This window comes from Oncorhynchus kisutch, linkage group LG29 (assembly GCF_002021735.2).
Source record: "Oncorhynchus kisutch isolate 150728-3 linkage group LG29, Okis_V2, whole genome shotgun sequence".
Lineage (NCBI taxonomy): Eukaryota > Metazoa > Chordata > Actinopteri > Salmoniformes > Salmonidae > Oncorhynchus > Oncorhynchus kisutch.
In genome coordinates this window covers 22928779-23177738 of record NC_034202.2, presented here as the reverse complement: position 1 = coordinate 23177738, position 248960 = coordinate 22928779, and the positions used below count along the sequence as shown (strand labels likewise).

At 42.7% G+C, this 248960-nt stretch overlaps 6 protein-coding genes, 1 long non-coding RNA gene and 1 pseudogene across 32 annotated transcripts; 7 read left to right on the top strand and 1 right to left on the bottom strand.

Moving 5' to 3' along the window:
- Positions 1-25492: 25492 nt before the first annotated feature.
- On the top strand, positions 25493-54062 carry LOC109874355 (glutamate receptor ionotropic, NMDA 1). 17 transcript variants are annotated; one of them, XM_031809288.1, is made up of 23 exons: positions 25510-26198; positions 29750-29884; positions 30284-30460; positions 33411-33473; positions 34178-34275; positions 34536-34657; positions 36016-36190; positions 36299-36443; positions 36678-36764; positions 37895-38045; positions 38580-38707; positions 39315-39479; positions 39621-39739; positions 40107-40219; positions 40471-40619; positions 40886-41043; positions 41554-41715; positions 41980-42089; positions 42451-42596; positions 42900-42956; positions 46681-46707; positions 47498-47611; positions 50961-54062. In XM_031809288.1, the coding sequence occupies exons 1-23, from the start codon at positions 25950-25952 to the stop codon at positions 51027-51029; spliced, it is 2919 nt and encodes a 972-aa protein (XP_031665148.1). In that variant the 5' UTR covers positions 25510-25949; the 3' UTR covers positions 51030-54062. The 17 variants fall into 17 exon arrangements, with proteins under 17 accessions (XP_031665157.1, XP_031665148.1, XP_031665149.1 ...); XM_031809289.1 differs by having other exon boundaries at positions 25511-26198; positions 37895-38033; XM_031809292.1 differs by lacking the exon at positions 33411-33473 and having other exon boundaries at positions 25511-26198; positions 37895-38033.
- Positions 54063-61797: 7735 nt separating this feature from the next.
- Positions 61798-111373, top strand: LOC109874180 (ectonucleoside triphosphate diphosphohydrolase 2). Of its 4 annotated transcripts, none has more exons than XM_031809286.1 (9): positions 61798-61906; positions 102631-102748; positions 104299-104449; positions 107220-107379; positions 107789-108016; positions 109603-109875; positions 110087-110206; positions 110487-110621; positions 110849-111373. In XM_031809286.1, the coding sequence occupies exons 1-9, from the start codon at positions 61823-61825 to the stop codon at positions 111062-111064; spliced, it is 1485 nt and encodes a 494-aa protein (XP_031665146.1). In that variant the 5' UTR covers positions 61798-61822; the 3' UTR covers positions 111065-111373. The 4 variants fall into 4 exon arrangements, with proteins under 4 accessions (XP_031665146.1, XP_031665145.1, XP_020321578.1 ...); XM_031809285.1 differs by having other exon boundaries at positions 61798-61942; XM_020465989.2 differs by lacking the exon at positions 61798-61906 and adding an exon at positions 80184-80538.
- LOC109874318 (uncharacterized) lies at positions 62017-64904 on the top strand. Its single transcript, XR_002252690.2, has 2 exons — positions 62017-62543; positions 62982-64904. It is a non-coding gene; the product is annotated as an uncharacterized LOC109874318 (long non-coding RNA).
- A 64-nt stretch (positions 111374-111437) lies between the features above and the next one.
- On the top strand, positions 111438-117491 carry phpt1 (phosphohistidine phosphatase 1). The gene is made up of 3 exons (XM_020466024.2): positions 111438-111746; positions 116675-116802; positions 116958-117491. The coding sequence occupies exons 1-3, from the start codon at positions 111581-111583 to the stop codon at positions 117048-117050; spliced, it is 387 nt and encodes a 128-aa protein (XP_020321613.1). The 5' UTR covers positions 111438-111580; the 3' UTR covers positions 117051-117491.
- A 30-nt stretch (positions 117492-117521) lies between these two features.
- On the top strand, positions 117522-138077 carry mamdc4 (MAM domain containing 4). 4 transcript variants are annotated; one of them, XM_031809282.1, is made up of 30 exons: positions 117522-117847; positions 118397-118551; positions 119145-119237; positions 119537-119698; positions 121241-121366; positions 121514-121750; positions 123320-123445; positions 123525-123683; positions 123782-123885; positions 124322-124477; positions 124673-124763; positions 124930-125046; positions 131182-131268; positions 131457-131594; positions 131730-131869; positions 132021-132129; positions 132275-132379; positions 132776-132910; positions 133085-133212; positions 133373-133586; positions 134203-134340; positions 134659-134786; positions 135019-135109; positions 135198-135347; positions 135559-135684; positions 135847-135971; positions 136480-136585; positions 136679-136884; positions 136998-137072; positions 137175-138077. In XM_031809282.1, exons 1-30 carry the CDS (start codon positions 117576-117578, stop codon positions 137208-137210), a joined length of 4035 nt encoding a protein of 1344 aa, XP_031665142.1. In that variant the 5' UTR covers positions 117522-117575; the 3' UTR covers positions 137211-138077. The 4 variants fall into 4 exon arrangements, with proteins under 4 accessions (XP_031665142.1, XP_031665141.1, XP_031665143.1 ...); XM_031809281.1 differs by having other exon boundaries at positions 118394-118551; XM_031809283.1 differs by having other exon boundaries at positions 117554-117847; positions 118394-118551; positions 137001-137072.
- A 747-nt stretch (positions 138078-138824) lies between these two features.
- On the top strand, positions 138825-145816 carry LOC109873610 (glutamine synthetase-like; annotated as a pseudogene).
- Positions 145817-154413: 8597 nt separating this feature from the next.
- arrdc1b (arrestin domain containing 1b) lies at positions 154414-198924 on the top strand. 2 transcript variants are annotated; one of them, XR_002252700.2, is made up of 9 exons: positions 154414-154595; positions 176756-176866; positions 188394-188444; positions 191032-191186; positions 193088-193270; positions 194542-194718; positions 195269-195734; positions 195916-196047; positions 196745-198924. XR_002252700.2 is itself a non-coding variant. In XM_020466330.2 (8 exons), the coding sequence occupies exons 1-8, from the start codon at positions 154478-154480 to the stop codon at positions 195981-195983; spliced, it is 1329 nt and encodes a 442-aa protein (XP_020321919.1). In that variant the 5' UTR covers positions 154414-154477; the 3' UTR covers positions 195984-196186. The 2 variants fall into 2 exon arrangements, 1 of the variants encoding a protein (XP_020321919.1); XM_020466330.2 differs by lacking the exon at positions 196745-198924 and having other exon boundaries at positions 195916-196186.
- Positions 198925-202127: 3203 nt separating this feature from the next.
- LOC109874052 (myosin-IIIb) lies at positions 202128-247917 on the bottom strand. Of its 3 annotated transcripts, none has more exons than XR_002252661.2 (30): positions 247521-247902; positions 245497-245562; positions 245006-245136; positions 236924-237026; positions 227446-227548; positions 227099-227255; positions 225183-225285; positions 224856-224981; positions 223141-223249; positions 220626-220742; positions 220402-220502; positions 218827-218913; positions 217691-217756; positions 217364-217477; positions 216392-216503; positions 215950-215993; positions 215732-215797; positions 215408-215527; positions 210445-210530; positions 210252-210299; positions 210056-210103; positions 208848-208939; positions 208279-208389; positions 207895-208016; positions 206898-207087; positions 206511-206600; positions 205960-206125; positions 205440-205817; positions 204619-204691; positions 202128-202456 (listed from the first exon to the last, which is right to left on the bottom strand). XR_002252661.2 is itself a non-coding variant. In XM_020465801.2 (30 exons), exons 1-30 carry the CDS (start codon positions 247620-247622, stop codon positions 202449-202451), a joined length of 3243 nt encoding a protein of 1080 aa, XP_020321390.1. In that variant the 5' UTR covers positions 247623-247917; the 3' UTR covers positions 202128-202448. The 3 variants fall into 3 exon arrangements, 2 of the variants coding, with proteins under 2 accessions (XP_020321390.1, XP_020321391.1); XM_020465801.2 differs by having other exon boundaries at positions 206894-207087; positions 247521-247917; XM_020465802.2 differs by lacking the exons at positions 245497-245562; positions 247521-247902 and adding an exon at positions 242495-243159 and having other exon boundaries at positions 206894-207087; positions 245006-245113.
- Between the last annotated feature and the right edge of the window lie 1043 nt (positions 247918-248960).

The window sequence follows — 248960 nt, the reverse complement described above, 5'->3', positions numbered from 1 at the left end:
AGAGAGAATAGAGTAGATGTCACGGGTCAAAATTTTGATTGATGACCCTATGTGAACTCTATGTGAACCCTATGTAGTGATGACGTGTGCATGTCTTCTGGTCAGGCAAGCCTGGTTAGGTGGGGGCTATGGGGTGAGTAAGGGTCCTTTGACAGGCCGTTAATGATTTGACCCAAGCCTGATAGACAAGCCTGGTTAGGTGGGGGCTATGGGGTGAGTAAGGGTCCCTTTGACAGGCCGTTAATGATTGATGACCCAAGCCTGATTTATGACCCTATGTAATGATTTATGACCCTATGTCATGTAGAAGGGTGCATGCCCTGGGTTGAGTAAGTGACCATGTGTCAGGTCAACCTGTTACTGTTTCTCACGGTTTGGGTTGGTTAAGGCCCCTTATAAAGCCGCTGAACAATACCTGTTTAGAGTGCACAAGATCTTAAGAATAAACCATGGATTTGGGATCGGTACCAAAGCAGTGATGACTGTAACAACTGAAACAGGCCTTCGGGTTGCCCATAGAGCAAGGGCAAAGTATCAACCAGCACTATATGATGCGCCAAAAAAACGTTTTTTAAATGTGTATAGAACCCAAATACGCAGCAAATGCTCTGACAGAGTCAAGTGTTGATGTCTAATGGCCAGCAGTGGGGGGTATCGGTTTGATTACCTGGCCTGTAGAGTGACCCTCTATACGGATAATGAAGGAGAAGAATCATACAGACCAGACTGTAGGCTTGGAATTGGTGTGAAGACTGGTCGGTTTTTTCGCAATGTTGTGTGTCCTGAACTGAGCCTATCACCAAGGTGGTATAGTGTGTTCACGGGCCACGAGACCCGTTGGGAAGGTAGCCACCGGACTCCTCAGGACAAATATTTCCAGGGTGGAAAATACAAAGAAGAATGGCCGACCGTGCGGCAGCGTGGAGTTCTATATCGGCACCGAGGCAATCCGAAACCAACAAACTTAGGGGGTGGTGGCCTGACTGGGGATACCCGACTGCGTCTGCTTATTCCTTTTAACAGTTGGGATGTACTGGAATTGAAAATGTTGCAACCGTTGGATGCTCTCTTTGTACAGAGCCAACAGCGTCAGAGCCTTGTTCATTTAAAGAAGTGCATAATATATACGAATCGTAAAGATTACGATGCAAAAGAGCCTCAAGAAGATACAGCGTCAGAAGAAAACTAAGTAAGCGGATGCTTTAACCCGCCCCCCCAGATACCCAAGGGCCTTGTTCTACAATAAAAAGAAAAAAAAGCAGACAGTTCTTCATTTCAGCATACACCATGGATCTCCAGACCATCTACGAGGAAGCCACTACGTCATGGGGGCCCGACACTAAAGACTCTATGCCACGAAGCCCTACACTCTACGCACCCCTGGCAAGACCCGTGACACCCCCCGACATTTACCCAGCCTGAGGATGTGTTTGATGGGGTGGCCAGTACTGTTTTTGTGGATACAATCAAGGCCTCTGTAGCTACACTTTTAAACGTGGTGATTGGCGAATATATACGAGAAAAATGCATCGGCTGTGAGATCAATCATCCCAGCCAGCGTCGTCATCCTTGCCTCTACGACCCTCCTAGATACTACTTTTTCAATCATTTTGAGAGCTGGTGAAAAGACTGTGGTCCTGCCGTTTTATACCAGCGCTGGTCATCGCCCTGGAGTCTATGGGTATTGCGCCGTCTATCCCTAGAGTTTACGGGGTAACCGAAGCCTTCCTACATGAACTGAAGGAGGCCCTCTTCATCCATGAGAAACTCAAAGAAATCCGACACACCCTGGTGGACGACAACAAATACAGGGAAGCTGTGATGGCTGATGTGATGCTTTTCTGGCTCAATAAATCCCAAGAGACCGAGTGACATTTTGTTTATTTAGAGCTATGGGTAACTATGTGTCTACGATGTTTGAGCGAATAAATACATTTTTTTCTTTTGAGAGACCTTACAAATGTTATGCATCAGATTATTGAAAATAAAGTGAACAATGTAAAGTTCTACACACCCACAATACAGGGGTTATTGTAGAGCGTGTGTTAAAAATGGAGCAAATCATGAAACATGTCCGACATACGGGCGAGAGTTTACAATGGTCACATATGGTATCAAGGCTTGTTGAGGATTCTGAAGAACTAGAAATAACTTTGGCTAAGATTTTACATTATTTGTTGAACCACCCTTTAATGTGAATGTGTATCATATTTGTTGTTTATATACTTATATATCAGACGTGTGTGTTTTAAAAATTCAGCGAAACAACCTGTAAATCTAAACAATATATACAGGGTGTTGCATGCTGTGATTGTTGAGAAAACGGGGACTTGTATCTTGCAACAAATCCTGAATTGTCTGTATACGTAATAATTGTTGCATTCTTAAAATAAAAATTCACAAACTGAAATGTTGTCGTTATATGAAAGTGGCTCATTACAGTATTGTACCTCAGAGAGGCAAGAAGGATGGCTGAGCAGCTGTTGAAAAACATATATTATAATCCCTCTAACCCCGGGTCTTATGGGGGTAAAGAGCGTTTACAGAGAGCTATAGTCGAAGAAACAGGTAGTCTGTTAAGCGATGCTAAAGTGAATGAATGGTTATCAGAGCAAGATGCCTACACTCTACATAAACCTGTAAGAAAACATTTTCCAAGAAATAGAGTTTTTTCTACGCATCCATTATCCCAATTTCAGGCGGATCTATGTGACATGCAGTCCCTTGCCGATAAAAATGATGGAAATCGCTACATGCTAACGGTTATAGATATTTTCTCTAAATTAGCCTATGTAAGGGTGTTAAAAAATAAGAGCGGGGCAGAGGTGACCAGGGCCTTTGAATCGATCTTGAAGGCAGGAGGCGCCCCCAAGAAAGTGCAGACGGATGGCGGAAAGAATTTTTTAATCAAACATTTCAGAAGCTAATGAATAAGTATAATATAGTACATTTTGCTACAGGCTCTGATTTGAAAGCTTCGGTTGTGGAACGCTTTAATAGGACTTTGAAAGAGCGGATGTGGCGCTATTTTACAGCTCACAACACCAACCGATATACAGACATAGTTCAGGATTTAGTAAACGGTTACAACCACAGCTACCATAAGACTATACGTATGAAGCCCTCGGAGGTCTCTTCGGAAAACTCTTTCAAGTCTTTAAAAATATGTATGGTTTGTTCCCACTTCGCCGTAAGAAAAAATGACTTTTAAATTCCTAGTGGGTGACTTGGTGCGTATATCAAAGTTGAGGGGTGTTTTCGACAAAAAATACGAACAAGGCTTTAGCTCGGAGTTGTTTACCGTTACCGAATGTCTGCCACGCATTCCGCCGGTCTACAAATTAAAAGATTATGACGGGGATCTTATAGAGGGATCTTTTTATGAGAAGGAATTACAGAAGGTCCAGTTGGGTAAAGACAAAGTCTTTCACGTGGAGGAGATTCTAGATCAGAAGAGAGAAAAGGGTAAAAAATGGTTGCTGGTCCGCTGGAAAAACTGGCCTCAAAAGTTCAACAGTTGGGTATTGGAGCAGGATGTGGTGGAGGCAACGGGGGTTAATTTAAACCCCTAGTCATGATAACTAGCGCATCATTCGCGTGTACACAGTTGGGCATCATGGAACACAGCGGCTTCTACCTGACTCTCCCCAGTAATGCGTCGGCACAGATATATCGTAATAATCAGAGTTCGAAGTATACAACCAATTTTCCAAAGCCTATAGAGTTATCAGAGGCTTGGGAAGTAGGTCTCAGCGAGATTACATACCCCCATAGTTGGTATAATATCAAAGCTAAGGACCGTGATTTTTATTGCAAAAGGTTCTCGGAACCTGCGAAACTTATTAAGCTTAAAAAAGGTTTCTATAGAACCGTCGACAGGATCGTCTCAGAGTTGAATGAACACCTAACCCTGAACAAGATGGAAATATTCCTATTCTACAATCCAATCCATAAAAGGATACAAATCTCAGGGCCTGCTAACGGAGGTATAAAGACCAGCGGTAATTTATCCTACATGTTGGGGATGGGTCCCAATAAATGGACGTATGTGAACGATAAATTATTCCCATTCCCTGCGGATATACATGCAGGCTTTTACAACATATTTGTCTATACCGACATCATAACCTATCAAAGGGTCGGAGACAGCTGTGTCCCCCTCCTGCGAACAGTTCATATAGACGGCAAGGATGGGGACATCGTCACTGTCAATTATGACAAGCCGCACTACGTACATGTCAGCAAGAACTATATTGAAAACATTCTGGTTGAGCTTAAAACGGATCAGAACGAAAACATTGAATTTACTTATGGTAAAACGATTGTAAAACTCCACTTTAGACCCACCAAAACCTCTCTACATATATAATAGCTGTATTATATTTATAAACATAATACAAATAAAAGGGTTATGGAGCTCCATCAGCTCGACCCTAACCGTTATGTTTCATACTATGTGGATCAAGTGGGTAATGGACTACCAGGATATCATGGAGCGCCGACAATGTATGGTTCGGGGATAGGAGGTATATTCCGTAACCTCTTCAGGATGGTTTTACCGTTTATGAAGAGAGGCTTCAGCATAGCCAAACCACATTTAAAATCAGCGGCTAAAAATATAGTAAGTGAGGTTGTAGCCAATGCTATGACCCGAAGGGCGTCACCAGAGGTGGAGCATCAAGAAGGCTCGGGGCTTATGATATTGTCACGAAGGCCAAAAAAGAGACCTCCTGGTTTAAGGCGTAGACCTGCACCTAAAAAGCGGCGGTTAACTGTTAAAAGAACCTCAGTAAGTCAAAGACGGGGTAAAGTGAGGAGGTCTGTACCAAAACAGGCTAAAAGAATACTAGGAAGTATTTTCTAAAAGAATAAGTGACATGGCTCTTTTACATCGAATGTCCTCTGAAGCTATAAAGACAGAACTTGATCTTTTCACGGCACCGTTAACGCAGCATTCAATAGATAGATCCAGTTATGTGGAGATAGCCCCTCTCTCTGCTATTACCGATAACGGGCCTATCGAATTTTTCATACCAGGCCATGGTGACAACTATCTGGACCTCAACAACACCTTGGTGCATTTACGTCTAAAAGTGACCAAAAGAGATGGGTCTAATATTGCAGACGATGCCAAAGTGAGTCTCATTAATTACCCCTTGGCCACCATTTTCTCCCAAGTTGATGTGACTTTGGGTGAACGCCTAATCAGTCAAAGCAGCGCTACATACCCTTATAGAGCCATCATGGAGTGTTTACTAAACTACTCCGAAGACACTCTCAAAACCCAATTTAGCGCCGGGCTGTTTAGCAAGGATACTGCAGGAGCCTCTATGGAATCGACAGACCCTTCCACCGGTGCAAACAAAGGACTAGCGGCACGAGCTCGCTACTGCGCCGAATCTCGAGAGTTTCATTTGCTAGGCCCTATACACTCTGACATTTTCTTTCAAGAACGGTTACTCTTAAATTCGGTTGATTTAAGATTAAAATTAACCAGGGCCAAGGATGATTTTTGCCTGATGTCTCCCCAAGACGGGGATTTTAGTTTGAAAGTGTTGGGGGCAACCCTTTTTATTAAAAAAGTATCTGTATCTCCGGCCGTGCGCCTGGGTCACTCACATGCTTTGATGAAAGGAAATGCCCTTTACCCTCTCCAAAGAATTACCATGAAAACCTTTAGCATACCTGTGGGCAGTAGAATCTGCAGTCAAGAAAACCTATTTCTAGGCCCTTTACCTAGATATGTGGTTATAGGTCTGGTTGATCACGCCTCTAATACGGGAAGTTTAGATAAAAACCCCTTTAATTTTCAGCACTTCAATGCAGAGTATGTAGCGCTCTGTCAGGACGGACGTCAGGTTCCGGCGAAGGCTTTCCAACCACAATTTAATAACAACATATCTGTGCGAGAATTTTACAATCTATTCCTGGCTACAGGGCGACATCTAAAAGATCTCTCTTTACCTATTGACAGAAATGATTTTGCAGAGGGTTACACATTGTATGCTTTCAATTTATCACCTGATGATGACACCTCAGGAAATCTGTCTGTGGTGTCCCAAGGTAACCTCAGGCTGGAAATGCGTTTCCGTACACCTTTAGCCTGTACAGTTAGCATGATTGTTTACGCATGCTCTGATTCAATCTTGGAAGTGAATGCCCGAAGACAGGTCTTAGTGGATTATTATTAAGGACCTTTGAACAAAGACATGAATACCCAAGAGTTGGACGGGCTCATGAGCCGCTTGATTGGAAAACAATTTTGTGGAGTGTTGGCTTGTGATGAATTACCTATGGAGATATGGTCTGAGAGGCCTGCAATGTTTATTGTCAATACCCATCCTAAACACATGCCTGGTGAACATTGGCTAGCTATGACATTAGAACAGGAAGGTGGACGAAAAATCTCAACTTTTTTGATTCCTATGGCTTTCCCCCCGGTTTTTCACATTTCCCTAAATCTATTAAAGATTTTTTGACCCTAAACGGTACAAAGATCTACTACAACATCAAACAAGTGCAAGATAACCTTTCCACTACATGCGGTCACCACTGTGTATTTTACCTGTGCCAAAGAGCCCGGGGAGTTTCTTTTGAAGATGTTATGTCTCTTTATAAGGATGATTTAAGAAGTAATGATAACCTTGTATCTTGTTTTGTTAGAAAATATCAAAAGTGTTCAAATGTGTGTCCTTTAAGAACGCGTAATCAAGGCGTATGCTCACGTCATATGTTTCAAGAATGCCACAAATGTTAACTTGCTTATTTTTAAAATAAAAAATTTATTGAATTTAATCATAGTCATTCAAAAGTCATTTTCAAAAGTCTAACCACGCCGAGAGATCGGGTTTAGGAAAAGGTCCTGAGACGTTCATGGGAGTAAATGAGTTAGCATCATCGCTTTCATATGGGGCCGGTGTCGTTGGGGCATCTTTAGGGGTGCTGTATCTCGTTGAAGGCTTTTGTTTTAAAGCTTGAATCTGTTGACGAAGCTTATGGTTGGGTACACCGGAGAGGGGGATGTTGAGGATTGCCAGGGCCTTAAGAAACTGACGCCAGCCGGGAGGCCTTCGGTCATCAGCAACCTTGTGGGCAGCCGTGGTACTTTTAAGCAAGTCCTGCATATGGGACCCCCTAACCACAGAGCCCTGAAGGATAAACTCTCCAGAGTCGTTCCAAGCAGCTATCCCCTTTGAGTCTTTTATCTTGTTCATAATGTATTTAACATTCTTCCTGTTACGTAAAGGCACATGTGTCAGTAGGTCATGCATAACTTTATCTTCAAATGGCATTTGAGCTTCACCCGACATATTATCTCCACTAGGTAAGATCGACGGTACAGGCCTTACAGGGGCATGGCTATCGTTAGGTTCGACATCTGTTAAAGGGTCCGGTAGGGAAAGGGTTAAATGGTTAGTCTCTCTCTCCCCTTGCTTTACCCGAGTCAAATACCTTTGCATTAGGTTTGTGTATTTTTGAATCTTATCATAGGGGTTCAATCCTTTTCGGTTCAAAACATCCTTCATGGCCGTATCCAAATCATTTTCCGCTGTTTGTCTGATATCTTCAGGACCCTGCATTTGTTTTTTAAGTCTATCCAACTCTTGTTGAGGCACCAAGTACATTTTAGTGGCCATCACACCCACGTGTTCAACCACCACGTCTGGCCGCAATAAGGCTGGTGATGAAGGGCACGGCTATACTGAGTAAAGGTAGAAGAAAACCCCCAGACTGTTGTATACTATGTCTTTTCTTTTGAAGACTGGCCCTTTTATTGGCAAAGAGTTTGATCGCTGTCTTTTGTCTCCTTAATTTTTTCAATTGGTTCAGGGTGAGTGGAATGCGTCCTTTGAGAAGATTCAAAGCAATCTCACATAGGGCTAATATGAGATCTGAAGAACAGCGACCCAAGATGGCCTTCCGTTCTTTAGCTGTAGAACCTACTAGCCTTCTCAAGAGGGGGAGGTTTCTTTTTAAACGCAGAGACATAGCGTTTACTTTTTAGGAAGGTATGCAGCAGGCCTCTCCCCCGGAAACAGCCCTGTACGTAGCCTAAGGTGTTCTGGAGTATTTGCTTTTAAATCCACGATTAAATAAGAAAATGGCTCTTTGGTAGCGTCCTCATAGCTCTCCATAAAGTATGATTTCCGTCCAGGGTACATCTGCTGAGCTAGAGTGCTAATTTGCAGTTTGTCTCTAGGATTTTTAAACAATACCATGTAGTTGGCATTCAAGCTAATGGTCCGACTATTTTTACCTTGGTGAAACACATTCTGGACCAAGTAAAGCACGGACAGGTTTCTATGATGAGTATATTGGGTAAAAGCTCGTGCAATTTCAGGGTGTTCGCTACCAGCAAATAGCATATCGTCCAAAACCAGCAGATTATTTACATGTGGGGGGAGAAGTTCATCATCAGACAGAGAATCGGGTATTCCTTCAACAAACTTGATTTTTATTGTCTTCAATAATTCATCATACAGAGGTTGGTAACATGAATAACACCATACAATATTGTCAGGCTTTTGAGATAACACATGTTCAGAATTCTCTAAAATACTTTTTACAAAAAAAGTTTTGCCACTGTTTGAAGGGCCGGCAATTAATGCTGAAAAAGGCAATTGTAGCCGGGGGTCAAAACCCTCGACAGCAGTCATAATATCTTAAGCTTTAAGACACACTGGGGCTTGTAGCATAAGTCAGTAGCCAAAGGGCAATGTGGTACCGTCAGGCAATAGCTGTCTCTTGTCATAGACTACCCTGAATCTTTTAGTGAGTGGTGCGTTTCTTAGATGGAACCCCTTTTTATCCCTCACTATTTTGTTGTAGGAGCTCAAAATCTCCAAGTCACTATTCTTGTCCTTTACGAACCCCTCGACCAAGCGCGTGATTGATTCCAAGTTTACACGCGGTGCATTTTCATAGTTTTGAGTCACGCCTTTGGCTTTCAACACCACGTGATTGGCTTTAGTCCTAAAAGCATAGCTTTTTGGACCACATGAGGACCATTCTGTAATATGGTCACCCTCTTCGAGTTCACTCGTTAAACCCCCAAGATAGTTGCTAAGTGGGGGGGTCCAATCCCCCGGTTTGCTTACATAGACCACAGAGTCTGTGTCGTGGTAAAGAACCCGCCTCTGAAGCTGTTCCATGAGGGTGTACAGTTCAAGGCGGCCATAGGCTGTGGTAAATGCTGCAAGAAACACATTTACATTACCCGGGGGTAGAACCCACTTTTGGTGGCGCCTCCATTGCACCAAGGCAATGTCTTGACTCAAGAAGGAAAAATGTGAAATTTCGTATTGGTCCGAAAAAACAAATTCCAAAAATTCTTCGGGGTCTTTAATGATCGAAGTTGTTAGCATATTGCATCTCTGCGCTAATTTCCCCCAAAGGGAGTTCAAGTACAATTTCGACACATTTCTTTTGGTTTTGTTGACCTCTATTCTGTCAGGGTCAAGAAGTATGCCTTCTCTGTCATGGTAGTCTTGAATGTACTGGTCTTTACTTTCTTGATCTGTGACCGATGCAGGATAGCCTGAAGCCATCTGCTTGCATCTCAAGAAGGTTTTGATGTACTCTTTAAAAAGTGTGTCTGATTTCCTGGAAAAGTTCCACACTTCAAAGATTTTGGCCACACGATACCCCTTCTCTAAAGCCTTAGAGAATTCTACAGTGACCCATACACCGGTCAGGGCTCTTTCTTGATCTGTGTGATCACAGGGGTTTTCCTGGTTGTGGTTTTCACAGCATGTGCGACAAAGGGGAAAGAAAAGTTTTCCTTTAGGACCCTTGTAAGGCAACACAGGTATAAACAGCCCCCTAGGAGGGTAGACAGTCGCTTTGATTAAACCAAAATAATTTTGGGGTTCGTCAAAGTCGCTGTGAATAATTTCAGGATGCCCTATAGGATAGAATGAGGAACTCATTACATGAGGATATAGGGATGTAAAATCTACATAGCCTATTGTCTCGTCGGGTTGAGCTACATAACGCAATGTCAAAGCATTGGTCCGGCCTCCAAACAAGGCCTGTCGCGGTTCCAGGGGCTCTGGAGGGTCATAATGGGTAAGGAAGGCCTTAACACTAGGATCTACCTTTTTGAGGGCTGTCCATTCGTGCTCCCACAAAACCACAACTTTTAACCCGTAAGTAGCCTTTAAAGAATTCAGTTTGTCTTGAAACTCTTGGTACATTTCCCCAAAAGTCTTTTGGGTTAGGACACACAAGGTGTGGGGGACAAAGCATAATTTACAACCGTGGAAGAAACAACCGTTGTACTCATACACTGTCTCAACCCCGTCAATCTGTGTGTATCCATCTACATGGTAAGGCCCAAAAGCCTTCTCCCCCCGATTCAAAGCATGTTGGATAAAAATATCTTTATCCTGGGCCAAGTACTCCAACCATTGAATGGAACCACTAGAGTAGGCCTTGAATTGGCGTCGGTAGTTGTCTGGCGATGGGATAGCTATAGATTCAGGAGTTAGATAGTGTGTACGATAGGTTTTCATGCACGCTGATGCAATAGTTGTACAGCTCCAGGGGTCAATGCCCGCATCTTTGATTACCTCTTCTCTGAATCTGAGGCATCCTTCACGAAGTATAACAACGTCATTGTCACAGTATGATTCCATCTCTTTATGGAAATCAAAAGTGCCATGTCTTACGGTCTCGTACCATGTCATGAATCTCTCACGCTCTTTGGGAGACATTTGATCACACCCGTACATTTCGGGGGCTGGATAAGATCCTATATAATGTAGATTCTCCTCAGATGTGAAGAAATGAGGGAAATAGCCTTTGACAGAGTTTTCAAAACCCAAGGCCTCTGGCATTTGAGCCAATCTCATGGGTAAGAAGCTTAAGCTGTCAATGTATCTCTGTTTGAAGGCGGGGTCAACAAAGCATAATATTTTACTCCCTTGAGCTATGACACTGGGTGCCACGCCTTGCTGTATCAAAGGGTTCAGAAGCAGATAGGAGTCATAGGCCCTAGCATTGTGAGCTATAAACGTGAAGTTTCTGTACTGGGCTTTTCTAAAATGTTTTAGAAAGAGTCGGGCACAATCGGGTCCCTCGGCCGACCATTTTTCACCCTTGAAAGTCATGGTTGACACAAAAATAGGCAAATGAACCCCTGATTGCTGAGTTGTCTCAAAATCATAAAACACATATTTCTCTGTATGTTCATCTTCAGCCAAGGGCTGAATGTAACACTCATGTGTTACTTCTTGAACCGCTTCCGCGTCTCTGCTTTTCAAAGGACCTTTACAGATTGGGCAGTGTATAATTCCACAAACATGAGGTTTAGGGCTATCTATTTTAAGGTTGTAATTGCAATGACATTTTGGACATTTCTTGTTAATGTCACAACTGCTTACAGATTTACATGCCTTGGGATGCCATGTTTCAGTTTTGTGTTTTTCGTAACAGTAGGCCGAACGACATGTGCGGTGACAATCCGCACAGGGGGTCAAGTTTAGCAGCTGCATAGGGCAATGTTTATCCAGACATACTGAACAGTTGTAACGGCACGAGTGCCCCCCCATGCGTGTGTAGCCGGTATGACAGGCTGGACAGACATATGGCGCGCCTAAAAAGGCTGTGATGTTAGTTACGGCATAGTAATGCTCATTTTGCACATAAAAGTACATAGTCTTAGGATGTGGTTCGGGTATATTTTGGAACTTGAGGAGAGCGTCATTAGCCCTACTGTGGTACAAAACCACAATCTTGATGTTCAGAAAGTTTTCAAATTTGACTATGTCTGAGAAAGCCACAGCATCCTGTATACCGAGACCCACCGCAGTTTGTAGCTCTCGAGCTTTATGTAACGCGGATTGATCCGTACATCCTGGGCTGAGTAAGTGGGCCAAACCTATGGCAAAACATAGCTTATTACCTGGATTGTGAACGTTTATGAGATAGGCCCTTTTATTGCTTATGATTTCGGACTGCATTAAACTCTCGAGCTTTCGTCTCTGACCCCCGCCCCCTTGTGGTTGGCGTACTAATTGTACTACAAGTTCGAGGGTCCTATCTGCTAGCACGTTTAAATTTGACTGTACAAGGCGTTCTAGCAGTTTAACAAATTGTTCAAGCTCTGCTTCACCATTCTGTAAAATAAGCGATACCTTGCTCTGTAGACTGTCTCCACAAATTTCCAACTGTAAGAGATCCCTAGGTTCGCTATAATCTCTAATCCTCGCTAACAGTTCATTCAAAGTGTCCATAAGCATTACGTAAAACACAGCATATTCCCGAATCTGACCCCCCCATGCGAAATTGAAAAACTGGCGAACCTCAATATTGTTGAATTTATTTCGACGCAAAACATGTACACTTCGATCAAGACCTCCCCCCTCCAGATTTACTAGGCAATTGTCCAACTGTTCAAAAACATCGTATTGGGTTTCAGACTCTTCGGACATTGGTGTTAAAGGCTGATTTATAGGTGTCTGGGGTGCCGAATTAAACCTAGCGCTCTCGTTCTGTACACTGATCTCAAGACCGCCCCCCTCCAGATTTGCTAGACATTTGTCCAACTGTTCAAAAACATCATATTGACTTTCAGACTCTTCGGACAATGTTGTTAAAGGCTGTCTTAGAGGTGTCTGTGGGGCCGAATTAAACCTAGGGCTCGCGTTAAGCTGGGTAATTAGAGATATGATGGTTTCGGGAATCTGTGTTAACATGTTTTCCTCGGAAGGCCCTGACTCATTCATACGTGTAATAATGTCTATGAGTTCGGAGGGAATCTGGGATAATAGATTTTCATCTATTGTCATTATGTCAATTACCCCCGAATCATTCATATGGTTAACTATATCTTGGAGCTCTGTAGGGATCCTGGCTAAGAGTGTTTCAATTGTCTCACTTTGGTCTATAGGGGGCGCCATCTGTCTAATTAAGGATGTGTGTGTGTGTGTGTGTGTGTTTACATGTGTGTTTTTTAACGGCGGTATTTGCTTGTTTTAGCCCTAATGTTTTTTAACATACGGGGTAGCTCGCTACGCCAGAATGACACATCCTGATTGTATTGATGCTCGAGTAGAATACACATGCGCCTCTGGAGTAGAGCCTTTCGTGATTTTAAACCCAGGGTAAACGCTTTGAAAAAACGTTCTTGGTCTATTTCAGAATCTGCTGTTTCCCCCACAGAATTGGCCGATTCAAGAAGGTTGGCAGCTTCACAGAACATCAAATCGTCTACCTCAGAAATGTCATTTAAATCTTTGACATCATCAGGTTTCGCTGGTGTCTTTGGAGCCTCCTCGGGGATGCTTGTCTGGGCATCCTCCGATGTTTGTGCGTTGTGTTCATAAGCCGGTGAGGAGTCTGAAATAAAAATAATACATACACAAATAGGTTATTAACCCTAAAATATGTTAAAAATGCCAAATACATTTCAGATATAAGCCTATATATTAACAATACATTAATTAAATACCTCGGCTTTTTTGACGAGGGCTGTTCTGAAGAAGCTCTGAAACCAGGGGCTTTTGTCTTTGTTCAACCTGTATTACAACATCTGCAGGTCCGGTAGATGGGGAGCCTGAAAAAAACAAAAAAACAGCATTAGGCCTTGTTTTAACATATTCCGGCATAAAAAAAATATATAAATATTAAAATAATAATATATATAAATAATAATATATAATTGATTCATACCTAGTCCTTGGAACGACGTCTCGTGAATATCGGCCAAGTAGAATTGTTCGGGTGAAGCGGAACTGTGGATCTGAGCACTAATTATCCTTTGGTGTTTAGAAATATGGGGGACAACGTTGTCCTGGCCAAGGGGAGTTGACCTGCCGTTTAAAGTCTCTGTTCGCTGCTTTTGTGTAAATACATCCTGGGAGTAGGGCAGAATTGTCTCGTAGTCATATGCTTCGCAGAAACCGTTCAGGCTCCATAGGGCATCGTTTAACCTTCTAGGCTTTAGGTCCTCTGTAAACATATAAAATAACTTTTAATATAAGATGCCCACACTTTTTGTTTTTAAGGTATAAATATTTTTATGTATGGAATTCTTGGAGCTTACTTACGTTGACAATTCAGGGCAGGCGTTTGTTTGTAGGCACTTTGTTTCGGAGCCCCATGGGATGATTCGAGCTCAGTTATACCTCGGAGTATCTGCGTGAATGCTTCAGAATCTATAAAACATTCGACAATATTAAAGCTATAATCACTTTAGCTAATATTGCCTTGTTATACGGTAAGCATACTGATCCTAATGATTGTTTAATATTTCTATAACATCCCACGCTTTTCAAACAATTCCCCACAACAATCAAATCTAATAAAGATTTATTTCAAGAACTCACCTTGCGATAGATCCATTAGACTGTTTTCCCCGATTATCTTTTTTAACGCTTCAGTCCGATAACGATTCTTGGAGTTTCTGGAGGTGCTGTTTGCATCGGAACTAAAACGCTGCTAACATTGCCCATGGTTTCTAGCGCTTTTGTACCCTACGACCTAGAGAAAAACCCCTGAATGATTTTTTTACATAGCATTTGGGGTTTGTCGTTTTTTTTGGGCTATACCCCCGCCCATGGTATATTTGACACATTTCAAACACATGGTATTGGGTGTGTCTAAACATTAGGATCCTTTTGGAGCTTCTAAAATCTCCGGGGTGCTAGCACCTAGATGCATGGGGGTGTGTTGTTCTCGACATCGCTGGGATGAATGACTTTTTAGCCCACCTAAAAAAAATAGTTTTATGAAAGGCCTTTAAGATTAGGAGTCGTAAGACACAATATTATTGTTGGGGGGTAGGCATCTGTTTTGCAGGCTAGTGTAAACCTTGGTTTCAAACGACCCACCAGGCATGCATGGGTATTTTTTTAACAAACAACCCGCCCCCCTTTTTCTGTTTTTGAAACACACACACACACACACACACACACAGCCACTACAGAAAACTCCCTCACGCACATGCGCGCGCACATGGCTTTTTCCGCAAGATTTTTCTCAGGGACAGACTGCGCTAAGAGTGAACAAACGCGAGAGTTCATAACGTGGTGAGATTCTGATTTTAAAACCATTTATTTCATTCAAAATATTTAGTACATACATTTTATATCGTTACATTCTTAAGGTATTTTACGATGCCTTTCTTACAGATCCTGGGAGCTTATGCAACCAACCGCCATTGTCCGTGTCGAGTTCACCCTCAAAAGGCAAGGCTCTCTTGCTATGTCCATCAACACATGGTAAGTTTTCACTCCAGGGGTAGATCCGCCGTCGGGCCTTTTGGTCTTGACTCTGTCTCAAGGAAAGCCTCGCCCAGCGCTTTAACTGTTCCCCATTTTGGAAGAGAATGTCCAGCTTATTCATAAGTGTTATGAAAATTGGATAATCCACCCATTTAAAACTAAACACAGGAATAAAAAAGTTTACATGTTTGCGGGCTCTGGAAGCTACCGGAGAATTGACAGACTTTGTAGCATTAGCCTTATCATAAAGGTCACAGGCTAAAATTGTCACTTTGTTGTCAGGGCTATAGTCCATTGAAGCAATTCTTAGAGCCTTGAGATCACTGCGGCCGCAGACCTGTTCTTCCAACGCATATCCTGGCACATTTGTAACACTTAGGACCTGTTCAATTTTACAAAGAGCCAGCCTGATGTTTAGCCATTCTCTCATCCCCAGAGCCGGGGGAAAACTCCCAGGTTTTGCAGGATAAAGGGGTTTGGGTCCACGGTCTGTGAATATCTTTACCGTAGAATCCTCCGGGTGGAATATGTAAGACATGTGGCCCTCACTCGTACCCAAAAATCCTTTAAAACATTCTGGAGCTTCACACAGAACTTCTTCAAGGCTTTGGTCACTGGGTTCATGACAAGCCGAGCATAACATCCCTAAAATTGGCATAGGTGTCATTTTTGTTTAATATTCAGGGGGGTTATCATGTACAGTCTTAAACAGGTATTGTTCAGCGGCTTTATAAGGGGCCTTAACCAACCCAAACCGTGAGAAACAGTAACAGGTTGACCTGACACATGGTCACTTACTCAACCCAGGGCATGCACCCTTCTACATGACATAGGGTCATAAATCATTACATAGGGTCATAAATCAGGCTTGGGTCATCAATCATTAACGGCCTGTCAAAGGGACCCTTACTCACCCCATAGCCCCCACCTAACCAGGCTTGTCTATCAGGCTTGGGTCATCAATCATTAACGGCCTGTCAAATGGACCCTTACTCACCCCATAGCCCCCACCTAACCAGGCTTGCCTGACCAGAAGACATGCACACGTCATCACTACATAGGGTTCACATAGAGTTCACATAGGGTCATCAATCAACATTTTGACCCGTGACATCTACTCTATTCTCTCTTACATTATTTCTGTGTTAGGCCTACTGTATGTGACTGTGTAGGTCTATGTGTGCCAATGGTATGTACTTGCATTGTATGATGCTGTGTTACTTGCTGTACTCTAACAATCCTAAATACAGCCATATGCTGACTGCACTCTGTGACAACAATGCCTTTAGGTTGTACCAAATACATGTTTTTCTGTCTGATCTGTTCTGATGGAAATGTGAGCGTAATGACCTGTGGATGAGTGAATTGATAGCGCTGAATGTGCTTTGTGACTGCATTGATGCTCTGGATCAGGCATAGTGTGACTGCCTTAACTTATCTCAGTTGGCCCACTATGTCCAACAGTCACATATTCCCCAAAATGTGGAGGTTCGTTTAAAAAAAACGATCAGCAAAGGTGGAATATCACAATAAAATAACCCACCTTTCTCACATGACATATGAGATTCAAAATATTATTTTGTAATTGAGTTCTCTAGAAATTCAGTGTTTATGTAAATCAGCAGAATAAAGATACTCTGATCTAATGTGTTTGCTCATGCATTGTAACAGTTGAAGGCGAACTCTTCCAATGCATGATTTAAAATGTTAAATTGAGTGGAATGCTTAATGTACTGCTTGGCCATCGGCATTTCTGGATTGTAGACACTTGTGCTTATTGCTCCTTATCTGTGAAAGTGCTTATTGGGACTGAGGTCACCGAGGAAGAGGCTTTCCTTCTCTGCAATAAACAATCATTACGTGAACACTTCTGCCTACTTTCACATTGAGTCAAACTTTGTCCATGTAGAGAGTTGTGACTGACTTTCTTAGCAAATAGATCTGCTTTGTAGATGCCACTGCAATTCTGCTCAGCCTAATCTTAAATGTGATACAGGATGCTGTTTAGTTTTATCTAACGAAATATGGATGGAGCGGTGGGTGACCATGAAACAGGGCAAGCAGGGAGTGAAGTGACACTTGAGGAAAATGATTATGCTGTTGTTGGAGCGAGGTGTCCTGCAGTGTTAAGTACGGTTGAGGAAACTGAGAAGGTAGAGGGAGCAGGGAGAGAAGCGCTCAGTGAAAAAAAGCCCCTGCTTCCACAACAGCATGTCCTGGGAGAGGTCAGGCAAATTCACTGACCAGTCACGCAAACAGGGCAAGCAGATGGGGATGACCAAAATACATCTGTTCAACGAGAGCTCCATTCTGACAACACAGAGCAGCCTTAAAGCAAAGGGACAAGTGTCGGGAGTCAAAGCAATAGTGACAACCTAGGGGACAAAGAGCACTCCATCTGCAGTGAACTGTACGACTCAGGCACACCATCGGATGGCTTTGTTGAACTGTGACCACACGTTGTGCCATCGCTGTCTGGCCAGCATCTAAAGCGTGCAGCAGATCCTAGCCGGATGCAGCGCCCCTTTATGTCGATAGAAAACTCCCCTACGTCACTAGGAGGTCAAGAGGATTCAGGAGGATACAATACACCACCAGGCCAGTAGCTCTAATCCTGGACTCATCCCAGACCATCTGCCTGAGCCTGAGAACATGCCAGCTCCACGACTCTGCTTCGCCATGGAACCGAGGCTGCAGTCTTGCATGGACTCGACATTGCTGTGTGGATGCTGCCTGTGTACCCTTCTCGTCTGAGTCATATGCAACGCCACTGTAGATGATGCTATCTGACATTCCTTGTGCTTCTCTTCCTGATAGAGCTGAGCTGGCTGCTGGTTGTCTTCCTTCCTGTTATTGTGTTGTTATTCACTCTAGTGAAGTAGATGGTTGGTTAATCTATGCATATTCATCTCCTCTAACATCTACTGTATTTCATTATTAATAATAGTGTTGTCTGTCTTTGAAAAATGAAATACTTACCTGATATGTTTTAGTTATAAAAAAATCATAATTGAACCTTGTGTTTCTCTCATATTGCTCAATAACGAAGGAATCCTCCATGGACCTTGGCTTAAAATTAGACCGGGATTTAGTGTTTATCAAATGCCACCCATCTTTCACACAGAAAGGATGCAAATTAACAGCACACTTCTTGAAACATGGCGACACCGCCTCTAATATATTAGCCAAATATTTCAATGTCTCTTGCAGTGTCTGGGCCCTCAGCTTTTCCTCTGACCTACTTTAGCAGTTTGGATGTCTGTTATTGTGTATTCCTCCTGTTGATTCCTAACTACTGTAGTCCCGCTTGTTCTATTTTCATGATATACACTTGGATGCTTTCAATAAGCCTTTAGTAGTAAACCCTGGTTTGAGATGCATGATTGATCAGACTTTTAAATTGCCTCAATTACTCGAAACGTTACCATATTTGAATGTATATATTTTGTAAGTAAGTAAGCCACCTCTTTTCCAGGATGTTTACACTGAGTGTACAAAACATTAGGAACAGCTTCCTAATATTGAGTTGCACCCACTTTTGCCCTCAGAACAGCCTCAATTCATCGGAGCATGAATTGAGGTGTCATCGGAGTACAAGGTGTCATCGGAGTACAAGGTGTCAAAAGCGTCCCACGCTGGCCCATGACTCCAATGCTCCCCACAGTTGTGTCAAGATGGCTGGTAGTGGATCTCTACTCCAAATAGCTCATTCCCTCTCATACCACAGATACTCAATTGGATTGAGATCTGGTGACGGGGCAGGCCACTGCAGTAAGCTAAATTCATTGTCATGTTTGTGGAACCATTCCTGGACAATCCTAGCTTTGTAGCATTGGCACTATCGTGCTAGATGCATTGCTGCCATGAAGGGATGCACCTGTTTGACAATGAGATATTGTGATAGAAAAATTAAATACTTACCTGATATGTTTGATATTAATAGTAAACAATATATATTTAACTAAGAGTAAGACTGGCCTGCTACGGCTGAGTTTCATGGTGTCCACTCTAGCTTCCTGCAGCTAGTCTGGGTGTCAAGGACCGGGGTTTTTCTAGAGATAGCTTGAAGCTGACAATTGATGAATGTCTCTGTTATAAAAATTTTAAAAACAGCCACATTCCAGTCTAACATTAGTGGTGAATGTGAGACATATGTCTCTGGTCTGATTGAGCCTGCATTCCACGGACAAAGATATGGTATATGTTTAGCCGGGATAAAGATAGCCTGGAGGAGCAGAACAAAGGCATCAGTATTCCTAATTATCCTGGCATCTGGGAAACTAAGACAAGGTGGGGTTAGAAATAACACCAGAGGCAGATGAAACTAAGGAGATGAACCCTGAGTGGCTTATGATGCCCCTAGTCTGCATGGGAAGTGTGGAGCCAGCCATGACAGCATTTTTAGGTCTAATTTATATACAACTCTGTATTTCTGTAAGAGTTAAGCACTCGGTCCGACAGTCAAGACTGTTTGATTGACGGCTTCATTATTGCAATAACTAATCAATGTTAAATAAAGATAATTGTTTGAAGAAATGACCAAGTCTCTCTCAGTACTGAATTTCAAACACAATATCCTGTGGCATTCAAAAATTGCTCAAATTTTGTCAAGGGGCCTAATGTTTGCCATGAAAACACACCCCACACCATCACACCACCATCAGACTGCAATGTTGACACACGGCATAATGGATGAATGTACTCATGGGATTTTCTCCATACCCTAGTCATCCCATCAACGTGAAACAGCAGGAACCAGGATTCATCAGTCGAGGCCATGCTTTTTCAATTCTCCATTGTCCAGTGTTTTCGTTCCTTAGCCCACTGCAACCACAGTTTCTTGTTATTTGATGAAAGAAGTGGAACTCTGTAAGGTTGTTGGCTGCAATACCCCATTCGTTTCAAGGTACGATGAGTCGTGAATTATTTCATGTGTCTTCGGGCACCAATGTTGTTCATGGGTCCTTCGTCCTCTTTCTTCAATGACCCATTTTCCACCACTGGTCTGCCGTTGGCTGGATGTCCTTCGTCCTCTTTCTTCAATGACCCATTTTCCATCACTGGTCTGCCGTTGGCTGGATGTCCTTCGTCCTCTTTCTTCAATGACCCATTTTCCATCACTGGTCTGCCGTTGGCTGGATGTCCTTCGTCCTCTTTCTTCAATGACCCATTTTCCACCACTGGTCTGCCGTTGGCTGGATGTCCTTCGTCCTCTTTCTTCAATGACCCATTTTCCACCACTGGTCTGCCGTTGGCTGGATGTCCTTCGTCCTCTTTCTTCAATGACCCATTTTCCACCACTGGTCTGCCGTTGGCTGGATGTCCTTCGTCCTCTTTCTTCAATGACCCATTTTCCACCACTGGTCTGCCGTTGGCTGGATGTCCTTCGCCCTCTTTCTTCAATGACCCATTTTCCACCACTGGTCTACCGTTGGCTGGATGTCCTTCGTCCTCTTTCTTCAATGACCCATTTTCCACCACTGGTCTGCCATTGGCTGGATGTCCTTCGCCCTCTTTCTTCAATGACCCATTTTCCACCACTGGTCTACCGTTGGCTGGATGTCCTTTGGGTGGTGTACCATTCTTGATACACACAGGACACTGTTGAGGGTGAAAAACCCAGCAGAGTTGCAGTTCTTGACGCACTCAAACCGGTGCACCTGGTACCTTAAAGGCACTTAAATATTTTGTATTGCCCATTCACCCTCTGAATGGCACACCTCCTCAATCCATGGTTCAATTGTCTCAAGGCTTAAAAATCCTTCTTTAACCTGTCCCCCCTTCATCTACACTGAGTGAAGCGGACTTAAAAGGTGACATCAATCAGGGATCATAGCGTTCACCTGGATTCACCTGGTTAGTCTATGTCATGGAAAGAGCAGGTGTTCTTAATGTTTTGTACACTCTGTGTACATCTAAGTGAATGTTGAATACTGCAGCTGGCAATTGGGACATGGCCAAAGAAAACGAGGGAGAGCTGCTCATCCATAATTGATGCAAGGACCGCTCTCTACACAAGAAACGCATCATACATGCATCTTTAGAAGGCACGGTTAGAAAACCTGCCTGTATGAATAACAATACTCTATTTGTGCGAACATATTGACAGCAGAAGAATGCTTCACGCACACCTCTCAATCAACCAATGTGGCTAAACAGTCACAGCACTTGATGAATACATACGCATGTAGATGAAATTAGCAATGCAATGTGACGCTGGTGAAATACTGTGTTTTACTGGTTCCGCTCCTGGAGGCGTACCTGTTTTCTGCTACTTTTGATTCACATTGCAACATGTAACTAAAGGTAATGGCTGGCATATAAATAGATTGCTGCCAGGCTATGTGTTAGTGTGTAGGAGGGGAGGGAGAGATTGAGAGAGACATACACACACACACACACACACACACACATAGGTCCCTTAACCCTCTTACCTTCCACTGTGTAGGTGTTGTGTATGTATGTATGTACTTGTCTCTGTGTGGGTCGATGATTGTGTGTGTATGTGTGAACTCTAGAGCGAGTGTATGTGTGAACTCTAGAGCGTGTGTGTGCGTGTGTCATTGCTGTGCATGAGAATCTTGAGTCTTTGTTCTCTGCCAGTGCACATCGTTATATAATGTCTGCATTGCAGGCTGGCCGAGCTGTATTGATGTTTGAGTGGAGGGAGGAGGGACACTAATGGCTACAGGAATCCAGCAAACAAGAGTCCTTGTCGCTGTTGGCCATCCCTCAGAGTGGCTCTCATTAGGCAGTGTTTAACACATACACACACAGTGCCACAGTCTTACAGCTGTCCCACAGCCATACAGTATATAGTAATACATCTCTATGGATCTGAGCTATCTGAAAACCAGTCATGCTGTTAAAATGTTCTATTCTTGTCACCTGTGTTTTAAAATATTACTTTATATCACATACAGTAAAATATATGTTATTTAAACCAATCGAGAAGCATGAGGGAGGTGTTTAAGATGTTGGCATTGATCTAAATATAATTTAATACTAAATAAATCTATTGAATAAATCTATAATAATACTCGTTTTTTTTCTCCATTACTGCGTAAACACACACTTCATAAGCGGGCTATATGTTTCCTATGCCTACTAAAGATGTATCGTGTCTAGCCTATCTACATGTTTCCTATGACAGGTAGGACAGTCAGCATCTATGGATAACAGAATGACTGGTTTGCCAGTTTGAATCCCCGGGGTGAGCTTGCAACTGAAGGGTTGCTGGTATCAAATCCTAGATGCCAGTGCCCGTCATTGTTCCTTTGAGCAAGGAACTTAACCTCCCCATAAAAACAGCTCCCCCGGGCGCCCAGTGTGTCTTTTCGGGAGGGATTGGGTTAAAAGCGGAAGTGAAATTTCGGTGGGACCTTGTGTGCAATTGACCAATCAAGTGATCTTAATATCTTATTCTATATGCCGACTAAAAATATAAAATCTCTATACGTGTGCCTCTCATAGAGAGACATCTCTACCATTCCCAAGCTGTAAAAGCCAGTTGCTTTTTGCCATAATTGCTGGGGTTTGTGCAAGCAGTATGGCTGCTACGTAATACCATATTTAGGTATTCTATATCACATGCACTTTTAGGGGCCTTAACAAAACAGACCAAAGGACATGGCAAATTCTCAACCATTACAGTTTTGTGACTTGCTGCCATTTCAATCTATCCCCTATACACATTTAATTGTTGGGGCACTACGACCACATATCAATGAAATTGGTACAGTACTCTCCATCACGGGTGGCATAAATGTTACCTCTTACAAGACACGCCTCAAAATATGTTAATGAGCCTGAAACAACAATACCATGCAACCACTAGTGGTCAAAATGACTCTTGCATTTGAAAATCTATGACATTTACATTGTAAACACACAACAGGGCTCACAGATTACTTCCTGCTAAATAAAATATTTATCAACTATTGATTAAAGGAGATAAAACAGATGAGATTTAACCATTAATCGTCTGATTTATAAACAAACCATCACTTTTACAGCCCTTGTTGACCTTGTAGCCTAACTTGCCTAGATGAAACATGATTTTATTTGGAAATGTGTGGGGTTTAATGTGGGCAGAACAGTGTAAAAAAAAGTTGTTTCAATTAACAATTCTAAGGCAACCAGCTACAATCAGATTGTGAGTTTGGGTAGCAAAAATGTTGTTGTGCAAACTCACAACAAACAGTTTGTGTGTGATTTTTTTTTAAATAGCAAACTCACAATCCTATTGCAGCTGATTGCCTTTCAACTGTACATTGAATTATCTTCTTTAAAAAAAAAAAAAATATTTTACAGTGAACTAGGATAGGCTTTAGGCCTATCTTCCAATAGAGCCCCACAGTGGAGGTGTCATAATACCCATAAAACCTAGCGGTCAAACATGGAAATGGTTCCAATCATTTTTCCACCATTCCTTTTTCCCATAGGGGATTTTAGAAACACTTCAAATAAGGGCTGTGTTTCTTGTAGTCTTACCCTGGCGTGGCGTTTTGATAACCATGTAAATCTCTCTCTGACAAGGGGACATTTATTAATATATTCGGCTCTATTTACTCTCAGATTCGAAAATGCTAATTAGCATCAAAGAAGACGTCATGCAAGACCACAAATCCCTGCAAGCTCCTGCACGTCATCTCTAGCTGACACCTTTGCTAACAGGTATTGTATCAATTTAAAACTTGCACAACACACTTCCCAGAATTGTCAATTTATGGTAGCCACATTAACATTTCATTTTTTTGGGTGGTGGGGGTAAATATCAGCAAATATATGAATAAAAGTCATCTTGTTATTAAAATGTTACAATGGGGTAAGCCTACATGAAACACAGTCCTTATTTTAAGTGTTTCTAAAATCCCCTATGGGAAAAATGAATGGTGGAAAAACGATTGGAACCAATTCCTTGTTTGACCGTTAGGTTTTATGGGTATTATGACTCATACTGTGGTACTCTATTGCAATGACATTAAGTCTAAATAAACCTAGGCTACTCTGCTTTGTCAATACTCCAGTGTGATGTGCTTCAAAGTAGTAGCTGTGCCATAATTTATTTGATGTTCAATTGCCTACATGTTATTTGATGTTAGGCATTATGAATGTTCAGAAACTTAACACTGTGGAAAGAGAGGCTTGTTTCCTAGGTAACCAGGATGGTTGAACATTTTCCCCCTGCTTAGCAAGATGGATGCTCTTGTACCTCCTGTGGTTACTTGGACACCATGCTCCCGTTCTCCATTCAGGGACATCTCAAATGACATTATCCGCCCCCACAATCAAACAAAACATATAACCAGCACACATATCTGTCAATACAAATAAGGTAAAATGACACATTCATGTCACACTTTTGGAAGAAGTCGAGCTTCAATATTTCATTGTACACCAGGCTGGGCAATGCTTTAAGATGCAACTCTATAAATTATTCAGCAGTTTTTATATTTGTATATCCCCATGTCAGTGCTCGCAGTAGCCTAGACAAGCAGCATACTGTGCTTACGTTGGAGGTTTTGCATGATTGAAGAGGTTGAAATATGGATGACATGGTTACATAATTGATTGGCTGTTTGAAAGTAAAGGAGAGGAAGGGGATGTAGCCTACAAGTAATTGGTGGTCCTGGTTGGTCTGAGTCTATGAAATTATGGGGATTTACAGCAGGAGCCAGTTCAACTGAGACCGGAGACACATCCCCAGCCAAATAAACAAGCAGGCTTCCAACTGGGCACACACATCAATTCAACATCTATTGCACGTTGGTTCAATGTCATTTCATTGAGATGACGTGGAAACAACGTTGATTCAACCAGTGTGGCCAGTGGGTTGGGTCCATCTACTCCGTGCATTATAGGAGTACTGTTTGAGAAAAAATCTCACATATTGGAATTATTGAGGTGTCAATTTTCATTGCAATGGCAGCAACCATCTGCAATATTTATTTATCTTACCTAAAGTAACCTACAATATTCACGCTTTAAGAAATCATTCGTTTTTCATCACATGTGATGTTTTTTTAATGAGATCAATTATTGTTGTTCTCACACACCAATTGTGTCTTGCTTTTCTTTGATGCCCTATTCATAATCTAAACTGCCTACTACCATTCCTGTCATATAGTGAATAACATTGTTGTTGAGATGTTGAAAATACTTTTTGTTGATGATTAGCTTCCTTTGATTCATTTCCTGTGACATTCTAGAAGAACGCCAACGCGAAATCATAGAAAGATCGCGGAGGCGCGCACCACTGCGCGTGCACAGCTGTCAGCACCAAGGACAGCCGCTCAGCCCCGAGCATAGCGTCAGTATTATCACCTCACAGAACAGCCCGCGCCGAGCCCACAGAGGACCGGTAGAGCAATAATACTGTGCACAAAGGGAGCCGCATACGCCGCGAAATATGCTCTAACTCGTTTATATCGACATTGTAATAAAGCCAATGGGGGACATAGGCAAAGGAAGATAATAATCTTTGAAGAAATGCTTCTGAAACAGCGGAGATAGTCCAACAACGGATAAGGTCCTGACCATGCACATTCCTCCGCATTGCACTTAAATCAAATGTGCAGATTTTCCACACTGTCCAGCGGGACGGTGGTTCAAGTCGTGGTAACCGGGTGAACAGTGCAGTCCAGAATCCGGGAAAGCCCACCTGCCAACACGAGGGAGAGACGGATCTGGGGTCCACTGTGCGTTTTGGTCGTTTACACGATGCGTTTGTTTCTGCTGGCGGTGTTCCTCTCGTGCTCCTGTGCGCGGGCTGGCTGCGAGCCAAAGATAGTGAACATCGGAGCCGTCCTGAGCCAGAAGAGGTACGAGCAAGTCTTTAAGGATGCAGTGACCCAGGCGAACCAGATATACGGGAGAGATAAATTCAAGTTGACCGCCATCTCCGTAACGCACAAACCCAACGCTATCCAGATGGCTCTCTCCGTCTGCGAGGACCTCATCTCCAACCAGGTATCTCAGGAGTGTGCCAGCGTGCCAGCATTGGTGTTAAATGATAATAGCCTAATAACATGAGTCATTAGCACATATATAGCCCATCTATTCAATGTCAATCATACGAATCCAAATCATTTAGAGGGCTCAGAGAATTGTCCAACATTTGTATGAAGCCTATGGCCACTATTGGGGGGGAAATTAATCATCCTCTTTAGTGTGTTGCATCTTCCCGTTTCTGCTTCAAGGGAACTGACTGATGTGAGTAATTGGGCAGATGAGGTCGATATATTGTGACGATCACTTTATTTGCAATGAACAAACCAGTAAGCATCTCATTCTAGACTATAACCTCAGTGCCTGCGAAACAATGTGCCACCTGTTTCCTGCCTGATCTCATAGATCAAACATAACAGTAAATCCGGGACACTCAAATTAGTATGATATGTAACGTTTGGTATGTGTAACAGTGTTGCTTCCATCCATCTCTTTGCCCCAACCTGGGCTCGAACCAGGGACCTGTAGGTATAAAAAAATATATATATATATATATAAAAATATTGGAATAAACATTTAATTTGGCCTTACTGCTATTAGCGCATAGAAACGCATTGAATAACATATTTATACATGGCAAAACAGGTAGTCAAAAAATGATTCAAAAGGAAGTATGTTTTAAAGTGAATCCTATATGAAAAAAAATTGAATCCAATTTTATTAATCACAGGTGTAGACCTTACAGTGAAATGCTTACTTACGAGCCCCTAACCAACAGTGCAGTTTCAAAAAATACAGATAAGAATAAGAGATAAAAGTAACAAGTAATTAAAGAGCAGCAGTAAAAAATAAAATAACAATATATACAGGGGGTTGCCTGTACAGAGTCAATGTGCAGGGGCACCGGTTAGTTGAGGTGGTATGTACATGTAGGTAGAGTTAATTAAAATGACTATGCATAGATAGCAACAGAGAGTGGCAGTGGTGTGGAGAGGGAAGGGGGGGAGCAATGTGAATAGTCTGGGTAGCCATTTTACTAGATGTTCAGGAGTCTTATGGCTTGGGGGTAGAAGCTGTTTAGAAGCCTCTTGGACCTAAACTTGGCGCTCCGGTACCTCTTGCCGTGTGGTAGCAGCGAGAACAGTCTATGACTAGGGTGGCTGGAGTCTTTGACAAATTTTAGGGCCTTCCTCTGACACCGCCTGGTATAGAGGTCCTGGACGGCAGGAAGCTTGGCCCCCGTGATGTACTGGGCCTTTCACACTACCCTCTGTAGTGCCTTGCGGTCGGAGGCTGAGCATTTGCCATATGATGCAACCAGTCAGGATGCTCTCGATGGTGCAGCTGTAGAACCTTTGAGGATCTGAGGACCCATGCCAAATCTTTTCAGTCTCCTGAGGGGGAATAGGTTTTGTCCTGCCCGCTTCACAACTGTCATGGTGTGCTTGGACCATGTTGGTTTGTTGGTGATGTGGACACCAAGGAACTTGAAGCTCTCAACCTGCAGCATGTTAGCTAATCCTTCCCCTTTAACCTAACTCCTAACCTTAACCTTAACCCCAAACCTAACAGTTTATATGGTTAAAAATGGGACTGTATATTAGGGAAAAAGTCAGTTTCTTGCAAATATACACTGTGTTACTCTAATATACAATATTTCTTCAAGCCTAGGCTATGATAACAATACAATGAAACTGCAGCCAAGCCTTTAAGAGATCCATCACATATGGTAATACAGATGGAAGCTGAAGTGAAATTCTACCTATTTATGTTGGATATCCATAGGTTGTTGTTACACAAACAGTAGCCAATATAATGAGTAACTACCAAACCAGAACTTGAGGCCAAACATTAAAAGTAAAATGGGCAGTGAGCCTGTGGCTAAATCTCTATCCCCATATCTGTAGTCTATTATCCAGACAAAGCTGTGTGTTCAAGGGTTAATATAAGTCTTATACAAAAGTTATTCTTTATCATTTAGAACTGGACAATCAATATATCCTTTAAAAGCCATGGACGGACTGTTTTTTTATCTAAGGGCCAAAAACACACAGATTTGTGGTGGATGAGAGGCCAATTCACTTCAGTGTACACAGCTGCAGATCCACTGAACTGCAAACAAACTAACTAACCAAGAGAGAAATGAGTGATGCATCCTTAAATGAGTTTTACTGCAGTTTCTATTTTCACAGCTCGTGCCATGTGACGAAATGTTGCCTAAAAGGAGGCCAACATGGCCACGTACGCAATGGGCATGTCCATCAAAGCATCACAGGGGTAGCAGCTGGGGTGCATGCCTTGGTTCATTTGCCGTTATGTCACCGAGAAGGGCGTTTAGTTTGTATTATGGAAAATTGTATGATTTAATCATTAGAAATGGGTAGTTATAACTGGTTTATGTTATTACTAGATCAATAATGAGACACACAAGTGTATGGAAGGCAATGGTTTTTGGCTCTAGACTCGAAAAATTACTGTTTTTCACTTCAAGTGCGATTATTTTTTAGGTCACAATATCTTTTGTGTATACGACTGGTGCAATTTAAACCTAACAATGAAAACAACATTAATAAGTTATGCATTGCGATGTTACCCCTTTTGAGATTTGTTTCAACACTGAAACACATTGCTAAAACCCTCGTCCATCCCATTCACATCAAGCATTACATTGCTTCTGAAAGCAGCAATATCATGTAGTGAAGAGAACTGAGGCGTGAACCACCCCTCCCCCATCCCTCTTTCTCTCTCTCTCTCTCTCTCTCTCTCTCTCTCTCTCTCTCTCTCTCTCTCTCTCTCACACACACACACACACACACACACACACACACACACAAAGGTCTCTCCCTAATTCCTCCACTCAATTCCAATGTCCCCGGTCCTCTTCATTGTAATGATTGTTGTAATTGATAGAGATGGTTATGTGCTGACAAATCTTTGCTCCCTACGTTCCACAATATCTGAGTCCCATCCTATCATCTCAGAGGGCTGCAGGGATGAGAAAGGTGCCAATGTTCTACATGTACCTTTCCTTGTCAAATGCATGGAACAGTGCCTACTAACTGCCTAGATGGAGACCTAACCATGTGAGAGACTCAATGAGATGGTCTTGGCTCTGTGGTCATGTTAGTCACTCGAGAGAGGGTCCATGACAGATGGTATGGTAGATGCCTGGAAGCGCTCTTCGGATGAAAGAGGCCCAACCATACGGGCTGCACACACTAACCATCATGCCTGCATATCATGCCAGTTTTGTCTTCCCCCTCAGTTGGATCAGTTTTCCATTTCTAAAGAATCCTATTAATCTAAGAATAGATATACAGTTAGTAGAGCTGCATTGAGGAGCATCTATCTACTTCATCCAGTTTAAGTGTCATTCAGCTTTGAGCCAAATGAATAACCATCTACCATGCAGCAATTATGCTAATGAAAAGTGAGGATGGTTTAAAAGAGGAAAGAGCTGATTTGACATTTCCATGTCGCAGTGAGGAATCAATAGTCCATACACTTTATTATCCTTTCACCTCTCTTTACAGGTGTGTGTTTTTCTTTAATCCCCGTACTTGTGTCTGCAGGTGTATGCCATCCTGGTGAGTCATCCTCCCCAGTCCAACGACCACCTCACCCCCACGCCTGTGTCCTACACCGCAGGCTTCTACCGCATCCCTGTTGTGGGCCTCACCACACGCATGTCCATCTACTCCGACAAGGTGAGAAATGACAGAGAGAAAGAGAGAGAGAGAGAGAGAGAGAGAGAGAGAGAGAGGGAGGGAGAGGGACAGAGGGAGAGGGACAGAGGGAGAGGGAGGGAGGGAGAGGGACAGAGGGAGAGGGAGGGAGAGAGGGGGGGAGAGCTGAATGATGGAACAGACCATGGGGATCTAAACAAATAAGAGAGACATACATTCTACTCCACTTCTTCTCTAGCTACCAAAATAGCTGTGGACGAATTACATTCTGCTCCAAATGTCCTGCAAGGATAAGACATTTCTGTTTGATTGTGAACAACTGCAAAGGCCTCATGAATATGTAAGAAAGAACATAAAAACTGTGGATAACAAGTAAATAATTTCCTCGCACTCCTTCTTCTTATTTTGCTTTCTCCCCAGAGTATCCACTTGTCTTTTCTGCGGACTGTCCCCCCGTACTCCCACCAGGCTCACGTGTGGTTCGACATGATGCGAGAGTTTCGATGGAACCACATCATCCTGATCGTCAGCGATGACCACGAGGGGCGGGCCGCGCAGAAAAGACTGGAGACCCTACTGGAGGAGAGGGAAACAAAGGTGAGACGCTCGGGCTCGCCAGACCCCCAGTGTGTGTGGGTGTGTGTGTGTGTGTGTACTCTCTGTTTAACTCTCAAAGGTCTTCTATGTATATAACTGTTTTCCTTTCTGTCGTGTGAACACATCTCTCACTGACCATTGTGTAAACATTGGCTAACATCAAAATGCTAGAGACATCTACAGCGTCTAATGTGTTCTGATCTGAGTACATCTTTTACTCATCTCATGTTGCTTTTCACCATAGTCAAATTCTCCTGGGTCAATCCACAACGGGAGCCAAATAGCGGACTTTAACCTGGGGCTTTGCAAAATATCAATGACTCCCAAACAGAATGATGGTCCATAGATCCTTAATGAATATTTGTGCTGTGGTACATGTATGTTGTTTGGAAGGGATGCAGTTCACAAACCCAGTGTAATGCTCACTTGGAGACTTGTAATGTGATGGATGGTTGACATGCAGCAGTATATCAGATGGTCATCGTGTCCTGTGCTAAGACACTAAGACGGTGAAATACATATCTTTGGTTTTATTGTGTCCTTGTCAAATGATGGACTGAGACCATACAAGTGAAATGACAGGCAAACTATCCATAAGCATTACTTTAGCCCAGAGTCACCTCTGAGGTTGTGTTGCCGGGTAGCTAGCTCATTAAATGTGCTGATCCACTTAAAGCCTAAAACACAGCAGGGATGAACACATGTGTCAAACTCATTCCACGGAGGGCCCAGTGTCTGTGGGTTTTCGCTCCACCCCTGTACTTGATTGATTAATTAAGGTCAGTAATTAGTAAGGAACTCCCCTCACCTGGTTATTTTGTTCTTAATGTGAAAAAAACCTGCCGACACTCGGCCCCCAGGGGAATGAGTTTGACACCCCTGCCCTAAAAGGTCATGTTCCCTAAAGGAAAAGAGAAGGACCCATTTACACATTGTTAAAAAGACAGGATGTGGTAAAGACTTTTTGACACTGCGCTGTTTGTTCCCCTCGAGGGCTCCTTCCTGTAATTGTGTGACGGAGTGAAATGAGTCCTGATTTGAAGAGTAATTTAATCAGAGGCTGATGAAACGGTTCATGTGACAGACACATGCTCACGATAATCCACACCGAAGGGAGAGGTGAAATGTCAAACATGTTGTGGTTCATCAGTCACACTCAAACATGATCAAGATTGATTAGGAGTTACTAAGTATACTTTTTGTCAATAAATCATCTTGTTATAAAGGATTTTGACTTTATTGGATTATACAATGACTTTACCTGTGTTGAAGTGGAGTTTTCTATGGTAAATACCTACATTAGATTATATAATAGTTGGTTAACCGCTAGCTACATGTTTCTTCCTTCTTGGAATCCATCTTGTCTGACCTTGGCTCTCGCTCTCTCTCTCTCTCTCTCTCTCTCTCTCTCTCTCTCTCTCTGTCTCTCTCTCTCTCTCACTCTCTCTTTTAAATAATGCCATAAGCAACAATTGGATAGATTTACAGTTACCAGATTGAATTAATCTATCAATGTCACAGAATCCTTGGGATGGTAGACAGTGTGATGTGATGCTGTAAGGAAGTATCTGTGTTATTTATCAGTGGTTTTAAGAAATTACTCAGCTAGGCAGTTTGGCAAATGCTGAGTTTGCCACATTTGGGGAGTTTGTGTCATTTCCTCATTTAATATAAATATTCTATTTATTCACATTTCATATTCCATATCGTGCAGATTATTCACACTGTAATTGCAGGTTTATGTGCTGTGCTGCTGTGACAAGTCACAGGGACAGTAGTTATATGGGGTTCTATACCACAGCCGGTAGCGAGAATCTTCTACCTGTAGTCGATTCAGTCAGAATACTGACATGAGCGACACAACATACAATATTCATGCTTGACTGAAGTAGCAAAAATAGAGCACCCAAAGAACTCTTTTGGGAAAACAAAGCCAGTCATCTAGAATTTTTTTTTTTTACCAAGGCATTGCAGTGCCACACAGAGACAGCTGCAAGATGGTGGAGGGCTAGAGAAAGAAATGGACAAAAATAGATTTGGGTTTGGGGACTCAATACATGATTTGATTATTTATATTCTAAATGAAGACTGTAGTCTTCACTCCAGTTCGATTAATACTTGTTTTGTAATGCCATGATTTATGATTGTGCACTGACCGTGAAACACTACGACACAATAGCATGCAACACTTGGAAGGGGAGCAGTGTTTTACAGAGCAGCAGTGACTACAATAACTTCAGATTACATTTGAGGCATAACAGATCTGTAATCCTTTCAATGGAGTGAGCGTGAATACAATTGAGGAGAATGGGATTTACTTTGGATTTGCTTGTCAGGCAATATAATGAACGAATGCGGCAGAGTCACTGTAGCATTTGGGATGTGGAGGACGCAGATCCTGAGCGCTCTGCCTGCCTGCGGTCTGAGCTGAAAGGTCGGGCATCAGGGGAGGCAGGTCTGTCAAGCAGAAGATGCTGTGTTTCGCTGCAAAATGGCTCCCTGACTAAGGCAAAGCAGGAGACTGCCTTGCGGCTCCTTTCACAATATACAGGAACTGAGTGGAATTCAAAATGGAGAGAGCCTGAGGGCCATTAGTTTGCAGAATCAGACTGTTTACCTGTTGGGATTGCTGACACACAGACATTTTAGCCCTCTCAATCTCACTGTTGTACAGAGGGTATGACTGTTTCTGGACCAATGCTGGACAATGGTTTGAAGGTCTTGAGTAGTATTTGCAAGATTGTGAATGAGGTCATATGACATAGCATTAAATCGGATTGCTAGTTGTCAGTGGCTGTCATTGATTTACTTTGCAAGCCCCAGTGTTAGGGATCCCAATTTGAAGCAGAAAAGTGAAGATTTGTTGGAATGCTTTACTGCGATCCATTTTCAACAGTTTTTTAATATTCTTCTGTGTCTGCATATTTTCTCTGTGCACATTACTCATCAGAATAAAAAAAGGAACTATGAAAACCTCGACCAACTGTCCTATGACAACAAGCGAGGACCAAAGGTATATTTGCATGGTCAATGCACGCCGCCCACCAACTTTCCAAACGTAGCAACTAGAAACCAGCCCAAGCAGTCACCAGCCGACCCAGAAATGCCCCTATCTTGGTAGCACGTGTTTCTTTTTACTTTGAGACATTATCCCTATAATTTCACTGAACAATGATTTTGTTATGGAAAGACTATAAACATTAACAAATGAACAGCGCTCCGTTTCAACCATTTTCATTTTTTCATTCAAATAAAGGAATGCATGTTCTCAGAAGAAGAAAAAAAGAGATTGCAAGTCTATTCCTTTGTGGAGACCCGGTAGTGTGGGACAAACCCTTTCCCAGATTACTACCCCCTCCTGTTTTGTAGCACCTCCCTAGTTTTCAATAGTTTTTTTGTTGGGGGGAAAAGTTTCCCCGTCATTCCTCTTTACCTGTTTTTAGTTACTGGTTGCATTGACCTTCTTCTCCCCCCTACCTAACATGCACGTCCTTCTTTGGAGCCTTGATAACCCTCAGTTTGCATGCGAAAAATGCAAACGTTTTCCCCCTCCAATTTTTTTTTAGTTGAGCCGATTTCCCTGGATCGCTTTCCTTTTTTTCCTCTCTCCCTTTTTCAACAAAATCTGCCAAATCGAGCACAACAGGTAAAGAGTCAGCATGGTTTCTGAGGTGGGGGTGAGTAGTTGGCTTGACTTATCTTGTGCCCCAATCACAGGCAGAGAAAGTCCTCCAGTTCAGCCAGGAGACTAACTTAACTGCGCTGCTTCTAGAGGCCAAAGAGCTGGAGGCTCGCGTCATCATCCTCTCCGCCAGGTGAGACCCTCTTACAGCACCTCCCACTTGTCCCATCAGGCCCCTCCCATCAAAAAGCCCCTCCCATAAGTACATTTTCACTATTCCTATTTAGACCACAACATGATTTACAATGACTTACATTTTACACTTCAAAGTGGTATAGTTTACACCTCTATTGCTAAATGCTGGCATAATGTCACACAGTAGTGATTCACTGCCATGATTTCAATGAAAGATAAGTAACCATGTCTATGTCACTGAACATCTCTGTTTTTCAGTGAAGAGGACGCTGCTGCAGTTTACAAGGCTGCCCGTTTCCTCAACATGACGGGCTCGGGTTACGTGTGGCTGGTGGGAGAGCGGGAGATGTCGGGTAAAGCCCTGAGTGAGGCACCAGATGGTACGTACCGTACGCTGCTACCCAACAGCCACTTGGAAAACACTTCAGAATGCTGGCCTTTTTCTGGGGTCACCTTTCATCTCACCTCTACGATTAGGGTGAAAACCCATAATAACCAGAATGTCTCGTTATTAACAATGTATTATGTATGATTATTTGTTGAGTGTTAAGCATTTAAACGTTTAAGCATTTTTTTTATGTTTAAAGGTTTTAAATGAGTCACAGAAATGTACACTATAATCTCTTAAACAAATGTTAACACAGTGTTACGTCCTGTGTCTCCGAACCTATTTATTTATAGTCAGAACTATTGATAGGTTAACTCGTACATGTATGTTTCGTAAAAATATGTTGGGTTATCCAAAATTTCGCTTGCTGCCTTTATAATGCCATTCTGATATATTAATAGCTTGGTTATCATGAGTTTTTATAAAGGGTGTTTTGCAACCCCCACATTGAAGTGTAACTGAAATAGAATGGTAAGCGACAACTGTCCTTTCTTATGTCCCGGATTCTGCACAAGTCTCACGTAATATGTCACTTTGTGGTCACAAACATAAGCGTAAACCCCTAGGCACTCCAACACCCCTGACGCCCATTGTCTTACGTTAGGTCGCGTCACTCCTACGTGACGCTCGTCCCTCACTGCAGACGATTAGTAGCGCTATCTAACGTAAGGCAATGCCCCGATCCCTGCAGATAATTCTTTGTTAGTCATGTCCATGTCTCAGCATCTGTTGCTGTCTTAAACTCACCTCTGTGGCTTCTTTCAGGAGTCTGTAAGACTACTGGACCAGTTGCAATAAGAAAGCTTAGCTGAAGTTGGATTGGTAATGTAATTTGTATATTCATTCTCTAATCTAGTTGATGTATGTTTGTTTGGTCCCACACATACACTATAGCTTTCTGCTTGTGGTATTTTCAAACCTAACCCCTATAAAGTGGGTGATAGAATTGAATCGATCCAACTTCAAGGGACTCTTTTTCCCCCCATGCTGGGCAAAGTTCACTAACAACCTCAAAATATTGATCTAGCTATTACTCTCTGATCATGTTGCCTCTTCTTCTCGGAAAGGAATAAAAAATAACATCCGAAATCAATTTCCATCAAGATGAAGTTCATGCTTCAAAGACTTCCAGTGCTTGTTTATTCCAGTGCTGGATGATCCAAATTAATTTCACAAATAGGGCAACAGGATGGTGCTGGATCAAAAACTTGCGGTTGGACCTTTCCTCGTGATGGCTGAACAAGAGGTTCTTATAAGTTTTTAGTGTGTGTATTGCAAAAGGATCCGGATGGTTGGTAGTCTAGCAGGTCACTGATTTACTTTGTTCTGCTGTTGGTGTGATGTGAGCAGGTCTCATTGGCCTCCAGCTCATCAACGGCAAGAACGAGTCGGCCCACATCAATGACGCAGTGGCTGTGGTGGCCCAGTCCATCCAGGAGCTCTTTGAGAAGGAGAACATTACTGAGCCGCCCAGAGGCTGCGTGGGAAACACCAACATCTGGAAGACCGGGCCCCTCTTCAAAAGGTACATTTGTATAATTTAGGAAGACACCAACACACAAACACTTTCTCACTCTGCCTATTCCCCTACACTCTCACACTCAGATCTACTTCAATTTCTCCTCTTGCTCAGGGTTCTGATGTCATCAAAGTACCCAGAGGGCCTCACTGGACGAGTGGAATTCAATGACGATGGCGACAGGAAGTACGCTCACTACAGCATTCTCAACTACCAGAAGAGTCGACTCATTCAAGTTGGGATTTACAATGGAACACAGGTAACTTCATGGCAACAGTGATTATTTCTGTTTTTACTGTGATCTTCCTGTCTATTGCTATTACACCTCTATGAAGAAGTAAGCATGGTAGTTAGAAAGCAGGTTTTATTAGCTAGATGCTGAGCTGTTGCTAAAGCAGCTGACTCTTCAGTATTGGACTCCCCTGTGCTTGGCTCTCATCAGCACCACACACTATGTCAGCACTCCTCTAATCATGGTGTCATGACCATGTAGGTGGTGATGAATAATCAGAGGAAGATCATCTGGCCGGGAGGAGAGACAGAGAAACCGCGGGGCTTTCAGATGTCCACGAGACTAAAGGTATCACATTTTACCCTCTTCAAACAATGATATTCCGTATATACAGTGTATATATATATACTGAACAAAAATATCAATGGAACATGTAAAGTCTTGGTCCCATTTTTCATGAGATGAAATTAAAGATCCCAGAAACTTTCCATATACACAAAAAGCTTATTTAAAAAAAATGTCGTGCATGAATTTGTTTACATCCTTGTTAGTGAGCGTTTCTCCTTTGCCAAGATAATCCATCCACCTGACAGGTGTGGCATATCAAGAAGCTGATTAAACAGCATGCTCATTACACAGGTGCACCTTGTGCTGGGGACAATACAAATCCACTCTAAAATGTGCAGTTTTGTCACACAACACAATGCCACAGATGTCTCAAGTTTTGAGGGAGTGTGTAATAGGCATGCTGACTGCAGGAATGTCCACCAGAGCTGTTGCCAAAGAATGTAATGTTAATTTCTCTACCATAAGCCGCCTCCAACGTCATTTTAGAGAATTTGACAGTACGTCCAACCGGCCTCACAACCGAAGACCAACTATGCCAGCCCAGGACCTCGACATTCTTCACCTGCAGGATCATCTGAGACCAGCCACCTGGACAGCTGATCAAACAGGAGTATTTCTGTCTGTAGTAAAGCCCTTTTGCAGGAAAAAACTCATTCTGATTGGCGGTGCCTGGCTCCCATGTGGGTGTGCCTATGCCCTCCCAGGCCCACCCATGGTTGCGCCCCTTTCCAGTCATGTGAAATCCATAGATTAGGGCCTAATGAATTTATTTCAATTGACTGATTTCCTTATATGAACTGTAACTCAGTAAAATCGTTGAAATTGTAACATGGTGCATTTTATATATTTTTTGTTCAGTGTATATATATATATATATATTCTAAGTTAAACAACGCTTTATATCTTACAGAATCTTCAATGGAATGGGCCTGCAAAGGATTCTACTATTCTTTCTCTCTCATTCTCTCTCATTTTCTCTCTCCATTTCTACCATGTGTGTGTGTGTGTGTTTTATGTGTTCCTTGTGGAGGGGTTGTTGTCTGGAGGGCTGGTGAAGTAGAGCTCCCTCAGGGTCAGTGTGAGCTAAAGCCCACTGTGTGATAAACAGCATTCTCTCCCGTCTGTTATAGATAGTGACCATACACCAGGAGCCCTTTGTGTATGTGAAACCCACTGAGCAGGATGGAACCTGCAAGGAGGAAAAAACCTTAAATGGAGTGGCAGATATTAAAAAGGTGATCTGCACTGGACCAAATGAGACCATCCCAGGTAACACAACAGGGACGTTTATGATATCACTGTGCTTTTACTACGCCCGCTAAGTACCAACTGGAGATGCATACATATATATGCAGTAGGTATCTATATATGTATGCATGTTGCTGATTGTGCCTTTGTGTGATTGTTGGCATGTGTGTGTGTGTGTGTGTGTGTGTGTGTGTGTGTGTGTGTGTGTGTGTGTGTGTGTGTGTGTGTGTGTGTGTGTGTGTGTGTGTGTACAGTGTGTGTACAGTGTGCACAGTGTGTACAGTGTGTATGTACAGTGAGTGTACATTGTGAATACTGTATGCTAGAGTGTTTGCTTAAATGTTTGCAAACAGTGTGGGCATGTTCCAGCCTGTTTTAAGCAAAGAGTGTAAGTGTGTGAAGTCTGGTTGCAGTGAACATATGTGCAGTGTGTTACTGTATTATTAAGTGAATGAGTGATTTTGGTTGAATAGTGTGTGGGCAAGTGATGTCTGGTGTTATAAAAAAAGATAAAAAAATGTTGATTGATTGATTGTAACTTGCAACCCTCTGCTGGTTTGGTTACAGGACGTCCAATTGTACCTCAATGTTGTTATGGATTCTGTATTGACCTACTTATCAAGTTGGCTGGAACCATGAACTTTACCTATGAAGTACACCTGGTGGCTGATGGGAAATTTGGAACACAGGAGCGGGTCAGTTCCTATAAAAACTCAGACTTCTCTCTAGATAGAAAACCTTACTGGCCAAAAATGATTTGACCAACAATTGTCTATTTGCATATATTTATATTACATTCTATTAAATAAGTTATGAAGCAAACGACACAAATCTTATCTCTGAGATGTGCTTTTTGCAGTTGTAGCGTTTTGAAAATTACACAGAATCCTCTTATGTTACTGCACTCACAAAAACTGTTTTCACTAACTAAAATAAGTCCTTTAGCCGAGACAGCCATGAAAACCTAGGGTCCCACCACATTGGGGACTTTAGTTCCGTGTTGGAGGGACAAGGTGGTGGTGAGACCCACGCTGATCTGTCAGGATTTACTGAACAAGCAAGATGGGCTGAATGGAGCTTCTCTGGAGAGCCAAGCTCAGTTACCACATCTCTGAGCCAGAGAATACCATTCAGACCATACTGCTCATTTTCATTTGGGTTAAAGGCACCCAGGTTTTCGCCTTTGGCTACTCACCAGAGTCAAGAGAGGGCTTACTTGTTGTTTCTGATATAGGACAATTCGTTCTGAAATTCATTGTCAGGTTGGTTTGGTTATTAACCTTTTACATCCATCTACCACAGGTGAACAACAGCAACAAGAAAGAGTGGAATGGCATGATGGGAGAGCTCCTGGGGGGTCTGGCAGATATGATCGTTGCCCCGCTGACGATAAACAACGAACGAGCCCAGTACATCGAATTCTCCAAACCGTTTAAGTACCAAGGCCTAACCATCCTTGTTAAAAAGGTATGTCCCCGAATTCCTCCCAAAACCTATGAGACAAATTGAAAGTTCATACAGACTATACCTGATTTAGTCCTCATTGCAGATGGGATGGTTGTAGACTGTTAGTGGTCTGTGAATGACTGTCGGTGCTGTGTGTTACAGGAAATCCCTCGCAGTACACTGGACTCGTTCATGCAGCCGTTTCAGAGCACACTGTGGCTGCTGGTGGGTCTTTCGGTGCATGTGGTGGCGGTGATGCTTTACCTACTAGACCGGTTCAGGTACAAGGGGATGCATGTGTCCGTCTGTCTATATGTGTGTATATGTGTGTGTGTGTGTGTGGCTGGGTGCGTACGTGTGGGTGCATTCGTGCACACGTGTTTTTGTGTGTGTGTGTGACATACTCTACCTCTGCTTATGCTCCAGACCGCTCCAGATGCTTCACAGTGGATGAGGGGACAGAGGTGAAGACTGGCTCCAATCATTCCACTGCTCTGCTCATCTGGCCTTCTCTTTCTCTTTTCTTTCTGTGCTCTAGCTCGCTCTTACGTAGCCACTTACACAGACTTCCTCCCTGTCTGGTGTTGCCAGGGTTTTCTCCTCTGTCTTCTCGTGTATGTCTCACTTCATATCCTGCTCTCTCTCTAGCCCGTTTGGGAGGTTTAAAGTAAACAGTGAAGAAGAAGAAGAAGACGCCCTCACCTTGTCGTCAGCCATGTGGTTCTCCTGGGGAGTGTTGCTTAACTCCGGTATTGGAGAAGGTAGGAGAATTACTATCACTAAATAACCGCTAAAGATCAGTACAGTTGTTAGTATACTAGCTAGTTAGTGTACTATTTCTGCAAATACTACCAGTTTGTGATACTGATATTAACTGTGGAAATATTAGTGTTGCATGTCGATAAATAATATCATATTTGGGAGATGCTACACATACATCAATATATTGAGCCACATTTGATGTCCCATAGAGTGAACATAATGTAATGTTTTATGGGCTTTTCTTATCTAGGCGCGCCGCGCAGCTTCTCAGCGAGAATCTTGGGCATGGTGTGGGCCGGCTTTGCCATGATCATAGTGGCATCGTATACTGCCAACCTGGCTGCCTTCCTGGTGCTGGACCGGCCTGAGGAGCGCATCACCGGCATCAACGACCCGAGGGTGGGCATCAAGAAATAGTCCTGCTTTAAATACATACAGAGAATCTTTGAGTACACCTCCACCTCGATAACTTGTGGATAGTAGGTTACATACTACCAAAAATGTACATGTTTAGCGAGGTGCAAAAATTATTGGGGGTGTAAATGCTGTAAAGTAAGTGGTTGTGTAGCGTCAAAAGTTTTCATTTTTACAGAATTCCAGAATTGGTCAACTCTATGTGAATGCTGAATGTAATGTTCCCTCCAACCATTCCTATCCTTCAACAGCTGAGGAACCCATCAGACAAGTTCATCTATGCCACAGTGAAGCAGAGCTCTGTGGACATCTACTTCCGGCGGCAGGTGGAGCTTAGCACCATGTACCGCCACATGGAGAAGCACAACTACGAGAGTGCCGCTGAGGCTATCCAGGCCGTGCGCGACAAGTGAGTCCCGGCCGGGCCGGCCTGGCCTGGGCGTGTCGGCCGGAGCTGGTCAGATAGTCAGGTTAGGGAGAGAGAGAGAGGGTCAGTCAGTCAGACCTGGGGGTTGTGGACCTCTGGAACAGTGAGACCCAGCAGGTCTTACTGCAGCGCTCCTTCTGGTCCAGGCCCATCATCCAGCCAAGACAGATCCAGGCTCAGACTTAGAACAGGGCTGCATGAACTGTGTCAGTAGCACTGACACCAGTCTATAGTTGAGCTAACGTTGAGTTGAGGAGCACCCTTTTTCAGGTTTTATCCAAGACGAGCTTCTTTGAGGTGGGGAATCCAATGGGGGACGCGCCGTCGTCCGTCCGGCATTGGATTTCATTTTTCAAGCGGCGGTAGACATGGCTGGTAACGCTGACTCACACGCTTTGTGTGGCCAAAGGGGAGCCGTAAATGTGTGTTGTGACAATCACTGTACTGTTGCACCGTAACCCCCTCCTCCCCCCTGCCTCCCTCCGCCAACAGCAAGCTGCATGCTTTCATCTGGGACTCTGCGGTGCTGGAGTTTGAAGCCTCGCAGAAGTGCGACCTGGTGACCACGGGAGAGCTGTTTTTCCGTTCGGGCTTTGGCATAGGCATGCGCAAGGACAGCCCCTGGAAACAGAATGTGTCCCTGGCCATTCTCAGGTCTGTCCCAGCCCAAGCAGCTTTGTGTGTATGTTGTTCTTTTTATTTTCCTTTTTTGACCATCCGACACACTGCTGTGTCAGCTCTCTTCTCTCTCTGTATCTCCTCATTCCTGCCCTTTGTCTGTCTGTTAGTCTGTCAGTCAGTCTGTGTTTGTTTGTGTCGTCTGTGTTAGTGACATTCTGGGATTTCTCTTCTGGAGTGTATGGCTTGGCTTTTTGTTAACTGTCTTACCTCTCTGCCCACTCCCCCCCACCCCTGCAGTTCCCATGAGAATGGCTTCATGGAAGATCTAGATAAAACCTGGGTGAGATACCAGGAGTGTGACTCACGGAGCAATGCCCCAGCCACACTCACCTTTGAGAACATGGCAGGTAGGGTTCCTCTTTTGGGTTTTAAGAAACCTAAAAGTGATTGGACAAAAACTACAGTGGTAAGGTACTGTAGCCTTTTTTTTTTGTCCAATACTTTTTTTTGTTTTGTTATGTGAAGTGTGTACTATTAAAGTAATTTGTTGTGGGTTACTGTAGTTCTAGTTGTTATAGTTGTGATCCTAATATCAACTTGCAAGGTTTGCAGCGGACGGCGTGAAGTGGAAGCAGGTCGACGAAAGGACAGCAACCGTTGACCTATTAGACTAGATTCACACAGACACAGTCATGGTCAGTGGGTTGCGGTCAGTGTCAGACGGCGACTCACCACCCATCCCTGTGTCTGTCTGTCTCTGTCTGACAGGAGTGTTCATGCTGGTGGCTGGAGGCATAGCAGCAGGGATCTTCCTCATCTTTATTGAGATCGCCTACAAGCGACACAAAGACGCCCGAAGGAAGCAGATGCAGCTGGCCTTTGCGGCCGTCAACGTCTGGAGGAAGAACCTGCAGGTATGGCATCTCTTTCCCCCCGTAAGCACTGGCACCCGGGGGGGGGGAGGGCAGAGATGGGCTGAGACACGCCCAGCATAGCCCTTCCTGCAGGTTCCTCCAATACAGGTGTACGACCAATCTTTTTTTTGTGTCACTATTAGCATCCTGTCTGACCTTGTTGCCAACTGGTGACAGTCACTCACGGATTGCTGTGTCACAATCAGTGATGAAGTTGTTCCCAAGGCATTACCATGAGCCACCGTGGGTCCATCCTCCAGTCCCTTAGACCAATGGCCCCTATGTCTCCTCTCTGTGCTGCAGGACAGTAAGGAGGCCTCTGGGAGCCAAGCTGTGGGCGCATCGATGACCCCATCATTAGTATGTAACATAGACAAGAGCCATCTCCACCCCACGTCACCCTTCGCTTTTAGAATAAGAGTTAAGCTAAACCAAAAGTAGCTCTAACATGAGAACATTTGAAACTAAAATATGCATTCCACGTTCATGGCATGAGCCAGTTAAGCCTTAACACTTACTTTAGCACGTATGCAACGCAAGAACACAATTAGCTACGCAAAATGGCCCTTCTGCGTACTTGCTTTGTAAAAATACGTGTGCAGCCCAAAATGTATAATGCATTGCAACTATGCAGAACGGCCATTTTGCGTAGCTAATTGCGTTGTTGCATTGCATACCTGCATAGGGTATAAATTGGACTTTGTATGCTGCTGCTATAATGCTTTTAGGCTTTGTACGGTCAGATGATGAGGACATGCAGGGGAATAAGGTAGTGATGAAAGTAATTTAAATAAGGAGATTCATAGATAAATCTCATGCTTTTTAATAGCTGTAACAGTGTGTTGTTACACTGTCATTTCTGACCCTGACTCTCCTATGCTTGACGTCTATACTTGTCCAGTATTTACATCACTCCATCCCCCAGTATCCCCACCCCCTACAGTGTTTATGGACCCTAAACATGAGAGTCCTCTCAGAGAAAGCCTGCGTGTCAGTGACTTATTTCAGAACGGTGGTCACCTAAAGATAATCAGGCAAAAACCATTCCAGCTACAGCTGAGTTATGTGCTCGTGCCTCAGTGCGTCTAGTCACTGAAGAACATGATTTGCCCTTAACTCCAATATCTTCCGCTGTGAAGCGTTGGTGCCCCCCCCCCCCCCCTCCAACTCCCTTATTCGCCTTTCCGCATCATCCCGCCCCACCCCTACCTACCCTACCTCCCACCCTGCGCTGACCTACCATCCTCAGCAGGAGGAGCGTGGTGTGGGGGTACATGGGAGGGAGGTGACGGGGGCACACGAGCTGAGACGGGCAGTGGACACTGTGAGCCTGTGATGTGGCTCCAGCCTGGCCCCATGCTGGCTCTTTGTTAAGCACTCACAAAAGGTCAGTGGTGCACCGGTTGTATTGACAGCAGGGCTGGAGGAAGGTACGGTAAGATCACAGTCTCCAGTGCGTGTCAGCAAATCAATGTCCTTCCGAGACTGTCTGTCATCTACCTTACTACCAGATGTAACTGTTGTCCATGTCTTCATGTCTGTGTACATGTATAGGCACATGCAGTAGACAAATGCATGCAGGCGCCCGCTGAGAAAGGAAAAGGTCTGTGTAATATCTGTGTTAAAGACAAGGTTATGTTGACACAGTTTATTAATAATTCCAGCACTACTGAACAAAGATGTCTTCATCCATGCAAATCGTACACAGCATTATTCTCAATAGGGCCTAGAGCTAATATGGGGTTCACATGCTTCAAACAAATGACCGTTTTCTGCTCTTATTCCTTAACTGGGGTATCATGCTTGGAGTAGCAGAAGTGAGCAAATCATTGAATCTAATACAGTATGAAATGAACATGATTCAAATGAATTGTCTCTCGATGCCATCAATGTGATTACTTACAGAGGAAGTATAATTCATACAGTATTTCACACTATTCAGTATACACTATTATCATAACAACAGGGTTCGGTGACAGTTTATGTGAACTTTTCCTTTCTCTGTGGGTATTTCCAGCTAGGTGTCCAGTATCATTTTTACTGCTTGTGTGTTTGTGTTTTTATATTTTTGTTTGTTTTTATACTTCTGTGCATAATGCAACATGTTTGTACATCTATGCCTTCCAACACAGGTACCTCCAGAGGACGTGCAATTCTGAATAACCTGTTTGAGTCCCTCTTATCGTTCACTGTGTTGCTGCTCTGAACTGCTTACACCTTAGTATCTTCTCCAGTAACTAACCGACCCATTCCAGCTAGGGCTAAATTCCATTTGGAATTTCAATTCACTTCCTGAATTGATTCAACTGAATTATAATTTACCCCAACTCTCAGCACCTTTGTTTGCTTGTATCTACTGAAAAAGCATTGTGAACTGAATCTGTCCCCCTCCCTAGTTTAAGAGAAGCTACGGTATCTAGCCGTTAGTTTTCTCTGTTGTAGCAGGTCTTATTCAGAAGTGCACTGCCTAAAAGTGGAGGAGATATTAGGAGTGAGATCAACAAAATGTCAACGAGAACTAATGCACTCTAGTGGCTGTTGTTTCCTATTGGAGACAGGAAGCTGCGGCACATGCGTCCAGTGGGAAGCTTCCTCCATTGGACCAGCATGCTTTGCATGACCGGAACATTGCAAACACAGCACTTCACAAGCGGTCGGTGTCGATTGATGTCACGTGAGACCTGGATATTCTACGCTGAAAAGTACAACAAGAAAAAAACATTTTTGACGAGAAACAGAAAACTACAAAAGAATATAAAAAACAATGCTTTGAGTTGCTTGGGCAATGAGCATTATTTTTTCAATCTAAATGTCTCTATGCCTCATCTTTACCTCACTGGTGGAGTTTTAACATGAGGTGACCATTGACTAACGTCTAGATGTCATCTTCCAACAGGAAATCCATTTTATTTACTTTTTTCTCACTGGTGACTTGTCCATCACTCCTCAGCCAATCAGCTCCACCCATCTTCCACACCACCCAATAGAACATCACCTCTTAATGCTGTGGCATTAAGATAATGGGGATGGTTTGGGTGGTGATGGGTGGCTCAAACAGAGGCCCAGTCATGTGATCTGATGACAGGGGATGTTCTGTGGGTCCAGTGCTGGCCTGGGTTGACTGTCATGCTTTATGTTTTTTTGTCTCCTTCTCTACCCCTTCCCTTACCGTCCCTGCCAAGCTCTTCCCATCCTTCCGTACCCCTTTCTGCATGTTCTCAGATTAAATTCACACCACACTGCCCCCCAAGTGCCTTCTCAACTCCTAACTCACCTTACTCTCTAAATCTCTTACCCATCCACTCCTAGGGCCTCCCCATTCCCTATGACTAATTCACCTTACTCTACATCTCTTACCATTTATCTAGGCCTAGGACCTCCCTAACTCCTACATCTCTTAAACATGTATCTAGGCCTAGGACCTCCCTAACTCCTACTTTCTACATCTCTTACCATTTATTTAGGCCTAGGACCTCCCTAACTCCTACTCTCTACATCTCTTACCATTTATCTAGGCCTAGGACCTCCCTAACTCCTACTCTCTACATCTCTTACCATTTCACCTAGCTAACCATCCCCATCCAGACCTCACAACAACTTGGCCAAAACCTCTCATGCTGCCTATCACCAAAACCTTCCCACACCCCTAACCAGCTCGCCAAAATCTCTCATATTTCTAAATTCCACCCCCAATCCCTGCTCTAACTCCAGTTAGTAGTATACTGTATATAGTACATATATGATTCCATATACTACCACCCCAACACCATCTATTTCACTCCCTAGGGAATTTACATTATACCCAGCCACAGGTATAATGACTCAAGGAGCTTAAATTATATACTATTATTTGTTGTTGTTTATCTTATGTTGCTATGCATTTTAGTGGCTCCCCTGCCTTATAGAGCACCTTTTTATGACTGCTTGGCTTGTGATGTGGTTGTTTCCTTTGCTAGCTTTTCTATTGGCTCGTTTGGTTCCCTTGGCTTTGCTTCTGGATCTTAAAGTAATAACTATCTAATAGCAAGAAGATGGATGTTTATTTATTTTTCTTTTCTCCCCCCCCCCTCCTCCCCCCATGCAGCCCTCTTCCTCTCTAGAGACTCAGGATGTAAGAATACCTTAATATGAGCTTTTGCACATGAACACTGCCACGTACCTATAGAGAGTAGCTGTGGGGCACTTTGATGGCATGAGGGAGGGAAGAAACACAGTTGATGTGTGAACATGTTGTAAGGATATGGTTGAACATGGGTTTGGGAAGAGGTTTGAACCTCCAATGAATACAGTTGATTCTGTTGACTGTGACATTTCATAGTCATAGTATACTGCCCATTTAGTTGTTCCTCAGTCCTGGCTAATGTTTATTTTCTCTCTGAAAGGTTGTGTGTCTTGGGGTGAAGGGGTGGAGGTAGGGTGGAAGTGATTATTTGATGTGTGGGTGTGTGTGTGGGTAAGAGTGAGTGTGTGAGTAGGATGTGGTAGATGATTAAAGCAGCATATCACAGGTGTCACCTACACATGCTCCTCAAACCATTCCAATACATTTCTAGGGGCATGGGGGTGTTTGGATGTGTCAATGCTTGGTTGGGTATTTTCCATCATGTCCAGTCCCACTAGGATGAAATGGCTGCTAGTGTAAAAACATTCTTATGGGATTGGCCAGACTACAGTGCCAGACAGTCCCACCACTAAAAGAGGTGCAAAACTCCTGTTGCCTCCAATATCCAATGGAGACAACTTTGTGTCGGGAAACTCACTCTCATACCACTTCAGATAGTGAAATGGAAGAGGGAGGGAGGGTGTGGAGAGAGGGTGAGTGGGTGAATGGGTGAGACTGAGACCAAGGTATCACTCCACCCCAAGAATATGAATAATTGTTCTACATATATTTATTTTAGGATAGGAAAAGTGGTAGAGCAGAGCCCCCCGACCCCAAAAAGAAAGCCTCTTTTAGGTCCATCAGTACCTCCCTGGCCTCCAGCATCAAGAGACGTAGGTCATCCAAAGACACGGTAAGGAGATGAAGAAGGGAACAACATCTTCCCTTACTCTTCCTACTCTTCTCTCTCTTTTCTTTTTCTCTACCTCTGTCTCCTCTTCTCTCTCAATCTTCCTCTTTTTCCTCTGTCTTTTCTACCACCATTCCCATCTCTTAATTGTGAGAGAGACCCATTTCTCTCACCCATCCTACATGGCTCAGCAGCCATGGCCACATGTCTGTCAGTCCACCATCGATCAGCCATCCAACCAGATGCCATTTGTAAGCCGATGCCCCCTACAGGATGCTAGGCAGCAGGGCAGCGCAGAGCAGGGCAGGGACTTGAGCTGGTGTGCTGGCAGTGGGGAGAGCAAATGCAGGGCCAGGCTGGGCTGGCTTCATGGGATTAGTGGGTGTAGTACTGGAAGAGAGGGCAATTCAGCAGTCTGTCTTGCTTGTTTGGGCTGCTCTTCCACCCTGCCAATGATCTGGATGTGGTTTTGACAAATTTGTCTCTTGGTGACTTTGTAGTATGTGTATGTGTGTGTATGTGTGTGTATGTGTGTGTATTTGTGTTAGTCTCCTGTTTCTTTGATTACCTGATCCTGTTCAATCCATCTTTTATACACTTAAATCCTGCACTTCCGTTTTGTTTGTTTGTTGGTTTTGATTTCAAAGCATTTGCCAACGTTATGCCATTTGCCAAAGTCAGTCAACCGTTCTGAAAACAAACTAACATATTTTTTTTTACCAACAGACCATCTATTTCAGGATTTTCTTCGTGGAGTTATATTATTAGATCTACTGTCTACTTTTGATTTGTCATGTTTACTTTGTGATGTTTGCAATCATATTGTCTGACAAAAGGATTTTCTGTGTCAATTTTGCATGCCTTTTAAGGTCTATTTCTAGGTTGTTAACGCAGGTGGTTCTATTGTGTCTTCCTCTGTTTGTTGCCTTTCTCGGCTTGAGATTCTTTGAAACTTCACGCTTCTATTGTGTCCGCAGCTTAGACCCACTATAAAAAGAACTCAGGCCTTATTCACCTCTGTTTCTATTGGAGCCTTGCTGCAGCACAATAAGAGTGGGATGCTCTCTCATTTTCTCCACAGTCCAGTTGGAAGGGCCTGCTCTTTGCTGGTGGGGAGGCTCCTTCACAGTGGTCTGACAATCCAGTGAATTGCAACGTTCTCTGACCCTAACATAGCTGGCTGATGTCCAAAATCTGAGTTAACCAGCTATGCTCAATCTGGGTTTAGCTGAGAGTTGCACAGTAGATATCAAAGCTTTTTGGTTTTCCTTAATTACGTATTGGCCAAATCGAACATGGAAAAAAGGTCTCTGTTGGTCTGTCTTTGTTTGATTTTCTCTTTTTTTCTTGATCTTATATCTATTGTCTCTGACATTTAGAGTGATTTTATTCCTTTGATCCAAATCAAAACTACAAATCTGCCATCCGCTACCTACACCTGGAGGTGTTTCTATAGAATTGGTCAACTATTGGAGTGGAGAAGATGGAATGACTGTTGCTGTTGTGGGAGGTTTGGGATGGTGGTTTGGGAGTTATCGTGCTCTTACACAAATCTATGGTGAAAAAGAGAAACCACACAAGTTACAACTAGATTATAACCAAATATGTACCATCCTCAATCTTTGACCATTATTTTGATTTTATATAAGTGTTCTTCTTTTATATTAATGGTTATCAATGGACTTTTGAGTGTCAGTGTCCCTCACCCACATGCCACACTGCTCCTCTCTCCCTCTACAAGCATGTGAATTACTGTTATTGTTGTCAGTAGTGGTACTAGCAGTAATACTAGTAGTTGAGGTAGATGTAGTAGTATCAGTAAGAGATAGTATTTTAGTACTAGTAATTGTAATAATACAGAAGTCATGGTGGTAGTGGCCATACTGTAAGTATTGACGTATTGAAGGGTCTGTCTTTTGCTGGTCCACCTTCGGCCAGTAGGGGGTGCTCTAAGTGATGCCACTAATAGCAGGCCACTGAAGTAGGCCCACGTGGTTGTAGCCCAGTGGTGATGCAACGTTTAGATCTAAGTGTTACGTCTTTTGTCATTATTAGTCAAACATCTGTGTTTTTTTTTATATATCTGTAATACCCTATGATGATGTTGACCCTTGACTTAGCATGGTAGTTGCATCATAACTTATAAAACGCAATATGGGTCTCAATGCTTGAAGAAAAACATCAACACAGCTTAAAATGAGACAATCATCAACATCTAAAATAATAATAATAATTTGCGGATTTGCGAAATTGACACACGGAATAGATTTCGTCAGGAATTAAAAAAATTATTTTTGTGAAGATAGAATGGATGGAGGTACACGGTGGATTATGATTGGCTTGTACTGAAGTGACCCTGTTCATCAAGCCATTTTCTTTAAGTCTTTTCACAGTGTGAAAAGGTGATGTTAATCAGGTTTTTCCAACTTTTACACTGTAAATCGGAATCAATGGCAAAGTAAGTTGGATTTCGATTTGACATGTTGGAAACAACGCTGATGAAAACAGAATGTCTTGTAGACAGCATGATTCAGCACAGTGGTATGGTATGGAATTATAGGAAGGCAACAAACTTTACAAAAACACTCCCTTATATTTTGAGAGATCAGTTCATGGCCATATTTGCAATGCATAAGGAACAATCCACAGCAATTGCAGTGTTTAGTGATATTGCTACTGCGTCAATTGCTAAAGGAACCATCCTTACCATTGTCAAATATGTTCCCTGACATTAAGCCCAAGGCAGATTACACAATCAATGACACTAAGTTACGCAATCCCAAAGTCACAGTTGCCATAGTAACTGAGCACCTGCATGGAGCTGGGTATGTTGCTACCCAGCACTGTAGATACCCATTAAAATCAACAACTCTGCTCCTCTGGAGTACAGTGAAATATGGCCTGGAAATAAGAGTCCAACTGCACAGCACTTTGAACCAGCCGAGAGGCTCAAGCATAAACCATATTTTTCTCTCAGCTTAGCTGCGGAAAATTAAACAATGTCTACATACAAATGAGTGGTCTTGTTTTTTGGCTGATTCAACTGTGTTCTACGCTCTGGGCCTTACCTCCACACCACTGTAGTAATATGATAACCCTCCTCAGACAGAGCAACCAACACATGTATTCCCATGGTTGTATTGTACTAATCTGAGAAACCCACAATGGAACCAAAATGTTTCCACCTTTCCTAACTACACTGCCTTTGGGGGGGGTTATAAAACACCTCTGCTTCAACGATTTCGACTGAAATGGAGCATAGATGTTCTCTTCTATATCAGACTCCTGTTTAGGGCTTTTGTAGGGGACTGACCGTGGCTCAGTTTTTCTCATGTTCTCTCCATCTCTGCAGCAGTACCCACCCACCGACATCACGGGCCAGCTCAACCTGTCCGACCCGTCTGTCAGCACGGTGGTGTGAGAGGGACAGAAGGGGAGAGAAACATTCACTCCTTGGAGAGAGAGAGAGAGAGAGAGGGTGGGTGGGTGGACAAAGAGAGGCTTCCCCCAGCTCGCTGCATTATTGGATCCATCACTGCTGAAGCTTTTTGTCCCATTGGCTTTACAGTGGAGCCATGGAGATAACCCTACATTGAAGAAAGGACTGATCTGATCATGGCACATGGCACTTGTTACAGCTGGATCTAGCCAGCTTTAGGGTTCTGAGCTTACTTACACATACTGTGTTTTTTTCTGTTTTCTCTAGTCACGCTCAATTTATGCTTAAAACAGTCCTATCTTTGTCTAATTTTACTTACTGCAGTGCAGACATTGTGGTGTTGGATACAACTACTATTTAATATATCTACATTATCAATGTTGCTGTTTAAAAAGTCCTCTTTAGTTATATGACTTAAGTAGAAAAACAAGTGGACTTAAGCACTGTACATATCATTTAACTGACAAGAACTGACTGTAACACACATTATTATTTCACAGTATGAAAGGTACACTGCTAAATATCAACGTTTAAGAAATACCTGTCTTTTAACTCCACATATTTAAATAAAATATGTCTTTGATAAGTTGGACATAGTGAGAATAGTGAGAACATAAACCTCTGTGCCAATATAATATTTTGAAGCAATGATACTAGAGATGGAAGCATGCATGTATTGTAAATGCATACCCACTGGGCACAGACATCAGTTCAACGTCTAGTTTGAACATACATTTAGTTGAGTTTTCAACTCATGTAAATTTAACGTAAAATCTACAAAACATTTCACCATGTCATTGGATTTAGATAAACATTTGGGTGGAAAAAAACAGTGCCCTTACGTTGATGACTTTTTACAAGTCCAATCAGTTTTCCACATTGATTCAACCTCATCGCATAGATTTTTGGCATTGAAATGACATGGAAATAACGTTGATCCAACCAGTTTTTGCCTAATGGGTAGATGCAAATGAGTATTTATTTAATGAATTATTTGTCCCCATGGTGTTAATACTGATACTGTTATTCTAATCACGTACATTTTCTGAGATACAAAAATTGTGATCTTTGTTTAGATTTGATTCTTTGCCCCTAAATAATGAATTGAATAACTGTCCTTTAGCGCCCCTTGAAAACGTTCTGCCTGTGACGTAATGTTTACATTTACCTGTATTTGGTCCAATGAGGTCTTTACACCTTTGGTATTGATAAAGTGGCAATACTATATTCTTATTTGAAGGGGATATTCAGTCACTAATCCAGTTCGAAACTATAGGAAATATGTTATTTGTTATCACTCTCTGAAAGTACACTATCAATGTTTCTTAATCCTGGTCATTGGGACCCAAATGGGTGCACATTTTTGTTTTTGCCCTAGCACTACACACCTGATTCTACTAATCAAAGGTTTGATAATTAGTTGATTAGTAGAATCAGGTATGTAATGCTAGGGCAAAATCTAAAATGCCCACCCATTGGTCGTATTCCCCTGCTCAGATGTTGCTGACACATGCGAGATCTTACACAGCCTGGATAGGTATTTTACATATTAGCTTACCACATCATATGTAATAGCAATCTGGTACCAGACTCCAAAGTCGATGACATGACACGCAACCATTGGTTGATGCATGCAATGTCTGGGAAGGGGAACATGACCTTTGTTATCGGCCATATATTTGGGAACACCCTCTCCCTTGCTTTCATTAGTCTTTCTCATCTCCAGTTTCAAGGGGTTGCATCAAAGGGCCAGGTTTTTCACCCAACCAGCACTTGGTAGTTCATGCAAAAACCTCCTACCTGTGCACAACAGTCTATCTTCCATTTGCACTTTGATATGTCTTACATGGAAGGAACCAGAGTGAATTGATCATTCAGCTTGCAGTCTTTGTGCTGTGAGGTTGTGTACATATCTTGGATAGATGTGAAAACGGGCCGTTTCCCAGGCTCTGGAGTTGAGAAACAACTGTGGCATGTTGAAAGAAAGACTATTGCACAGTTCTGGCATGGCACTGCAGAGCACTTTAAAGGGATACTTCAGGATTTTGGTAAGGAGGCCCTTTATATACTTCACCAGAGTTATCTACTTTGCCAAGTCATGGATACCATTTTTATGTCTCTAGTATGAAGCAAGTTAGAGGTAGTTTCACGAGTCAATGCTAACTAGCGTGCTAGAAGATACCCATAGACTTCCAGTCATTGCACTAACACTAGTTAGCAATTGCGCTACCGGTAGTTAGCAACTTCATTCAAACTGCACGCAGAGACATACACATTTTATGCACGAATTCATCTGACTGGGGAAGTAGATAAAGGGCCTCATTGCCAAAATCCCAAAGTATCCCGTTAACCTGAGGGCTTCCCCATACTGTTCCCATCAACAAGGCTGATTGAGATATTATTATGCATTCAGCAGGCAAGTACATAAAAATATATATGAATAGTAGTAGAAAAAGGCTCACAACAGAGATTATGGTCTAATTGTTATAATATGAGTATCTCATACAAACACACATTTCTTTATTTGTTTGGTGGCCAAGTTTTTTATGAAACATGTAGATTGTAGTACTTCGCTGGAGAAAAAACACATATTTGTCTATTTAAAGCACTAAAACAGCATTTAGTTTCTGAATGTGAAATTTGATCATTTAAAAAGTTACTTCTGGTCATGTTCTCATTCTGGCCTATGCATGCTTATGTGTGTTTAGCAGTATTCTTGTTTGGTTCTTGAATGCCTATTGATTATTGGCCATGCAGATCTTGTTTCGTTTTCTGAAACGCATACTATGAATGCAATGTAAATAGAATATTGCACTTGTCGTAATACTGCTGAAGAGAATGTCATTTTCACACACACACACACAATCACCCTCAATGACACACACACATGCACTGTACACATTTTTAAGTTTTATCTCCTCAATTATAAAGATTATATAGAAAATGATTTTCAATCAAATAATATTGTTTGTATAGATGCACTTGTAAATAAAATGTACCTATTGCCAAATGTAATTATAGATGCTTTCATTTATGCACATATACAACGTAGCCTACACACATTGCAATCTAGCTTGGGACACAACATCTCAAGTCTGTATTGGTTGGACTCCCTGAGTTGTGCATCATTTTGGCGGGTGGCGATGGTAAATAACCCTACCACAATATAGCCGGCAACAAGGCATATGTACCAGTAACTGCCAAAATTAAAGGAAACGCCAACATAAAGTGTCTTAATAGGGCGTTGGGCCACCACGAGCCAGAACAGCTTCAATGAACCTTGGCATAGATTCTACAAGTGTCTGGAACTATTGAAGGGATGTAACACCATTCGTCCATGTGAAATTCCATCATTTGGTGTTTTGTTTATGCTGGTGGCACCGCTCCAGAATCTCCCATAAGCGTTCAATTGGGTTGAGATCTGGTGACTGAGAAGGCCATGGCATATGGTTTACATAGTTTTCATGCTCATCAAACCATTCAGTGACCGCTTGTACCCTGTGGATGGAGGCATTGTCCTCCCACGGGGGCACAGCCATGGGAGCTGAAATAATGGCCTCCCCAGCATTTTTATACATGACACTAAGCATGACGGGATGTGTATTGCTTAATTAACTCAGGAACCACACCTGTGTGGAAGCCCCTGCTTTCAATATAGGCCTACTTTGTAGCCTATCCCTAGAGCAGAATTGGGTTGCAAATTGGAGCCCTTTATTATGGCGAACGAACACACGGCACTAAGAAAACTAAACAAACACGGGTTGACTTAACCCGGCGCAAACCAGTCTGACGTGCACATACACGTAACAACAAACAATACCACACACAGACATGGGGGGAACAGAAGATAATATACACAGAGTAATGAGGGGATGTAAACTAGGTGTGCAGGAAAACAAGACAAAACAAATGGAAATGTGGACCGGCGATGGCTAGAAGACCGGTGACGTCGACCGCCGAACGCCGCCCGAACAAGGAGAGGTCCCGACTTCGGCGGGAGTCGTGACATATGGTCCAAAAAAGTTGGATTCAGACGTTTATTTGATAGTGAGGGACACATTTCCCTGGTAAGTACAATTCCTAGAGATTATACATTGAGCAGTCAGAGCATTAGGAATACCTCCTTGCCCTCAGAACAGCCTCAATTGGTCAGGGTGTCTCAATCTATGTCATGGAAAGAGCATGAAAAAGCGAAAACCTACAGGATGGTAGCTCTCCAGGAACCCTGCAATACATACAGTATATTATGAAGGCACACAACTTTCACTGGGGACGGAGACTGTTTCAGGCAGCTCGATTTAGGACCACCCGGACACCACAGAGAGGGCGGAAAGGCTGTGTGAAGGCAAAGCTTCTGAAAGGCTGGTTGGACCAGCACGGGAGAGTTGAACAGAGGCAGCTGCAGAGCAAGCAGAGCAGCAACTGGCTACTATTTAGTTGACTGATGTAGCTGACAAGGTAACTGCTGTATAACTTAAAAGAAACAAAACTAAACTAGTGTTTTTTCCCAGTGCTGAGCTAATATTGTAATTGACATGCAACGTTAGCTAATATTTCATCCCCTCTTAACTGGGGTGAATGAATTAGATAGCTACTGTAGCTACCACAGTCAGTTCAGCTCTAGCCTCTAGAAACTAGTTTTTCAACCACTCCACAAATTTCTTGTTAACAATCTATAGTTTTGGCAAGTCGGTTAGGACATCTACTTTGTGCACGACACAAGTAATTCTTCCAACAATTGTTTACAGACAGAGTGAATTAGAAGTGAAATAATCTATCACAATTCCACTGGGTCAGAAGTTTAAACTCACTAGGTTGACTGTGCCTTTAATCAGCTTGGAAAATTCCAGAAAATGATGTCATGGCTTTAGAAGCTTCTGAAAGGCTAATTGACATCATTTGAGTCAATTGGAGGTGTACCTGTGGATGTATTTCAAGGCCTACCTTCAAACTCAGTGCCTCTTTGCTTGACATCATGGTAAAATCAAAAGAAATCAGCCAAGACCTTAGAATGAAAATGGTAGACCTCCACAAGTCTAGTTCATGCTTGGGAGCAATTTCCAAATGCCTGAAGGTACCACGTTCATCTGTACAAACAATAGTACACAAGTATAAACACCATGGGACCACACAGTCGTCATACCACTCAGGAAGGAGATGCATTCTGTCTCCTAGAGATGAACATATTTTGGTGCAAAAAGTTCAAATCAATCCCAGAACAACAGCAAAGGACCTTGTGAGGATGCTGGAGGAAACAGGTACAAAAGTATCTATGTCCACAGTAAAACGAGTCCTATATCAACATAACCTGAAAGGCCACTCAGCAAGGAAGAAGCCACTGCTCCAAAACCGCCATAAAAAAGCCAGACTATGGTTTGCAACTGCACATAGGGACAAAGATCGTACTTTTTGGAGAAAAGTCCTCTGGTCTGATGAAACAAAAATTGAACTCTTTGGCCATAATGACCATCTTATTGTTTGGAGGAAAAAGGGGGAGGCTTAAGCCGAAGAACACCATCCCAACCGTGAAGCAAGAGGGAGGCAGCATCATGTTGTGGGGGTGCTTTGCTGAAGGAGGGACTGGTGCACTTCACAAAATAGATGGCTTCATAAGGAAGGAAAATTATGTGGATATATTGAAGCAACATCTCAAGACATCAGTCAGAAAGTTAAAGCTTGGTCGCAAATGGGTCTTCCAAATGGACAATGACCCCAAGCATACTTCCAAAGTTGTGGCAAAACGCTTAAGGACAACAAAGTCAAAGTATTGGAGTGGCCATCACAAAGCCCTTACCTCAAACCTATAGAAAATTTGTGGGCAGAACTGAAAAAGCGTGTGCGAGCAAGGAGGCCTACAACCTGACTCAGTTACACCAGCTCTGTTAGGAAGAATGGGCCAAGATTCACCCAAATTATTGTGGGACGATTGTGGAAGGCAACCTGAAATGTTTGTCCCAAGTTAAACAATTTAAAGGCAACGCTACCAAATACTAATTGAGTGCATGTAAACTTCTGACCCACTGGGAATGTGATGAAATAAATAATAGATGAAATACATCATTCGCCTCTACTATTATTCTGACATTTCACATTCTTAAAATAAAGTGGTGATCCTAACTGACATAAGGCAGGGATTTTTTACTAGGATTAAATATGAGGAATTGTGAAAAACTTGTGAAAAAAAGTTTAAATGTATTTGACTAAGGTGAATGCAAATTTCCGACTTCAACTGTTGCTATGTGAGATGGCTATTATTACTATCTAACAGCTGTTTGTATGGAAATGTTTTGTAGACTTTTTGTCCCGTTTCAACAGAAGTAAATTAATTTAGCTAGCTTTCGCCACTTGATGTATTGTTAGAGAGAGCTGGCCAAAACTAGGTAGGGATTATTTTTGCCTCATTCACACTAGACCTGAATCAAACGATGAAACCAGCGGGCAAACGATTGAAGACCTATAATTCTGACATTTCTTTTGTGCAATGTGAGTTTTTATTAGAGTCAGGATAGCAATATAATGTTATCGATTTGTCAGTTTCCCTAGCTAATTGCCTACTTTTAACACTAACACAGTAATAAACAGCTCTACAGGCTTCACCGTCAGTACAGTCATGTCTTAAAAGGATCAGATGGTGACATGTGTCCCAGTAAGGGTCAGACAGCCAGTCTACAGAGCTCAGGTGAATTTTGCAGAATACTAACAATATCAGTGAATGATACAAAGTTCCATCTTGAGTTGATGGTTGGACCTACAGTAGCTACAGGACAGCTTATTACAGTCTGGGATCTGGTTCAATTACTGAACCATTGATTATATTCTTGGAAAATATAATGTATAAATGTTCACCAAGTAAATCTTTGTCATGCCTCATCTTAGGAGGATCAGATTGTGACGGGTCTCAGCAGGGTCAAGCAGCCAGGGAAGTCCAATCTGTGATGGAGCAGAGGTGAATTTTTGCAGATACAACACTTTATTCTCTTTGTGCAGCAACACTGGGCAACCCAGATGGTTCAAAGATTTAAACTATTGTATAGCAGTCTGACAAACCTCCAAAGTTGATTTCAAACTGTAACAAGTGTTGATAGAGGCTTTTCCTGATGACACAAAGCATGTCAAATCAAAATGTGAGGAAGACATGGTAGAAGCTATTGATGATAAATTGATACAGATATGTTTGAATGCCCAGTCATGTTCATAATGTTCAAAATCTCAGACACACAGGGCATTCGGGAAGTACTCAGACCCCTTGACCTTTTCCACATTATGTTACATTACAGCCTTGTTCTAAGATTTATACAATAATCTTTTCCCCTCATCAATCTACACACAATACCCCGTAATGACTTACCGAAAACAGGTTTTTAGATTGTTTTGCAAATCCATTAAAAATGCTAAGCAGAAATACTTTATTTACATAAGTTTTCAGACCCTTTGCTATGAGACTCGAAATTGAGCTCAGGTGCATTCTTTTTCCACTGATCATACTTGAGATGTTTCTACAACTTGATTGGAGTCCACATGTGCTAAATTCAATTCATTGGATATGATTTGGAAAGGCACACACCTGTCTATATAAGGTTCCACACAGTTGACAACGCATATCAGAGCAAAAACCATGCCATGAGGTCGAAGGAATTGTGTGTACAACAGGATTGTGTCGAAGCACAGATCTGGGGAAGGGTACAAAAATATTTCTGCAGCATTGAAGGTCCCCAAGAACACAGTGGCCTCCATCATTCTTAAATGAAAGAAGCTTGGAACAACCAAGAATCTTCATAGAGCTGGCCAAACTGAGCAATTGGGGGAGAAGGGCCTTGGTCAGGAGGTGACCAAGAACCCGATGGTCACTCTGACGGAGCTCCAGAGTTCCTCTGTGGAGATGGGAGGACCTTCCAGATCGACAACCATCTCTGCATCACTCCACCAATCAGGACAGACGGAAGCTACTCTTCAGTAAAAGGCACATGACAGCCCGCTTGGAGTTTGTCAAAAGGCACCTAAAGGACTCTCAACCCCTGAGAAACAAGATTTTCTGGTCTGATGAAACCAAGATTGAACCATTTGACCTGAATGCCACGTGTCACATCTGGAGGAAACCTGGCACCATCCCTATGGTGAAGCATGGTGGTGTCAGCATCATACTGTGGGGATGTTTTTCAACGGCAGGGACTGGGAGACTAGTCAGGATCGAGGGAAAGATGAAAAGAGTAAAGAACAGAGAGATCCTTGATGAAAACCTGTTCCAGAGTGCTCCTGGACCTCAGACTAGGGTGAAGGTTCACCTTCCAACAGAACATCGACCCTAAGCACACAGCCAAGAAAACGTAGGAATGGCTTCGGGACAAGTCTCTGAATGTCCTTGAGTGGCCCAGCCAGAGCCCGGACTTGAACCCAATCGAACATCTCTGGAGAGGCCTGAAAATAGCTGTGCAGCGACAATCCCCATCCAACCTGACAGACCCTGAGAGGATCTGCAGAAAAGAATGGGAGAAACTCCCCAAATACAGGTGTGCCAAGCTCTTAGTGTTATACCCAAGAAGACTTGGGGCTGTAATCACTGCCAAAGGTGTTTCAACAAAGTACTCAGTAAAGAGTCTGAATACTTATGTAAATGTGATATTATTATTTATTTTTTTACATTTCTAAAAACGTTTTTTTACTTTATTGGGTATTGTGTGTAGATTGATGGGGGGGGACAATTTAATACATTTTAAAATAAGGCGGTAACATAACAAAATGTGGAAAGAGTCAAGGGGTCTGAATACTTTGCGAATTCAGTGTACATTCCTGCAGTTTGAGACCATCAATAGAATGTACTATATGCAAGTGTAACTGAATAACATTGACTCAGAAACTGCCTCTGGAAGCAACATCAGGACACGAACTGTTCATCGGGAGCTTCATGAAATGGGTTTCCATGGCCGAGCAGCCGCACACAAGCCTAAGACCACCATGCGCAATGCCAAGCTTCTTCTGGAGTGGTGTAAAGCTCGCCGCCATTGGACTCTGGAGCAGTGGAAACGTTATCTGGAGTGATGAATCGCGCTTCACCATCTGACAGTCCGACGGACAAATCTGGGTTTGGCGGATGCCAGGAGAACGCTGCCTGCCACAATGCATAGTGCCAGCTATAAAGTTTGGTGGAGGAGGAATAATGGCCTGGGGCTGTTTTTCATGGTTCGGGCTAGGCCCCTTAGTTCTAGTGAATGGAAATCTTAACACTACAGCATACAATGACATTCTAGACGATTCTGTGCTTCCAACTTTGTGGCAACAGTTTGGGGAAGGCCCTTTCCTGTTTCAGCATGACAATGTCCCTGGGCACAAAGCAAGGTTCATAAAGAAATGGTTTGTTGAGATCGGTGTGGAAGAACTTGACTGGCCTGCACAGAGCTCTGACCTCAACCCCATCAAACACCTTTGGGATGAATTGGAATGCTGACTTTGAGCCAGGCCTAATCGCCAACATCAGTGCCCAACCTCACTAATGCTCTTGTGGCTGAATGGAAGCAAGACCCGCAGCAATGATCCAACATCTGGTGGAAAGCCTTCCCAGCATGGAGGATGTGCTGTTTCTCTGTGTTAATTTACATGTGTAGTTGTATGTTTTTTTTATTGTTGTTTTTTAAACTTTTGTTTTTAAACCTTTCCCTTGGGAATAAAGAAAAAAAAGGTGGAGAAAAATGTGTTTTGGGAGAGAGTTTAGGTATTGACCAGACTGTTGGGGGTGCAGGTGGCTCAGGCTAGCTCGGCGGTCTGGCAGAAATGTTATATAGAGGATGTCTTAAAGAATGTGTTTGATTGTTAGGCTATTAGTTAAAAGTGCAACACTATATTGATTATTGAATTACTTTTTATCTAGTTCAGTCTTATCAATCACTTAAAAACATATTTAACAATGATCTCTTACCTAGCTTGATGACTGGGTGCATTTTTTCTTAATTTGAGTTGTTCTGAATAGAGAGGGCTAGAAGGGCCATTGGTTATATTGGATTGTGTAGAAATGCAGGAAATTTGCTTTAGATGCCAGACCCCTCGCAAAGTTATGTTCCCCCCACTTCTAAAACCAAAGTTGGGCCCCTTATATTAAGGTATTTTAATGTTGCGTGAACCCCATCCAAACCGCACGCGGGCAAGCTAAATCAAGCTCTTTCGTTTTCAGTGGCTGGAGGTGGGTTCAGTGTTGCCAGCTCCTCAGTAAGGAAAGTAGCTATTGGCTGTCCTAAAAGTCACTAGAAATCGCTAAATGATGGCCTCACCTAATTTGCATAATTGGCCATGTGCATGTAATTGTGATGGACGCTGTAGATGAGAGGAATAACGTCGTGGGGGGGGACAAAAAGTGAGTGAAAAACACCCTAAATATGTTTAGAACTACAAATGAACTTTCTTCTGTCAGTTCTTTTTTTTTATGTCACAATTCCAACCCTCCTCCTCTATCCGGGCTTGGGACCGGCAAAAGTGACCCAAAAGAGACACTCTAGCGGAGTTACTCAGTTTTTAATTTTTTTTTTTAATTTAGTTTTTTTAGTTTAGTTTTCTTAATTTGGTTTAGTTTTTACCCTTATGGTCTACTTGGGAGCCTACAACAAGTCACAGTAAAACATGAACATTTTTAACATAAAAAAAAAATACAATCTACATGAACAATCTAAATGGAACAAAAAGAGACAATAGAAAAAAAATGTCAATGACAATGTGAGAAAATTATGTTCAGGTTAATAAAAGAAAAAAAATGGAAACCAGGGCGAGATCAGCCAGCCGCGGCTTCCCGCATGTGGCATTCATTTGCAGTCTGGACGCGGAGGAGTGCTCTGACTGAAGCTGGGAGGGACTGCTATGCGAGGACTGGGCCGCCTGTGAGTGCTCTGGGACCGGGGTGCTCGTTGAGAAGAGTAAGAACGATACGTGCTTTCACGTCTCCAATAACACCAGAAAGGGGTCTGAATACTAAAGGGGTCTGAATTCTCGCTAAATATAGCGACACATTCGCTAAGTTGGCAACACTGGGTTCCCACTAGTTACCACAGCCACAAAGCTGTGTCATACTACTTCAATATTGACTATATTGTAAAAATGCATGAAAATACAAATTTGCTTTATGGTCTTCATTTAAGGTTAGGGTTAGGCATACGGTTAGCAGTGTGGTTAATATTAGGTTTAACATCAGATTTGAAGAAGAAATGGTAGAATTAAGCGGGGTTTATAATTTTGTGGATGTGGTAACTAGTGACGACCCCGGAGGTGGAGGCTAGGACAGCAGGACGTTCTCGCGCCTGCTCATCAGGTAGAAGGTTTCCAATTGGGTGTGGCTTACGTATTTTTGTTTTGTTTTTGACTACTGTTGTTTCTTCAGAGGCGAATGTGGTCGTAAATCGTTTTTTAAGTTTAGGTATATCATATGGGACTATTTTATAGAGAAATATACCTAGACGTGTTAAAAACCGTCCACACCTGTTTGGAGCTGAACCTCATCTGAGTTCTGGAGTTTGTAAGGTAAGAAGCTCGACGAACTCAGGGCTTTTACTTTTCAGTAAAATATGTAGACGGTCATTTACAGTATCCACCCGCAGGGTTGTGTGCCGTTACTGTACAGACTACTTCTCTTGTATTTAAACAGTAACAAATTGCAACAACAAACATGTCCCAATATTTAGCCCATATCCGTTTGATGACTTACTGTGTAGAAAAATAATTTACAGAATATGGGTATGTAGGCCTAACTTTAGAAGACTACTTCACTGCTGAATCTACTGTACTAGTTCACATCAACACCCACAGATTCAGTCTTGAGACTGCATAGCCAGACACTTTTTGATGTCTGGGTTTTAAAAAATGACAGTACAAACTGATGTCATAATGGCAAATTGTAGTAATAGTAGGCCTAGAGTATCAATAAGAAGTAGTATGACACTACCATTGTCTTTTGTCCAGCTTGCCTTAAGTTCTCAAGTGAGATCTATACAAGGGTCAGGATGGCTGAGACTGAGCCATGGATCAGGGCTGGAGGTCCATGGGAAGCCACTGTCCATCGCCTCCCTGTCTCATGGATCAAACAATGGCTGTGGCATCCTCCAACCTCCAGACCCAAGGTTGAAGACTTGGAGAGACATTATGCAGGACTGTTAGAAGACAGCACTACCAGTCCCTCCAGTTGCTGCTCGCGCCAGCGCATCCTCCTGGCCATCCTCATCATGGTGGCCCTGACAGTCATGGCACTGCTGCTACTGTGGAACTACCAGTGCATCATGGTGTGGCACCTATGCCAGGAAGAGCACTCTGGCTTCCCTAAGATGATGGAAGGGGGTATAGGACTGGCACGTTGGGGGAGAGACTAGGGCAGCTTGAACAGGTTTAAGGCGTGATAATGCGAAAGCACATTAACCCTATCCAAACATATACACTAGCTAGCTCATTTTTGTCCTGAATATGTTTGTTTTTCTGCTTGGATTCTAATGGTGCCATACATTTTGCACAATGTTAGTTTTTCCATATAAGTTATGAACAGGTGACAGGTTTTTCAGTTACTGTCAGATTTGTTTGTTTGAAACTCCGGTTCAGAAATAAACAAGGCCAAAAGTATGTGGACAGCTTATTCCAAAATCATGGGCATTTAATATGGAGTTGGTCCTCCCTTTGATGCAATAACAGCCTCCACTCTTCTGGGAAGGAAACTTGATGTTAGAACATTGCTGCAGGGACTTGCTTCCATTCAGCCACAAGCATTAGTGAGGTTGGGCACTGATGTTGGGCGATTAGGCCCGACTCGCAGTCTGCGTTCCGATTCATCCCAAAGGTGTTCGATTGGGGTGAAGACACGGCTCTTCCACGCTGATCTTGAAAAACCATTTCTGTATGGACCTCGCTTTGTGCACAGGGGCGTTGTCCTGCTGAAACAGGAAAGGTCCTTCCCCAAACTGTCGCCACAAAGTTGAAAGCGCAGAATTGTCTAGAATGTTGTGTGCTGTTGCATTAAGATTTCCCTTTACTGGATCTAAGGGGCTTAGCCCGAACCATAAAAAAACGCCCCAGACCATTATTCCTCCTCCACCAAACTTTACAGCACTATGCCATCCCGTTTACAGCACGGCCATCCCGTTCTGTGAGCTTGTGTGGCTTACAACTTCGCAGCTGAGCCATTGTAGCTCCTAGAAGTTTCCACTTCACAATAACAGCACTTATAGTTGACTGGGACAGCTCTAGCAGGGCAGAAATGTGATAAACTGAGTTGTTGGAAAGGTGCATCCTATGATGGTGCCACATTTGAAAGTCACTGAGCTCTTCAGTATGGGCCAATCTACTGCCAATGTTTGTCTATAGAGAGTGCATGGAAGTGTGCTCAATTTAATAGAACTGTCAGCAACGGATGTGGCTTAAATTGCTGAATCCACTAATTTGAAAGGGTGTCCACATACTTTTGTATAAAATACACTTTCAATGGTTTATTTTTGCCATGTGTATTACTCAAGCTGGAATATATAAACTCTTATGCTCTTATTTCTTTTGTGAATATTAGAGGGTGATTTTATACTTTGTAAGTGTTCCTACACTAGAAATAAAGATACTTGTTTGTCATATTAAGCTTGATGCAAAGTTTGCCAACCTACTATAGTTTTGTTGTTGTATTTTACCACAAGGGGGAGTTATTGTCCATAAATAAAACATCATCAAGTCCCAGCTCTCAGATGTTTCAAGGTGCAGCACTAACTGTTGTTTTGCATGTCTTTTGGGGTTGAAGGTGGTCTCACTGATTTTCCTGCTAATTTAAACCAAGGGTTGGATAAAAATAAATAAAACAGTGTGGCTCTCAAATGGACTGTGTGTCTACATTGTGATGCCTCTCTGTGGTCAAGCATGGGGGGAAATGTGTGTGTGTGATTATGTGAATGTGATTTTCACTTGGGTGGTATCGGGTGTAATCATTCCGCAGATTTTTGCAACATTTTTCGTTTTGCAACAATCTTTTTATTCCAAATGGAAAAAAAATTGTAATGAAAACAAGAGTTTCTATTGGACAAGTTCATGTAGCTCCTTCGTCATTTCATTCCATTTGGTTGGTTCTTAAACGCTAAATGGTTTCCTTTGCAAGACATAACGAATACATCCCAGGACTTTTGCATGCAACAGTGTTCCTGTCATAAGTGAGTCTTGTGGAACACAGTCCATTCTGACCCTTCGATTCTGGTGTCCCATGGCCCTGTCTGGTTTGAGGAAATGACCATTTGTCCCTTGGCATTGGCTGTTTAGCCATGTGTGTCTTTTTAAGGATAAAAGGTATGTTGAGCGGACACAGGTCCTTGTTAAGGACCTGTAGTTGTGCCATTCTTCAGGGGATTAATCACAGATATTCCAATGGAGGCAATGAGGCATGAGCCCAAGGGATGGAGGGGAAGTAGACACATCGGAAGGCTGGTAAAGAACATTCTGAAAGTGGACAATAGGACAATCCCTGTTTATGTCATCAAAATTGTTTTACGACTATCATACTATCTTGTATGGTGTCTTATTGTCGTTCAAAAAGGTGGGGGCAAATTAAAACATGGTCATTATTGCACTTGTTGTGGAATGAAGTTGCCATGTAGGCCTAGTTTATAATGCCAACCATCATTTTTCCAACACTGGTGCAATGCTGTACTAGCCCACCATCTTTATTGTCCCTGGTGATGACAACCGGGAGGGGACTGGATCTGTCCCAGTACGTTCGTTTGTCTATTCCTTCTTACAGTCATCACACGATAACTCAGACGGCACTGGCCCAGTAAAAAAAAAAAAAAAACTTGGGTGAATGATGCGTCTTGCCATAGAGATCCAGCATTTACAAAAGTACACTGATTTGGCAGATTATGGCGCTATAACAAGATATTGAAAATGCAAAGTTTGAAACGTCAAGCCCCCCCTCACCCTGTTTGACCTAAAGTAATGAAATTCGGTACATGGGTCCCTCTCCTCAGAAGGAACAAATGAGCCCCAGGGACCCATAAGGTCTGCCACGGTGGTTTTTCTGTCATTTTGAATTTAGTGAAAAATAATTTATGCAATTCTTCAGGCAGCAAATTACCTATTTGCACGAAATTTGATATGTGGCATCTATGGACAGAGGTGTCTCAATGCAATATTCTTCAGACTAGTGCTTAAAACAACATTCAGCCTTGGCAATACAGCCACACCAACCCACATCAGTGTGTGTTTTTCTGTCTTTGTTCCTCTGTTGTCACTGTGTCTGTCTGTCTCACTCTTAAGTGTTAATTGCTGTAACATATAGAGCCAACAAATTAAGGAACTGGCAGTACATCTGTGTCTCTCTGTTTTCTTCATACCTACACTGCACTCACCTCTGAGCTGTGTCTGCTAAGCCTAGCATCCTTTCCCACATCACTGGTACCAGAAGACCAGAGGATCACACTGCCTGTGCTGGGTCGAGCAACAATCTAGTTGTGAATGAATAAACACTTATTTGATAAAGAAGAAAGATTATTGAACTTTTTTTTTACATTGTAGAATAATAGGGAAGACATCGAAACTGAAATAACACATGGAATCATGTAACCAAAACCGTGTTAAACAAATCAAAATATATTTTATATTTGAGATTCTTGAAAGTAGCCACCCTTTGCCTTGATGACAGCTTTGCACACTCTTTGCATTCTCTCAACCAGCTTCATGAGGTACTCTATTGGAATGCATTTCAGTTTAAATGTTTTCATTTTTTAATTTAAATTTTACCTTTATTTAACCAGGCAAGTCAGTTAAGAACACATTCTTATTTTCAATGACGGCCTGGGAAGAGTGGGTTAACTGCCTGTTCAGGGGCAGAACGACAGATTTGTACCTTGTCAGCTCGGGGGTTTGAACTCACAACCTTCCGGTTACTAGTCCAACGCTCTAGCTATTTATTTTCATGAACTGAAGTTCAATTTCAATAGGCAAACAACAAGTGGCAACCTAGCTAATACTTACAAGGATTCCTAAATCATTGCTAAGATTGAATGAAAATGACTGCAGGTTCTACTGGTCATTGTTTTCAGGCTGATTGTATGGGTGCTAGCTAGGTACTAAGCTAAAGATAGCGGTCGGACAAATTATGCTTAATTACCAACGCGATATTGTAAACACATCGTATGTGGCCGGTGTTTGCTTGTTTGCAGACTTTTTTTGTACAGCTTTGACAGTGCTACTGTATCTTTTTTGAGGGGGGGGGGGTGCTTTATGATTAACAACTCATGGTGTAATCATGAAAACATACAGGAACTCATGTCCTTCTGTTCAGCCGATCTAGAATTCCTTACAATCAAGTTCTGGCCATTTTACCTACCAAGATAATTCTCATCAGTTATAGTCACAGCTGTGTACATTCCCCCTCAAGCAGACACCAAGACGGCCCTCAAGGAACTTCACTGGACTATATGCAAACTGGAAACAATACATGCAGAGGCTGCATTTATTGTAGATGGGGATTTTAACAAAGCAAATTTGAGAACAAGTCTACCTAAATTCTTCCAGCATTTTGACTGCACTACGTGCATGCGCAATACCGTCAACCACTGCTACTCTATCTTCCGCGACGCATACAAAGCCCTCCCCTGCCCTCCCTTCGGCAAACACGACCACAATGCCTTCTTGCTCCTCCCATCTTATAGGCAGAAACTTAAACGGGATGTACCGGTGACGAGAACCGTTCAATGCTGGTCCGACCAATCGGAAGCCACGCTTCAAGATTTTTTTGATCACGTGGACTGGAATATGTTCCGGTCAGCCTCCGAGAACAACATCAACCAATACGCTGACTCGGTGAGTGAGTTTATAAAGAAGTGCATTGGAGATGTTGTACCCACGGTGACTATTAAAACCTAACCTAACCAGAAACCGTGGATGGATGGCGGCATTCGTGTAAAACTGAAAGCGCGTTCCACCGAATTTAACCATGGAAAGAGGTCTGGGAATATGTCTGAATATAAACAGTGTAGCTATTCCCTCCAAGGCAATCCAACAAGCGAAATGCCAGTACAGGGACAAGATGGAGTCGCAATTCAACAGCTCAGACACAAAACGTATGTGGCAGGGTCTATAGGAAATCACAGACTACAAAAAGAAATCCAGCCACGTCACGGACACCGACGTCACGCTTCCAGACAAACCATACACCTTCACCCGCTTTGAGGATAATACAGTGCCACTGTCGCGGCCCGCTAACAAGGACTGACCCCCCCCCCACCCCCTTCTCTGTGGCCGACGTAAGTAAAACATTTAAATGTGTTAACCCTCGCAAGACTGCTGGCCCAGACGGCATCCCAAGCCTCGTCCTCAAAGCATGCACAGACCAGCTGGCTGGTGTGTTTATGGACATATTCAATCCCTCCCTATCCCAGTCCGTTGTCCCCACATGCTTCAAGATGGCTACCATTGTTCCTGTACCCAAAAAGGCAAAGATAACTGAACTAAATGACTACTGCCCCGTAGCACTCACTTCTGTCATCATGAAGTGCTTTGAGAGACTGGTCAAGGATCATATCACCTCCACCTTACCGGCCACCCTAGACCCAGTTTGCATACCGCCCCAACAGGTCAACAGACGACGCAATCGCCATCACACGGCACACTGCCTAATCCCATCTGGACAAAAGGAATACCTATGTAGGAATGCTGTTCATTGACTACAGCTCAGCATTCAACACCATAGTCCCCTCCAAGCTCATCATCAAGCTGGAGGCCCTGGGTCTCAACCCCGCCCTGTGCAATTGGGTCCTGGACATTCTGACGGGAAGCCCCCAGGTGGTGAAGGTAGGAAACAGCATCTCCACTTTGCTGACCCTCAACACTGGGGCCCCACAAGGGTGCGTGCTCAGCCCCCTCCTGTACTCCCTGTTCACCCACGATTGCGTGGCCATGCACGCCTCCAACTCAATCATCGAGTTTGCAGACAACACAACAGTAGTGGGCTTGATTACCAACAACGACGAGACAGCATACAGGGAGGAGGTGAGGGCAGTCTGAGTGTGGTATCAGAAAAACAACCTATCACTCAACGTCAACCAAACAAAGGAGATGATCGTGGACTTCAGGAAACGGCAAAGGGAGCACCCCCTATTCACATCGAATGGCAATGGAGAGCGTGGAAAGTTAAGTTCCTCTGCGTACACATCACAGACAAACTGAAATGGTACACTCAGTGTGGTGAAGAAGCGCTTTTTCAACCTCAGGAGGCTGAAGAAATTTGGCTTGTCACCCAAAACCCTGACAAACTTTTACAGATCCACAATCAAGAGCATCCTGTTGGGCTGTATCACAGCCTGGTATGGCAACTGCACCACCTTCAACCGCAAGGCTCTCAAGAGGGTGGTGCGGTCTGCACAATGCATCACCGGGGGCAAACTACCTGCCCTCCATGAGGCCTACAGCACCCGATGTCACAGGAAGGACAAAAAGATTATCAAGGACATCAACCATCCGAGCCACTGCCTGTTCACACCGCTACCATCCAGAAGGTGAGGTCAGTACAGGTTAGAGGTCGACCTATTATGATATTTCAACGCCGATACCGATTATTGGAGGACCAAAATGGCCGATACCGATTTAATCTGACGGTTTTTATTTATTTATAATAATGACATTTACAACAATACTGAATGAACACTTATTTTAACTTAATATAAAACATCAATAAAAATCAATTTAGCCTCAAATAAATAATGAAACATGTTCAATTTGGTTTAAATAATGCAAAAACAAAGTGTTGGAGAAGAAAGTAAAAGTGCAATATGTGCCATGTAAAAAAGCTAACGTTTGGGTTCCTTGCTCAGAACATGAGAACATATGAAAGTTGGTGGTTCCTTTTAACATGAGACTTCAATATTCCAAGGTAAGAGGTTTTAGGTTGTAGTTATTATAGTATTTATAGGACTATTTCTCTCTATACCATTTGTATTTCATATACCTTTGACTATTGGATGTTCTTATAGGCACTATAGTATTGCCACTGTAACAGTATAGCTTCCGTCCCTCTCCTCGACCCTACCTGGGCTCGAACCAGGAACACATCGACAACAGCCACACTCGAAGCAGCGTTACCCATCGCTCCACAAAAGCCGTGGCCCTTGCAGAGCAAGGGGAATAACTACTCCAAGTCTCAGAGCGAGTGACATTTGAAACGCTATTAGCGCGCATCTCACTAACTAGCTAGCCAATTCACATCGGTTACACCAGTTATTAGGCTATTAGGTGCAGTGCTGTGCTGTGCTTGCGAAGAGCTGCTGGAAAAACGTACGAAAGTGCTGTTTGAATTAATGCTTATGAGCCTGCTGCTGCCTACCATCGCTCAGTCAGACTGCTCTATCAAATCATAGACTTAATTATAACAAAACCACACAGAAATACGAGCCTTTGGTCATTAATATGGTCGAATCCAGAAACTATAATTTCGAAAACAAAACGTTTATTATTTCAGTGAAATACGGAACTGTTCTGTATTTTATCTAACGGGTGGCATCCCTAAATCTAAATATTGTTGTTACATTGCACAACCTTCAATTACGTAAGATTCTGGCGAATTAGTTCGCAATGAGCCAGGCTGCCCAAACTGTTGCATATACCCTGACTCTGCGACAGCGCAAGAGAAGTGACAATTTTACCTGGTTAATATTGCCTGCTAACCTGGATTTATTTTAGCTAAATATGCAGTTTTAAAAATATATACTTCTGTGTATTGATTTTAAGAAAGGCATTGGTGTTTATAGTTAGGTACAGTTGTCCAACGATTGTGCTTTTTTCGCAAATTCGCTTTTGTTAAATCATCCCCCAGCGTTGCATTGATTATTTGCAACGTAGGACACGCTAGATAAACTAGTAATATCATCAACCATGTGTAGTTATAACTAGTGATTATGATTGTTTTTTATAAGATAAGTTGAATGCTAGCTAGCAACTTACCTTGGCTTCTACTGCATTCGCGTAACAGGCAGGCTCCTCGTGGTGTGCAATGAGAGGCAGGTGGTTAGAGTGTTGGACTAGTTTACTGTAAGGTTGCAAGTTTGGATCTCCCGAGCTGACAATGTGAAAATCTGTCGTTCTGCTCCTGAACAAGGCAGTTAACCCACCGTTCCTAGGCCGTCATTGAAAATAAGAATGTGTTCTTAACTGACTTGCCTAGTTAAATAAAGGTATAAAATAATAATCTGCACTCAAAAATACTGATTTCCGATTGTTATGAAAACTTGAAATCGGCCTTAATTAATCAGCCATTCCGATTAACCGGTCGACCTCTACAATGGATATTAGAGTGGTTGAAATCTATCCTGTCGTCTGATGAGTCGAAACTTGCGATTTTTGATTCCACCCGTTGTGTCTTTGTGAGACGCCAAGTAGTTAAACGGATGATCTCCGCATGTGTGGTTCCCACAGTGAAGCATGGAGGAAGAGGTGTGATGGTGTGGGGGTGCTTTGCTGGTTACACTGTCAGTGATTTGATTTAGAATTCAAGGCACACTTATCCAGCATGGCTACCACAGCATTCTGCAGCGATACACCATCCCAACTGGTTTGTGTTTAGCGGGACTATAATTTGTTTTTCAACAGGACAATGCCCCAACACACCTCCAGGCTGTGTAAGTGCTATTTGACCAAGATGGATAGTGATGGTGCTGCATCAGATGACCTGGCCTCCAAAATCACCTGACCTCAACCCAATTGAGATGGTTTGGGATGAGTTAGATCGCAGAGTGAAGGGAAAGCAGCCAACATGTGCTCAGCATATGTGGGAACTCCTTCAAGAATGTTAGGAAAGCATTCCAGGTGAAGCTTTTTGAGAGAATGCCAAATGTGTGTGCAAAGCTGTCATCAAGGCAAAGGGTGGCTACTTATTGGACATGATTTGGAAATGCGCACACCTGTCTATATCAGGTCCCACAGTTGACAGTGCATGTCAGAGCAAAAACCAAGCCATGAAGTCGAATTAATTGTCTGTAGAGCTCCGAGACAGAATTGTGTCGAGGCACAGATCTGGGGAAGGGTACCAAAACATTTCTGCAGCACTGAAGATCCCCAAGAACACGGTGGCCTCCATCATTCTTAAATGGATTAAGTTTGGAACCGTCAATACTGTTCCTAGAGCTGGCCACCCGACCAAACCGAGCAATCAGGGGAGAAGGGCCTTGGTCAGGGAGGGGAGCAGGAACCCGATGGTCACACTTACAGAGCTCTAGAGTTCCTCTGTGGAGATGGGAGAACCTTCCAGAAGGACAACCATCTCTGCAGCACTCCACCAATCAGGCCTTTATGGTAGAGTGACCAGATGGAAGCCACTCTTCAGTAAAAGGCACATGACAGCCCGCTTGGCTGTCGATTGAACCCAATCAAACATATCTGGAGAGGCCTGAAAATAGTTGTGCAGCTACGCTCCCCATCCAAACTGACAGAGCTTGAGAGGAACTGCAGAGAAGAATGGGAGAAACTCCCCAAATAGAGGTGTGCCAAGCTTGAAGTGTCATACACAAGAAGACTTGAGACTGTAATTGCTGCCAAAGGTACTTCAACAAAGTATTGAGTAAAGGGTTTGAATACAAAAATGTGCTTTGTCATTATGGGCTATTGTGTGTAGATTGATGAGGGGATAAAAACAATTCAATACATTTTAGAATAAGGCTGTAACCTAACAAAATGTGGGAAAAGTCAAGGGGTCTGAATACTTTCCCAAGGCACTATGGCTGATTTAAGATGAAATCGTCAACGCTTGCTTTATTTGTTACGCAATTAATATGCGCTTACTATAGTAATTTTTATTTAACCTCCTGAGATGGAAAATAACATTTTTGATTAAGTTGAACATGTGCTCTTTTAAATTATAATTTTTTAAACTCTATTAAGTTTTACACACACACAGACGAGACAACACAAAGCAATATAAATCATATACTAGTATACAAAATCATATACTATATATCATAACTAGAAAAAAATACAAATAATACATTTTTTTTTAAATAGTTTAAAGATACCATACTTTAGACAAGTTAAACACACCAGGCAGAAGGCTACAAAGGTTAAAGGGCAATCTATAGTACAGGTACAGAGCAAACACCTCACCATTGTTCCTGTATACAGTCAAGGGATAGGAGTGGAGAAATGCAACCACTCACAGACCGTCATGGCCACAGACCGACCATCCAGAAAAAAACACAAAGAAATGCTCATCCAACCGACAAGGGGGTCAAATACAGACTTATTTTGGTTTTAATAGGAATGCCATCAGAGGATGGACTGTTTAAAGTAAGACCGGAATGGAGCCCAAGCCTCATTAAACAGTTTGGGGTTCCCACGTGAATTGAATATCATTTTTTCTCGTTTCAGAGAGCACAACACATCTCTCACCCAATATTTATAAGATGGGGGAGCTGCCATCCATTTTACATCTGACACAGGTAGGATCAAAATCAGAGAATATTCTTCCAAGTTTCGTGGTACCTTGCCATCCCAAATAAAATGCATGAATCTTTGATCCAGTGAAATAAAAAAAACTTTTTGGAATAAAAATGGGTAAACATTGAAATAAATATAAAAATTTGGGCAACACACTCATTTTAATGACATTAATCCTTCCGATAAGACAAAGAGGTAGCGAATTCCAAAAAGTAAAAGATTGTTTCAAACTGTCTGCTAGAGTAACAAAGTTTTCCTGAAACAAATTTGAATATTTCCTTGTTACTTTAACTGCCAAGTAGGTGAATTGATCCTGGACAATCCTAAACTGAGAACTTGTAAAAGAGCACTTTAAAGCAGCCTTATTTACAGGAAAAAGTTCACTCTTGCATAGATTCAGCTTGTACCCTGAGATCGATCCAAACATTTTAAGAACAGATAAGGCACGTGGCAATGAGGTATCAGGGTTAGAGATAAACAAAAGGAGGTCGTCAGCATATAGCGAGACTTTCTGCTCTAAACCCGTCCTGATTATTCCTTGAATGGCAACATTAGAGCGTAGTGGAATGGCGAGAGGCTCGATTGCCAAAGCAAACAACAAGGGGGAGAGTGGACAATCCTGTCTGGATCCGTGGTGCAAGGGAAAATAGTCAGAGGACAAGTTGTTAGTCCGTACCGAAGCCATGGGGGAAAAATAAATCATCTTTATCCACGCAATGAATTTGGAAGGCTACAAGAGTAACTGTTCAGCTTGACTGGTAGAAAGCTCATCAAATTCAGATTGGAGTAGTTGGCGCTCTTTATGCAGATCAGAGGAAGGATCCGTAGCATACTTCTCATCCAATGTGGCTATGGACTCGCTCAGGTCCCGATGTCGCTGAGAGCGAACTCTGTTTTGGTTGTCTGTATAAGAAATCATTTGGCCACGTAGGTATGCTTTGAGAGACTCCCATATGGTAGAGCAGGACATACCTGGTGTTGAATTACTTTCTAGGAATAAGGTGATTTCAGAATAAATTAAATTGACAAACTCCTTATCTGAGAGTAAAATGGGGTTAAGACGCCATTGATAACACATAGGAGGTCGCTGGGGAAACTCTAGTTCAAGCACTAATGGTGAATGGTCAGAAATAACAATACTCTCGTAAGTACGCTGCCGAAGGTTAGGCAGAAGTTTTTTGTCCAAAAATAAGTAATCAATCCGGAAGTATGTTTGTTTGATGAACATGAGAATAAAAGGAATACTGTCTATCTGTAGGATGTAGGAAACGTCAGGTCTCAAACATAGCATATTTCTGAAGAAAGGATTGAATAAGTAGGGCACATTTAGATGGGCCTGTAGTTGATTGTGAGAACTGGGGACATTTTACAGTTGAAATCCCCCCCTACAATCAACAAATAAAAATCTAAATTGGGTATAGCATACAAAAAGGAAGAAATGAAACTTGTGTCATCCCAATTGGGAGCATAAACACTAGCCAAAACACGAGGGGTAGAAAACAGTTTACCGGTTACTATGACGTATCGTCCCTTAGGATCAGCAATAACCTCAGAAGCTACAAAGGAAGTAGCTTTATCAACCAAAATGGCAGCACCTCTTGATTTACTATGAAAGTTAGAGTGGAACACTTGACCAACCCAGTCCGTACGCATTCTAAAATGCTCACCAGTCCTCAAGTGAGTCTCTTGTAGAAATGCAACATTTGCATTCAAACCCTTTAAGTCTGTCAATGCCCTCTTACGCTTCACCGGGTTATTAACCCCTTTGATGTTCCACGAAATGTACTTGATCGCATTATTTTGGCCCCCCTAGGCATTCCCGTTATACAACCCTGTCATTAGAGCATAGAATGGAAAAGAAATGAGTGCCCATAAACCCCAGAATAACAATGTACGGTGGAAGATGTTTGAAAAAAGAACTAAAAAGACAGAATGACAACATTAGAACTGAACAATTCAACCTCCCCCACCCCCCATCCCAGACAGTACCTCCCCAAAACGAGGTACAAGCCTAAATCGCACTCTCACAGAGAACATGTTCTGTCTTAAACCTAAACCCACAGTCCCGCTCTTTAAAGTCGCGTTTTGTTAGTGGATCATACAGCAAAAATAGAGATTTAAAACTTTTTTTTAAAATAGAAAATAAATAAAAGGGAATCCCTTGTGCAAACGAAGTTACAAAAGCCCACTTGTAGAGCATTGAGAGAGAAAATAAATAAAATGTATAAAAGGCTCTCAGCCAAAAACCTAATTTGAAGGAAGGAAATCGTAGTAAGACAATAAAAAAAAATACAAATAATAACAATAGTTGTCTAGTTGACGCTGAGACAGCTTACAACCAAGATCAAAAAACTATGTGTGCGCAATGTTGAATGTTTGCTGGGCATAAATGACGCTCAAAACTTTTAAAATTGAAGTGAAGACCCCGAAAAACGTGTAGCCTCGGGAAACATTTACTGTTTACTGGGACAATGCAAACGGATGCAGTAAACAAATAACCAAAAATATTTTGAGTCACTGAAATACTATGTAAACAAACTGAATAGGTGAACGAGACAACTCCTGTGTTTCTAGGCTAAGTAAAACATTAATACAATGAAATTAAAATGACTGAATGGTTGTAAGGCAAGCACAATAGATGATCAAAACATTAGATCACATCAAATAAGCCTGAATGGGTTCGCCAACTCCCCAACTATACAAGACTAGCATGTTATAATTGTACCACAGTTGGGTTACTTACTATCCACAGTTCCCAAGCAACAGTTGCTGAACTGTGAGCAAGTTGAAGACTTCTTGATGTGACGTTGAATGTGAGCCATAGCCTCAAATGTGTAGTCTTTACCATCATGACATAGCCATAAACAGGCGCAGTCCATACTTCACACCTGGATGGTCCCGAAGTAGTCGTTTGGCCTGTCTGAAAGATGAGCGCTGCCTGGAAACAGTGGGGGAGTAGTCCTGGTAGATGGAGAAGCTCTGTCCTTGAAAGCTCAGTGGTATTGCGGGCTCGTCGGAGAATCTCCATCTTCTCATGGAAAAAGTGCACTCGAAGAATTATGTCACGGGGCCTCTCCCCATCCCGGGGCTTTGGGCGCAGCGACCTGTGGGCACAATCAATCAGGGGCTTTTCATCTAAGGCAAGAACCTCCTTCAGCAGCCCAGAAACTAAATCCGTGGCGCGAGGCATTTCCGCTGACTCTGGGACCGATACAAGTCTCAGGTTATTGCAGCGAGAGAATCCCTCTAAACTCACACAGCTGGTAGCGGAGGTCTCCAGTGGTGCAATCGTTGTAGTGTGTGACGCCGTTGTTGTTTTGAGTGATGTGATTGCTGGCACCGTGATTGCGGGCCCTCAGACTCAGGAGAGGGCGGTGATGAGAGTGAGTCTTGTAGGCCGGGTTTTCTCAAAGTCATGCTTTTGGCCTTATGTTTCGTCGACATGCTGACATTCGAAAGCAAAGTAGTCTTGGTTTTTACGGAAAGGGATCACCAAACTAATATTTGAAAATAAATACGGTTCTGCTGCAAAATTCACAAACTTTAAGAATACCACGGGAGCAAACGGAAAACACGCCTCCAATCCCCCCGCACGTGTTCTTTATGCCAGAATGTAAAAGCGGCAATCTGGAGTTGAAACAGTAAAGTGGAATCCCCACCCATTTCGTAAAGAAACTGAGGGATGGGGCTGGAGATTGTAGCCACTCCTGAAATGAGGAGGAAAGGAGGAAAAGATGGAGGAGGAAAAGATGGAGGTATCATGTACAACGGTCCAGGTGCCTTGTAAGGATCCATCGCCAAGAGGGTAATCTACCTTTACCATCGGTCCTATTAGCCAAAGTACAATCAATCGATAATAACATAGATGAACTACAAGCACGTATATCCTACCAAAGGGACATTATAAACTGAAATATCTTATGTTTCACAGAGTCGTGGCTTAACGCCGACATGATTAGCGTACGGCTGGTGGATTTGAAGCTTTTACGGCAGGATGCAACAGTGGCCTCTGGTAAGACAAGGGGTGGCGGCCTATGCATATTTGTTAACAGCTGGTGCAAGGAAATCTAGAGGTTTTGCTCGTCTGAGGTAGAGTGGCTCATAATAAGCATTAGACCACACTATTTACCAAGAGAGTTTGCATCTATATTTTTCTTAGCGGTCTATATACCACCACAGACCGATGCTGGCACTAAGACCGCACTCAACGAGCTGTATAAGGCCATAAGCAAACAGGAAAACGCTCATCCAGAGATGGCGCTCCTAGTGGCCGGGGACTTTAATGCAGGGAAACTCATCAATTTTACCTCCTTTCGATCAGCATGTTAAATGTGCAACCAGAGGGGAAAAAACTCTGGACCACCTTTACTCAACACACAGAGATGCGTACAAAGCTCTCCCTCCATTTGGCAAATCTGACCATAATTCTATCCTCCAGATTCCTGCTTACAAGCAAAACCTAAAGCAGGAAGCACCAGTGACTCTGTGAATAAGAAGTGGTGAGATGATGCAGATGCTTTACTACAGGACTGTTTTGCTAGCTAGCACAGACTGGAATATGTTCCGGGACTCTTTCGATGTCATTGAGGAGTACGCCACATCAGTCACTGGCTTCATCAATAAGTGCATAGATGACGTCGTCCCCACAGTGACCGTAAGTACATACCCCAACCAGAAGCCATGGATTACAGGCAACATCCGCACTGAGCTAAAGGCTAGAGCTGCCGCTTTCAAGGAGTGGGACTCAAGGAGTGGGAAGTTTATAAGAAATCCCGCTAATCCCACTATTGGGTTCTGATGGGGTATGGCGATTGAATTAAGCTCATGAGGCATTTATAAGTTATATTCTTCAAGAATCAATGGGTAGGTGACATATCAATAATTTATAGGGCCAAAAATGGATGTAGCATCTACACTGAACAAAAGTATAAAAACAACATGTAAAGTGTTGGTTACATTTTTCATGAGCTGAATAAAAAGATCCCAAGTTTGTGCATGTTTGGCATGCTCTAGATCGACTTGATGACAGCGTGTTATAGTTCCCGCTAATATCCAGCAACTTCGCACAGGCATTGAAGAGGAGTGGGACAACATTCCACAGGCCACAATCAACAGCCTCATTTAATTTTTTGTGAAGGATATGTGTGGGCTGCATGAGGCAAATGGTGGTTACACCAGAGACTGACTGGTTTAATAAAAAAAAATTGTAGTACTTTTTACCCCTTTTTTAGTTTGTAGTTAGTCTTGTCCCATCGCTTCAACTCCCGAACGGACTCGGGAGAGGCGAAGGTCGAGAGCCATGCGTCCTCCGAAACACTACCCCGCCAAGCCGCACTGCTTCTTGACACACTGCTCACTTAACTCGGAAGTCAGCCGCACCAAACTGGTGACCAAAGTCAGCATCCATGCGCCCAGACCGCCACAAGCAGTCGCTAGAGCCCCAAATCAACAAGGACCTCCTGGGATCAAACCCGGGTCTGTAGTGACGCCTCAAGCACTGCGATGCAATGCCTTAGACCGCTTCGCCACTCGGGAGGCTACTGATTGGTTTTCTGATCTACACCCCTATATTTGCATATCTGTATTGCCAGTCAGGTGAAATCCATAGATTAGGGCCTAATGTATTGATTTTAATTGACTGATTTCTTTATATGAACTGTAACTCAGTAAAATCTTTGAAACCTGTACCCCTGCACACTTACTTGGTACAGGTACCCCCTAGAGGTCGACCGATTTAATTAGGGCCGATTTCAAGTTTTCATAACAATCAGATATCGGCGTTTTTGGACGCCGATTATGGCCGATTACATTGCGCTCCACGGGGAGACTGTGACTTCAAGCCTATCAACTCCCGAGATTAGACTGGCAATACTAAAGTGCCTATAAGAACATCCAATAGTCTTAGGTATATGAAATACAAATTGTATAGAGAGAAATAGTCCTAGAATTCCTATAATAACTACAACCTAAAACTTCTTAACTGGGAATATTGAAGACTCATGTTAAAAGGAACCACCAGCTTTCATATGTTCTCATGTTCTGAGCAAGGAACTTAAACATTAGTTTTTTTACATGGCGAATTTTGCACTTTTACTTTCTTCTCCAACACTGTTTTTGCATTATTTAAACTAAATTGAACATTTATTTGAGACTAAATGGATTTTTACATGTATTATATTAAGTTCAAATAAGTGTTCATTCAGTATTGTTGTAATTGTTATTATTACACACACACGCATATATATATATATATATATATATATATATATATATATCTCTCGGCTGATTTAATTGGTATCTGCTTTTTTTGGTCCTCCAATAATCGGTATCGGAGTTAAAATCATAATCGGTCAACCTCTAGTACCCCCTGTACATAGCCTCCTTATTGTTATGTTATTGTGTCACTTTTTATGATTTACTTTATTTGGTAAATATTTTCTTAACTCTTCTTGAACTGCACTGTTGGTTAAGGGCTTGTAAGTAAGCATTTCACGGTAAGGTCTACACTTGTTGTATTCGGGCATGTGACAAAGTTTGATGATGTGTTTATATTTTTGTTCAATGTGCAAGATTTTAACTGCAATTTAAATTCCGTGAAATAAACCTTTTTCCCCCCACCAATTTACACAACTCAAAAGGCACCAAATTTTTGGAACAACCCACATTGAATCGTGATACAAGTAGAATGCAATACATATGGTATCGCCAAAGTAAAAGTGATAATATCTTATTGTGAGGCACTTCCCAGCCCCACTACCAATGGTTCTATCTGTGGGGTTTTGTGATGGGAAGTAAGTAAGTAATTGAAAGTCATGCCGAAGTGACTTAAATTATGCTTTGTATGAAGCCAAACCCATTGTGTAGTTACCTCAAGCTGTTATCCAAACTCCCTGCCTTCACTGCCAAATCAGGCAGCGCACGCACTGTGGATTTCATCTGCAAGAAGAGCACTGCTCAATTTTTAACAATGGCCAAGCGACGCTGTCATATTTTCGCTTCGGTTGCGCTATTACTGTTTGGGATTGTAGCCATTCTCCTTCTAACTATTCCCACGGATGACTTGACCGAAACCCCGGAATTTATGGTAAGATTCTTTGGGCTATTTTTGGACTGTGTATGTCATCGTTTTATGCTGGTTCGTGAAATGTAAACTGAACACAATTAGCCTCACCAACCCCTTACGATAAAAGATTGCAGTCAGAGTGCAGTTTAACTGTAGTATAATGCAGTATAACTGCAGTTAAACTGGAGTTAACTGCAATATGCTTTTTTACAACTAATTTTGCAGTGTGACTGCAGTTATTCTGCAATTACTGTTTCCAAAATACTACAGTGGACTGCAGTTACTGCACTTTTACTTCAGTTTCAAAAGTGCTATATATTTTTGTACGGGACAGTGTAGGCTGTGAATGGAGCGGAGTGAGGTGTCTATCTGCAGGCAGCAGCATGCAGAATATAAACTGCATATTTGACAAGGTAATTGTACAAGGTAAATGTCTACTGACTACAACACTGAAGATAATAACATTGTCAACAAGCATTCAACAATTCAGTCAGTCTATCCACCTCTGCAACCTGGTCCCGAAGCATTTCATATTATTCTTTATGTAAACCCAAGATGCTCCTTTTAGTATGCATGTCACGTTTCATATGGTATGTATACATTTTTGGATGCCCATCATCCATTTCATATAATGTTACAAATTGCAATTTGTATGATATGTTATGAATTTTTAAATGTACAATATGTTACGAATTTGCAAAAGGTATGAAGCGTTACGAATGGCAGTTTCTTGTGGCTAACGTTAGCTGGTTAGGGTTAGCTAACATGATAAGTAATTGCAACGTTTCTAAAATGCTAGTGTCCATGATGAGATTCAAACACGCAACCTTTTGGTTGCTATACGTTCACATTATACACCCACCCATCCACCCTGACCAATGACCCTTCTTTCGTTTTTTGCCTCAAGTAACCTGTCTTGTGTTACGTTTGGTATGGTTAAATATCATACTAATTTGAATGTTTACTATGCTAAATCAAATCAAACTGTATTTGTCACGTGCCGAATACAACAAGTGTAGACCTTACCGTGAAATGCTTACTTACAAGCCCTTAATAACCAACAGTGCAGTTTAAGAAGAGGTAAGAAAATGTTTTCCAAATATACTAAAGTCAAAAATAATGAAAAGAAACCCAATAACATAACAATAACGAGGCTATATAGAGGGGGTACCGGTACTGAGTCAGTGTGCGAGGGTACAGGTTAGAGGTCATTTGTACATGTAGGTAGGGGTGAAGTGACTATGCATAAATAAACAGGGAGTAGCAGCAGTGTACAAAAGAAATGGAGGGGAAGGGGTTAATGTCATTGTCCAGTGGCCATTTTATTAATTGTTCAGCAGTCTTATGGATTGGGGGTAGAAGCTGTTCAGGAGCCTTTTTGGTTCTAGACTTGGCACTCTGGTACTTCTTGACGTGCAGTAGCAGAGAAAACTGTCTATGACTTGGGTGACTGGAGTCTCTGACATTTTTATGGGCTTTTCTCTGACACTGGATTGCTGGAAGCTTGACCCCAGTGATGAACTGGACCATATGCGCTAACTTCTGTAGCGCCTTACGGTCAGAATCCGAGCAGTTGCCATACCTGGCGCGGATGCAACGGATCAGGATGCTCTCGGTGGTGCAGCTGTAGAACTTTGAGGATCTGGGGACCCATGTCAAATCTTTTCAGTCTCCTGAGAAGGGTGACAAGGTTTTGTCTTGCCCTCTTCACGACTGTCTTGGTGTATTTGGACAATGATGGATCGTTGGTAATGTGGACATTTCTCTGACCACCTCCCTATAGGCTGTCTCATCATTGTCGGTGATCAGGCCTACCACTGTGGTGTCGTCAGCCAACTTAATGATGGTGTTGGAGTCGTGTTTGACCACACAGTCGTGGTTGAACGGGGAGTACAGGAGGGAACTAAGTGCACATCCCTGAGGGGCCCAGTGTTGAGGATCAGCGTGGCAGACGTGTTGTTGCCTACCCTTACCACCTGGGGGCGGCCCGTCAGGAAGTCCAGGATCCAGTTGCAGAGGGAGGTGTTTAGTCCCAGGGTCCTTAGCTTAGTGCTGAGCTTTGTGGGCACTATGGTGTTGGATGCTGAGCTGTAGTCAATGAACAGCATTCTCACATAGGTTGTTATTTTGTCCAGGAGGGAAAGGGCAGTGTGGAGTGCGATTGAGATTGCGTTATCTGTGGATCTGTTGGGTCGATATGCGAATTAGAGTGGGTCTAGGGTATCTGGGAGGATGCTGTTGATGTGAGCTATGACCAGCCTTTCAAAGCACTTCATGGCTATCAACGTGAGTGCTACAGGGTGATAATAATTTAGGCAGGTTACCTTCGCTTCCTTGGGCACAGGGACTATGGTGATCTGCTTGAAACATGTCGGTATTACAGATTCAGTCAGGGAGAGGTTGAAAATGTCAGTGAAGACACTTGCCAGTTGGTCCGCAGCATGCTTTGAGTACACGTCCTGGTAATCCATCTGGCCCCGCGGCTTTGTGAATGTTGATCTGTTTAAAGGTCTTGCTTACATCGGCTACCGAAAGTGTTATCACACAGTCATCCAGAACAGCTGTGCTCTCATGCATGCTTCAGTGTTGCTTGCCTCGAAGCGAGCATAAAAGGAATTTAGCTCGTCTGGTAGGCTCGCGTCACTGGGCAGCTCGCATCTGGGTTTCCCTTTGTAGTCCGTAATAGTTTTCTAGCCCTGCCACATTCGACGAGCGTCAGAGCGCGTGTAGTAGGATTCAATCTTAATCCTGTATTGATGCTTTGCTTGATTGATGGTTCGTCTGAGGGCATAGCGGGATTTCTTATAGGCTTCCAGATTAGTGTCCCACACCTTGAAATTGGCAGCTGTAGCCTTTAGCTCGATGCGGATGTTGCCTGTAATCGATGGCTTCTGGTTTGGATATATACGTACGGTCACTGTGGGGATGACGTCATCGATGCACTTATTGATGAAGACGATGATTGAGGTGGTATACTCCTCAATACCATTGGATGAATCCCGGAACATATTCCAGTCTGTGCTAGCAAAACTGTCCTGTAGTGTAGCGTCCGCGCCATCTGACCACTTCCGTATTAAGCGAGTCACTGGTGCTTCTTGCTTTAGTTTTTGCTTGTAAGCAGGAATCAGGAGGATAGAGTTATTGTCGAATTTGCCAAATGGAGGGTGGGGGAGAGCTTTGCATGCATCTCTGTGTGTGGCGTAAAGGTGGTCTAGAGTCCTTTTTTTTTCTCTGGTTGTTCTCTGGTTGAAGTTTGCCTGTATTAAAGTCCCTGGCCACTAGGAGCGCTGCTTCTGGGTGAGCATTTTCTTGTTTGCTTATGGCCTTATAGAGTTAGTTGAGTGTGCTCTTAGTGCCAGCATCGGTCTGTGGAGGTAAACAGATGTCTACGAATAATATAGCTGAGAACTCTCTTGGTAGATTGTGTGGTCTACAGCTTATCGTAAGGTACTCTACCTCAGGCGAGCAATACCTCGAGACTTCTTTAATATAAGACATCGCGCACCAGCTCTTATTGACAAAAAGACACACACCCCTCGTCTTACCAGACGCATCTTCTTTGTTCTGATGGTGCATTGAAAATCCCTCCAACTCTATATTGTCGGTGAAACATAGGATATTACAGTTCTCAATATCCCGTTGGTAGGATAATCGTAATCGTAGGTCATCCATTTTATTTTCCAATGATTGCATGTTAGCAAGTAGAATTGATGGCAATGGGAGTTTACTCGCTCACCTACAGATTCTCAAAAGGCAGCCTGATCTGCGTCCTCTTTTCCTCCGTCTTTACTTCACGCAAATTATGTGGATCTGAGCCTGTTCCCGGGAGAGCAGTATATCTTTCTCGTCGGACTCGTTAAAGGAAAAAGCTTCTTCCAGTCCGTAGTGAGTAATCCCAGTTTTGATGTCCAGAAGTTATTTTTGGTCATAAGAGATGGTAGCAGCAACATTATGTACAAATAAGTTACAAACAACGCAAAAAAACGTCAACCATCCTCTTCAGTGACATTCTACCACTACTGGTCTGTGAGACCAGGCTGATCCACCTCATACATAAAATAATATGAGTCCGTGTTGCCCAGCAACAGCCCCAAAACATCACTGCTCTAGAGGAGATCTGCATGGAGGAATGGGCCAAAATACCAGCAACAGTGTGAAAACCTTGTGAAGACTTACAGAAAACATTTGACCTCTGTCATTGCCAACAAAGGGTATATAACAAAGTATTGAGAAACTTTTGTTATTGACCAAATACTTATTTTCCACCATAATTTGCAAATAAATTCATTAAAATTCCTTCAATGTGATTTTCTGGATTTTTTTTCTCATTTTGTCTGTCATAGTTGAAGTGTACCTATGACACAAATTACAGGCCTCTCATATTTTTAAGTGGGAGAACTTGCACAATTGGTGGCTGACTAAATACTTTTTTGCCCCACTGTAAGTTGCTAGCTAGCATTAAACTTATCTTGTAAAAAACAATCAATCTTAACAATCACTAGTTAATTACACATGGTTGATGATATTACTAGTTTAACTAGCTTGTCCCGCGTTACAAATAATCAATGAGGTGCCCGTTAATTTATCATCGAATCACAGCCTACTTCGCCAAACGGGTGATGATTTAACAAGAGCATTCGCAAAAAAAGCACTGTCGTTGCTCCAATGTACCAAACCATAAACATCAATGCCTTTCTGATAATCAATACACATGTATTTTTTGAAACCTGCATATTTAGTTAAAATAAATGTATGTTAACAGGCAATATTAACTAGGGAAATTGTATCACTTCTCTTGCGTTCTGTGCAAGCACAGTCAGGGAATATGCAGCAGTTTGGGCCGCCTGGCTCGTTGCGAACACCATTTCTTCCTAACAAAGACCATCATTAATTTGCCAGAATTTTACATAATTCTGACATAACATTGAAGGTTGTGCAATGTAACAGCAATATTTAGACTTACGGATGCCACCCGTTTAACGAAATATGGAACGGTTCCATATTTCACTGAAAGAATAAACGTTTTGTTTTTGAAATGATAGTTGCCGGATTTGACCATATTAATGACCTACGGTTCGTATTTCTGTGTGTTTTATTATATTATAATTAAGTCTATGATTTGATATATGATAGAGTAGTCTGACTGACCGGTGGTAGGCAGCAGCAGGCTTGTAAGCTCATTCAAACAGCAGCTCTTAGCAATGTGGGATGCACAGCGCTGTTTATGACTTCAAGCCTATCAACTCCCGAGATTACGCTGGCAATACTAAAGTGCCTATAAGAACATCCAATAGTCAAAGGTATATGAAATACAAATGGTATAGAGAGAAATAGTCCTATAATTCCTATAATAACTACAACCTAAAACTTCTTAACTGGGAATATTGAAGACTCATGTTAAAAGGAACCACCAGCTTTCATATGTTCTGAGCAAGGAACTTAAACGTTAGCTTTCTTACATGGCACATATTGCACTTTTACTTTCTTCTCCAACACTGTGTTTTTGCTTTATTTAAACCAAATTGAACATGTTTCATTATTTATTTATGTATTATGTTAAAATAAGTGTTCATTCAGTATTGTTGTAATTGTCATTGTTACAAATATATATATATAAAAACAGTCCGATTAATCGGTAGCAGCTTTTTTTGGTCCTTCAATTATCGGCATTGAAATATCATAATCGGTCAACCTCCAATGTAGTGTGTGTGTGCATCTACATGCCTTCTGTTTTCACAAGTGAAGCCTTGACCTCCACAGAAACTATGCCTCACTGACATAGGCCTGCATTACATTGCAGCCAGGATCCTTGGAACTATATTACCTTCATCTGAAATATCCTATTGGTGGTGTCTGCTTTCTCACCTCTCTCTGTCTCTCTGTGTTCTCTTCACTGCTCATGGAGCAGTCGCCTGGACTTCTTCAAAATTCTCTTTACATGGATGGCATGTAAACTAACAACACAATGTGGGCAACATGATGTGTGGTCAGGTATAGTGACGTGTTTGCATTTTAACAGTCACACCCTAATGCATGCCTGGCTCTTTGTGCAATGCTGAAAGGAGCCTCTGTTTGCTCGTCTGTGTATATAAAGAATGTGAATCAAACCTCTACTGGTCCTCATATAAATGTTATGAATACCCTTCAAGTTGTATGAATACCCTAAATGGTGTCAATGGAAAAACAGGAAAGCAGCTCTTTGTGGAGGACTGGTCTGCAGTTCTGTCTGATCACACCGTAGAACCCTACGAATGACTACTGCTGTATTTTTTGTTGTCAATGGGGCATATTCATTATGTTAATTTAGTTGCATATCCATGTTGCTCTGTTTTTGGAAGACTCTTCTTCCTTCTCTGCCTCTTGGGTGAGTTTGTGTAATTGAGAAATCTTTGTTTAAAAATTGGAAAACCTATCATCACAGCTAGAGACTACTATTGGTTTTCTGTGTGTCGCCCCTACCGGCTCGCTCTCTTCCCCCCCATACCGAAGCCATCGGCCACAGCTTCCTGTTAGCTGGTGAAATGGTTAACAGTCAGTTTGTTTAGAAAAAGTTTGAAGGTCTCATCCTGTTCCACCCCCGCCCCATCAAACATGTCATCGGGTGAGCTCGTTTTCAACTGAAGAGTTTTGGGGGGGTTTATTGGGAGGTCAAAACAGGAAGTTGTAATCCTGGGGTGGAACATGCCGGCCATGCCAGATAAATGTACAGAGACAGCACTTCAGTTAAATATAATTTCAGCTATGCACAGTATGCAAACCAACTCAGTGACCTTGTGGTTTGAAGGTTGGGAGTTAGATCCCTTGCCGAGTCGTACCAAATACTGTAAAAATGGGACCCAATGCATCTCTGCTTGGCTCTCAGCATTAGAGCTTCACTGCATTCGGAAAGTATTCAGACCCCTTCCCCTTTTCCACATTGTTACATTACAGCCTTGTTCTAAAATGTATTAAATACGTGTTTTCATCAATCTACACACAATACCCCATAATGACAAAGCGATAACAGGTTTAGACATTTTCACAAAAAAAAAAAAAAACTTATTTACATACGTATTCAGATCCTTTGCTATGAGACTCGTAATTGAGCTCAGGTGCATCCGGTTTCCATTGGTCATCCTTGATGTTTCTACAACTTGATTGGAGTCCACCTGTGGTAAGTTGATTGGACATGATTTGGGAAGGCACACCTGTCTATATAAGGTCGAACAGTTGATAGTGTATGTCAGATGAATTGTCTATAGAGCTCCAAGACAGGATTGTGTTGAGGCACAGATGTGGGGAAGGGTATCAAAACATTTCTGCAGCACTGAAGATCCCCAAGAACACAGTGGACTCCATCATTCTAAGTGGAAGAAGTTACTCTACCTAGAGCTGTCCGCCCGACCAAACTGAGCAAACAGGGGAGAAGGCCTTTCGTCAAGGAGGTTACCAAGAACCCGATAATGACTCTGACAAAGCTCCAAAGTTCCTCTGTGGAGATGGGAGAACCTGCCAGAAGGACAACCATCTCTGCAGCACACCACCAATAAGGGCTTTATGGTAGAGTGGCCAGATGGAAGCCACTCAGTAAAAGGCACATGACACCCTGCTTGGAGTTTACCAAAAGGCACCTAAAGGACTCTCAGGACATGAGAAACAAGGTTCTCTGGTCAAATGAAACCAAGACTGAACTCGTTGGCCTGAATGCCAATCCTCACGTCTGGAGGAAACCTGGCACCATCCCTACGGTGAAGCATGGTGGTGGCAGCATAATGCTGTGGGGATGTTTTTCAGTGGCAGGGACTGGATAGACTAGTCCAGATTGAGGGAAAGATGAACGGCGCAAAGTACAGAGATCCTTGATGAAAACCTGCTCCAGAGTGCTCAGGACCTCTGACTGGGGTGAAGGTTCACTAAGCCAAAACAACGCAGGAGACAAGTCTATGAATGTCCTTGAGTGGCCCAGCCCAGAGCCTGGACTTGAACCTGATCCAACATCTCTGGAAAGGCCTGAAAATAGCTGTGCAGCGGCGCTCCCTGTCCAACCTGACAGACCTTGAGAGGATCTGCAGAGAAGAATGGGAGAAACTCCCCAAATACAAGTGTGCCAAGCTTGTAGCGTCATTCCCAAAAAGACTCGAGGCTGTAATCGCTACCAAAGGTGCTTCAACAAAGTACTGAGTTAAGGGTCTGAACACCTATGTATATTAAATCTATATTTTTTGGGGGGTGGGGTGGTAAATGTCTAAAAACGTATTGTTGCTTTGTCATCGTGGGGTATTGTGTGTAGATTGATGGGGGGGGAAACAATTGAATACATTTTAGAATAAGGCTGTAATGTAACAATGTGGAACAAGTCAAGAGGTTTGAATACTTAAAAAAAAATGTACTGTAGATTGGGAGTAATGGTAATCAAGCATTCTCACGCTACAAAAACAGTAAATAGGCTTCTGCTCCTATGAGCTGTTCAGGCTTGCACAAGCCCAGTCTTGTCCTAGGCTACTTACTTATGATGTATGTTAGTATCACGTTTCCTTTTTGCAGGTTCACATATGCATGAATGCTCTGAGAGACATTACAATCAGGTCAAAAATGATTGGCACACTGTATAAAATTAATACATACTGAGCTATATTGTATGTAAAATAGCTCTTTTCATGTGATCTGATTCCAATCCAAGTGCCAATGCTGTTTAGCAATCTCCAAGCATTTACATTTGTTAGATGACATGAAGATAGAGCTCTTTGCCCACACACACCAGTGGTGGGTTTGGTGTCGAAAGATTTGCATGAAAGATGAATTCACTGAATCCCAAGGTGGAATGTACAAGAAATTTAGCTAGGCCAACTGAACATGTAGCCGATAAATGGACGCACTCGCTTTGGCTCTACTGGTGCCTATATTGCATTGATGTTACAAGTCATTATACCACCCTGCTCTTAGTGAGCTGCCCGTTTTGGCCCCCTGTGGGAGAAAACCAGTGCGCCCCTATCGGTGGTTGTGTGCTATATAATAGAACTGTAGGCTACTTCAGTGGTTGTATGCCTGCATCTGTACTATAGATGCCTAATTCCTAAATAATCAAATTCATTTTTATTTTCAATTAACACAGTGATGGCAAGTGTTTTTGTTTTTGTTTTGTTATTGGCCCTGAGGGGGATAACTTATCCCTTTAAAAAAAACAAGAGGTAGGTCTATCACACTAGCCAGGACAAATTATCAATGTATATTTTAATGTGACAATATATATTTTTGTTCTTTGGTATTTTACTTATCAATTTTTTACTCAACAGTTATTTTCCTTAACTGCATTGATGGTTATGGGCTTGTAAGTAAGCATTTCACTGTAAGGTCTACACCTGTTGTCTCAGAAGGCAGAAGCAGACCTAGACAGGGCTCATTAATAATATTTACTATATTTACTTCAAACACTCAAAAAACTATTATAATAATAAAGGAATTTGAAGAAAAAGTGGTTTTCTTTGGTTTTTGTAAGTCGGTTAGGACATCTACTTTGCATGACACAAGTCATTTTTCCAACAATTGTTTCACTTATAATTCAATATATCACAATTCCAGTGGGTCAGAAGTTTACATACAAAGTTGACTGTGCCTTTTAAACAGCTTGGAACATTCCAGAAAAGGATGTCATGGCTTTAGAAGCTTCTGACAGGATCATTTACATAATTCGAGTCAATTGGAGGTTTACCTGTGGATGTATTTCAAGGCCTACCTTCAAACCCAGTGCCCCTTTGCTTGACATCATTGGAAAACCAAAAGAAATCAGCCAAGACCTCAGAAAAACAATTGTAGACCTCCACAAGTCTAGTTCATCCTTGGGAGCAATTTCCAAATGCCTGAAGGTACCACATTCTTCTCTACAAACAATAGTATGCAAGTATAAACACCATGGGACCACGCAGCCGTCTTACCACTCAGGAAGGAGACGCGTTCTGTCTCCCAGAGATGAACATGCTTTGGTGCGAAAAGTACAAATCAATCCCAGAACAGCAGCAAAGTATCCATATCCACAGTAAAATGAGTCATATATCGACATAACCTGAAAGGCCGCTCAGCAAGGAAGAAGCCACTGCTCCAAAACCACCATAAAAAAAAAGCCAGACTACTGTTTGCAACTGCACATGTGGACAAATATCGTACTTTTTGGAGAAATGTCCTCTGGTCTGATGAAACAAAAATGGAACTGTTTGGCCATAATGACCATCGTTATGTTTGGAGGAAAAAGGGGGAGGATTGCAAGCTGAAGAAAACCATCCCAACCGTGAAGCACGGGAGTGGCAGCATCATGTTGTGGGGGTTCTTTGCTGCAGGAGGGACTTTTGCACTTCACAAGATAATGGCATCATAAGGAAAGAAAATGATGTGGATATAATGGAGCAACTTCTCAAGACATCAGTCAGGAAGTTAAAGCTTGGTCGCAAATGGGTCGTCCTTAAGCCATTTTGCCACAACTTTGGAAAACAAAGTCAAGGTATTGGAGTGGCCATCACAAAGCCCTGACCTCAATCCTATAGAATTTGTGGGCAGAACTGAAAAAGTGTGTGTGAGCAAGGAGGCCTACAAACCTGACTCAATTACACCAGCTCTGTCAGGAGGAATGGGTCAACATTCACCCAATTTATTGTGGGAAACCTGTGGGAGGCTACCCGAAACGTTTGACCCAAGTTAAACAATTTAAATGTAATGCTACCAAATACTAATTGAGTATATGTAAACTTCTGACCCACTGGGAATGTGATGAAAGAAATAATTCACTCTACTATTATTCTGATTATTATTGTTCTGATTTCACATTCTTAAAATAAAGTGGTGATCCTAGAATATTTACTAGGATTAAATATCAGGATTTGTGAAAAACTGAGTTTGAATGTATTTGGCTAAGATGTATGTAAACTTCTGACTTCAACTGTAGTCACTTGGCCGAGCCCTGCTACAGAAAGCAGGCAGACAGGCATTGAAGCATTCAGTTACTGTTTCGAAAGGACGTTAGAATGGGCAAAACAAGTGACCTAAACGACTGAGCGTGGTATGATCATCGGTGCCAGGCCCGTCAGTTCCAGTATCTCAGAAGCAGCCGGCCTCCTGGGCTTTTCACACACATCCAGTCAGCAGCAGTCCTGTGGGCAAAAACAGCTTGTTGATGACAGGTTCGAAGGAGAATGACAAGAATCGTGCAAACTCAAATCATCAAATCAAATCAAATGTATTTATATAGCCCTTCGTACATCAGCTGATATCTCAAAGTGCTGTACAGAAACCCAGCCTAAAACCCCAAACAGCAAGCAATGCAGGTGTAGAAGCACGGTGGCTAGGAAAAACTCCCTAGAAAGGCCAAAACCTAGGAAGAAACCTAGAGAGGAACCAGGCTATGTGGGGTGGCCAGTCCTCTTCTGGCTGTGCCGGGTGGAGATTATAACAGAACATGGCCAAGATGTTCAAATGTTCATAAATGACCAGCATGGTCGTATAATAATAATAAGGCAGAACAGATGAAACTGGAGCAGCAGCACAGTCAGATGGACTGGGGACAGCAAGGAGTCATCATGTCAGGTAGTCCTGGGGCATGGTCCTAGGGCTCAGGTCCTCCGAGAGAGAGAAGGAGAGAATTAGAGAACGCACACTTAGATTCACATAGGACACCGAATAGGACAGGAGAAGTACTCCAGATATAACAAACTGACCCTAGCCCCCTGACACATAAACTACTGCAGCATAAATACTGGAGGCTGAGACAGGAGGGGTCAGGAGACACTGTGGACCCATCCGAGGACACCCCCGGACAGGGCCAAACAGGAAGGATATAACCCCACCCACTTTGCCAAAGCACAGCCCCCACACCACTAGAGGGATATCTTCAAACTAACAGGCGGGCCACAAACAAGAAAATAAACAATTAAGTACAACAGTGGTGTGCAGCATGGCATCTCAGAACTCATCCTTGTCATGGATGGGCTATTGCAGCAGATGACCACACCGGGTTCCACTTCTATCAGCTATAAACAAGAGGCTCCAGTGGGCAACCGATCACCAACACTGGACAATTGAGGAGTGGAAAAACATTGCTGGTCTGACAACTCCTGGTTCCTTTGCATCATGCTGATGGCAGAATCAGGATTTGGCGTAAGCTGCATGTGTCCATGGCCCCATCCTGCCTGGTGTCAACGGTACAGGCTGGTGGTGTAATGGTGTAGGGAATGTTTTCCTGGCACACGTTCGGTCCCTTGATACCAATTGAGCAACATTTCTAGGCCCCAGAGAATTCAGACTGTTCTGGAGGTAAAGTGGGATCCAACCCAGTACTAGATGGGTGTACCTAATAAATTGGACTTACCAATGGAATCATGATTCGTGTTATTATATAGGTTATATCTTGTTTTTTTTATACACACCTTATTTAAAATATTACATTTGTGGTTGACTAGAGCACAATTAAGTCTGGCCAAGACTATATATATTTTTTCTTTGTATTGTGTAGAGACAGTCACTGACCAATAACCTGCATTAAAGGGAATTACCACTACAGAGGCACCAATAAGGTCGCTCTCTCACTGGTGCATCAGTACAGGACAGATTCACACAGGAAGCATCAAAGGGGAAAGGGGAGGAGGTGAAAGAGGAACATGAGGGATTTGTATTTATTTTTTATGTCGTGTGAATACATGCCCACTTAGAAGCTTAAGGGTTGATCAATACTACTTTCATTGTAGCTGTTTATGTAGTGTACCTTACATACCTCTTACATAATGTATGGAGTCAAAATGAGAACATATATGAAGACCCATCTCAATTTTATGTGTTTTTGTGGGAGGGGTATTGGAGGACAACTGGAGGTCTACTTAGAGTTAGTATGGAGAAGTATCTCAAAATGGTTGTAAGGACAGCGATGAGTATCTTAAAATGTAACCCATCATGGTAATCAGTGTATCAAGTATAGCTAGCTATAATTCCACTGTTTATGCTGATAATAAGAAAATAATTTTTACATGGCTAAAGGACAAGGATTACATATTTTGTCTTCAGGAAGCTCATTCAATATCTTTAATGAAGTGCCCTGGGAAAAATAATGGGATGGTAAAATCTATTGCAGTCGGTGGGTAAAGAAATTCAAACGGTGTTATGATCCTACTCAAAAACAATTTGGATCTTGAGGTACAATATGTTAAAATGGATTGTGAAGGAAGGTGGATTGCCTTGAATATACTATTTGATGATTAACAGTTATGTCTCAAATCTATAAGGACCGAAAAATGACGATCCAAACTTCTTTGAAAATCCACTATATATACACAAAAGTATGTGGACACCCCATTCAAATGAGTGGATTAGGCTATTTCAGCCAAACCTGTTGCCCACAGGTGTTTAAAATCGAACACATGGCTATGCAATCTCCATAGACAAACATTGGCAGTAGAATGGCCTTACTGAAGAGCTCAAAGTGCTTTCAAAGTGGCACCGTCATAGGATGCCACCTTTCCAACAAGTCAGTACTTTTTTTTTTTACTTTTTAAAAACTTTTGTTTCTAAACCTTTCTCTTGGGAATAAAGAAGAAAAAAAGGTAGGGAAAATGTGTTTTGGGAGAGTATAGTTATTGACTAGACTGGTGGGGGTCAGGGGTGCAGGTGGCTCAGGCTAGCTGGGAGGTCTGGCAGAAATTTGATATAGAGGATTTCTTAATAAAGACATTTTATTTAAAGTGATTTGTTAAAGGTGCTACACGATATTGATTATTGAATTACTTTTTATCTAGTTCAGTCTTATCAATCACTTAAACATATTTAACGACGATCTCTTACCTAGCTTGATGACTGGGTGCATTTTTTTCATTTTTTTTGTTCTAAATAGAGAGGGCTAGGGGCCATTTGTTATATTCGATTGTGTATAAATGCAGTAAATTTGCTTTAGATGTCAGACCCTTTGCAAAGTTATGTCCCCCCCACTTTAAAACCAAAGTTGTGCCCCTTATATTAAGGTATTTTAATGTGTGAACCCCATCCAAACCGCATGCGGGCAAGCTAAATCACGCTTGTTAATTTTCAGTGGCTGGAGGTTGGTTTCCACTGAAATTATTTGTTGATTAGTGTAGAAGAACTTGACTAGCCTGCACAGAGCCCAGACCTCAACCCCATTGAACACCTTTGGGATGAATTGGAATGCTGAATGCGAGTCGGGCCTAATTGCCCAACATCAGTGTCGGACCTCACTATGCTCGTGGCTGATCTGAACATCTAGTGGAAAGCCTTCCCAGAAGAGTGGAGACTGTTATAGCAGCAGGGGGGGGGGGGAACTCTATATTAATGCCCATGATTTTGGATTTAGATGTTTGACAAGCAGGTATCCACATACTTTTGGTCATTGTGTATTTATAAGAATCTAATTTGACTCATAACTATTTTACAATGGTAGGGAACTAGGAAAGGGGATACCTAGTCAGTTGCACAACTGAACGCATTCATTCATGCATTCAGTTCTCATGTCTTCTGCATTTAACCCAATCCCTCTGAATCAGAAAGGTGCACACTCTCTATTAAGTACATCAATTGACCGTAAAGGCAATAATAATGCTCATTTTCACCCTCTGGCGCTCATATTATGAATTATGGACACGTTGGCACTGGTTGATGTATGGACGCTTAAAAACCCGGACATACTTGTCCCAAAGTCACTCCTGTGTTTGTCTTGGGTGTGTGCTTAGGGTCGTTGTCCTGCTGGAAGGTGAACCTTCGCCCCAGTCTGAGGTCCTGGATGCTCTGGAGCAGGTTTTCATCATTGATCTCTCTACACTTTGATCCATTCTTCTTTCCCTCAAAAACTAGTCTCCCAGTCCCTGCCGTTGAAAAACATCCCCACAGCATGATGCTGCCACCACCATGCTTCACCGTGAGGATGGGACCAGGTTTCCTCCAGACATGAAGCTTGGCATTCAGGTCAAAGAGTTCAATCCTGGTTTCATCACACCAGAGAATCTTGCTTCTCATAGTCCGAGAATATTTAGGTGCCTTTTGGCAAACTCCAAGTGGGTTGTAATGCCTTTTCCCAAGAAGTGGCTTCTTCCATAAAGGCCTGATTGGTAGAGTGCTGCAGAGATGGTTGTCCTTCTGGAAGGTTCTCCCATCTCCACAGAGGAACTCTAGAGCTCTATCAGAGTAACCATCGGGTTCTTGGTAACCTCCCTGACCAAGGCCCTTCTCCCCCGATTGCTCAGTTTGGCCGAACGGCCAGCTCTAGGCAGAGTCTTGGTGGTTCCAAACTTCTTCCATTTAAGAATGGAGGCCACTGTGTTCTTGGGGACCTTCAATGCTGCAGAAATGTTTTGGTACCCTTCCCCAGATCTGAGCCTGACACAATCCTCTGTCTCTAAGGACAATTCCTTCGACCTCATGGCTTGGTTTTTGCTCTGACATGCACTGTCAACTGTTGGACCTTTATATAGACAGGCGTGTGCCTTTCCAAATCATGTCCAATCAATTGATTTTACCACAGGTGGACTCCAATCAAGTTGTAGAAACATCAAGGATGAGCAATGGAAACAGGATACACCGGAGCTCAATTTCGAGTCTCATAGCAAAGGGTCCTAATACTTATGTAAATAAGGTTTGCAAAAAAAATCCAAAAACCCATTATTGCTTTGTCATTATGGGGTATTGTGTGTAGATTGAGGATTTCAAAAATTATACATAATCCATTTTAGAGTAAAGCTGTAATGGAACCAAATGTGGAAAATGTCAAGGGGTCTGAATGCTTTCCGAAGGCACTAAATCCTAACTGGTTATCCAGTAGGCTACTAAGAGAGACACATCCGGTGTTTCAAAGTGGTCTCTTTGCTGTTATACAGAATAAAATCATACATTTCCAGTCGCTTGACAATGGAGCCCTGTTTAAATTATTCTCTTTTTAAAAATTAGGCTTTACAGAGTTGGCTTCTATTCCAATTGTATCATCCAGAAGAGGCACAACGTATTACAGCAAATAATATGGCTAGACGCCAATATACGGAGAAGATAAACCAGTTCTCGTGTAGATAATGTTATGAATGCTATAAAACAGTCAAATTATGTCACGCAATTAATCAAGGGGTATGGAGATGTATACTCAATACAAAATGATAACCAACTCATCCCAGCTCTGCCACAAAAAGGTGAGGAGGATTATTTAAGATACTGTTTGAAGAAGTAAGGTTCCAGATGTTTTCAAAAGATATGCATGGACTCTGTAGGGGTGGGAGGGCAAAGAGACCGGAGGTGGCACAACGGAGTGCTGGGGTGTAGGGTTTGAGCGTGGTCTGAAAGTAGGGAGTAGCAGTTCCTCTTGCTGTTCCGTAGGTAAGCACCATGGTCTTGTAGTGGATGCGAGCTTCAACTGGAAACCAGTGGAGTGTGGGGAGGAGCGGGGTGACATGAGTGAACTTGGGAAGGTTGAAAACCAGGCAGGCTGCAGCGCCCTGTATAAGTTGCAGGGAGCCCAAATAACGAGTTGCAGTAGTCCAGATGGGAGAGGACAAGTGCCTCGATTAGGACCTGCGCCACTTCCTGTGTAGGTTAGGGTCGTACTCTACAGAAGTTGTAGAGCATGAACCTGCAGGAGCGAGTCACTGCTTTGATGTTTGCAGAGAACAATAGGGTGTTGTCCAGGGTCACCAAGTTTCTTTGCACTCTGGGAGGGTGACATTGTGGAGTTGTCAACCGTGATGGAGTTATTTGAGCTGGCAGGAAGAGCAGCTCTGTCTTGTTGAGCTTGAGGTGGTGTGCTGACATCCAAGTTGAGATATCTGCCAGGCACGCAGAGATGAGTGTTGCCACCTTGGTGTTAGAAGGGGGGGGAAGGAGAAAAATAGTTGAGCATAGCAATGATAGGAGAGACGATGTGAGGATATGACGGCGCTGAGTGACTTGGTGTATAGAGAGAAGAGGGCCTAGAACCGAGCACTGGGGGACACCAGTTGTGAGAGTATGTGGTGCAGACACAGATCCTCTCCACGTCACCTGGTAGGAGCGGCCTGCCAGGTTTGATGCAATCCAAGAGTGTGCAGAGGCTGAGACGCCCAAAACAGAGAGTGGAGAGGATATGATGTTGAAGGCAGCAGATCGATCTAGGAGGATGATAACAGAGGATAGTCAGCTTTGGCATTGTGGCGAGCCTACATGACACAGAGCAGTCTCAATTGAGTGACCCGTCTTGAAGCCTGTCTGGTTAGGGTCAAGAAGATCTTTGTGAGAGAAAGTTTAGAGACCGCACACTCAAGTGTTTGGGAAAGAAAACAAAGGAATAGGTCTATTGTTTTTGACGTCAGGAGTCGAGTGTTGTGTGTTTGAGGGGAGCGACTCGGGCCATTTTGAAGACAAGGTGTCACGACCAGTGGTCAGGGATGAGTTTATGAGGTAAGTGAGGAATGAGAGAAGGTCTGGAGAAGGGGATGGGGTCCAGCAGGCAGGTTCATTGAGAGGCCAGACCTCACTGTCGCAGGATTTCATCTGGAGAGAGAGGGGAGAAAGGTCAGGGCGCAGGGTAGTTCTGTGTGTCGTGAACCTTCTTTTCAAAGTGATTGACAAAGTTGTCTGCATGGAGGGAGGAGAAGGTAGAAAATAGTTTCCTAGGGTTAGAAGCAGAAGCTTGAAATTTAGAGTTGTAGAAAGTGGCTTTAGCAGCAGATGCTGATGAAGAGAAGGTAGAGAGGGAGCGAAAGGATAGGTACACCACACCGGAAGATTACTTTTCTCCATTTCGTTCAGCTGCCCGTAGCCCATCTCGAAGCTTGCAATGAGTTACTCAGCCAAGGAGCAGGAGGGGAGAGGAAAGCGGACAGTGCGAGTCATGGTATGCGGAAAGAGAGGATAGTAGGGTAGAAGAGGCAGAGTCAGGAGGTGGGAGGGAGAAGGATTTAGCAGAAGGGAGAGATGATAGGATAGAAGAGGAGAGTAGTGGGAGAGAGAGAAAGTGAAGATTGAGGTCAAGCGTAGTGCCTGCCTTGTCAGTTGGAGGGTATTGGGAAAGGGTCAAGAGGAAAGGAGGGGAAATAATTGGAATTAAATTAATCGAATGCAGTCGTCGGGAGGTTGAAGTCGCCAAGTACGAAGTGTGGTGAGCCATCGTCAGGAAATGAGCTTATCAAAGTGTCAAGATTGAGATCTGAAAATAACTTGGTAAGATACTCAAGTGAGAGAGTGGTGTAGAGCCTGCCTGCCTCCCTCCCTTTCCTGCCTACCTCCCTCCCTTTCCTGCCTACCTCCCTCCCTTTCCTGCCTGCCTCCCTCCCTTTCCTGCCTGCCTCCCTCCCTTTCCTGCCTGCCTCCCTCCCTTTCCTGCCTGCCTCCCTCCCTTTCCTGCCTGCCTCCCTCCCTTTCCTGCCTGCCTCCCTCCCTTTCCTGCCTGCCTCCCTCCCTTTCCTGCCTGCCTTCCTCGAACAACGGTCTTTGTTTTTGGCGCCACTGACACAAACGCCACTTTCAGCTGAGCTGACCATGGGAGACTGAAGTACTAACACTAATAGCTAATTGCCTAGCAGAGGTGAAACCACTCCCCCTCCAATACAGCCACTGATTACCAAAACAAGGCACAAATTGCCCTGCCCCTATCTTTAAAAAAAAAAGTATTACTTGTCAAACAAAATCTATTTTCAGAACATTTGTATTAGTATACAATTAGAAAATGATTAGTTCAGCATTGTATTCTTTATTTTATACAGTATTTTTTTCCCTCATCTTTATCAAGGGTGTCAATAATTATGAACCTGACTGTATATATGTGTATTACCATGTAAATACTTACACACAAACACATGCAGATTTACCATGAGGTAAATGAGGTAAATACAGTCTTCGATACTGTAGGCCAGCTATTCCCAAAAGACTGCATCCCAAACACTCAATGCCGTCGGTGGTACGCCAAATAAAAATGTGATTCACATTTTCAAACAGTCCATTCAGATCTTCCAACAGGGCTATACATTTGGGTGATGTTTTTTTCTCGCCTGAGTAGCCTCGTTTCACTGCCAAAAATGAAATTAAACCGTCTAGTGTTCAGTGAAATAACAACGCAATGTCAAAAACAGGTAGCCTAGTCAAATAATTAACATCCAATCACATTAACCGTTACTCTTTCGCGGGAATTCCACTATGTAGCCAAACGTAGCTGCTGCTCATTCCGTTTGCTCTAAAATGGATAAATGGTTAAAAATAAGTAAGGCCTGCATCCATGGAGACACATACCAGCTCTACTGGTATTACTGCTACTACCAGCAGTACTACACCGGCACCTGATGACAACACAAGCTGTTCTGCTTTCACGAGCACATCCAATGCTAGCATCAGTAATTCTACATTTGTTGCTAGCCCAGCTAGCATGCATACTGACAGTTGTGAATCTGATGCAGCCGAAGAGCTACTGCCCCCTTACCCAGGAAAGCACCGAACAGCACAGGGACGTTGGACCAGAGGTGCAAATATGATAACTACATTGATTTGGGGTTCACTTATATTGGGAGTAGTGCCTTTCCAGAGCCACAGTGTTAAATGTGCAAAAGTACTATCTCACAACTCGATGAAACATTCACTCTTGCGCAGACATTTAGAGACAAAACATGCCAATTTGCGAGTTTCTCACACAACAGGCCTATCTGGGTGATGTTTTTTCTTGCCTGAAAGATCTGAATCTAGGATTACACGGACTCTCCTCAACTATGTTCAATGTGCGGGACAAAATGAAGGCTATGACTAGGAAATTGGAGCTCTTCTCTATCTGCATTAACAAGGACAACACACAGGTATTTTCATCATTGTATGATTTTTTTGTGTGCAAATGAACTCAAGCTTACAGACAATGTCAAATGTGATATAGCGAGTGAGTGACCTGGGTGCGCAATTACATAGGTATTTTCCCGAAACCGACAACACAAACAACTGGATTCGTTATGCCTTTAATGCCCTGCCTCCAGTCCACTTACCGATATCTGAACAAGAGACACTCATCGAAATTGCAACAAGCGGTTCTGTGAAAATTGAATTTAATCAGAAGCCACTGTCAGATTTCTGGATAGGGCTGCGCTCAGAGTATCCTGCCTTGGCAAATTGCACTGTTAAGACACTGATGCCCTTTGCAACCTTGTACCTATGTGAGAGTGGATTCTCAGCCCTCACGAGCATAAAAACTAAATACAGGCACAGACTGTGTGGGAAATTATTTAAGACTGAACTCTGCAATGTTGGGTTGTATTGGAGAGAGTCTATGTACATCCTTTCAAGCACACCCTTCTCATTAGCCTGTGGTGAGTTATTCACAATTGTTGATGAACAAATAAGGTTTTATATGTAAGATGGCTAAATAAAGAGCAAAATTATTGATTATTATTATTTGTGCCCTGGTCCTAAAAGAGCTCTTTGTCACTTCCCACGAGCCGGTTTGTGACAAAAACTCATTCTTATGTTTAATAAATGTATTGTATAGTGTGTGTGTGGCAGGCTTACAATGATGGCAACAAAAAACAACATTTGAGAATGTGCTGACCCTGGTGCTAGAGGGGGTACGCAGCTGGAGGTTGAATGTTTGAAGGGGTACACGATTGTAAAACGTTTGGGAACCACTGCCGTAGGCTATTCCCAAACACCCCCTTCCACCTGCCTTACCTTTGCTCTTGGGTCCTACACCCATAGTTACATTTTAATTGCTGTCTCTCTTTCTCTGACACTGCTGTTGAGACTTGTATAATTACCTGACTGTGTTTGGCATCTGACTGGTTTATGATATTTGTTTCGTGATGTATAACTATACTGAACAAAAATAGAAACGCAAATGCAATAAAAACGCAATTTCAACAAATTTACTGAGTTACAAGGAAAATCAGTCAATTTAAATAAATGAATGAATCTATGGATTTCACATGACGGCAGGAGCGCAGCCATGGGTGGGTCCACCCACTTGGGATCCAGGACCTGCCAATCAGAATTATTTTTTTATTACAGACAGAAACACTCCTCAGTTTCATCAGCTGTCCGTGTGGCTGGTCTCAGATGATCCCGCAGGTGAAGAAGTCCTGGGCTGGCGTGGTTACACGTTGACTGCAGGTTGTGAGACCAGTTGGAAGTACTGCCAAATTCTCTAAAATGATGTTGGAGGCGGCTTGTGGTAAAGAAATTAACATTAAATTTTCTGGCAACAGCTCTGGTGGTCATTCCTTGCAATCTGCATGCCAATTGCACACTCCCTCAACTTGAGACATCTGTGGCATTGTTTTGTGTGATAAAACTGCACATTTTAGAGTAGCCTTTTATTGTCCCCAGCACAAGGTGCACCTTTATAATGATCATGCCGTTTAATCAGCTTCTTGATTTGCCTCACCTGTCAGGTGGATGTATTATCTTGGCAAATGAGAAATGCTCTCTAACAGGGATGTAAACAAATTTGTGCTCATAAGAAATAAGCTTTTTGTGTGTACATTTCTGGGATTTCTTATTTCAGCTCATGAAACATGGGACTAACACTTTACATGTTGCATTTATATTTTTGTTCAGCATATTTTGGTCATAGTAAGTTCCACTGTAATAATGTCATCATTACAAAGTGGCCTCATGCAGGATGTTGGCCCAAGGGTTTTCATAGAAGACAGTATCTTAGAAAGTTAATGTGGCCTTACTCATTTGAATATTTACACACAATTTACCATGTTTAGAGTTTATGATTCATAGCATAATCAGGATTGGAGCGTACACACTCTAAACTGTTCCTTCATGATTTGCAATCACGGGTTGTTCTCAGACCAGACAGAGCCTCTTACTTCTCCTAATTAATTCCCTCATCCTCTTTCACATCCTCTACAACTTTCCATCTATCTTACCATGACGTAAACATGCAAGCAACATTCTTGCTGCCCAAAATGTATACACAATGTCATAAAAGCCAGAGGACAGGCCTTCAATCTAGTTAAATGTCTTCCAGATGTCTCTATCCATATTAAATGTCTTGGCATAGATGGATTTCAAACACCTGATCGTTTGTAACCTTTTATGGTTTGGAGTATACCCAATTAGGTTGTCTTTTCTTGGGGATTATTCTAAATCAGCTCTTTTTTCTCAAGATTTGTCTCTAATCTCCCTCTCTTCTCTTCTCTCCAACCCTCTCCCCAGTATGGGATAGTCCTGGACGCAGGCTCCTCTCACACAGCCATGTACATCTACAAGTGGCCGGCAGACAAGCAGAATGGCACGGGTGTGGTCACTCAGCACACTGAATGCCACCCCAAGGGTAAGACAGTATCCCAATGGAAGGATTCTTCCAGGTGGTTGTCTGCTATTTACCAAGTGTTTACATAGAAATTACTTGGTAGAATCGTAATTAAATTGTTATTACTCTTTTGTTCCTTAAAACAAGTAGTATTACCATGTGTTACCAGTCAGTAACCAATTATTTGAAGTACCAGAAAGTACAGATTTACATCCGAAATGTTTATCAAAAAGCAGGCAAATGGGGTGGCAGGTAGCCTAGGTGGTTATAGCATTGGACTTGTAACCGAAAGGTGGCTAGTTTGAATCCCCGAGCTGACAAGGTAAGAATCTGTCATTCTGCCCCTGAACAAGACAGTTAACCCACTGTTCCTAGGCCATCATTAAAAATAATAATTTGTTCTTAACTGACTTGCCTAGTTAAATAAAGGTAATAAAAATAAAAAATCTTTTTTTTAAACAATAATAATTGTAAAATACTGTATTACCCAAAACCTTAACCCCAAGAAGACTTTTTGGGCGCTCCAGTTGGCAAAGAACAGTCCCCATTGTGTGCTGTGTTCACGCCGTGTGGGTTACAGTATCTCATCACACAAGGCCATAGATAAAGAAGCAGAAAAACATAGATGCCTAGCAACGGTGGATCTGTCAATAGTTCCGCAGTGACTCAGTGCACTGTGTGGTTTTCCAGTCCTGTCATGCCTAGAAGAGTTACGTGTTTGTATAGATCACGGTAGTTAGCTGCTTTAATTCATGTGAAGTATTTGTAAGTACACCAGCTCTCCTAGAGTACATGTAAACAGCATATACATTTTAGTCATTTAGCAGAGGCTCTTATCCAGATTGTTAGGTCAGACAACTACATGTCATAGTCATAGTAAGCACAGTAAGTTATCAGAGAAGTCCGTGCAAGTAGGTTGCAGCTAGGGAGTTCTGTATAGCACTTTGTGACATCGGCTGATGTAAAAAGGGATTTATAAATACATTTGATTGATTGAAGCAGCAACATCAACTCCTCAACAGCTCCTCCCATCTGTCATCACTTGTACCGCTAGTGCCAGGAAACAATACATGCTTCACTTACTGTACTTTACTGTCTTTCAGCAACCGCATGGGTTAAGACCTTTAAATGAAATCTCGACTTCTTCTTCCTCCTCTCTACCTCACAGGGTATTAGAAACAAAGAGTTCAAGGGTGTTAGACTCAAGGTAGCACCTGGGCAGTTTGGTCTGTCTTGGAATTCGTCGGGCTCCAGCTAAGCTAGCTAACTGTATTGGAAAGTAGTTTGTGTGTGAGTTTTGTGTGTTGGAACAGAAGCATTCTAAGGGGTGAGACTACCCAACTTCTCCCTCACAATGTAATGTGTTGAGCAGAAAGCTCTGCCACCTGCTTCAATGCCCCACAGAATGCAGGGAATTCTCTTGATCTGGTCTGAGTTAGGGGAAGGCATGCATGACCTGATCCCTGGGTCACTGCCTGGGCTTAATCCTGCTCCATGAACCAGGGCATGGACACCCAGGTGAGGGGTGTTTGTTCTGCCATAAAGTATGTCTGGGTGTTCCCGCTATGCAGGTGGAGGAATCTCTAGCTATGCGGGACAGCAGCGAGAGGCAGGGAGAAGCCTCCAGTCTTGTCTGGACCAGGCCACGCGGGACATCCCCAGAGCCAGGCACCACCTCACACCTGTCTACCTCGGAGCCACCGCTGGCATGAGGCTGCTCAAGTGAGTTATAGTTTGTGTATGCATCTGTGTGTGTTTGAGTGTGAGTGCACAAGCATTTGTGTCTGTGTATCTTTGTGTGTGTGTACCTTTGTTTACATACAATCAGTGGGTAAGGATTTCACACTCCGAGGCAGACAGGCAAGAACACGCCCCCACCTTTCATCTGTCAAGCTCTAAGCAAACACTACCACACCTGTTTAAAACACAAGGGATGTCATATTCCTACATTCTGATCAAAGAAGCATACACAACAGTAGAGGCAGCTGAGGGGAGGACGGCTCATAATAATGTCCGGAATGGAGTGAATGGAATGGTATCATCCATTCCGTCATCCTCCCCTTCCTCCCCTCCACTGATACACACACATTATGTACACACAAAGTTACACTAAGACACCCATGTCCATGCAGATATGTACACATAGACATTTCTCATGCTCTTGCACACAATGGTTTTAAACACAAGCAAAGTTAACAGAATGTACATCAAAGAGACGGACGGACGGACGAAGTCAGAAGTTCACATACATACAGTTGAAGTCAGAAGTTTACATAGACCTTAGCCAAATACTTTAAACTCAGTTTTTCACAATTCCTGACATTTAATCCTAGTAACAATTCCCTGTCTTAGGTCTGTTAGGATCACCACTTTATTGTAAGAATGTGAAATGTCAGAATAACAGTAGAGAGAATTATTTATTTCAGCTTTTATTTCTTTCATCACATTCCCAATGGGTCAGAAGTTTACATACACTCAATTAGTATTTGGTAGCATTGCCAAACGTTTCAGGTAGCCTCCCACAAGCTTCCCACAATATTTTGGGTGAATTTTGGCCTATTCCTCCTGACAGAGCTGTTCTATAGGATTGAGGTCAGGGCTTTGTGATAGCCACTCCAATACCTTGACTTTGTTGTCTTTAAGCCATTTTGCCACAACTTTGGAAGTATGCTTGGGGTCATTGTCCATTTGGAAGACCAATTTGCCACCAAGCTTTAACTTCCTGACTGATGTCTTGAGATGTTGCTTCAATATATCCACATAATTTTCTTTCCTCATGATACCATCTATTTTGTGATGTACACCTCCTGCAGCAAAGCATCCCCACAACATGATGCTGCCACCCCCATGCTTCACGGTTAGGATGGTGTTCATCGACTTGCAAGCCTCCCCCTTTTTCCTCCAAACATAACGATGGTCATTATGGCCAAACAGTTCTATTTTTGTTTCTTCAGACCAGAGGACATTTCTCCATGTGCAGTTGCAAACCGTAGTCTGGCTTTTTTATGGCGGTTTTGGAGCATTGGCTTCTTCCTTGCTGAGTGGCCATTCAGGTTATGTCGATATAGGACTCGTTTTACTGTGGATATAGATACTTTTGTACCTGTTTCCTCCAGCATCTTCACAAGGTCCTTTGCTGTTGTTCTGGGATTGATTTGCACTTTTCGCACCAAAGTACATATATCTCTGTGAGACAGAACGCGTCTCCTTCCTGAGCGGTATGACGGCTGTGTGGTCCCATGGTGTTTATACTTGCGTACTATTGTTTGTAGAGATGAACGTGGTACCTTCAGGCATTTGGAAATTGCTCCCAAGGATGAACCAGACTTGTGGAGGTCTATAATGTTCATTCTGAGGTCTTGGCTGATTTCTTTAGATTTTCCCATGATTTTAAGCAAAGAGGCACTGAGTTTGAAGGTAGGCCTTGAAACACATCCACAGGTACACCTCCAATTGACTCAAATTATGTCAATTAGCCTATCAGAAGCTTCTAAAGCCATGACATCATTTTCTGGAATTTTCCAAGCTGTTTAAAGGCACAGTCAACTTCATGTATGTAAACTTCTGACCCAGTGGAATTGTGATACAGTGAATTATAAGTGAAATAATCTGTCTGTAAACAATTGTTGGAAAAATGACTTGTGTCATGCACAAAGTAGATGTCCTAACTGACTTATAAAACTATAGTTTGTTAACAAGAAATTTGTGGAGTGGTTGAAAAATAAGTTAACCTAAGTGTATGTAAACTTCTGACTTTAACTGTACCTAACGTTACTATAAAATACATTCACACACAAAGTTGCACAATAAGAGATTCTAACAAATCAAAATATGGAATTGTCGCCTTGTCTTTCTCTTTGTGTTATTGCAGGGTAAAATGTGAGTCAGGTTGGGGTTCTGAGATGAGTCAACAACAAGATTGAGAGATGTGCGTGTGTCTCGTTAATGGGTTATTGTCAGTGGTGGAAAAAGTACCCAACTGTCACACTTGAGTTAAAGTATAGACACCTTCATACAAAGTTACTGAAGTAAAAGTGAAAGTTACAGAGTAAAATATAGCATGATTAAAAGTCTAAAAGTATTTGGTTCTAAATATACTTAAGTATCAAAAGTTAAAGTATAAATCTTTTCAAATTTCTTATATTAAGCAAAGCAGACGGCAACATTTTTTAAATTTACGGCTAGCCAGGGGCACACTCCAACACTCAGACATCATTTTCAAACGATGCATTTGTGTTTGGTGAGTCCACCAGAGGCAGTAGGGATAACCACGTATTCCCTTGATAAGTGCATGAATTGGACCATTTTCCTGTCCTGCTAAGCATTTCAAATGTAACGAGTATTTTATTTCTACTTAAGTACTTTACGACACTGGTTATTGTTGTCAAGCTGAGTAATGTTGTTCAGTCAATACCCCCATGTTGATTCGTGCCTGTACCTTCTCTTTGCGCATCTAAAGTATCTGAAGTGGTACATTTCCCTTTCTCAACAGTATCTCCAGCCCTGTCCAGTCAGCTCAGGTCTTAAAAGAAGTGGGTCGAACAATCCAGTCCTATCCTTTTAACTACCAGGGGGCAGCCATCTTAAGTGGCCAGGAGGAGGGAGCGTACGGCTGGGTCACTGTCAACTATCTCTTGGAGAACTTCATCAAGGTACCATGGCTCATCTTTCACCATTCTATATTTATTTATGGTACCCCAAATAAGTGTTTATTTATACAGTTGTTTGTAAATAAAGATCCTGCATAAACATTGCTATGGTGATTCGAAATCGATCCCTGCCTTATGCTTTTCTTTCAATGCAACCATAAGCAGTTAAAAACTTAAGGACCCTGTGTTAGTTTCATTTCAAGCTTCTGTAGACATTCTTTGAAGATTGAAAGGAAATTGATTATAGCTACCAAATGACTGATTACCACTAAGGCTGATTCTTGTGTTAGGATTAATTGGTTGAGTAGATGGCTACCTGAGGACCTCTAGTGACCATTACAGCACAGCTGACTAGACAAGCTACCCACACACCTCTCATATTACTATGTTTGTCCCTATGTGCCCGCTGCAGTATGGCTTTGTGGGCCATTGGCTGAGCCCAGGCAGACAGACTGTGGGGGCGCTGGACTTTGGTGGGGCTTCCACCCAGATCACCTTTGTGACCAAGGACGAGGTGGAGGACAAGAGGGACAGGATGAATCTACGTTTGTATGGCTATGACTACTCCCTGTACACACACAGCTTCCTGTGCTACGGACGAGACCAGGTCTTCAAACGCCTACTGGCTCACTTGGTGACGGTAGGAAACACTCTGTTTGGCCACAACAACATCAGAACCCCCTAAAGGCTACTTACTGTAAGCTTCACTCCATTTCACAGCCTGTTCACCCTGCCATCATCCAGAAGGCGAGGTCAGTACAGGTGCATCAAAGTTGGAACCGAGAGAATGAAAAACAGCATCTATCTCAAGGCCATCAGACTGTTAGCCATCCCTAGCCGGCCTCCACCCATTACCCTGCCCTGAACTAAGTCACTAGCTGGCTACCACCTGGTTACTCATCCCTGCACCTTAGAGGCTGCTGCCCTGTGTACATAGACATGGAACAATGGTCACTTCAATAATGTTTACATACTGTTTTACCCATTTCATATGTATATACTGAAGGTCGGCCTTGAAACACATCCACAGGTACACCTCCAATTGACTCAAATGATGTCAATTAGCCTATTCGAAGCTTCTAAAGCCATGACATAATTTTCTGGAATTTCCCAAGCTGTTTAAAGGCACAGTCAACTTCGTGTATGTAAACTTCTGACCCACTGGAATTGTGATACATGAATACGTGAATTATAAGTGAAATTATCTAGAAGATTGAAATTCTGCTTGTTTTTAATGACCGCATGCTTCCAAAAAACGAGCAATCTCGCCCCAATGCTAGGATTCGCATTTTCATGGAATCCAATTGGCTGCAATAGCATGCTGACAAAAAACTAGCAGTATTTCAATATTCTCGATGTGTCAGATGGGATAATTAGGAGTACACTGCCATCTCCCACCCCTGGGTTGAGGTCCATTTTCTGTCCTGATTATGGCATAGTCGCATTCTGACTAGAGAGAGAAGGTAATGAAGGTCTAGACGGATTTTTAATATAGTCTATATATCAGATCAAGGAACCAAGCGACAACACTGCACCCATGTCTGCAAAAGGAATGATAAGGCGCTTTTCAGTTTTTAGGTTGTACAAAATTGCGCCGAATCCCGGACTGTATTACAGTGACGAAAAAGGACATTGCAGTACCGTGCAACTCTCTGTACCTTCCGTCTCCATAGTGTGTGTATTTACCTTTATGCACTCCAGCAAGGGCCCGGAGTCTTTCCCAGTCATGTCACGTTACAAGAAATCTAGACTTTGTTATAAATCATTGGAAACCCACCCACTAATATATCACCCCCAGATTGTTTCTATGTGTTGTATCTATAACAGATTAAGATAACCATGTGTATTTGAAAGTCATCCCAGGCATTAATTCCAACAATAGATCTTGGTCCTCAGTACCATAGTACTCCATTTATGACTGTAGCTTGGTCTCTACTTGTTATAGGAAAGTGTCAAGTTACTGTAATAAATTTCTCTCTCTCTCTCTCTCTCTCTCTCTCTCTCTCTCTCTCTCTCTCTCTCTCTCTCTGTCTCTGTCTGTCTCGCTCTCTCTCTCTCTGTCATCTCTCTCTCTGTGTGTGTGTCTCTCTCTCTCTCTCTCTGTCTCTCTCTCTCTCTCTCTCTGTCTCTGTCTCTCTGTCTGTCTCGCTCTCTCTGTCTCTCTCTGTCATCTCTGTGTGTGTGTCTCTCTTTCTGTCTCTATCTCTCTCTCTGTCTCTCTCTCAGGGTCAGGGTCACACAGGGAAAATGTCCCACCCGTGCTTCCCTGCAGGCTACAACGTCACCATGAAGATGGGGGCATTGTTTGACTCTCCCTGCACGGTGGGCCTGACACCCAACTCTGGCTACAATCCACAGGCAGCCCTATCTGTGGAGGGCAGTGGCGACTATGATCACTGCCTGGGCAACATGACTGAGATCTTCTCCTTCCACAGCTGCCCCTTCTCCCAGTGCTCCTTTGACAAGGTGTTCCAGCCCAATGTCAGTGGCAGCTTCATGGTGAGAGGCATTAGGAGGGGCCCCATACAGTGGTTGAATCAACCCTAACCCTATCCTCAACTACAACCCTAAACCTAGTTTCATGTCCACATCGTGGTTCAACCCTAACCATAAACCCAACCCTCAAAACACAAACCTAACCCTAACTACAGCTCTGACCCTAATCATAACTCATCCTTTTTTTCTCTCTTTCTCTCCATTTGTCCATTAGGCGTTCTCAGCCTTCTTCTACATTCACCAGTTCCTACAGACTACTACAGGAATCCTTGTTGCCACCCCTGCCCAACTGGAAGAGGCAGCCCGTGCTGTCTGTAACATGAGCATCAATGAGGTCAGCAGCCCTCTCTTTGTGTTTGTGTGTGTTTGTGTGTGTGTGTGTGTGTGTGTGTGTGTGTGTGTGTGTGTGTGTGTGTGTGTGTGTGTGTGTGTGTGTGTGTGTGTGTGTGTGTGTGTGTGTGTGTGTGTGTGTAAGAGAGTGAGAGAGAACATGTGTGTGAAGGGGAGAGAGCCTGCATGCATGTGAGAGACCCTGTCAGTGTTTGCATGTGTTTTCATGGATTTCTGGATGGATTTCATGGCTATGCAGTACACATTTTTGTATCCTGTTTCAGATGTTGGTGCTGGCCCCAGACCAGGAGCCTCGTCTGCAGGACTTCTGTGCTGCTTCTGTCTTCACCAAGGTGCTCTTCACGAGAGGCTATGGCTTTGACGAGATCTCATTCCCCCGCATTTCTTTCCAGAAAAAGGTACGCTTGCTTGATGTGAATATGATTTATTTCTCGATCTCCTTATTTTACTCCAGATACCAATATTATCATTGACATTACACAAAGTCTTGTTAGTGTTTGTAATTTACTTATTTTTAGGCTACAGCCTCTCCATTTCAGCTTTAACCCCTAGTGCACCAAGTGCCTATCAGAATGCTCTGAGTGTACCCAGGCTAACCTGAGGTGTTTGTTTGAAATGTCACTAGGCAGGGGATACCTCTGTGGGCTGGGCCCTGGGCTACATGCTCAGTTTGAGCAGTCTGCTACCGGGGGAGAGCATAGGCCTGAGGAAGGCTCTGAAACCTGGAGCCTGGGCGGCCCTGCTCTTCCTCTTCGCCCTACTCCTCACCACCGCCCTGATGTACGTCTCCCTGCAAGCCTGCCGCGGGAAGAAGAAAGGAAGCAGTGACATTGCCAGCTAATCATCATAAGGGAATCCCTTATTCTGGTGTTACTATCCTGGAGTGTGTAGATATAATGTTGGATAAAGTATTAATTATATTGTCTCTCTTTACACAGAGATAAAAAGTGAGTACTCCCAGGCTGTCAATACATTTTAAATATCCTCGCTTTAACAAATAGGGGGTTTTCTGTACAGCACGCAATGTAGGCTATAATTAATGTTCAACATCACTCTCACAACACATTTACCCAACATTTAAGTGCCATTTGTTTGTGATTTATATTCATTTTGTATTTTGATAACAAAAAATAAACTGTTTTGTTTTGTACATGAGTGGTGTTTGTATATTGACTACAACTGACTAAAACTACAAGTACCATAATAGCATCTTTCTGTATTTCCGGAAGTGTGCTTCTGGTCTTTCTTTCCACATTGATCATCGCAGGAAGAATTGTCTACTATTTCAAATTCAATCATTATCAGCTGTGCGAACTAGCTAAGTACGTTGCATTTCGTGGAAGTATTTTAAGGAAAAATGTGTACTCAAACGAAGGCTGCTTCCCTAATGGCGAACATTCCAGAGGCAGAAATCGACCCGACGGGTGTGTTCAAATACGTTCTCATTCGAGTACACAGTAAAGAAGACGGCGACGATTCGAGCGTAGATATTGTACGTGGATATGCCTGGGCCGAATATCATGGTAAGAGGACCATGAATGAGGATGCTTTTTGTCTTTCAGTTTTAGTATAATTCATGTATATGTCACTGATCTACTAGCTACAGACTAAGACTCGTACTGTGCCGACAGTGACGCTTGCGAGCCAGTAGGTGGGGCGTATGTCACTGAAAATGTCAGAGAGGTCAGACAGTCCAGCCCTACCTTGCTATATTGTTGTCTTAGGTCTCTCTTCATGTAGTGGTGTTTTGTCGTATGTGTGTGTGTGTGTGTGTACAGTTTAAGTCGGAAGTTTCCCTAGACTTCAGTTGGAGTCATTAAAACTCGTTTTTCAACCACTCCACAAATTTCTTGTTAATTAACAAACTATGATTTTGGTAAGTCGGTTAGGACATCTACTTCGTGCATGACACAAGTCATTTTTCCAACAATTGTTTACAGACAGATTATTTTACTAATAATTCACTGTATCACAATTCCACTGGGTCAGAAGTTTACATACACTAAATTGACTGCCAAAAACAGTTTGGAAAATTCCAGAAAATTATGTCATGTCAATTATCATATCAGAAGCTTCTAAAAGCCATCATTTGAGTCAATTGGAGGTGTGAATGTACTTCAAGGCCTACCTTAAAACTCAGTGCCTCTTTGCTTGACATCATGGGAAAATCAAAGAAATCAGCCAAGAAAAAGAGTTGTAGACCTCCACAAGTCTGGTTCATCTTTGGTCAGCAATTTCCAAACACCTGAAGGTACCACGTTCATCTATACAAACAATAGTACGCAAGTATAAACACCATGGGACCATGCAGCCGTCATACCGCTCAGAAAGAAGACTTGTTCTGTCTCCTAGAGATTAATGTACTTTGGTGCGAAAAGTGCAAATCAATCCCAGAACAACAGCAAAGGACCTTGTGATAATGCTGGAAGAGACCGGTACAAAAGTATCTATCCACAGTAAAACGAGTCCTATATCGACATAACCTGAAAGGCCACTCAGCAAGGAAGAAGCCACTGCTCCAAAACCGCCATAAAAAATCCAGACTACGGTTTGCAACTGCACATGGGGACAAAGATTGAACTTTTTGGAGAAATGTTCTCTGGCCAGATGAAACAATAATAGAACTGTTTGGCCATAATGACCATCGTTATGTTTGGAGGAAAAAGGGGGAGGCTTGCAAGTCAAAGAACACCATCCTAACCGTGAAGCATGGGAGTGGCAGCATCATGTTGTGGGAATGCTTTGCTACAGGAGGGACGGGTGCACTGCACAAAATAGATGGCTTCTAAAGGAAGGAAATGATGTGGATATATTGAAGCAACATTCCAAGACATCAGTCAGGAAGTTAAAGCTTGGTTGTAAATGGGTCTTTCAAATGGACAATGACCCCAAGCATACTTCCAAAGTTGTGGCAAAATGGCTTAAGGACAACAAAGTCAAGGTATTGGAGTGGCCATCACAAAGCACTAACCTCAATCCTATATAACATTTGTGGGCAGAACTGAAAAAGCGTGTGCAAGCAAGGAGGCCTACGAACCTGACTCAGTTACACCATCTCTGTCAGGAGGAATGGGTCAAAATTCACCCAACTTATTTTAGGAAGCTTGTGGAAGGCTACCTGAAACGTTTGACCCAAGTTAATCAATTTTAAAGGCAATGCTAACCAATACTAATTGAGTGTATGTAAACTTCTGACCCACTGGGATTGTGATGGCTGAAATAAATTATTCTCTCTGCTATTATTCTGACATTTCACATTCTTAAAATAAAGTGGTGATCCTAACTGACCTAAGACAGTTAGGAATTGTCAGGAATTGTGAATAACTGAGTTTAAATGTATTTGGCAAAGGTGTATGTAAGCTTCCGACTTCAACTGTGTGTGTAATGACAAAACACATCACGACGAGAGACAACACTACATAAAGAGAGACCTAAGGCAGCAACACATGACAACGCAGCATGGTAGCAACACAACATGGTACAAACATTATTGGGCACAGACAACAACAAAGGGAAGAAGGAAGAGACAACAATACAAAGGGAAGAAGGTAGAGACAACAACAAAGGGAAGAAGGTAGAGACAACAACAACAAAGGGAAGAAGGTAGAGACAACAATACAAAGGGAAGAAGGTAGAGACAACAACAAAGGGAAGAAGGTAGAGACAACAACAACAAAGGGAAGAAGGTAGAGACAACAATACAAAGGGAAGAAGGAAGAGACAACAATACAAAGGGAAGAAGGTAGAGACAACAATACAAAGGGAAGAAGGAAGAGACAACAATACATAGGGAAGAAGGAAGAGACAACAACAACAAAGGGAAGAAGGTAGAGACAATACAAAGGGAAGAAGGTAGAGACAACAATACAAAGGGAAGAAGGAAGAGACAACAATACAAAGGGAAGAAGGTAGAGACAACAATACAAAGGGAAGAAGGAAGAGACAACAATACAAAGGGAAGAAGGTAGAGACAACAATACAAAGGGAAGAAGGAAGAGACAACAATACAAAGGGAAGAAGGTAGAGACAACAATACAAAGGGAAGAAGGAAGAGACAACAATACAAAGGGAAGAAGGTAGAGACAACAATACAAAGGGAAGAAGGTAGAGACAACAATACAAAGGGAAGAAGGAAGAGACAACAATACAAAGGGAAGAAGGTAGAGACAACAATACAAAGGGAAGAAAGTAGAGACAACAACAACAAAGGGAAGAAGGTAGAGACAACAATACAAAGGGAAGAAGGTAGAGACGACAACAACAAAGGGAAGAAGGTAGAGACAACAATACAAAGGGAAGAAGGAAGAGACAACAATACAAAGGGAAGAAGGTAGAGACAACAATACAAAGGGAAGAAGGAAGAGACAACAATACAAAGGGAAGAAGGAAGAGACAACAATACAAAGGGAAGAAGGTAGAGACAACAACAACAAAGGGAAGAAGGTAGAGACAACAATACAAAGGGAAGAAGGAAGAGACAACAATACAAAGGGAAGAAGGTAGAGACAACAACAACAAAGGGAAGAAGGTAGAGACAACAATACAAAGGGAAGAAGGTAGAGACAACAACAACAAAGGGAAGAAGGTAGAGACAACAATACAAAGGGAAGAAGGAAGAGACAACAATACAAAGGGAAGAAGGTAGAGACAACAATACAAAGGGAAGAAGGAAGAGACAACAATACAAAGGGAAGAAGGAAGAGACAACAATACAAAGGGAAGAAGGAAGAGACAACAATACAAAGGGAAGAAGGAAGAGACAACAATACAAAGGGAAGAAGGTAGAGACAACAATACAAAGGGAAGAAGGTAGAGACAACAATACAAAGGGAAGAAGGAAGAGACAACAATACAAAGGGAAGAAGGTAGAGACAACAACAACAAAGGGAAGAAGGTAGAGACAACAATACAAAGGGAAGAAGGTAGAGACAACAATACAAAGGGAAGAAGGAAGAGACAACAACAAAGGGAAGAAGGAAGAGACAACAATACATAGGGAAGAAGGAAGAGACAACAATACAAAGGGAAGAAGGAAGAGACAACAATACAAAGGGAAGAAGGTAGAGACAACAACAACAAAGGGAAGAAGGTAGAGACAACAATACAAAGGGAAGAAGGAAGAGACAACAATACAAAGGGAAGAAGGTAGAGACAACAATACAAAGGGAAGAAGGAAGAGACAACAATACAAAGGGAAGAAGGAAGAGACAACAATACAAAGGGAAGAAGGAAGAGACAACAATACAAAGGGAAGAAGGTAGAGACAACAATACAAAGGGAAGAAGGTAGAGACAACAATACAAAGGGAAGAAGGAAGAGACAACAATACAAAGGGAAGAAGGAAGAGACAACAATACAAAGGGAAGAAGGAAGAGACAACAATACAAAGGGAAGAAGGTAGAGACAACAATACAAAGGGAAGAAGGTAGAGACAACAATACAAAGGGAAGAAGGAAGAGACAACAACAACAAAGGGAAGAAGGTAGAGACAACAATACAAAGGGAAGAAGGAAGAGACAACAATACAAAGGGAAGAAGGTAGAGACAACAATACAAAGGGAAGAAGGAAGAGACAACAATACAAAGGGAAGAAGGAAGAGACAACAATACAAAGGGAAGAAGGAAGAGACAACAATACAAAGGGAAGAAGGTAGAGACAACAATACAAAGGGAAGAAGGAAGAGACAACAATACAAAGGGAAGAAGGTAGAGACAACAACAACAAAGTGAAGAAGGTAGAGACAACAATACAAAGGGAAGAAGGTAGAGACAACAACAACAAAGGGAAGAAGGTAGAGACAACAATACAAAGGGAAGAAGGTAGAGACAACAATACAAAGGGAAGAAGGAAGAGACAACAACAACAAAGGGAAGAAGGTAGAGACAACAATACAAAGGGAAGAAGGAAGAGACAACAATACATAATTGCCTCCACTCTCCTGGGCAGTGGTGTAAAAATACTTTGAAGTACTACTTAGTTATTTTTGGTATCTGTACTATACTTTACAATTTTTATTTTTGAGTAATGAGACGTTTTTGCGCTTCCACAATAACGTAACTTCCAGTTGACTGGGGCAGCTCTGGCAGGGCAGAAATGTGACAACATTACTTGTTGGAAAGCTGGCATTCTATGACGGTGCCACATTGAATGTCACTGAGCTCTTCAATAAGGCCATTCTACTTCCAATGTTTTCCTCTGGAGTTTGCATGGCTCTGTGCTCAATTTTATACACCTGTCAGCAACGGGTGTGGCCGAAATAGCCAAATTCACTCATTTGAAGGGGTGTACTTTTGTAGATATAGTGTACATTCCTCATACAAAAAACAACAGACTTTCACTGGGTTATTCTGCACATCAGTGCTTTTGAAATATTGTGTATTTTGAGTATTTCAAAGAGATTGGTTCTGAAACCTTGAGTACATGAATGATTTTGTGTTTTTGTCCCTGCAGCGGATATCTATGACAAGGTAGCAGAGGAGCTTGAGAAAGGAGGGCACCTGGACTGTGAATGTATTGGAGGAGGAAGGATTAAGCACGACTGCCAGTCAAAGAAGATCCACGTCTATGGCTACTCCATGGTAAGAGAATGCAGAATAGCGTTGTTATTTCAGTGGAACTCGTACGTCTATTGATTTGGGTTTTCTGATATTGCATGGCTGATATTACATCTCTTGAGGTTCGTTATTTCCTAGCAGCCAAGTTATCATTTGAATTGCTTTCTTGTTCTTTGCAGGGCTTTGGCAAAGCAAATCACGCTGTTTCCACAGAGAAACTGAAGGTGCGCTATCCTAAATACGAGATCACCTGGGCTGATGAGGGATACTGACCTACACTGGACCCACCTCTGTGCTTGGACTTGGTTCGGGCCTAACTCCTTCCTGAGTGTGGACCAACAGAACACTGCAAAACCTCAGTGGCATCACAGTATGTGAGATCTGAAGACAAACCTGTCGGTACAAAGCTGGGACTAAGACTGACACATTACCTAGTTCATCGTTTCCCAAACTCAGTCCTAGGGACCCCAAGGGGTGCATATTAATTTTTGTTGCCTTACACACATTGTATTCAAATGATCAAACCATCATCAAGCTTTGTTTATTTGAAGGTAAAAAGTTTGGGAAATGCTGACCTAGTTGCTGACTAATATACCCAGAACAGTGCTTGATTTTGGTATTTTGTTTCAGTGAAACAATACATGGAAAACATTACTTAACAGGAATCTTTTCATGTTTAACCATAAAACTAATAAATGTTTACATCGATTTAATACATTGTAACGTATGCTTTATTAGCATGAATTCATGTTTAGTAAGGACATTTTATATCATACAATACCGGTACCTGAAAACGAATGAGTATGAAATTCCATCTCCGGTCATGGAGTCATAAAACCATTATCATGTTGAGCAATGTGGTTCAACATAGGGGAAATATAACACTCCATCTTTCAAATAGCGCACTCCTGTTTCATAACAGAAAAACGCATCTGTCATTACGTTTCTCTCTACTTTTATCTCACTGTGTATCTAACTACAGGAAGTTCATATGGTTTTGGGAGCCACTAAACTTCAAATTGCTGAGCAACTGCTACATGAGTGATTCTACATGTGGATATCAGATAAGGTCAGGTGAACTCAATGATCTGTAATGTGTTAACTTCCGATGTTGCCATACAGGCACAGTGGTATAGTGGAGGGTAAATGCAGTTTACATGAAAGTATAGGGAGTGTTACTTTTTACACCGCAATCAGTTTACCCACCTATCGTTTTTACCATTACATCACTGTATAATGCAAATCTACACTCAATCGTGTACCTAAAATATACCTTGCTGTCAGTATGTGCTACTGCCAATTAAATGATGTATCTATAGTGAATTTAAAGTATCCATATCACAAGTTTGATACCTTCATAAAGGTATACATTGCAAATTAGTATCCTATCACTATTCAGTGCCTTGGCTCTGAGCATGTAGAAGTCAGGTTTCTACATGACACTGAGCACTGCAGAGCTGCCATGAAGAGGAATTCAGGACTGTTGATGAATGCATGCAGCCACAATATTTTGTCCTCTGTTCAGTAAAGTGCCTTTAAAGATGGAACGTGCTGTTTTACGACCGACGGCTCTGACCGATGCAGGTGGATGTAAAGTCTACCTGTTATCTATCAGCAGATCAGAGGAGGTCAGAGGCAGACAGTGGCTGTTATCACAGTCTAGTAGGTGCCAGGTGGTGTTCAGACGTCCACAGCTCCAGCAGAAAGAGAAGGGTAACATGGGATTTAACAGAGGGATTTCAGCGCTGGTTTTACTGCTGACGTTTCTCTGGGGTAAGAACATTGACACTAGTCTTCATGCAATACTTTGCTAAATGTAGGCTAGTGTTTACTGAACTCACTGTCCGTGTCAGCAACAAGGACAGTTTTTTAAATTCACAGTTATCAAGGAAGTGCAATATCGTTTTTGTTTTTGACTTGAAATAGGCTGTGTAGATCACAGGTGCATAATGAACCTAGGTCCTGTGGCTTTGGAAGTTACTGCTACAACAAAAACGGTTATTTATTATGTACAGTGTTACTTAATGGACTCTTGTGACATGGATTCTGTAATAGCTGCTGTCAGGGACCTTGGATTGAACATTTCCCAGATTACTGCACTGTATGACCTTTGAGCCTGCTAACATTAGCAGCCTCATAAAACGTTGATTATGTTGGGTTCTGATAAGAGGGGAATTAAGGGGTTAGTTACTGCCCGGGTAATTATTGCACGTACTCAGGTCCAAGAATGGAAGATCCTACTGGGGCATTTATGCAATTGGCCACTTAAAAAAGACAGTTTTAGTTTTGTCTGCTTAAATCACTCTCCTACTGTACTGTAGATGGAGATTATTTTCAAAGTCAATGATGAGTCTGTTGTTTTGCAGCGATTGGATCACAGACACTTGCATGCCAGACCCCAGAGCTGAAGTGTGACTTTGTTTGTGACTGTACAGACTGCATGGATGAAAACGGCTGTGGTAAGACTCCCTCTGCTCTGACTGAGCCGTACAAATAAATTCTAGTACCTGCGACCCAGTGACCTTGCCCATTTGCCACTGAACACCAATCATGCAGCTCTGACATTTACCAAACGTTATGTTATATCACTAGAACGGGATGGAAAAAGGTCAAGAAAAAACAATTTCCAAGAACATACACTGCAGCTCCCTCAGACCAACACATTGCAATACAAGCTTTTGATTTTAAGTGATGCCTGTCTGTCTGCTTGCCCATCTGTCTGCCTGTCTGTATCGTGCGTGTTGGTGTTAAACCCAAGGCTACAGAGGGATGGACTTTGTGTGTGACTTTGAGGACCCAGATGTGTGTGGCTGGCAGGACCAGTCCTTGGAGAAGGCCTACTCCTGGGAGAGGCGTCAGAGAGGGGACACACTGCCAGACAGCGGACCCTCCTCAGACTTCACCATTGGGACAGCCACCGGTACACTCTCGACAGTACTACAACACACAGATAGGGACTCGGTGCACTCAGATACTCACACTCCTGCTCTCCCAGTGAATGTACACTAATATTTAAAAAACACTAAAACACAGGGCTAAGAAGATTTGTATCACACACTACTAAAAAATGTAATTCACATCTATTTTTTTAATATATTTTTTTATTTAACCCGGTAGGCCAGTTGAGAACAAGTTCTCATTTACAACTGCGACCTGGACAAGATAAAGCAAAGCAGTGCGACACAAACAACAACAACCGAGTTACACATGGAATAAACAAACGTACAGTCAATAACACAATAGGAAAAAAATCTGTATACAGTGTGTGCAAATGAGGTAAGGCAATAAATCGGCTGTCGTGGCGAAGTTATTACAATCTAGCAATTAAACACTGGAGTGATAGATGTGCAGAAGATGAATGTGCAAGTAGAGATACTGGGGTGCAAAGGAGTAAAACAATTTATAAATATATAACAATATGGGGATGAGGTAGTGTCACGAGAATTTTCAATCCCAATGATAATAACTGACAATATATAGCTCTGACCAATCCGCGAGATCTGTAAGACCATGGGTTTAATAATAATTAGTCAAATTCTCACCTTATGCAAAAAGAGAGGACGTTCTTTGAATAAACTGTGCTAAAGTCCATTATACAAAGACATCCATTTTATAGCTGCGCACATACTTCCACACAAACAGTAGGTGAGTTTTATCCTTCTCCATAGTTCTCACCACTGTGTATCACTACCCAGCCGACAGTTCCATTCCCCAGAGATTAGGGAAACCTTGAGAAGTACTCCCTATGCTATCATAGGTTCCTCAGAGGCCTAGCCAGGTCGGTCCAAACACAGTTTAACTGTTCTCTGTTTTTTTCTTCGGCACACACATACAAGTTCACATACTAAGCTATGCCTTGCTCAGACAGTCTGTGTTTTTCCACTATACAGATACATTGTTTAACCTAATTCTGACTAAAACTACACACATCATCAGATTATAATTGTATGATTCTAATCAATTTCATACAGTTATAAGGTTTCAGAGTGGAATCAATTTATCATTATCTTTCAACATATACATTATTTTATCAGGTAGTTGGATGTACAGATGCAGTGATCTGTGAGCTGCTCTGATAGCTGATGCTTAAAGTTAGTGAGGGAGATATGAGTCTCCAGCTTCAGTGATTTTTGCAATTCGTTCCAGTCATTTGCAGCAGAGAACTGTAAGGAAAGGTGGCCAAAGTAGGAATAGGCTTTGGGGCTGACCAGTGAAATATACCTGTGCGTGCACCCACCCGTAGCGCGTGCTACGGGTGGGTGCTACTATAGTGACCAGTGAGCTGAGATAAGGCAGAGCGTTACCTAGCAAAGACATAGATGACCTGGAGCCAGTGGGTTTGGCGACGTATATGAAGTGCGGGCCAGCCAACGAGAATGGTGGGTAGTAATATGGGGCTTTGGTGAATGGGGCTATTTGTGTGTGGGAGATTATACAATGACTGCCTGTTTTATTTTTTCAGGTTGGTTTATGGGAGTGACCGAAGTGAAGGCACATTCTCCTAGCACTGCAGTGATGGCATCTCCAATGATGAAACAGTCTTCTCCCTCATGCCGAATGCACCTCAGATACTTCCTCTGGGACCCAGGTAACACAATAGCATTACAAAATCAAGGGTTTTACAGTAATATTTAGCTAGTTCTTCTGATCAATTTTAGCATGGGAAACACAGGGATTAGCCACTGTGTAGAATGAGGTAAATTCCCCCAAAATCTAACCTTTATACTATTATCAGGGTTCACAGGAATGGGGCCTGCCCCACTGTGGGCATCTGTGTATAGGGAGGACAGCACCCTGCAGGCAGTGGTGTGGCGTCCTGAGAGCACCAGCGTGCGTGGCTGGAGGGAGGCAACCGTCTTCCTGGGACGCATCCCCACCACCTTCCAGATCCGCCTCCACTCCCAACGCACCGAGGGGCGCCGCGGAGACGTGGCTATAGACCAGCTGCAGTTCTTCGACTGTGCCCTGCCTTGTGAGTCTCGCTCTTTTTCTGTCTTTTGATTCCTCTGTTTCTTTATGCTCTCTTCCTCAGATCTGTTATTCTGTGTCAGTGTGTTAACCTTTCTAGCGCAGGGGTTCCGCTAGCGGAACACCTCGACAACATTCTGCTGAAAAGGCAGCGAGCGAAATTCTAAAATATTTTTTTGAAATATGTAACTCTCACACATTAAGTCCAATATAGCAAATGAAAGATTAACAAGATGTTTATCTACCCATCGTGTCCGGTTTCAAAAAATGCTTTACAGCTAAAGCACAACATATGATTATGTTAGATCATCACCAAGTCGAAAAAAACACAGCCGTTTTCCCAGCCAAAGATTGTAGTCACAAAAAGCAGAAATAGAGATCAAATTAATCACTAACCTTTGGTGATCTTCATCAGATGACACTCATATGACATCATGTTACACAATACATGTTTCGTTTAATAATGTGCATATTTATATCCAAAAATCTCAGTTTACATTGGCGCCTTACGTGCAGTAATGTTTTGATTCCAAAATATCCAGTAGTTTTGCAGAAATACTAATAATAAACATTGATAAAAGATACTAGTGTTATTCACAGAATTAAAGATAGACTTATCCTTAATGCAACCGCTGTGTCAGATTTCAAAAAAACTTTACGGAAAAAGCATAATCTGAGAACGGCGCTCAGAGGAATAGCCGCCATTTTGGAATCAACAAAGTTAGAAACAACACCATAAATATTCACTTACCTTTGATCTTCATCAGAATGTACTCCCAGGAATCCCAGTTCCACAATCAATGACTGATTTGTTCCATCATTTATGTCCAAATAGCCACTTGTTGTTGTTAGCGTGTTCAGCCCAGTAATCCATCTTCATGAGGCAGGAGCATTTCATCCAGACAAAAACTCAAAGTTCCATTACTGTCCTTTAGAAACATGTCAAACGATGTATGGAATCAATCGTTAGGATGTTTTTAACATAAAACATCCATAATGTTCCAACCGGAGAATTCCTTTGTCTTCAGAAAAATCACTGGAACGCGAGGTAACTCTGTCGGGAGTGTGCGTCATGAGAGCAAGGCTCTCTGCCAGACCACTGACTCAAAGAGGTCTCATGAGCCCCTACTTTATAGTAGAATCCTCATTCAAGTTTCAAAAGACAGTTGACATCTAGTGGAAGCCCTAGGAAGTGCAACCTCCTCCATATCTCAATGTGTACTCGGTAGACCAAGCATTGAAAAACTACAAAACTCAGATGTCCTACTTCCTGGTTGGATTTTTCTCAGGTTTTCTCCTGCCGTGTGAGTTCTGTTATACTCACAGACATCATTCAAACAGTTTTAGAAACTTCAGAGTATTTTCTATCCAATATTAATAATAATATGCATATATTAGCATCTGAGACAGAGTAGGAGGCAGTTCACTCTGGGCACACTATTCAACCAAAAGTGAAAATGCTGCCCCTATCCCAAAAAGGTTTTAACATCACTTTGAGTTAAGAGAGATTACTCTTTTAACTATTTCTCTCTATTTTCTCATTCTCTACCTCTACCTCTCTCTTTGTTCTCAGTGCCAGTCCCAGGGGAGTCGTGTGCTGCAGGGTTACTGCAGTGTAACAGGGAGGGCTGTGTGGAGCAGCGTCAGGTCTGTGACGGCACTGATGACTGTGGTGACAAAACTGATGAGCAGAATTGTGGTGAGAGTCACCTTATTTCATCCTTATTTTAACCCTGTTCCACTATTTTTATGAACTCTGTATGGCTTTGTGTGTTTAGGAGGCTACTGGGGCTGTGACTTTGAGGAAGGAGTGTGTAACTGGGACCTGAGGACTGTCTCCACTAGTCTGAAGTGGACAAGGACCAGTCAGGCCAATATCTCCACGACAGACCCTTTTAAAGGACCTGGTAGAGACCATTCCGACAATACTGCATCGGGTACAAGCTCAATGACATTATAGAAACATAGTAATACTTGTTCTGTCCTGATTTTATTCCTCAGTGAGATGTCTTCAACTTGTGTTATTGCCCTGAAGGTCACTTCCTGTATGTCACTGTACCTGAAGGCGGGCTCAAATCGGATTGGACATCCTTTCAAAGCCCTTTACTGGAACCAACCAATAGTACACATCCTTGCAAGGTATGCACTAAGGCACAATAATGCTTCTCCAAAACACCCCTCTATCATGCTGTCTCCACACACACACATGGCTTCTACCTTGGCAGGCCAGTCTTTTGAACTTTATACGCACATTTACATGTAAAAAAAATTGCCATTTAGCAGACACTCTTCTCCAGAGCGACTTACAGGAACAATTAGGGATAAGTGCCTTGCTCAAGGGCACATCGGCTGATTTTTCACCCTGTAGACTCAGGGATTCAAACCAGCAACATTTATATTACTGGTGTAAGGCTACCAAACGCACATCACACTATATCATCACTCTTGACAGTCAATAACAATAGTTGAATCAATCATTATGTTCACTTTAATTACTAATGTACTACAGTCTGTATAGATACTTGTCTTTAATGTGAGCAAAAACACCTAAATGAACGTCATGTCTGCCCTGTAGATGGTGATGTACAGCCACCAGTTTGGGCCAAGATCTGGAGGCCTGTCTGTGCTAGTGGCAGACACTGAGATCTACCCGGTGTGGCAGAGGGGGGGTGCCCTAGGGGACCTCTGGGTCAAGGCTGAGGTGGAGATCATTAGCAACACCACCTTCCAAGTGAGTGGCCTGGATAGGGCTTGGTTGGACATAATCAAAGCGTGGACTGTTTCTGTTTCAGATGGTTTTCCAGATAATCAAAGAGCTTTACATTGGATGAGAGACAGTATTGTTATAAAAGCCTGTTGAATACTGACCACCTTTGCATTTGCATATAGCTCTCTTTCTCCTTTTAATGACATTCATCTGTCTTAGCTTGTGTTTGTGGCTGCGATCCGAGACAAGGATTATGGAGGGGTTGCTATAGATAGCATTATGATGTCTCCTAACTGCCGTCTCTCTAAAGGTGAACCAAATAAACACATACAAGGAAGGTATCTTCTGAATCACACAATGTATACAGAACTGAACTACTACTAATGTTAACTAACAGCACAGTGCAAAATGGTCATAACATAGCATGTATACTGCATCTATTTACCCGCTTCCCCTTCCCACCTTTCCTCTTGCAGGAAATGTCACATTAGCAAATTTCCCCAAACCGCCTGGGCATCCTTGCACTAGCGATACCAGTAAGATCTGTGACTTTCGAGAAGACTGTGCGGATAAAGATGACGAGGCCAAGTGCGGTGAGTACTCTGCGTTTACGATGTATGTATTATTGTAGGTGTATTATACAGTTGAAGTCTGAAGTTTACATACACCTTAGCCAAGTACATTTAAACTCCGTTTTTCACAATTCCTGACATTTAATCCTAGTGAAAATTCCCTGTCTTAGGTCAGTTAGGATCACCACTTTATTTTAAGAATGGGAAATGTCAGAATAATAGTAGAGAGAATGATTTATTTCAGCTTTTATTTCTTTCATCACATTCCCAATGGGTCAGAAGTTTATATACACTCAATTAGTATTTGGTAGCTTTGCCTTTCAATTGTTTAACTTGGGTCAAACATTTTGGGTAGCCTTCCACAAGCTTCCCACAATAAGTTGGGTGAATTTTGGCCCATTCCTCCTGACAGAGCTTGTGTAACTGAGTCAGGTTTGTAGGCCTCCTTGCTCGCACAAGCTTTTTCAGTTCTGCCCACACATTTTCTATGGGATTGAGGTCAGGGCTTTGTGATGGCCACTCCAATACCTTGACTTTGTTGTCCTTAAGCCATTTTACAACTTTGGAAGAATGCTTGGGGTCATTGTCCATTTGGAAGACTCATTGCGACCAAGCTTTAACTTCCTGACTGATGTCTTGATGTTGCTTCAATATATCCACATAATTTCCTTCCTTATGAAGCCATCTATTTTGTGCAGTGCACATATCCCTCCTGCAGCAAAGCACCCCCACAACATGATACAACAAGTTCTCATTTACAACTGCGACCTGGCCAAGATAAAGCAAAGCAGTTCGACACATACAACAACACAGAGTTACACATGGAGTAAAACAGTCATACAGTCAATAATACATTAGAAAAACAAGTCTATATACAATGTGAGTAAATGAGGTGAGAAGGGAGGTAAAGCCAAAAAAGAAAAGACCATGGTGGCGAAGTAAATACAATATAGCAAGTAAAACACTGGAATGGTAGATTTGCAGTGGACAAATGTGCAAGGTAGAGATAGAAATAATGGAGTGCAAAGGAGCAAAATAAATAAATACAGTAAGGGGAGAGGTAGTCGTTTTGGCTAAGTTATAGATGGGCAATGTACAGGTGCAGTGATGTGTGAGCTGCTCTGACAGCTGGTGCTTAAAGCTAGTGAGGGAGATAAGTGTTTCCAGTTTCAGAGATTTTAGTAGTTCGTTCCAGTCATTGGCAGCAGAGAACTGGAAGGAGAGGCGGCCAAAGGAAGAATTGGTTTTGGAGGTGACCAGAGAGATATACCTGCTGGAGCGCGTGCTACAGGTGGGTGCTGCTATGGTGACCAGCGAGCTAAGGGGGGCCTTTACCTAGCAGGGTCTTGTAGATGACCTGGAGCCAGTGGGTTTGGCGACGAGTATGAAGCGAGGGCCAGCCAACGAGAGCGCACAGGTCGCAGTGTTGGGTAGTATATGGGGCTTTGGTGACAAAACAGATGGCACTGTGATAGACTGCATCCAATTTATTGACTAGGGTATTGGAGGCTATTTTGTAAATGACATCGCCGAAGTCGAGGATCGGCAGGATGGTCAGTTTTACAAGGGTATGTTTGGCAGCATGAGTGAAGGATGCTTTGTTGCGAAATAGGAAACCAATTCTAGATTTATTGGAGATGTTTGATATGAGTCTGGAAGGAGAGTTTACAGTTTAACCAGACACCTACGTATTTGTAGTTGTCCACATATTCTAAGTCAGAACCGTCCAGAGTAGTGATGTTGGACGGGCGGGCAGGTGCAGGCAGCGATCGTTTGAAGAGCATGCATTTAGTTTTACTTGTATTTAAGAGAAATTGGAGGCCACGGAAGGAGAGTTGTATGGCATTGAAGCTCATCTGGAGGGTTGTTAACAGTGTCCAAAGAAAGGCCAGAAGTATACAGAATGGGGTCGTCTGCGTAGAGGTGGATCAGAGACTCACCAGCAGCAAGAGCGACATCATTGATGTATACAGAGAAGAGAGTCGGTCCAAGAATTGAACCCGGTGGCACCCCCATAGAGATTTCCAGAGGCCCGGACAACAGGCCCTCCGATTTGACACATTGAACTCCATCGGAGAAGTAGTTGGTGAACCAGGCGAGGCAATCATTTGAGAAACCAAGGCTATCGAGTCTGCCGATGAGGATGTGGTGATTGACAGAGTCGAAAGCCTTGGCCAGGTCAATGAATACGGCTGCACAGTATTGTTTCTTATCGATGGCTGTTAAGATATCGTTTAGGACCTTGCGCGTGGCTGAGGTGCACCTATGACCAGTTCTGAAACCAGATTGCATAGCGGAGAAGGTATGGTCGGATTCAAAATGGTCGGTAATCTGTTTGTTGACTTGGCTTTCGAAGACCTTAGAAAGGCAGGGTAGGATAGATATAGGTCTGTAGCAGTTTTGGTCAAGAGTGGCCCCCCTCTTTGGGAATCTCGGACAACAAGAAGGAGAGGTTGAACAGGCTAGTAATAGGGGTTGCAATTTCAGCAGATAATTTTAGAAATAAAGGGTCCAGATTGTCTAGCCCGGCTGATTTGTAGGGGTCCAGATTATGCAGCTCTTTCAGAACATCAGCTGACTGGATTTGGGAGAAGGAGAAATGGGGAAGGCTTGGGCGAGTTGCTGTGGGGGGTGCAGTGCTGTTGACCGGGGTAGGGGTAGCCAGATGGAAAGCATGGCCAGCCGTAGAAAAATGCTTATTGAAATTCTCAATTATAGTGGATTTATCGGTGGTGACAGTGTTTCCTTTCCTCAGTGCAGTGGGGGCAGCTGGGAGGAGGTGTTCTTATTCTCCATGGACTTTACGGTGTCCCAGAACGTTTTTTTTAGTTTGTGTTGCAGGAAGCAAATTTCTGCTTCAAAAAGCTAGCTTTGGCTTTTCTAACTGCCTGTGTATATTGGTTTCTAGCTTCCCTGAAAAGTTGCATGTCACGGGGGCTGTTCGATGCTAATGCAGAACGCCATAGGATGTTTTTGTGTTGGTTAAGGGCAGTCAGGTCTGGAGAGAACCAAGGGCTATATCTGTTCCTGGTTCTAAATTTCTTGAATGGGGTATGCTTATTTAAGATGGTGAGGAAGGCATTTAAAAAAAATAACCAGGCATCCTCTACTGACGGGATGAGATCAATATCCTTCCAGGATACCCCGGCCTGGTCGATTAGAAAGGCCTGCTCGCTGAAGTGTTTCAGGGAGCATTTGACAGTGATGAGTGGAGGTCGTTTGACCGCTGATCCATTACGGATGCAGGCAGTGAGGCAGTGATCGCTGAGATCTTGGTTGAAAACAGCAGAGATGTATTTAGAGGGCAAGTTGGTTAGGATCACATCTTTGAGGGTGCTCGTCTTTATGGCTTTGGGGTGGTACCCGGTAGGTTCATTGATAATTTGTGTGAGATTGAGGGCATCAAGCTTAGATTGTAGGATGGCTCGGGTGTTAAGCATGTTCCAGTTTAGGTCGCCTAGCAGCACGAGCTCTGAAGATAGATGGGGGGGGGGGGGGGGGGAATCAGTTCACATATGGTGTCCGGAGCACAGCTGGAGGCAGAGGGTGGTCCATAGCAGGCGGCAATGGTGAGAGACTTGTTTTTAGAGAGGTGGATTTTTAAAAGTAGAAGTTAAAATAGTTTGGGTACAGACCTGGATAGTGTGACAGAACTCTGCAGGCTATCTTTGCAGTAGATTGCAACACCGCCCCCTTTGGCTTTTCTATCTTGTCTGAAAATGTTGTAGTTAGGGATGAATATTTCAGAATTTTTGGTGGTCTTCCGAAGCAGTGAATAAAACAAACTTAGGGAGGAGGCTTCTAATGTTAACATGCATGAAACCAAGGCTATTATGGTTACAGAAGTCATCAAAAGAGAGCGCCTGGGGAATAGGAGTGGAGCTAGGCACTGCAGGGCCTGGATTCACCTCTACATCACCAGAGGAACAGAGGAGGAGTAGGATACGGCTAAAAGCTATGAGAATTTGTCGTCTAGAACGTCCGGAACAGAGAGTAAAAAGAGGTTTCTGCGGGGGATAAAATAGCTTCATGGTATAATGTACAGTCAAAGGTATGGTAGGATGTGAATACAGTGGAGGTAAACCTAGTTATTGAGTGATGATGAGAGAGATATTGTCTCTAGAAACATAATTGAAACCAGGTGATGTCATCGCATGTGTGGGTGGTGGAACTGAAAGGTTGGATAAGGTATAACGAGCAGGGCTAGAGGCTCTACAGTGAAATAAGCCAATAAACACTGGACAGCAATGGACAAGGCATATTGACATAAAGGAGAGGCATGCTTAGTTGAGTGATCATAAGGGTCCAGTGAGAAGTGAGGTTTGTTGGGGTCATGGCGATTCAGACAGCTAGCCGGGCCATCGGTAGCAAGCTAGCATAGGATGGAGGTCTGTTTTTAGCCACCTCGTGTGTTTCAGTTGGTAGATTAGTGGGGATCGGTGTGTTAGAGGGGATCAATCCAATTGGCAAAATAGATATAGTGACCCAAGAAAAATTGTCAGATAGACCTATTAAGATAGCAGCCGATAAGACAGCTAACGATTAGCGGGCTGCAGATGGGCATTCAGGTAAAGTCGCGACGGAGGGGCCAGTTGTACAACTCCCTCGGGCAGATAACGTCGGTATTCCAGTCGTGAAGGCCCGATGGGGCTCCGCATCGGCAGTAAAACGGGTCCGAATAGGTGATTCTAGCCCAGGAGTGGCTGATGGAACTCTTCAGCTGGACGGAATAGTGCTCCAGGATCGACGTAAGCCAATAGTGACACGGATAGCAGCTAACTAGCTGCGAGATCCAGGTGTAAATGTCCAGAGCTTGCGGTTGAAATCCGGGGATATGGAATGACAAATAGGTCCGGTATGTTCTGGTCTGAGTCGCGTTGTTCAAAACTGGCGATAGATTTTCGAGCTAAAGGATAGCTGATGACTACAAACCGTAGTTAGCTGAATAATAACGTTAGCCAGTAAACTGGCTAGCTTCTTGCTAGCTTCTGGTTAGCTTCTGGCTAGCTTCTGGTTAGCTTCTGGTTAGCTTCTTGCTAGCTTCTGGTTAGCTTCTGGCTAGCTTCTATTGTGGATTACAGATTTTAGGTAAATAATACTTTTAAAAAATTGGCGGGTTGCAGGAGAGTGTTTTGAAGTTGAGTTTTTGGAAAAAGAAAATATATAAAAGATATACGAAGAAAGATGTAAATATATATATACACGGGACACAAAAAGAAAGAGGACAAAGGACATCTGACTGCTATGCCATCTTGGACATTTCTCCAAAAAGTACAGTCTTTGTCCCCATGTGCAGTTGCAAACCGTAGTCTGGCTTTTTTATGGCGGTTTTGGAGCAGTGGCTTCTTCCTTGCTGAGTGGCCTTTCAGGTTATGTCGATATAGGACTCTTTTTACTGTGGATATAGATACTTTTGTACCCGTTTGCTCCAGCATCTTCACAAGGTCCTTTGCTGTTGTTCTGGGATTGAGTTGCAGTTTTCGCACCAAAGTATGTTAATCTCTAGGAGACCGGACGGGTCTCCTTCCTGAGCGTTATGACGGCTGCGTGGTCCCATGGTGTTTATACTTGCGTACTATTGTTTGTACAGATGAACGTGGTACCTTCAGGCATTTGGAATTTGCTCCCAAGGATGAACCAGACTTGTGGAGGTCTACAATTGTTTTTCTGAGGTCTTTGCTGATTTCTTTTGATTTTCCCATGATTTTAAGCAAAGAGGCACTGAGTTTGAAGGTAGGCCTTGAAACACATCCACAGGTACACCTCCAATTGACTCAAATGATGTCAATTAGCCTATCAGAAGCTTCTAAAGCCATGACATCATTTTCTGGAGTTTTCCAAGCTGTTTAAAGGCACAGTCAATTTAGTGTATGTAAACTTCTGACCCAGTGGAATTGTGATGCAGTGAATTATAAGTGAAATAATCTGTCTGTAAACAATTGTTGGAAAAATTACTTGTCATGCACAAAGTAGATGTTCTAACCGACTTGCCAAAACTATAGTTTGTTAACAATAAATTTGTGAAGTGGTTGAAAAACAAGTTTTAATGACTCTAACCTAAGTGTATGTAAACTTCCGACTTCAACTGTATTTGTATTATTTGTCAAAAAATGTTTGGTGTGAATCTGCATGTTCTTAGTGTGTGTGTTTGTGTAGGGGACTTCTCCTATGAGAAGGGCAGCTCTGGATGGACAGACAGCAGCATTGGAAGCCAGCAGTGGGTGCTGAATGACACCCCCAAAGGTAACTTTTGGACAGAGGAGTGTGTGCGTATGCGTGTGCATGCTTGCTTCTGTGTGTTATGCTTGTGTGCATATCAAGATACTATAAGGTATGAGTGGCCATGTCTGGTCAGCTGTACATTTTGTTTAGTTTGTTTTTCAGTATAGTGACAGACCTCCACCTCTCTCTATCTCTCTCTCTGCCCTCAGACAAGTACCTGTTTTTAGCTAAAGCCCCAGGGCAGCAGTTAACTGAGGCCCAGACACGCACCCCTCTCCTGGGCCCCTCGGGGCCAGCCTGCACCCTCAACTTCTCCTACTCCTTGACCAGCAAGAGCAATCACACCGGTAACACGGCCTCAGACACCTGCAAGAAAACCCTAACAATCCCCTTAACCAAAACCTATGTCCCTCCTACAGGTCAGGACATCTGCCGCTCCTTGTCTTTACCTCTGCCTCTTTGTTCCCCGTTTTCTCCCCTAGGTGAGCTGTCCATCCGGGTGATTGACAGTCTGTTGGGCATTCTGCCCAGGCTGTGGGAGTTCAGTGGGAAAACAGGATCTGTAGAGGGGGTGTACCAGCAGGCGCAGGTGTACATCGGAGCCAGGGATCACCGCTTCCAGGTATGATACCTTCAGGACATGCTTATGGTTTGGTTTGGGGGACCTTGTTTGTAGCCAGTAATTATCTTGTATTATCTACTACCATATTAATTGTATTCATTTTTTTGATGCTGTGTTTACTCTTTTCTTTCACTCCCCCTCTCTTTTCAAGATTGAATTTGTGGCTCGTGCTAGGAAGTTGTGCCCATGTGCCAGAATATCTGTGAAGGATGTTCGTTTCATCAACTGTCACGCTCAGTATTTCCCATCCTCTCCCACAGGTAAGCAATTTATGTTCCAGTTTGAACAAATATTGTTTTGTTGTGATCATTTAGTATTTCAGTATGGTCACACACATATCCTGTATAGTATATAGCATTTTATTTTGTTGATTTTCTGCTGATATGATTTGTTTCTTCTGGACAGCTCTGTCATGTAACTTCGAAGAGGGACTGTGTGGCTGGTACCAGGATCAAACGGACAACTTTGACTGGAGCCTGCTCACAGGGATGGACCATTCCATTGGCGTCGGTACTAACATGACCTGTTTTACCTTTATTTAACTAGGCAAGTCAGTTAAGAACACATTTTTATTTTCAATGACGGCCTAGGAACAGTGGGTTAACTGCCTGTTCAGGGGCAGAACGACAGATTTGTACCTTGTCAGCTCGGGGGTTTGAACTTGCAACCTTCCGGTTGCTAGTCCAACGCTCTAACCACTATGCTACCCTGCCGCCCCTTACACCTGCATAGAATAGTTAGCTAGGTTCACATAACAAACATACCAGTTTTACATTCTAAACATGTCGTACTTCTCACATAGTAGCATTACTCCAAGTGTTCTCTGCTCTCTATGTAACCAATGGACCTGATCATTAAGTCATTAGGGGACTATAACACCTTAATTAATCCTGCCTTTGATTACAGGTAAAAGCCTTGCTGTAGACGTATGGAGCCCCTTGTTACGGGGTGTGTCTGGCCGTCTGTTATCGTACCGTCAGCCAGGCACCCCCGGACATCACTGCCTGTCCTTCTATTATAAGCTCTACGGGCCTGAGACAGGTGAGGATGAAGGGCTCTCCTTGACTTCCAGAAGAGTCACTCCTGAACACAATGAACACCACTTTCACGTTCTATTTCCATCTCCCTCTTCTCTTCCTCTCACATCCTCTTCCTATGTTTTTACTCCTTCCCTCTCAACTCCCCTCCATCTCCCCCTCTCTCTATCCCTCTCAGGTGCACTCAGTGTTAAGATGCGTGATGCCTACGGCGGTGAGAGTCTGCTATGGAGCCGCAGCGGTGCCCATGGCAACTTCTGGCATGAGGGACACTGTCCAGTATCTGAGCAGCTAACTAGCTTCCAGGTATGAGTGAGTTCAATACAGGATTCAGGTCCAGTTACACGTAAACATAAAAATAACAAAAATAGAATGTCTGTTCATGTTAACATTGATATGACACTTCCATTTCTCTCCACCCCTGCTCCCCTCTCCTTCCTCCTCTCTGATTCACAAACACACACAGCTGATATTTGAAGCAGTGCGCTCCGGCTTTGACGGGCGGGTTGCACTAGATGACGTGGCGTTTGTGAACGGCCCATGCACCGTGCCCAATAAGTGCTCCTTTGAAGGCCAGCAATGCGGCTACACCAGCACTGGCACTGCCAGCTGGCTCCACACTAACTGGCAGTCCTCCAACACTGGGCCAAAAACAGACCACACACTGGAGACAGTGATGGGTGAGAGACGGAGAGAGAGAGAAATAGAACGACAAAAGGACATACTTTATATTTATTATGGATCCCGTTACTCTTCCTGGAGTCTGTCAAAATTAAGGCAGTTATACAATTTTGAAAACATTACAATACGTTCATAACAGATTTCACAACACACTGTGTGCCTTCAAGACCCTACTTCACTACCACATATCTACAACACAAAATCCATGTGTATGTGTGTGTAGTGCGTATGTTATCATGTGTGTGTATGCATGTGTCTGCGCCTATGTTTGTGTTGCTTCACAGTCCATGCTGTTCCATAAGGTGTATTTTTATCTGTTTTTTTCAATCTGATTCTACTGCTTGCATCAGTTACCTGATGTGGAATAGAGTTCAATGTAGTCGTGGCTCTATGTAGTACTGTGCATCTCCCATAGTCTGTTCTGGACTTGGGGAGTGTGAAGAGCCCTCTGGTGGCATGTCTTGTGGGGTATGCATGGGTGTCTGAGCTGTGTGCTAGTTGTTTAAACAGACAGCTCAGTGCTTTCAACATGTCAATACCTCTCAGAAATACAAGTAGTGAGAGATACAAAGATACATGGAATCTACTTAAACATATCCTATTGTTGGTCCTTAGGGTACTACATGATGGCAGACAGTGATGTGGAGATCCTACCACAGGGCAGTGTGGCCACCCTTACATCCCCTGTGCGAGTAGGCGTGGCACAAACAGAGTGTGTTCACTTCTGGTACCACATGGGGGGAGAGAATCCTGGTGAGTATATACCTTTTACAGTACATACCCACCCTCAATCACACATCACACTTTTCTTGCTGGGGCCTCCAGAGTGGCGCAGCGGTCTAAGGCATCGAAATGCTTGAGGAGTCACTACAGATGACGCACAATTGGCCAAGCGCTGTCTGGGTCAGGGGAGGGCTTGGCCAGCTGGGATGTCCTTGTCCCATCACACTCTAGCGGGAGTTGCAGCAATGGGACAAGACTGTGACTACCAATTGGATATCACAAAAAAGGGGTAAATATACTACAAAAAAATATGTTTGCCAACATTAGTGTGTGTGTGATCTATTTTAGGTTTGCTGACTGTGTACATGAAGCCAGTGAAAGGAGATAGGGTGAAGATCTTCTCCAACAACCTGGACCAGGGAGATGTCTGGCGCCAAGGCAACGGCAACATCATCAGCACCCTCACAGACTGGCAGGTAGTGTACATGATGTCATGTGATCAAGCCACTGGTCAGACACTGCAAGCACTGAAAGGTCAGATGTAAGCAGCCTAGTGTTTAAGAGTGTTGGGCCAGTAACCGAAAGGTCGCTGGTTTGAATCCCCGAGCCAACTAGATGAAAAATCTGACGATATACCCTTGTGCAAGGCACTTAACCCAAATTGCTTCTGTATGTCGCTCTGGATAAGTGTGTCTGTTTGTGTTTCAGTTGGAGTTTGAGGTGCAGGGAGCGGGTGGCAAAGGCACTCATGTCTCAGTTGATGACATAATTTTCTCAAGCCATCCTTGTCAAACACTTGGTCAGTACTTTACACACTCACGAACACACAGAGAGATAATTATTCTTATTGTGTGTGTTAGTGACATGCATGCTGGTGTGTTTGTCAGGTACTAAGTGTGACCTGGAGATAGGAATGTGTGACTGGACCAACACTCAGAACCCTGAGCTAGACCAGTTGGACTGGGAGCTGACCAGTGCTGAGGCAGAGACCCACTACCCCACCCCATCCCATGACCACACCCTTGGGACAGAGAGAGGTGACACACTGACACATTTAAATGCATTTACTGTAAGCTACGGTCTTGATTAATCCTCACACTTTACTTACAAGATGCAGGTATGATGCAGTTATAATGCATTATAAGAGTCGTCATAAGCATCAAATTGGCCTCTGAAATCCTACTCTTCCAGATTAGAATCCATGTTCTGATTGGTCCCAGTCTTATTGTCCTTGTGTCCATTCTGCAGGTCACTTCCTGTTCCTCCCCAGTAGCACCAGGGACACAGCCAAATACAAGGCCTGGTTGCTGAGTCCTCATCTGCCCTCCACCATGGGCACCTGCCTGCGCTTCTGGGTGTACAAACCAGTCTCCCGTAAGACCCAACCTACACCACTGAACATCACCACTGCTGTCTTAACTCTATCAAACAACCTGCCTTACCTGTCTGTTTCTATGTGATGATGCCGACCACGATGGTGGTGATCCTGGTTGCCAGTTTGTTAATGCCGTTATATTCCATACTGTGTCCATGCAGATGGTAGTCATCTGAAGGTGTGTAGGCAGTCTGAAGGGAACCTGGAACAAATGTTGAGTGTGGAAGAGGTGGGAGCAGTTTGGTCACGCTTCAATGTTGACATCACTTCTGCTGAAGAGTATCAGGTCAGACATCACACAAACACACATACACAGGTGTGGTTCCTGAGTTTATGAAGCAATTAACATCCCATCATGCTTCAGGTCATGTATAAAAATGCCCAGTTACCCATTATTATGGCTACCATGGCTAGAAGAAGAGATCTCAGTGACTTTGAAAGAGGGGTCTCAATGGAGCATAGGGGGCTTAAAGTGTGTGTTTGAGATCGTGTACGGGTGCATCTCGGTCACAAGATTTGAACCCAATTGAACACTTAGGGGAGATTCTGGAGTGACGCCTGAGACTACGTTTTTCACCGCCTTCAACAAAACACCAAATGCTGGATTTTCTTGTGTCGCATCCCTCCTATGCCAAGGCACATTGGAGCTGTTCGGGCTCGTGGTGGCCCAACGGCCTATTAAGACACTTTATTTTGGTGTTTCCTTTATTTTGCCAGTTACCTGTATATATTGTCTCATATTGTATTATGAGACATTATTATTATTGTTGTTCATTGAGAATGTGTGTTTCTAGATTATATTTGAGGGTTTCAAAGGATACGCTGGAGTCTTGGCCCTGGATGACATTGACTATGACATAGGATTCAACTGTGCCGGTGAAGCAAAAGACCCACTAACAAGTAAGACACAAGCAATATCTTTTTCATGGCTCATGCCACTCGCCAGGCCTGGCTGAGCAACCCTTATCTAATAGCACCTTATGTCCAATACAGCCACACCAGAACCAGACAACGCAGGAGGTATTGCTGCTTCCATCATCGTGGTACTGCTGCTGCTGGCCACTCTGGGAGTGTTGCTGTACTACTACCTGCGCACCCAGGACAAAACAAAGGCAATGACTGGCGGAGCTGTGGAACAATCAGCTTCGCCTTCCGCTATCGAAGGCATTGCCAATGACATGTATGACCCACACCCCACAGTGAGTATTATGTCTTGGGTTTTTTTCACCTGGTTCAAGGAACGGCTCAAGAAGGTGCTTCTAACATGAAATATTTGTACATTTGTTCTCATTCTCCTTTTGTCAATTTTCAGCAGGACCGAATGACCGTGTCTCCAGTTCCGGCACAACCCAAGGCGGGGGACTTCACTAATGAAGTATGCTTCTCTGTAAGTACATGTCCCACTTAGAATCAATTCACTTATGTTGACTTATTTATTCTAATGTGCTCTGTGAATAACCTACAAATATCTGTTTTTGTGTGTCTGCAGGATTCCTCAGAATTAGTGAGGAAGGAGATGGTGTAGAAGGGGAGACTCTGCTGCCTAGTGGCGGCTTTGTGAAATGAGGGCGATATCACAGCAGAAGAACTGCTTGTGTCGTCTTGCACCTGACACACACACACACACACACACACACACACACACACACACACACACACACACACACACACACACCTGGATATCAGGATAGCATTGACTTGCTAACTTTGAGTGAATGGCTATAGCATCCACTGCACACCTTCACAAACCCTACACACAAACACACTCACTCTCATCCATGTACCATTGCAATCAATGAAGCAGCTGCAGATTTGACTGACTGGGTCCTGAAGTCTGGGACTTCTGCTGGTGGACTGTCAGGATAGTTGGAGGTCAATGAGATGAGATGGCTCACTGTATGCAGTTCTAGCTGCCAAAGCATGAAATTGCCCCTTCGGTCCTCAGAGACAAGACAGACACTGCTCTGCTATGGTAATTCTACTAATAATGAGTTAGATGAAGTAGAAATGAAGAACACTGACAAAAATGTCTGTCGCAGAATCCTATCTGTTGGCTACAGTGCTAAATTGTACTTATAGCTTATTGATATGAGAGCCATGCTATATAGCTGTTTATAAACGCTGTCATAGAAGACAGCTGATTCAACTTCAAGTAAGAGAGACAAAGACGGAGAGAGGGATGTGATGCCTTATATTAGAATCTGTGAAAGAGAGGTGCCTTGTTGCAATTTGCTTCCAAATACAGTGCTGATGTTCTGGGGCAAATAAAAGACTAAAAGGAAAATATAATGATGAGCATGTATTTCCAAGCAAAATGCTATTGAAATGTAGCTTAGTTGTATGTTTTGTGATGATGAATAGTACTAATTAAAACAGAATGTCATGCACCATATTGCTTCAGTTCAGTTTTACAGTAAATATCATCATTCATTTGATTATGAGGCTATTGCATATCTTGTGACAAGTAACATGCATGGTAGATATATTAAACTAAAACCAGTCAGACCTATGTGTAGCCTAATTATGGGTCTACTGTGTAAGGTAAGTAAATTACGTCATGTTATTTCTCTTGGCTCCCTGATCAAGAGTCCAGAAGGCTTTGCCCTGGTCAAATGAGATTGATAAAAATAAAAAATAAAAAGATGGACAAGGGAATCACGACACGACATCCCACCCTAGCAACCGTCATGTCTCCACGGCAACATCCTCCCCTTTCCTCTTCGGTGGCATCAATAGTATTACAAGCATAATGGTCACTTGCACAGTAGCATGTTTTCGATTAGATTACCAACTCATACGAAGATGGTTGGGGTACACACTGTATTGATACCGGGGGGCATCATTTCGGCTGTAGCCTAGTCTATAGTGAGATTAGCACGGGTAGGGTAGGCTACACAGTGACAGGGCACACACCCATAGATGTGGGTGGTTATTAGCCGCAAATTAGGAAGGAGCAGGACTCGAGACAATCTCGGTTGCAATTCCATTAGGACAAATTACTTCATTGCTCTCGAGAATAAACGGAGTATACCACGCGCGAACCCATTCTGGCTCCCGCTCCCTGGACAACCTCCTTTCCAGACTCGCGCCATCCGTCCTCTTCGAATACCTGCACAGCAGCCCGTTACTGTTCGTTCGGATGGATCCCGCTGTTCTCATCTTCCTGCTGTATATGATGATCGCTCATGAGCTGGTCTGCGGCTGGTTGCAGTACCGGAGGCAAGCTGCCAAGCCCCGCAAACGAGCTGGGCCGATGTGGAGTACCAGGTAAGGGCTATGTGAATGCTATTATGGGATGAATAACAAAATGCATCAATGGTAGTAAACTAAGGCTATTATAATGAACTTTTTTTGTGTTTGAATAACTAATATTCATCATTACAGGCTATTATGCAGTTATTACAATACAGCATGACAAATACATTATTCATTCAGCTGTTACTCCCTCCTCTCTACCCCTCAGTGCCCGAGTTTGCCCTAGCAGCTGGCGGGTCAGTAGCCAGCCTTGCAGGACAGAGAGAGGACGAGACTGGAGGAGGGCTGCTGGGAAAAGTGGGCGACGAATTGTCAGAAAGGCCTGAGCTGGAGAGAGCATCTGTTGAGCAGAACTTCAGACAATTCCACAACCCCAGAGTGGATTGTTGGACTGAAAGACCTCTTCTTGTCTTGAACTTGGAACATTGACAGGTTTGAAGAGCTTGATCTGCTGCAGCATCACTTTGCTGTGATTGAGCAGCACATTGCCCATGGGGATTTGGTCAACACAGCTACGAGTCTAAACTCTGGAGAGCAGTACAACATGAGGAAATGTCTGTGGATGTGTGGGAATTTTGTCTATTTATTTGTTAATCTATATGGTCATAGTCCTATGTTATCATGTTATTTGGTGATGTTTGTATTCCAAATCAGCAGTTAGCCTCCCTTCAGGATCTGTATTTTAAACCACACTTCCAAAAGAATGCTATATATTCCATCAGATCCATCCAGGAATTTTAAGTGTCCTTTTCATTTAGACACTTAATTCTTTCTCAAAGAGAAAAATACATGTTTATCATGTTTCCCACCAATGTAGAGACCACCAGGTGTGTTTACTGTGGATGTGGCTCTAATAATGTTTGTATTAACACACACTTCTGAAATGAACCATTGAAAGACTGTCTGTGATGGAGCAGCCAGTATACTGAACAAAATAATAATGCAACATGCAACAATTTCTGAGACTTTACTGAGTTGCACTTAATTTAAGGAAATCAGCCTATTGAAATAAATAAATTAGGCCCTAGTCTATAGATTTGACTGGGAATACAGATATGCATATTTTGGTCACAGATACCTTTTTTTTTAAGGTAGGGGTGTGAATCAGAAAACCAGTCAGTATCTGGTGTGACCACCATTTGCCTCATGCAGCGTGACACATCTCCTTCTCATTGAGTTGATTGTGGCCTGTGGAATGTTGTCCCTCTCCTATTCAATGGCTGTGCGAAGTTGCTGGATAGTGGTGGGAACAGGAACACGCTATTGTACATGTCGATCCAGAGCATCCCAAACATGCTCAATTGGTGACATGTCTGGTGAGTATGCAGGCCATAGAAGAACTGGGACATTTTCAGCTTCCAGGAATTGTGTACAGATTCTTGTGACATGGTGCTATGCATTATCATGCTGAAACATGAGGTGATGGCGGCAGATGAATGGCACAACAATGGGCTTCAGGATCTCGATTTGGTATCTCTGTGCGTTCAAATTGCCATCGATAAAATGCAATTTTTTTGTTTTCCATAGCTTATACCTGCCCATACCATAACCCCATCACCACCATGGGGCACTCACTGTTCACAACATTGACATCAGCAAACCGCTCACCCACATGATGCCATACACGTGGTCTGCGATTGAGGCCAGTTGGACGTACTGCCAAACTCTCTAAAATGATATTGGAAGCCATATATGGTATAGAAATGAACATGACATTTTCTGGCAACAGCTCTGTTGGACACTCATGCAGTTAGCATGCCAATTGCGCTATCCCTAAAAACTTGAGACATCTGTGGCATTGTGTTGCGTGACAAAACTGCACATTTTAAAGTAGCCCATTATTGTCCACAGCACAAGGTGCACCTGTGTAATGATCATGCTGTTTAATTAGCTTCTTGATATGCCTCACCTGTCAGGTGGATGGATTATCTGGCCAAATTAGAAATATTCACTAGCAGGGATTTAAACACATTTGTGCACAACATTTGAAAGAAATCCCCCCCAAAATTGTGTATGGAACATTTCTGGGATATTTTATTTCAGCTCATGGGACCAACACTTTACATGTTGCGCTAATATTTTTGTTCAGTATATATCAAATATGTTGTGTTATAGCACAATATTGGACTGTTGTATAGAATACAAAAAAATAAGAGACTTGATCGTAGAGAATGTTACATGTCAATTTTGGTAATGTCCTGCAAAACATAGCATTCCCTTTGAAACAATTAGAGCTTTATTTGCATCTTTTTCTTATAAAATTGGAGGAAGGATTCAGTGGCTTCATACCTACTTTTCAAAAGATGACTCATCCAGTTTAGGCTTACATAGCACCTCTCCCAATCTCAGTATATTATCTGATTATACACGAGAGAGACACCCGATCTCTCCCTCCTGTAGTCGTTGACTTTGTCAGCAGACGTTGAGCATTGTGCCCACATCAGACTCAGAAATACCCACCCCTTCTGTCCTGTGGCCAATCCCCCAATGTCAGATCAGTAGTCTGACACAGTCGTCTAATGACACAGTCTCAGGAAAGCCAGCCTAGTGGAAAGTAGGTGCGTTTCATAAGGAGCCGTCCTCCGTACTGGCCTGTAAATGTGTGCTCTTGTGCACTGAGCTGCTTACAATGCATGGATCACTAAACAGCACTAGTCCTCTCTCAGCAGATGGCCCGCCTGCGATAGCACAGGTGGGTGCTCATGTTTTATTTTTCATGGGAAGGAAGCATTTGGCTGCCGCAGTCTTCCTGGTTCAAAGATCCATGCTTGTCGAAATCTGGTTGTATTTTTGTAAGAGGGTTTTGTGTTCATTTAGGGGTTAACATGTGTAGGATGTCAACAAATGAAACAGAATTTGAAATTGTTGTTGGTGTTTGCATATAGGATCACATTGTGAATTTGAGTTGGTCGGTGCTTTTGCTTCTCTTCAGTTTATTTTTTCACAGATGTGGACCTGTGAAATACTAAAGGATGTTGTCAACTCAAAGTTAAATGGACATCATAAGACTTACATAGTTGACAACTAGTCAAAGCAGGATGTAGATTACGGAAACCTTTTTAGAAGCAAGTTTAAGGTGTTTTAATGTTAATTAAAATGTTTGTGTAATTAGTTATACAGTAAGACAATGAACTTCAAAGCAGTTTAACTAGTTGATTGATAGCTCAGCTGTCAGTGATGAGAGGACATGTGAGCCTCTCTCTTCCATGTCACAACAAGCTAATTTCCATAACCTGTGTAAAAACTCTAAATGGGTTTAGACGTCTCAATCGACTTGGATGATCTGAGGCTGACAGGAAGAGAGACCAGAGCCCTGCTTCAGTAGAATCAACTCTCCTCACGTCACCCATAAAACAGCAAGTGAAGAAGTTGGAAGTTTGGATGATGTAAAAGAAAGTGAAACGCCTCGCCCACTGGGCACACACTGGTTAAATCAACGTTGTTTCCACGTCATTTCATTGAAATGGTATTGAACCAATGTGGACTGGCTGTTGAACTGATGTCTGTGCCCAGTGGGAGGACATGCTTTACATTAATTTAATGTGTGCACAACCAGCTAAACTTAGCAGGTGTCAGGTAGAGCAAATTGTTCAATATAAACCAAATAAAAACTCACAAATACCGTTGTGTGCTCACAAATGATACATTTTGTTAGAGGTTTTTTGATGAAGACCAATTGACAAAAGATTATTGTCCTAGAAAAACATGATATTTGGGAGAATACAACAGTGTGCAGGTTTATTTTGTATGCCTTTTCTTTCTGCACTGTATGTCTACACTGTAACGGAGAACTGTAAATTATATAGTAATTTGGTGTATTATCATCAGTAAAATACTCTGCAGCATACTGTAAATTATGGTGCATTGTGGGAAAATATGGGCAGAGAAAGAATTGCTGTATTACGAATGGTACTGTAATTCCATCTGACAGAATACAATACCGTACCATACCTTTTAGAGCGCCAAAAACCTCTTGACCTCTAGTGGGTGCATGGTACTGTGGTTTCTGGTTCATTATCATATTTTTGCATTTTCCTTGGAAGAGGTTGTATTTGTTACAACCATGAGTGAGAATCCTGTAACAGTTTAACTCCTATGTGGTTATAATGCCCCATAAATTTGTACAGGGTACAGTTCGGAGTGGCAGCAAAGGAACATGAATAACAATACAAAATATGGTTTTGTGCAACACCTGATGACACCGTCTGATGAAACAACCATGAGGAATTACCTGCTGAACTATATGTCACTGTACAGCAAGTGTTCTCAAGTATCTGTTTCTCTGTCATTTTAACCCCCTTAGACTCTAATCCATGGCATCTGTGTCAGTCAGCTCTCATCTAAACAAGGCCATCTATCAGCACTACCTGTCCCTCCCTCAGGGGACCTGTGCCACATTATCTACATCTGGATCGATGGCTCCGGGGAGGGGCTGAGGAACAAGACTCGTAACCTGGACAAAGAGGGCTGGGAATAGAAGGTAACTTACCAGACCACTGTGCCTGTGTCAACAGGTTTAACTGTGTGGCCAAAACTTCTCACTCAGAAAAACATGTTTTTTTCTTTTGTACCTCTGCAGGAAGGTAAAAATAAGTTCTGACTTTGACTTGTAGTGTTTACCTAACAAGAAAGCATACTTGTCCAGAGGTGACATGTATAATAAAGTTTTGCTTGCTTCATCAAGCCCATATCGCAGAACATTTTATCTCTAGTACAGTGATGTTAATGCTGGAATTGATATTGGCAGAACTTTGATGGCTCCAGCCCCTACCAGGTCCAGGGATCCAACAGTGACAAGTACCTGATCCCAGTGGCTATGTTCCCCCTCAGGAGACTGAAAATATTTGGCATGGGTCCTCAGATTCTACAGATGCACCATCGAGAGCATCCTGACGGGTTGCATCACTGCCTGGTACGGCAACTGCTCGGCCTACGACTGCAAGGCACTACAGAGGGTGTGTGAACAGCCCAGTACATCACTGGGCCAAGCTTCCTGCCATCCTATACCAGGCGGTGTCAAAGACTCCAGCCACCCTAGTCATAGTCTGTGCTCTCTGCTACTGCACGGCAAGCGGTACCGGAGCGCCAAGAGGGTTCTAAACAGCTTCTACCCTGAGCCATAAGACTCTTGAACATCTAGTCAAATGGCTACCCAGACTATTTGCAGTGCCCTCTCACCCCCTCTTTACACCACTGCTACGCTCTGTTGTCATCTATGCATTGTCCCTTCAATAACTCTACCGACATGTACATACTACCTCAAATAACCAATGTCCCCGCGCATTGACTCTGTATCGGTATCCCCCTGTATATAGTCACGCTTTTGTTATTTCGCTGCTGCTCTTTAATTACTTGTTACTTTTATCTCTTATTCTTATCTGTATTTTTTTTTAAACTGCATTGTTGGTTAGGCGCTCGTAAGAAAGCAAGTTTTTCACTGCGCATGTGACTAATAAAATTTGATTTCATGTTCCAGGACCATTTCACCCTGTCACCCAACAAACTGGTACTGTGTGAGGTCCTTAAGTACAACCGCTTGCCTGCAGGTACTTGTAAAAATAATAATTACTGCAAGAGATCACTTTTCTACATCAGTTGACAGAGACCAACTGGTTTTGGTCAAGATAAACAGCAGCCTGTAGGCTTTGACTGTCTAATATTTCCCTGTCAATCAAACTAACCCTACAGTATGCCTATTCTCTCCTATACAGAGTGTAACATACTTTCAGGCTGTAAGAAGGTGAAGGACTATACCCCCTAGTTTTGAATGGAGCAGGAGTACACTCTACTAGGGATGGATGGTCACCCTTATGGCTGGCCCCAAAATGGATTCCCAGGTCCCCAAGGTGACTGACTCTATTGTATTATACCATGTGTCCTTGTTCATTTTATAATGTAAATGGTCTTGTGCACTCGGAAAAGCACTACATATATTAAATCTACCTCAATCTATATGTCCATATACAATCTTAATGTTATTAAATAGGCCTTTGAATTTGGTTCCATTTAACTCTCTTTCTCTTTCAGGTCCACACTACTGTGGGGTTGGTGCAGACAATATCTATGGCAGGGACATTGTGGATTGTCACTACAAGGCATGTCTCTATTCTGGGCTCAGAATCTGTGGCACCAATGTTGAGGTCATGCCGACTCAGTAAACTTAGACTTTTTTTTCTCCAATGCTGTATAACAAGTCTTTCAGGATGGTTTTAAAGGGGAACTGGAACGGCACGGGCTGCCACACCGAAGTTAGCACCAAGGAGATAAGTGAAGAAGGGTGGCTGCAGTGAGTATTACTGTAAAAACATTATTGCACTGTCAGGTTCTGTAAGGCTGTATAACTATGAGATTTGGTCCAATACCTAACCCCTCCCCTCTTCAAACAGACATATTGAGCAGGCCATTGAGAAGCTGAGCAAGCAACACGCCGAGCACATCCGTGTGTATGACCCTTGCGGAGGCCAGGACAACATCAGACTTCTATGCCAGGGTGGCCAACTGCGGGGCCAGCATCTGCATCCCACGCTAGGTGGGCCAGGAGGAGAAGGGCTACATTGAAGACTGTCGGCTCTCCGCCAGCTGTCACCCTTATGCCATGATGGCATCACAAGCACCTGCCTGCTCGGGTGGAGGAGGAAGAGGAGAGTACATGAGAGAGTGACCAGACTCATACAGTATGGTACTGTAGCTGCTGGTTCGGGATTGTAGGAGAGAACTATATTGTAGCCAAAGCAATCTGTAGTGTATTTTTTGTTTTGCTGACTTTGAAGAGTCATTACTTGAAGGTAGGTTGAATGTTTGTTTATGGTCAATTATAGTTTTACAGCTGGTCCAATTGGCATATTATTCAATTTGTCTGAAATTGAGATTAAATAAAGAGGTGCAGAATTGAATGAGCCGCATGTTCTTTAAAATGACCACTAGGTGGAATCATGATGCAAGTTTTGATTGTCACCCCTCATACTGGACGTGAATGACTATAAAATGAATAGCACGATAAACTCACATTAACCTTTGATTGTAAACTATTTGAATATATTGACAACACATGACAACCAGTCAAATTACACTGTAAATGCATTGAATCAGGTTAGCTTATTTATTACCAACATGTAAGCTGTGGTTAAAGCAACACACACATCACGTCAAGCCATACTGCATCTCACCCATTGACAAAACTTGAATGGTGATGGAATGGTATTACTTTAGTTTGGCTTCATGAATTTCTCATCATCAGGAGTTGAAGTGGGAATTTGGAGGTGGAGGAGCCCTGCTCACTGTCATCTGCCATGTCTCTCCACACTTTCCTATCGTCTTATGTTCACACCCTGGCTCAACAGTAACCCTGGCCTAACCCTAGCCCTAACCTTAGCCCTAACCCTAGCCCTAACCTTAGCTTCATGTTCGCACCCTGGCCTAACCCTAGCCCTAACCTTAGCCCTAACCTTAGCTTCATGTTCGCACCCTGGCCTAACCCTAGCCCTAACCTTAGCTTCATGTTCGCACCCTGGCCTAACCCTAGCCCTAACCTTAGCTTCATGTTCGCACCCTGGCCTAACCCTAGCCCTAACCTTAGCTTCATGTTCGCTCCCTGGCCTAACCCTAGCCCTAACCTTAGCTTCATGTTCGCACCCTGGCCTAACCCTAGCCCTAACCTTAGCTTCATGTTCGCTCCCTGGCCTAACCCTAGCCCTAACCTTAGCTTCATGTTCGCACCCTGGCCTAACCCTAGCCCTAACCTTAGCTTCATGTTCGCACCCTGGCCTAACCCTAGCCCTAACCTTAGCTTCATGTTCGCACCCTGGCCTAACCCTAGCCCTAACCTTAGCTTCATGTTCGCTCCCTGGCCTAACCCTAGCCCTAACCTTAGCTTCATGTTCGCTCCCTGGCCTAACCCTAGCCCTAACCTTAGCTTCATGTTCGCACCCTGCCCTAACCCTAGCTTCATGTTCGCTCCCTGGCCTAACCCTAGCCCTAACCTTAGCTTCATGTTCGCTCCCTGGCCTAACCCTAGCCCTAACCTTAGCTTCATGTTCGCTCCCTGGCCTAACCCTAGCCCTAACCTTAGCTTCATGTTCGCACCCTGGCCTAACCCTAGCCCTAACCTTATCTTCATGTTCGCTCCCTGGCCTAACCCTAGCCCTAACCTTAGCTTCATGTTCGCACCCTGGCTCAACCTTAACCATAACCCTAGCTTCATGTTCGCACCCTGGCCTAACCCTAGCTTCATGTTCGCACCCTGGCCTAACCATAGCCCTAACCCTAGCTTCATGTCTGCACCCTGGCTCAACCCTAACCATAACCCTAGCTTCATGTCTGCACCCTGGCTCAACCCTAACCCTAGTCCTAACCATAACCCTAGCCCTAACCATAACCCTAGTCCTAACCATAACCCTAGTCCTAACCATAACCCTAACCATAACCCTAGCCCTACCCCAAGCTTCATGTCTACAACCTGGCTCATCCCTAACCCTATCCCTAACCCTATCCCTAACCCTAGCCCTAACCCTAGCTTCATGTTCGCACCCTGGCTCAACCCTAACCCTAACCATAACCCTAGCTTCATTTCTGCACCCTGGCTCAACAGTAACCCTAGCCCTAGCTTCATGTCTGCACCCTGGCTCAACAGTAACACTAGCCCTAGCTTCATGTCTGCACCCTGGCTCAACAGTAACACTAGCCCTAGCTTCATGTCTGCACCCTGGCTCAACAGTAACCCTAGCCCTAGCTTCATGTCTGCACCCTGGCTCAACAGTAACCCTAGCCCTAGCTTCATGTCTGCACCCTGGCTCAACAGTAACCCTAGCCCTAGCTTCATGTCTGCACCCTGGCTCAACAGTAACCCTAGCCCTAGCTTCATGTCTGCACCCTGGCTCAACAGTAACACTAGCCCTAGCTTCATGTCTGCACCCTGGCTCAACAGTAACCCTAGCCCTAGCTTCATGTCTGCACCCTGGCTCAACAGTAACACTAGCCCTAGCTTCATGTCTGCACCCTGGCTCAACAGTAACACTAGCCCTAGCTTCATGTCTGCACCCTGGCTCAACAGTAACCCTAGCCCTAGCTTCATGTCTGCACCCTGGCTCAACAGTAACCCTAGCCCTAGCTTCATGTCTGCACCCTGGCTCAACAGTAACACTAGCCCTAGCTTCATGTCTGCACCCTGGCTCAACAGTAACCCTAGCCCTAGCTTCATGTCTGCACCCTGGCTCAACAGTAACCCTAGCCCTAGCTTCATGTCTGCACCCTGGCTCAACAGTAACCCTAGCCCTAGCTTCATGTCTGCACCCTGGCTCAACAGTAACCCTAGCCCTAGCTTCATGTCTGCACCCTGGCTCAACAGTAACCCTAGCCCTAGCTTCATGTCTGCACCCTGGCTCAACAGTAACACTAGCCCTAGCTTCATGTCTGCACCCTGGCTCAACCCTAACCATAACCATAACCCTAGCTTCATGTCTGCACCCTGGCTCAACCCTAACCATAACCATAACCCTAGCTTCATGTCTGCACCCTGGCTCAACCCTAACCCTAGTCCTAACCATAACCCTAGCCCTAACCCTAGCCCTACCCCAAGCTTCATGTCTACACCCTGGCTCAGCCTTAACCCTATCCCTAGCTCTAACCATAACCCTATCCCTAACCCTAGCCCTAACCCTAGCTTCATGTCTACACCAGAGCCCTAACCCTAGCCCTAGCCCTAACCCTAGCTTCATGTCTGCGCCCTAACCCAAGCTTCGTGTCTACACCCTGGCTCAACCCTAACCCTAACTTCATGTCTACAACCTGGCTCAACCCGAACCCTAACCCTAGTTAAAACCCTAGCTTCATGTCTACACCCTGGCTCAACCCTAACCCTATCCATAACCCTAACCCTAGCTTCATGTCTACACCTTTGGCTCAACCTCAACCCTAACCATAATACCCCTGGCCAGTCTCTTTGGCAAGGAGTGGAATGCTAACTGAAGATATTGGTACCAAACTACCTTACCCTAGCCATAACCCTAACATATTAATGTAAACACTATGTATACAGTGCCTTGGAAAGTATTCAGACCCCTTGACTTTTTCCACATTCTGTAAGGTTACAGCCCTATTCTAAAATTGATTACATTATTTTTTTCCCTCACAATACCACATAATGACAAAGCAAAAACTGTTTTTTAGAATGTTTTGCTAATTTAAGAAAAAAGAAGACAGAAATATTACATTTACATAAGAATTCAGACCCTTTACTCAGTAGTTTGTTGCAGCGATTGCAGCCTCGAGTCTTCTTGGTTATGATGCTATAAGCTTGACACAACTGTATTTGGGGAGTTTCTCCCATTCTTCTCTGCAGATCCTCTCAATTCCTGTCAGGTTGGATGAGGAGCGTTGCTGCACAGCTATTTTCAGGTCTCTCCAAGTCCGGGCTCTGGCTGGGCCACTCAAGGACATTCATAGACTTGTCCCGAAGCCACTCCTGCGTTGTCTTGGCTGTGTGCTTAGGGTCGTTGTCCTGTGTGCTTACGGTCGTTGTCCTTCATTAAGGATCTCTCTACTTTGCTCCATTCATCTTTGCCTTCCTGACTAGTCTCCCAGTCCCTGCCGCTGAAAAACATCCCCACAGCATGATGCTGCCACCACCATGCTTCCCCGTAGGGATGGTTTCAGGTTTCCTCCGGACGTGACGCTTGGCATTCAGGCCAAAGAGTTCAATCCTGTTTTCATCAGCTCTGTCACAGTGACCAGTGGGGTCAAATCAAATCAAATTTAATTTGTCACATACACATGGTTAGCAGATGTTAATGCGAGTGTAGCGAAATGCTTGTGCTTCTAGTTCCGACAATGCAGTAATAACCAACAAGTAATCTAACTAACAATTCCAAAACTACTGTCTTATACACACAAGTGTAAGGGGATAAAGAATATGTACATAAAGATATATGAATGAGTGATGGTACAGAGCGGCATAGGCAAGATACAGTAGATGGTATCGAGTACAGTATATACATATGAGATGAGTATGTAAACAAAGTGGCATAGTTAAAGTGGCTAGTGATACATGTATTAAATAAAGATGCAGTAGATAATATAGAGTACAGTATATACGTATACATATGAGATGAATAATGTAGGGTATGTAAACATTATATTAGGTAGCATTGTTTAAATGCTATATATTTTCCATCAATTTCCATCCATTCCCATTATTAAAGTGGCTGGAGTTGAGTCAGTGTGTTGGCAGCAGCCACTCAATGTTAGTGGTGGCTGTTTAACAGTCTGATGGCCTTGAGATAGAAGCTGTTTTTCAGTCTCTCGGTCCCAGCTTTGATGCACCTGTACTGACCTCGCCTTCTGGATGATAGCGGGGTGAACAGGCAGTGGCTCGGGTGGTTGTTGTCCTTGATGATCTTTATGGCCTTCCTGTAACATCGGGTGGTGTAGGTGTCCTGGAGGGCAGGTAGTTTGCCCCCGGTGATGCGTTGTGCAGACCTCACTACCCTCTGGAGAGCCTTACGGTTGTGGGCGGAGCAGTTGCCGTACCAGGCGGTGATACAGCCCGCCAGGATGCTCTCGATTGTGCATCTGTAGAAGTTTGTGAGTGCTTTTGGTGACAAGCCGAATTTCTTCAGCCTCCTGAGGTTGAAGAGGCGCTGCTGCGCCTTCTTCACGATGCTGTCTGGGTGGGTGGACCAATTCAGTTTGTCTGTGATGTGTATGCCGAGGAACTTAAAACTTGCTACCCTCTCCACTACTGTTCCATCGATGTGGATAGGGGGGTGTTCCCTCTGCTGTTTCCTGAAGTCCACAATCATCTCCTTAGTTTTCACCTCCCTGACCAAAGCCCTTCTCCCCCAATTGCTCAGTTTGGCCGTGCGGCCAGCTCTAGGAAGAGTCTTGGTGGTTCCAAACTTTTTCCATTTAAGAATAGAGGCCACTGCGTTCTTGGGGACTTTCTGTGCCTCGACACAATCATGTCTTGGAGCTCAACAGACAATTACTTCGACCTTGGCTTGGTTTTTGCTCTGACATGCACTGCCAACTGTGGGACCTTATATAGACATGTGCGTGCCTTTCTAAATCATGTCCAATCAATTGAATTTACCACAGGTGGACTCCAGTCAAGTTGTAGAAACATCTACATGCACCTGAGCTCAATTTCGAGTCTCATAGCAAAGGGTCTGAATACTTATTTTATTTTTACTAAATGAGCAGAAACGTGTAAAAAGCTGTTTTTGCTTTGTCATTGTGTTGTGTGTAGACTGCTGAGGACTTTTTAAAAATGTTAATCTATTTTAGAATAATGCTGTAATGTAACAAAATGTGGAAAAAGTCAAGGGGTCTTGAATACCTTCCGAAGGCACTATATGCTCGAACTACATAGCTGAATCTGGGACCAATTTAACAACCGTCATGTATACAATTTGAAGGTTGGTTCAAACTGCCGTTGGTACTACGCTTGTAGTTAAATCCATAACACATCATCAAACAACCCAGCAGTAAATGTCTATAAACTGGTTGCATAATACATGGGTTTACCTGATTTGAACCTAGTAGGTGTCTGGATGAGGATGTTGAGTATAATAGCCTTCTGAGACCAGAACGTTTTTAATTTTTTTTTAAACATAATGTAAGTCTTTGATGTGGAAAATTAACTTATTACCTAAACATGTTATTTATTTTTTATTGTATGTGCAATTTGTCCTCCGTAGTGGTCATTAAGGACATAAATATTAAAACATTAACATTACAGCCAATGGTACAGTAGGTGAAAAACATAGTTGCGGCGTCCAGGTGTCAACTACTGAGGGCATTTCTTGATAAGCTCTTATTTATTTTAGGTGAAAAACATAGTTGCGGCGTCCAGGTGTCAACTACTGAGGGCATTTCTTGATAAGCTCTTATTTATTGTGAAAAGAATATATTACACAGTCCTCATAACTCACTTAACTATTCCTGAGATATTCACTTACTAGAAACAATTTGAATATCAAACTCAAAAAAATGTTAATTAATAATTACATACATTTCCATACACACTTCCATAAAATGTGCTAATTTTGACGGCAGCCATTTAATTAAGAACCAGGAAGATAAAGTTGTCAAGGTCACACCCCCACATGTGATATCAGTGAAAAGCCAAGTGTCAATGGTGGGTGTAGCTGGTGCATGGAAGTCAGGCGCAGGAGAGCAGAGATGAATGGACAAAGCACTTTACTTAGGCATTCATAATACAGAACGCAACCGAGTCACAACACAAATGCTCAAAGAACAAATGAGGCAGCACAAAGTATGAAACCCAAGTACAAAGTACCGGCTGCCACAAATCACGGGTATAAATAAAACCCGCCGCAACCCAGCCCGGAAGCATGCCAACCATGACAATACAAAATACCCCACACAGACATGGAGGGAACAGAGGGCGAAATACACATGTAAATTAGTAGGAGATGTAAATCAGGTGTGCAGGAAGACAAGACAAGACAAAAACAAATGGAAAATTAAAAGTGGATTGGCGATTGAGAAGACCAGTAACGTCGCCCGAACAAGGAGAGGAACAGACTTCGGCGGAAGTCGTGAAACCAAGAATGTCCTCTCAAAGGGACAACAGGACTTATACAGTGGTTTGTATGGCATCAGAGGTATGGACCAAGAACTGATGTGTACTAGAGAGGACAAAAATGAATTGCTGGATCTCAGGAGGATATGATGTGTGCTACTGATATCAAGTCCTGATATCTGAATGGCTCTATATGCTGGTGTTACTTCCATCTACGCCTTCAGTTGCCATTTCATGTGGCTATGGACTGCTGCTGGAATCACGTTTATATTCATTGATTTATCCTATGCATTTGAAAATGGCTCATAAATTCAGTAATAGAGGTGGAGTGAATGTCAAAGAGGGTAATTTCAGATACTTCTACAGGCGTTTGAACCTACAGTGAATCAGCAACCTGGAGGCATATACAACATGCTGCTTCAAAATTAAATACTTATTCAGACAAGATGAGAACCATTTCCATGGATACTGGCAGTAGCTTGGCAACTACTGCGTCTGTCTGTTGTCATGGAAGCATCTGTCTCATTGCATGTGATGTACTCTGCTTTTTTAACAGCCCAGTCATTGTCTCTCTCTCTCTCTCTCTCTCTCTCTCTCTCTCTCTCTCTCTCTCTCTCTCTCTCTCTCTCTCTCTCTCTGACACACACACAAGCTTGGGTGTGTGTGTGTGTGTGTGTGTGTGTGTGTGTGTGTGTGTGTGTGTGTGTGTGTGTGTGCAAATGCAATAACTGTATGTTTCACAAGCTTGCACTTCAGTATATCACCTGCACTAATAAAGCAATAAGCGTAGATAAATTACTTACTCAGCTTAAACGGGGAACAACTAGCTCCTCATTTGGGAACAGAAGTCCCATTACCACTTCAGCTTGGGAGCTCATTCTCTCCAGGACACTTTCATTCTTTTCTCTGAGAGCTATAAACTATCGCATTCCTTTGCTCCAGGGGTAGGCAACCATGGTCCTGGTGTGCCGCAGTCACTTCATGTTTTTGATTTAAACACTCTGGAAAACCAGGTGTGTTGAATTTTGTCAATCACTGAACTAATCCATTAGCTCAGTTGGTCTGACGTGGTGCCCAGTTGGGACAAAATCCTGCAATATCTACGTCACTCCAGGAACAGGGTTGCCTACCTCTGCTCTGATCAGCCATCCTTTCTGAGTGAGACAAATTGCTGATGTCAGCAGCATGTAGCTAATCTCGATCTGGAGATGGGGAGTGCCCTGCTGTCTACCATTTTCTAGTGAGGTGGGGATGGAGGTGGAGATGGGTGAAGAGAGGGGTAACCCACCATACAGTGTTTGATGCATCCGTCCTGTAATTCAGTGAATGTGTGGTCCAACTCAATCAATGTCTGCAAAATAGCATGTTTAAGAAATATAGAACATTTCAGAGACCAATGTTGAGTAGAGTAATGTGTACTGTGGTTATTACAGTGTTATTATAGTATCTCCATTGGGAGGTGTACTGTGAATATGCCAAGATGACCTAAACGCAACTGCTTGAATAACATATATTTACATTATGTGGCTAGTTATGAAAGAGTAGGCTACCAACCTTGAATATTTTTTTATAAATATATATTTGTTATTATTAACAACAAGTATAACAAAATACACTTGCATATAATACATATTTGTTTATTGACGTCACTGCTCTTGAAAACTCGGTGGAGTGCATGCTGCAGGTGAGATTAGAGAGCCAGAGACGGAAGGGGAAGCGAGACATCCCACTCCCTCGTTTTTCTGGTTATATTACAGTCCAATGAACTAGCAGACTAGACCCAGCTGCTATCGCATTGGTGCCTATCGGGAGAGCCACCCCCTTAAGCAGACCGAAACTAACCATGTTTTTCAGTGGTAAACGGCCTTAGTAGTACATCTTTATTTATCCACCATCTTCGAGAGAGCTCGGTTCAAATTTCCATAGGCGGCGGTAGACCTGTCCCTCGCGCACCATAATCTGTTTTTTTGTTGTGAGACGCGGAGGGTAGCGAAGTCATGGGCAAGCTTCAGGAATTCGATATTACTTTTACCAACAACAAAGTGGTCTACAGCCCTGGCGAATCCATAAGTGGAACTGTGAAAATTACAAGTGGTAGCTCACTGCAATATAAGGGTAAGATTTAATTATGTGTTGATACATGTACCACTGGCTCAACGAAGCGCATTAGGATTCGATTTCGGTGGACGAACTGCTGGAGGGGTGGAACTTTTCTGCTCTTTACATGGTTTAAATGAAAGATGCTGTCCTTAATTTCCAAAAATGACATATATGAGTTTTCTATTGTCTATTGTATTTGCCTTTTGTCATGTAACATTGTATTAGTAGTATCCTACATTTATGTTTGGATAGCTATTGTGCATTGGTGCTGGGTAGTGGGCATGCCTGTTCTTGACTGTGACAGCTGCTGATTTCAGATGTTTACAGCAGTTTTGCTAACAGTTACTTTCAGACAGTAGCAACATCCCGTAACATTATCGCATCCTGTTTAGTTCTAGTTTAGTATGACCTGTAGTTTAGTTATCATAGTTGTATATATGTTGCCAGTTATTCCAATATGATGTGGAGAAAAACCACAAGAACAGAAAGTCAACAGGTGTGGCAGTGTAGTGTTTTTTTTTTTCAAGGTGTGAATGTCTGATTTTAATCTGCTCAATTCCCACTGGACAGACGACAATTCAACGTCTATTCCACGTTGGTTCAACGTTTAAATTACATTTAAATGACGTGGAAACAACGTTGATTCACCCAATGTGTGCTCAGTGGATTGTTACTTAAAAAGACAGATCATTTGAGGTTTTGTATAGATTATGTTTTTGAGATGGTAGAAGGTCGAAAATAGGTTAGGTAAGGTGGAGGGCAGCTTGTGAGGTTTCCATGAAGGTACACAAAGCACTCATTGTTTAAATTGTGTGTAGAAGTGATCTTAGATGAGATTCCTGTCAGATAATAGGGGAATGCAATCAGCCCATTGCAATAGACAACTTCACAATAAGTATATTTCACTTCACATGATATATGACCATTACACAACATCATTAACAGCTCCTTGCTTGCAATAATACAGTATATGGAATTTTCAGACTTGTGAGATGGCAGTCTCATCTCACAGACAAGCCTAGTGCGATGGCAATAATCTATTAGGCAATAAGATTTTGGCCCTTTAAATTGGCAAGTGTGGTTACTTGAAATGCAAACCCTTCCCAGAATCCCCATTAATGTAGTTTGACTAATGCCAAGTATTTTGCAAGCATCCTTTGTCTGACTTCCACTTCAATCTGTTTGCTTTCTTTATTAAACACCTGCATATGGATCTGATCTAAATTTGAAATCACATGATGTGTGTTATTCAAGTATTGCTATTAAGTTTGAATATCATATATATATATTTTCTGTCTCAATCATGTCGTGTGACATGGTGAATTTAAGGCAACATTTCTCAGTCTCCTTGACATTCTGAGCCTGATCCACCTTGAAATGTATGTATTAGTAGATTAAGACCGTCCCATGTTTGCAGACCTGTGACACATCGCATTAAGACGGGTCGTGGCGTGTACTGTGATACGTTACACTGGGAGGTCATATTGGCACCGGGCCAGCCGATCACACATCCCTATGGTGACTGATGAGACTAGTAGGTGTGAGCTCCGAGGACGGAGACACTTGGGGGGTAGTGTTAGTGGGTAGGTGTTGTCATCAGCCTAACACCAACACCCTCATAGAATCCGGCAGTTGTCAGTAGATAGTCTGTAACTTGCCTACCACATTCTCTGTTTAAGTAATACACTCACAGCATTCACATTAGACTTCTAGTGTGAAACCTGTGATCAGACCATGTTATCATCCCCCAATGTGATATATGGCATGGCCTTAGGTTAAGAGATTCTGGACCCATTTCAGGCTCTTTCTCAGGCATGACATCACCCTTTACTGTAAATGCCCATCTATGTGATCAATGACATCATCCTTTTAGATGCAATGGCTCCCCTATTTGATTGATGACATCATTATCCATTAAATGCCTTGACTCTAAATCTAATTAACGACAGAATATTTTAAATGCCCTGGCTATAACCGGATAAATTGTCTTGATTTCTTTCCAGTAGTAATGCCAGCCATGTTTTTTTAGACTGTGATTGGTGAAACATTAATACCAGACAAATAGGGTCCAGGAGTACTCTGTATTCCTATCACAGGCTGTACCCTCTCCCAATACTCTCACTATCTATCTCAAAACACCAGACATATAAACCTGTTTTTTGGAGACCGAAAGAAAATCTATGTAGATTAGTGAGAACAGAAAATACATCATGTTTTCTGTGTCCACCCCTAATGTTCAGATTCAAATTCAGAATGCCATTGTTCAAATGTATCCCATCTTCTCTTGATATGGTTGCTGCTGCCTCATTCCAAACCGATGGTGATATATACCATACTTTCCTGTGTGACAAATGTCAGCACTCTTGTCTTCTCTCCCACAGAGGTTTGTTCCTCAAGCTTCACTGCCGATTGCCGGAGGGCCACTGCCACCCCGCAGAGAGAAAGGAGGGGAAATTGGTTGAAATTGATCTCTGTCTCCTAGCCACACCATTGTCCGTGAGCTACCTAGTGCCTACACAATCAGCCTAGTCTCTCCTCTCGTTTAGTCAGTCTGCATGAAGTCTGTAAGGCCCCAGGAGACAATGGGTCCTCAAGAGCTTTTTAAAATCATTCTGCTGATGTGTAGCCATGTCTATTTGGCTCTAGAGCCAGCCCTAGCAAGCCCTGAATCATGTTGAGGAACTGCATCAGACACTGCATTAACACCATGTTATTGTATTTCATTCTGTCATCGTCACTATATGCAACAGGACTGCTGTGAGGATATTTTAGTAAAGGAGATCAATCGGGTGTGTCGTTTCTGTGGATAAATATGTGCTTTTGTGTGTATACACTATCTGGCACTACAGTACATACTATTATGTGTATGCTATCCATTACATGGATGTCTTCATTATGTGAGCTTTATGGACTGGCTCAATACCTGCCTTGCATCTGCATTGTGGTCTGAGTGAGGTGTATACAGTTACCCAGTGTTGTACAGCAACAAATAGAATAGCAAGAACAGTGGTGTGGTGCAGCCTATGGTGTGTCTGTATGTAGAGACGGACCTTGAATGATGAGGGAGATTCACTGGCCCACTGTATTATTGATGAAGAGTAGACCATTAGTCTATTTCCATTGATTATCTAGCAGAGGAAGACAAACACAAGGGGCGGCAGCATTGGGCCAGTAACCGAAAGGTTGCTAGATCAAATCCCCGAGCTGGCAAGGTAAAAAAAATGTCATTCTGCCCCTGAGCAAGGCAATTAACCCACTGTTCCCCAGGCGCCGTGTATGTTGATTATGGCAGCCCCTCACATAAAGGCTCTGTTCCGTTCTGTTTTTCTTTGGTTACTTAGCATTCATTCAGTGGCAGGGGAACCCACAGATTCAATAATAAGACTGTGACCGTCCCTTTATAGATCTGACGTGGTGGCTGTGAGAATCATGGTGTCTATTACATGTATGTTCACTGTACTGCTCTGTGTTGACTGGCTGTATGTCTTTCCCGGAGCTTCCCCTGGGTGAGCAGCATGGTGGGCCCCAGTCTGAATATGTGACCCGATTCAGGAAACTAGGCGTAGGTCGCAAGTCACGACTTCACAGGAGAGCAGTTTCAATGTAAAAACAATTTCTATCGAAATGTGTTTTTTTTGTCGGCAGAAATGCCTTCTTGAACATGTTAACTTTCATGTGCCTTAATAACAAACTTGTATGCCATCTGTAAATATGAATACAATTGTTCAATTATGACCCTTGTTGGTTAAGCCACATAAAAAGATAGCAACCTTCCACCTAGTCATGATTGGCTGAGATAATGAGTGGGCTGGACACGCCGAGAGATGAGTTCGGATTGGTCTGCCATATAGAGGGCATTTGTCTATTTTAGCTGGTCAGTCTGTGTTGGAATTCTGTCGAACGCTGATTTTAAAAAATGTAGCTGCATAATGTTTGCTCTCCACTTTCTGGAGGATCGAGTCTTGAAATCAGTGGAATTAGAGTACGATAGCTAAAGAGATGGCGAAAACACTTGTTTCTGGATTACGTCTTCACACTAAAACCATTTGTGGCATAGATTCATGACAGGGAGACGCGTCCACCATGTATGTAAGATAGTCTAGCTAGCTACATTTTCAGATATTACACGTTTAACACTTTTACAAAGTGGTTTCATTTCAAGCTAAAGTGTATTGTTAGCTACTGTTAGCTGGCTGGCTCGTTAGCTAACGTGATGTGATGTGTGTGATCTTACATGTTGTTTGCCTAGCTACGTTCCTTGTTTACCTAGGTAGCTAGCTACAACACCCATTGAATATGGCCGGTGTCAGTAAAAGTCGGCAAAAAAGCATAATGAAATTGTTGCCAGCAGATCCGTTTAGGCTGTTTTCATGTTATCCAGAGGTAAACAAATTATCGGCCAGAGCATTAACGAGATGTGTGGGGCTAAAGCTTAAGAGGGTGTGAACGATGCTAAATGGGTGTAGACAAAGAAGAGCTCTCTCACCGAAACACTAAAATGCCATTTTCTCAAAAGTGAGTTGACAAGTTTATCAACTTTCAAAGCAGAATTACTTTCCCATTGTTCTTCAAATGCAATGTACGATATACCATTTTGTAGCTCTGAGTCTCTACTTTTATCCAATGTAAAAAACTGAAATTCAAATATTGCTACATAAGACTGAATCCAGGTGGTGAGTCACATATAGACATCTGATACAGTAAGGTAACCCCACTGTATTGATACTGCTGGTTTCATCAGGCTTTGGGAAGCTTGTGGTTGACTAGCATGTTTCCGTTTGCCTTGCTAGGCCTACAAAACACAAGGCTTTCAAACGCATGTCATTTGGATTTGTGCGACTGTGCAAGGTTTTGTTATCACTATCAGTTTGAACTTTTATGGTTCATTCCCTAGTGACCTGGGAAACCACCAACCAGCATGAACCTTGATGACTCTTCCGTCTCCCCCAGTTCAGCACACACTCCCTGGCTTCCTGGCTGCAAATTGTAGTGAGTCACAAAGAAAACCTTCCCCACAGGGCCAGAGTCTCAGTTTCTCCCTGGTCTGTCTAGATTGAGGGGTTTGACTAAATCATGATATCATCATAGCCCTGAAATAGTGTGGAGGGAAGGTTGTTGGTGATTAACCTAGATGTATCAGACTCAGGTGGCAAAAGGCCCAATCATCAGACTTTGACTGGACTACTTACCACGGGTAAAAAAAATATTTATACAATATTGTTTCATGGCATCCCTAACAGCCACCAACCACTACCTCCCCCTTGGCTTAGATATGATTTAACCTTTTCTGGCCTGCGTACCCCAACTCCCTCATAAACCCCTAATCTATCAGAATCCCTTGGTGGAATCCCACCCCTTCCTCACCTCACACATCTCCTCCACTCTTTTTTTCTAAGTTAACAGGACTTAGTTCCCTTATTGTATTGTAATATTGTAATATCTGCATGGCTAGTGTACTTGGCTCCACTGGAGACATTGGTTTTAGTAGACTTCCTTTCCGCTTGTCTCTTCTGCAATGATCTGTAAAGGTGTAAGCAACAAGTTCATTCTCATCATTTGACTGGCTTTAACTTGTTCAATCGTTACAGATCCATGAAGTCAGAGGAAAGGATGTACTGGAGACTGCCAAAATAAATCAAACACCAACATAAAGTGTCCTAATAGGGCATTGGTAGAGTTGGGACGATATGGACAAAAATCCATTGCAATAAATTGCTTAAATTAATGTGATAACGATAAATAGAAAGATAATTAATGTGCAATAAAAAAATATGATCCTTTGAACTACTAGTTCTAGTTTGATTGTTGTAGCCATCAATTGTCCCATTAACAGTCACCCATTTTAGCAAACATATTTAATTTCAAACTTCACATTCCTCTAGTAAATATCGTTGTAATGAACGATATGTGACCGACGGCCTTGATTTGGTCTTATGTGTTTATTTTTTATTTTTTTAACATTCTACCCCCTTTTTTTCTCCCCAATATCCAATTGTTAGTAGCTACCATCTTGTCTCATCGCTACAACTCCCGATTTCGTGGTATCCAATTGTTAGTAGCTACCATCTTGTCTCATCTCTACAACTCCCGTACGGGCTCGGGAGAGACGAAGGTTGAAAGTCATGCATCCTCCAATACACAACACAACCAAGCCGCACTGCTTCTTAACACAGCGCGCATCCAACCCGGAAGCCAGCCGCACCAATGTGTCGGAGGAAACACTGTGCACCTGGCAACCTTGGTTGGCGCGCACTGCGGCCGGCCTGCCACAGGAGTCGCTGGTGCGTGATGAGACAAGGATATCCCTACCGGCCAAGCCCTCCCTAACCCGGACCACGCTATGTCAATTGTGAGTCGCCCCACGGACCTCCCGGTCGCGTCCGTTTTATGTTTGATGAAAGGAGAGACACAGAGCTACAAAATAGTATATTATACACTGCATTTGAGGAACAATTGGAAAGTAAATCTGCTTTGAAAGTTGACAAACTTGTAACCTCACTTTTGAGAAAATGGCCTTTGAATGTTTTGGTACCTACTGAAGAGCTCTTCTTTGTCTACACCTATTCAGCATCATTCACAACCTCTTAAGCTTTAGCTCCACCAATCTCTTTAAATGTTGATCCGAGCATTCTGTCCTAACAACAGCAGTCAAGCACCCAAGCGAACTGGCTAACAATGGTTGCATTGACATTCTATTAAATGGACACTTGCATAGTGGAGTCTTTTGTTAAGACATGTAGCTAGCTAGCTAAACAATGAACCATAATCCCAACTCATGACATTACTACCCTGCATGAATCTGCAGGTAGCTAACCAAACAGGTTCAATGTTAGCTAGCTAATATTAGGCTATAACTAGCAAAGCAAATGGCTCTGAGATACGAATAATAGGATCATACATGTAACGTTAGCTAGCGAGCCAGCCGTGTTTTCTCCATCTCCTTAGCTATCAAACTCTAACTCCTCTGATTTCAAAACTTGGTCCTCCAGAAAGTGGAGAGCAACACTTATGCAGTTCTACTAAGCAATATATAATTTTTAAAGCTGCGTTAGACAGGATTACCTACACATACTAACCAGCTCAAATAGACAGAAGCTTGCTATATGGCAGACCAGCCTGAACTAATTTCTCGGCATGTCCAGCCCACTCATTATCTCAGCCAATCATGGCTAGCAGGAATGTTGGCTAAACCAACCAGGCTCGTAATTTAACAATTTTATTTGTATTTACAGATGGTAGAGATGGAAACTCGAGTCCGAGACTCGGTCTTGAGTTGCACTTAAGTCGCAAAATTACTTGTGACTTGACTTAGACTCGTGATCAGTTGCCTTGAGACTTGACTTGGATTCTAGATGAGAGACTTGTGAACAATGTAAGTCAGTACTGGGATAAGTTTTTGTTGTACATTCTGTCAGATAACATGGAACACGTCTGTAGCCACGAAGTGCTTTGAAAGGCTGGTCATGGCTCACATCAACACCCAGAAACCCTAGACCCACTCCAATTTGCATACCGCCCCAACAGATCCACAGATGATGCAATCAATATTGCACTCGACACTGCCTTTTCCCACCTGAACAAAAGGAACACCTATGTAAGAATGCTATTCATTGTAGCACAACGTTCAACACCATAGTGCCCTCAAAGCTCATCAATAAGCTAAGGACCCTGGACTAAACACCTCCCTCTGCAACTGGATCCTTGACTTCCTGATGGGCCGCCCCCAGGTGGTAAGGGTAAGTAACAACACATCTGCCACGCTGATCCTCAACACAGGGGCCCCTCAGAGGTTCGTGCTCAGTCCCCTGCTGTATTCCCTGTTCACTCATGACTGCACGGCCAGGTACGACTCCAACACCATCATTAAATTTGCTGATGACACAACAGTAGTAGGCCTGATCACCAACGAGACAGCCTATAGGGAGGAGGTCAGCGACCTGGCCGTGTGGTGCCAGGACAACAACCTCTCCCTCAACGTGATCAAGACAAAGGAGATGATTGTGGACTACAGGAAAAAGAGGACCGAGCACGCCCCCATTCTCATCGACAGGGCTGTAGTGGAGCAGGTTAAGAGCTTCACGTTCCTTGGTGTCCATGTCACCAACAAACTAACATGGTCCAAGCTGACCAAGACAGTCATAAAGAGGGCACGACAAAACCTATTCCCCTCAGGAGACTGAAAAAGATTTGGCATGGGTCCTCAGATCCTCAAAAGGTTCTACAGCTGCACCATCGAGAGCTGGTTGCATCACTGCCTGGTATGGCAACTGCTCAGCATCCGACCACAAGGCACTACCTTGGGTACATCACTGGGGCCAGTACATCACTGGGGCCAAGCTTCCTGCCATCCAGGACCTCTATACCAGGCCGTGGAAGGAGGCCCTAAAAATTGTCAGACTCCAGCCACCCTAGTCATCGACGGCAAGCGGTACCGGAGAGCCAAGTCTAGGTCCAAGAGGCTTCTGAACAACTTCTACCCCCAAGCCATAAGACTCCTGAACATCTAGTCAAATGGCTACCCGGACTATTTGCATTGTCCCCTCCCCCCCTTTACACCACTGCTACTCTCTGTTGTCATCTATGCACAGTCACTTTAATAACTCTACCTACATGTACATACTACCTCAACTAACCAGTGTCCCTGCACATTGACTCTGTATTGGTACCCCCCTGTATACAGTCTCGCTATTGTTATTTTACTGCTGCTCTTTAATTACTTGTTACTTTTATCTCTTATTCTTGTCCATATTTTAAACTGCATTGTTGGTGTTGGGCTCGTAAGTAAGCATTTCACTGTAAGGTGTACACCTGTTGTATTTGGCGCATGTGACTAATACAATTTGATTTCATTTGAACAGGCGGCATTGTAACACAAATTAGTTTAATCCAGAGGGCTGAAAAGCGTTCTAGAATGTCCAAAAATATGCAGACAATAACGTATCGATTTCAAGTGTTGGCTGTGCCTGCCACCAGTGCCCCAGTGGAGAGAGTGTTTAGTCATGGAGGCCTCATCATGCGCCCTCATCGTGCCAGGCTCAGTGCAAAAACGCTGACTAACTTGATCTTTCTGAAATGTAAACTGTCTGCAACAGAAATGTTCTCCGTCTTAGGGCACAGGATGTAATTTGCTACTTGTATTTCTGTTAAATGTCATGGTCAGTAAGTATATTTTAGTATATTTTTTTATAATCAAATCAAATTTATTTGTCACATACACATGGTTAGCAGATGTTAATGCGAGTGTAGCGAAATGCTTGTGCTTCTAGTTCCAACAATGCAGTAATAACCAACGAGTAATCTAACCTAACAATTCCACAACTACTACCTTATACACACAAGTGTAAAGGGATAAAGAATATGTACATAAAGATATATGAATGAGTGATGGTACAGAACGGCATAGGCAAGATGCAGTAGATGGTATCGAGTACAGTATATACATATGAGATGAGTAAAGTGGCATAGTTTAAAGTGGCTAGTGATACATGTATTACATAAAGATGCAGTAGATGATAAGAGTACAGTATATACATATACATATGAGATGAATAATGTAGGGTATGTAAACATTATATTCAGTAGCATTGTTTAAAGTGGCTAGTGATATATTTTCCATCAATTTCCATAAATTCCCATTATTAAAGTGGCTGGAGTTGAGTCAGTGTGTTGGCAGCAGCCACTCAATGTTAGTGGTGGCTGTTTAACAGTCAGAGGGCCTTTTTTCAGTCACTCAGTCCCAGCTTTGATGCACCTGTACTGACCTCGCCTTCTGGATGATAGCGGGGTGAACAGGCAGTGGCTCGGGTGGTTGTTGTCCTTGATGATCTTTATGGCCTTCCTGTGACATCGGGTGGTGTAGGTGTCCTGGAGGGCAGGTAGTTTGCCCCCGGTGATGCGTTGTGCAGACCTCACTACCCTCTGGAGAGCCTTACGGTTGTGGGCGGAGCAGTTGCCGTACCAGGCGGTGATACAGCCCGACAGGATGCTCTCGATTGTGCATCTGCGCTGCTGCGCCTTCTTCACAATGCTGTCTGTGTGGGTGGACCAATTCAGTTTGTCTGTGATGTGTACGCCGAGGACCTTAAAACGTACTACCCTCTCCACTACTGTCCCATCGATGTGGATAGGGGGGTGCTCCCTCTGCTGTTTCCTGAAGTCCACAATCATCTCCTTAGTTTTGTTGACGTTGAGTGTGAGGTTATTTTCCTGACACCACACTCCGAGGGCCCTCACCTCCTCCCTGTCGGCCATCTTGTCGTTGTTGGTAGTCAAGCCTACCACTGTAGTGTCGTCCGCAAACTTGATGATTGAGTTGGAGGCGTGCGTGACCACACAGTCGTGGGTGAACAGCGAGTACAGGAGAGGGCTCAGAACGCACCCTTGTGGGGGCGGCCCGTCAGGAAGTCCAGTACCCAGTTGCACAGGGCGGGGTCGGGACCCAGGGTCTCGAGCTTGATAACGAGTTTGGAGGGTACTATGGTGTTAAATGCTGAGCTGTAGTCGATGAACAGCATTCTCACATAGGTATTCCTCTTGTCCAGATGGGTTAGGGTAGTGTGCAGTGTGGTTGCGATTGCGTCGTCTGTGGACCTATTTGGGCGGTAAGCAAATTGGAGTGGGTCTAGGGTGTCAGGTAGGGTGGAGGTGATATGGTCCTTGACTAGTCTCTCCAAGCACTTCACCATGTTGTTTAGCTCAGTTACCTTAGCTTTCTTGGGAACAGGAACAATGGTGGCCCTCTTGAAGCATGTGGGAACAGCAGACTGGGATAAGGGATGATTGAAGATGTCGTACAATCATACAATCAATTTGACATATATATTTTTTTACCAATCTAACTACATAACATAAGGGTAATAATTTATTTGAATTGTAAATTTCGAGTCTATTAATGAACTAGGTAAATCAAGATGTAGCCTAGGCTTATTCACAATACAGGTGAATGCATATTCAATAGGAGTGCGTGCATTGAGTTATTGAGCTTGTTTTGGTTGATTTCATGAGGCTACAGAGGAAAAACAGTCTGTTCCCTTCCATTTGGGACTTATTTTATTGTACTGATCAACAGCTTTTCCAAGGAAGAATCAACCCTTTATTTTATGGAAGTGTGCACTGTTTCTATATGTTATTCTCACGCACAGAAGATGATATTGAGAGATGTGAGGCAGGGGAGATGAAGAAAATGAAGAATGTTTTTGGTGACAATCAACTTTGAAATCAGCAATATTTTGCATTATCACGGTTTTGTACTATGGTAGTGAATTGATGTTGTAAGCTAGCAAGGAAAGTTGACCTACAAAGCTTGAAGCTACCAGTATCTTCTTGTATTGTAAAGTGTTCTAGCCTGTAATGCTAATGGGCATTGTTGTGCGAACAGTAATTAACAGTTTAAAAAAATACATGCCTTGTAGCATTATTCAAGTGTGTTAACTTCTATGCAACATAAGGGACGATACAGCCCAGACTCCCAAGGGAGTGCAGTGTCTCCTCAGGACAGGCTACAGCTAGCAATGAGTAAGTGGAGCAGGCATGGAGCAGGCACGGTGATAGACAGACTTGATCCTCTCTCAAATCAGCACACAACGCTAGACACATTTGACAGTAGTAACGAAAGTAGCAAAAATTATTCTACTGAACCGTTTCTCACAAAGTTTCGCTATACTGTGCAACACTAGTATGGTCGATGCGGCAAATTTTCGGTTTATTGTCCCAGCTCTAGGCGTTGGGCCAGCACGAGCAGCCAGAACAGCTTCAATGCGCTTAGGCATATATTCTACAAGTGCCTGGATCTCTATTCGAGGGATGTGACACCATTCTTCCACAAGATGGTGGTGGAAAATGCTGTCTTAGGTGTCGCTCAAGAATCTCCCATAAGAGTTCCATTGGGTTGAGATCTTGTGACTGAGACACATATATACACACACACACTCTTTTAACCCTCCATGCTCTTTTGAGATCCCTCTTTCAAAGTCACTGAGATTTCTTCTTCTATCCATGGTAGCCAAAATAATGGGCAAGTGTTTCCTTTATTTTGGCAGTTACCTGTAACTAGTCTAGAGATCAAACCCTTCCTGGGTGGAGATGGATGAGTCACCTACCACTTGTACATTGTGTAAGAGACAGAGACATTGGTTTCCTGCTTAGAGATACAGATTACATTTTGATTGTCATTATCTACACACCAAGTGGATTTTCCAGTTAGCGTGTGCTGTTCTCTGTTGTTAACTTGACATAATGTGTCAGGCACTTAGCCTGGTGTTGTATTGTTTAAGGCTGTATGAGCTCACAAAACTATCTGGTTTCCTGTAACCCTCATGATAACAAGGATCCAAACATTGATCAAGCCTTGGAATGATTGTCTTGAAAGGCCAGGGTTCACCCATCCTTGGAGGCCCTTGTAGACAAAAGGGATGGGAGAGGTTGTATTGGGGGTGGTGGGGAGCTGGAAGATTGTCTGGAATGTCACACATTCCACAGTTAACAGAACCACTCTCTACTGCTGGACACAGAATGGGTGGTTTGATGGATCTGAGCTGACTACACAACACACAAGACCACACTGTACACTGAGTGTATAATAGCCACTATCACTTGAGACAGGTAAGCAAGCCAGCAGCTGTCGTGTGTGTGTGAAGGTAATGTGTTGGTTACCATGACACCAACTCTGATCAATGGCCACTGGAGAGAGGAGGTTTCTACCTTCCCCCTTCACTTCTCCACCTGTGATAGCCCTCCCCTCTCCTCCCCCTCTCCTCTCAAAACAAAGGCTCCTCTTGCCTCAGGAGTCTATTTATCTCCATCTAGTTTACATCATGTCACACAACAGTTTATGCTACTTGTAATTTTTTGTATGGTAATGGAATCATGCTCAAAATGCATTTATCAGGTCACACATTTCTTTATTTGACCTAGTTTGCTGTATGTCAGATCAAGTGGCAAAATTCCCAACCTGGCCCAATTCCATCATGGCTACCTAATTATCCCCCTCATTCCTAATCGGCATATATCACTCCTCACCTCACCACCTGATAGCTGATGTGTGGTGAGTGTTCTGGCACAAAAATGGTCACCGTGCATCACCCATTTGGGGTGAGGTGAGTTTCTCCCTACTATGTAAAGTGCTTTGACTATCCATGTTGGTAGAAAAGCACTATATAAATCCAATCTAGTATTATTCTTATTATTATTAGGTTGAGTATTTAAGGATTCAACGCAACATGACCCAAACTGACATGGTTATTTCCTATTTGGTGCACCTGGGTAAATACAAGAGTAACCACATTCACCCGTTTTTGAACTTCTCAGGATTCTAAGAAAGGCTATGAAGTAGTAGTTGAAGTAGTAGTTGAAGTAGTTTAACTATTTTGATGAGTATTTGAACAGGCCTTTAAATAGACACATTGATGTGTATAGACTTCACAGATTTCCTCAAATTACAACCTACTTCTTCCACAATAATTCAGCAGATCCTCCAACTCAACAATGTGTAACATAATTAGGATTTTATTTAATCTGATTTTTACAAGATACTACGAGGCAACAAACCAGTTTGTACAGTAGGCTATACATAGTTTTATATAGGCCATATGATATAATCCTAATTCCAAAGGCTCAAAGATTAACATTATAGACAAAAGCATAATGGCAATCAGTCACAATCAACATTTAAAAAAACGGCCTTTTTGATGGATGATTTAACATATACTCATCATGCTGCTGTGCCTTATCTGTATGTACACAATCAAAGCAGACCCCATATTGCAAATAAATCCCTCTGAAAGGCAAGGCAGGGTTTAGGCCTAACTCTGGCTCTTATTTTAACTCTGCAGGATGGTTGGTGGAAATGTACAAGGCCTGTACAAAGTCTTAAAAGGAGATTGAGGATGCCAAGAGTAGCCGACTCTACAGTTTTGTTACATGGTTTGTAATGGCTCGGCTGTGGGCCAGACTGGCTCAGACAGAGGATGCTTGGTAGGAAAATGTGTGGAGGGGAACTGCATACTCTTCCAATAATATACAGTGCATTCGGAAAGTATTCAGACCCCTTGACTTTTTCCACATTTTGTTACGTTACATCCTTATTCTAAAATGGATTAAATCGTTCCCCCCCCCTCATCAATCTACACACAACACCCCATAATGACAAACCAAAAACGGATTTTTTTAAATATTTTTTATACGGAAATATAAAATGTACATAAGTATTCAGACCGTTTACTCAGTACTTTGTTGAAGTACCTTTGGCAGCGATTACAGCCATGAGTCTACTTGGGTATGATGCTACAAACTTGGCATACCTGTATTTGGGGAGTTTTTCCCATTCTTCTTTGCAGATACTCTCAAGCTCTGTCAGGTTGGATGGGGAGCGTCGCTGCACAGATATTTTTATGTCTCTCCAGAGATGTTCGATCGGGTTCAAGTCCGGGCTCTGGCTGGGCCTCTCAATGACATTGAAAGACTTGTCCCGAAGCCACTCCTGTGTTGTCTTGGCTGTGTGCTTAGGGTTGTTGTCCTGTTGGAAGGTGAACCTTTGCCCTAGTCTGAGGTCCTGAGCACTCTGGAGCAGGTTTTCATCAAGGATCTCTCTGTACTTTGCCCTGTTCATCTTTCCCTCAATCCTGACTAGTCTCCCAGTCCCTTCCGCTGAAAAGCATTCCCACAGCATGATGCTGCCACCACCATGCTTCACCGTAGGGATGGTGTTGGCCAGGTGATGAGCGGTGCCTAGTTTCCTCCAGACGTGACACTGGGCATTCAGGCCAAATAGTTCAATCTTGGTTTCATCAGACCAGAGAATCTTGTTTCCTTTAGGTGCCCTTTGGCAAACTCCAAGCGGGCTCTCATGTGCCTTTTACCGAGTTGTGGCTTCCGTCTGGCCACTGGTAGGTGGAGTGCTGCAGAGATGGTTGTCCTTCTGGCCGTCATTGTAAGAATTTGTTCTTAACTGACTTGCCTGGTTAAATAAAAATAAATAAATAAACATGGACAGGACTAAGGAGTTTTGAAAATGTGATGAGTTTTTCGCTTCCTGGACCAAACCTCACACGGGTAAAGCGCTCACTAAATAACACCTTTCCAACTAGGATATGCTACGTTTGACCTTTTATAGGGTACCCCTCTCTGACGCACACTTCTCGACGTCCAGCCAATCATGGCTGGCGTAGTGCAATGAAGGCTTCTGATGAATACACTGGGGGTGTATCCCATAGTGAAATACCTCACTTATACTATCAGAGAAACAAGTCATAACCTAAAGTTTTCACTCTGGGTGCTCCTGCAGTAGCACCGTGCCCAGACCCCTAACATTTCCCCCAATTAGGCTCAGGTCCAGGTCCTCATGACCTGAGGAGTTTGGTTATCCCCAAAGAGCACATAATGGTATCAGTGGAAATCAGCAGAGATTAAGAAGGGGGATGGATGTCTGTTCTGCCCCTTCTTTTATGGCCAGTCAGCAGACAGAGATGAGGAGTCAGGCATGGGCACTTACTGACCACTATACTCTCAATTAGAGCTAAGACGATAAACAGAAAGTTACCGACATTGCCTTCCTCTTACTGAAGCATTTTGCATAAGCCAGTAATTTTCTTTGATTTTGCAATACAACATTCCTGTAGATAGGCTAATGGTTTTAGAACAATTTGATCAACAGTAATAGCCTAGGCATTATTTTGTATTCCTGCTATGAAAGTATCTGCTTGTCCACTTTTGCTGTCGGCTGCTGTGTGAGCAAGCCACTTGGACTCCCTCTCCTCACTGTGAGCATGGAGAAGTGAGAGATGCGGCTCAATCTTATTTGGCAAATTTTTAAATTGTGTCTTTTACATTGGATAAAAGTAGATACTCAGAGCTAGAAAATGGTATATCATATACTGCAGGAGGAACAAAAAGTAAGTCATTCTGCTTTGAAAGTTGATAAACTTGTAACCTATTTTGTTTGAAAATGTCTCTTGAATGTTTTGGTACACCTTTAGTATTAGAGAGCTCTTATTTGTCTTCACCCATTCAGCATCGTTCACACTCTCTTAAGCCTTGGCCGCACTCAGCTCTTTAAGGAGACACATGTGAGGCCATGTACTAAACAACCAAATATTTCAGACTAAAGGCTGGTTTATACTATGGGTGTGATCATATATTCAATCTGGAGTGCTAGAGTGTGCTCAGAGTGCGTGCGCTCTGGGCGTTCGTAAACTCAGAGCTTTGTCAAATTGTCCGTTCATAAACACAGAACTTTCAGAGCTCACACTGGACACTGGCCGAGGAGTAGGGTTGATCGAGCTTTCTGACCTAACAACAGCAGCAAGCACCCAAGCTAACTGGCTAACGTTGGCTAGCTACTTCCAGACACAAATGAGGGAACAGTTCACTCTGAACATTTTACTAGCCCTAGCATAGCTGGTTACGTTGTTTTTATGTTATACCGAGCGTTGGTGACTACAAATGTGCTGCTGGCAAAAAATGTATTACGCTTTTTTGCCAACCTTTACTGACCAGTTCAACGGGTGTTGAGCGTTCGAAAATTCGTAAATTCGTCAGTTATTCTGCGCTCTGGCACACTCAGATGAGTGCTTTGAAATCAGAGTAGATAGCCAGAGCGAATTTACCAGCTACGTCTTATGACAGTTGTCACAGTGACATCATGAACATTTCTATTGAAATGGTTACTTGCATAGTCGAGCCAGCCAGCCAGCTAACATTAGCTAGCTAGCTGAAAGCAAGAGGCTCTCAATTTTTTTGCAGCTCTTTAAGATTTAATGAGGATAGTGAGCGTGGCATTGGATTACTGGAGTGTAAGGATGGGATATGTTGAAAATGACGAAGTACGGGTGATCTCTGCCCTGCTAATGGGCCTCATGTAAAACTGGAGGCTACAGGTTTTCATTAGTGTTGTAACTTTAAAAGTGATATGTGCTGTGAATAGAAACATTCAAGTAAAGTGAAGGTGGACAGATCTCAACAGGGAGTTTCAAGTCTTCAGCTTTCTCTCTTGTTGCAAACACCATTCTTTATTTAGGGGAAGTCAGCGTGGATTTGGCTCCTTAAAAGGTACCACCCTTTTTTATCTTAGGATGCTTTATCTTATGTGAACTTGTGTGTATATGTGTGGGTGTGTATGCTACTGTTGACATCACGTGGACCTCTAAGACTGAGAACATCCATGGAATGTTCCTCCTGGTGTCCCAATAAATTCAGCAGACCTTTTTAATCTGCTCATTAATACTCCTGATCTAGCTGTGATGAAATACCAGCCTCTGGACAGACACAATCCTCCCCTTTGTTTGAGCCACAGTTCCGCTCCTTGTTTTGGCTGGAGGAAAACGAGCTACCGCTGTCTTTTATTGTTCTCTTAAATGCCAGACCTTAAACAAACCCACTGTAGCTCCTCTGTTTTCCGCCCCACCAGTTGAAACCCTTCTAAGGGTGCTCGTAAACAAGGAAATATCATTATCAGCCCAAAGTTAGCAGTCTGTCTTTTGTTTTCCCTGCCAGTTCCTCTCGCCTGACACACACGCTGACTCATTGTTGCCATGCAGGGATGTCACTAGGGGTCATGTTCTCTAACTGAATGACTTCATATCATGGCCCTGATTGGGTGCACTGTCAGGGCAACCCTCTATCTGTTACCGAGGAGATTTCTTCCCAACAAGATAGTTGCATTGCCCACCTAGGCATGTACCAAAAGATTAACTAGGCCAATAACATTAACCAAAGGTTTAAAAATCCATGTCAAATCACAGGAACTCTAGGTTCTATAGTCCTGTGTAGCTAAATTGGTAGAGCATGGCACCAGGGTTGCGGGTTCGATTCCCACGGGGGGACCAGTATGAAGAAAGTATTCAAATGTATGCAGTCACTACTGTAAGTCGCTCTAGTTAAGAGCATCTGGTAAATGACTAAAATGTCAAATGTTTGAAAGAACACAGACACATTACAAACTGTAATGCAATATTGCATAATAGTTTCTATGAAAGTGTGCCCTCAAAGACATTCCTGTGGGAAGAGGAGAAAGGTTGTAATGTCAGGTATAATAGGTCCTAGACAAAAAGTCCTTCAAACCTACACAAAGAAGTAGGGAAGGGGAAGAAAATGTGAACTATTCTAAGCTCTCAACCAAGGGATAAGGAGTGCTTATAATTAGAGGTCGACCGATTAATCGGCATGGCCGATTTAATTAGGGCCGATTTCAAGTTTTCATAACAAAGGGGTAATCTGCATTTTTGGACGCCAATTATGGCCGATTACATTGCACTCCACGAGGAGACTGTTTTCCGCCCCACCATCATATCGCATGTGGACATTTCTTATGGCATTTGGCCAAAAAAAAGTGACTTTTGACTTCCTATGAAATCATATTGCACATGGACAAAACATATGCCTTATGAACAAGTAAAAAATAAATAAATAATGATAATAAAATTTGACAAAAGTATATTCAGACATATTCAGCCTACGCTGCCTTAATCACCACCTGTTACACGAGTGCAGCAAGGAGCCAAGGTAAGTTTGCTAGCTAGCATTAAACTTATCTTATAAAAACAATCAATCTTAACATAATTACTAGTTAACTACACATGGTTGATGATATTACTAGTTTAACTAGCTTGTCCTGCATTGCTAATAATCAATGCGGTGCCTGTTAATTTATCATCTAATCACAGCCTATTTCGCCAAACGGGTGATTCGCAAATAAAAGCACTGTCGTTGCACCAATGTACCTAACCATAAACATCAATGCCTTTCTTAAAATCAATACACAAGTATATTTTTTTAAACCTGCATATTATTTAGTTAAAATAAATTCATGTTATCAGGCAATATTAACTAGGGAAATTGTGTCACTTCTCTTGCGTTCTTTGCAAGCAGAGTCAGGGTATAATGCAGCAGTTTGTGCCGCCTGGCTCTTTGCAAACTGTGTGAAGACCATTTCTTCCTAACAAAGACCATAATTAATTTGCCATAATTTTACATAATTATGACATAACATTGAAGGTTGTGCAATGTAACAGCAATATTTAGACTGATGGATGCAACCCGTTCGATAAAATACGGAATGGTTCTGTATTTCACTGAAAGAATAAATGTTTTGTTTCCAAAATAAGTTTTTACGGATTTGACCATATTAATGACCTAAGGCTCGTATTTCTGTGTGTTTATTATATTGTAATTAAGTCTGATCGAGCAGTAAGCATTCATTCAAACAGCACTTTCCTGTGTTTGCCAGCAGCTCTTCGCAATGCTTGAAGCACAGCGCTGTTTATGACTTCAAGCCTATCAACTCCCGAGATTAGACTGGCAATACTATAGTGCCTATAAGAACATCTAATAGTCAAAGGTATATGAAATACAAATGGAATAGAGAGAAATAGTCCTATAATTCCTATAATAACTACAACCTAAAACTTAACTGGGAATATTGAAGACTCATGTTAAAAGGAACCACCAGCTTTCATGTTCGGAGCAAGGAACTTAAACGTTGGCTTTTTTCACATGGCACATATTGCACTTTTACTTTCTTCTCCAACACTTTGTTTTTGCATTATTTAAACCAAATTGAATGTTTCATTATTTCTTTGAGACTAAATAGATTTTTATTTATGTATTATATTAAGTTAAAATAAAAGTGTTCATTCAGTATTGTTGTAATTGTCATTATTACATTATTGGTATCGGCTTTTTTGGTCCTCCAATAATCGGCATCGGTATCGGCGTTGAAAAATCGTAATCGGTCGACCTCTACTTATGATACAACCATCCATGTTTGTCAAGGTCCTGATCATATGAACACTTCCAGTACTGGAGTAGCCTACGCTGGCTGATCCTTTGGGGATCAGCTTTAATCTGTATCCTGTGAACGGGGAGAATAAACGTTGAAAATTGAAACTAATAAATGGAGCCGGTGTTCTCCACGCCTACTGACATGTTTCTCCTACACTTATTGAACCATGTTATAGGCCTTGGAAGGACTCAGCATATTAGAGTGAACACAAAGACAGACACTGAGTCAGAACTCGCTCTAGTCTCTCCTCTCTCCCACTCAGCAATGCATTCTCTGATCATTTGTTGTGTTTGTTTGATGCTCAGAGGTTGTAAATACTTCATGTGTGATCTAATAAAGGATGGCTCAAGACTGCTAAACTTCTGTTAACATTACTATGTGTGAGTGATTCTTGTAGGCACTGCTGGTAGGTGTATGAAGGCATATAGTTCTGCTGACACAGGAAGTCATGTGCTGCCTTACAGTCAGTATATCTGCTGTTGTGGTGGGGTTAGCAGATTAGAGATGGCTCCCCTCCACTGGTGACAGTAGAGTTAGCGAGCTATCCTCTACTTGTGTGTCACTCGGTCACACAGTCCATAACTGCGCAGTGTCATATGCTACCACTTCCATCCCTGTACAGATCTCTCCATCTCTGACCTCTCTCTCTCCCTCCATTTTTGACAATGTGAGGCCATGAGGGAACATGATGCTATAAGAGAGGAGGAGCGTGACCTTGTGTGAACATGGTGTTCCACTGCACATTATCAAAAGGTTTCAGTTCTGAGAGATATGGACAGAGTCAGACAGAGCTCTGACTACAGGGAAAGGGGGATATCTAGTACAACTGAATGCATTCAACTGAAAAATCTCTGAATCAGAGAGGTGCAGGGGGCTGCCTTAATCAACTTCCATGTCATCAGTGCCCAGGGAACAGTGGGTTACCTGCCTTGCTCAGAACGACAGATTTTTATCTTGTCAGCTTGGGGATTCGATCCAGCAACCTTTCACTTACTAGCCCAATGGTCCTACCCACCAGGCTACTTGCTGCCCCTACAGCCATTGACATGTGCTGTAATGCAGTGCTGTGTGGTGAATTGGGCTTTAGAACATCCCCCAGGCTTACCCAACCAGAATTTTTTTTCCAGAATGGATTTTTCTAACAATCATTGGACACAAAATGGTCCCCATTCGACACTTGTTTCATATGAATATTGGCAAACACTGATACTGTTTCTTCGCTGTTTCCTCCACGTTCTCCATCTGTTAACTACACAATACAATCAAGTGTCTGTTTTGTTCGATTATTTACAACCAAGAGAGAATAGAGCCACCCTAACCAGCAGCAGCAGCCGCCGCTAATGGCAAAATTTAACCCATTGTGCTTTTTACAGCAAAACATATGACTGGCTCAACTGTTCTGGGGAACTACTGTAAGCTTCATATTGTAAAATAATGTGACCAATGAAATGAAGGATGGAATCTGCTTTATCTCCTAACATATTGCACAAGTTGACTACGTATTTATTAGCTTAAAAAGTAGCCTTAAATATTCAAATGTATTGAACAACTTCAAAGAAATTGTTTTGACAATATTGACGCTATTGGAAAAACCATCCTGTGAAGTTTTCCAAATACCCCAATATACAATTTACCACCTAAGCCTAGTATGGAACTCAACACAGCGGTCCTTAAACCACACAGAGCCTCTCCATACATCACGTCACATGTGTTGTGTCTGCTGTGTGCGGTGTGATCATGATGTCACTCTCAGATCCCTCTGAGGATCACACTAACCCTCTGGGGAGAGATAGGAGCTTATCATAGATTAGTAGTGGCTGCATGTTATGCTACATCATTAAACATGATAAAAATCTCCTGGAACACGTCTAGGTTGACCTTTACTTACATAATGATAAACCCAAACTTTTCTGGGTAATATTATCTGAAGTTTGATGTAGAGTCCGCCTATCCCGATAGGGCAAGGGTGGCTGGCTTCCCCGATTATAGGCTAGCAATTGGAATTTACTTGCATTAGCTTCTTAGTAACATATTCAATAGCCCCATCGAACAGGTGAGTGGTGAGGCTATTCCAGTCTATGATACAGATCACTCTACAAACCCCTCGCTATTGAATGTTTAGTGCTGCTATTTTTACACAGCACAGTGAGCACACCAGTGCCAAGAGTTTCATTTAAAGGGGTTCATGTTGAACATGTGGCTTCCTGTCAACAGCAAAACATATTTATAGACACCATTCATTGAAAACTCTGCTATTTGGTGTTTATAGCATCCATATGTGGGCTTTTTTTTATACCAACTCATGACAGATAGAAAAACTCATAATGGAGAGAACTATGAATGATAGACAAAGTTAGTTAACTGCACAGTTGATTGAATCTTTTCTTTCTTTCCATTCCAGCCATTAAGGTGAACTGCCTGGGATCATGTGGGGTCTCCAACAAAATGAACGACACGTCGTGGACACTGGAAGAGCAATACTTCAGCAGCACACTGTCTGTAGCTGACAAAGGTGAGGATTATGGAAGCCATTTTGGGGCTACTAATACAAAATATATAGAGTATAATATATAGAATGAGAATCTAAATAGAGGCTGGTCGAGTTGCAGCCCTCTTCATCTCTGTTGAATTATAAAATGCTGTGAAAATAATGTAGCATTCTGCCGCTCGATTAGGTTTTTGTCCTAATGGCCAAATTTCAACTACACATATATATACTCAATGCAGTAAGCATTATATCAAAATAATCATTTTTCATGCCTCTTAACGGGATTCTTTGGGATTTTTATCTACTTCTACTGAATAAAGTTAGAGGTTATTTTGTGAGCCAATGCTTACTAGCATAAGTGCAATGACTGGAAGTCTACGGTATCTACCAGCATGCTAGCTCATACCATAGACTTCAAGTCATCGCGCTAACTCTAGTTAGCAATTGCGCTAACTCTAGTTAGCAATTGCGCTAACTCTAGTTAGCAATTGCTCTAACTCTAGTTAGCAACTTCCTTCAAACTGCAAGCAGAGATATAAAAATGGTATCCACGAATTCATCTGACTCTCGGGAAGTAGATAAAGGGCTTCATGGGCAAAATCCTGAAGTATCATTTAATATAGGACAAATTAGCCAACTGAAGATTTCAACAGAATATTTATTATTACTCCCATCTGTCACATGCACTTATGTTGGTGTTTATCTACCTTAGTTGAATGCGCTTGACTGACTAAGTCTCTCTCTAGATAATAGCATCTGCAGAATGACAAACATGTACACTTACAAAGCATGCTGGGTATTATTGTGATGAACTCCACCCCGAAACAAGTACATATTTGGTCGGTGCAGACCAGATCCAAATCTGAACAAATCATATACTTCTAGGCTATGTTTCACAACTTTGAACATCACATTATAGTACGGCACAGCTTAGTACAGTAGAGCACAGTAGAGTCATGTACAGGACAGTCATCAAGTTTTATTCAGTAGAGTAGAGTGTAGTAGAGTACAGTACAGTATAATTTAATTCAGTAGAGTACCGTGGAGTTTAATTCAGAAGAGTACAGTACAGTTTAGTTTAGTTTAGTTCATTATAGAAGAGTACAGTACATTAGAGTAAAGTTGGGTACAATACAGTACACTATATTTTACTCTGCTGTACATAACTGTACTATATTCTACTTTTCTTTACTGTGTACTGCAATCTACTATACTATGATGTACTGTGCTGTTCAATCTTGTGAAACATGATTTGATTTGATCTATGATTTGGTCCGAACCTGATTTGGTCCGGACCAAATCTGAACCAATTATAGACGTCTATGTTTGGGCCAAATCAAGGCCAGTCCAGACCAGACCAAATCTCAACCAAACATAGACAGCTTTTTTTGGTCCTGTCGGGACAGACAACTGGGTATAATCCATGCTGGTTAGGTTAGCACACCACTACTATGTTGCTTAATGTTTAACTCTGCCTCTCTCACCTATAGGCTCAGTGGTTTTTCACAGAGCTGGGAGGTGTTACTAGAGAGCAGTCTATTCAACTATGACTTCCTTCTTTCTGTCTTCATTCTTCCAGTATACTCCATAGACTTTCCTTGTATATTCATATATTCAATATCCATACGGATTCATTAACCCATAATTTTGGTGTTGCAAGCACTTTTCTCCAACAACCCACTGAGCCGCCTGACCACAAACATTTAGAGAAAAGCCCCTCGTGTTGTGTTTGTGTGAATGTGCTATTGGGTATAGTCAAATACACTCCATGGCCAAAAGAATGTGGACACCTGCTCATCGAACATCTCATTCCAAAATCATGTGCATTAATATGGAGTTCGTCCCCCCTTTGCTGCTATAACAGCCTCCACTCTTCTGGGAAGGCTTTCCACTAGATGTTGGAACATTGCTGCGGGAACTTTCCATTCAGCCACGAGAATTAGTGAGGTCGGGCACTGATTTTGGGCAATTAGGCCTGGCTCAAAGTCTGCCTTTCAATTCATCCCAAAGGTGTTCAATTGGGTTGAGGTCAGGGCTCTGTGCAAGCCAGTCAAGTTTTTCCACACCAATCTCAACAAACCATTTCTTTATGGACCTCACTTTGTGCACAGAGGCATTGTCATGCTGAAACAGGAAAGGGTCTTCCCCATTCTGTTGCCACAAAGTTGGAAGCACAGAATTGTTGTATGATGTAGCGTTAAGATTTCCCTTCACTGGAACTAAGGGGCCTAGCCTAAATCAGGAAAAAAAGCCCCAGACCATTATTCCTCCTCCACCAAACTTTACAGTTAGCAATATGCATTCGGGCAGGTAGTGTTCTCCTGGCATCCGCCAAACCCAGATTCGTCTGTCGGACTGCCAGATGGTGAAGCGTGATTCATCACTCCAGAGAACGCATTTCCACTGCTCCAGAGTCCAATGGCAGAGAGCTTTACACCACTCCAGCCGACGCTTGGCATTGCACATGGTGATCTTAGGCTTGTGTGTGGCTGGTCAGCCATGGAAACCCATTTCATGAAGCTGCTGACGAACAGTTCTTGTGCTGACGATGCTTCCAGAGGCAGTTTGGAACGGGTGTTGCAGCTTTAGCAGGGCGGAAATGTGACAAACTGACTTGTTGGAAAGGTAGCATCCTACGTTGACAGTGCCACTTTGAAAGTCACTGAGCTCTTCCGTATGGGCCATTCTACTGCCAATGTTTGTCTATGGAGATTGGATGGCCGTGTGCTCTGTCAGTAACGGGTGTGACTGAAATAGCCAAGTCCACTAATTTGAAGGAGAGTGTGAATGTGAAACTATCAAACAGTTATTTATTTATTCATTATTTATTGAAGCTGGTGTGATCACAGATTGTGAATTGCAAATATGAATCTAGTCAGATTTGGCTGGCCATATTACTACTTGTCTAATAGACATTTCTTGCAGTCAATATTAATTACTATCTCATTAACACTCAGTTGTGTAACGACAGATCAGTTCCATGCCTGTTTGTTTTATGTCCTAGTTAGTGTTTGTAATGTTCTGTCAATTCATTGGATCAGTTAAGGGGAATATAATTAGATGCACTTGAATGTCTTTGCTGCTCAAAATTCCAGTCGATAGAGCTGATTTAATATTTTTGCTGTAGTTTAGCCTCACAGAAGCATGTGAAATCCAGGACTATTCTTAGATCAAAGAACAACCATTTCCGAGAGCTGAAAGCAGTTGGAATCCAAGTACTGACTGTGCATGTTGCATACAAATAGGCGGAGGCATGCCCAAACTCAAGCACGAGCCTTTACAGTGATTGTAGATGTTCTAGCATGCATGCATACAAATATGTTGGAGGTCATTTAAGAGTGACACCTTATTTGTTTTCATTTCTTTGTAGAATTCCAATGTGTGTACCGATCCTATACCACACATCCATCACGTAAACATCCCATGAGATTATTAGAATCATCACTGGATGGGTTTGTGTAATTTACCACTTTTAACTATCCCAACACCTCTGACACACACACACACACACACACACACACACACACACACACACACACACACACACACACACACACACACACACACACACACACACACACTAAAACTGAAGAGTCATAAATAATTAATTTCACATCCTCCTCCTTTTTATCTCAATGTTTTTTTCCTATCCCATTTTTCCTCCCAACAATGGGCTCCTCTGCCTCTAGGTTATGTGACACAGGCACAGTAGGGACACTGAGACAGGGAAGGGTACAGCGGTGGCCAACCACACAAGGGGACACGTGTGGCCACTGTGGCTGACTGTTAATGTGGTATGCCAGCCACACATGTAGGGGGGTTACGGGGATGAGGCAGCATACCCTCCCATACTCTGCTACTTCTGTTCATGTGACCCTCAGATATATCCTGCAGATGGTAGGGTGGTGTGTGTGTGTGTGTGACTGTGGTAAACTGTCAGTCATCTTTAGCCAAGCTGTGAAGAGGTGTTTGCATCTCATCTCTTTCCCAGTAGTCAGTGCATCAGTGCAAATTTCCTGTACAAGTGTCTTAAAGGCCTCTATTGCTGGCTTTGGGTATTTAGGAACAAATAACAAGTGATTCTGTAACCAGGTTTCCATCCAACCTTTTTATGCAAGTAAAGTACATGTCAGATAAAAAAATTCTGAAAAAACGAAATATGCTAGACAAAGTGGGATCTTTTTGTGTCGGTAATATGAATTATATGAGAAATGTTGAGGGAAATGCTTTTATGCGAAAATACGGATATATTAACCATATGGAAGTAAACAAATGGAGGTAAACATTGAGTCGCCTTGTGTGATCCTCCCACTACGTCTGGAAAGCATGCAGTTTATTAGGCTACAGATGAAATAAGTTATGATGAACTTCACAGGGTGGTGAAAGTGCAAGGTGATGAGCTTGAGGCTCCTTTACAATACATCTTAAGGGTTTTATTCTGGTAACAATGATCATCGACGCTAGGTTGTGTTAGGCAAATATTTATTTTTTTGTCCGTACTAATCTCATCATGTAGGCTATAGGTGCGCTCTAGTCAGCAGCGTGCAGATACAGTTCTGTAGCAAAACAAAACATTTTGAGGAGAAAGTCATCAGTGGAGTTGGAAATTCGATGGAAACCCATTTAACTTGTATTTTTTATTCAGTACATGGGAATTTAACCACAAAATGTATGCTTATGTGTGCTACACCATCATGCACAGCCTTTTATCTGCAACAACTCAATTTGATGGAAACACATCTCTGGTAGGAAAATGCGCATATTGTTTTTATGCAGAGTTTTGAATATAAAACCTGTCGCCAATCTGGTTACCATGAGGGGCCCCTGTGTTGAGGATCAGCGTGGCGGATGTGTTGTTACCTACCTACGGGGCGACCCGTCAGGAAGTCCAGGATCCAGTTGCAGAGAGAGGTGTTTAATCCCAGGGTCCTTAGCTTAGTGATGAGCTTTTTGTGGGCACTATGGTGTTGAACACGGAGCTGTAGTCAATGAACAGCATTCTCACAGGTGTTCCTTTTGTCCAGGTGGGAAAGGGGAGTGTGATTGAGATTGCGTCATCTGTGGATCTGTTGGGGCGGTATGGAAATTAGAGTGGGTCTCAGGTTTCCGGGATGATGGTCTTGATGTGAGCCATGACCAGCCTTTCAAGGCACTTCATGGTTACCGACATGTTACCTTTGTTTTCTTGGGCACAGGGACTATGGTGGTCTGCTTGAAACATGTAGGTATTACATACTCGATCAGGGAGAGGTTGAAAATGTCCGTGAAGACTTGCCTGTTGGTCCGCGCATGCTCTGAGTACACGTCCTAGTAATCCGTCTGGCCCCGCGGCCTTGTGAATGTTGATCTGTTTAAAGGTCTTGCTCACATCGGCTACAAAAAGCTCACAGGTCTTGCTCACATCGGCTCACAGTCATCTGGAACAGCTGGTGCTCTCATGCATGCTTCAGTGTTGCTTTCCTCGAAGCGAGCATAAAAGGTATTTAGCCCGTCTAGCAGGCTCGCGTCACTTGGCAGCACGCGGCTGGGTTTCTCTTAATCCTGTATTGCCGCTTTGCCTGTTTGATGGTCCTTCTGAGGGCATAGTGGGATTACTTATAAGCGTCCGGATTTGTGACCCGCTTCTTGAAAGCGGCAGCTCTACCCTTTAGCTCGATGCTGATGTTGCCTGTAATCTATGGCTTCTGGTTGAGATACAGTTGAAGTCGGAAGTTTACATACACCTTAGCCAAATACATTTAAACTCAGTTTTTCACAATACGTGACATTTAATCATAGTAAAAATACCCTGTCTTAGGTCAGTTAGGATCACCACTTTATTTTAAGAATGCGAAATGTCCGAATAATATTAGAGAGAATTATTTATTTCAGCTTTTATTTCTTTCATCACATTCCCAGTGGGTCAGAAGTTTTCATACACTCAATTAGTATTTGGTAGCATTGCCTGTTAAATTGTTTAACTTGGGTCAAATGTTTCGGGTAGCCTTCCACAAGCTTCCCATAATAAGTTGGATGAATTTTGGCCCATTCCTCTTGACAGAGCTGATGTAACTGAGTCATGTTTGTAGGCATCCTTGCTCGCACATGTTTTTTCAGTTCTGCCCACAAATGTTCAATAGGATTGAGGTCAGGGCTTTGTGATGGCCACTCCAATAGCTTGACTTTGTTGTCCTTAAGCCATTTTGCCACAACTTTGGAAGTATGCTTGGGGTCATTGTCGATTTGGAAGACCCATTTGCGACCAAGCTTTAATCTCTTGACTGATGTCTTGAGATGTTGCTTCAATATATCCACATCATTTTCCTTCCTCATGATGCCATCTATTTTATGAAGTGCACCAGTCCCTCCTGCAGCAAAGCATCCCCACAACATGATGCTGCCAGTTTCAAACCGTAGTCTGGCTTTTTCTGGTGGTTTTGGAATAGTGGCTTCTTCCTTGCTGAGCGGCCTTTCAGGTTATATCGATACAGGACTCGTATTACTGTGGATGTAGATACTTTTGTACATGTTTCCTCCAGCATCTTCACAGGGTCCTTTGCTGTTGTTCTGGGATTGCACTTTTCTCAGCAAAGTACGTTTCTCTCTAGGAGACAGAATGCGTCTCCTTCCTGAGCGGTATGATGGCTGCGTGATCCCATGGTGTTTATACTTGCGTACTATTGTTTGTACAGATGAATGTGGTACCTTCAGGCATTTGGAAATTGCTCCCAAGGATGAACCAGACTTGTTGAGGTCTACAATTCTGTTTCTGAGGTCTTGGCTGATTTCACAGTTTGTTTTACTCACTGCTTTAGCACACTCCGCCAACCCTGATGTCCTTGCCGTGTCTGAATCCTGGCTTAGGAAGGCCACCAACAATTCTGAGATTTCCATACCCAGCTACAACATTTTCCGTCAAGATAGAACTGCCAAAGGAGGAGGAGTTGCAATCTACTGCAGAGATAGCCTGCAAAGTTCTGTCATACTTTCCAGGTTTATACCCAAACAGTTTGAACTTCTAATTTTAAAAATGAACCTCTCCAGAATTAAGTCCCTCGTGTTGAAGCCTGCTATCGACCCCCTCCTCCCCTCCCAGCTGTGCCCTGGACACCATTTGTGAATTGATCGCCCCCCCATCTAGCTTCAGAGTTCGTTCTGTTAGGTGACCTAAACTGGGATATTCTTAACACCCCGGCAGTCCTACAATCTAATATAGATGCCCTCAATCTCACACAAATCATCTAGGAACCCAACAGGTACAACCCTAAATCTGTAAACATGGGCACCCTCATAGACATTATCCTGACCAACTTGCCCTCCAAATACACCTCCGCTATTTTCAATCAGGATCTCAGCGATCACTGCCCCATTTCCTGTGTCCGCTATGGGCCCACGGTCAAATGACCACGCCTCATCATAGTCAAACGCGCCCTAAAACACTTCTGCGAGCAGGCCTTTCTAATCGACCTGGCCCGGGTATCCTGGAAGGATATTGACCTCATCCCGTCAGTCGAGGATGCCTGGCCATTCTTTAAAAGTAATTTCCTCACCATCTTAGATAAGCATGCCCCGTTCAAAAAATGCAGAACCAAGAACAGATATAGCCCTTGGTTCACTCCAGACCTGACTGCCCTTGACCAGCACAAAAAACATCCTGTGGCAGAATGCAATAACATCGAATAGTCCCCACGATATGCAACTGTTCAGGGAAGTCAGGAACCAATACACGCAGTCAGTCAGGAAAGCAAAGGCTAGCTTTTTCATGCAGAAATTCGCATCCTGTAGCTCTAACTCCAAAAGGTTTTGGGACACTGTAAAGTCCATGGAGAACAAGAGCACCTCCTCCCAGCTGCCCACTGCACTGAGGCTAGGTAACACGGTCACCACTGATAAATCCATGATAATCAAACATTTCAATAAGCATTTCTCAACGGCTGGCCATGCCGTCCTCCTGGCTACTCCAACCCTGGCCAACAGCTCCGCCTCCCCAGCAGCTACTCGCCCAAGCCTCCCCAGCTTCTCCTTCACCCAAATCCAGACAGCAGATGTTCTGAAAGAGCTGCAAAACCTAGACCCATACAAATCAGCTGGGCCATTGTTGCAACCCCTATTACCAGCCAGTTCAATCTCTCTTTCGTATCGTCCGAGATCCCTAAAGATTGGAAAGCTGCCGCAGTCATCCCCCTCTTCAAAGGGGGTGACACCCTAAACCCAAACTGTTACAGACCTATATCCATCCTGCCCTGCCTATCTAAAGTCTTCGAAAGCCAAGTTAATCAACAGATCACTGACCATTTCGAATCCCACCGTACCTTCTCCGCTGTGCAATCCGGCTTCCGAGCCGGTCACGGGTGCACCTCAGCCACGCTCAAGGTACTAAACGATATCATAACCGCCATCGATAAAAGACAGTACTGTGCAGCCGTCTTCATCGACCTGGCCAAGGCTTTCAACTCTGTCAATCCCCGTATTCTTACCGGCAGACTCAATAGCCTTGGTTTTTCTAATGACTGCCTCGCCTGGTTCACTAACTACTTTGCAGACAGAGTTCAGTGTGTCAAATCGGACCTCTGGCATTTTCTATCGGGGTACCACAGGGTTCAAATCTCGGGCCGACTCTTTTCTCTGTATTTTTCAATGATGTCGCTCTTGCTGCGGGCGATTCCCTGATCCACCTCTACGCAGACGACACCATTCTGTATACTTCTGGCCCTTCCTTGGACACTGTGCTAACAAACTTCCAAACGAGCTTCAATGCCATACAACACTCCTTCCGTGGCCTCCAACTGCTCTTAAACGCTAGTAAAACCAAATGCATGCTTTTCAACCGTTCGCTGCCCGCACCCGCCCGCCTGACTAGCATCACCACCCTGGACGGTTCCAATCTAGAATATGTGGAAAACTATAAATACCTAGGTGTCTGGCTAGACTGTAAACTCTCCTTCCAGACTCATATTAAACATCTCCAATCCAAAATTAAATCTAGAATCGGCTTTCTATTTCGCAACAAACCTTATACCACCCACCACTGCGACCTGTATGCTCTAGTCGGCTGGCCCTCGCTACATATTCGTCGCCAGACCCACTGGCTCCAGGTCATCTATAAGTCTATGCTAGGTAAAGCTCCGCCTTATCTCAGTTCACTGGTCACGATAACAACACCCGCCCATAGCACACATTCCAGCAGGTATATCTCACTGATCATCCCCAAAGCCAACACCTCATTTGGCTGCCTTTCCTTCCAGTTTTCTGCTGCCAGTGACTGGAACGAATTGCAATAATCGCTGAAGTTGGAGACTTTTATTTCCCTCACCAACTTTAACAATCAACTAACCAATCGCTGCAGCTGTACATAGTCCATCTGTAAATAGCCCAAACAATCTACCTACCTCATCCCCATACTGTTTTTATTTTATTTACTTTTCTGCTCTTTTGCACACCACTATCCCTACTTGCACATCATCATCTGCTCATTTATCACTCCAGTGTTAATCTGCTAAATTGTAATTATTTGCTCTTATGGCCTATTTATTGCCTACCTCCTCATGCCTTTTGCACACACTGTATATAGACTTTCTTTTTTCTACTGTGTCATTGACTTGTTTATTGTGTTATTGGCTTGTTTATTGTTTACTCCATGTGTAACTCTGTGTTGTTGTCTGTGTCACATTGCTTTGCTTTATCTTGGCCAGGTCGCAGTTTCAAATGAGAACTTGTTCTCAACTAGCCTACCTGGTTAAATAAAGGTGAAATAAAAAATAAATAAAAAAACTGTCAACTTAGTGTATGTTAACTTCTGACCCAGTGGAATTGTGATACAGTGAATTATAAGTGACATAATCTGTCTGTAAACAATTGTTGGAAAAATGACTTCTGTCATTTAGATGTCATGTCAAGTAGATGTCCTAACCGACTTTCCAGAACTATAGTTAGTTAACAAGACATTTATGGAGTGGTTGAAAAATTTGTTTTAAAAAAGAATTACTACCTGGAACTACCACCATTCTCGTTGTCGGAGAGTCAGAGAATGCATTTGGCATCATGGCTGCAAGGATGAAGATTTTTGATGTACACACAGACCCAGTTCTTTGTGTGCACTGTGTTTTAATTTAGATTAGCTTGAACTACACCACAAGTAGAAAAAAGCCAACACTTACTCAACTCTGCATTGCTTGCTGCTTAAAACGGGCACGTTTCTTTATCCATAAATTAAAAGAGCGCCCCCTATATCCAAGAAGTTAAGTTTCCCTGTATTGTACTTTCTCTCAGCAGCATGTGGAGACTGGTTCTCTACAGAGTTGAGTGAGAAAGCTCTACAGAGTTGAGTGAGAAAGCTCTACAGAGTTGAGTGAGAAAGCTCTACAGAGTTGAGTGAGAAAGAGAGAGCGAGAAAAGGTGGAAGAATGTGGCTACTACATGAGGCACCTGCAGAGTTGCTTTCATAGCATGACACCCTTGCCTTTTCTTGCAAAGAGATGCTTCCTCTAACAGTAAACAAGTGATGTAAATGAAAATGTGGAAATCCCTGACGTCTTGATGCATTGACGTCTTGATGCAGTGAACGAACACTGCTATCTGAACAATTTTAATTGGACTGTCGGCTTATGAGGAAATTAATGGCCAGAGAGGCTTTAATGTCTACAAGGTTTTCTATATTATGAAACCTACAGTATCTATTGGTTTATCGCCTCCATTGGCACAATGTTCTTTTAAAACCACATTATGAGTGAAATATGAGTGTATTCCCACAAAACTTTCAAAAACTGAAGTTGTATTATCTGTATTATCAGAAGTGAAATGATGTCTCTGGAACTGCAGTTGAACAATGTTGTTGGTTTATCACATAAACTTCACTCTTAAATTAAAAAAAGGTTTCCAAAAGGTTTCTGCGGCTGTCCCCATAGTATAACCCTTTTTGTTTCCAGGTAGAACCCGTTTTGGTTCCAGGTAGAACTATTTTGGGTTCCATGGGGTTATTCAAAGAGTTATCCTATGGGGACAGGCAAAGAACCCTTTTTGGTTCTAGATAGCACCTTTTTTTTAAAAAGAATGTAGGTGAACACTCAGCCCTGCAGGTGTGGTGCTTAACCTAGGGATCTCCATGGTTACCCACTGAGCTGTTCATACACACACATCGTACTTGCACACCTTTGTGCTGAAATGTCACAGTGGGTTGATATAGAAAAGCAGAGTGAAAAACACAATCCCTTATTGTACACCATTGTGAGAGCTGTTAAAAATGTGGGTCTCGATTCTATCAGATCTGCTGTTGTTTTGGTGATGTCGGAGGCGGAACTGCATTAGAGCTGTCAAATCCACAAGCGGCTCCTGGCATTATACCTAAAACAGACATTGCCATTGACTGCACAGTGCCGCATTAAGATAAATCCCATGCAGCCTGGTTTACAAGTTCAAACACTGCGCTATGAGATGTAATCTACACCTCGATTAGGCTGATAGAAACAATTGGCCACTAGTCTACCTTTCGCTCTGTGTCTGTGTCTGTACTTGTCTGTCTGTCTAAATGTGATTTTGCCTGTCTATCTGACCAAGCTATCTCTATCTCTTACAGGTACCCTGGCAGCTGGCGAGCACGGTTTCCCTTTCCAATTTGTCATCCCAGGTAAGTTTGGGATAATTCTGGAAAACCTATTGAACTGCATTCCTCCATGTCAACCACACTGAGGTCCATATCATTATTTTTGACAGTGTAGTACAGCTGAACTCTTGTTGGTGACTTTTTGAAGGAATCTGGTTTTCAGGTATAACCACTGATAGCGTGAAGTTTCTGAATAGGCACAGTGTGTGTTGCTTTTGTAGTATTGCTTAGGGCCCTTGGCTCTTTGTCTAACTATGAAACAATTGGACTGGATATAATATAGCATTATGAATGGTATAAGAACGTTCAGTACAGTTTGTTCAGGTAAATAAAGAAATGCCTTTTCATATCAGAAGTAGGGTACATTATTGAAACTAATGTCTCTGCCCTTGTGCTACATGCACTTTAATCGTAACTGCCTTAGTCAGCCAGCCCCCCTTGTGTCAGCCAACATCTCCTGTCTGAGTGGGTGATATATGTCAAAGTAGGCCATGTTAGTCACCCCTGGCCAAGGACTAACACAAAGGCCAGGCAAACAAGTGCCAGTAGCCTAGAGACTTATCATGTCCCTACAGACACTCCTTTGTGTCGTAACACATGACATGTAGAATGCTATTCCTTGTTTTCTCCGGAATGCCTTTGACTGGACTGTGAACTCGAGTACATGCAGGTGTGAGGGCACAGACAGTGCAGTGGTTGTCTGTCTATTAGGCTACACTCTGTCTATATATAGTCCTTTAGTCCCGTAGTGCTGTCACTATTTAATTGCTCCTTGTGGGCCCCCTGCAATCACCCTGCTGCTCTCCACGTCCCCTTCCCCCGTCGTCAACAGAACAGCAACAGAATACATGATAATTATAGAGCTGATTGAATCATCCAGGCACTTAATTGAGCTGCGTGACCCAGTGGCAGTGCCCCCTGCTGGTTGTCAGGTCAGGGGCTGACAGGGGAGGCTTTAAAATCCACATTTTATAGCGCCTCCAAATGGGATGCTACATTAAAGCTGGTGTTCGTGCTGTGAAGATTGTTGAATGTACATAAACACTTAAAGTAAAGACTTGAAAAAAGGAGCCCGTGGTTCTGTTGAGGAGGCTGGAGAAGAGGAGCAAGTGGTAGAAGAGGCCAGACAGCCACTCTTTCCTTAGGGAGACGTGACTGGCTGGCCTGGTGCTGGGTTCCCTCTGGCCAGGAGCCTGTCTGTTCTGCCAAGCCTTCTGCACCCAGACTGCTGCTCCTCACTAATCCTTTTTGACAGCATGCAATTCCCCTGTGAAGCACCCGCTGCTGACATGATCATTTAACCTTTTACTGCAGTGGGCTAAATCAGGGTAGTCTTAAACAAGTCTACTTTGGGAAAAAAGTATACACCTAACACTTATGGTTATGGGCTTAAAAAAAGAAGACACCAGTACCTTGTCAGATATAGAGTTGAAATGTATTACATTTTTTGTTTGCATCCCAATATTACACTTTATATACATCATAGAAGACTGAAATATAACAAAACCGTTTGACATAGAAACACCAGATTTTTGGCAGGTTTTTTATATTAATAACATTCCACCCGTGAAGCCACTAGAAGATAATTTGGTCATTTGTCTGCAGGAAAGGGCTACAAGAGGAGGAGGGCTGAATTGGAATTGATAATATTGAGAATGTGAGAGACAGAATTGTGTTCTGTATGCATCTCTGTCCTTCATAAGTCTTCCATTTTGCATTATCTATTTATTCCAATGATTCATAGGAAAATTCTATAATGTATTTGGTTAAAAGCATGACATTGGACACAATACATTCCAATTTTAATGTATCAGCACCTATTGTGCTTTATGAGCTGAATACAGTAGATGGATATTCAGTATGAACATTTCTTTAACCCAGTATGACATTTGTAAATGTATTCAGATTGTAGATAACATGTTTTCCAAGGTTTTTCTCTGAGATGTTCCAAGGTTTTTTCTCTCATCTCTATCTCTTTTTGTACTAAACTTCATCCTACCATTCTCCATTTCCTCTCTCCTTCAAACCTCTCAGAATGGTTATTTTTGTCTTTCTCTTCTTCAGTTTCCGTTCCTCCATCTCTCCTCTATCCTCTGTCCTTTCGGAAGTCTGTAAATAAACTCTGTCCTCCCCCTGTCCTGTTAGGAGGGGATTTGTGCAGATCAGACCGATAGGCACAGAGCCCCGAGTATCTGTCCCCCTGTCCTGTTAGGAGGGGATTTGTGCAGATCAGACCGATAGGCACAGACACTTAGTGACAGCGCTGCTAGGAGCCCTGAGTATCTGTCCCCCTGTCCTGATCTATCTGCTTCCCACTGCTCAGACCAAGCACTGACTGGCCCTCCTCTGATAAAGTACACACACTGACCAGCCACCATTTTAGACTGCCACCCTGTTTAGGTCAGAATCTCATATTCCCATTTATAGGTTTCACCTGCAGACAGCAGAGGCTTTATGAAATAAATTAATCAGCTGTGGTCTATGTTGCTGCTGTAGCAGTTGATATTGTGAAATTATTTATGTCCAAGAGTTACATTTAGTATACAATCTTAAACTCTCTGTAGTCAATCTCACTCTGTCTAATAACTGTGTTTGTATCTGTCCAACTCAGTGGCTGCCCCAACCTCCTTTGAAGGGCCCTTTGGGAAAATTGTTTACCGTGTGAGAGCCGTCATAGACACACCTCGCTTCTCCAAGGACTACAAGGCCCAGAAGCCCTTTTACCTACTCAACCTGCTCAACCTCAATCAAGTGCCCGACATTGAGGTAAAGACCACCAGTCACCAATGTCTCAGCACTGTCTCACTGTCTGAACTTGTGTTATTATGCAGTCATTTCCATGAAAACATACATGAAATGAGTTGCAAAATGAATAGGAAATACAGTCAAGACGTTGACAAGGTTATAAATAATGATTTTTAATTGAAATAATAATTGTGTCCTTTAAAACTTTGCTTTCATCAAAGAATCCTCCATTTGCAGCAAATACCGCCTTGCAGACCTTGGCATTCTAGTTGTCAATTTGTTGAGGTAATCCGAAGAGGCTTTGTCCCATGCTTCCTGAAGTTGGATTGGCTTGATGGGCACTTCTTACGTACCGTACGGTCAAGCTGCTCCCACAATAGCTCAATAGGGTTGAGATCCGATGACTGTGCTGGCCACTTCATTATAGACAGAATACCAGCTGACTGCTTCTTCCCTAAATAGTTATTGCATAGTTTGGAGCTGTGCTTTGGGTCATTGTCCTGTTGTAGAAGGAAATTGGCTCCAATTAAGCGCTGTCCACAGGGTATGGCATGGCATTGCAAAATGGAGTGATAGCCTTCCTTCTTCAAGATCCCTTTTACCCTGTACAAATCTCCTACTTTACCACCACCAAATCACCCTCAGACCATCACATTGCCTCCACCATGCTTGACAGATGTCGTCAAGCACTCCTCCTGCATCTTTTCATTTTTTTCTGTGTCTCACGAATGTTCGTCTTTGTGATCCGAACACCTCAAACTTAGATTTGTCTGTCCATAACAGTTTTTTTCCAATCTTCCTCTGTCCAGTGTCTGTGTTCTTTTTCCCATCTTAATCTTTTATTTTTATTGGCCAGTCTGAGATATGGCTTTTTCTTTGCAACTCTGCCTAGAAGGCCAGCATCCCGGAGTTGCCTCTTCACTGTTGATGTTGAGACTGGTATTTTGTGGGTACTATTTAATGAATGCCAGTTGAGGACTTGTGATGTGTCTGTTTCTCAAACTAGACACTAATGTACTTGTCTTGCTCAGTTTTGCACCAGGGCCTTCCACTCCTCTTTCTATTCTGGTTAAAGACAGTTTGCGCTGTTCTGTGAAAGGGTAGTACACAGCGTTGTACGAGATCTTCAGTTTCTTGGCAATTTCTCACATTGAATAGCATTAATTCCTCAGAACAAGAATAGACTGATGAGTTTCAGAAGTAAGTTCTTTGTTTCTGGCCATTTTGAGCCTGTAATCGAACCCACAAATGCTGATGCTCCAGATTCTCAACTTGTCTAAAGAAGGCCAGTTTGATTGCTTCTTTCATCAAAACAACCAGTTTTCAGCTGTGCTAACATAATTGCAAAAGGGTTTTATAATGATCAATTAAACTTTTAAAATAATACACTTGGATTAGCTAACACAATGTGCCATTGGAACACAGGAGTGATGGTTGCTGATAATGGGCCTCTGTGCGCCTATGTATGTATTCCATTAAGAATCACCTATTTCCAGCTACAATAATCATTTACAACATTAACAATGTTTACACTGTATTTCTGATCAATTTGAAGTTATTTTAATGGATAAAAAAAAGCTTTTCTTTCAAAAACAAGGACATTTCTAAGTGACCCCAAACTTTTAAAAGGTGGTGTGTATATATGGTACTTGGCTATAGACTGTGTACTAGAACAGTATATATTTCTGAAGAGGACAGTGGACTGACTACCTGTAGAGTGCCCACTTATTTGATCATGCCTTATTTTGTTTGATAGTTATGGGATTTGATTTCTGCACGATGAGCGCAGTAAAACCACTTTCTCATCCATAATTGAAGATTACACGAGGTCTTCCCCCCAGCTCTTATTTCTGTTACTACACTCTGTTCATCTGTCCTTCAGAACTGGTTGTTTTACCCTTCCTATGACTGCTTCTCCCCAGCAACCCAGTTATGCTGTGACCACTAAGAGGTTCAGCTATCTCCTGGTGAAGACGGGCACCCTCATGCTGAAGGCTTGCAGTGACCTGAGGGGATACACACCAGGCCAGATCATCAGACTAGCCACTGAGATCCACAACAAGTCAGGCAAGGACACGGGCTGCGTGCTGGCCAGTCTCATACAGGTACCACACGACCACGTCTCACGCTTTCATGTTTCTACTGGTGTAACTTTTGATCAAATGCTGATACACTATATATACTAAAGTATGTGGACACCCCTTCAAATTAGTGGATTCGGCTATTTCAACCACACCGTTGCTTGACAGTTGTATAAAATGTAGCACACAGCCATTTAATTTCCATAGACTAACATTGGCAGTAGAATGACCTTACTGGAGAGCTCAGTGACTTTCAACGTGGCACTGTCTTCCAACAAGTCAGTTCATCAAATTTCTGCCCTGCTGGAGCTGCCCCGGTCATGTTATTGGGAAGTGGAAATGTCTCGGAGCAACAATGGGTCAGCCGCGAAGTAGTAGGCCACACAAGTTCACGGAATGGAACGGCCGAATGCTGAAGCATGGAGCGCATAAAATTTGTCTGTCCTCGGTTGCAACACTCACTACTGAGTTCCAAACTGCCTCTGGAAGCAACGTCAGCTTAAGAACTGTTCGTCAGAAACTTCATGAAATGGGTTTCCATAGCCGAGCAGCTGCACTCACACAAGCCTAAGATCACCATGCTGGAGTGGTGTAAAGCTCACAGCCACTGGACTCTGGAGCCGTGGAAACGCGTTCTCTGGAGTGATGAATCACGCTTCACCATCTGGCAGTCAGACGGACGAATCTGGGTTTGGCTGATGCCAGGAGAACGCTACCTACCCCAATGCATAGTGCTAACTGTAAAGTGTGGTGGAGGAGGAATAATGGTCTGAGGCTGTTTTTCATGGTTCGGGCTAGGCCCCTTAGTTCCAGTGAAGGGAAATTGTAATGCTACAGCATACAATTACATTCTAGACTATTCTGTCCAACTTTGTGGCAACAGTCTTGGGAAGGCCTTTCCTGTTTCATCATGACAATGCCCCCCATACACTAAGTGAGGTCCATGACCTCAACCCCATCAAACACCTTTGGAATGAATTGGAACTCCGACTGCGTGCCTGATCTCACTAATGCTCTTGTGGCAGAATGGAAGTACCTTTAGCAATGTTCAACATCGGGTGGAAAGCCTTCCCAGAAAAGTGAAGGCTGTTATAGCAGCTAAGGTGGGACCAACTCCATATTAATGCCCAGGATTTTGGAATGAGATGTTCGATGAGCAGCTGTACACATACTTTTGAGTATTTTTAGTGTATATATTTGATCTGTAGTGTTTGTCTGTATTGTTTACTCTAGGCTGTATGTTTGTTGGATGTAGATCTTGTCTCTGATACCCCTCCTCCTTTTCTCTTGCTCAGAAAGTGACTTATAAGACCAAACGAGCTTTGTACGACCTGCGGACCATAGCAGAGGTAGAGGGGGCGGGAGTGAAGGCGGGGAAACACGCTGAGTGGCGAGAGCAGATCATCGTACCGCCCCTCCCCCAGTCTGCCCTGGCCGGCTGCAGCCTCATAGAGATCGACTATTTCATCCAGGTTAGTAACATCCTCAACCGATTAAAGCATGTTGTTCACAGGTGGTATTTCAGAGTTTTAGCAGTTGTATAGTGTTCATTCTATAGAGTTCAGGTGGGTACTTCGCGCTTCAGCAAACAAAGGCAAGGAGGGGTGCTCAACAACAATGACAAAAATCATGAGAGTTGCTTACCAAGAAAAACTTCCAAAAGGACAAATTAGAGGTTAAAAGGTCATTTTGGAAGTTTTTCTTGGTAAACCGTTCTCATACTGTTCGTTCTGTAGTTATAGTTGCAACATGAACCAGACAATGTTCCTCATACAGTATCATACTGTAGTAATCCTCTCATTAACCCAATGCACCTGCCATGTAGTATGCTGTAAGTCATTCATGCTCAATTTCAGAGGTCTCTTTTGAGTTCAGGGATTATAATTATGGTAATCTGAACAGATCAGATGTCTTGGTCGTCATACAGTATGGCAAAGCGATTTGTGTCAGTACTGTACTTAAAGGATCACCTGGGATGACAGGATATTTAACATTTACATTGTGTCTTTGTGAACGCTGCAGGTATCACTAAAATCCCCTGAGACGGTTGTCACTTTACCCATCTACATCGGGAACATCGCTGTCAATTTGACCCCGTCACGAGCTATGCCCTCAACCCCAGCCCCAACGCCCATCAGCCCTAACACCGGCCTGGAAGGGGTTACCCCCAGCGCACCCCCAGCTGAGGAGGACCTGGAGGAGGAGTTGGGTGCAGGGGGTTCAGTCAGCGAGGAGATCCCCACTAAGAGCCACTCCCAGCAGGACCAATCCGGCCGGCCCCCCACCATGTCCCCCAGTGCATTTAGCTATGCTCCCGGTGCAGCTTTCCCACCCAGCCAGCGACGTGCCGACGACACCTCTGCGCCTCTGTTCTGTGTGTCCACTGGGTCCACCATCCCTTTCTTTACAGAGGGAAACGTCACCCCAGTACCCACGTCCTGTCCTCTCATACTCCCCCCTGAGTACAGCACCTGGGACTACCCACATGGTGAGTTACCCCTGCCTAATACAGCACTATTACATAGTTAGTCACCACTTGCTGCTCCTACACACAGTTTAACCTGTCTGGAGTTGATTCTGTAAATCACTTCTGTTTCATTATGATGATAAATGACCAATAGTCTACTATTTGTCGGACTGTTTTTCTGGTTTGTATGTGGATCTTACAGAACCCCCTCCCACCTATGAGGAGAGCTGCAGCAGCAACAACTCCAGCTTCAACAACAGCAGGCCGTAGAGGAGAGGGGACTGAACATAATGCAGCTCAAAACTGCAATTACACTCCCTAAAGGACAAATAGGGTACTGCAGCCCTAGCTCCAAGGGGATAGAAGACGCTAACCTCCTAAATGTTACACTTACACAGGGCTCTCCAACCCTGTTCCTGGAGCTACCCACCTGTAGTTTTTCACTCCGACCCTGTTCCTGGAGCTACCCTCCTGTAGGTTTTCACTCCAACCCTGTTCCTGGAGCTACCCTCCTGTAGGTTTTCACTCCGACCCTACAGGAGGGTAGCTCCAGGAATAGGGTTGGAGTGAAAACCTACAGGACTGTAGCTCTCCAGGAACGGGGCTGGAGTGAAAACCTACAGGACGGTAGCTCTCCAGGAACAGGGTTGGAGAGCCCTGCTCTAAATATGTTTAAAAAAGGGATCATATCTGTTGTTTTTTGTGTGTGTGTCATGATGGTTTATACCCCTTTTTCTCCCTGACTAAAATGTCCTGCTATTATATAGATTGCTTGAGAGAGAACATGAACTGTGTCTAAAATTAGCACTTCAGAGTAAACATATAGTGGGTATGATATTCCATGATTAGAGCCCATTGGAGGCTAAACATTTTTGCATTTGAGAATATTCTTGCATCTATGATGCCTTGAAATTGTTGTAGGTCTCTCCTTCATCCTTCAGACACAACCAAAAGCTGGCCTTTGTTGTAGTTTCTTTCCAAATGTGCACACTACTGTAATTCCGATCCATCACTGTCCACTTCCACCACAGTGGCTCCGTCTTTTGATGGGTGGAGTCGGGCTGGCCTAGCTGGACATCAGGACCTGAGCATGCCTACCCCCTGGTGGCCATCAACGGAAGAGAATGTTGCCCATCAACAGAAGAGAATGTTGCCCATTGGGAAAGCTTCTGACCATCACTAAGGGCACTATTTAATCTGTAAAGCTTGAAGCGTTGCAGATTCCACGATAGAAATGTAGAGGTCAATTCCCATTGAGCTGACATCTGCAGCGTTTACAGTGAATGCAGTCTCCGCTAAAGCAGGAACATGGTCTTTAAATGTCAAGCATGCTGTAAAGCTGCAATGCAGATTGAATAGAGCCCTAAAACACTGGAACTCAATGATGCCTGCTAAGTAGAACATACTCCTTCAACCTGTGATCTACTGACCAGGGGCTTCATATCTTGTCACACCTCATCTTGAAACAGACAAGCAGGACATTGTACTCTTGGGTGTGTAGGAGTAATTGACATAGCAAGGATTGATATGCATTTATGACATCTGATGCAAACACTTTTACCTTCCTCTTTTTTCTTTTCTTTTTTTAACCCTGGATACAATTTTGTACCCTGATTTTCCCCATGTGGCCTTAACTCCTTCTGTTCTACCTACATTACTATGTGGTGATGAAGACGGTTGTCTTCAGAGTTTCTGTTGCTTTTGAAATGGCAGTCAATGCAGATAACACATTTGTTGGTGCGACAACCAACAGTGTGAAATGTTCAAGCACAAGACAGCACTTTTTGGCAGTTTGAAACAGTGCATGTATATGTTGTTGCGTGTGAATGTGTATGTAGTGTACCAGTTCCTGTTGGTGATCGCCCCTCCTGTCTTTGGCAGTTGATAACGTTGGACAGCTCAGTTTTACAACTTGACATCAGGCAATATCATCCACTGTGTGTTTATGTTGATTTGTATGTCTTGTTTCTGTCTCAATGACAGCCTCCTTTTGTATGTCTAGGCCAACCACACTGTGGCTTATGTTTCATACAATTCTGTAATTACAAACTTTAGCACCTGCTGTGGGAATTAATGTATATAGCCATCCCTCCTGTAATGGCAGCCTCGTGCTGTCAAAGCCTTCATATACCAGAAAATAGATGGCAGATGATATTGGGAAATGATCTGCGCTTTAGACCACTGCTCTAAAGTAATAAGGCATCAGCTCTGAAAGAACCATAGAAATCACACCTCTACTTTATTTACCATCTTCTCAGAGTTTACTCACATCACTAACAAATTACATCTACTATTGTGTGAAACATACGATTCCCGAATATAAGGCCAAGCTGCTAAATCAAAATGTGCAATATATTGTCAACATTTATGGTCTTAATTTGAGGTTAGGATTAGGAATACGGTTAGCAGTATGGTTATGGTTAAAATATTATTTGATTTTAAGAAGAGAAGTAGATCTTCCGGCTTTGCAGCTTGACCAGAAAGTGACATCCGAAATATACTATGTAATACACTCATTAAACATCACTAGACATAATATTACACCTTCTACTGTGTGAAACATACTGTGTAATGTACATGTCCACTGAGTTGTTGTTAAACCAAGCCTTAACTACATGATCCCAGTTCCCATTAGTCTGCATAGTCATCATCCTCATCCAGGTGCTAGAGGTTTGGAATAGGATCTCTTTGTCTAGGAGAATACTGGGAGTGCTTTTGTGGCCCTCCCTGTTTTATCTACTGGTCTCCACTGGACTGAAGATGCACTGAAAGAATACTAAAGTAGCTGTGAAACCAGTGAGGATTTTCCTCAAATGTATTTCAGCTCTGCTTGTGGACCTTGGATCTCCTCTTTTTTAATCCTAGAAAAAGAACAAGACAAAAAAATGTGCAATTCTGTTATCTCCGTGTTTGGTACGGCAGCTTAGTTCTCAAGTCATTTCATGTTGCTTTTATCAATCCTGCCCCACTGTTTTTATTTCTCTTCACCAAAGGTACTATAGCTTTCTAAACTCCATGTTTTCGTTGTACATTCTTTCCCCTCACAAATCGGTGAGTGGTGTACATGTGGTTTTGTATTTTTCTACTTGTGAACAGTTTTCTGGTGCAAATGGTAGCCATTTGAGAGAGAGAAAATATTATGGAGAAAAAAATGTAGCACCATAGTCAATCAAAATTGTACAGTTGACCAATAAAATGATAATCTGACATATCCTTTGTACTGGTTTTGCAAAGGAAAATGGTTTCTTGGGTCCTATATTTACCTGTCCCAAAGCACAAAGATATCAAGTTATGATACTATAAGTGGTTGGATGATAGAGAATTAAAGGTGACCTCAGTTGCCGTCAAAGGAAATGGGTCTATCAACTGCTTTAAAAGATGGGAACATATGCCTTGTGTTCTACCTGTGTAATCCTACATGCCTTGGTGTGACTGAGATGCTATACTTTAGCCTCCTTCCTTATAATGTTTTGACAATGACATGGCCCAAAGACTGTCCAGTAGCCATGACAATGGGAGCAGCAGGGTAGAGCGTGAGAAGAGCAAGGAAGAAACAGCCTTTTCAGGCATCATCCCCAGGCTCGCCACCTCACTGTTTACCGCAGCATTGATCATCCTCTGTTGCCATAGAAACTGCTTAGCCCCAATCCGCCAGCCTCCCTGTGTCACACATGGACCACAGAGCTCATGTCTGCTTGCATACCTGCCAAGGGATGGAGGGAATATAATCTGCAAGGGCAACCTAATTTCACATAATGTGCAGAATCACTGCTGGATATTCTATGCTGGTATGTGGCCATTGCTTAATTTTTGTCATGCTGCAACAGCTACACTGTTGGATCTTTTTATAATGGAAGTAAATATTGGGGCCAACATCTAGACTATTGCCTTGTCTTCAGCTCCACCACCTGCTGTGATGATATAATGACCCAAACAAGGTGTGTGGGCTACAGGCCTATATCATTATCAACCACAGGAGACAGAGCTAGTGGTGAGTTAAAGTTAGCCCCTGTATATACGGTATATCGTTTGACATTCTTTTCATAATTTGTTTTACATACACCAGAATGTACAAACCACTTGTGAGGTAAATCATTTGAGGGTTTAGAATGTGTGATGTTAAGAGAGCGCACAGAAAACCCCTCCCTGACATCCCGCCCCTCCCGCTGACCTATTTGTTATGTCACTGGCCTACTACAGTGTCCTTGGATGACTGACCTATCGTCGATCATAAACAATTTGCATTTCATCATAGTAAATTGGACGAGCAATCCAACGCATACATGGATGAAGAAATGGTAAATTACCTACTTAACTAATGAAATATGGAAGAACTACAAGTAGCCTATGGGATTAATGGCAGTATGGTTAAGTGATTAGAATGATCTAGGCCTAATTATCTAGGGTAACCATACAATGAGCTCACTACCCATTGATAAAAAAAATGCTGTTTAGTCTTTCAACCAATTAATCTGGTTGTCAGATCCAAACCAGTTTTTATTCTGAGCCAATCAGATGTTTTTGGCCTATGGTGGTTTTGAAAAATGTAGCAACTCTGTGCACTTTCCTGATGAAGTCTACGGCTGAGCCTCTTATCAGCTAGTTCCATGGAAACACTGACTTCTATGGCCTTTGCCAAGGTCAAAATACTTTCTGTTAACAGTCTCTTTTGTGCGGCTTCACTCCGTATGCCACATAGTAGTCTGTCTAATGGTGTAATTTAGAACATAAATAAACTCAGAGAATTGTGAGTTAAATTAACACAGCAGCAAACATTCTGCAGCGATACGCCATCCCATCTGGTTTGCGTTTAGTGGGACTATCATTTGTTTTTCAACAGGACAATGACCCAACACAGGCTGGGTAAGACCAATAAGGAGTGATGGAGTGCTGCATAAGATGACCTGGCCTCCACAACCACCAAACCTCAACCCAATTGAGATGATTTGGACCGCAGAGTGAAGGAAAAGCAGCCAACAAATGCTCAGCATATGTGGGAACCCCCTTCAAAAGTGTTGGAAAAGCATTCCAGGTGAAGCTGGTTGAGAGAATGTCAAGAGTGTGTAAAGCTGTCAGAGGCAAAGGGTGGCTACTTTCAAGAATGTCAAATATAAAATATATTTTGATTTGTTTCACACTTTTTTGGTTACTACAGGATTCCATATGTTATTTCATAGTTTTGATGTCTTCACTGTTATTCTACAATGTAAAAATAAAAACCCTTGAATGAGTAGTGTCCAAACTTTTGGCTGGTACTGTATGCAAATGAGATATTTCAGTACCTCATTTAATAAAATGTGCTAAAATTTCTAAAGACATGTTTTCACTTTGTCATTATAGGGAATTGTGTGTAGATGGATGAGGAATAAAAATCTATTTAATCCATTTTGAATTCTGGCCGTAACACAACAAAAGATTCTAACCATTCTGTATAGGAGTTCCACTGCTCAATACTTTTATCAAACTGTCCAATGATTCCGACAATTCCAGCCATTTCTTGTTTCTCAATAGGCTCCTGATTGTCACTCACTTCAATATTATCCTTAACCACGGCAATATTTTCCTCAGGTGATCTTCATTAATTTCACTCACAAGTTCTCATTTCCCGCTGCGACGTCCGTCTCGAATCATTTTCTGACATCCATGAGTTGTGCACAACGTATATCCATAACAGTTTCACAGCAGCATCACATTACCTTGGATGGAGTAGACGGTGACACAGTGCGAGAGCCAGAACCCTGAGATCCATCAATGAGATTTGGAGTCCTACAGTGTATGGTCGATTTAGATCTATGGCCCTGTCCAATCTGGTCGATTTAGATCTATGGCCCAGTGACTCCTGTTTGCCTGTTCTGACCATAGAGGTCGAGGACTCATCTTTGTATTGGTGCCATTATAGTGTGACAGCACCAAAAGATGGACTCAGATTAATAAAGTACTCTCTCTATTTTGAAGTAGTTAATTTTCTTCTTAATGATTGGCTGATCGCTCCTGATGACCCGGACTCCAACAGAATCACCAGGAGGGATCAACCAATGAAGTTGGAAGTCCCACCCAGTTGGCTACATTAACATGGTGGAAGCCCTCAATGGCACTGCCCACGACAACATGGCTTTTTGATAGAGGCCTCTATGGTTTTGGGCCCGGTGTCCAAAAGCATCTTAAGGCTAATAAATTAATCGTTAGAACCATAGGTCATATGATTATAAGATGCTTTTGGGAAACTGGGCTGTGATCTGTCTACTACTCTGGATATCACTGGCTGCTAGTAATATCTGTTGAAGTCCAAACCACTCCTCTGCACAGGTCTGCAAGCATATTGGATGATTCTTTAACTGTTAAAAAAATAAAAAATAATAACTCAATGATGACTGATGGTGAAACTAAAGAAGGAATACATGGCTGTGGCCTAAGCTTTTTTGACTGCAGATTTTATTATTATGAAGAAAAAAAACCTGCAGATATCTAAAATGTAAAAAACACATTCAGTAAAACAGTGAATGTAAAATTCCCACTGAATAATTTACATACACACATAAAACAATATTCAGAAACGTAAACAAATTTATATTAAAATTGTGACTAAATAAAACACTAGTAAAACAAGGAAGTATCTCCTTACAATTTGTTTATAAAAACCTGGTTAACGCTTGACAGAATAAGGTACAGTTAACTCATTCAGATGGGCAAAAACAACAAATAGCAGCTTTGAATGAACTCCCTCCATCACATGGGTTATGAATCTGCAACAGAAACAAAAATAGCATAAGTCAGTTTAAATCACTGCTTAGCTAAATATTCTACACGACAAAGACATGTCTGGACACAATATATTGCACAATGCCTTGTTGAGCCCTGCTGGCCAGAACTATGGCTAGAAACATGCATATAAATTGTTAAGGTTTTTAAAAACAATTCTAATAAATACAACAGTTGGACAATGGTTTACATTTTAAAAACGAATCAGATGTTGACTGAATTATAGCACAAAGTTCAGGGATTTTGGTGGGAATTCAGGTATTAAACGTGTCAAATTACACTTCTCTTTTCTTAGAATGCACTCCAATATATATTTTCTAATGATATTAGGTATGTTTAAAAAAAATATATATATTTAAACATGTTGCATTAACTTCTTCTTCCATTTTCGTTTTTGGCAAAAAAAAATTACCCATTTGAAGCGGCCTATTTCTCAGGCCCAGAAACTAGAATATGCATATAATTGTCAGATTAGGATAGAAAACACTAAAGTTTCCAAAACGGTCAAAATATTGTCTGTGAGTATAACAGAACTGATATTGCAGGCGAAAACCTGAGGAAAATCCAACAAGGAAGTGCTGTTTTTCCTGAAAGCTCTCTGTTACATTGGATGCCTTGTTTCCATTTAAAGGGATATCAACCAGATTCCTATGGCTTCTTCAAGGTGTCAAGTCTTTAGACATAGTTTCAGGCTTTTATTTTGAAATATGAGCGAGAAAGATCACATCGCGTCAGTGGATAGCTGGGTGTTCGCAGAGTTTTGCTTGCGCAACAGAGTGGGGCAGCCATTGTCTCTCCCTCTCCTATTGAAAAAGCTATAGTCCCGGTTGATATATTATCGATTATATATTTTTAAAACAACCTGAAGATTGATTATAAAAAACATTTGACATCTTTCTGTGGACATTACGGATACTATTGGAATTTTCGTCTGCGATGTCGTGACCGCTCGAGCCTGTAGATTTCTGAACATAACGCGCCAAACAAATGGAGGTATTTTGGATATAAAAATAATCTTTATGGAACAAAAGGAACATTTATTGTGTAACTGGGAGTCTCGTGAGTGCAAACATCTGAAGATCATTAAAGCGATTTCATTTATTGCTTTTCTGACTTTCGTGACCAATCTACTTGGCTGCTAGCTGTTTGTAATATTGTCTACTGAGAGAGATGTTCTTACATAAACGTTTGTTATGCTTTCGCCGAAAGCTGTATTGAAATCTGACACGCCAGGTGGATTAACAACAAGCTAAACTGTGTTGTGCTATATTGCACTTGTGATGTCATGAATATTAAATATTAGTAATTTCATTTGAATTTGGCGCTCTGCAATTCAGCGGGTGTTGATGAAAATGATCCCGCTAACGGGATAAGTGTGTCAAGAAGTTAAACTAAAGAAAATTATATGTGCCTCATTTGTATAAATGCACTGGGTATATTTGCATATATTAATATATTAATAATGGGGTGGAACAGGGCAGCAACCACCAAAACCGTGCTCTGTTTAGGCCCACCTGCACGGCCTAGACTGCATCACTAATTACTGTCGTCACATTCTGTTGCATAATTAAACAAGTGTCAATAGCAGGATACCCTCTTGAAAATCAACAGGCATAATCTAGAGCCAAGCGTATCTATACATACTTTACATGGTTTGCGAGATCAGACGCAATATCACTATAATTTGTGTTCATTTTCAGCAGTTGCTTTTATTTCAGCGCCTCTAGTTTGTAAATATTTCAACTGTACAATTTTTTATTAATTTTTAATTAGTGAAAAAAAATGTACATCCATCAAAATAAAGTTCTTTCTTCTCTTTCTTGCGATGTAAGTGTCGAGATGTGTTAAATCGCCAACAAAGTTTTAGCATTTTTCTCGATGCAACGGGAAAACAACACATTCCATTGAGCCCAGTTCAGCCATTACCGGGGTGTCTTTGACAGGTCATTACAAACATTTCCGCGGTCGTAACATTATATAATTTCATTTTAGTCCTGCAACATTTTAGTCGCAGGACTAAAATGAAAGCAATCAATTCAGCAAGGTTTACGTGACAAGTGGATTCTGCACCCCACAGAGGAAACAGACGGCTGAAAAAGACAGATCCTCAGGTGGGCGGGGTATGCGCGTAGCTACTATGACCTACCTGTCCTCCTCCAGGAGGGCTTGGGTGTACTGTGAGAGACGGCGGGGCTCTGTTCCTGGACATCTGAAAAGTGCTGCAGACACAAGACAGAAAAGATCACAAATGCATCCACAATTCTTTATTAATGCAGATTAATGAACAGTCGGGGCACAGTACTCCAGCATGAATTGTGTCAGTTTGGCTATGTATTCAGATAATCATGGTTCAGCATAAAAGTCAGGTCCTAAAATCAACCCTGAGGTTCTGAAATGATCTGGGTTGGAAGAAAACAAAGACAGGGTTCAACCTATGATCTGGGTTGGAAGAAAACAAAGACAGGGTTCAACCTATGATCTGGGTTGGAAGAAAACAAAGACAGGGTTCAACCTATGATCTGGGTTGGAAGAAAACAAAGACAGGGTTCAACCTATGATCTGGGTTGGAAGAAAACAAAGACAGGGTTCAACAAAGACAGGGTTCAACCTACATTGTATAAATTCAAAAAGCCCATTTGATAATAGTGAATAATGAAGTAGTATGTTACGTCATGACAAGTTTTAAAGAATAGGCCTACAAGTGTAGCTATTTTAATGGTTTAACACCATATACTGACTGCCATCTATACGCAGATGTAACTGACCCAGTTCTAGCGATAGACCAGATGTGCCCAGTCAGTTATATAGACCCTGACATTCCAAGAAGATGTTTGTGTAATTTTATTGAGAAATTAGCTGAAACTGAGAAATTATGACTGACTGGATCCAGCATTAAAAGGATACTTCGGGATTTTGGCAACGAAGCCTAAGTCTCCCATCCATCTACCCTCTTCCCTTTCCTCTCACCTGTTGGATCTGCTGGATCTCCCTCATAGCCAATCGGATGGAAGGATACAACCGGGGAAAGGGCCTGCTCTTGCGGTCCCGCTCATCTCCCCACGCTCTTCCTCTCTCCCCATCTCTGAGCTTCCCTCCCAGGGCCTCCCCTCCTCCTTCAGCCTCGGCCCGGTGTCTGCGGTCAGATATCCGCCTGAGGACAGGGGGTCTCTGGGCCTCCAGGGCGGGGTTCTGCCCCGGAGGCAGGAAGAGCTGCTGGAACTCCAGGTGGACCTGATCCGGGCTCAACTCGCCCTCCTCTTCCCCAGACACGGTGCTCCTGCGGTCAACCACGGCCAGGTGATCCAGGCCCTTCAAGTCCTCGTAGTCTGTATTGTGGTCACATGTCTGGAACAGAATAACATTAGTGCATAAAATGTTTGATTATCCATTCATAATGTACAGTATTACACACAGGTCCTGCCAGAGCCTGTGCCAACAGTGAGTAAATTCCACAGGAGCCAGACCCTAAAGGGGTGCAAGTGCTGACCTGTCCACAGGAGGTGGTGAGCAGCTCGTTGAAGGGCTTGATGCCCACCCGGCTGTGGTGCTGCACCAGGTCAGGCAGGGAGGGGTGGGCTTTATCCTCCCCCAGGATCACATACTTCCCGTTGGACTGCATCTCAATCATGTAGTGCCTACAGCGGTTTGCCCCCCTGACATCGGATAGATGGAGAGGACAGAGGGTAAAGGGTACATATCGGTCAGACAGGAGTTAGGGGTTTAATGTCTTATGTCTCACGCTATAGCGCCGGGTCGTTTTCAGCACACTGTAGTAAAACAATTGAACGAAAAACAAAAATCCCTCTAATGGGGACAAGTTCAGTTAGTACCTCCCCATTCCAAATCTATATCAAAACGTTTACTGCCTACTGAACACAACCCTGTCTTCTGTTCTTGTTTCTACTCGTCTATCAACCCCTTTCAAATACACTTAACTGCACCCTTCCTTAAGGTGACCACTGATCTAATGTGATGTGATGAGAACCAGACCCAGTAGGGAAAGGTCATTTGGATCCAGATAGTCATCCGTAGTCTTACTTGTATGTTAGTGTGTAGCCCTCCCGGCTCTGTCCTACACGAATCAGGAAGCAGCCTACAGGCTTGTCTGTCATCAGATCCTCCGCTTGTCTGGAGAGGAGACATACACAGTGCGTTTAAAACCACCCTGAAATCTGAAGTGTGTATTACTATCCTCGTTGGTCCTGGACAGTAAAACAAGGGCAATTCTCCCTCGTGGGGACATTTTACAGGTCCCCATGAGGAAAAGGCTATTTCAGGCTTAGAAGTTTGGGTTACAATTAGCGTTAGGTTTAAGGTTTGGAAAATAGGATTTTTAATGTCAATCAATTATAGGTCCCCACAAGCATGGTAAAACATATGCTGTGTGTGTGTGTGTGTGTGTGTCGTCCTGTCTTACTGACCTACGTGTTATCATGCCATGGAACCAGCAGGGGAAGGCACCGTTGCGGACCACCTTGCGAGCCTGCGTCTCCTTGAACCAGCGGATGTTGTCCCTTCTCTTCTTGCTCCTCTCCCTGGCCCGCTCCTCTCCCCCCACCTGGCCCATCAGCTCAGCCAGCTCACTGTGCACCTCCAGGTTGTCAAAGGGAGTGGCCTGGGAGAGACCGAGGGAACCGTATAGGGTCAATCTTAGGGTAGTTTAAGGCTCAGTTTAGGGTTCTATTCAATCAGATCTCATTAACCAAGATCCGCATAGTGGTTGTTTTGGCGGTGTCGGAACTGTGTTACAGCTGACCAATCCATAAGCAGCTCCTAGAATTATACCTAAAGCGGACATTGCCATTGGCTACATGGAATCGTAATAAGAGAAATCCAACACAGCCATCTTTACAAGTTGGAACACTGGAATGTGAGATGTAATCTACACCTCGATTAGGCTGATATAAATCCTCATTATTTAGTTTAATGATTTTTTTATTGAGTGTCTTTATTTCTATATAGCCTACACTTTCCCGTTCTGAACTTCTAACGTGAGTGGGACGCTTTAGGCTTTATGACAATGATGAAGAGCAGCAGCTCACCTATTGGACAACTCCAACGCTTGATTTGATTGAATCTAGGCCTTAGTCATCAGAGAGTAGGAGGGGATGTCAGAGGAAAGAGTGGGAGGGCGATTGTCGAAGAGTACAAGATCAGTCAATAGCAGGTTTCAACTAACATGCTGTCTATGGGCTAGCTAGCACCAGAGATCGAGAGACTAAACATGAGATTACTTTGTGAGAATTACTTTTCACTGTTTCAAGTTAATTAAAGGTTACCAGGGTCTTGAGTGTAGAAATGTACCATCGAGGACCACTTTGGAAACAAGCATTTTAAATAATACTTTCAAGTGATACCCTCTGGGTCCACATTGTTTTTGTATGTCTGTTATCCAAAATAAATTCATTTCAATATGGCCCACCTCAAACTGTTTGTTGCGGGGCCGGGGGACAGGGGCCAGGTGGGCAGCTGTGGGCATGATGGAGCGAGGCCGGGGCTGAGGCTTCTTCCTCCTGGGTAGGGGCACGGGTGGAGAGACGGGCCCTGAGACACACACACACAATACTGTTGATACAGCACTAATAGGGCTGCATATGTTGAGTGACAAGGATCCTTACAGTGCTTAAATATTCAAGACATCATACAGAAATGTCTTTGACAACAAGCATGTAGAGGGGTAGAGAGGTTAAGAGCAAAAATAGAACAGTGGTAGGGAGAAAGAGAACAAGTAGGGGATTGGAGGGAAGGTGAGCAAGAGTGAGATGAGGGCAAAAGAGAAAAGGAAAGTGATCTTCCTTCTACTTACTCTTGTTCTCCTCCTCTAGCTCCTCCTCCCTCTCTCTCTGAGCCTGCCTCTGTCTGCTCACCTCCAACAGTAGGGACAGGTACTTCCTCCTGCAGCGCAGAGAGAGGTAGTCTGCAGAACACAGCAACAGAGACAATGTGAACAGAGAGACAGAGGGGGGGAGAGAGCCAGAGAGGGGAGATACAGTGAAGAGAGATTACTACATTACTACTGAATGACATGGTAAAGAACCACATTCCGTCACAAAATGACGCAACAGTCATTACAGGCCTTGAAATCAAGATACCAGTATAACAGGGAAACTATCATCCATCTTACAGGGTTGTGGGGAGTTGCAACACAAATACTGCAGGTAGCACTTATAACACCAAGTAAGGTGCTGATGGCAATGTCTGAAATACATCATGATGGGACATGATTCAACAATGTCAACGTCATCTACCTACCTGCAAGATTTTCTAGCCTCAGGCCTGAGTTTAAAAGCAGTAACATCTCACAGAGGCCAATGAAGCTGTTTGACAGACATTTGAGAGACTATGTTCCAGATACTATTGATGAGTGACCCTCACTTTTCTGGATGACAAGTGCTGCTTTGCCCATTCTCTCCAACAGCCTGGACAACTCCTCCTGGTGCCAGTACTTAAAGAACAGACGAGACGACCTGCCATAGTGAGAGACAATGTTTGAACAGTGTTCATAGATATTAAGTACTATTTGCAGGGGGAATTGTTGCATAGAGCACTGTTATAGTCGAGAAAGATTGAGATTACCACTTAACTCCAGTAATAATTAATCCACATTCATAACTTTGGGACATTTCTAAAGAACAACACAGCAGTAGAAAGCAGGAGCTGGGGACCAAGAGGGTGAAAGAGTGCAACTGAGATAAAGACCTCTACTCAATATAAACCCTGAGCTGACCTCCCAGTACAAGCCACTGCCTGTTCACCCCGCTATCATCCAGAAGGCGAGGTCAGTACAGGTGCATCAAAGCAGGAACCGAGAGACCGAAAAAAAGCTTCTATCTCAAGGCCAGACTGTTAAACAGCCATCACTAACATTGAGTGCCTGCTGCCAACATACTGACTCAAATCTCTAGCCACTTTAATAATGGAAATTGATGTAAAAAATGTATCACTAGCCACTTTAAACAATGCCACTTAATATGTTTACATACTCTACATTAATCTCATATGTATATACTGTACTCGATACCATTTACTGCATCTTGCCTATGCCGTTCTGTACCATCACTCATTCATATATCTTCATGTATCCTTTATCCCTTTATACACACACAAGTGTAAGGTAGTAGTTGTGGAATTGTTAGGTTAGATTACTCGTTGGTTATTACTGCACTGTCGGAACTAGAAGCACAAGCATTTCGCTACACTCGCATTAACATCTGCTAACCATGTGTATGTGACAAATAACATTTGATTTGAAGCCAATGACAACGCTAACCTGTTAACTGAAGAATGAGCTGCTTTTGACAGACTGATTTTCACTTGACTGATTTGAGTTTTATAAGACTTGAAATTGAATGTTGGAATCTAGGAGGCAGCTACCTAAATGTCTTGAAACTGAAATCTTATCAACACTATTACCTCTAGCGTAAACGCATGAAACATCTGATGAGTATAGCCTGAATGACATGCTTTGATGAACGGACATATTATAAAAATAAATATTTTTACAGGAAGATTCAGGAGTAAGTAAGTTAGTCTTCTAGGACTGAATTAATTTAACACAACAAAAGCAACTACTGTAGACTTACCCACACTTCCAGCCATGTATCGCAGTCGTGTTGAGGATGGACAAGCAGCTGAAAAAGACCCACAAACCACACAGGTTACATTTGATAAGATGTAACAAAACACAGCTACAAAGATCTGTTCAATATCTCAAATGGACGTTGATGTATGTCATCTTTTTTAAATTGCTGGAATGAGAGCAAGTGTCTTTATACATACCTTTCCTTGGTTAGTGGTAAATCTGGCTTGATCAGCAGAATGTTATATCTGAAGACAGAGAGTTTAGCATGGTGCAGCGAAAATAAAACGGCAGTGTACAGAAATATTATGCATACAAGTTTGTGTTGGTCAAGATTATTATACAAATAATGCAAAGTTTGATAAAAATATATAAATTCACACACACACACACCTCTGAGCAAATTCTTTGAATGAGGGTCGCCAGGAGAAGCCATCTCTTCGTATCCTGATGGTTTCCAGCAGGCCGTTGTATCTTAGCTGGAAAATATTTAATTATTCTTAGTTAACATTTGAATATGTTCCACAGAGACCAAACAGAATCAGGTGTTACTGATGGCCATATTAGGGACCTACTGGACTTATTTGAAACTAAATGCAATCTCAAGGCTGAACAGCAGGTGGCGATGTAACATAATGCACAGTTATGATGATTATTGTTTAAAACGGCCATCTGTGGTTTGTGCAAGCAGCTCCAGAATGATAACTATTCTGGCTAGTCTTGAACTAGTCTTGAACTAGTCTAACTTATGGAGGGCAATAGATCTACAGCACAGAGATCTCAATGATGAACATTGTAAAAATCTGTATATTATGCCCCTATAACCACATACATGGGTTGTGCCACAAACATAGTGCCTTTTGCATGCCTTTGATATTTTAAGTAGAAATTGAGCACCAATATTGAATTGTAAAAGCCTGTTATATTAAATATAGTGTCCTTTAATATAGACCACATGGAGAATTCAACAAATTAATAAAACATCCTTTAAAATTATTTTATTTAAAAGAAGCCCTGTATCACTTCCAGGAAGATTTTAACCCACTTAACCCAAACATGTATCCAAGTTTCATCATTGTAAAGCCTTGGTTATTTTGTTGCTTTGACAAAGTAATTTCTGAAGATTATTACTTATTTCATGTGATTATTGATTGATTTACATCTGAACTCATTTTAATATGGTAAAACTATTTTTTAAATAATTGCTTAATAGTTCAATAAATCATACAGTAAAAGCAGATGAGCTGGTTCTACTCTACCTGGCCATTTCCTGGTGTTTTGTGGAGGTAAACGGAGTGGACCCAGCAAAACACGTCAACCCTGTTACCCATAGACAGACCGGCTAGAAATGCTTTAAACTTGCATTTAAATTATTCCCTGTTGCACACACCAAGCTTCCATACCCCTGTCACAAGGGGATTTATTAATCATTTAAAAATAGTCAACCCTGTTACATTTGGCACTTCCTTTTTTTTGAGATGGGAAAATTAGTTTTTTTTATGAAGTTGAACATGTGCTCTTTATGACAGAATGTAAACATTTTGTGAAATAAAAATATTTACCAAGTTACACATCTCTAAAGTCACCGTATTGGTGGAATGACCCACATATGTAATGAAAAAGACCTTAAATCAGCTTTAACAGACTATTCACAGTAATTAATTAACAATAGTTCCAGTTTGACCATTGTCCACCCACCCGCCAATACTGCATTGTACTGTTTTATCAGTTCAGCCCTAGACAAACAAATTAAAAAGCACTACAGATGAGGAGGAGAGACGAGGGAAGAAAGACCCCTGGTGTCAGACTAGACAGCAGTGTTCACTGACAGGGCAGAGTATTGACCGGCTTCATTGTGCCATCAGGGCTACACTAACCCTCCCCTGGGGCCAAATCCACTTCCTATGAACATCATCAGACAGTCACACACTGACCCACTAACCTAGTACCTAGTCCCAGGGCTGGCAGCAGAATGAATCCGTTGGACGGGCCTTTTATTTAAATAGGCGTGCACATTTTCACACAGAACATTCTCGTTTCTCAAAATCATTGTCACGTGGTTAATCATACAAATCTGAAGTAAAATTATTTAAAAATATATAAATTCAACTAAGGCGAGAGCACCAGTCTCTGCCATATGGACACATTGATCCATTTGCAAAGGATGTTAACCTCTCTAGGATATTCAGGAAGGTAGCATCCCACCTTAACAACAGCCAGTGAAAGTGCATGGTATTTCATACCATTTCAAAGATAAACTTGTTGTAAATCCAGCCAGTGTCCGATTTCAAAAAGGCTTTACGACGAAAGCACAAAGGATTATGTTGTCAGTACCTAGTCACTGAAAAGCAAAGCCATTTTTCCAGCCAAAGAGGAGTCACAAAAAGCAGAAATAGAGATAAAAATGAATCACTATCCTTTGATGATCTTCATCAGATGACACTCATAGGAGTTCATGTTACACAATACATGTATGTTTTGTTCAATAAAGTTCATATTTATATCCAAAAATCTCAGTTTACATTGGCACGTTATGTTCAGTAGTTCCAAAACATCCGGTGATTTTGCAAAGAGCCACATCAATTTACAGAAATACTCATAATAAACATTGCTAAAAGATACAAGTGTTAGGGCCTCCCGGGTGGCGCAGTGGTTAAGGGCTGTGCCACCAGAGACTCTGGGTTCGCGCCCAGGCTGTCGCAACTGGGAGGTCCGTGGGGCGACGCACAATTGGCCCAGCGTTGTCCGGGTTAGGGAGGGTTTGGCCGGTAGAGATATCCTTGTCTCATTGTGCACCAGCACACTCCTGTGGCGGGCCGGGTGCAGTGCACGCTAACCAAGGTTTCCAGGTGCACGGTGTTTCCTCCAACACATTGGTGCGGCTGGCTTCCGGGTTGGATGCACGCTGTGTTAAGAAGCAGTGCGGCTTGGTTGGGCTGTGTATCGGAGGACGCATGACTTTCGACCTCCATCTCTCCCGAGCCCGTACGAGAGTTGTAGCGATGAGACAAGATAGTAGCTACTAACAATTGGATACCACGAAATTGGGGTAAAAAAATACAAAAAGATAAGTGTTATGCATGGAATTTTAGATCCACTTCTCCTAAATGCAACCGCTGTCAGATTTCAAAAAACCTTTACCGAAAAAGCACACCATGCAATAATCTGAGTACAGCTCTCAGACAACAAAACAAGCCATACAGATATCCATCGTGTTGTGGAGTCAACAAAGTCAGAAATAGCATTATGAATATTCACTTACCTTTGATAATCTTCATCAGAATGCACTCCAAGGAATCCTAGTTCCACAATAAATGTTTGTTTTGTTTGATAAAGTCCATCATTTATGTCCAAATACCTCCTTTTTGTTCACGAGTTTAGCCCAGTAATCCACATTCATGAGGCACGAGCAGACAAAGTCAAAAAGTTTGGTTACGGTCCGTAGAAACATGTCAAACGAAGTATAGAATCAATCTTTAGGATGTTTTTATCATAAATCTTCAATAATGTTTCAACCGGAGAATTCCTTTGTCTGTAGAAATGCAATGGAACGCAAGCTAACTCTCACATGAACGCGCGTGGTTAGCTCATGGCACTCTGGCAGACCCATGACGCTCTCATTCCCCCCTCCACACAGTAGAAGCATCAAACAAGGTTCTAAAGACTGTTGACATCTAGTAGAAGCCTTAGGAAGTGCAATATGACCCCATAGACACTGTATATTCGATAGGCAATGACTTGAAAAACTACAAACCTCAGGTTTTTTGCCTGCCATATGAGTTTTGTTATACTCACAGACATCATTCAAACAGTTTCAGAAACTTCAGAGTGTTTTCTATCCAAATCTACTACTATAATATGCATATATTCGCAACTGGGCCTGAGTAGCAGGCAGTTTACTCTGGGCATCTTCATCCAAGCTACTCAATACTGCCCACCAGTCTCAAAGAAGTTAAGTTGTGAGGTTACTGTGTGAGGTGAATAAAACATTTGTGAAAAGCTCAGCTTATTAGTGGTGGACGCGGTGAGTTAAGACAATCAGAAATCATACATTGCCAAATGGGCACTGTATTTCTCACAAGCGTAGCAGGTTGTGAACTTTGCAAACAATTTTTCCACTCCGGGAAAGAGAACAGTAAATGAATAACCAAATGACTGAGGATTAACAGTATATTTACTGGGCCTACTGGTGACATATGTAATGGGGAATTGATTCATTTAAAAAATATATAAAAGAACAATCAAAAGGGCAAACAACGCCCATAAGGAAGCCATGAAGGCACATGAATTGTCAGGAGACCACTGAGTACATTCTGGAGGAAGTACTTTGAATGTTTTTATTTAGACAGTAGGAATTATAGAATTTTGGCAAAACATCAGAAGCCATTATCCTAACAGTGCACTGTGCACTTGCCAACTTTCCTTTCACAAGAGTCTGAAACCAGAGCTCTGTATATAACGACAAGATGCTCATGTCTCCACCCTAACAATAGGAGACGTTGTCCCAAAGGCGGGAACGCAGGCGACAAGCTTTAGGTCTGCATATTATGCCCATAAAAACACACAGGGCATATTCTGGACAGATTTTGGTGCGAGCGAGCCCACCCACTTGCTTCGCCTCTTCCCCTCTGCTGAAACTCTCACCGGAGAAAGCATCTTAGTGAGCGAAACAGCACCCCTCTGTCTTACTATATGTAGAAATAGTATGACATGCCATACTCTTTTGGTCCAGACAGAATCAGATGCATGGTCTACACATACTGAGACAGATGGGCTCGGACGCTTTATCTGAGATTGATGAGTCTTTGTCGGCGCGTCTTAGTCAAATAAAGATCGATATTTCAATATGTTTTTTTGGACAGGCAAGGAGGTACGGTAGGGCGGGCCCCCTATGGCCCTGACCTAGACCCTGTTACTGCTGCTGCCTAGTCAACCCCTGGTTGCCATACTGGGGACTGAGTCATGTTCATTAGGACACACCGGAGCAAAACATTTTGCTACGGAAAAGGATCAGTCCGATTTCTTCCATATTGAACACAACCCTGACTCTGAAGTTCTACACTCTTAGGATCAATACTGTGTTATAGATAGCACTGACAATTATGCACCGTTCACATAGCTTTTGTAATTCACCTTTGCTTAGCTTTTGAAAGCATAGATGATTCTGAAAAAGGGTTCAACGTTGAGGGCATAAACGTACTGGTGTTGTATCAGTAGGCTTGTGCACCCTTCCCAGGAAGTAATCTACAGTAGCTAGGGGAAATACTAAAGCATTGGATGATACCTGGTTCATCTTCAGTGTAAGGTAGATATGAACAGTGCAGTATCTGAAAGGATATGATATATTGGTTCTCACCTGGTCCATGACCCTTTTGTTGTCCACCTGGTCAGGAAGCTTGTTGCCATTAGGTTTAATGCAGCGAACAAAGTGAGGACTGGCCACAAACATCTTCTCCATCAGCACAGCCAGAGAGTGCTGCAAGAAAGACACACATACACATTGTGGAGATTACTAACTTATCTGTGCATCTTTATTTTACAGCAGTTCAGTCTATAGGTAGGCATATTTAGGATTTTCAGTTTGGTTCATACTTAGTGCTCAGACATTATGAAACCAAATGCTCAGAAATAAGAGGTTTATAAAGCCAGATGTGCTATATAGAGTCAACTTCCATCTTACCTTAAACTGGGCCCCCACCGACTGTTTCCTAGTTGAGTTAAAGTTGTCATCTGCCTTTTGCATGACCTAAAGGAAAAAATATTAACATCCTTTAAACCCCCCCAAAAATCCACTTTATGCCTCTGACTTGTACTGTAAGAAAGGTCCAAATATGGCCTTGCTGTTAGTTACCAATAATTATTCTACAGAAACTGTCCGAAAAAAATGACAATGCCGACCTTCGCTTTGCGTGGCATCAAGGTCCCTGTCCTGGAGATTGTGGCTGAAGATACATCAAATAGAAATCGTATGAATATTAGATATGAGATGCCAGACAGACTGTGATCAATGTTTTAAACTAGAACAATGCTCAAACTAACCAGAGGCTGTACATGTTATGGTGGTGTGTTCAGATAAGAGTCAGCATGTATTATTTATTAATACGTACTACATCATTTTCTAAAGAGGTGTATTTGTCCGGAAGCTCTCATTGGGAAGCAGCAAACGTCATTGTGTATCAGCTCTGATTCATGTCAAGCATGTGTACACAACTGATTTAATAGCTACAGTTGAACAAATCACTGTGCAAAAAGACAAATAAGAGATTGCATCAGAAATAATGGTTCCTTTCTGGCTAAACGAAGAGGTGTAGAACAGACACATTCAGATGGCCTCACGTACCGGCAAAAAGGACACTGAGTAGAGGGGTGACACTGTTGATGAAGAGGTCTCTGATGCTGGCTGGGATGGTATCTCTGTTCATCTCTAGGAAGCCTCCTCCATTATACTGGACCTGGACACAGGAAGTACAGAACACTTACACTTCATTTGAAGTCCATATCTACAATGCTTCATAAACACACTCAATTAGTTATTATGCAGTCATAATGTAGTATAAGTGTAGTTCTAAACAATAGCTTATAAATGACCTATATCAATACTCATAGTGCATTATAAAGTACTATTATAAAGGAGATATGTAACCTCACCTTCCCAGCATAGTGAACCGCAGTGAAGAGGGGGCTGTGACTCCGGACCACCTCATAGTGCATTATAAAGTACTATTATAAAGGAGGTATGTAACCTCACCTTCCCAGCATAGTGAACCACAGTGAAGAGGGGGCTGTGACTCCGGACCACCTCATAGTGCATTATAAAGTACCATTATAAAGGAGGTATGTAACCTCACCTTCCCAGCATAGTGAACCACAGTGAAGAGGGGGCTGTGACTCCGGACCACCTCATAGTGCATTATAAAGGTGGGTATGTAACCTCACCTTCCCAGCATAGTGAACCACAGTGAAGAGGGGGCTGTGACTCCGGACCACCTCATAGTGCATTATAAAGTACCATTATAAAGGAGGTATGTAACCTCACCTTCCCAGCATAGTGAACCACAGTGAAGAGGGGGCTGTGACTCCGGACCACCTCATAGTGCATTATAAAGGTGGGTATGTAACCTCACCTTCCCAGCATAGTGAACCACAGTGAAGAGGGGGCTGTGACTCCGGACCACCTCATAGTGCATTATAAAGGTGGGTATGTAACCTCACCTTCCCAGCATAGTGAACCACAGTGAAGAGGGGGCTGTGACTCCGGACCACCTCATAGTGCATTATAAAGTACCATTATAAAGGAGGTATGTAACCTCACCTTCCCAGCATAGTGAACCACAGTGAAGAGGGGGCTGTGACTCCGGACCACCTCATAGTGGGGGCTGCTTTTAAATTTACTGTTCAACTTGTCCACAAAGTCTCTGTCTGATGCCTTAGGGGACAAATAGGGAAAAGAGATTCGAATTAATACACAACAATTTATATCAGGGTTGGGGTCAATTTCATTTCAATTCCAGTCAATTCAGGAAGTACAATGAAATTCTGTAATTTGGTGTACTTTCTGAATTGAGTGGAATTGAAATAGAAGTGAGCCCATCCCTGATTAATACAGAGATGTATGGGTGTATGGAGACCACTACAGTACCTGAGGAAAGGCACTCTGCTCGTCCAGGAGAGAAAGTATCCCAATAGGTTTAGTAAGGATCAGGTCCTGTGGGAGAGACACACATTAGTTGTATATGAGACAAGGAAAAACACCTAAACAAACACATTCTATTGTGAAAATGCATATTTGGGTTAATCTAGCCAATTGTTAACTGGGTAAAACAAACATGGTACACAACTTCATATGACTTTAAAACAGAAAATTCTCACAGTACAATGAGAATATTTTGTTTTCCTGAAGATTGGTTAACAAGGTTTCCAGGTTTTTATTGACTAGGGCCCCTACACTGTAAAATATAGTGCTCAGTAGGCATTAGGACAGAGTGGGTACACAGCAAATTACCTGTGGATCCAGGTTGTGCATTACTCGCTCTAGGTCCAATCCTAACTTGAGGTAGAATTCTTCCCACAACTCCTAATGTGTCCATCTTATCCCATAACTTACAGACAGGCTCTACTCATACCTTCAGCCATGGACAGGGACACTATTTTCTGCCAAATGACACCAGATGCTTCTATATAGACAAGAAGATGATGCCACAGGCTGAAAGCTGAAGTGCCTATTAAGCTACTGGCATGTGACTGAACACTGCCCCGTCAGCATTTCCACTTCCTGGGGTCTGCGTTCTTTTAGATCTGCCAGACTCACAGTGGGTTTACACAACCTGTCTGTGTTATTACTGAGAGAGAGGGTGAGGTAAACAGAGTGAAAGGGAGAGCAAAAGAAGTATGCGATAGAGAAAGGGTGTAAAAAGGGGATGCAAAAAAGGCTGAGAGAGAAAAAGAGTACTACTGTAAGTGATGAGGGGGAATAAGAGTACTACTGTAAGTGATGAGGGGGAAAAAGAGTACTACTGTAAGTGATGAGGGGGAAAAAAAGAGTACTACTGTAAGTGATGAGGGGGAATAAGAGTACTACTGTAAGTGATGAGGGGGAATAAGAGTACTACTGTAAGTGATGAGGGGGAAAAAGAGTACTACTGTAAGTGATGAGGGGGAAAAAAGAGTACTACTGTAAGTGATGAGGGGGAAAAAAGAGTACTACTGTAAGTGATGAGGGGGAATAAGAGTACTACTGTAAGTGATGAGGGGGGGAAGTAGGTTGTGTCTTTTTACCAGGATAGGCTTGTTGTCTTTGAAGGAGATCGTCTCCCACTCGATGCCCTCTTCCTTGTATTCATTCTGCTCCATCAGAAAGATGTGCTGCAGGATGACAAATGCATACAAAGACGCATGAACGACTAAAAACAGAAGGACAGCAGGTATTTCCAGTTTCCTTCACAAGAGCTTTGGTCACAGGGAAACAACTTTCATTGGATCAATCTGCTTTGTCCAATCGTTTCATGAGAAGATGGCACATTCAATAGTGTGTGGCCTTCAGTCACAAAAACGCCAACAGAAGCCCTGAAGCCCTATGCAGTTGTAATCTAGTGATCCGACAGCAGTAAATCATAAGCAGATTCCTATGGCATTTGACCCAAATGTATTCAGTGCTCAAATGGACAGGCCCCAAAAGGTAAACTGTAATGTTTACTAGCAGAGAGTAGTCCACAGCAGTGTGACTAGTACAAGTAGACTCTCTTTAACTCCAGCATCCCATGCATACAGTACAGTGAGCTCCAAAAGTATTGGGACACATGTTGTTTTGGCTCTGTACTCTGGCACTTTGAAATAAAGATGATATAATGACTATGAGGTTAAAGTGCAGAATGTCAGCTTTAATTTGAGGGTATTTTCATCCATATTGGTTAAACTGTTTAGAAATTACAGCACTTGTTGTACATTGGTCCCATAAAACATGGGGACTAAGGTATTGGTACAAATTCACTTATGTGTATCAAAAGTTTAGTATTTGGTCCCATATTCCTAGCACACAATGATAACATCAATCTTGTGACTCTACAAACTTGTTGGATGCATTTGCTGTTTATTTTGGTTGTTTCAGATTATTTTGTGCCTGATAGAAATGAATGGTAAATCATGTAGTGTCATTTGAGACACTTATTGTAAATAAGAATAGAATATGTTTCTAAACACTTCTACATTCATGTGAATGCCACCATGATTACGGATAATCCTGAATGAATTGTGAACAATGATGAGTGAGAAAGTTACTGATGCACAAATATCATAACCCCAAGACATGCTAACCTCTTACCAATACAATAACAGGGGAGGTTAGCATTTTTTTGGGGGGGGTGTGATATTTATGCCTCTAACTTTCTAATTCAGGAATATCCATAATCATGGTAGCTGATACAATGAATATTAGGTTAATGTGCAGACTATCATTTTAAATTCAAAGTGCTGGAGTACAGAGCCAAAACAACAAGAAGAAAAAAATGCACTGTCCCAATACTTTGAGCTCACTGTATGTACTGTAGGCCAGCTCACCTCAAATTACATGTTTTTCTGAAGCCTTCCACTGAAAAATAACATTTAAAAAAGAGACACTAATAGGCGTTTATAGCCATTTCAAAAAGCAGAACCAATTGCAGATTATGTTTGGATTCCTGTTCCTCTACGAATACTAAATAAAGAGACAAGCTGACCACGTGTTTCTTTTAAGTGTTTGGGTCTTACGTTAACAAACCCTACAGGCTGTCATTTTAGGGGACTTAAATAGAGAATCACTTCTAAGGGACCCAAGATGACACGGCTACTTCTATGTGCACTGATATTTACACTTACGTGGTTAAAGAAGTACTGCAGCTGTTCATTGGCCAGGTTGATGCAGAGCTGCTCAAAACGGTTCACGGCAAAATTCTCAAACCCGAAAATGTCAAGGATACCTGTATTATATAACAAGAAAATAGAATGGTCAATCTGACATTGATCATCTCTGGTTGAGAAGACGAAAAACGTAAAAAGAGTTGTGGAATTTTGCTACATTTAAAGTTTCCCTTGAAACTGACCTATTTCATTCAGCTCAACGTCAAAGTCAACATTGGGAGCCAGCAGTTCGTTAACTTTACTGACAATCCAGCCGAATACTCTCCCATAAGCCACTTTGGCAATGGAGTCCCTGGCATCTGTAGATAAACACACAACAACAACATATTAACGGAGTCAAGTGCTCTTGAAAACACGATTAATAGTATTTCTATTTTGAGCTTCAGTTTATTTTTTTTCTTTCCCATTGATGCTAAAGCAGTCAGGCCTGGAGCGAGGCAAAAATAGTAAAGCCCCGTTTACTAGCTCAAATAGCCAACCAACCAGCCTGTTACTAACCCTTCGTAAACTTTCAGAAAGAACTATGCTTGACCAGATGCAATACCCTACTCAACAAATTGGATGCAGTCTATCACAGTGCAATCCGTTTTATCACCAAAGCCCCATATACTACCCACCATTGCGACCTGTACGCTCTCGTTGGCTGGCCCTCGCTTCATACTCGTCGCCAAACCCACTGGCTCCATGTCATCTACAAGACCCTGCTAGGTAAAGTCCCCCCTTATCTCAGCTCGCTGGTCACCATAGCATCTCCCACCTGTAGCACACGCTCCAGCAGGTATATCTCTCTAGTCACCCCCAAAACCAATTCTTTCTTTGGCCGCCTCTCCTTCCAGTTCTCTGCTGCCAATGACTGGAACGAACTACAAAAATCTCTGAAACTGGAAACACTTATCTCCCTCACTAGCTTTAAGCACCAACTGTCAGAGCAGCTCACAGATTACTGCACCTGTACATAGCCCACCTATAATTTAGCCCAAACAACTACCTCTTTCCCAACTGTATTTAATTTTAATTTATTTATTTATTTTGCTCCTTTGCACCCCATTATTTTTTATTTCTACTTTGCACATTCTTCCATTGCAAAACTACCATTCCAGTATTTTACTTGCTATATTGTATTTACTTTGCCATCATGGCCTTTTTTGCCTTTACCTCCCTTCTCACCTCATTTGCTCACATTGTATATAGACTTGTTTATACTGCATTATTGACTGTATGTTTGTTTTTACTCCATGTGTAACTCTGTGTCGTTTTATCTGTCGAACTGCTTTGCTTTATCTTGGCCAGGTCGCAATTGTAAATGAGAACTTGTTCTCAACTTGCCTACCTGGTTAAATAAAGGTAAAATAAAAAAATAAAAAAATAAAAAATATTTTACTATAAACAAATTGACAAGAGACTTTCAGCATGCTTATAGGGAAGGACATTCAACATGTACAGCACTTACACAAATGACTGATTGGCTGAGAGACATTTATGTTAAAAAAGTTTGTGGGAGCTGTTCTGTTAGACATCAGTGCGGCTTTTGACATTATCGATCGTAGTCTTCTGACGGAAAAACGTATGTGTTATGGCTTTACACCTGCTATATTGTGGATAAAGAGTTACCTGTCTAACAGAACACAGAGGATGTTCTTTAATGGAAGCCGCTCCAACATAATCCAGGTGGAATCAGGAATTCCCCAGGGCTCCTGCCCCTTACCTTTTTCAGTCTTTACTAATGACACGCCATTGGCCTTGAGTAAAGCCAGTGTATCTATGTATGCGGATGACTCAACACATGAGCTACTGAAATTACTGTAACACTTAAAGAGCTGTAGTTAGTTTTGGAATGGGTGGCAAGGAATAAGTTAGTCCTAAATATTTCAAAAACTAAAAGCATTGTATTTTGGACAAATCATTCACTAAACCGCAACTACATATTATAATAAATAAATGTGGAAATTGAGCAAGTTGAGGTGACTAAACTGCTAGGAGTAATCCTGGATTGTAAACTGTCATGGTCAAAACAATAGTAGCTAAGATGGGGAGAAGTCAGTCCATAATAAAGTGCTGCTCTGCCTTTTAAACAACAATATCAACAAGGCAGGTCCTAAAGGCTCTTGACTGTTCAGTCGTGTGGTCAGGTGCCACAAAGAGGGACATCGGAAAATTACAACCGACTCAGAAGAGGGCAGCACGACTGGCCCTTAAATGTAATAATAATAATAATAATTGTTAATATGCATGTCCATTTTTTCTTTATTTAAATACATCTCTAATGGCTCAAAGTGGAGGGATTGACATCGTCATTAATTGTTTTTGTAAGAAGTGTTGACATGCTGAATGCAGTGCGGTGTGTTTGAACTACTAGCACACAGCTCAGACACCCATGCATACCCCACAAGACATAAAGTTTTTCCTAGCCACCGTGCTTCAACACCTGCATTGCTTGCTGTTTGGGGTTTTAGGCTGGGTTTCTGTACAGCACTTTGAGATATCAGCTGATGTACGAAGGGCTATATAAATACATTTGATTTGATTTGTGCTCTCCAGTTTCATGGAAAGCCCAAATGAATGACAAAACTGGGTTCTAGAGGCCCTACAACAACAGTTAGTATCCATGGTGGTTAATACGGACTCAGGCCCTCCTTTCTAATGGCTAAGGTGATGTGGTAAGGGAAGCGGATCCTGGACCAGAGCTTTTCTCCTTACCCTCAGCCTGCTGCTGGTTGTGCAGCCTGCGGATGGCTTCTCCTCTCGTCACAGACAGAGTACAGGTCAGACTCCTCAGCAACTCCTCCTCCTGCACCCCAAACTGACCCTGAGAAGGCAAAATATTAAAAGGGATACGTCAGGATTTTGGCAATGATCCTTTATGATCTGTCATCTACTTCCCCAGAGTCATTTGTATGTCTCTAATCACCCCTGTTGCTAGCGTGCCCTAATCACCCCTGTTGCTAGCGTGCCCTAATCACCCCTGTTGCTAGCGTGCCCTAATCACCCCTGTTGCTAGCGTGCCCTAATCACCCCTGTTGCTAGCGTGCCCTAATCACCCCTGTTGCTAGCGTGCCCTAATCACCCCTGTTGCTAGCGTGCCCTAATTACCCCTGTTGCTAGCGTGCCCTAATCACCCCTGTTGCTAGCGTGCCCTAATCACCCCTGTTGCTAGCGTGCCCTAATCACCCCTGTTGCTAGCGTGCCCTAATCACCCCTGTTGCTAGCGTGCCCTAATCACCCCTGTTGCTAGCGTGCCCTAATCACCCCTGTTGCTAGCGTGCCCTAATCACCCCTGTTGCTAGCGTGCCCTAATCACCCCTATTGCTAATGTGCCCTAATCACCCCTGTTGCTAGAACCCAAATCCCTTCAGTATCCAGATCTGTGAAGATGTTTTGCTCATAATGATGACGATGAAAACTGGGCAAAGACCAGCTGATCCTGCGTCAGGTGGAAGTTAACCTAGCATCGTGAGCAGTACCTCTCCATTAAACTCCAAATATAGCCCCTCGTGACCCTGTGTCTTATCTAAGCTGGCCAGATGTTGCCTCAGCCCACTGCCGGCCTGGGAGGGCTGCTAATCAAGAGGGACAGTGGAGCAGGGTGCAATCAGTCATCTGTTTAAATTGAAGGCACGCACACACACGATCACCTGTTTAAATAGCATGTGGATCTATGCATACACAAACGAACAGACGCAGTAGAACGTTTAAATATCATGGACACACAAACTAGTTGAAAATAACACAAAGTGTCAAAACTGTCTCCATGAGCCAGCTGCTGTCCATGTTAGAAAGGTCAGAGGTGATTTTGTAAAGAAAGTACTGTAGTGATTGCCTCAAAAATCCCCTTGTTTGATTTTACCATGTATGCTCAGGACTGATAATCAACAGTTTCTTCCCCTTAGCTTAGTCGTTGGACCCCTTCCTTCTGCTGTATAAACCACTATCAGATGACTCTTCTACTGTAAACTGTTGATTGGAACTGTTCTTGTAGTTGATATTTTGCTATGTCAATACCACTGATGAACATTTATGGAGGAAAAGGGAAAAAATGCCTACTGCAATCTTAGAAAACACCAACAGGTCAATAAGTAAACTGCATATGTTAACAGAAGCTGCTACCAAACGAGGCCAAATGGAATTAAATGTTTATTTTATTTAACTAGGCAAGTCAGTTAAGAACAAATTCTTATTTACAATGACGGCCTTCCCCGGACAAACCCTAACGACGCTGAGCTAATTGTGCGCCGCCCTATGGGACTCCCAATCCTGTCCGGTTGTGATACAGCCTGGAATCGAACTATTCATGAATCTATTGGTTTGGCAGTACCATCCTCTTACGTTCGTAATAATTGATACTGCCAGACTAGCCATTTCCTTGAGCAAAATAAATAATGGCAAAGAAGGAGTGGAGGAGGATGTAGACTCACAGCTGTGGCTTTGAGCCAGCCCATGGACTTGCCAGTGACCCTGAGCACATCGGTCTCTGTGGGCTCAAACATGATGTTTCCCAAAGACAGGATCCCTGCCAGGATAGTCATCATGTCTACCTTCTCCTGATGACACAACATATACACAATCAGTCCATCTGTCAGTCAATCAATTGGTCATTTATCAACTGGTTAATAACATCTAACAATTTGTTTATCAGTCAATCAACCAATTAGTCCAACAAAGTACAATCAGATTCAGATGTTGTCCTCATGGCTGTAATACTGCAAACGGATGGATGAGAAAGAGTTTCAGAGAGGTCTTACCTGTTCCTGAAATCCCACCATGTCCATTGCGTTACACACTTCACTGTACTTCTCCCCCCATTTCCTCACTATGTCCTCAGAGCCGTACCGCCCATTCAGATACCTGACAGACACAGCCACAGAAACACATTTATACAGATCTGATGAGTGAGCACAGAACACACACACAGGTTACATATGTAGGGGGCATAATGGTCAACGCATTATGCATATCTGATTGACAAACACTTTGAGGCTTCTACATTGCTGCACTGTATCATAGGGCACTACATCATAGCAGGACAGCCACTATCACAGGGCACAGCAACTGACTGCATCATAGGGCACTACAACATAGCGGGGTAGCCACTATCGTAGGGCACAACAACTGACTGCATCATAGGGCACAACAACATAGCAGGGTAGCCACTATCACAGGGCACAACAACTGACTGCATCATAGGGCACAACAACATAGCAGGGTAGCCACTATCACAGGGCACAACAACTGACTGCATCATAGGGCACAACAACTCACTGCATCATTGGGCACAACAACATAGCAGGACAGTCACTATCGTAGGGCACAGCAACTGACTGCATCATAGGGCACAGCAACTGACTGCATCATAGGGCAAAACAACATAGCAGGACAGTCACTATCGTAGGGCACAGCAACTGACTGCATCATAGGGCACAACAACATAGCAGGGTAGCCACTATCACAGGGCACAGCAACTGACTGCATCATAGGGCACTACAACATAGCAGGGTAGCCACTATCGTAGGGCACAACAACTGACTGCATCATAGGGCACAACAACATAGCAGGGTAGCCACTATCACAGGGCACAACAACTGACTGCATCATAGGGCACAACAACATAGCAGGGTAGCCACTATCACAGGGCACAACAACTGACTGCATCATAGGGCACAACAACTCACTGCATCATTGGGCACAACAACATAGCAGGACAGTCACTATCGTAGGGCACAGCAACTGACTGCATCATAGGGCACAACAACATAGCAGGGTAGCCACTATCGCAGGGCACAGCAACTGACTGCATCATAGGGCACAACAACATAGCAGGACAGCCACTATCGTAGGGCACAGCAACTCACTGCATCATAGGGCACTACAACATAGCAGGACAGCCACTATCGTAGGGCACAGCAACTCACTGCATCATAGGGCACAACAACATAGCAGGGTAGCCACTATCACAGGGCACAGCAACTGACTGCATCATAGGGCACAACAACATAGCAAGGTAGCCACTATCGCAGGGAACAACAACTGACTGCCTCATAGGGCACAACAACTGACTGCATCATAGGGAACAACAACTGACTGCATCATAGGGCACAACAACTGACTGCATCATAGGGCACAACAACTGACTGCATCATAGGGCACTACAACATAGCAGGGTAGCCACTATCGCAGGGCACAACAACTGACTGCATCATAGGACACAACCACTGACTGCATCATAGGGCACAACAACTGACTGCATCATAGGGCACAACAACTGACTGCATCATAGGGCACAACAACTGACTGCATCATAGGGCACTACAAACACCACATTGTTTAAATAACTAGCATTTCACTCCAGGCCTAGGCCTGTTCAACTGTCAAGAAGAAATGAAATACAAGTAGCATACACCTACTGAACAACACTGGGAACTATATGTGGTCTCTATTTGTATAAGCCATAAGAACCAAAAAAGGCAGGAAGGAACATTAAGACTAGATATCAGAGTTCCAAAACAAAAACCTTGGTTTATGTCAGGAAAATAAAAAAATTAATTATTACAGTGTGACCCTATGACTCTGTGGAAATGTCTAACTTCCCAGACCACACCCACAGAGTCATCACTACCTGTGGAGGAAACATTGCAGAATGATAAAATCACAGTGGACCCACCTGTACTGCGTGGGGTCCAGGAGGCCATACATGTCTTTGTCCTCCGGGGAGATGCCCGCCAGCATGCAGTAGAAGATATGGAAGTTTCTCTCGCCCTCATCCTGGTGGACCACACGAGACTTCTCCAGGAGGTACTCGTTGATCTTAGCTCCTATTACTGTTAAGAGCACAGCACCACACACAAGGACACACACAGGATCAAGTCATGCTACATGTCTGTCGTATCAATGCAATCACCACATACATTTAGTATATAAATAAACAAATATGAACATAAGTACACACAATATATGAATACACTGTCACACACACACACACACACACACACACACCACCCCCCCACCCACCTGAGGAGTTGTGGAAGCGCAGCTGAATGTACTTCCCGAAGCGACTGCTGTTGTCATTCATCACAGTCTGGGCATTGCCAAAGGCCTCCAGCAGAGGATTCACCTAGAAATACCATACACCACAAGAACTTACATCATGGTGATCCTACATGGAGCCAGGAGTTTAACATTTCCAAGCCCTAATCACAAGACATCCATGATGTATATTAGAGTGTGACGGTTTATTCAAGGACAACCACCACCCGGGCCACTGCCCATTCACACTGCTGCCATCCAGAAGGCGAGGTCAGTACAGGTGCATCAAAGCTGGGACCGAGAGACTGAAAAGCAGCTTCTATCTCAAGGCCAATAGACTGCTAAACAGCCATCACTAACACAGAGAGGCTGCTGCTTACATTGAGACACAATCACTGGCCACTTCAATAAAATGGATCACTAGTCACTTTAAACAAATGCCACTTTAATAATGTTTACATATCTTACAAGTACAACAAGTGTAGACCTTACCGTGAAGTAAGCATTTCACGGTAAGGTCTACACTTGTTGAATCTGGCACATGTAACAAATCAAGTTTAATTTGATGTATATACTGTATTTTGTAACTTCTATTGCACCTTGCCTATGCAGTTCGGCAATCGCTCATCCATATAAACTCAGCACAAAAATTAACCGTCCCTTTTTCAGGACCCTGTCTTTCAAAGATCATTTTTAAAAAATCAAAATAACTTCACAGATCTTCATTGTAAAGGGTTTAAACACAGTTTCCCATGCTTGTTCAATAACCATACACCTAACTAACATCTCACAGCAAGACCTGGCAAATCTGGTGCAGTCCACGAGGAGATACACTGCAGTACTTAATGCAGCTGGTGGCCACACCAGATACCGACTGTTACTTTTGATTTTGACCCCCCCCCCCTTTGTTCAGGGACACATTATTCCATTTATGTTAGTCACGTCTGTGAAACTTGTTCAGTTTATGTCTCCGTTGTTGAATCTTATGTAAACACAAATATTTACACATGTTAAGCTTTTAGCTGAAAATAAAACGCAGTTCATTCAGTGAGAGGACGTTTCTTTTTTTGCCAAGTTTACTTTACATGTACAGTCGTGGCCAAAAGTTTTGAGAATGACAAATATTAATTTCCACAAAGGTTGCTGCTTCAGTGTCTTTAGATGTTATTGTCAGATGTTACTATGGGATACTGAAGTATAATTACAAGCATTTCATAAGTGTCAAAGGCTTTTATTGACAATTACATGAAGTTGATATTTGCAGTGTTGACCCTACTTTTTCAAGACTTCTGCAATCTGCCCTGGCATGCTGTCATTTAACTTCTGGGCAACATCCTGACTGATGGCAGCCCATTCTTGCATAATCAATGCTTAGAGTTTGTCCGAATGTGTGGGGTTTAACAAAATATCAATGTTTTGTTCCCCGAGCCACTTAGTTATCACTTTTGCCTTATGGCATGGTGCTCCATCATGCTGGAAAAGGCATTGTTCGTCACCTAAACTGTTCCTGGACGGTTGGGAAAAGTTGCTCTCGGAGGATGTGTTGGTACCATTTTTTATTCATGGCTGTGTTCTTAGGCAAAATTGTGAGTGAGCCCACTCCCTTGGCTGAGAAGCAACCCCACACATGAATGGTCTCTGGATGCTTTACTGTTGGCATGACACATGACTGATGGTAGCGCTCACCTTGTCTTCTCCGGACAAGCTTTTTTTCTGGATGCCCCAAAGGGGATTCATCAGAGAAAATGACTTTACCCCAGTCCTCAACAGTCCAATCCCTGTACCTTTTGCAGAATATCAGTCTGTCCCTGATGTGTTTCCTGGAGAGAAGTGGCTTCTTTGCTTCCCTTCTTGACACCAGGCCATCCTCCAAAAGTCTTCGCCTCACTGTGTGTGCAGATGCACTCACACCTGCCGGCTGCCATTCCTGAGCAAGCTCTGTAGAGGTGGTGCAGCTGAATCAACATCAGGAGACGGTCCTGGCGCTTGCTGGACTTTCTTGGGCGCCCTGAAGCCTTCTTCACAGCAACTGAACCGCTCTCCTTGAAGTTCTTGATGATCCGATAAATGGTTGACTTAGGTGTAATCTTACTGGCAGCAATATCCTTGCCTGTGAAGCCCTTTTTGTGCAAAGCAATGATGACGGCACGTGTTTCCTTGCAGTTAACCATGATTGACAGAGGAAGAACAATGATTCCAAGCACCCCCCTCCTTTTGAAGCTTTCAGTCTGTTAATCGAACTCAAATCAGCATGACAGAGTGATCTCCAGCCTTGTCCTCGTCAACACTCACACCTGTGTTAACGAAAGAATCACTGACATGATGTCAGCTGGTCCTTTTGTGGCAGGGCTGAAATGCAGTGGAAATGTTTTTGGGGTATTCAGTTCATTTGCATGGCAAAGATGGACTTTGCAATTCATCTGATCACTCTTCATAACATTCTGGAGTATATGCAAATTGCCATCATACAATCTGAGGCAGCAGACTTTGTGAATATTAATGTGTGACATTCTCAAAACTTTTGGCCACGACTGTACAGTTGAAGTCGGAAGTTTACATACACCTTAGCCAAATATATTTAAACTCAGTTTCTCATATTCCTGACATTTAATCATTGTAAAAATTCCCTGTCAAAGGGTGAGTCAGGATCACCACTTTATTTTAAGAATTTGAAATGTCAAAATAGAAAAGAGAATTACTTATTCCAGCTTTTATTTCTTTCATCACATTCCCAGTGGGTAAGAAGTTTACATACACTCAATTAGTATTTGGTAGCGTTGCCTTTAAGTTGTTTAACTTGGGTCAAATGTTTCGGGCAGCCTTCCACAAGCTTCCCACAATAAGTTGGGGGAATTTTGGACCATTCCTCCTAACAGAGCTGGTGTAACTGAGTCAGGTTTGTAGGCCTCCTTGCTTGCACACACTTTTTCAGGTTCTGCCCACATATTTTCTGTAGGATTGAGGTCAGGGCTTTGTGATAGCCACTCCAATACCTCGACTTGGTTGTCCTTAAGCCATTTTGCCACAACTTTGGAAGTATGCTTGGGGTCATTGTCCATTTGTAAGACCCATTTGCAACCAAGCTTTAACTTCCTGGCTGATGTCTTGAGATGTTGCTTCAATATATCCACAATTTTCTTCCCTCATGATGCCATCTATTTTGCGAAGTGCACCAGTCCCTCCTGCTGCAAAGCACCCCCACAACATGATGCTGCCACCCCCGTGCTTCACAGTTGGGATCGTGTTCGTCTGCTTGCAAGCCTCCCCCTTTTTCCTCCAAACATAACGATGGTCATTATGGTCAAACAGTTCTATTTTTGTTTCATCAGATCAGAGGACATTTCTCCAAAAAGTACGATCTTTGTCCCCATGTGCAGTTGTAAACGTACTCTGGCTTTTTTAATGGCGGTTTTGGAGCAATGGCTTCTTGCTTGCTGAGCGGCCTTTCAGGTTATGTCGATATAGGATCTGTTTCCTCCAGCATCTCACAAGGTCCTTGCTGTTGTTCTGGGATTGATTTGCACTTTTCGCACAAAAGTACATTCATCTCTAGAAGAAAGAACGCGTCTCCTTCCTGATTGGTATGACAGCTGTGTGGTCCCATGGTGTTTATACTTGCGTACTATTGTTTGTACAGATGAACGTGGTACCTTCAGGAGTTTGGAAATTGCTCCCAAGACTTGTGGAGGTCTACAATTTACAATTTTATTTCTGAGGTCTTGGCTGATTTCTTTTGATTTTCCCATGATGTCAAGTAAAGAGGCACTGAGTTTGAAGGTAGGCCTTGAAATACATCCATGGGTACACCTCCAATTGACTCAAATGATGTCAATTAGCCAGAAGCTAATCAGAAGCTTCTAAAGCCATGAAATCTTCTGGAATTTTCCAAGCTGTTTAAAGGCACAGTCAACCTAGTGTATGTAAACTTCTGACCCACTGGAATTGTGATACAGTGAATTATAAGTGAAATAAACTGTCTGTAAACAATTGTTGTTAAAATTACTTGTGTCATGCACAAAGTAGATGTCCTAACTGACTTGCCAAACTATAGTTTGTTAACAAGAAATTTGTGGAGTGGTTGAAAAACAAGTGTTAATGACTATCCTAAGTGTCTGTAAACTTCCGACTTCAACTGTACATATTCTCATTCACCTCTCTAGATTTGAGTGTATTAGGTAGTTGTATGGAAATTGTTAGATTACTTGTTAGTTTTTACTGCAGTCGGAACTAGAAGCACAAGCATCACTACACTCGCATTAACATCTGCTAACCATGTGTATGTGACCAATAAAACGTGATTTGATCATAGCCTCTCGTGCCAGATGGCCTAAGTATCAAAACACACTAAGGGTTGTATCATCTGATAAACAAGGGAAGAATGATAGCATTGTTCTCTGGATGCAATACATTACAGAATTCATGACCAGTGAAACCTTTCACTTGTTTCCTGACTAGTAAAGAGCATGACATTTAAGGATGTGGTACTTTGAAACCAAGATATCACAATAGCAGAGGAGCAAGGTCAAGAGTTTTCCCCAGGGGAAATTAATACTAAAGTTAAAATGTCATTGGATTAATGTGTAAATTACTGATATATAGACACCTCAGGAGAATGAAGGAAGTGAAAGTTGGACGAGGAATACAATGCATTTATTCAGGGAAAACTGATGGCATATTGAAGCTATAAAACACTTTGTAACATCTCCTTCAACTCGATATAACTAAATTACAAGTCATGTCAGTGTGTTGAACTCTAGCAGGCCATCAAAAATGTGCTGGTGATGTCTTATCAACCTGTGTGCAAAAGTTAACAAATGAACATTATCAAACATATAAAAGAATGCAGCAAGAGCAATATACTTGTTTTTAAACAATAATGCAAACACATGATTGTAATGAAACCAACGTCCTGGCTGTGACCACAATGAGGGGATTGCATGCCGAGGTAGGAGTAAATGACACAGGATTTCCTGTTAGCTTTTCAACATATTTCACTCTCAAAGTTCTCACTTTCCCCACCCCGTCAATTACCAGGCAGTCAGAGAGGGTAGAAGTACCATGTACCAACAATACCATGTACTTGTTCCAGGGACCACTTTTAAGTACAATGAATGAAACATAATTGTATGGTGTGAAAAGTGGCTTATGAAAAAGTGTTTGCATTATGAATGTTTACTTGGACTCAGTGAACCTACGATTGTCTCAAACTCATCAGAAGACCGCAGCAGAACAGCAGGGGGAAATGGAAGATGTGAAACTCTGGAAAATATGTTTTATTGACTGCTGGAACTCTGTACTCTCCCAATTATCCCTGCTCTGCAGACACGCAAGCAAACCATTACGTGGCATAGAAAAAGTAGTGACTTTGAACATGTGGCTACAGTATATCTGGAAACCCATATTACCATTCTTACTCTGTTTTTTAGTGGTCAGTTGAACTGCATTTTCCACTGTTCCAAAAAGGTCTAGAATACTTAATCAGCACCCTGCCTGAAGAGAACATGCAGCTGTAACACTTGTGAGAATAACCAGCGAATGTACAGTACATTACAGAATACTGACCTAAGCCATACAAGCTAATCAAATCCATGTCTACTCCAACCACATGTACCCCGAAATAACATCAGTGTAATAAAAAGTGTTGTCAAACACAGCCTTTCTCTGAACCCTAGCTCACAGCCAAGGAGCCAGCCAAATCACTCCCACCAAGTCCCAGTGATGCAATTCCCACACTTCCTAGTTTTCCTCGAGGCCCTCAGTCTCATCCCGTATCCCACAGAGAACTTCTCGTACCATGAGACAGGCGTGAGAAAACAGGGGCCGGAAAGTAACGTCGGTCAAGTCTGTGTGTTTACCATAGTAATCATCACAGTGGTCAAAAAGAGGAAGAAAAGTAAAACATCCATGATGTTATGATATTCTGTTTGAGATTTCAAAATGGTAGGAAGGAAGTGTCTCTTGGGTTGTGGCAGAAATCCAGAAACGTGGTTGTGTGTATTTGGTCCGTCACAAGAAAATTCTAAAGCTTTTAATTTCGGTCACAATGAGAACAAGTTTGGTAACCAATGCAACACAGTGGACCGTACATCCAAAGGGATGTGCATTAGATCATACTTCTCCAATATCAAAGCAGATAATAACCTTTGGTCATGATGGAAGACAATCCTACAACATAATACTGTATCTGTAGCCATTAGATAAGGTTATCATAGCATCACTTGATTGATGCTATATCACTTTCAACTATCACTGAACGCTACTATGAATGAGGGGGAATACACAGCATAGTTAATACAACAGAAGATGGTCTCTCTCTCCTGCCCCCTTCCCCTCAAGCGGTCAACAATGCTGAACAGGGGCGCAACTTTGGTTTCAGAAGTGAGGGAGGGATTAAAATGTTTTTTTTTACCCAGTCGGATGCACACTCCAAAAACAGCCTACCCGACCACTCGGAGGCGGCCGCATGGTCCTAAAGCACACCGTTTCCCTGTTTTATACCACATTCCAATGATAAGACTGAGGGGGACAAATCATATTTCAGAATGCGGGCCCCACGTCCTCAATCTACACACAATACCCTACAATGACAGAGAAAACAGGTTTACATTTTTGCACGTTACATTTTTATTTATTTAAATGAAATAACTTATTTACATAAGTATTTATAGACCCTTTGGACATGATTTGGAAAGGCGCACAAACCTGTCTATATAACAAGGTCCCACAGTTGACAGTGTATGTCAGATCAAAAACCAAGCCAAGAGGTTGAAGTAAATGCTCCATAGCCCTTCCATACAGGATTGTGTTAGGGCACAGATCTGGGGAAGGGTACCAAAACATTTCTGCAGCATTGAAGGTCCCCAAGAACACAGTGGCCTCCATCATTCGTACATGGAAGAGGTTTGGAACCACCAAGACTCTTCCCTAGAGCTGGCTGCCCAACAAACTGAGCAATTGGGGGAGAAGGGACTTGGTCAGGGAGGTAACCAAGAACCCTGATGGTCACTGACAGAGTTTCTCTGTGGAGATGGGAGAACCTTCCAGAAGGACAACCATCTCTGCAGCAATCCACCAATAAGGCCTTTATGATAAGAGTGGCCAGATGGAAGCTACCCCTCAGGAAAATGGACGACATCCCGCCTGAAGGAACCTAAAGGACTCTCCAACCATAAGAAACAAGATTCTCTGGTCTGATGAAATGAAGATTGAACTCTTTGGCCTGAATGCCAAGCATCTGGAGGAAACGTGGCAACATCCTACCGTGAAGCATGGGTGGCAGCATCATGCCGTGGGGATGTTTTTCAGCGGCTTGGACTGGGAGACTAGTCAGGATCGAGGGAAAGACGAACGGAACAAAGTACAGAGAGATCCTTGATGAAAACCTGCTCCAGAGCACTCAGGACCTCAGACTGGGGCGAAGGTTCACCTTCCAACAGGACAACGACCCTAAGCACACAGCCAAGAGAAGAGAATACAGGAGTGGCTTCGGGCCAAGTCTCTGAATGTCCTTGAGTGGCCCAGCCAGAGCCTGGACTTGAACCCGATCGAACATCTGTGGAAAGGCCTGAAAATAACTATGCAGCGATGCTCCCCATCCAGCCTGCCTGCCAGATTGGCAGAGAAGAATGGGAGAAACTCCCCAAATACAGGTGTGCCAAGCTTGTAGCGTCAAACCCAATTAGACTTGAGGCTGTAATTGCTGCCAAAGGTCCTTCAACAAAGTAAAGGGTCTGAATACTTATGTAAGTGTGATACTTCTAAAAACCTGTTTTTGATTTGTCAGTATGGGGGTGTTCTGTGTAGACTGATGAAGGGAAGAAAACAATTGAATACATTTTAGAATAAGGCTGTAACTAACAATGTAGAAAAAGTCAAGGAGCCTGAATACTTTCCAAATGCATAGGCATAAAATGGTAGTAAAATCCACAATTAGTTTTTGTAGCATTGGAGAGAACCTTGAGCTAATACATGCCAGACAAAACAGTCTTATCTAGGTATCTCTATAATTCCTCATTTACTTCAGACTTAGAGGGTTTCCTCCATTCATTTTTATAAACAAACCAAATAAAATGTCCTACGATGTCAAAATGGATGTAGCCAATCCAATGTGTAGCATTTCTGGACTGGGATTCCATGTTGGGTGAGTTCAAACCGGTACACTCCATTGTGCAGTCTCATCAGCTACACATCTAACTAGAAAAACATGCTTTTGTGTTACTGGGTAATGTTTTGCCATTTGACAAGACTCAGCTGTTTCAGTTGGACCCATGGTAAATAGTATATTTAAGACTAAGGTCTACGAGTGGTGTGCAATGAAATGAGGTCTACGCCAATTGGTTAATTTCCCAAGTGTGGGTCTCTGCATAGTGCATGGTGTGCTCGGTTTGTTGGTACAGAATGGTGAATGCTGGAACTTAGGTAACTTAACCTATTCAACATTATTATACCTTCTAGAACACACCTCTTTATCACTGCTACATCCTTTGAACAAGCAGTGGGCAGGCCTATAGGAATACAACAATCAAGGCTATTTTTAGAAAAGCCAAACCCTTTCTTTGATGCAATCGTGACATTTCATTGTTTCTCGCCCATAAAAAAAACACATCAACCTGAAGGTGGGACCGCAAAAGAACAAAGTATGACCTTAAACATCCCTTTTTCAACTGAGTGACTCACTAAAATGGCTGACACACAGACGTTGGAATGATGTCGCGTTCAAAACAACTGGGAACTTGGAAATCTTCGACTTCCGACTTCAGTGCGTTCAAAACAACTGGGAACTCTGGGGGGAAAAAAAACGAGCTCCGACTGGGAAAATTTGATTTGAACGGTCATCCAACTCGGGAACTTGGGCCTCTTTCTAGAGCTCAGACTTTCTGACCTGAAGATCACTGACGCCATGATTTGACCAGAGTTCCCAGTTGTTTTGAACGTGGAATGAGTGTTATGAGCAGGTCACAAGCCCTGTATTTACGGTGACAACTACACACAGAGGTGAATATCAAGATGATGTCAAGGTGGGACCACACGTCCTTCATCAGTCCATCAGTGCTACTGCTGCTGCATACTCTGAAAGTAAGCTGGCAAAGTAGCCTTGGATCAACATCCAACTCCTATTCAAACTATGTCTGAGGCATTGACAATAAGAGGAGTGTCCCATTCTGTTCATATCATGCAAATTCCATGTCCATATTGATTTAAACTGAGGTATGAGGGCAAGCCTGAAGTGTGGTAGAAGGGACATGTCGAAACTGGTCTAGCTGCAGTATGTCTCTCATACCTACAGCAGCCAACCCAATTTGTTATTACTGTAATTTGTCTGATATAAGTCAGCATTGTTATTGGTATAATAACAGACCTCTGTCTTCCCGGCAATTTCTGTTGCTCATAGTATGGAGAATGACAGATCTCTTTCCTGCAATATGTTAGCATTGGTGTAGGTATGCGCATGGTAGAGTCTTACCTGTAGTATCTGTTGCTCCAGCTGTGAGTTGGCTCTGCACAGCTCCATGATCTGTCTGAGCAGCAGCTTGGTGCTCTCGGTCTTCCCTGCTCCACTCTCCCCACTGTGTAACAAGGTACAGGAGACCATTCTAAATAAGTGCCAGTGTATCAGTGGCGCCATGTAGTACGGCTGTATTACAACATTGAATAAGGCAATTTACTCAATTGCTCAAATTCAAAGAGAAAAAAAAAGCAGTGCATTGCTAGAATACACAGACTAGAGAGATAGACATTCTGAACACTGACTGGCAGATTCATTTGGTACAGATAACACAATATCACCTCAGAATGTCGACTTTTTAATCTACCTTGTTCAGAACCATATTCCTAATTAAGCTAGGCTTCAACATGATTGTTTACAAATGTGTTCATGTTTCTAGTGACCCAGAATTAGAAGGACATTTGGCAGCCAAATTATAGGAGCTTGATGTATCTCTCTACCAAACTGATAAGCAGTACACATGAGTGAGTACTTGAAAACCAGTGCAGGGTTTTGCATGAGCAATAGGACATGCAAATGTACATGTGCAGCTGATAGTGTAGCCTAAATACAGTGAAGCTACTGTTGATACCAGGATTCGCCATTCTGCCAAGGGGAGAAAGCCAAGCGTGGCCTAGGGCTATTGTTATAAGCTCTGATTGCAAATGGCATTTCACAAATAAATGTTTTAAATCTAATTTAAATGTTTCCATGACATCAACGCTGGTTGTATTTCCATTATTCCATCAGTCTTCCTGACTTTCTGCATAACGTTTGCGTCAAAAAAAACAACAACTCAACATTCACCAACTGCAAGTTCATGTCCAAGAACAACACTCAGTTTAAAATCCTGGGAGAACTGATAAGGCTTGGCAGTTGAATGCATTTCTTCCTTATCCCCATGTAAAATCTAGGCTCCATGGCAACTCTATAGCATATTAATTGTCCTACAATGAAGCAAGAAGTAAAAAAGAAAGTCAAAATAAAAAGTTTGAATGACAGAGGGACAGTATTGTTACAACTAATGCCTGTTTGCCTGAGCCTGAAGCCTTGCAGGTGTTTGAACACATGCATATATACACACACACACACTCTCATTCAAAATGCACACACGTGCACATACATGGACACACATGTAAATAGTGCCATACATGCACTCAAACATATTCAGTTGGCTTTGCTTTCATGATTTTTACTGTCTATTTTCCTTTGTCTTTCTCTTTTGTTCATTTGATGGTCGTTGGTGCATTGGGGGACGGGGCTGTGGGGGGCAAAACTGTCAATGTAATTTAATAGACATTTTGTCTATTGAACATTTGACACCTTTTGTCTAGCCCTTTCTCATTACAATAAGAAGTGTTATTTACATCCTAACATTTGGGTATACCTATGCATTTAGGCTAGTGTTCTCTCTCCCCGTCATTGTATACTGTAGGTCATAGGGCTGGGCGATATGGCCTAAAAGTAATATGTCAAAAAAATTCAGAGGTTTCGAAGAGTCACGAGATTTATATATATATACACATAATAAGAAATTGAGATGTGTCTGTGTGTGAAAATACATACATACATACATACATACATATTTTCACACACACACACATACATATATATATATATATATATACACATACATACATACATACATACATACATACATACATACATACATACATACATACACACACACACACCTATTTGTGCAAAACAAATAACACCCACACGTATATTCTATTGTTAAGTAATGTTTGATCACTAGCTGTTTGAATATGTAATTTATATAATAATTTTTGGGAATACAACAATCAGTTGTTCAAGAGCAATGTTTTTATCATGTTGCTCCGGCTGTCAGTTGTCATGTACACCTGTTGGTCTTTGCTCATCTTCCACGATGCCAGTCATTGAGACCCTGGGCCATTATTTCACCCGTATGATCATCGGGGAAGTAAGACGTCTGGAGGCAGACATTTCGCAATTTACAGTCTTCATTGATGTAGTGGACTGTCAAACTTCGGTACGGCTCTGACGTTCTGCTCGACCATAGATCGACTGTGGTGGAAAAATAAGAAACACTAGCCAGCTTCTCTGCGACTCTTTCGCCGGTAGCAGTGTATAATCACGGCAGGGCTTCTTCCGTTAAATACCTATGGCTTGGCAGCTGATATTTGTGGTCAACTGTACCTAGCAGCTTTTTAAAGCCTGACTTTTCTACTGTAAATACTGAAACCATATACAGTGGGGAGAACAAGTATTTGATAACCTGCAAAATCGGCAGTGTTTCCTACTTACAAAGCATGTAGGTCTGTAATTTTTTATCATATGTCCACTTCAACTGTGAGAGACGGAATCTAAAACAAAATTCCAGATAATCACATTGTATGATTTTTAAGTAATTAATTTGCATTTTATTGCATGACATAAGTATTTGATCACCTACCAACCAGTAAGAATGCAAATTAATTAATGCAAATTAATTACTTAAAAATCATACAATGTGATTTCCTGGATTTTTGTTTTAGATTCCGTCTCTCGCAGTTGAAGTGTACCTATGATAAAAATTACAGACCTCTACATGCTTTGTAAGTAGGAAACACTGCCGATTTTGCAGGTTATCAAATACTTGTTCTCCCCACTGTATTTCGCCATGTAATAGGTCAATGCATCCATTCTCCTTCCACCTCAAACTTTTCTTGTGAAAGGCTGTCTAGGGCTGTGATTGGTGGATAACCTCTGTGCATGTGTTGGCACGCAATTGGGACATGATTCGACATTGGGCTGAGAGAAGAGACAGTGAGCATTTGTAAAACGTTACGTTATAACAGAACCTCGATTATTGCGATACAGGCATTTTCCACATCGCGCTAAAACAAACTTGAATATATCGCCCAGACCTAGTAGGTCGTCAATCACAGTCCTTCCTTGTTGCCTAAACAATTATCAGCCTCATTCAACCCCTCCTACCGCCTGACTGGCTCATTCATCAGTGGTGTCGCTGTAACCCAGAACGACTGGCCCTATCAAACACTGCCGGGGCTGCTGGGAAGGCGTGTGCTTGGAACAAATGGGAAAATACTATACAAGCAACAACCGCATAGATCTGTAAAAGTGCATTAGTCCTTCCATTCATGCTTTAAAGCATTTAAGCCCCCCTCTTTCCAGATGGATCCACAAGCTTCTGTGGATGTAAAACAGAACAGCAACATCTCACTTCCATTGCAGGAGTTTACCAATCAACATCTCCATAGATGCAAACTACACGGTGTTCACCCTTCCAGTCTACAAATCATTCGCAATAACACCTGTTTCCGGCCCTGAATACCCTCATGTAATCACTTTCCTAAAAAGGACACAGCTGGAGATACACATCCTGTAGATAAATGTATCTGCAATACTAGAATCCATGGTCTGGTTTGCTGATGTTACTTTTCAGTCTAAAGTTGTATGTTATGCCATTTTATCTTAGAGAAAAGGGATAAAAGTGGCTTACATTTTTAAACATTCACACGCAGGTTGCATATTCATTTAAGTGACAAAGTGTTTGAAATGACAGTATTAAAATCTATACACCAACATCTAAAAAAAAAAAAGGGAAAAAAAGGTCTGTAGCCTGCAGCAGTGGAGAGCAAAGAACAGTACAAAATATCCTCCCCTGGAATGATTGACAGGGCTAAAGTTAAGCTCCTAAACGTCTGACAGACAGACAGTAAAAAAATATATGTTTTTCTTCCATCTGCAATAGAAAAGGGTGCCATATGTCAAGCTAGATGAAGGTCACCAGAGGCAGATAAGGAAAACGGTGTGTTCTCACCAGGAGGCTACACAAGACCTCTTCACTATGGCAGCATTTAGCAGCAGGATAATGCTGACATGACGCAAGCCTGCGGATCTGCAGCCACAACAAACACGGACACAGCTAAGCTGTCAATGTCAGCATAAAAGAGAACCGCGAACGCTGAGCAAAACAAAACCCTGACATTGGTGTTTGTTAGGAAATGTCTGGATAGTGTTCAAGACAGCTTATAAAAAAAACTTTCACACTATCGTGCCGACCCAAACTGAACCATGCTTGTAACAACGGTTCATGTAATAACTTGCCGGTTAACGTAATAAAACATTGAACAGGATGTATATCTCCAGCTGTGTCCTTTAAGGGATAGTTTGAAATTTACTGGGGTAGGAGAGAATAGAGGGTTGATAAACTTCTTTTTTTTTTTGCTTTGGGGAGGGTTGTGTTTTTTTTATTGGACACAGGGGAGGGTAGTGTGTTTTTCCCCCTGGTTTTACTATATACACACACCCATTTCTTCCCCTGGTTTTACTATATACACACACCCACACATTTCTTCCCCTGGTTTTACTATATACACACACCCACACATTTCTTCCCCTGGTTTTACTATATACACACACCCACACATTTCTTCCCCTGGTTTTACTATATACACACACACATTTCTTCCCCTGGTTTTACTATATACACACACACATTTCTTCCCCTGGTTTTACTATATACACACACACACATTTCTTCCCCTGGTTTTACTATATACACACACACACATTTCTTCCCCTGGTTTTACTATACACACACACACATTTCTTCCCCTGGTTTTACTATACACACAGACACACATTTCTTCCCCTGGTTTTACTATATACACACATTTCTTCCATAGCCAAATGTCCTCATCTGCTTGCACTATTAAGGTATTTTGGTACTTCCCATATGCACTTGGCTTTTCTACACGATTATGAAACCACAGGTCAATATAGTCTACTAGTCTGTCTAATCCTGTCCTCTTTCCACCATTCAGTGACAATAGCGGTAGGTGGATTGTTTGTCCAGATCGACAATAAGCAAACAACCAATCATACCACAAATAAAATCATTCAAATCTGCACCAATTTTCAATATACATCCACCAGAACATAGAGGAATATCTGATAGGCAGCGGAGGACAGGTGTGTCGTTGCGCATTAAAGAACAGTGAAGACATGACGCAGCTCAAAAAGCTCCCCTATTGATCTTGTTTTAGATGTGGCACCAACACTAACAGTCACAATGTTTTAATCTGATTAGGCTACTTAAAAAGTATCCTGTAGGCTCCCTGTGCATGTTCATCAACTCTACTAATTCTAGCATCCAAACTGGTCATTTGATGAATGGAAAGAGACATCTGTTACAAACCAACAAGTTTAATGAAAGTGAGCTTGTCCATGCTGTTAACGCAAGTGGTAAAGTCGATCTCCACGTTCATAAACACAGGGTCGCTACAGTTATTGTTATTTGAGGTTGTAATCATCATTTTTGGTTAATTCAATGAGGGGAGAGGCGTGTGCAATTTTTAAGTACAAGGGGATGTTCATGTCATTGTGTCAAAACAGAGTAAAAACATGTAATAATTAAAGCTGCAAGCAGCTATTCCGGGGTTCAGATGTGTGTCCACTGTGTCACCATCAGAACCACACTTCACCAAACTATGTCTCCATGTAGGAGTACACAGTTAATTTGGTGTGTGTACATTTTAATGTGTGCGTCTTTACATTCACCTGCAAATTTATTTAGGAACACCCATCTAGGACCGGGTCGGACTTCCCATTGCCTCCAGAACAGCCCGATTCTTCTGGGAATTCTACAAGGTGTCGGAAACGTTCCACAGGGATGTTGGTCCATGCTAATGCGATGGCATCACTCAGTTGAAAAAGATTGGACGGCGGTACATTCATGCTGTGAACAGCTCATTCCATCTCATCCCAAAGATGCTCAATTGGTTTGAGGTCTGGGGACTGCGCAAGCCACTCAAGTGAACTGAACTCGCAGTCATGTTCCAGGCAATGTTTTTCCACTCCTCAATTGTCCATTGTTAGTGATCGTGTGCCGACTGGAGCCGCTTCTTCTTGTTTTTAGCTGATAGGAGATGAACCCGGTGTGGTCATCTGCTGCAATAGCCCATCCGACAAGGATCGACCAGTTGTTCGTTCCGAGATGCCATTCTGCACATCACTGTTGTACTACGCCATTATTGGTCTGTTTGTGGCCCGCCTCTTAACTTGCCCTATTCTTGCCATTTTCCTTCGGCAAGCTGTTTTCGCTCCAGGACTTCCACTGAATGAATGTTTTCTGTTTATTGCACCATTCTCAGCAAACCCTTGACACTGTCGTGTGTGAAAACCCCCGGAGGGCGGCAGTTTCTGAGATCCTGGATCCAGCTCACCTGGAAACAACGATCATACCACACTCAGTCGCTTAGGTCACTTGTTTTGCCTTTTCTAACACTTAATAGAACAGTAACTAACGATGCCTGTCTGCATGCTCTATATAGAAATCCACATTACTCCCCATCTGCAGAAGCGAGCCATTTGAGAACGGGGTGGTGTACCTAATAAACTGGCCGGCGAGTGTCTACGACTGTGCATGTGTGTACATTTCAACGTGTGCTTGTGAGTGTTCCTGTATGATGGGCATGTGTTTGAGTTGTAATTGTCAGTGGGTGGTAGTACAGTTGAAGTTGGAAGTTTAGCCAAATACATTTAAACTCAAGTTTCACAATTCCTGACATTTAATCCTAGTAAAAATTCCCTGTCTTAGGATCACCACTTTATTTTAAGAATGTGAAATGTCAGAATTGAGAGAATTATTTATTTCATCTTTTATTTCTTTCATCACATTCCAAGTGGGTCAGAAGTTTACATACAGTCAATTACTATTTGGTAGCATTGCCTTTAAATTGTTTTACATGGGTCAAACGTTTTGGGAAGCCTTTCACAAGCTTCCCACAATAAGTTGGGTGAATTTTGGCCCATTCCTCCTGACAGAGCTGGTGTAACTGAGTCAGGTTTGTCGGCCTCCTTGTTCACACACACTTTTTCAGTTCTGCCCACAAATTTTCTAAAGGATTGAGGTCAGGACTTTGTGATGGCCAATCCAATACCTTTGCCACACCATTGGACGCATGCCTGGGGCCATTGTCCATTTGGAAGACCCATTTGCGACCAAGCTTTAACTTCCTGATTGATGTCTTGAGATGTTGCTTCAGTATCCACATAATTTTCTTCCCTCATGATGCCATCTATTTTGTGAAGTCATCTCTAGGAGACAGAACACGTCTCCTTCCTGAGCGGTATGACAGCTGCGTGGTCCCATGGTATTTATACTTGCGTACTATTGTTTGTACAGATGAACGTGGTACCTTCAGGCGTTTGGCAATTGTTCCAAAGGATGAACCAGACTTGGGGAGGTCTACAATTTTTTTCTGAAGTCTTGGCTGATTTCTTTTGATTTTCCCATGACGTCAAGCAAAGAGGCACTGAGTTTGAAGGTAGGCCTTAAAATACATCCACAGGTACACCTCCAATTGACTCAAATGATGTCAATTAGCCTGTCAGAAGCTTCTAAAGCTATGCCATCCTTTTCTGGAATTTTCCAAGCTGTTTAAAGTCACAGTCAGCTTATGGTATGTAAACTTCTGACCGACTGGAATTGTGATAGATTATTTCACTTATAATTCACGGTGTCTGTAAACAATTGTTGGGAAAATTACTTGTGTCATGCACAAAGTAGATGTCCTAACCGACTTGCCAAAACTATAGTTTGTTAACAAGAAATTTGTGGAGTGGTTGAAAAACAAGTTAATGACTCCAACCTAAGTGTATGTAAACATCCGACTTCAACTGTATGTGCATCAAATTGGGAAAAGTAGTACATAAAAACATTGATTTTGGTATGTTATTACATGATTGGTTGAAGTTATTACATTATTCATCCACAAAGTTGTTACTCACCGGTTAATGTAATAATTACAGGTTAATAGCTGAACATTTTATTACATTAACCAGCACGTTATTACATTAACCCGGTTTTATTACATACAAAATTGAAAAGTTATTACATTAACCAGTATATTACATTAACCGTTGTTACAGTGCTGGCTTGGATACTTTCTATTCATTGTCCTTTACAACATGTTTCCAGCAACTATTATAGTGGATATGTGACCAGGCTAGTCCAATACAGCTTGGCTCAGTAGTGTAAAATAAGTACTAGACTGTTAATGGATTCACCTGATAACAATACATTGGTTTCGGGGTCCCGTGGCTAACCTTCCCATCATGGACTGGTAGGCTCTGTCTGCCACAGCGAATATATGAGGAGGTAGCTTGCTCTTCTCATGGTACTTATACCTCTCTGACACCTGCACAGATACAAGGAGGAACATCTTTACAGCCATTGTCTACAAATTGTTTAGTAGATTTTTTTTTTTTTTAAGATTCCTGGTCAGTTATGTCACCTAAGATAATAAAAGCAAGCATAAGTTCTAAAGCCTCAATATTAGTTGGAGCTATTCAAAAGTCCCAATAACAATTGCAAGTTCAGTGTCTAGTCCTATTCCAAGAAAATAAGTTATCTTCTGGGTTGAAGTGACATTATTAATTGCAATATGCCAACTTTAATGTTTTCCAGGTTATAGTGAGTCACGAGATAACTAGGGCAGCTTTTAGGAGAAAGTCTGCCAGCACAGCTTAATGCTTATTGGTCTTGTGGGAGTACTTACCTCTTTCACATAGAGAGGGAGGTATTTAAATGGGTTTATGGCCACCAAGATGTCCCCAATGTAGGTCTTGTAGAGATAGGTGGTAGGAGGGAAAGAGAGAGAGAGTTTACTAGGCTACTGGCCCAACACTTTAACCTCTAGGCTACCTGCCGCCCAATTAATGTGTACTGTATTTTCAAAGACACACACCACTCCAGTGTCACTGCATAGAGTCAATGTCACTGACTCTACGCACACACACACACACTTCTACACACGCTGCAGCTACTGTCTATTATCTATCCTGTTGCCTAGTCACTTCACCAGTACTTACAGTATATGTACATATCTACCTCAATTTCGTTGTACCCCTGCACATCAACTTGGTACTGGTACTCAATGTACAGTGCATTCAGAAAGTACTCAGAACCCTTGACTTTGTCCACATTTTGTTGCATTACAGCCTTATTCTAAAATTGATTAAATAGTTTTCCCCATCAACGCTTGGCATTCAGGCCAAAGACATCAATCTTGGTTTCATCAGACCAAAGAACCTTGTCTTTCATGGTCTGAGCGCTTTAGGTGCCTTTTGACAAACTTTAAGTGCGCTGCCGTGCCTTTTGATGAAGAGTGGCTTCCGTCTGACCACTCTACCATAAAGGCCTGATTGGTGGAGTGCTGCAGAGATGGGTGTCCTTCTGGGAAGGTTCTCCCATCGCCACAGAGGAGCTCTATCAGAGTGACCATCGTGATCTTGGTCACCTCCCTGACCAAGACCCTTCTCCCCCAATTGCTCAGTTTGGCCGGGCTGCCAGCTCTAGGAAGAGTCTTGGTGGTCCCAAACTTCTTCCATTTAAGAATGATGGAGGCCACTGTGTTCTTGGGGACCTTCAGTGCTGCAGAAATGTTTTGGTACCCTTCTCCAGATCTGTGCCTCGGCACAATCCTGTCTCGGAGCTCTGCGGACAATTCCTTCGACCTCATGGCTTGGTTTTTGTTCTGAATATACACTGTCAACTGTGGGACCTTATATAGACAGGTGTGTGCCTTTCCAAATCATGTCCAATCAATTGAATTGACCACAGGTGGACTCCAATGAAGTTGTAGAATCATTTCAAGGATGATCAATGGAAACAGGATGCACCGGGGCTCAATTTCAAGTCTCACAGCAAATAAGGTATTTCGGTTTTTTATACATTTGCAAAAATGTTTAAAAAAAGTTGTTTTCGCTTTGCCATTATGGGGTAGTGTGTGTAGATTGATGAGGCAAATTTTTTATTTAATCCATTTCGGAATAACGCTGTAACGTAACAAAATGTGTAAAAAGTCAAGGGGTCTGCTTTTCAAATGCACCGTATATAGCCAAGCTATCATATCTCATTGTGTATTTATTCCTTGTGTTACTATTTTTATTTTTTATTTGTTGTATTCTGCATTGTTGGGAAGGGCCTAAATAAGCATTTCACTGTTAGTCTATACTTGTTGACGAACCATCTGACAATTACAATTTATTTGACAAAGGTTTTGTTCTGGCAGCAAACAATGGCATGAATTAAAATGACATGTTGATATGACTGAATATTTGTGTTGTTCATAGATCCCAACCCTTCAACATTATTGAGTTTTTGTTTGCTCAGAAAACTTGGGGGGCCAAATAAAACCACTCCCGAGGGAATCAGTTACGAAACCCTGCCCTAACCCCTAGCACTAACGTTAGCCCTGCTAGCTAACCTTAGTGTTAGCCACCTAGCTAACGTTAGCTACAACAAATTAGAAATTGGAATTTGTAACATCATACTTCCTTTTTCAAATTCGTAACATATCGTACGAATTGCAATTCGTAACGTAACATACAAATTGTAATTCGTTACATATCATACGAAATGAATGATGGACATCCACAAATTAATACCATGCGAAAACGTAACATATCACACTAAATTAATGTATCGGATTTACGTACAGAACAATAGGACATGCTCTGAAACCACGTTGATTTACCCAAAACAGTCACATGCACATTTCAAGTCTGAACATGTACTTACATAGATGTGATCTTGTTTGAACCGTTGACTCAGGGATTCCAACAAACTTTGTTCATCCAAATCTGACAAGGCTGCCAAATCTTCGTGGAAGAGCCCCTCCATTTCTTTCTAAATCGTATTTATTCGATAAACTCGGATGCAATAATTATATGTAACGTTACTGGACTATACTGAAGCTTGATAAAAACAAATTAATTTGCCTTCGTTTTCTGACATTAAAATCCAACATATGCGCCTAAAAACGACAGCGGTGTTATGTCGTAAAAAGGCTACTGTGACAGCAGTGCACACAGCGTAACTGAACTGAGTTTACTCTACTCCCAGGGGAGTACTGAAGTTAAAAGGCGTGCAAAGCAAGGGTTCCCTCGCTTTCATTGCTATACTGTATCCTTGGGACGTCCAACCCTGACGTCACTCCATTGAAATTGAAATTTATAATGGTTAAAGGAAAACTCCCCCAAACGATATTTTAGTATTTGTTTCATTCGTCAATTGTTGATATAGTCCAGTCATATTGCCTTGATTGGCAGCTCGCAGTAATATTTATATTTTAAATGTACAGACTACCAGGGTTGGGGAGTAACAGATTATATGTAATGTGTTACACGTACGGGATTACAAAAAACTAACTGTAATTTGTTAAAATACCAACAAAACATATTGTAATCAGATTATAGATACTTCGAGGATAACTTTGAAATTCAGAAAGGATGTTTGCGGAAAAAATCTTTGACACTTCTCTGTTTTCTCAATGAAATTCAAAACACCATTGAAAAAAGGCGCAAATTAAATTTGTTCAATGTGAGCGAGTCTGACCATAAATCAGAGACCACTATGATGACACCATATGTGTTTGGTGGAACGCGGGAAAAGAGCAGGAATAGGCGTTTGTAGGCCACAGTCCAAGCTGTTTTTCAATTGTGCGACTGCTGTCAGCATCCAAAGATTATCCAACTTGAATTAACGCTTGGAAGTAAGGAGGACAGCAGTGGTCAGCTTTTTACCAAAACAGAGGCGAGGCGTTCCGTTTTGTTATTGTTTCATCTGTGGATTTTCCCTTTAAACATATTGTAATGAAACAGCAGGGAGCAGGCCTCGAACCCTCGACCTTCGAGCCCGAGGTCCGGTGCGCTATCGACTGTGCCGCAAAAGCATGCTCGTGCAATAGAGTCGATTCACTATTATCAAGATATCAAAGTGTCACCAACAAAAAGGTAAACAATAGCCCCATAGGAAATGCAGAATATGGCATTAATTTCTCACATGTATATAGCACCTTTCAGTAGTGCTCAAAGCATGCCATTCCATGTAACGCAGCATTTATTCAACTTGAATCAATGAGCCCAATCAGTCCTCCATGACAACAAAATCATAAACAACAGAGCAGGGCTGGCTAATAAAGTCCTTACTTTTGGGGTTATGCTCAGGTAAAATACTTTG

What these genes read in the sequence shown, in the direction of transcription:
- LOC109874355 (XM_031809288.1), top strand. Translation starts at nt 25,950, where the DNA reads ATGCGTTTGTTTCTGCTGGCGGTGTTCCTCTCGTGCTCCTGTGCGCGG. An exon ending in AGATGTCCACGAGACTAAAG is followed by an intron (nt 36,765 to 37,894) that starts GTATCACATTTT and finishes CGTCTGTTATAG; the next exon opens with ATAGTGACCATACACCAGGA. An exon ending in TAACCATCCTTGTTAAAAAG is followed by an intron (nt 39,480 to 39,620) that starts GTATGTCCCCGA and finishes TGTGTGTTACAG; the next exon opens with GAAATCCCTCGCAGTACACT.
- LOC109874180 (XM_020465989.2), top strand. Translation starts at nt 80,287, where the DNA reads ATGCTTTGTATGAAGCCAAACCCATTGTGTAGTTACCTCAAGCTGTTA. An exon ending in GCTGGCATGAGGCTGCTCAA is followed by an intron (nt 104,450 to 107,219) that starts GTGAGTTATAGT and finishes CTTTCTCAACAG; the next exon opens with TATCTCCAGCCCTGTCCAGT. An exon ending in TACTGGCTCACTTGGTGACG is followed by an intron (nt 108,017 to 109,602) that starts GTAGGAAACACT and finishes TCTCTCTCTCAG; the next exon opens with GGTCAGGGTCACACAGGGAA.
- phpt1 (XM_020466024.2), top strand. Translation starts at nt 111,581, where the DNA reads ATGTGTACTCAAACGAAGGCTGCTTCCCTAATGGCGAACATTCCAGAG. An exon ending in TGCCTGGGCCGAATATCATG is followed by an intron (nt 111,747 to 116,674) that starts GTAAGAGGACCA and finishes TTGTCCCTGCAG; the next exon opens with CGGATATCTATGACAAGGTA. An exon ending in ACGTCTATGGCTACTCCATG is followed by an intron (nt 116,803 to 116,957) that starts GTAAGAGAATGC and finishes TGTTCTTTGCAG; the next exon opens with GGCTTTGGCAAAGCAAATCA.
- mamdc4 (XM_031809281.1), top strand. Translation starts at nt 117,576, where the DNA reads ATGAGTATGAAATTCCATCTCCGGTCATGGAGTCATAAAACCATTATC. An exon ending in TAACTGCCGTCTCTCTAAAG is followed by an intron (nt 124,764 to 124,929) that starts GTGAACCAAATA and finishes TTCCTCTTGCAG; the next exon opens with GAAATGTCACATTAGCAAAT. An exon ending in CCATCCTTGTCAAACACTTG is followed by an intron (nt 135,110 to 135,197) that starts GTCAGTACTTTA and finishes TGTGTTTGTCAG; the next exon opens with GTACTAAGTGTGACCTGGAG.
- arrdc1b (XM_020466330.2), top strand. Translation starts at nt 154,478, where the DNA reads ATGGGCAAGCTTCAGGAATTCGATATTACTTTTACCAACAACAAAGTG. An exon ending in ACTGTCTGTAGCTGACAAAG is followed by an intron (nt 176,867 to 188,393) that starts GTGAGGATTATG and finishes TATCTCTTACAG; the next exon opens with GTACCCTGGCAGCTGGCGAG. An exon ending in TGCTGGCCAGTCTCATACAG is followed by an intron (nt 193,271 to 194,541) that starts GTACCACACGAC and finishes TCTCTTGCTCAG; the next exon opens with AAAGTGACTTATAAGACCAA.
- LOC109874052 (XM_020465801.2), bottom strand. Translation starts at nt 247,622, where the DNA reads ATGGAGGGGCTCTTCCACGAAGATTTGGCAGCCTTGTCAGATTTGGAT. An exon ending in ACTCAGTGTCCTTTTTGCCG is followed by an intron (nt 215,994 to 216,391) that starts GTACGTGAGGCC and finishes ATGTATCTTCAG; the next exon opens with CCACAATCTCCAGGACAGGG. An exon ending in TTCAAAGAATTTGCTCAGAG is followed by an intron (nt 210,300 to 210,444) that starts GTGTGTGTGTGT and finishes CTCTGTCTTCAG; the next exon opens with ATATAACATTCTGCTGATCA.